A 243,793-nucleotide genomic window follows, 5' to 3' on the forward strand; every position below is an offset into this window, starting at 1 on the left:
GTCGGAACCAGCCGCAGGGCCAGTAAAGACAGAGTTGTCAGATAGGCCTGCCCACCCAGTCCTGGACATAGTGGAGGGCTCCTTGGCTTCCTGCTGGCAGGGCTACCTCTGTGGTCTTGTGGGGCACCCAGTGGTTTGGGGCATGATATGGGGCCTGGAGCCACAAAGGCTTGGGCTTAAGTCCAAGCTCTGTTGCCTCCTGGTTGTGGGTTTTTAATAAGTTACTTCACTCCTCTGAGCCTCAATTTCCTCCTCCATGAAACAGGGTGACTGCACTGAGCCTACACCTTAGGTGGTTGTGAGCCTTCCCTGAGATAATAATAGAAATACTTGGCCCTGGCCAGTTGGCTCAGTGGTAGAGCATCAACCTGGGGTGCAGAAATTCTGGGTTTCTTGGTCAGGTCACAGAGAAGTGACCATCTGCTTCTCCTACTTTCCCACTGCTCCCACAGCTATGGCTCGATTGATTCGAGCATGTTGGCCCTGGGTGCTGAGGATGGCTCCAAGGAGCCTCCACCTCAGTTGCTAAAAATAGTTCAGTTGTGAACATGGGCCCCAGATGGGCAAGAGTATTGACCCCAGACAGAGGTTGCCAGATGGGTTCCAGTTGGGGCACATGCCAGAGTCTGTCTCTCTATTTCCCCTCCTCTCATTTAAATAAAATAATAATAATAATAACAGCAATACTTACTGGGCATCTGCTCTGTGCAAACTGCAGCTAAGGAGCTGTATGTAGATTAACTCACTTAATTCTCACAATGACCCTATACAGTTTTCAATCCATTTTACGAATGGTGAAATTGAGGCACAGAGCAGTCAGGTTTCTCATCTAATGTTGCTGTCCTGGAGCTGGGATTTACACCAAGTGGTCTGAATTAGTGGCCTGCCGCTGAACCATGTACAAATTGCTTGAAAGACACCATGAGTGTCTGATCAATGTTTGCTATTACCCTTGTCCTGGCCCATAGATCAGCCAAGGTAGCAGCCCTGAGGAACGTTCTGGGCACACCTGCCATGGCCCTTCTGTGCTAAGTTCCTTTTGATCTTCACCAGGACTCCATACCCTTTCCACCTTCTCTCTTCCCCCTGAAAACTTGGACTAGGTGGTGTGACTTTAGAAAAGAAAACTGAGGTGCCAGCTGGCTTCCGCCTAGTAGACAGGACCCCGACCCCAACCCTTACCCTGACCATCGACACACATTGGGAGGCTCCTGTCTGGGTGGCAGCAGGCAGAGCAGGGTCTGGTGGCTGCCAGGGGCTCAGAGGTCCTCGTCAGACAGGTGTCAAACACTTCCGAATGTGGCGGCTAGCAAGCCTCTTACTGTTCCTGACTGCCTGGGGAACTTCTGGTATACCGGCTACTCATGGTAAGGCCACTCCCCAACCCTCCAACCCTAGGTCCTAAGGCCTTCCCACCTTCCCCACCTTCTCTGAGCCTCAGGGCAAGCTGAGAGGCAGCCTCCCAGCTGGAGGGCAGAGTTCTGTGGTGGTGGTGCCAGCCATAGCAGGGCACCCCAGTCAGGGAGGTTACATCCTGGTGCTCCTTCCTCTACCCTGGGGGGAGAGGGTCACAGAGTCCCCTGGGCTTTCCCACTCCACTCATCACTTCCTCAACTGAGAAAGCCCTGGTCCCAGGCCAGGTCACATCAGAGCCACACTGCCTCAGATGGCCTGTCCTACTGAAACCCTGCCTCAGCCCCCATCCCGGGTCCCACAGTCAACAGGAGGAGGCAGGGTGCTGGGGAGGCCTGCAGGGAGAACGGCTGCCTCCCTCAGTGGCAGCCACCCAGCCTCTCCTGGAGCCACAGAGTGTTCCTCACACTTACGCCTCTTGAGCAGCTTCTCTGCCTGGGGTGCTCTTCCTCCTCCCCACTACCTCTTTCCATATTTCCCCCTACCTTTCAGCTCCAACCTGTGGTCTTTTGGTTCAACTGTCCTGACTCAACTCAAGCACACTTTCCTCCCCTGGCCTTTGCATCTTCCCTCACACTGCTCTTCTGCACTCCCCTGACTTAATCCCCCATCCCAGCTGTCCCCTGTCCTCAAGGCAGATGACTCTAAGAGCCCAGGAGACCCGTGGTGATACTCACTGGTGACAGGTCTGTGGCCATAGGGGAGGACACGGGAAATGCTCAAGGAGGGGAGGCTGTGGAGGGACGATGTCAAGATGGGATTGCACAGGGATGTTCGGAGAACAATGAGACCAAGTTAATGTGCATTCTTTTTTTTTTTTTAAATTCATTATTATTTTTTGTGTATTTTTCTGAAGCTGGAAACAGGGAGAGACAGTCAGACAGACTCCCGCATGCGCCTGACCGGGATCCACCTGGCACGCCCACCAGGGGCGATGCTCTGCCCACCAGGGGGCGATGCTCTGCCCCTCCAGGGCGTCCAGAGTCACTCCAGCGCCTGGGGCAGAGGCCAAGGAGCCATCCCCAGCGCCCGAGCCATCTCTGCTCCAATGGAGCAATGGCCGCGGGAGGGGAAGAGAGAAACAGAGAGGAAGGAGGGGGGATGGGGGATGTGCATTCTTGATAACAAAGTGACATGGGCTCTCCCTTCTGTACCAGCACTAGACTGCTTCCTCAGTACAGTAGAATGTCCTCAATTTGGATGAAAAACTGAGGTTCAGACATAGAAAGACACTGGCTCAAGGTTACACAGAGGTAGGGCTGGGGTTCAAAGGGAGGTCTGAATGGTCACGTCTCCTGTGCTCCAGCCTCCAGCTCTCTTTGCGAGTGGAGGAAGAGAGCAGAGGAGAGGGAAGAGGATCATGACCTGCAATCATACAACCCCCCTGGCTTGCCCCAGCTTAGGCCCCCACCCCAGACCCCCACCTCAGGCCCCTCTACCAAAGCAAACCCCCTTACCCTCCCCAAACCAGACTCAGTGTTCTCCAGTAGTGAGCAGGCCCACCAAGTGCTGTGGAGAAACAAACGTGCCAACTCCTTCCTGGAAGAGCTCCGGGCCAGCAGCCTGGAGCGGGAGTGCATAGAGGAGGTCTGTGACTTGGAGGAGGCCCAGGAGATCTTCCAAAATGTGAAGGACACAGTAAGTCACCTGGTAGGGTATAAAGGCCAAATCTTAGAAGTGGGTTGGTGGCTGGCTGGCTGGGGCCTCGATGAGCTGGGTGGGACTGACCCCTGAGGGCCTCTTGGGGTTTGGGAAGGCAGTGGCACCAGCCCCTTTCCCCTCAGCTTGGGGCTGGGTGCATGGAATGATAATGCACTGGCTCTATACTGTATGTGACTATAAGAAACAGAACTCTGCAATGAACAGCAGGAAAAAAGAATTTAGGGAAGCCAACCCAACTCTACTGTAGGTGCACACCCTCCTGCTGCTGACCACCTCTCCCTCACCTGTTTTCTCTCTCTGTGACCAAAAGACCACTGTCTCTCCTGCCACTCATGAACCTGCTGATCAGGGTGTGTGACTCAACTTCCTGATGTCTGTCCACATAGACTCATCCTGTGCCTCAGTTCATATTCTCAAAGGGCAACATCTGCTTGCTCAGGAGATCTGAGGAAAGGGTCTATCTATGTCTTCTCTGACCCCCAGGCCTTGTGGTAGTGGCCCTGAGGTAAAAGGTGGACTTGGTAAGAGAGGTGGCTTTCCATTACAAGTCTCAGAACCCCTCTATCCCTAAGGGCCCACTTCAGCTGCTAGGAGCTCAGAGTTGTGCCACCTGGGGTTCCCTCCATGCTGTTAGGGATCCCCTTTCTGTTTAGGGCTTACCTGGCTGAGGGAGAGCTCTCATCTGCTCCCCACCTTGCCCTCAGCTGCCACCTCCTTGACTAGGTCCCCACTGCCTCTTTTCCCAAATGGCCTCATTAGCAGACACTACATGATACTCTGCAGATACAATCTCAGCCCATCACATGCCTTTTGTGGCCACACCTCATCCTTAGGTCTTGGGGTGGGGGGTAGAGCTACTGCTGCAGGGCTGGACGATGTAGGCACCAAGCAGTGGGTTTTGGGGTGTGGTGATCCCAGACCAGCAGCAGCAGCAGCAGCACCTGGATAGAAAAGCAGGCTGTTGTACCAGACCTTCTGAACCAGCAATCTGTCTCACTAGTGAGGTCCAGGAGCTTGCTCAACTTTGGGAACAGTGGTTCAGGGTAAGACTAGATGCAGGAGAGGTCCAGAAAAGCCCCAGAGCGAGTAACAGGAACTGGTGGGACATAGGTCCTTCCTATTGCAGAGGTTTCTGTGGTAGAAGACTGTGAGGGACCAGGCTTCCAACTGTGAACAGAGCAGGAGGGTGTTGTTCATGGGATGTGGGGTGGAGATGGGCAACAGGGGTCAAGGAGAAGCTGGTGGTAGTCCAGGTGCAGCTGCACTGGCAGGGGGTGACACACAAGGGCTGACCTCTCTTTGTCCGGAAGCCCTTCTCTCCCCTGTCCACTTAGAAACTACTGAGCCTCACCTGGGCCAGACCCAAGAGGTGCCCGGTGAGCTCCCCATACACACACCTGGGCTGAAGGCCCCTGACATAGCCCATTTCTCTCCACAGCTGGCCTTCTGGTCCAAGTACCTTGGTGAGTGCGCTCTGGAGTGCAGGCTGCGCTGTCTGTGCCCCTCCGGGCCTCAGGGCCACTGTAGGGAGGGGAACAGGACTGGCAGCACCCGGGACACCTCCCAAACCCCATGTCGCAGACGGTGACCAGTGCAAGGACCGCCTCCCGGAGCATCCGTGCGATAGCCCGTGCTGCAGTCACGGCACGTGCATCGATGGCATCGGCGGCTTCCGCTGCGACTGCAACTTGGGCTGGGAGGGCCGTTTCTGCCTGAACCGTGAGGGCGCACGGGACCCGCGGGGGTCGCGGGGGCAAGCGAGGGGCGCGGCGTGGGGTGGGGGCTCCGCGGGGGTCTCCAAGGCGCGCTCCTCCGGGTCGGTGTCCGCATTTCCCCAGGAGTGCGCTTCTCCAACTGCTCGATGGACAACGGCGGCTGCGCGCACTACTGCCAGGAGGAGGGGGCCCGGCGCCGCTGCAGCTGTGCACCGGGCTACGAGCTAGGGGACGACCACCTGCACTGCGAGCCCACAGGTGATCCCCGGAGCTGGGCGTTGTGGTGCGGTCAGGGCGATGGGGCTCCTGGCGAGTCTGGTGTGCACGAGGAGCAGCACTGAGTCCTACTGAAGGGAGACGGGCTCCCGGATCGCCGGGCCATCGTGCTACAGGCGGCCTTCCCCTGTTCACCTGGCCAACAACTCCTAGAGCCTGAGCCTGTAGGCCACTCAGCTCCCAAAACCTGAGCCGACATAGGGGTCAGGTCCCCAACATCTATCTCCCTCTGTCTGTCTTGGATGGCTTCTTCCCTTAAGATGCTCTGTCAAGCCCCACACCTCGTCCCCCCTTAACTCTGGCTTCTCTGTGGAGAGCAGGGACCCACGATCCAGCCTTCTTCTTTTCCTTCGCCCAGATTTTAATTTCTTGGATTTATATATGTGTAAGGATGTCGAAGTTTTACAGCTCTTACAATGCATTTCAGCAGGTGGCTCCTCACTGCAGGTCTTTTTTCATTCATTGTACAGTGCACAGGGCCCCTGTGAGACCCTCTGAACGTGGAGATTCATGTCTTCCACCTTTAGGAACGCTTCCTTACTCGTTTCTTTGATAACCTCCTGTTTTCTCTGTTCTCTTTCTGGACCCCCTGTTCTCAGATCTCCTCCCCTCAATGGATGAGTGTGATCATCTCTCCTGGTTTCCATTTCTTTGACTTTGTGTTCTTCCAGGGAACTTTCCACTACTTTATATTGCCATCCTTTACTGGAAAAAAACAAAAACAGTTCTAACTTTGTGTTTTGAATTAACTATATTTCATAGAAAGTTGCATAGAAATGCCTGGTAGACCTGTTGGCCTGTGGGCTTTCCTGTGAGATTATCTAAAGGCCTAGGTTACTGTCAGAGCCCCAGACCCTTAGGTCTTTACTTCATGCTGTTTTCTGAGAAGAATCCTCCAAACTCATACTTGAGTGGTTCCAACCTGGCTTCCTGCCCCTCGGAGCAGGGTGCAGAGGGAAGCCAGTCTGTAGTTGTCTGCGTGACTCCCTCTGGTTGGCCTTTGATGTCATTCTTTCTGTGACTGTGCCTTGAGTCCCCAGATCACAGTCCCTGGTTTACCCTCTGCAGAAGATAAGACACCTACAGTCTCTGAAGGGGTAAAAGAGGAGAGTCAAGTTGCTGAGGAGTCTGGGCAGAGGTCTAGGGCTCTGGCAGTTTCTCTTATAAACTCACGATACCCCACCTGCACTGCCTCATTGGAAGCACTGAGTCTTCCCGGGGTTCTGTGGTGCAAAGCAGTCTGTACTTGGTACCTGCTATTACTGACTGAGGGATTTGCTTTCTCAATCAGTCAATGTCCATCTGCTGTGCAACTTCCAGAATCGTGCAGTTGTCTCATCACCATTCCCTGTCATTATTCAGTTCTCCTGCTAATAGCTTCCTGCTGCTCTACATGAATTCTAAATCTCTCAGCCGAGATGAATGGCCCATCCTGAGCAGTCCCAGACAGAGCTCCTGGCCCTCAGTGCTCTGTCAGGTGCTCTCTACTTTTTTTTTTTTTTGCGAATTTTTTTTTTCTTTTTTGTATTTTTCCTTACTTAGAAGTGGAGGTCCCCAATGCAGCCAACCAGGATCCACCCGGCATGCCCACCAGGGGGCGATACTCTGCCCATCAGGGGCGTTGCTCCATTGCCACTGGAGTCATTCTAGTGCCTGAGGTGGAGGCCATTTAGCCATCCTCAGTGCCCGGACCAATTTGCTCCAATGGAGCCTTGGCTGCGGGAAGGGAAGAGGGGGGGGAGGACATGGGGAAAGGTGGAGAAGTAGATGGGTGCTTTTCCTGTGTGTCCTGACTGGGAATCGAACCCAGGACTTCCACATGCTGGGCGGACACTCTACCACTGAGCAAACTGGTCAGGGCTGCCCTCTGCTCTTGAGAGGACCTTATAACCATATGTAGAGCTCTCCAGGAATGCCTACCTCTTCCTCTCCATAATTTCTAACCTCTGTTGGGAGCTCTGCAGCATAAAACCTTACTTATGCATTCAGAGATTGCTCCCAACAGCCCTGGGGAATACTGAATTCTGAGAAGTTTAACAACCTATCCAAGGACACACAGCTAGATAGTAATGCTTGCTTGGTCTGACTCTTGTTTGTTGACTGACTAACCCGAGGGGGATTTGCAGATTGATGTATTTGCGAGCCTATGGATCATTTATTCCTTTAACCCTACAATATGGCAAACCAGCATGCAGGCAGGAGGTGAACAAGATGGGAGGGCAGTCTCGGGGGTAGTGCCTGGCAGGACCTTATCATCTCCCCCACTGTCAGTGAAATTCCCATGTGGAAGGCCGTGGAACCCAATGGAGAAGAAAAGCAAGATCTCAAAATGTTGCACAGACCAAGTAGACCAAGTAGACCCGCGGCTTGTCAACGGGCAGCTGTCTCTGCAGGGAGAGAGCCCCTGGCAGGTGAGAGGAGGGGCAGCAGCCCCAAGTTCTTGCTCAGGGTGCACCAAAGAGGACGTGCTGCCTTTGATTGGTGTGGGGAAGGGGAGGCGAGTGCTAAAGGCACTCAAGGGGGAAGCCCTGGAAAAGGCCGACTCCATGAACTGTGTGAATATAGAAAATGCCAGAAAAGGGGAAGAAGTATGGCCAGAAGTCCATGCCCACATGGCCAGGGAACCCGAGAAAGACCTACTTATGCTTCTAGTGTCTCGTGTTTGAGAACCACGCCAGGTCTGTGCTGAGACCAGGGGCCCAGACTTGGAGTTGTCAGAAAGTGGTGCTGGGATGACACACCACCCACTCCCATTCCAGGTGATCCTGCTGGACTCAAAGAAGAAGCTGTATTGTGGGGCAGTGCTCATCCACACCTCCTGGGTGCTGACAGCGGCCCACTGCATGGAGGACTCCAAGAAGCTCATCGTCAGGCTGGGTGCGGCCTGGAGCCAGGCAGGACGGGTCACCAGAGATATTAGGAGGGGTGGCACCCGACAAGCTAGCCTAGTTTGGGGTCCCTATCCCTTCGGGGGCAATATGCTTGAGCTCTACAGGTGTTTGGGGGGAAGAGGCCCATTTCCTCCTACCCTGACACTCCTGTAGTGGGATTTGACACACAGTGACAGCTGGTGTTTTACAGAAAGGACATTGTCTGGTGCCCTCTTCACATCTGGGCCCAGGTGCTTATACACAGTGTTTGCAAGTGAGGGGGTTACATACGTACTTGCTTCCTTTCTCCCATCATGTGCAGCAAGCTGTGAGCATGAACCTTCAACACCCTATGGCACAGACCCACATGGCCTGGCCTCAGGGCCATGCTCCACATACACTGAAGGGGATAGAACTGTGCAGCAAAGCCCTGACATCTGCCACAGCAGCTAGTTGCTTCCCTGCAGCAGTCTGGGGGTCTCCAAGCCTCAGCCTAATGCTATACCAGTTTCTGGAGGGAGCTCTTATCTGGTCTTTATTCAATGACCACATTCATATCCCCCACAATTACCTGCAGCACAACCAATAGCCTGTAGCCTTCAGTGACAATCTGCTAGGAATTTCCAGGCACCCCTAACCATCTAAGAGCCATCAGGCTTGCCTGAGAGGACCTTGTCCCTTGTGTGTGACCCAGACCTTCCTGCCCTGCCTAGATCCTGTTGATCCTCTTGTCTGGGTCTCTGCTCTTGCCCTGCCCCCACCATGGCACGTCCCTGCCTTAAGCTCCAGCTGGGCTCTGCTGGCCAGGCCTCTACTGGTGGGAGAGTTTCTCTCCAGTCACAGGCTCCCCGTTCTCTTTGTAGCTCTGGTCTGTGTCTGGGTTTCCAGGGGGTCTTGGGCTTCCCTGCTGACTGCTGCTTACTCCCCAGGCAATGGTCCATCTCTGAGTCCTAAGTTCAGACCAGCATTCTGCCCCTTTATGATAGGCCTGTTACTCTTCATAAGGAAGTGAGGTGCAGACATGTGGCCCATGATGATGCTTGGGAGGTGCAGTGACCACTCCAGTGTGGGCCTACTGCCCATCCTCCACCTGGTCATGCATAAACACAGCAGTTGTGCCCACCTGTCCAGAGACCACTCTGACAGCCCTGTGCCCTACAGGAGAGTATGACCGGCGGCGCAAGGAGAAGTGGGAGGTGGACATAGACATCCAGGAGGTCCTCATACACCCCAACTACAGCAAGAGCAGCAGTGACAACGACATCGCCTTGCTTCGTCTGGCCCAGCCTGCCATCTTCTCACAGACCATTATGCCCATCTGCCTCCCAGACCGTGGCCTCTCAGACCGTGAGCTCACCAAGGTCGGCCAGGAGACTGTGGTGACGGGCTGGGGCTACCGCAGTGAGACCAAGAAAAACCGCACCTTTGTCCTCAACTTCATCAAGGTCCCAGTGGTTCCTCACAATGAGTGTGTCCAGGCCATGTTCAACAAGGTTTCTGAGAACATGTTGTGTGCAGGCATCCTTGGGGACACGCGGGATGCCTGTGAGGGTGACAGTGGGGGGCCTATGGTCACCTCCTTCCGTGGCACCTGGTTCCTGGTGGGCCTGGTGAGCTGGGGTGAAGGTTGTGGGCGCCTCAACAACTATGGCATCTACACCAAAGTCAGCCGCTACCTGGACTGGATCCATGGCCACATGCGAGCTGAGGAGGGTTCCCCTGACAGCCAGCTGCCCTAGCATCCCTCCTGTGTCATCTGGACCCCAGAGGCCACTCTTGGAACGGGGATTGGCTTGAATGGCAGTACATGGGATATTAAAAGGAGTATGCAGCAAGCACATCAGCTGCTGTTCTGCCTGTCTTTCCATCCTTTTCCTGGGGTGTTCTGAAGGGAAGCCATACTTATCAAGTATTCGTATATCCTGAACTTCCTAAACAGAATCTTACTTAACTTCTGCAGCAAATCTGTGGGATGGGGATGAGCAGGTCTGAGTTTTGTGGCATCTGAATCTGGTACCATTTGGGGGACTCTGAAAAAGAATTAAAAATGTGACTTCACAACAGCAGGAGCTTCTCCTAGAGGATTGGAAGGGAACTTTGTGTGTGTTGGGGGTCCTGATGCTGAAGCTCCGTAATAACCCAACACTGGGGGCAGGACGCTTGTGACTCACAGCACAAAGGAGGACACTGAGGTTCAGGCAGGTTTACATGGTAGAGCCAGGACTCAAGTCAAGGTCTGATTCTAAATCCTAGGTCCTCCTGTCTGTTCTCCTCCTGGAGGCAGCTGTTTTGAACGCTCCTGGGTGTGGAGGCCATTCCTGGGCCTGTGAGGGAAGAAGCCAGAGACCTTGAAGGTGTTGGTTCAGCCCAGAAGTAGCCCGCAGTGCACTGGGGAAGCTGTTTAAGAACAATGTCACACAACTGCCGCGTCCCGCGCAATGAGTCTATTCCAGGGTCCCGAGTGGGAAATGGTACGAAATTGAATTAAATGATAGACAAAGACTTAAAGACATATATACAGGATGGGTTCGGGAGGATGCCATGCCTTGCCAACAGTCACTACTGTTTTTAGCTGCCAAAACACGGCTGCCCCCAGAAAGACATCTGTCTTTATTTCTGGGTAACGTGGGTCATTAGCAATTCAGTGAAGTTTCCCCCACCATACTAGTCAGTCTAACTTTACACCAAAAAGAAACTAGCTTCCAATCCTTCCGGGGAACATGGGTGGGCAGAATGAGCAGAGAAGCACAGCCGTTTGTTAACTTAATTAGGCAGGTGAGGTGGGGGGGGGGGGGGGTTTGGGCAGACTGCCAGCCCACAGCCAGCTCCCAGCACCCCTGTCTCCAAAATCCAGACTGCAAAATACCCTGTTTATTTTTCAGTCCCCAACACACAATTATGAATAGCGATAAGCAAGAGGCTCTGTCCTGATCCAGCTTTAAATGCATGAATCAGAGTCTGAGAAAGAAGGTAGGATGCAACTGATAAAAAAAAGATAGCGATGAATCAAATCTGAGGCAATTAGTCTAACTTTATGTAGCCTTGGGCAAGTCATTTCCCTTCTCCATGTGTCAGTAAGTGAGGGAGTGACTGACAGCAGTTGTTCTTGACCTGGCTGTACATTTGAACCCCCTAAGGAGCCTTTGAAAGTTTCTATGTCCAGTCCCATCCTCAGAGATTCTCATTTAACGGATTTAGAGTAGGGGGACCCAGAAACTAATTGTTAAAACTCCCCAGGTCATTTTAATGTCTGACTGGGGTAGAAAGCCCACTGACCAATGGTCTTTAATGGCCTTTTCTGCGTGGATAGGTATTAGTGCTGAGTCTCTCAGGGCCAATGAGAAAGACCAGAGTCTCAGAAAGTACAGCACAAGTCAACAGTAAAGGGGGCTGTAGTTTGTGATTATACCGAAGTTGTCAGCATGCTAGCTGTGGCTTATAACCAGAGGGGACTCTAGGACCTGCTGAGTGAGTTATCAGTGTGCAACCACAAGAAAAGAGGCTTGCCTGAGAATCTGTAACATTCAGCTTCTTATGGACCTAAGAAGGGAACAGGTAGTAGGACCACTTGGAAGTGGGAGAAAGCCAGGCCCAAGGCAGGAGCCATCTGCTGATCAGTGCATTGGATTAATAATGTCCCCCATACCATGTTGGACATGATGGCTTGCGAGAATGACAGTGTGCTGGAGGTCTTTGTCCTTGTTAAAGAATCCCCAGATGGGTTTCCTGTCTAGATGCTTAACTAGCATACGCTAGAGAACTTCTAGAATCACAGCATAAGGAGATCTACTGCCCTGCTTGACAGTGAAAGTAGTGAAAATTATAAGAGCAGAAATTTAAAACCCCTGGAAAAGGTCTTAAGGGCAAACAGAACAGGAACAAAAATGTGACATTTAAAACCAACACAAGGTAACTTGATCTGTCCAACCAAACACAAGAATAAAAAACAAACAACACAAAAAAATCAGTTGCATTTTCATTTACTAACAACGAACAAGTGAAAATCAAAATTAAAAACATAATTATCAATGCCAATCTCTTGAACTGCCATCCCAGAAGAGCTATCTCACAGTCTTAGGCCTCAAACCTTTGGAATGCTAAAATAAGAAAATAACTTGGACTGGGTGAAAAGCAACACTGTGTCCCAAAGAACCGTTTGCAAAGATAACAGAAAAGCAGATATTATGACTACTGGACTGAAAATTAAACACATTGTTTAGCATTAGCATCACTATGCTAGCTCATCCTCACCAATAGAAATGCCTTCCCTCTATTGATGTCGTTGTTCCCCTTCCCTTCTCATAAGTACCCATGGCTTTGGTCTCCTAATTCAACACTTTTTGGACTCTTGCCTGAATCAGTACTTCCTGACTAGCTTTTCTTTTCTTTTTATTTTTTTAATATATCAAATAAGTGCTAGTTTCATCTCACTTTGGCCTTTTATTTTTAGGTTAACAAATTCTAAAGAAAATAAAAAACTTAGCTATAAATTTAATAGACCGTGTACCAGATCTGAGTGATAAAATTTATAAAATATTGATAAAAGAAATTAAAGACCTAAATACATGGAAGTCTCTACAGAGAATATGTCAATTTTTCCAAAACTGATCTATAGATTTAACACCACTCCTATCAGAATCCCAGCATGATTTTTTTTTCCTTTGGAGACATAGATAAGTTTACTATAAAATATGTATATGGAAAGAACCCAAATACCTAAAACACTTTAGAAAAAAAAAAGACTAAATCAGGAACAATCACTACCCAGTGCCATGGCTTATAATCTAGATATAGTAATCAAGACTGTGTTATAGAGAGGGAAAATGGCGAGGGAGTAGGCGGACGTTACAACTCTTACCTCCCAGAACCAAAGTGGATAACAACTTAACTTAGGAACAATCATCTTGAAAAATCAACTTTGAACTAAACTAAGAGGAATCTATAACCAAGCATCACTGAAGGACCCACACTGAGCTGGTAAAAAAGGCAAAGATGTGGAATGAGCTGCCCCACTCCCAGGAGAGAGTGGCTCGGAGGGTCTCTCATGACGGGGTGGATTTCCAGGAGAGTTGTGGACTCTCAGCTCTAAGACTGGAGCCCCAGCCTAGAGCCCCAGAGACTACAGGAGGCATACAGACAGTATTTAGCTGAAAGAGAGCCGAGTTACTGTTTGTGATAGGGAGACAGAACCCTCAGATCCAGGCTCTACCCTAAAGGGACTGTGCAGAAAACCTCGTTCACAGACACTTACCATGGGCTCTGGGAGCAGGGAGTGCCAAGAGGACTGGAGTAGCGAGAGGAGAATGTAGTCTCAGGGACACAGGGAGAGACTGTGGGAGACAGCCACCCTGACCCCTGTACTGGGGTCACTCCCCAAACCTAAAGTGCCCATACTTCCTGGGAGAACCAACCTAGCAAAGGGAAGCAGTACCCTACCCACCAGAAGCTCTCCTGCTCCAGTCAGTGCAGAGAGACACTTAGAAGCAGGGGACGAATCAGGGACAAAGGATGTGAGAGCTGAGGTCTGGGCTACATGTCACCTTCAGCCTGCTGAGTACCCTCCGAAGGGCAGGAAGGCCCAACTGTGGCACGCTGGAGGCACTTGGCCCACTCAGTGGACAGGGGCAGCACAGCGAGGCAGCCCACAAAGCAGCAGCAGGAAGTCAGAGCCCGGAGAGCCCTCCCCCTCCACCCGCATGCCCAGAAAGACGGAACTCTGTGGGGTGAGGCATCCCCTGCACCAGCGCAGGGTGGACCCCAGTGGGGTGAGGCATCTGGGTACCCACAAGAGGCAGAGCCCAGGGAGCAGTGTCATGTGCTGGCTGTGGGCAGAGCCTAGCGGCCTGCACAGAGAAGGTGAGTGGTGGAGCCCAGAGAGGCTTCCCGTGTGCCCACGGGGGGCGGAGCCCAGTGAGGCAAGGAATCCCCTGCACGTGTGGAGCAGCCCGAGCTGCACCCCACGAACCCACGCTAGTGCACAAGTGCCTGAGGAGGCTTAGGCAGAGGGGGGCCAGCACAAAGACCTCACATCAGGAATAGAAAGGCCACATACACTGGCCAAGAGTAGATAAAAGCCAGACTAGGAGTGCGGCTGATAGCTACAACAGCATTACAGCCCAGAAGAGACAGCCACAAATTCTGGATTGCCTATAGCTCCAAGAAGGTTGCTAAGGGCCAGTCAAAAGCAGTGACCCCCGGGGAGGGGTACAAAGAAAACTGGATAGAGGGTGACAGAGGACAATCTCTCTTTGGGTGATGGGTATGCAACAGAGCTAAATGACAAAATAACCTGGAAAAAAAAAAGCAGTGACCCCCAATGGTCTGTGACAGGTTCTGGCCAGGGAGGTCCAGGGCTGGTACATACAGCAGCCAGATATAGAGAGCATCAGCTCAGGACCTAACAACCATAGTTAGAGTGGTATCTAGTCTATACAGAGGCAAAATGGGAAGACAGAGAAGTGCAATTCAAATGAATCAACAAGAGAAATACCCAGAAAAAGAACTGAATGAAATGGAAATAAACAAGATACCAGATGCAGAGTTTAGAATAATGATTGTTAGGATCCTCAAGAATATTAGAGCAACAATAGATGGACATAATGAGCACCTAAATAAAGAAATAGCAGGCATCAAAAAGGACATTGAAATCATAAAAAAGAATCAGACAGAAACGACAAACACAATATCAGAAATTAAGACTACACTAGAAGAAATTAAAAGCAGGCTGAATGGAGCAGAGGACTGAATAAGCCATTTAGAGGACAAGATAAGCGAAAGCACACAAGCAGAACAGCAAAAAGAAAACAGGATAAAAAGTCTGAGAAAACTCTAAGTGAGCTCTGTGACAACATGAAGAAAAACAATATCTGCATAGTAGGGGTTCTTGAAGGAGAAGAGAAAGAACAAGAGATAGAGAACCTAATTGAAAAAAATCATAGCTGAAAACTTCCCTAAATTGATGCAGGAAAAAGTCACACAAGTTCAAGAAACACAGAAAATCTGATTAAAATGGAATCCAAAGAGACCTACACCAAGACACATCATAATTAAAATACTAAAGATAAGAGATAAACAAAGAATACTCAAAGCTGCAAGAAAAAAGCAGTCAATCACTTACAAAAGAGCCCCCATAAGGACGACATTGAACTTCTGAACAGAAACACTTGAGGCCAGAAGGGAATGGCAAGAAATATTCAAAGTAATGCAGAACAAGGACCTACACCAAGACTTCTTTACCCAGGAACTCTATCGTTTAAAAATGAGGGAGAAATAAAAAGCTCAAGGCATTCATTACAACCAAACTGATACTGCATGAAATGTTAAGGGGCCTGTTGTAAACAGAACAAAGGGAAAAAAAGAAATCTAGTAAAAAGGAAAGTAAATTTAAAGAATAAAATGGTGCCTGACCAGCTGGTAGCGCAATGGATACAGCGTCAGACTGGGATGCAGAAGGACCCAGGTTCGAGATCCCGAGGTCACCAGCTTAAGCATGGGTTCATCTGGTTTGAGCAAGGCTCATCAGCTTGAGCCCAAGGTTGCTGGCTCGAGCAAGGGGTTACTCAGTCTGCTGAAGGCCCGCGGTCAAGGCACATATGAGAAAGCAATCAATGAACAACTAAGGTGTCACAATGCGCAATGAAAAACTAATAATTGATGCTTCTCATCTCTCTGTTCCTGTCTGTCTGTCTCTATCTATCCCTCTCTCTGACTCTCGCTGTGTCTCTGTTAAAAAAAAAGGGAATAAACAACTACATATCAGTAATAACCTTAAATGCAAATGAATTAAATGATCCAATCAAAAGACATAGGGTAGCAGCATGGATAAGAAAACAGGACCAGTACATATGCTGTCTACAAGAGACCCACCTCAAAACAAAAGATAAACATAGACTGAAAGTAAAGGGATAAAAAAAAATTTCATGTAAATGGAAATGAAAAAAAAAAGCTGAGGTAGCAATAATTATATCTGACAAAATAGACTTTAAAACAAAAGCTATAGGTAAGAAATAAAGAAGGTCACTACATAATGATAAAAGGAGCAATCCAACAGGAAGATATAACCATTATATATATATATATATATATATATATATATATATATGCACCTAATATAGGAGCACCTAAATATATAAAGCAGATTTTGATGGATATAAAGGGCAAGATCAACAGCAACACTATAATAGTAGGGGATTTCAATACCATTAACAGCACTGGATATATAGATTCTCAAGAAAAGAACTAACAAAAAAACAGCAGACTTAAAGGATACACTAGATCAACTGGATTTAATAGATATCTTCAGAATCTTTCACCATAAAGCAGCAGAATATACATTCTTTTCAAGTGCTCATGGTACATTCTCTAGGATGGAGCACATGTTAGGACACAAAATGAGTCTCAATAAACTTAAGAAGGCTAAAATCATATCAAGCATCTTCTTGGATCACAATGGCATGAAACTAGAAATAAACTACAATAGAAAAACTGAAAAACACTCAAACACTTGAAAACTAAATAGCATGTTATTAAATAACGAATGGGTTAACAATGAGATCAAGGAAGAAATAAAAAATTTCCTTGAAACAAATGAAAATGAACATACAACAATTCAAAATTTATGGGACACAGCAAAAGCAGTCCTGAGAGGGAAGTTCATAGCATTACAGGCATACCTTAAGAAGCTAGAAAAAGCTCAAACAAACAATTTAACCCTACATCTAAAATAACTATAAAAAGAATAGCAAGTAAAGTCCAGAAGAAGTAGAAGAAAGAAAATAATAAAGATCAGAGCAGAAATAAATGACATGGCTAAAAAAAACAATAGAGGATCAATGAAACTAAGAGCTGGCTCTTTGAAAAGGTAAACAAGATTGAGGAACCTTTCAACAGAATCACCAAGAATAAAAGAGAAAGGACTCAAATAAATAAAATTAGAAATAAGAGTGGAGAAGTAACAACTAACAGCAGAAATACAAAGGATTGTAAGAAAATACTACAAAGAACTGTATGCCAAAAAATTAGACAACCTAGGTGAAATGGACAAATTCCTTGAAACATATAATCTTTCAAAAATCAGTCTGGGAGAATCAGAAAACCTAAACAGATAGATTACAACAAATGAGATTGAAACAGTTATCAAAAAACTCCCAACAAAAAAAAAGTCCTGGGCCAGATGACTTCAAAGGCAAATTCTAGCAAATATTCAAAGAAGAACTAACTGCTATCCTTCTCAAGCTATTTCAAAAAATTCAAGAGAAGGGAAAAGTTCCAACCTTCTTTTATGAGGCAAGCATAATTCTGACTCCAAAAGCAGGTAAAGACAATACAAAGAAAGAAAATTATATGGTAATATCTGTGATAAACTTAGATGCTAAAATTCTCAACAAATTAGCAAACCAAATCCAGCAGCAATACATGAAAAAAATCATACATCATGATCAAGTGGGATTTATTCTGGGGAGGCAAGGCTGCTACAATATTCACAAATCAATGTGATTCATCACATAAACAAAAGGAACGATTAAAATCACATGATAGCCTGACCAGGTGGTGGCGCAGTGAATAGTGCATCGAACTGGGATGTGGAAGACCCAGGTTCGAGACCTCAAGGCCACCAGCTTGAGCGTGGGATCATCTGGTATGAGCAAAGCTCACCAGGTTGGACTCAAGGTCGCTGGCTCGAGCAAGGGGTTACTCGGTCTGCTGAAGGCCTGCAGTCAAGGCACATATGAGAAAGCAATCAATGAACAACTAAGGTGTCACAACGAAAAACTGATGATTGATGCTTCTCATCTCTCTCCGTTCCTGTCTGTCTGTCCCTATCTATTTCTCTCTCTGTCTCTGTAAAAAAATAATTTTTTTTAAATCACATGATAATATCAATAGATGCAGAAAAAGCATTTGATAAAATCCAGCACCCATTTATGATCAAAACTCTCAGCAAAGTGGGAATACAGGGAACATACCTCAACATGATAAAAGGCCATCTGTAACAGACCCACAGTCAACATCATACTCAATGGACAAAAGTTAAAAGCAATTCCCTTAAGATCAGGAACAAGGCAAGGGTGTCTGTCCCCTTTCACCACTCTTATTCAACATAGTTCTGGAAGTCCTAGCCACAGTAATCAAACAAGAAGAAGAAATAAAGGCATCCAAATTGGAAAAGAAGAAGTAGAACTATCATTATTTGCTGATGATATAATACTGTATATAGAAAACCCTAAAGTCTTAGTCAAAAAACTACTGGATCTGATAAATGAATTCAGCAAAGTGGCAGGATATAAAATTAATATTCAGAAATCAGAGGCATTTTTTTTTTTTACAGGAACAGAGAGAGAGTCAGAGAGAGGGACAGACAGACAGGAACGAAGAGAGATGAGAAGCATCAATCATCAGTTTTTCGTTGCGACACCTAGTTGTTCACTGATTGCTTTCTCATATGTGCCTTGACCACGGGCCTTCAGCAGACTGAGTAACCCCTTGCTCGAGCCAGCGACCTTGGATTCAAGCTGGTGAGCTTTTGCTCAAACCAGATGAGCCCGCACTCAAGCTGGTGACCTCGGGGTCTCGAACCTGGATCCTCTGCATCCCAGTCCAACGCTCTATCCACTGCGCCACTGCCTGGTCAGGGTCAGAGGCATTTTTATGCACCAAAAATGAACTGTCTGAAAGAGAAATTAACAATCCCCTTCACTATTGCACAAAAAAATAAAGTATCTAGGTAAATTTAAGGACGGACGTTAAACACTTGTACTCAGAAAATTATAAAACATTGATAAAAGAAATCAAGGAAGATACAAACAAGTGGAAGCATATACCGTGTTCATGGATAGGAAGAATAAACATCATTAAAATGTCTATAATACCCAAAGCAATTGATAAATTCAATGTAATTTCTATTAAAATACCAATGACATACTTAAAAGATATAGAACACATATTCCAAATTTTTATATGGAACCCAAAAAGAACACAAATAGCCTCAGCAATCTTGAAGAAGAAGAATAAAGTTGGTGGTATCATACTTCCTGATATCAAGTTATATGACAAAGCCATTTTATTCAAGTCTGACCAGACAGTGGCACAGTGGATAGACTGTCGAACTGGGATGTGGAGGACCCAGGTTCGAGATCCCGAGGTCACCAGCTTGAGCACAGGCTCATCTAGTTTGAGCAAAGCTCACCAGCTTGGACCCAAGGTTGCTGGCTCGAGCAAGGAGTTACTTGGTCTGCTGTAGCCACATGGTCTAGGCACATATGAGAAAGCAATCAATGAACAACTAAGGTGTCACAAGGAAAAACTGATGATTGATGCTTCTCATCTCTCTCCATTCCTGTCTGTCTGTCCCTATCTATTCATCTGTCCCTATCTATCCCTCTCTCTGACTCTCTCTCTCTGTAAAAAAAAAAAAAAAAAAAAAAAAAGAAAGAAAAAAGAAAGCCATTGTACTCAAAACAGCTTAGTACTGGCATAAGAACAGTCATATAGATCAATGGAACAGAACAGAGAACCCAGAAATAAACCCACAGATTTATGGACAATTGATGTTTGACAAAGGAGGTAAGAGAATACAATGGAGTAAAGACAGTCTTTTTAATAAATAGTGTTGGGAAAATTGGACAGCTACCTGCAAAAAAATGAAACTAGACCACCAACTTACACCATTCACAAAAGTAAACTGAAAATGGATAAAAGACTTAAATTTAGGTTGAGAAAACATAAGCATCTTAAAAGGAAACACAGGCAGTAAGCTCTCCAACATCTGTTGCAGCAATATATTTGCTGATTTATCTTCACGGGCAAGTAATATAAAGAACAGGATGAAGAAATGGGACTATATCAAACTAAAAAGCTTCTGCACAGCTAAAGACAATATGAACAGAATAAAAAGACAAACCATACAATGGGAGAACATATTCGACAATTCTGATAAGGGGTTAATAACCAAAATTTATAAAGAATTTGTAAAACTCAACACCAGGAAGATAAACAATCCAATCAAAAAAATGAGCAAAACGAATGAATAGACACTTCTTCAAAGAGGATATACAGATGGCCAATAGGCAGATGAAAAAATGTTCAACATCACTAATCATTAGAGAAATGCAAATTAAAACCACAATGAGATATCACCTCATACCTGTCAGAATGGTGCTCATTAACAAAACAACAGAGAATAAGTGCTGGCGAGGATGTGGAGAAAAGGGAACCCTCTTGCACTGCTGGTGGGAATGCAGACTGGTGCAGCCACTGTAGAAACATTATGGAGATTCCTCAAAAAATTAAAAATGGACTGCCTTTTGACCCAGCCATCCCACTCTTAGAAATATATCCCAAGAACAGCACATCACTGATTCAAAAGAAGAAATGCACCCTCGTGTTTATGGCAGCGCTGTTAACAATATAGCTAAGATCTGGAAACAGCCCGTGTTCATCAGTGGACGAGTGGATTAAAAAGCAGTGGTACATATACACAATGGTATACTATGGGGCCATGAAAAAGAAGTAAATCTTACCTTTTGCAACAACATGGATGGACCTGGAAACTATTATGTTAAGTGGAATAAGCCAGGCAGAGAAAGAAAAATATCATATGACCTCATTCATTTGAGGAATACAATGAACAATGTGAACTGCGGAACAGAAGAGAGACAGAGGCGGGATGAAAGGGACCAGAGGGAAAGCGGATGAGAGGATGGGCTCAGAGAACAGAAAGAGATTGGTGAAATTATATATACATAACAGAGCATTATAGAGAGCAGAAAAGCAAATCCTGGAGGGAAGGGGGGAGGGTGGTTGGTGGAGAGGGGCAAGGGTGATGTTGAGAGGGACATGGGGAGGGGGGATACATTTTGGGGGGCACTAGAATCTATGTAAACACAATAAATTAAAATCAATAAAAAATAATAAAATAAACCTAACTAACAAGTTGAAAACAAGAAGAAGAAAAAAAAAGGACTGTGTTGTAGTATTCATGGAGGGAGAGATACAAAATAGAGAATCTAAAAATAGGCCCAGCCCTGGCCAGCTGGCTCAGTAGATAGTGTATCGGCCTGGTGTATGAACATCCTGGGTTCTATTCCCAGTTAAGACACATAGGAGAAGTGACCCTCTGTTTCCCTTCCTCCTCTCCTCCCTTTCTATGCTTCTTTCCCTCTTGCAGCCAGTGGCTTGATTGGTTCGATGGTTGCCCCAGGTGCTGAGGATAGCTTGATTGGTCTCAGCGTTGGCCTTAGGTGCTAAAAATAGCTTGGTAGAAATAAGCATCAGCCCCAGACAGGGGTTGCTAGGTGGATCCTGGTCAGGACACAGAGTCTGTCTCACTATCTCCCCTCCTCTCACTTAAAAAATTAATAATAATAAAAGATAAGCCCACATAACTATGGTCATCTGCTTTAGATAAAGATGGAAAAGCAATTCAATGGAATAAGGACAGCCTTGTCAATACAATGGCAGCATCCATAAACCAAAAATTGAAATTTGACCTAAGTCTTCGACTTTATACAAACATTACCTGAAAATAAACTTAAAATAAAACAGAGAATTAATGTAAACTATAAAGAATAAGATGGAAATAATAATGATAAATGTAATGAAACATATCAATTAAGAGAGAGAACTCTCATCTCACCTGTGGTAGCACAGTGGATAAAGTGTCAACCTGGAACGTTGAGGTCGACGGTTCAAAACCGTGGGCTGGCCTGGTCAAGGCACATATGGGAGTTGATGCTTCCTGCTCCTCCACTTCTCTCTCTCTCTCTCTGTCTCCTTTGTAAAATGAATAAATAAAATCTTTAAAATAAATAAATAAATAATTTTTAAAAAGAAGGAGAACTCTCAGGATAAAAAATATCTGGCAAGGCCTGACCAGGTGGTGGCGCAGTGGATAGAGCGTCGGACTGGGATGCGGAGGACCCAGGTTCGAAACCCCGAGGTTGCCACCTTGAGCACGGGCTCATCTGGTTTGAGCAAAAGCTCACCAGCTTGGACCCAAGGTTGCTGGCTCCAGCAAGGGGTTACTCAGTCTGCTGAAGGCCCGCGGTCAAGGCACATATGAGAGAGCAATCAATGAACAACTAAGGTGTCGCAACACGCAACGAAAAACTAATGATTGATGCTTCTCATCTCTCTCCATTCCTGTCTGTCTGTCCCTGTCTATCCCTCTCTCTGACTCACTCTCCGTCTCTGTAAAAAAAACATAAATAAATAATAAAAAAATTAAAAAAAAAAAAAATCTGGCAAGGCCCAACCTGTGGTGACGCAGTGGATACAGTGTCGACCTGAAATGCTGAGGTTGCTGGTTCAAAACACTGGGCTTGCCTGGTTGAGGCACATATGGGAGTTGATGCTTCTTGCTCCTCGCCCTTTTCTCTCTCTCTCTCTCTCTCTCTCTAAAATAAATAAATTAAAAAAATATCTGGCAATATATGTTATTTATAGACAACTTAAAAACAAAAACACTAAAAGATTGAAAATAAAGAATACTTGAAATTCCATGCAAATTGGAATGAAAAGACAGCTAAGATAGTGATTTTAATAACTAATAAAAATCAAGGAAAAAATTTCATAACAAAGATGAACATTAAATACTGATAAAATAATCAATCATATAAAGGTATAAGGATCATAAAATAACATGTACTTCTAACAATATAACCTCAAAATATGTCAACCAACAAGGAACAGAAGAGCAGGCAGAAAGAAAAAATTGTACTTGGAGATTTTTAAAAACTCAAAAACCAATAAATTAAACAGATTTTAAAAATTAAACAAATATATAGAAGGTTGAAACAATAAAATTAGTAAGCTTAATTCTTTTTTAGCACAATAGGAGCATTTACAAAATTCCATGAAGGAAGCCTCAGTCAATGCCAAGGATTCAAAGCATGTGATAATAAAACATGTCCTCTAGCCCAGTGGTCCCCAACCTTTTTTGGGCCACGGTCCAGTTTAATGTCAGATAATATTTTCACGGACTGGCCTTTAGGGTGGGACGGATAAATGTATCACATGACCGAGACAAGCGTCAAGAGTGAGTCTTAGATGAATATAACAGAGAATCTGGTCATTTTTTTAAAAATAAAACATCGTTCAGACTTAAATATAAAACAGAAATAATGTAAGTTATTTATTCTTTCTCTGCGGACCAGTACCAAATGGCCCATGGACCAGTACTGGTCCACGGCCCAGGGGTTGGGGACCACTGCTCTAGCCAAAAGGCAAGAAAATAAGAATCACAAACAGCCTGGCCAGGCGGTGGCTGGCGCAGTGGATAAATCATCAGACTGGGATGCGGATGACCCAGGTTCAAGACCCCAAGGTCGCCAGCTTGAGCGCGGGCTCAACTGGTCTGAGCAAAGCTCACCAGCTTGGACCCAAGGTCGCTGGCTTAAGCAAGGGGTTATTCAGTCTACTGAAGGCCCACGGTCAAGGCACATATGAGAAAGCAATCAATGAACAACTAAGGTGTTGCAATGCGCAACAAAAAACTGATGATTGATGCTTCTCATCCCTTCGTTCCTGTCTGTCCCTGTCTATCCCTCTCTCTAACTCTCTCTCTGAAAAAAAAAAAGAATCACAAACAAAAAACAGTTTTATATGTTCTCAAACTAACATATTAGTGAAAAATTGTAAGAAACATTAAAAAAATAATTGAGCCTGACCAGGCGGTGGCGCAGTGGATAGAGCGTCGGATTGGGATGCGGAAGTACCCAGGTTCGAGACCCCAGAGGTCGCGCGCGGGCTCATCTAGCTTGAGCAAAGAGCTCGCCAGCTTGGACCCAAGGTCGCTGGCTCCAGCAGGGGGTTACTCGGTCTGCTGAAGGCCCGTGGTCAAGGCACGTGTGAGAAAGCAATCAATGAACAACTAAGAAGTCGCAAGGCGCAACGAGAAACTGATGATTGATGCTTCTCATCTCTCTCTGTTCCTGTCTGTCTGTCCCTATCTCTGCCTCTAAAAAAAAAAAATAATAATAATTGAGTGTTAAATTGTGAAACATATTATAGCTACAGCAATGCATCAAGGGGAATTATATCTTTAAATACATTAAACAAGAAACAAAAAAAAGTTAAAAGCAATTGTGTAGTAACTAGGGTTCTCTAAAGAAACAGATTCAACAGTATATACCTATCTCTTTATATCTATCTATCTAATACACACACAAACATATATATGAGAGATTTATTTTAAGGAATTGGCTCATGCAATTGTGGGGGCTTGACCAGTCCAAGATTTGTTGGGACAGACTGGCAAGGCTGGAGACTCAAGGAACAATTACAGTTCTAGTCCAGAAGCTATCTGTTGATAGAATTTCTTCTTGTTCAGGGCAGGTAAGTCTTTGTTAAAGCCTTCAACTGACTGGTTGAGGCCCACCCACAGTATGGAGGGCAACCATCTGCTTTATTTAGTCTACCAATTTAAATGTTAGCCTCATCCAAAAATTCCCTCACAGGAACATCCAGAATGGTGCTTGAGCAAATATTTGGCAGTGTGGCCCAGCCAAGTTGATACATAAAATTAATCATGACAGTGTTATGGGATGAACTATGTCCCCATCCCTCTCAATTTTTTTATTGAGAAGAGGGGTGATAGTGACACAGACTCCTCACATGTGTCACCACCAGGATCAACCCAGCAAACCTTGTCTGGGGCCAATGCTCAAATCAACCAAGCTACCTCACTGCCCGGGCCCAACACTCAAACCAATTGAGCCACTGGCTATAGGAGAAGATAGAAGGGGGAGAGGAAGCAAAGAGGAACAGACGATCATTTCTCATGTGTGCCCTGACCGGGGATTGAACCTGGGACGTCCACACACTGGGCCAACGCTCTATCAACTGGCCAGAGCTCTATCCCTCCCAATTTATCTTGAAGTTCTAATTCCTAGAACCTCAGAAGGAGACCTTATTTGGAAATGGAGTCACTGCAGATGTAATTAGGATGAACCTCTGGTATGACTAGTGTTCTCATAAAAGGAGAAATTTGAAGACACAGTAGGTGAGAAGATGAACGGTAGGTGAACACACGCAGGGAGAATGCCCAGTGGGTAAAAGGATCGGGAAAAGGTGGCTCAGGCTAGAGTTGCAGTATTGAGCACCTTTAGTGTAGTGGACCGTGGGATAGCAGCCTTCTCATGCAGCCAGAGGGGAAACTGCAGACTCTCCCTTTTGATGAGGAGGAAAGTGGTCCAAAGAGGTTCCCTAAGATATTCCTGTTAGGGGGAGTCCACGTAGGAGTGCGGGAGGCCCTGAGTTCCTGTTCCACCCTCTGTGACATGGAGTCAGGTTGGAGGGGAACAGGAGTCATATAACTATTGGGCAGTGGCAGGACTTGGGCTCTGTCAATATTTGGGAAAGCTCAATCAGTAGCCAAATCCATCCCTGCCCTTTGTCAGGCTGCCCTCAAGCAGGGGTCAGACTAAGCCTGGCCCTGGCTGTAGTCCTAGGACACTCACTCTCCGAGCCCCACCCGCTTGCCTACTGGGGGCTCCCTGGGTCTTAGCTGAGACTGATGTGGAGGAGCAGGCAGGTGGGAGCACCTGCCCTCTGCTCAGATTTCTCTGTGGGAGGTGGTTTCTTGCCTGTCAGGGTGCTGCCAAGAAAGCTCTTAGGGCACTAAAACAGTGGGAGAAGTGAGTTTTGAAAAAAGCTGTCAAGAAAAAATAAACATTGAAAGTAATCAGAATTGCTAGTCAGAAATTTGATGGGCTTTATTGCACTTATTTTGTCGCTTAGTATTATTTTTATTTTAAATTACGTATGTTGGGATGTGCATCATAATCTTTCTACTGCTGTTCACCTGGACCTGTGCCAAGGGCCAGGGAACTCTGTTAAGCCCCTTGTGTGCAGTTTGACTTAATCTTCCATGCAATCTTTTTTTTTTTTTTTTTTGTATTTTTCCAAAGCTGGAAACGGGGAGGCAGTCAGACAGATTCCCGCATGTGCCCGACCGGGAACCACCTGGCACGCCCACCAGGGGGCAATGCTCTGCCCATCTTGGGGTGTCGCTCTGCCGCAATTAGAGCCATTCTAGTGCCTGAGGCAGAGGCCACAGAGCCATCCTCAACGCCTGGGCAAACTTTGCTCCAGTGGAGCCTTGGGTGTGGGAGGGGAAGAGAGAGAGAGGAAGGAGAGGGGGAGGGGTAGAGAAGCAGATGGGCGCTTCTCCTGTGTGCCCTGGCCAGGAATTGAACCAGGGACTCCTGCACGCCAGGCCAACGCTCTACCACTGAGCCAACCAGCCAGGGCCTCCTCCATGCAATCTTAAGTGATACGTACCACTGGTCTTCCATTTTACCCAGATGAGAAAACTGAGGCTCAGAGAGGTTATACTACTTTCCAAATGCACAAGGCGAGTATGGAGATTGAAGGTTGATCTTCAAGTCTGCCTGACTCCAGGAGAGGAACTGGGCAGGGGTGGATGGGGGGCAGGCACAAGTGTCCCCAGGCTGTAGCTGAAGGGGACAACTGGGATATAGGATCTTAACTGCTGACAGGACCAGTAGTGGGATTCAAATATTTTAACAACCGGTGTTCTGACCTAATGTCCATTTTTAGTATACAAAAATGATATACCAAAAGGTAGTTTATTATTTCATGTATTTAATACTTTTTAAATAAGGACAAAAGGTATACAAAACTAGATTATGTTTAAAAATATTAATAAAAAATATTAAATAGCAGCTGACAAAAAAAATAAACCTACTGTAACATATTTCCATATTGCTTCTTGATTGGCATCTTCACCTGTAATTTTTTTCACCTATGGACAGAATGAACATTACTACGGGCACTTAGAATACACTGTTGTGCAGATGAACATTAAAAGAATAAGGAATGCAAGTTTGTGATTTTCACATTGAGCAGCTGCCCAGGCACCCACCTTAGAGAGAACCCTGATTACAAGTGCCATTTTAACAACCAGTTTGCCAAACTCAACAGAAAATTAGTATCGGTTCAGCAAAACCAGCTGAATCCCCCCATTGCTGAAAACCTACCCTTATTTCTATGAGTAGGATTTCTGAAATTAAAATAAATTGCTTTCATTTAGTCATCTGGACTAATCAGTCTTCTAATTAAATCTATCACCTTACTACACTTTAGCTACCCCGACCCCAACCCCACCCAATGAAGGTTTGTGGCAAACCAGTTTGTCAGTGCCATTTTCCCAACATTTGCTCACTTTGCATCTGGTAATTCTTCCACATTTTGGTAATTCTTCCATTATTTCGAACTCTTTCATTACTGTATTTGTTATGGTGGCCTGTGACCAGTGACCTCTGAGAAATCATTCGTGGAAGGAAGCCAACCAATGCAGCAAACTTAATATCCTATTAAGCAATTGCCACAGCCTCCCCAGCCTTTAGTAACCACCATCCTCATGAAGCAAGGACCTTCCACCAGGAAAGATTACAATTCGCAGGACGCTCAGAGAATGGTTAGTTTTTAGCAGTAACACTTTTTAACCAAGGTATGCATATTGTTTTTAACACATAATGCTACTGCATATTTAACAGACTACAGTGTAGTGTAACAACCTTACATGCACTGGGAAACCGCAAGGTTTGTGACTCGCTTTACTGCAATATTCGCTTCACTGGAGTGGTCTGGACCTGAATCTGCAGTATCTCTGAAGTCTGCCTATAATTAAAATCAGATAGTGAAAATTTCCCTATTGAGAGATACTAATAAATAAAATTTTGTTGGTAGGTTGTTTTAACCCCAAGTAGAATATTGCAATTCAATTCTGACATTTATAACCCTGAATTAGCACCAGACTTGATAGGGTTAAGAGCTCAGTTCTCCACCAGACTGTCCCCATTCCAGATGCCAGCTGCAAGTCAGGCCCATTTCTACTTCTGGCTGACTAGTTACACATCTGAGGATTTCTACGATCTCCTCAGTTTCAAGAATTCACTAAAATGATACAGAAGTCAGGAAAGCACTGTACTTAAGTTTTATTATGAAGGACTCAAACAGGAGGACCAGCCAAATGCATACACACACAGGGCCAGATCTGGAAGGAAACAGAGATTCCACACCTCTGTTGCTGGAATGAAGATATGTCACCATCTCAACTGGCACACCAACCAGAAAGTCTCACTGAGCTGTGGCATCTGGAGTCTTAACTGTGTACTACTCAGGCACACGTGACAAAATCATTACCTACATGACTGAATGACTATATCCAATCTTCAGCACACTCAGCACAGGCCTGCCTGAAGCCCCAACCCTCTAAAATAGACCTCTAAGGTCTTTCTTGTGACTAGACCCATCCTAAAGCTATGCAGGGACTCACCACAAGTCACCTCTTTAGAATCACAAAGACATTCCTAAGGTCCAGGAAACCCATGAGTTTTAGAAGCTCCTAGTCAGGAGCCCAAGACAGAGACAAATCTCTTGTTATACTACAGCAGGGCAGGGGACCTGAAAGATCACAAACCACTGTAGTAGAGATGACTTTTTTCACTCACCAAGAACCAATTGTCTAAGACAATGAAGAGACAGCCTCCCAAAACCAGACTGGAATTTTATTGTGTAAAGTTTATAGAAGTTTGACTACTATTCCTTTGTACAAAGTACACAACAAATGGTTTTAAATAAAATGGAGAGAGATGCAAGTCCTATGACAATACTTGATACAACCTGAACCATTTACAGATAGATACACTAAAAAAATTTAAAATATCATCTTTTCTCCAAAGAGTCCACTGAGCATTTCTTAGAGATGGGAATGCCTCCCAGGCAAGGTCACAAAGGCATTTTATTGCCCTCAATGCTGATCTTCACGGCATGTGCAGATCTGCTTTTCTTCCTGATATCTGTGAACTTCCTCATCTGTTTATCCAGGCGACTGATACCCTTCTTGGAGGTCCCCTGAAACTAGAAGTAGGGTAAAACATTAAAGAGCAATTATTAAAATACATGAATCTAGTTTTCTCTCCTGGCTCTGAAATAACCAGAATATGCTTTCATGACTACAGATACAGCAGAGCAAGTATACACAGCAGTGTTAGGAACATACTAAATCCTCAGTGAAGAATAATTCTGTTGTTGTCTGTGCCTTATTGGTAAATTCTGCCTCAGTTTATGGAAATCTCCTAGATGAAAGGGGAAAAAAAATCGACACTATGGTCCCCTACTTCCATCAGATTACATTCTGACTGCATGCTTTTCCCTTTCAGAGACTAATCGTGGAGCCGACCACTTGACACATACACCTTCAAACAGTGCTGGTGTGAAGAGAATGCTGATCTTTGAAGGCAGGCAAGTCATCTGAGAAAAAGCCCAAAGAATGCTGGATGAGGCCAGATGGCCAGCAAAGCAAGAGCATGCAGTGCTAGGAGCTCTGGTGTCACACCACTGAGCCCCTGCGCCAATCACACCCTGGTCTGTACTGTAGCCGGGACAGCTGCAAGAAGTAAATGAGGAAACACTGTTAAACACAAGCACAGAGGCTGGCATGTGATTAGGGCTCAAATAAATATCACTGTGACTATTTCTATTACTTTGCAATCAATGAGACTTAGGTTAAATAAGTATATTTGACACAAAAAGAAAATTAAGTACCTCAATCCAAGGGCTTCCTACTTTTTACATCTCTTCCTGCTTGCCCTTTTGTTTAAAGGTTGATTGATAGGTTATTTCTCTTATATTTTGAAAAGACTGACTGTGGTCTCCAAAAATTTGACATCACTAAGAAATGCTAAAAAGTGTTGCCATTCTGTCGATCACGGTGAATCTTGCTGACTCTGATGTTGCTCACAATCCAACCTTTAAGAATGCTCAATGCTTAACAACACCTGGGTTTTCCTAATTCTTCTCCCTCCATGCTTACTAACGAGTCACCTGTGAAGCTCACTGCAAGAACGCTGAAGGAAGGCAGATCCTGGGTACACTCCAAGGTCAGGGCTAGCATGGTGAAGCTCCTTTGAGTCAAAGAGCCTCCCCAGTCTTAATCCCACCTCTGGACTCAAACTCCACACTCGGATGTAAGCAAGAAGCTCTACAAAAGTGTGAACATCCTAGATTTTCTAGGACTATCCTAATTCTATATATTATTTTATATCAATTTCAATACTTGGCACCAACACCAAGTTAGCAGAGATTCAGATAAGAGAAGCTGTGTTACCATCACCTGAGCAAATACTACCCTTAGGAGAAGGGTGAAGGGGTGGAGGAAGAGGACTTTAAACTTCAGGCGAGAGCCTAGACACTACCGACCTCCTGCAGAACCCAGGCAGCGAACTCCTTCAAGCCCTGACAGTGCTGCAGTCAGACCACACCAAGAGCCTGACCTGTTCAGCTTGCTGCCAACTACCCACCTCCCAGCAGCTCTAGAGCCCAGCCTAGATCTCCTCCTGCCAATCCCAGGACCTTCTCTCAGTCTGAGGCCCCCACCATACAACTGAAATGCACACACTTAAGTCGTGCAGCCCTAAGACTTGAAGCTGCCGGGTGTCTAGGTATCCTAACCTAAAAACTTAACAGAAAATAGTATCTAACATGTTCAACTTAATCACCTTCCTTCTGATTCAGCAACTCCACACCACACCTCAGGATAGCATGCATGTAACGCAGTGTTACTGGCCAGCAGGTTTATCACTGCTTTACCAGCGAACAACCCTGCATAGCATAAAAGATCAACGAGATGGTTCTGCTTTAAAAAATTATGGTACAATTGTATTCTCACACAGCATTATACCACTCCCAAGAATGTCTACTGAAAACAATTTTTACTATGCTAAGTAAAAGACAAACCCAACGAGAATAAAATATGGTCCAGATTTTGCTTAAGAGTTCAAAAAACCGCCTATCCAGGCGGTGGCGCAGTGGATAGTATCGGACTGGGATGCGGAGGACCCAGGTTTGAGAGCCCGAGGTCACCAGCTTGAGCACGGGCTCATCTGGTTTGAGCAAAGCTCACCAACTTGGACCCAAAGTCACTGGCTTGAGCAAGGGGTCACTCAGTCTGCTTTATCCCACAGTCAAGGCACATATGAGAGCAATCAATGAATAACTAAGGCAGGGGTCGGGAACCTATGGCTCGCGAGCCAGATGTGGCTCAATGTTAATGTTAAGGTGTGGTGGGTTTACAAGTGACCATTTTATTTGTCCTTTTTGTATTTAAAAGTTTATATGAAAACATATATTGCTTTTGTCATTTTAATGTTATTTTAAAAGCATTCCATGGACTAAATTATGCATTAACTATATGTAGTGTCAGTTACTACATTATTTAGGAGGGAAAACCAGACCCCAGAGAAAGGAATAAACAAATCATAAAGTCTCATGATAAACCTAGAAGGTGACCTTAATGAGAGGTGATCAAAATTACATACAGTATAATTTTAATTAAAGTAGCAATAGAAAAAGGGCAAAAAATGTGGTAAGTCCTTTTGAATAGTGATTTTTCTTACTATCTCAACATTTTCTATGATTATAATGAGAAAAAGATAAGTTTGAAGCATTCCTAGAGGGAACAGGTTTATTCTACAGTGCTTCATGTTTTCTTATATAATTTCAAAAATAAAAAATGACATACAAGTGGGCAAAAGCAGGTTTGCAGTTTTGAGTATATGAAAGCTTATTCTTGTATTATTTTCCATATGAGAACTGTAAACCTACTTTTCCCCACTCTGCATAAAACAAAAAGTTTCATCTCAAAGCCATTTATTCATTCCAATTTTCTTCCTGAATGTGTTTTCTATTCACTCATCAGTATGGATGCAATGTGAAAGCCCTGAGTGATTGTGCAAGAAGTCTTCCTGAGCTTAAGGACAATACACTGACATGTAAAGGGGACACTAGGACCAAAGGGTCTCCAAAAGCTGGACTCAGGCCTCATTAAATATCAGCACATTATGATCTTAGGAGTGCTGAGGAGAAGAAAAGGGACTCTATGAGAAGTCTCCTCTCCTCAAGCTGTGCCTCTGCTACGGCAGAGTGCATCACCCCATCACTCATGGGAGGGCATGACCAGAACTACAAGCAGCCAACAAGCGCAGGCAGCCCCTCAGCACAAAGGCAGCTTCCACGGATCGCCCACACAAACCGTTTATGATACTTCCTTTGCCACAATGATTCTCAACCTTCACAAATACGTGTGCTGGAGAAGAGAAATATGAGGGGACAAAAGGAGGAAGGAGACAGTGGAAAGCAAAGGTCAACAGAAGCAGGGGTGTTGGGGGAGACACAGATGAGAAGGGGAGGAAGTGCAGATAAAGAATCCAGGGCTCTGGAAGTCCCAGGTTCGATTTCCGGCCAGGGCACACAGGAGAAGCGCCCATCTGCTTCTCCACCCCTCCCTCTCTCCTTCCTCTCTGTCTCTTTCTTCCACTCCCACAGCCAAGGCTCCATTGAAGCAAAGATGGCCCAGGCGCTGGGGATGGCTCCATGGCCTCTGCCTCAGGCGCTAGACTGGCTCTGGTCGCAACAGAACAATGCCCCGGATGGGCAGAGCATCGCCCCCTGGTGGGCGTGCCGGATGGATCCCGGTCGGGCGCATGTGGGAATCTGTCTGACTGCCTCCCCGTTTCCAGCTTCAGAAAAATAAAAAAGAACCAGGGCTCTGAACTAGTTAGTGCTCTTCTACCCTAATTCATTCTCAACAAGGACAGCAGCAGCCCAGTATAGTGAACTGGCAGGAAGATGCTGTCACCCACAAAACAGCTGCCCAGGTACGAGTCACGGTGAAGCCACAGAATGCTTGCAGCATACTCTCAAGAGCACACGAACAAACGTGCTCTACTGAGCTCAGCACAGAAGGATGGTGAGACTCCAAAAGTTGTTTCAATTTCTAACCAATATCAATATGTGTTAATCAAATTTATCTCCTAAATAGTCAGTGTCAGGCTTTACCCAGGGAGTCCTCAAATGCACGCTGCTGAGCCACTGACAAGAGGAAACGAAGGCCTCGCCTCTTTCTGTGTCTGTAAATCAGACCCCTATTGCTCTGGCCCATAGCAAAAGCCCTTTTAATAAAAATGGATACCTGTCACAAAGACCAAAATGTTCATCAGGGAGACAATTACCTGTCGGTCTCTAAGATACCAATGAAGGAGGAGATGATATCCATATCAATTTCTAAGTATTCAAGAGGACCTAACTATCACTAAGTACCAGTTAGCTCATTATCTGGCCTGATCTTGTCTGGTTAAGCAAGCACACACATACACTGTCTTCACTCCACTACTCTGGATAGCTCAAGCCCATGCACAGAGCATGCCTCTTTGGGGATACCTCTCAGATATGCTCTGGTGGGTGGGACCAGGCCTACAGAGGCATCCTGTTGCCTTCAATGCTGAACCTGACAGCACGGTGCACTCGGCTGAGTCGTTTCTGTTCAGCAAATCGCCTCTTATGCTTTTCCAATCGGTTTAGGCCCTTTTTAAGAATACCAGGCTAGAGAGGGTGGTTGGAATGGAGAATAAAAAAAGATTACTGAGAAGTAACAAAGATCACTGAGTACTTAAAGAAGTGACAGAGGAAATGCTGACCCTAAATGTTTCACAGCAGAATTACTTAAAACAGTTAAAGAGAAGAGAACACTGCAGAAGTAGGTGAGTTCTGATTCTCATGGTTTTAAAAAACACGACTATCAGAACACTCTAGGCTCCAAGATTTGGTTGAAATAAAGGAGTAAATTTAAAACTTCCTGACTTGATAACGGTGCTTTGGGTCTGAAGTAAAGCTCAATAGCAATGAATGCTCTGGCTCAATAGAAGCACAGAAAACAGCTCTCCTGAAATCAGATAAACCTCAAGAGCTGAGAAGAGTTACTACATATTGAATAAAAGACAAAACAGTAATTTGCACTTGAGATCCACCTTGCTACCCTCTTCTTGCTTACCCTGGACGACTCCATTTCCACGTTCCACTTGGGCCTGACAACATAGTCCTTGTTTGAGGGCATTGGCACCCTTGCACGGGCACAGAATCCAGGATCTCCAGGTCTAAGAGCCCTGAGAATGAGAAGAACATGCTACTACATAGTCAACAACAGCTGGGCCCACAGCACTCAGACCCATGCCTGTTTCAGAGTTCCTCTGCCCTCCCCTCCCTGTCTCAGCTGGCCTTACCACCCACCCTATCACTACTTCCCTTCCAGGGCCAGCTTTCTCCTTGTCTTTAGTGGATACTATCATTTCAGCTACTTAGGTTAAAACTGTGGCTGGTGTCTTCAAATCTAGCCAACTCCTCCCCCACTAAGTCACCTATTCCTGGCAATTTTGCCCCTGCAAAGTCTTCTCTGCCTCCTGCTTCCCCATCACTGTCTCAGGTGGTTAACTATATCACTGCCTTCAGTTATTCCCCTCCAGCTCCACCTATGCCACGCCAACATCAGCACTCTAAATCAAATCCGGTGACTTCACGTCCCAGCTCAAAAACTTTCTAGGAGATCAGAGGAGTGGAAGTTTATCTTGATTTAAAGCTGCTCAAAATTTGGTCCACATCTATATTTCCCATTTTCTCTCCCATTATCCCAGGCCCCACACTACTGCCCAATGGCTCCAACCCATTTGCCAATCCAAAGAGACTCTGTCCATGCTTACCCTGCATCTTTGCTTGAGCTCTCTTTTTATCTCTAAGATGTTTTGAGAGCATGGGCTATTTTTAATTTGATTTTGTGTTCCCAGAGCTTAACACAGAAGTCTAGTACATAGCAAGCAGTAATAAAATCTTCATTGAATAAACTATTTCTCAATCTTCCTGACATCCTCCAGAGTATCCAATATATGCTCTATGGATAATCAGTACATGTTAACCTGGGAATCACCTCCATTGATGTGAACACACATTATTTCATGGCTCTTTCTCAGAGCAGCAAACACACTACAGGCTAAGAAAAAAATAGACATGAAGCCCTTACTTCTCCTCTCCTGTTAGCACCTTCTCCAGGTCTCTTCGAGGGGTCTGACCACCAGTGCTGGAAAAAAGCAATCAATGAAATATTAGAAGAAAAAAAGAACAAGTGAAATAAACACAAAGCATAATTAAGTCCTTTATACTGGAAAACTAATTCCTAATCTTGCATGCCATGTTTCATTGTTGGTGAATGGTAACTGTCACATTTATAACTAATGACTCTGCCACTGTGGATACAACTGTATCTAGTTTATTGACACAAACCAAACCAATACTATTTTTTCTCCTAAGAATTTGGGAATGGAGGTGGCCCGGTAGCACAATGGATAATGTGTCTGTATGTGAATGCAGATCAGAATTTGGAAATGGGACTGAGAAAGACAAAAGTTTTTTCTATTATACAAGTGATGGAACAGGAAAAGCAATCTCCAGGACTGTAGCAGAGGCCTCAGTCCTCCAGATCAAACCTGGAAGGTCTGGGAGGGTGTGGACTCTCACTTCTACACTCCCACATAAAGTGAGAGGGGATCATGAGCTACAGACAAACGAAGCTGAGAGGAAAGACAAAAATCCTTGCATCTCAGGTTTCCTAATGATCCCTATTTACAGGAAAGCTGAGTTACCGCAGCAACACTAACTCCACTCACTCATACCTGTTCCCTCCTACCTGCTCATCCTTCGACGCTGAGGCATTTGCTCTAGGTCTCTCTGCTCCCGCTCTTCTCTCGTCATTCCTTTGTAGTTTGAGGTCAGACCAAATATAGGCCGAGACCATTCATCTGTAACAAGGAAAATCAATGATTTAGTCCACAAAGTTGTATTCTTCCTACAACTTCCTGACATATCCACACTAGTGTCACCCTATTCTAGGCATCCAGACTATTCTTACCTTATACAGGTAGGTTACAAACGAGACAGGTTCTGTATGTTTGTTTGTTTTTCTTTTTTAAGATTTTATTTATTGATTTTAGAGGGAGGAGAAGAGAAAGGAGCAGAAAGCATCAACTTATAGTAGTTAGTTCTCCTATGTGCTTTGGCTGGGCAAGCCCAGGGTTTCAAACCAGCAATCTCAGATTTTAGGGTCTATGCTTTATCCACTGAGCCACCACAGGCCAGGCTGTAGGTTTAAGTTGAACAGGTGTATTTATCTATTAAATACAACTTAGATGTCTGTCTTAACACAGTATTTATTTTTACTTTCTGTGTGCATAAATACTTAAAATATATTCAAACCTACAGAACCTATCGTTCATAACCTGCAGACTGCCTTACCATTATTTCAGGACCTTTTCTTTTCTTTTCCTTTTTTTTAATTAAGTGGGAGGAAGGGAGGCAGGGACAGACTCCTGCTAGTTCCCCAACTGCGATCCACCTGGTAAGCCCTCTATGGGGCTATGTTCTGCCCACTTGGGGCTTGCTCTGTTGCTCGGCAACTGAGCTAATAATAGCGCCTAAGGCAAGGCCATGGAGCCATCCTCAGTGCCTGGGGCCAACTTCTTGGAGCCATTCAAGCCATGGCTGTGGGAAGAAAAGAGAGAGAGAGAAAGAGAGAGAGAGAGAGAGAAGGGGAAGAGAAGCAGGGGGGAAGGGTGTCACTTTTCCTGTGTGCCCTGACAGGGAATTGAACCTGGGACTTCCACAGGCCAGGCCCACGCTACCATCCAGGACCAAGATCATTTTCACGATAGGCACAGCGTTAATACCCACATCACAACCAGCTACAGCTGATTCAGAAAATTCAGTATAAAGATCGTTTAAACTTGTAACCACCAGAGTTTTAACAAGTCATATATGATTCACTTTGAGAGTCATCAACAAGCTCTGCTGATACTTAATAAATGGCCCTGGCCGGTTGGCTCAGTGGTAGAGTGTCGGCCTGGCGTGCAGAAGTCCCGGGTTCGATTCCCGGCCAGGGCACACAGGAGAAGTACCCATCTGCTTCTCCACCCCTCCCCCTCTCCTCCTCTCTGTCTCTCTCTTCCCCTCCTGCAGCGAGGCTCCATTGGAGCAAAGATGGCCCGGGTGCTGGGGATGGCTCCTTGGCCTCTGCCCCAGGCGCTAGAGTGGCTCTGGTCCCAACAGAGCGACGCCCTGGAGGGGCAGAGCATCGCCCCCCGGTGGGCAGAGCATCGCCCCTGGTGGGCGTGCCGGGTGGATCCCGGTCGGGCGCATGCGGGAGTCTGTCTGACTGTCTCTCCCCGTTTCCAGCTTCAGAAAAATACACACACACACACACAAAAGAAGACAGTCTAATTTCTACTTTACTGAAAATAGAAAATCTTGAAATTTTTCAACCCACTTAAAAAAAAAAGGCCCCTTTGTAAAAATGGCTTAATCTTTAAAAATTACATTTTAATAGTACAGGTGTAGAATCTTTACTTCATTAAATCTAAGATAGCTGCTAAGATGAACATGAAAAAAGTACTACAGGCCTGCTGCTGCTTAGTCAAGTCCAAAGGTGCTAATACTGTGCTTTTATTTTGAAACACAATGTAGCTTTTGTTGCATTTACTACACTATCAAAAACAATAAAAGATCTTTACAGACAGAATATGGGTATTGTCAAACTAATAAGGAAGCAGGGAGTCTTAGGGCGGGTGTTCTGAATACCTTTGGAAACTACCTCTGGATTCAGAATCACTGTGCTAATGAGCCAGGAGTGTGATTTTTCCAGGTAAAGGACTTTATCAATGGGAATATTCTGCTTCTCTCAGTCTATGGCAAAAAGAGGGCCAAAAACCACTGCATAAGAACATCAAAAGTTTATTATTAAATAGGTAGTAATTACAGATTATTAGCAAGATCAAAGGTATACTACTTTTCTGGTTTATTAAAAAATTTAAGTTTTCCCTAAAAGCTTTTGATACTCTTAAAAGTCCCTTTCCAAAACAGAGCATAGGAAGAGGAGGATGAGAACAATGCTCATTTTTTATTTTTAATACTAAAGGATTTCATGAACAATATGGCAACTGATTAGATGAATTTCAGTTAGAGTCCTCTGGTATCATTAAATAAGAACACAAAAGGCTTGGAAGACCATTATAAAAGCAACAATAATAGCAGCAGTGTCTAACATTTCCTGAGGACCCGGTTCTAGGCACTGTGCTTTACCTAGCCTCTCTCATTTAATCTTTACATATATGCAAGGTAAACACAAAATTCTCCATTTTACAGAGGCTTAGAGCTTGAACCATGAGTCCAGGGCTATGCAGTAAGGTAGGTGTTGGACCCAGGATTTGAACCAGGTAAAAACAGTAGGGTCTGTATTATAATGCTTCCCTCACTATATGCTCTTGATCCATAACTAGAAAATGCATCATGTTACTTGCTATATTTAAGATTGGATTGTAGTATCAACTACAAGACCCTGAGAACAGCCCCTGCCAGGAAGATGCTCGGAGACCTGGAGCAGAGCAAGCTGGCTGTGGTGAAATGCCTCAAGAATATCCTTGCCTTCTTTACCCAAAGGCTCAACTAGGCCATGAGGGGAGCAGGAACAAAAGACCGGCCCCTGATTCGCATCACATGTCTTGCAGCAAGATCGACATCGTGGACTTAGGAGTGGAGTGTAAGCGGCTGTGTGGCGAGTTGCTGTACCGAGATTATCAGAAGACTCTACTGAAGCCCTGCAAGCTATTTGGCATATGAAGGTCCTGACCGGAGAAAACCATCCTGGATAACCAGGGCAAGGAGAAGGAAAAATGCAACACCTAGGAGATTTCAGTAAACAGTAGAATCATGCCAACCTAATCTGTGTTAAAATGCTTGGAATGTGGGAGCCGCTGATGATGCCTGTTGTCTGTGTGTCTGACTGAATCCTTTCTTTTCTCAGAGCAGCAAAGCAAAGCCTGGGAACCAGGCCAAATGCCTGCCACTTACCTTAAATTGATCAGCCACTTTGAGATTAAAACCCCTGAAAGCTGCCACACCGTGAAAACAAGGCCTCCTTCACATTAAAGGCAAATTGCGAAAAAAAAAAAAAAAAAAAAAAAAGATTGGATTGTGCCTGACCAGGCGGTGGTGCAGTAGATAGAGTGTCAGTAGGACGCAAAGGAGCCAGGTTCGAAACCCCAAGGTCACTGGCTTGAGTGTTAAGCACAGCTCGCCAGCTTGAACCTAAGGTCACTGGCTTGAGCAAGGGGCCAGTCACTTAGTTTGCTGTAGCCCCCAGGTCAAGGCACATATGAAAAAGCAATCAATGAACAACTAAGGTGCCACAACGAAGAACTGATGCTTCTCATCTTTCTCCCTTCCTGTCTGTCCCTTTCTGCCTGTCTGCCTGTCTGTCTCTCTCACACACACATAAACACAAAAATATTGGATTGCATAGGTCAATATACTGAGAAGAGTTTTAAGTCTAAGAGGGAAAAGCTGGTACTTATAAGAAATTACCAAATTTTTTTTCTATTCACTGATTCATTTTAAATGAATAATAGTGTTGATACAGTTAGCTTTTATATACACATTAATACCAAAAAGTGTACATACTGATTAGTTTCCCTGCCATGTCCTTGTTGGACCTTGACTCCTTGGGATGTTTGTAGAGATACATCACTGCCCGTCCGATCCCACTGTGCTTCAGGGTCTCTTGGCTCACACTGGGCAACTGAGAACATAAACACACACACACACATGCATTAATCACTTGGAAACTGGCAGTCCTTCCATCTATTCTAGAGGATCCTCAGCCTGGTTCATTCACAATAAAATGAGTAACAAAAAAAACCCTCCATTTTCAGGATCTACAGACACTGAACACAAAGATATTTTGTGTTCACATCAAGAGTTGTGAGTTCAGTATTTCTTCTAAGTCCAAGTAAAAATTAACAGCATGAGGACACAATACAGCTCCCTGTAGGTCGGTTACCAGAAACGAGAACACCTAGCAAACAGGAGGTTCCTGTAGAAGTGAAGCAGCTTGCCCAAGGTGACACAGCCATGGGAAAGTGGCCTAGCTCAGAAGTCCAGTGCAAGTTTACCTGATTCTGACACTGATGCTCTTTTTACTTCAAATTCTTCCCCAAACACACTGTACTACACTACTCTACAGATTAACCACAGCTACTCCGGGATCTATTTCCTTCAATAATACAGGTACATAAAGTTTATCAGGTCTCTTTTTTTTAAGAGAGGGGAAGAAAAAGGAGGGAAGAGAAAGAGTGATAGAGAGAGAGAGAGAGAGAGAGAAGCATCAACTCGTTCTACTTTAGTTGTACATCCACAGATTGCTTCTCATATGTGCCTTGACCCCAGGCTCAAGCTGGCAACCCCAGGACTCAGCAAGTGACCCTGGAATCGAGCTGGCGACCTTGGTGCTTTGGGTCGACACTCTATCCACTGAATCACCACCGGTCAGCTGACAGGCTTTCCTTTATACTCATTTTATTTTGGTATGTTCCCTAAAAATATACTGAATAAAGCCCTTGTTCTGGCAGGTTATGGCAGAGAAAACGTATAAATGCATGGAAAATACAGAAGCTGCAGTAATACAAAACATACTAGAGCAGTGGTAGTCAACCTGGTCCCTACCGCCCACTAGTGGGCATTCCAGCTTTCATGGTGGGCAATAGTGGAGCAACCAAAGTATAAATAAATAGATAAGATTTAACTATAGTAAGTTGTTTTATAAAGATTTATTCTGCCAAACTTAGTGAAAATCCGACATAAAGTACTTGGTAAGTAATTATTAGTATATGTTTTAACTTGCTGTAACTCTACTTTATAAATTTTATAAAGTAAAGTTACTTCCCTACTTTCTAAATCACCATTACTGTGGAGCCGGTGGGTGGTTAGAGAATTTTACTACTAACAGAGATACAAAAGTGGGCCGTAAATATAAAAAGGTTGACTACCCCTGCACTAAATAATTAATGAAGAGCAAACAGATTATCTGCCTTTAACCTCTTGCAGAATCTTCAACAGCTCTTCTCGGATCTTCAGTGCTGGCAAACTCCTGTCTGGTAGAGGTGAGAGCCACTCTTTGATGGCAGACATCACACCACTGTCAATAAATGTTTCTTTAAGGTCCTGCCTGCAAAAATAATTAAAAAAAAAAAGTCAAGTCTATGTATGTTTGGGCTACTATATCTTCCTTTGATTTTCTTATTTAGTGATGTTTTCAAAAATTCTTCCTACAGAGTTACTCATACATTCATTCTTTTTTTTTTTTTTTTTTTTAACAGAGACAGAGTCAGAGAGAGGGATAGACAGGGACAGACAGGAACGAAGAGATGAGAAGCATCAATCATTAGTTTTTTGTTGCGTATTGCGACACCTTAGTTGTTCATTGATTGTTTCTCGTATGTGCTTGACCATGGGCCTTTAGCAGACAGAGTAACCCCCTTGGACCTTGGGTCCAAGGGGGTGACTTTTTGCTCAAACCACGAGCTCAAGCTGGTGACCTCGGGGTCTCGAACCTGGGTCCTTGGCATCCCAGTCCAACGCTCTATCCACGTGCCACCGGCTGGTCAGGCACCAATATTTATTCTTCACTGAATACCTTATTCACAGGTTTCAAAAGCAGTATGAAAATTAGTCCCTATTTTCAAAGACTTGAAAGGCAAAGATGACTTGTTAAAAACAAAACAAACCCAAATCACACAAGAGTAGGTTAATGCTAATATAAGTGGAACAAACACTAAGATAACGAACTCCAATTATTACAACTACAAAGCCAATGTTTAATCTATCAGAACAGTGATTCTGACACTGTTCAGGTGAAAGAAAACTCAGAACTGCAAGACACCAGGGAGAATACCATTCGCCTATTAGAAAAAATACCAACAAAATACTGATGGTTAAATTCCACTTTATGCACTGTCCTAGAATCAATTATGTTAACAGAAAACATGACAATATTATGCATAGGAAGTCTGCCACAGATCATTCGGTCTGTTGGGATAAACAAAGGCAGCAATTTTCTAGTAGAAATCCTAGACAATGCTATTAGAGCATTGGTGTGCTAATGCATTTCTCTACAGACATTATAAGTATGCTGTGGCTAGGTTCAAGGAAAAATCAAATTATTACAGCAAGTGAGCAAAACAATGAGAGATCTTGGTTAACAATGATCTAATCAAAGAAGGGTCATTCCAGAGGGACCAATGACAGTTCATGATATAACAGGCCACATGTGCCTTGCGTAGTGAGTGCTTTAGGCTCCCAGAATGTGCTCTGTTCTCATTCACAGTGGCAAAACAGATGTAATTTTTACTAGACAAAAAACTGTCTATAAAGAACAAAATTAGTGGCTTCCAAGTTTTTCTTTCATTAGTATCAGTTTGCTATTAGTTGTTTGCATCAGGCATCAAAGTTTAAAAGAAATCTGTGAGACTTAAGTAACATAATATAGAAAATTCTAGTCATTATTGTTTTTCTATGAATTGATAAAAAGCAATCGTTCTTTAATATCTCTATCCCAGTACATAATTTGACTACCACTCCATTAAAAGGAAAATTTTTTTTTCAATAAAATACTTACTTTTTAAGGTGCATAACCACAGTAGGTAATAATGTTAATTTTTTCAGTGCTGGTTTTTTTTGATTGTTCAACTGTCTGTCTTCCTATCCAGGAAGAAGATTTAAAAAAAAGAAAAATGTCATTGTTTAATAACAAGTTACAACCACTGTAAAATAAAGCAGCAATTTCTAAGAAACAATTTTTCCTACAAGAAAGGAAATTAAGTTAGAAGTGGACCTTTGGTAGAGCCCCAAATTCTGTATCTATGTCAATCAAACACATAAAACTACTAGAATAGCTTTAACAATTACAAATTGAAACAATCCTAATTTAAAATACTGGCATAACTTTAAAATTTCAGAGTTCATTTAAGGTACAACATCATACCTGGAAAAATTTGGGTTATCATCAGAAATAACTTTCCTGCTAGGAGGAGTGTATGATAATGGAATGCTATTAAAGAGTTCCAGTATTTACTTGAGCATTTTTTAAGTTATGAAAAATATCAAATTCTACAAACAGTAAACAGAAAAATATACTTGGCATGTACATTTCAACAATTAAACACACCTGGTCAGTCTTATTTTAGCTATTAGTCTAGCTATTTCCACTCACTCAACCTTGAATTAATTCAAAACAAATCCTAGACCAATACCACTGAATGCATAAATACTTCAGCAAGTGTTTCCAAAAGATCAGAACTTGTTTTTAAATGTAATACTTGGTCAATTAAAAATAGGGAAGAATTTTAACACACAATGAGTTAAATGCAATCGCTTAATCAGAGGCAAAACAATGACATAAGTTTATAACATAATAAACATGAGTTAATTATTTTTTTATATGTGAAGGAACATCAAACTTTGTGGTAAACCAGCCAACCTTGAGAGCAAAATCATTCCCCCATAAAAAGGCTCTTTTCACTTTTTTCTAAACATGTTACTAAGCAATTACAATTATTTCCGAGCTTAAAATTTAGAACAGTAAATACTTCATTACAAAAAACCAAGTGTTTTGAATATAGTTTATTTTAACCCTTTGAGTAGCACGAATGTTCATGTACGTCCTCATGCCTCCTGACCATCCAGACTACGATCGATTTATTTTTAAAATGTGTAAGGCAACATTAAAAAAAAGGCGAATGTATGTTCTTCTTGTTTCCACAAATTGGTTATCAAACAAATATAATTTTAAGTTAATAAAACTGGAACTAATTTCATTTTTTGAAAACAAAACAAAAAAACAACAAAAACCCTCAATCCTGGGGGTCAGTGAGCATGAAAAAAACTCACTACTCAAAGGTTAAGCCAAGGGTTAAGCTAAAAGACAAACGAACAAGCCACACTAACAGTGCCAGAAAATAGGTGGCGCTGTGGGAGCCGCTCACCTCAGCAGCCTCATTCATCTTGGTGATCATGGCGCTCACCACATCATCCGCATCGCTTATGAAAGTACCGCCATCACGATTGCGTCTGCGCTTGCCGCTCATGCTCTTTTTCCGCTGCAACATCATCTCAAAATCCGACAGAAAGTCCATGCTAGGCAGTAACACAAAATCAAGTAATATACAAACTGCCTTTTAAGTATACATTTCCTCTGACCACAGTTAAGAACCACTAACTTTCTTAACCCCAAGCCAATGGAGTGCTACCTTCTTTTAAAGTACAAATACTTGTAACTTGCTTCTACAAGAGTATGTGATCCTAGAGTTCAAGTTCAACCTCTGTACTGTTATACACTTAACACTACTGGCCCTAAACTTTTCATACACCATATTAACACTTCACATATCAGCTTGAGAAACAACATTTCAAATTTCAAGTTCTCTTCCAGGGGACACTGCCTTGATTCCATGGTTCAGTTTTTAGCTACACTGCCTTTTGGGAGAAGATAAGAGAAATATTTGATCATTTGGGTATTTTTGTCTTCTATAGCTTAAGTAGAAAAAAAGAAAAATAAACTGCTGCTTCTCAGTGATACAACTAAAACATGATGTGACTGGGCATCTATAGACCTGCTGAGAGCCTCAGACCTTTACAGGTTTGCCCTAAACCACTGAAGAGAAAGATAACTCCTGCTCTGCCACTAACATATGAGATGTGATTTAAGTGATCATTTAATTTTCAAAGAAACTACAAAACTCCGTCAGCATGTCACAAAAATTAAAAAGAAAACTAGTTTTTTAATCATTATTTTGACAACTGTAAGCAGTAGCTAATGAATCACTCCATGTTTGGCATCTTTCAGGATAACAGATTTTTCTGAACATATTACAACCATCTCAACAAAAGTATGTAAAATACAATCAAGTAATATTTTAAAATTAAGACTTTAGCTTTATTCTCATCAGGACCACCAATCAGCTTTTCTTAGCACATTTTCTGAAGAGCTTACTTGGTGAGATATAAATTTAGAGCCCAGTACCATGGAACTCCACAGATTATGACAGCTGAGCACAGGGCAAATAAAAAGAGCAAATCATTTTTGGACAGCACAGTATATGAGAAGTAGAAGGGAGAAAAATGAACGGATTCCTTCCTATACTTAATCAGAAGCCAAAATAAAAACAAAGTTTGATAGTCTCCCATTTTTATATTCTATTTAAAAAACTTCCTTTTGGCCTGACCAGGTGGTAGCACAGTGGACAGAGTATCAGCCTAAGATGCCGAGGACCCAGGTTCGAATCTCAAGGTCGCCAGCTTAAATGTGAGATCACAGACATGACCCATGGCCACTGGCTTGAGCCCAAAGGTTGCTGGCTTGAGTAAGGGGTCACTAGTTCAGCTGGAGCCCCAGGTTAAAGCACATATGAGAAAGCAATCAATGAACAACTAAGGCACCACAACTAGGAATTGATGCTTATCTTTCTCCTTTCCTGTCTGTCCCTCCCTCTTCCACCCTCCTCTCTGCTGCCCCCAAAAAAAATCTCTTTAAATAAAACAGACTTACTGCTTTCCTCTCTTTATGTTATCATCAGAATCTGACTCTTCAGCTTCTTTTACACGTGTTTCACTTTTTTCTTCTTCCAAATCTTCTTGGTTGAAACCCTACAAGCAGGGTAAATTAGCCAGAGTTATCACAACCACATTACAGATTTTCTTCTGTGTAACTGCTCTTAATTTTTGTACTTTAGCTGAAATACATTCATAAAGAACAAAAATTAAACAGGTATCTAAAAGTATATAGCAAAAAGGCCCCCCCCAATCTAGCCACTGGTGTGATTAGCTCTCTCGTGTCCCTTCTGGACATGACCATTTATGTAAGTACGCGTGCATGTATTACACAGATGGCAGCACAGTGCTATGCACACTGGCACAGTACACTGTTAGGCACTTCCCACAGGTGACAGTCAAGTTGGAAGACCAAATCGTATCAGCACAGAGGAGCCTCATTCTTTGTAAGGCTTTAGATTATTTCATCACATGACTGTAATCACGGTTTGTCTAGACCTAAGGTAGTCAAACCTTTTTATACCTACCGCCCACTTTTGTATCTTTGTTAGTAGTAAAATTTTCTAACCGCCCACCAGTTCCACAGTAATGGTGATTTAGAAAATAGGGAAGTAACTTTACTTTATAAAATGCATAAAGCAGAGTTACAGCAAATTAAAGCAAATAATAATTACTTACCAAGTACTTTATGTCGATTTTCGCTAAGTTTGGCAGAATAAATCTTTATAAAACAACTTACTAGGCCCTGGCCGGTTGGCTCAGCGGTAGAGTGTCGGCCTGGCGTGCGGGGGACCCGGGTTCGATTCCCGGCCAGGGCACAGAGGAGAAGCGCCCATTTGCTTCTCCACCCCCCCTCCCCCTCCTTCCTCTCTGTCTCTCTCTTGCCCTCCCGCAGCCGAGGCTCCATTGGAGCAAAAATGGCCCGGGTGCTGGTGATGGCTCCTTGGCCTCTGCCCCAGGCGCTAGAGTGGCTCTGGTCACGGCAGAGCGACGCCCCGGAGGGGCAGAGCATCGCCCCCTGGTGGGCACAGCGCCCCCCCTGGTGGGCGTGCTGGGTGGATCCCGGTCGGGCGCATGCGGGAGTCTGTCTGACTGTCTCTCCCCATTTCCAGCTTCAGAAAAATACAAAAACAAAACAAAAACTTCCTACAGCTAAATCTTTTTTTTTCAATTTTTTTATTTATTCATTTTTGAAAGAGAGAGAGAGAGAGAGAGAAGAGAGAGGAAGGAGGAAGGAGCAGGAAGCTTCAACTCCCATGTGCCTTGACCAGGCAAGCGCAGGGTATTGAACCAGTGACCTCAGCATTCCAGGTCGATGATTTATCCACTGCGCCATCCCAGGTCAGGCATAGCTAAATCTTCTTATTTATACTTTGGTTGCTCTGCTACCGCCCACCATGAAAGCTGGAATGCCCACTAGTGGGCAATAGGGACCAGGTTGACTACCACTGTTCTAGACATTTCCCTACTGACATTTAGGTATGTCTCCCGTAGAGGTTAGGCCAATGAACCTTCCTTGCAGTAAGACATGAATACACTTGTTTTCTGACTGTCGTAGGTTATCAGACATTGACACTTGCCCACCTCTGGACTGAGAAAAAAGAGCACCTGTGTGGCTTTCTTTGCACTCTCATATTGTGATAAAGACTGGGAATTTCTTTCATGTATAAAATCTGTTTCTAATTCTCTGTGAACTCTTAATATCCTCTGATTATTTTTCTATTCGATCTTTGCCTTATTTGTGAAAAAAAAAACCTCCTTACAAATTAAGAAAATGAGCTCTTTGTGACAGGAAGTATACAATCCTTAATTTGTACAGTTTGCTTTTGTTTATGGTAATGTTTTCCAGGCATAACTTTTTTTTTAATGTAATTGAAACAGTCAATCTTTTCTGTATAGTTTCTAACTTTTTATGTCTTATTTAGAAAGACATTCCCAGTGGTTGTTGGGAAATATGTTTTCCTCACTGAAATGAGCCTATAACAAAGCTTACATTAACTCTCCAAACTCAGGAAACATTTCTTATTCTTGTGAAATGTTGTTTCACTGAGTAGGCGCTCCATGAGTGCCATGTCCACACAGCCTCTGGCACACAGGCTCTCAAATGCCTGCTGGGTAACTTCTTCCTTTCTTTTCTCCCTCTTTTCTTGCTTTTTATTGAATCGATTAGCTTTTATTATTCCGTTTCCCCCCTCCATTCATCTTTTTAGTGATCATTTTAAAGATTACAATGGGTACCCTAATTTATCAAAGTCCATTGTACTTTCACAAACACTGGCAAAGGCCTGTGAACACTTCAATCCCAAGTCATTCCCAATTTGTTACTGCAGTCATGTCATTTAACTCTGCATATATTTCAAGCCACACCAGATGTGACTTTGTTTTTTCTAGACTATGCTCATTTAAACCTATCCCCATAGTTTTGTTGCTTTTTCTCTCCTGTATGCCTGATCTTCCATTTGAGATTTTCATTCTGCCTTTAGAATGTCCTTATATTGCTAAGATGAAATGAGGGAATATTCATTCCTGAAAAGTGATTTTGCCAAGTATAACAGAATTCTAAGTTTCCAGTTATTGGATTCTATTGTTTCTGTTGAGAAGTCAGCTGTCAGTGTTAATTGTTGCCTCTTTTCCTGAATGTAATTCCCCGCCTCTGGCTGAATTTAAAATGTCCCTATTTTACTATATCTTCATGTGATATCCGTGCTCCTCTCATGACAAGGACATTTTGCTAATTAAGTGCTGTAACTATTGTGACTCTCTTTAGCACTATAACGTGCTTTTTGTTGTCTCTTAATGTGATCCCTACCCCCTTAATTCAATTTTGCCTGTCATTCTCCCTGTATGCCTTTGCAGACCCTATTATTTCATGTTCTGAATCCCTGTGTTCTAGAGTGCCTTATTAAACACATCCTCATTGTTTATTTCTTATTGGAATTACCAACTGAAGAACCAGTGCCATAAAAACAAACAAAACAAGCAGAGTCACAAAGGAAGAACTGCTGATACTTACTGTAAATTCTTCCTCCTCTTCATCACCAGATTCTCCAAATATGTCTGCAATGAGATTTCTAGATGGGAGGGAAATATAAAAACTGTTCATCTCTTTCTTCTCATCTACATAGGAACCTAAATTTTTTTTCTAATAGGGTATAATTTACATATAGTAAAATGTGCCATTCTTCTATCCATTTTAATGGGTTTTGGCACAAGTACACATTTAATTAACCACACCCTAATTAAGATATAGAACAATGCCATCTCCCCAGGAAGTTCACTCAGGTCCTTTCTCATCAGTTCCCCACATCAACGTCCATCCTAGAGCCAATCACTATTCCGATTTCTATCACCAGATCAGTGTTACCTGTTCCTAAACTTCACATAAGTGGGAATAGACCACTTGTTTTGACTTTGTGAAAGTAGTCTTTTTGAGATTCATCCATGTTGCAGTATGTTTCAAAGGTTAGGACCTAACTGCTGAACCACCCAATGTCATGCAATTAGACAGGAGAGTATTACAACTCAACACAAAATGTTAAAACAAGCTGAAAAAAACAAGGACAAACTGCTTCCTACCAACTTACATGAACCTCTAAAAATGCATGTCATGTCACTTACTCTTCTTCATTCCCTGACTCACTGTCACTCCCAAACAGATCCTTCTCTTCATTTTTCTTGTCGGACAGCTCCTTCCCTGCTCCTTCATCACTGTCGGATGCTGCAGTCTTCCCCCTCCCACCTGATTTGTCTGACGCAACATCACTGTCCGAGTCCTCTGCATCTGAGACAACACGACTCTTCTTTGCTGCTGCAGAAAAAGAAATCATCATTAACTTTACTCCGTCATAGTCACTGAATGACTAAGAGCAACAGGTACTTAATGGCAGTATGGACAAAAATCAAAGGCTTCCTGACACAGTTTAGAATTAAAAAAATAACTATAAGGTTCATTCAGAGTCACCTTATAATTATTTGTTATGGTTTAGAAAAAAGTCACCAAAAGACAAAAGACAAAGAATGAAGTCATTAATCTAAAAATGGGCATCACAACGTCAACAACTACCTTTCCCTTTGGGGAAAATAAAACATAATCAGAGCACCTTCTATGTCACTTAGTAACAGCAGAATTAAAACGGTGAGATATTCCTTAGTGGACTCCCCATGTCCTTGACGGTCATTGGTTAGTCTGGGATTTCTCATCTCCCTTAGTAACTGGCATGTGTAGGACTCTTCCTTCTTCTCCTATAACAATGTCCAGGTTACAAGGAGTATGTCTTTTCCAAAAAACATTAACTTTTATAAAAAAATTTAAAAAAAATCAGATAGCAAAGATGAAAATACCCTGTAGCTCCAGAGTCTAAATAAAGAGGCGTGTCACAGGAGAGCTCTGTCACTGGCCAGCATCTAGGGTCCCACAGCTAACTCTGGTTAAAACTTGAGATAAACAAAGTTCTTTGATATATTACCCTTTTCAGTAAAAATACTAAATCTTTCATATTCCCATTGAAATTCAGTCTAGTTCATCATTTTGAGGCAGTCAGAACTTAAGAAATGCTGCTAGCACAACTCAAAAGAAATTTAGTATTAAGATTTGTCAATGAAAATCAGGAAAACCAGTGTCCTGGTGATACTTCAGAACTTCAAGTTGAATAAGAGTATATAGATCTAACATTCCAGAAAAGGACACCGGCTTTACACTTACTAGCTGAGACAGTGAGTGAAGCTATGGATATATAGCCCAAAATAACTCCTTACATGCTTTCTCTTCTTCACTATCCGAAAGGACAGCAGCTTTTCGCTTCACTGCTTTCTCCTCCTTCCCCTCCTTTTCTTCATCTTCGTCACTGTCAATTTTTGGCCTTTTAGGTTCCTCCTCCTCGCTGTCAGAACTGTGAAACCTCTTCCTGTCTACATGGCTGTCTGAATTGAAGACGTTATTCTGCATCTCTGTCTCCTCCCCCTTGTTCTCCCCTTCACTGTCATCATCTGACTCTAGCTTCTGTTGGTGTCTGGAGGCCTCCTCAGTGTCCGAATCACTGGCCGGTTCCTTCTGAGGCTCCTCGCTCTCAGAGTCACTGACTCGGGGTTTGGGAAGCTCCTCATTTTCAGAGTCACTGGCCTGGTTCCTTGGGGGGTCCTCACTTTCTGAGTCACTAATACGAGGTCTGGGAAGCTCCTCATTTTCAGAATCGCTGGCCTGGTTCCTTGGGGGGTCCTCACTCTCAGAGTCACTAATACGGGGTTTGGGAAGTTCCTCATTTTCAGAGTCACTGGCCTGAGTCCTCTGAGGCTCCTCACTTTCCGAGTCAGTGACCTGAGGTTTAGGAAGCTCCTCGCTTTCTGAATCACTAACTTGAGTTTTGGGAAGCTCCTCACTCTCAGAGTCACTGGCTTGGTGCCTTGGAGGCTCCTCACTCTCTGAGTCACTGGCAGGGCCTTTTGGGAGCTCTTCAGTCTCTGAATCACTGGCAGGATGCTTTGTAACATCTTCATTTTCTGAATCACTTGCATGCCCATTGAGAAGCTCATTTTCAGAATCACTAGCAGGTAATCTCTTGGCCTCCTCACTCTCAGAGTCACTCCCGGGGTGACTAACACCCTCATTTTCAGAGTCACTTGCAGGAGGACCTGCATGTCCTTCAGATTCAGAGTCGCTGTCCTTCTGCCTCTGAAGCTCCTCACTTTCAGAGTCACTAGCATTAAGATTTGAGGGGTCATCATTCTCAGAGTCCGTCGCAGGATGTCTTTTGTTGAGGCCATCTTCTCGATCACTAGGTTCATTCTGAAAAATAAAGTGAGAAGAAATGAGGAAAGCGCAAAAAAAATTGTAGTAATACACATTCTTAAATGTAGAATTCTTGCCCTATACCTATATAGAAAAACTCCACCTTAAAGAAGGTCAGCTTCAGTATTTGTGAAATGGCTAACATGGTTTAGATCCCAAAATGCGGAAAAGATAAGCAGCTTTCACCAACACAAATATATAAAGCATACCCCGATTACTCTTATAATTTAAAGAGCTAAAAAGAAAGCAAGCCTAACTTTCACCATCATATTCTTCAAAGAAATACAAACAAACATGTATCCAAGTTTGTTTACAAGGTTAAAATTATTTTAAGGAAAAGAAATATAAAACTTTAAAAGGCTCAAGGCATATTCTCCCAAGAGAATTTATACAAACAAGGAGAGGTGTGTTAACATTATATTAAGTACCTCATCAGAGCCAGATACCACGTTAGTCTCTATTAAGTTCATGGTAAGAAAATTGAGGCTTGGAGTAGTCTTGATCATACATCTAAGTAATCCAGGTAGCAGTTTAAGTTTTAGGGAAAACATGACTAATCTAACCATACAGACATAGGATGTTATTTGGAAGTAATCTGAAAATATATGCAAACTTGGTATATGCATTTTGTAGCTATGTTTTTAAAAACACTGAAGAAAATATACAAAATTAAACATCCAAAGACACCAATAACAAAGTGTTTTAGGATCTGGGGAGTATTTTCCCCATCTAGCATCTGACTTTCAATAACGGTGATAACATTGTGGTTTAAAAGGTAAAAGTATTGCTGTGTTAAGAATGTATTAAGCCTATTGAGTAAATATTTCTCTTTAGAATACATTACTGATATCACATGAACTTACCACACAGATCAATTTCCAAGGAACAATGAGCTTTTACTAATGCATATACCCACCAACTGTGCTATAAAATAAGCGACAAGAGAATCCAGTGACTAAATACACAGCATAAAATGTTTTTACAATGCTGTGCTGAAAATGGTCCTCCCACCTCCTTAGGACCTGTTGCCTAATGAGGAGCCAACCAAATATAACACTATTAGGAAGGTATGCATGATTATTTTGAAAGCCTACAGGAAGTGATCTACACGAGACTGAATGATAGAGGTTTGTAACAGCAAGTATGTGCATTAGTCTGTGATAACTGAGTTAAGAAGTTACTAGATCACTGACATAGGAAGGAGAGACATTACAGATAACAGCAGAGGCAACTGAAGCAGGAGGAAAAGCAAAATTGTAACTGGCTTTGGAATGCTTTCTGTGACATATCTCTTAACACTATGTGTGTGGCTCTATTTTAGCTGCAAATAACAGAAACCATTTCCAGAAAAAGGAACAACCTTACCATAATCAAAGTGGGATGAATGACTAAAGGAAGGATAGGAATACCAAGACAGCTTAGAGAGCTTAGAAAAGGGAACTCAAAGATCTTTCCACTAGCACCCTAGAAATGAGTCAGCAAACCATGCTCAATTTCAGTGTCTAGGATCTAAAACTTAAATTCCTGAGAGAGAACTCAACTGGCCACAGCAATATTAGATGCCATGAGACACAGTGATTCAATGGGTTATAACCAGAGCGAGGGCACAGCACTGGGAACCACGCCACAGAGGAGAAAGAAACCACCTGCTACTAGCTATTCCAGATTTCCTAACATATGTATGCATCCCAAAACAAGCAGCCATTACAAGGACACTATATAGGATAATGATTACAAAAAACTTATGAATTCCATCAATTTTAAGGAGTTTTATAAAAACTGGAGTATCCACTATTTGTGACAAGGTGGGGAAAAAAAGGTAAGAAATTACTGCAATAAGTACTATTTGTGGGGGTGGAGGAGGGTATAGGGGGATAAGTGGTGATGGACACAGACATGACTTAGCGAGGTGAACACAATACTATATACAGAGATGTGTTGTAGAATTGTGCACCTAAAACCTGTATAATTTTGTTAACTAGTTATCACCTCAATAAATTCAGCAAAAAGGGGGAAAAAGTGCTATTCAACAGACTCAAGTTAGAGAATGCACTTAGGCAACGACATCACAAGATTTGGGAAAGGAGTATATTTGAAATTAAACAAGCGCACAAGTTATCAAAACAATATTAAAAAAATTTAGATTGGTTTTAGACTGAAATTAGTTTAAAATCTTTAAAAAATCCAAAGTATGTTTTTTTAAAGTCAGATACAATATAACTCAGTGGTAGAAACTGCCATTTTCTTAATAATGTAAAAAATACCCCAATTGTAACTGTCACGAGAAATTGAGCACTCTGGGGGTCCTCAGAGACTTTAGAACTGCCCTATAACACATCACACCTTCCTATGATCATTCACATTATGGCTATAAATAACTACTAGTTACCTAATAAACAATCTAGTCATTTATCTCAGAATACACTCGTACTGCAATAATCACCCTCCTAACAAATCAGGGCAACGAACATACACAGGGATAACTGACATTTTTTTTTTTTTCACAGAGGCAGAGTCAGAGAGAGGGATAGACAGGGACAGACAGGAACAGAGAGAGATGAGAAGCGTCAATCATTAGTTTTTCATTGCGACACCTTAGTTGTTCATTGATTGCTTTCTCATATGTGCCTTGACCGCGGGCCTTCAGCAGACTGAGTAACCCCTTGCTCAGCCAGCAACCTTGGGTCCAAACTGGTGAGCTTTGCTCAAACCAGATGAGCCTGCGCTCAAGCTGGCAACCTCGGGGTCTCGAACCTGGGTCCTAGGCATCCCAGTCCAACGCTCTATCCACTGCGCAACCACCTGGTCTGGCAGGGATAAATGACATTTTAAAATTACAAAGTATAAGCCCTGGCCGGTTTGCTCAGCGGTGGAGTGTCAGCCCAGCGAGTGTATTTCCTTGGTTTGATTCTCGGTCAGGGCACACAGGAGAAGTGACCATCTGCTTCTCCACCCTTCCCTCTTTTGCTTTTCTCTCTTCTCCTCCTCTCCTGCAGCCATGGCTCGACTGGAGGGAGGTGGGCCAAGGCGCTGAGGATGGCTCCATGGCCTTTGCTTCAGGCACTAAAAAAAAAAAAAAAAAAAAAGTGGCTCCAGCTGCAACGGAGCAAGGGCCCCAGATGGGAAAAGCACTGCTCCCTAGTGGGTTGCGGTGTGGATCCCAGTCTTGGCACATGTGGGAGTCTGTCTCTGCTTCCCCTCACCTCACTAAACAATAAAAATAAATTTAAAAAATTACAAAGTATAATAATAAACTGTCTTAAAGCAAATATCAACTTGTAAATTTCACAGTATATGACTGTCCAGTAGAAATCCCTGTAAAGAACCAAGCAACTCAGAACACTTGTTTGTTCCTTACCCATTAACACAGCCAAACACAAAACTGTTGTTGGACTTCCTACCTTTATCAATTAGTAAATACTTACCAATAAATACCAAGTCACACGGATGATTCTCTAAGGAAATATCTATAGGAGCACTTTCAAAAACGTTTCATTGGACCTTAGTTCCAGAAGATATATTAGAAATCATTTTAGAGTTTGTCGATATTCATCAGATTAATTAGCACATGAAAGAATGTAAGAAATCTAGCAAGAAATCAATGCCTAATCTGGTGTAGCTTTTTGAGTGCTGCAAAGCTTTGACTTTGAGGAACTCTATTATTTTATAGCAAGCATAGAGATGATAAAATGAGGATATACACCAGTGTCCTCTGTCAAGATAGTTCACTTTAAAATCAGACCGTCAGCTCTCCTGATGAGTACTGGAGAAAATAATTGTACAAAAGGGTGAGTTTTTTTTTTGTTTTGTGTGAGAGAGACAGAGAGACAGACAGACAGGAAGGGAGAGGGATGAGAAGCATCGATTCTTCGTTGCGGCACCCTAGTTGTTCATTGATTGCTTTCTCATATGTGCCTTGACTGAGGGGCTACAGTAGAGTGAGTGACCCCTTGCTCAAGCCAGCGACCTTGGGCTCAAGCTAGCGATGTTGGGGTTTTGAACCTGGGTCCTCCATGTCCCAATACAACGCTCTATCCACTGCGCCATCGCCTGGATAAGGCGTCAGTCATAAGGGTGAGTTTATAATAATGAAGCAAACTCTTGACACCTCCTCAGACTCACTCCTGCCTTTTCGCCACATCAATCCCATACAGAGCCACTGGTTCCTAAACTTCGAATGAGAGTCAACTGAGGGGTTTGATGAAAAACACACAGATTTTTGTGTTTCTCATCTCCAGATATTAATCCAGGAAGTCTGGGGAAATGCTCAAAGAATATGCATTTTTCAAATAATTGTGACTGCACTCCAGACAATGGAACCTCTACTGACTTCACTGTGACCTCCATGCCTTTACAGATGCTGTTCTTTTTGCCTAGAGCACCTTTCCCCCATCTTATTCTGTGTCTCAAAACTGGACAAAAATACTGCCTTTTTGAAGCCTCTTCCATCTTTCTCTCCCGTCAGTAGCATGGACTTTATGTAACATAACATGACAGTTAAGAACATGGACTTTAGAGTCAGAACGACCTGGGGTCCAAATCCCACTCAGCTCAGCCACTTTGTACTGTGTGATCTACAGAAATTTTTTTAACTTCACAAAGCTTCAATGTCCTCAATCTGATGGAGTTAAGAGTAGTACCTATATCTTATGTAAAGCAGCCCAGCACCTGTGAGCATTCAATAAATGTTATTAACCATTTATAACAAAATACCTTATAATTTACAAAACACACACCCTTTAAGATTCAAAACAAAAACACATTCATAGAAAACAAAGACAAAGGGCTGGTTATTAGAAAGGAAGGGTGGGGGGAGGAGCAGAAGGGAAATACAGTCAATGATAATGTGATTAAATTTGTACAGTGACAGAAGATTATGAGAATTAGTGAAGTGATCACATTTTAAGATAAAAAATGTCACACCACAATATTGTATATCTGCAACTAACATAAGTAATATAATATTGTACATCAAAACACAAAATAAAAAGAGAACAGACTCAGACTTACCTGTGAAGGCTGAGCTGCTTAGCCATTCCCTCCCTTATATCCCCATATTGAATACTTGGTTCCTTTTTTTTAATTAATTTTCTTTTCTTTTTTTACAGAGACAGAGAGTCAGAAAGAGGGATAGACAGGGACAGACAGACAGGAACGGAGAGATGAGACGCATTAATCATTAGTTTTTCATTGCATGTTGTGACACCTTAGCTGTTCATTGATTGCTTTCTCATATGTGCCTTGACCGCGGGCCTTCAGCAGACCAAGTGACCCCTTGCTCGAGCCAATGACCTTGGGTCCAAGCTGGTGAGCTTTTGCTCAAACCAGATGAGCCTGCGCTCAAGCTGGCAACCTTGGGGTCTTGAATCTGGCTCCTTCTGCATCCCAGTCCGACACTCTATCCACTGCACCACCGCCTGGTCAGGCTTTTTCTTTTTTTTTTTTTTAAATGAGAGGAAGAGAGATAGACAGATTCCCACATGCATCCTGACTGGGATCCAACAGGCAACCCCGCCTGGGGCTGATGCTCACAACTGAGCTATTTTTAGTGCCTGAGGAGGGGGCTCCACGGAGCCATCCTCAGCATCCAGGTCAACGCCCTCAAATCAATCAAGCCATGGCTGCAGGAGAGGAGAGAGAGAGAGAGAGAGAGAGAGAGAGAGAGAGGGAGGGAGGGAGGGAGGAAGAGAGATGAGGGCATGGAGGAAAGGAGAAGCAGATAGTCACTTCTCCTGCGTGCCCTGACTGAGAATCAAACCTGGGACTTCCACATGCCAGGTTGATGCTCTACTACTGAGCCAACCAGCCAAGGTCTGTTGTTTCCTTATGCTTACCATGTCCTGCTTGTTCATTTTTGTGTCCTCCACCTAAGAGTGGCTCTGAACCCTCACTGATGGGGGCATTTGTGAATGTAAGGAGTCATCTTTGGCTGTAAGTGACCGCGGTGGGTATGTTACTAACATTTCACTTCATGCTTGGAACCAAAACACTAACTTTCCTGCATTATACACGGCTGCCCCCACATGCCCACAGCTGGTTTTCCACATGTCTTGTTCAGGAAAGCAGCACTAGACTGCTCCCTGTACAGAGGTGGTCACAAACAGAATCTACACATAGGTAGGAGGGCTAGTGAGATGAAAGTACTCAAAGGGCCCAATACAGATTGTGGTAATAGACAAGTGAAGCACTCTGGATCCTTCTGGGACTTCCGCTGGGGAATACAGAGAAGTTTGACAGCCTAGAAAGTTCCAATGACCAGTCCCCAGTGAAACTGGTTAAATATATTTAAAAAACAACCTTTGAAAGCCTCTGGAAATGGTCCAATAAGCAACGAGCAAATGAATAAGCATCTTTCCAGGAAGATCTACAAACATTTGGCAAGAGAAGCAAGATTCTGGGTATTTGAACCAAAATTACGCCCCACTCCAACCTCACTATTCAGTGGAAGAGACTCCACTCTAAGCTGCTGCAGCCAAGGACACAGGGCACCCCCTTCCTCCTGCTCCCATGTGGAGGGCTTTCTTTCCAGAAAGAGGTCACCAGCCTTTCTTATCCGGCCTCCAACTACCCACTGTGAAGGTTTTTGGCAAGTGGAAATGAGAGGTGGGGGATCCCATCTTCTCCGTCCTCAACTGTGGAAACAGGCTCTAGTGCAGTAAATGGAAAATCCCCAACCGCCCTCGTATCAACTTATGAGACAGTGGTTCTGTGCCAGAAGAGATAAGCCAAGAGCACTAGAGGCAGCCATCCAGTCCCCACCCGCTCTGAGAGAGAGCTCAGCTTTAAGAGCTGGGTTTTACCCAGAGAGAAGTTTTCCATCTTCCTCCACCACCAGCTCAAGAGCACTGGCTCAAAGACCTTGCCTAGAAAAAGCAGGCAGTAAAACGAATAGCTCCTAATAGCTCCACAAAGAAACAAACTTCACTTGTAACAAGCCTGGGGAATTTCAGGCTAAGGCATTTTCAAGAATACTGGAAGATGTGGTGGAAGGCACTAGGAAGAAGTATCAAGACAATTTACTGTAGCCTTTGTAAAAACTGTTTTAGCAAAGGTTCTTGTATAGATAGATATGATTTGCAGGAGAAGCAGAGTAAGGCAGCTGCAAAAAACCATACTGGGGGCCATGGCCGGTTGGCTCAGTGGTAGAGCATCGGCCTGGCATGCAGGAGTCCCGGGTTCGATTCCCCGCCAGGGCACATAGGAGAAGCGCCCATCTGCTTCTCCACCCCTCCCCCTCTCCTTCCTCTGTCTCTCTCTTCCCCTCCCGCAGCCAAGGCTCTACTGGAGCAAAGTTTGCCCGGGCGCTGAGGATGGCTCTGTGGCCTCTGCCTCAGGTGCTAGAATGGCTCTGGTTGCAATAGAGCGATGACCCAGATGGGCAGAGCATCACCCCTTGGTGGGCGTGCCAGGTGGATCCTTGTCTGACTGCCTCATTTCCAACTTCAGAAAAATACAAAAAAAAAAAAAAACACAACAAAAAACCATACTGGGTCAAAACAAGTATCACACACACACCTCAGAAATGATGTATTATGTTAAAGGAGCCAGAATCTGACGGGATTAGCTTGTTGATAAAACTTTTGCTACAGGGCAATGGAGGACACTGGGATAAAATATTTGAAGTACTAAAAGAAAAAAAAAACCCGTCAACTAAGAATCCTATATCCAACAAAACCATCTTTCAAAAATAAGTATTAAAAGAGAAATGAAAACTTTCTCAGAAAAAAAAATTAGAGAATTTGTCTAGCAGACCCACCATACAAGAAACAAAGTTCTTCAGCCCTGGCTGATTGGCTCAGTGGTGGAGCATTGGCCTGGCGTGCAGGAGTCCTGGGTTCGATTCCCGGCCAGGGCACATAGGAGAAGCACCCATCTGCTTCTTCACCCCTCCCCCTCTCCTTCCTCTGTCTCTCTCTTCCTCTCCCGCAGCCAAGGCTCTACTGGAGCAAAGTTTGCCTGGGCGCTGAGGATGGCTCTGTGGCCTCTGCCTCAGGCGCTAGAATGGCTCTGATTGCGGCAGAGCGACACCCCAAGATGGGCAGAGCATCACCCCCTGGTGGGCATGCCGGGTGGACCCCTGTCGGGAGCATGCGAGAGTCTGTCCGACTGCCTCCCCGTTTCCAGCTTCGGAAAAATACAAAAAAAAAAAAAAAAAATACAAAAAAAAAAAAGAAACAAAGTTCTTCAGACTGAAAGCAAGTGACCTCTAATGGTAATCTGAACCCACATGAGAAAATAATGAGCAGAGGTAAAGGGAATTATGTAATTACAAAAGACAGTATAAATGCATATTTTCTCCTTTCTTATTTCAACTGAATTAAATAACCACTGCACCTAGTGATATGTAGATAGTGTACAGCTGGGCTGGTAATGTATAGAAATGTAATATATGCATAATATATATATTTGCCTGTAACACTACAAAGGAGGTAGGTATGGGTGGTATCAAAGCTTTCTTTCTTTCTTTTTTTTTTTACAGAGATAGAGAGGGTCAGAGAGAGGGATAGATAGGGACAAACAGGAACGGAGAGAGATGAGAAGCATCAATCATTAGTTTTTCATTGTGGCACTTTAGTTGTTCATTGATTGCTTCCTCATATGTGCCTTGACCGTTGGGGCTACAGCAGACCGAATAACCCCTTGCTCAAGCCAGCGACCTTGGGTCCAAGCTGGTGAGCTTTGCTCAAACCAGATGAGCTCAAGCTGGCAACCTCGGGGTCTTGAACCTGGGTCCTACGCATCCCAGTCCGACGCTCTATCCACTGCGCCACCACCTGGTCAGGCTATCAAAGCTTTCTTAAGCAAAGGAAATTATTTCAAATGGTCAAGTAATAATTATAATAAAGTACTGCTGGACTAGCAACATTAATAGATGTAACAGGTATAACAATAATGTTACAAAAAGATAAAAAGAATAAAGCCACACAGAAGGAGCATCTCTGTATACCACTGGGACTAAGCTACTGTAAATCTGAGGCAGATTCTGGAAAGTTAAGATCTATTTAGTAAACCCTACAGCAACCACTAAAAAAAGAACTCAAAACATATAGTGAAAATATTATTAAAAATATTAAAATGCACAAAAGCATTAAAAATAAACACAACTGCAATAATTTACTAATGGATACACAAGGAGGAAAGATAGAAAGTATGATGTCAAAAACATAAAATGGGGGGGGGGGTAAGGGTTAGTTTTGTATTAGAAGTTGTTACCAGCTTAAAACAGATGTGTAAACTGTTACGTAAACTGCAAGGTAATTCACAGAGCAAAAGCCTATCATAGATACACACAAAGTGAAAAGAAAGGAATGTAAGCATAGCCACTGCAGAAAATCATCAAATCATAAAAGAGAGCAAGAGAAGAACAAAGGAATTACAAACTAGCCAGAAAACAATAAGCAAAATAGCAATAGTAAGGCCACATATATCAATAATTATTAAATGTCAATGGACTGGCCCTGGCCAGCCAGTTCGTTCAGTGGTGAAGCGTCGGCCCAGTGAGTGGATGTCCCAGGTTTAATTTCTAGCCAGGGCACACAAGAGAAGCGCCCATCCTGCTTCTCCATCACTCCCCCTCTTGCTTCTCTCTCTCTGTCCTCCTCTCCCTCTGCCCCTCCTGTAGCCATAGCTCGACTGGAGAGAGTTGGCCCCAGGCACTGAGGATGGCTCCTTGGCCTCCACCTCAGTTGCTGAGCAATGGAGCAACACCCTCGATGGGCAAAGCATTGCCCCCTAGTGTCCTTGATGGGTGGATCTCTGTCAGGGAGCATGCAGGAGTCTGTCTCTGCCTCCCCTACTCTAACTGAAAAAAGAAAAAAAAAAGTAAATGGACAAAATTCTCCAATTGAGAGACATACAGTAGCTGAATGGATAAAAAAATAAGACCCATCTAGCTGCCTACAAGAGACAAGAGACTCACTTTAGCTTTAAGGATATACACAGACTGAAAGTGAAGGGATAGAAGAAGATATTTCACACAAATGAAAACCAAAAGAAAGTGTGGCCAGCTGTATTTATCAGACAAGATAGACTTTAAACCAAAGACTGTAATAAGAGAAAAAGGTCATTATATAATGATAAAGCAGTTAATCCAACAAGGCGTTAACATTTATAAACATTTATGTGCCTAACATCAGAGCACCTAAGTACATAAAGCAAATATTAGCTTGACCAGGCAGTGGCACAGTGGATAAAGCGTCCACTGGGATGAGGAGGACCCAGGTTCGAGACTCCGAGGTCGCCAGCTTGGGCGCGGGCTCATCTGGTTTGAGCAAAAAGCCCACCAGCTTGAACCCAAGATCGCTGGCTCCAGCAAGAGGCTACTCGGTCTGCTGAAGGCCCTCCCGTGGTCAAGGCACATATGAGAAAGCAATCAATGAACAACTAAGGTGTTGCAATGCGCAATGAAAAACTAATGATTGATGCTTCTCATCTCTTCGTTCCTGTATGTTTGTCCCTGTTTATCCCTCTCTCTGACTCACTCTGTCTCTGTAAAAAAAAAAAAAAGGCAAATATGAAAAGGCTTGAATGGAGAAACAAGACAGCAATACAATAACTTCAATACCCCATTTTCAACAACAGATAGATCACACTACTCATGACCAATGGGAAGAAATGAAAATATATCTTGAGGCAAATGAAAATACAACATACTAAAACACGAATTTAGCAAAAACAGTTTTAATTTGAGGTTACATAAAAATAAAACGATCTCAAACAACCCAACTTTACTCCTCAATGAACTAGAAAAGAAAAACCCTAACAAACAAAGCCCAATGTTAGTAAAAGAAAGAAAATAACAAAGATCAGAGCAGAAATAAATGAAAGACAAAAAGACAATAGAAAAAAAAATCATCAAAACTAACAAACCAAGAAAAAAGAGAGCCTGACCAGACAGTGGCACAGTGGATAGAGCATCAGACTGGGATGCGGAGGACCCAGGTTCGAGACCCTGAGGGCGCCAGCTTGAGTGCGAGCTCATCTGGTTTGAGCAAAAAGCTCACCAGCTTGAGCCCAAGGTTGCTGGCTCCAGCAAGGGGTTACTCAGTCTGCTGAAGGCCCGCGGTCAAGGCACATATGAGAGAAAGCAATCAATGAACAACTAAGGTGTTGCAACGCGTAACGAAAAACAAATGATTGATGCTTCTCATCTCTCCGTTCCTGTCTGTCTGTCCCTGTCTATCCCTCTCTCTGACTCTCTCTCTGTCTCTGTAAAAAAAAAAAAAAAAAAGAAAAACAAGAAAAAAAAAAAAGAAAAACTAATGATTGATGCTTCTCATCTCTCTCCATTCCTGTCTGTCTGTTCCTGTCTATCCCTCTCTCTGACTCACTGTCTCTGTAAAAAATAAATAAGTAAAAGAAAAAAAAAAAAGAAAAAAGAGAGAAAACTCAAAACTATAAACAAAAAAGACATTACAACCACACAAATACAAAGAACATGAGACTAAGAACAATTATACTCTAACAAACTGGACAACATAGAAGAAATGAGTAAATTCTTAGAAACATACAACCTACCAAAAACTGAATCATGGTCCTGGCTGGTTGGCTCAGTGGTAGAGCGTCGGCCTGGCGTGCAGGATTCCCAGGTTCGATTCCCAGCCAGGGCACACAGGAGAAGTGCTGATCTGCTTCTCCACCCCTCCCCCTCTCCTTCCTCTCTGTCTCTCTCTTCCCCTCTCGCAGCCAAGGCTCCATTGGAGCAAAGATGGCCCGGAAGCTCTATGGCCTCTGCCTCGGGCACTAGAACGGCTCTGGTTGCAACAGAGCATCGCCCCCTGGTGGGCATGTCGGGCGCATGCGGGAGTCTGTCGGACTGCCTCCCCGTTTCCAGCTTCAGAAAAATACAAAAAACAACAACAACAACAACAAAAAAACCCTCAAAAAACCCAAATAGCCAAAGGAATCTAAAAAGAAGAAAAAAACTGAAGGCATCACACTTGTAATATAATCTTGATTTCAAGGTAATATAGTCTTGATTTCAAACTACATTACAAGACTGTAGTAATCAAAACAGTATGGTATTGGCATAAAACATACAAAAATAAATGGAAGAGATTCCAGAAATTAACCCACACATATATGGTTAATTAATTTATGACAAAGGAGGCAAGAATATACAATGCGGAAAGTACAGTGTCTTGAATAAATTATGTTGGGAAAACTGGATAGCTACATATACAAAGATCAACTCAAAATTGACTGAAAACTTGAATTTAAGACCTAAAGCTATAAAACTCCTAAAAGAAAACAGAGAGAGTAAGCTCCCTGACAGCAGTCTTGACAACAATTTTTTTTTGGATTAAGCACCCAAAGCAAAGGCAATAAAAGCAATAAACAAATGGGTCAACAACAAACTAAAAAGCTTCTGCATAGCAAAGGAGCTTCTGCATAATAAATGAGAGAAAATATTTGCAAATCATATATCTGATAATGGGTTCATAAGCAAGAAACTAACACAACTCAATAGAATAAAAAATAAATAATCTGATTAAAAAATGAGCAGAGGAACTGAACAATATTTTTCCAAAGACATACACATGGCCAACAGGTACATGAAAAGGTGCTCAACATCAGTAATCACTAAGGAAGTACAAATCAAAACCAGAGATCACCTCACACCTATTAAAATGAATGTCATAAAAAAGGCAAGAGGTAACAAGTGCTGGTGGAAATGTAATTGGTACAGTCACTATGGAAACCAGTATAAAAGTTCCTCATTCTAATTAAAAAGAGAACTACCATATGATCCAGCATTCCTACTTTTGGGTATGGTATACTGTATATGCTAAGGAAATGAAAACAGGATATTGAGGAGAAAGCTGTACTCCCAAGTTCACTGCATTATCCACCTTTGCCAAAATACAGAAATAACCTGTGTCTGCCAATAGACAAATGGGTAAGATGTGATAACCACAACAGAATATTTTTCAGCCATGAGAAAGAAGGAAATCTTACCAATCGCAATAACATGGATGGACCTTGAGGGCATTAACTAAGTGAAATAAGCCAGAAAAAGACAAATACTACATAATACAACTTATATGTGGAATCTAAAAAAGAAGTCAAAATCAGAGAAAGTATAGAGTAAAAAAGTGGTTGCCAGGGGTTGGAGGATAGGGGAAATACAGAGAAGTTGGTAAAAGGGTACAAGCTTTCAGCTATAAGGCAAATTAGGTCTTAAGAGCTAATGTATAACACTGGTAACCACAGTTGATAACACTGTATTGCATGATTGAAATATGCTAAGAAAACAGAACTTAAATGTTCTTGCACACACAAAAATATAAATATAAGGAGAAGAATGTATTAACCAGATGGGAGGAATCCTTTCAGAATGTATATATATTATCAAATCATTCAGAATGTATATATATTATCAAATCATTACAATGTACACTTTAAATATACCTCAGTCAGTAAAGCTGAAAAAAACTGCATGTATGTATTATGCCCCCCCAACAAAGATTTGAACCGAATAGGACTGATTATTCCAAAGAGTACAATGTGTGAGCTGATATATCTAGTAAGATTCAATAACTAAGTTGAATTATCCTTAATTTATCTAGACAATCTCTTATTTTGTAATGATACAAAGAACTTTGACCTCAAAAAAATTTAAATGCCAGATTAGATAATATTCACTAATGACAAAAAAGCATGTGCAGAAGAGTAGAGATACAACAACAAAGACAGGAGACATATAGAAAAGAAAACGGCACATTCCAACTCCACCAATCATATTACATGTGCATGGACTAAACAAGTCAATTTGGAAGCAGAGATTGGATTAAAAAAAGAATAATAAAAGTCCAAAACTATATGCTGATCACTGGAGACACACTTTAGATTCAAAGACAAAATATGTGAACATAAGTACCGGATTTCCCCATGTATAAGATGCACACCTTTTTTGAAAAATTTGGGGTCTAAAAACTGGGTGCATCTTATATAGTGGTTGTAGATTTTTTTTACTTGAATTTCCTGCTTTTTCACGCTCATTGTTAAAGACAATGATTCATCATCAGACATAGATGAGGACAAGCTAATGGACGGGAGTTTTGACAGTGATAAGGATTTGTATAAATTTTATGAATAAAACTTGAGTTCAGTAACTTTATGTAATACATTATTTTTTAAAATTTCAGGCCACCAAATTAAGGTGCGTCTAATACACGGATGCATCTTATACATGGGGAAATACGGTACATATGGGACATTCTCAGATGGACCACATGGTAGGCCATAAAACAAGCCTCAAGCCCACAATGAAGTAAATTAGAATAAAAAATATATTTGGGGAACAATTTGAATATAAAATTCAAAAAACAATTCCACTTACTAAGCATTAAAGAAATTAGGAATTTATTTAGGAATAAATTTAACAAAGAAAAGCAAAATTTGTACAGTGAAAACTAATAATTACTGTTGAAAGAAATTCAAGACCTAAACAAAGACATCCCATATTCATGGATCAAGGGACCTCATACAGTCGAGATAACGCTCACCAAACTGATTTAGATTCAATGCAGTCGCTACCAAAATACTAGCTAATCTCTTTGCAAAAACTGACAAATTGATTCATATGTAATTGCAAGGGACCCAGAACAGATATAATAATCTTGGAAAAAAAGTGGGACTCACATGTCCTAATATCAAAATTTATCCAAGTACTATGGCACAAGATATGAATGAATTAGAACTGAAAATCTACAAATAAACCCATAACCCTATAATTAACTAACTTTTTTACCATCCAAATTTAAAATTTAATTTTTATTGAATTTATTGGGTGATAAAATATATGTTTCAGGTGTACAATTCTGTATGTTACCTGTATATTGCATTCTGTGTTCACCACCCAAAGTTAAGTCTCCTTCAATCCCTGTTTATTGCCTTTAGGTCAACTGACTTTTAAACAGGGTGCCAAGACCTTCCACATGCACAAGTGCAAAAGAATTGAACCCCTATCTCAAAGCATATATAAAAGTGAACTCAAAATGGAATCAAAGACCTAAATGTAAGAGCTAAATCTGTAAAATTCTTAAAAGAAAAGGATAAGGCCCTGGCCGGTTGGCTCAGTGGTAAAGTGTCAGCCCGGAGTGTGGAAGTCCGGGTTCAATTCCCAGCCAGGGCACACAGGAGAAGCGCCCATCAGCTTCTCCACTCTTCCCCCTCTCCTTTCTCTCTCTCTCTCCTCTTTCCCTCCTGCAGCTAAGGCTCCACTGGAGCAATGCTCCAGATGGGAAGTGCATCACCTCCTAGTGGGCTTGTGTTGTAGTAATATAAGGTTATAGTAATTAAATATATAGAAATATAAAAGTATGGTAGATATATAAAAGTAATTAAAAAGATATTAAAAATAATCATTTAAATTAAGTAAAGTTATGCCAATTGGATAGGAATTAATATAGTGGCTTAGTGCCATAACTCTGTAATGTGATAAACAGACTCTGACTTACAAGCAGAGCCCAGTTAGTATGTGTGTGAAGTTATACATAGATAAGAAGTAACTTGGTGCCATAACTCTGTAATGTGATAAACAGACTGACTTTCAAGCAGAGCCCAGTTAGTATGTATGTGAAGTTATACATAGACAAGAAGTGGCTTGGTGTTATTTACATTAACTTTGTAAATTAATGAAAATAAGAACATCTTAAAAAGTGGTTTAATGTAAACATTTCAGTAGATTGACATAAAGGGGGTTCCGGCGAGGAACTCCCAAAAAGGTGGTTTGAGGTGAGTAGATTGACACCTGTTAGAAGACGCTGGCCAGAAAGGGTACTAAAGCTGAGGGGCCCCCTGCTGCAGTAGTCGCCCAGACTCCAACGTTGATGTGGACTGTCTCCACACCACTCTGAGCTCTGACCACAGCCAGCGGACAGGAGCACGCTGACGGGCCCCCCTTAAGCTGTACCCAGGCACGCCGAAAGGATTTGTGAGTAATATATTGCCTGTGTGATTATTGCAACTAATTTGTGTGTCGGTCGTGTCTTTCCTCCGGTGGCATTTAACAGTAGCATCCTCATAGCCGCCTCAAGAGTAGTCTCGAAGAGGCTGCCAGCCCTGCTAATGTATCCCCTGCATGGGGAAGTCGAATCAGGGACACCTGATCGACGTAGAGCTTGGGCTCTACTGGGACAGCTTGCCAAGTGGATCCCGGTTAGGCATATGCAGGAGTCTATCTCTGCCTCCCTGCTTCTCACTTCAGAAAAATACAAAAAAAAAAAAAAAAAAAAAAAAAAGATAAATCTTCATGACTTTAGATTTAGCAAAAGATTGTGAGAGATGTCACTAAAAGCACAAAAAAGCTGAATAAATTGGACTTTACCCTAAAAATTTAGTGCCTTAAAGGACATGAACATGAAAAGACAAGTCACATAATGCAAATATTTGCAAACTGGTCATCTAATAAGGGACTTGATCCAAACTGTTTTTAAAAACTCTCAATAAACTTTTTGAACTCGCAAGCGCCTCCCTTTTCCTCTTCCCGGGACGGCGTCTTTAAGGCAGTCACAATGGTCCAGCGTTTGACATACCGGCAGAGGCTGTCCTACAATACAGCCTCTAACAAAACCAGACTGTCCTGAACCCCTGGTAATCGGATTGTTTACCTTTATACCAAGAAGGTTGGGAAAGCACCAAAATCTGCATGTGGGGTGTGCCCAGGCCGGCTTCGTGGAGTTCGTGCTGTAAGACCTAAAGTTCTAATGAGGTTGTCTAAAACGAAAAAACATGTAAGCAGGGCCTATGGTGGATCCATGTGTGCTAAATGTGTGCGTGACAGGATCAAGCGTGCTTTCCTTATTGAGGAGCAGAAAATCATTGTGAAAGTGCTGAAAGCACAAGCACAGAGTCAGAAGGCTAAATAAAAGATGAGGCTCTGGAGTAATAAAGACATTAAAGGCTAAAAACAAAACAAAACAAAACAAAAAAACTCTCAATAAAAAAGGCATACAGCCCAATTAAAAAACTGAAGGATCAAACTGATGTTTCTCCAAGTAAGAAATACAAATGGCCAATAAAATGTTTCTCCAAATAAGAAATACAAATGGCCAATAAGCACATAAAAAGACATTTAATATCATTACTCACCATGGAAATGTAAATCAAAACAATGAGATACCACTTCCCACTAACTAAAATATCCATAACAGAAGAGTCAGGTTGTAAAAAGGGTTAGCAAGGATATGAAGAACCTTCATATACTGGTGGGAAATGTAAAACGGTGCAACCACTGTAGAAAAATGGCAGTTCCTCAAACATTTAAGCAGAGTTACCATATGACCTATCAACTTCACTCCTAGAAACATACCCACAAGAGAAATAAAAACATGACCACATAAAAACTTCTACATGTTTACCTCAGCATTACTGATAGGTTAATAGCCAACAACTTAAATGTCCATCAACTGATGAATGAAAAACAAAATATGGTATATTCATACCCTGGAATCTTATTCACCATAAAAATGAGGAACTGATATAGTATGTTACAACATGTATAAGCTTTGAAAACATGTCAAGAGAAAGAAGCCAGTCATAAACACGTATTAAGTAATTCCATTCATATGAAATGTCTAGAACACAAAGGGATGGGGGGTTGGGAGGATAAGGAAGTAATAGCTAAAGGGTTGTTTGTTTTTTTAATTTTATTGAGAGGAGGGGAGGCAGAGACAGACTCCTGCACACTCCCAGACTGGGATCCACCCAGTGAGCCCCATTTGGGGCCCATGCTCTGCCCATCTGGGGCCCTTCCTCCATTGTAACTGGAGCCATTTTTTAGCGCCTACGGTGAGATCAAGGAGCCATCCTCAGTGCCTGGGGCCAACTTGCTCCAATAGATCCACAGATGCAGGAGGGGAGGAGGAGAGTGAGAGAGAGAAAGAGAGAGAAGAGGGGGACGGGTGGAGAAGCAGATGGGCACTTCTCCTGTGTGCCCTGGCCAGGAATCAAACCTGGGGATACCACATGCCTGGCCAATGCTCTACCAAGTGAGCCAACCAGCCAGGGCCAAGGGTTTCTTTCTGAAGTGATGAAAATATTCTAAAATCTACTATGGTGATGTTACATTCTTAAGTACATGAACTGTATGGGTATATAAAATCATCTTAATAAGGCTGTTAAAAAAAAGGTGATATTTTTAAAGATCAAAGTAGATGCAGAAAAATCCATGTGAACAAAATTAAAGTATTCCTGATTTTTCCTTCTGCCTCAGCCTACAATATGGACCAGCACAGCAATGTTGATTTTAAGATTTCAATATTTCATTCATATTTTTACATAATCTTGAGTTTTATATTATCTTGATTTTTCGAAAACTTAAAAAAAAAAGAGGACCACCAGGCAAGTTTCCTAGAGAGCATGATTTGGTTACAATAAACTATCATTTTCTTAAAACTTGCTCTGTCATGTCAGAAATTTATATACATCTACAATTATTTTAAGGAAAAATAGTTGTTTTTCAGTAACTAAAGTGCCTTTATTAAAGCTGGTTTAAAATCATTGGTCTCACCTGACCAGGCAGTGGCGCAGTGGATAGAGCGTCGGACTGGGATGCAGAGGACCCAGGTTTGAGACCCCAAGGTCGCCAGCTTCAGTGCGGGCTCATCTGGTTTGAGCAAAAGCCCACCAGCTTGAACCCAAGGTCGCTGGCTCCAGCAAGGGGTTACTCGGTCTGCTGAAGGCCCGCGGTCAAGGCACATATGAGAAAGCAATCAATGAACAACTAAGGTGTTGCAACGCGTTCCTGTCTGTCTGTCCCTATCCCTCTCTCTGATTCACTCTGTCTCTGTAAAAAATAAATAAATAAATAAAATTTTAAAATCATTGGTCTCCAAAATTTCATCGGCATTTCCTGTACTGATCACTCTTAATGACTCAGTGTGTGCACAGTATGTGTGTACTCCTTCAGAGATCTAAAATAGAGCATGCAGAGTGAATACTGTAAGTGAAATGAATTTTTAAAAAAACTATCCTAAATTCTAAAGTATAAATGGGAAAAACTTTTTTTCTAGTCTTATTATTTAGAACATCTTGTTATGAGTACCTTTGTAGGAGGCAAACCTATAGGCTCCCCTAAAAATGTTTGTGTCCTAATTCCTGGAACCTGTGAATATGTTACTTTACATGCAAAAGTAACTGTGTGGATGTAATTAAAGATGGAGAGAGAGATGTGAGGACAGAAGCAGGGGTCAGGAAGAAAGATCTGAAGATGCTATACTGCTGACTTTAAAGATGGAAGAAGGGCCCACGGACACAGAATGTAAGTGACCTACAGAGTTGGCGATGGTGGGGAAACAGATTATTCCCCAGGAAAGGCACAGAACTCTGATGACACCTTGATTTTCCCGTAGTGAGACCCATTTTGGACTTCTGACCTTCAGAACTGTCAGGTAATAAATCTTTGTTGTTTTAAGTCACTAAATTCTTAAAAGGTTAATAGAAAACTAATACACATTTTTTAGGTTGGAGTCTGTAAACTGTACTGCTCCTTTTAATTAATATGTCTTTTAACAATCCATTAGCTTCTAAAAACAATTTAAAATGTCTCAGAAGCAATTTTAAACAGGCAAAAGAGCATTAATACAGATCTCAACAATTAAGAGTACAATTGGCACTCTCAAACTACTAACTAGTAGTTTAGCAAATTAGGATAATCCTTCTGGAGGGGAGAAAAGCTTAAAATATCTTAGCCTCTTTAATCGGTTTCTAAGCAAGACCAAAAAAAAAGAAGACAAGTGTTTATGTTCAAAAATGTTCATGCCAGCTTCACTCATAATAACTAAATAGTCTAAATGTTACAAATTTAGGAAACTGTTGAATAAGTAATGGTGCACACATATTATGAAATATTATGCAACCATTAAAAATTATTGCCTGACCAGACGGTAGCACAGTAGATGAACCGTCAACCTGGGAAGCTGAGGACCCAGGTTGGAAGCCCCAAGGTCACAGGCTTGCGCATGGTCTCACCAGCTTCAGTGTGGGATCGTAGACATGACCCCATGGTTGCTGGCTTGAGCCAGGAGTCACTGGCTCAGCTGGAGCCCCCCAGACAAGGCACACAATGAGAAGCAATCAATGAACAACTACAGTAATGCAACAAGTTGATGCTTCTCATCTCTCTCCCTTCCTGTCTCTCTTGCAAAAAAAAGCTAATAAGAATCTTGAATGGCGGTATAATCTTAAGTGAAGAGATAAAACTACTACACAGATACAATATATAATAAAATCTTAAGTAAATTAAAACATTTTTACACACGGGAGAATAAAAATGCAGAATATGAAAAAGCTAAGTTATTTCTATGATAGGAATAAAGTAATTTTAATTTTCTTTTTAAACTTTAAAAATTTCGAAATTTCAACATGCACATTCATTTATTCAGAATCCATCTCATTACAAACAAGCAGTTGAAGGTGCTAAAACGTAATCCTTTTTAGGTTTATAACTAAATCATGAGGCCATGAGTCAAGCTCCTGATACTGTTTTCTAAATTAGAACCTTACATATTACATACTCAACATACTACATCAATTTTTATATTATCAAATAATTTCTACCTGTCAAATAATATTAATTAGAATTTAGTCCAAAGGCTTAAGAGTATATAAAAACCTCAATGATGTCAAAATAACCAAAAGACAAGTTTTTCTCCCAGTCCACTTAGCTCTCTGGCCACACCTGCCTCTTACTCTACACTAGACACACTACGCCTTCTGAAGACATCAAGCACACTCCCACTGTAGAGTCTCTGCCTAGAATGTTCTTCCCCTAACATAGCCATGTGGCTAGCCTTTTTTCACACCTTGATTCAAATATCACTTTCTTTCTTTCTTTTTTTTTTTTACAGGGACAAAGAGAGAGTCAGAGAGAGGGATAGATAGGGACAGACAGACAGGAACGGAGAGAGATGAGAAGTATCAATCATCAGTTTTTCGTTGTGACGCCTTAGTTGTTCATTGATTGCTTTCTCATATGTGCGTGACCATGGGGCTAAAGCAGACCGAGTAACCCCTTGTTTGAGCCAGCGATCTTGGGTCCAAGCTGGTGAGCTTTTTGGTCAAGTCAGATGAGCCTGCGCTCAAGCTGGCGACGTCAGGGTCTCGAACCTGGGTCCTCTGCATCCCAGTCCGACGCTCTATCCACTGAGCCACCACCTGGTCAGGCTAAAATATCACTTTCTTAATAAGGCCTAAGTACCTCCCTATGTAACACCAAAACCTCACCCTTTTCTGCTCTTTCTACTTTCTCCATTGCGTTTATCTTCTAACAAACAATACAACTACAAAAAAAGAAAAAAGGTATATTCTTTAATGTCTTTCACCTCTTATGGGAAAATAAATCCAAGTGAAGGATTTTGATGGCGGAACCTCATTTAGTCATTGATATATCAAAAGAGTCTGACATAACAGGCACTCAATAAATATTTGTCGAATATATGAACATACTAATAGCATGGCAAGAAACAGAGCCAACCGTACACTCTCACAATTATATCTCCCACTTAAAAAATTGAATAATTTTTGCCTGACCAGGCGGTGGCGCAGTGGATAGAGCGTTGGACTGGGATGCTGAGGACCCAGATTCGAGACCCTGAGGTCACCAGCTTGAGTGCGGGTTCATCTGGTTTGAGCAAAAGCTCACCAGCTTGGACCCAAAGTCACTAGCTGGAGCAAGGGGTTACTCAGTCTGCTGAAGGCCCACGGTCAAGGCACATGTGAGAAAGCAATCAATGAACAACTAAGCTGTTGCAATGCACAACGAAAAACTGATGATTGATGCTTCTCATCTCTCTCCATTCCTGTCTGTCCCTGTCTATCCCTCTCTGTCTGTTAAAAAAAAAAAATTGAATAATTTCCTATGCATGCATAATTAAGCAAAATATACAGCTTATCAACTTCTTAAAAGAAAATTTGGCCACCTTTATCACTCCCATGTGTTTCAGTTTGTTTATCAAAAACTCATAGCTGACTTATTCAAAAGAATCCCAATTCTATTTTGTGAACATTGTTCAATACAGATGATATAACCAGGGAAGCAAATTAAACCATTTAAAAAATATGTATTTATTACGCCAAATATGTTGAAATGCTATACATAAGATCCAATACTACTCTTATTACTAAGCAAAAAGAGCTTCTTAAATTATATGTGCTTGGTTATTTCATACATTGCAACAGTTCAGAAAGCCAAATTATGATGTAATTTTTGCAAGGTGATATAACCTTCATAACTTTCTAATTCAACTGGTATATTTTAGGTTGCAAATACTCATTCCCAGTAAGATATCATTTTGGGAGTGGACAAGTATAATCAAATATCAAACGCCTGGCCCACTTTCTGAATCAAAAACTGCTTAATATCTGAAATGGGACCCAATCAGAACTTAATTCCCTGTGACTACATAAGTAACCCAACTAACCCTACCTAATTTTAAAGCAGTTCTCTTATAATCCTTTACTCCCAGGGTTTGAAGCCTAAACCCTGTGATAGTCTTTGAAGCTCCTACTAAATAAAACAAGTCTCACATAACGCAAGGGAAAAACCTCCCAAAGATGCTGTTTAGCCAATACCTCTGAATGACGCTCTACACTTCCAGTGTCCGATCCGGAGTGCTGCTCATTTACATCATCCTCAACGTCTGACCCTGAATCCCGTTCATCCTGTACTGGGGTAGCTCCACCATCATCTGCTTAAAAATAAAACAAAAACCCACTTCAGGTGTAAGATGGATGACACCTACGGGCGAAATGAACACAATGAGTCAAGAATAATGAAAAAGCAAAGGTTACCATTAATAAAGTATAATAATGCTAATGTTGTAAATAAGACAATAGTATAATACACATATAAATTCCAACAATCATAACATGTATTGTGATATGTATGGTAGAAAAAATACATCATAAAAGGAGTGTGAAGTTTAGGAAATTTAACTGTAAGGACCAAGTCAACAACCTCTAAATAACAGTGTGCTCTGTAACTATGTATTTCAACTTGAATCTTAAACACTGAGTCTCTTCTGTCCACAGCACTTACCACTTTCTAATATACTACATAATTTATCAAGTTAATTTGTTGAATGTGGTTTTTTCTTCACTTGAATGAAAGAGCCCAAAGAGCAGGGATTTTGGTTCACCACTGAATCCCTGGAGCCCAGAATGCTGCCTTGTACATGACATACAGCATTTATTCATGAAGAGCAGAAGGAACTGCAGTTCAGAAAATGTGATCTCCGGAAAGAAAAAATACACTATACTATTACAAAATAGCAACAGTGAATTGCTACCTTACTGTAACCAATATATTAATATACAAGTTAAAACTGTACTGAGAGAAATTTAGGGCTGCTGGAGGATATGGGAAGACTTGGTTAGAAATTTATTAAAAATTTTAAAAATGTTATTATTATTTTTTTTTCTGAAGTTGGAAACGGGGAGGCAGTCAGACTCCCTCAGGAGCTTGACTAGGATCCACCTGGCACGCCCACCAGGAGCCATTCTAGCGCCTGAGGCAGAGGCCACAGAGCCATTCTCAGCCCCCAGGGCCAACTTTGCTCCAAAGGAGCCTTGGCTGCGGGAGGGGAAGAGAGAGACAGAGAGGAAGGAGAGGGGGAGGGGTGGATAGCAGATGGGCGCTTCTCCTGTGTGCCTGGCCGGGAATCAAACCCGGGACTCCTGCACACCAGGCCGACGATCTACACTGAACCAATCGGCCAGGACAAAAATGTTTTAAATGAAGCAGTCACCTACAGGAAAACAAAAGCTGCACAAAAATAGAATCACTGCGGTACTAAATAGCTATTCTACTTAGCTAAAGAATAAACACACAGTCATAACAAAACCAATTATTTTGAAATAATTTATAACAATTATGCTGCAACAGTGTGAGTACGGGGGAGAAGAGGGCACATAAAAGGTAAAATCCTGTCCCCCTCCCTCCCCCCGTTATAGGAAATCATTACAGCGTGCCTACTAACGATGCCACAGGGGCAACGTAAACTAGGAATAGGAAGGTAGACATCAATAAAAAAAAGAAGTGAAAAAACTGCTATTTTTCCCGTCTTTTAGCACTTACTTTTCATACACGTATTACAAATAATTACTTATCTAAGGAATGGTTTTACACCACAAACGAGATGGGCGTTAGGAAACACGGCAGAGCGTGCCCGGAACGGCATCGCCGTCACGACTACTCAACGTCACACGTGAGAGTGGAAGGAAGTTAGCACAGAACGGAGGGGGCGCGCAGACAACGATCTCGGCACGTGGCTCAAGCGCGCCGAGAGCAAGGCACACGGGGACGTGAGGACAGCGCCCGCGGCGTCCAGCGACCCCACAGGACAGGAAGGAGACCCCGGTTCCGTGAGGGGACGAGGTCGATCGAAGGTGAAGAGAGACACAAAGTCACACTGAAATGTTTCCGTTTCCTCCCCGGGAGAACAGCGTGGCGAAGTCCGACAGCCTGGACCCGAGGGGACAGGTCCGGGGGAGGCCCCACGCGCGGCTCCGTCCTGGGACGCGGCACTCCGCGAGCCCCGCCTCTGTGGAGTAGCTCCCGGGCTTCCTCAGAGAGAAGCCTGCGCCCACTCGGCAGGCGGCAGTACCCCCGAAACCCGCTCCCCGGGCTCGAACTTCCGGGCCGCTGCGGGTCCCCAGGCTCCGGTTCCGCGCCGAGGGCCGACTCCGCGCCCGCCGCCCTCCGCGGTACAGGCCAGCCCAGCCCCGCGCCCGGCGTCCTGCCCACCTGACTGGTCGCCGCTGTAATATTCCGAGTCCATGGCGGGCGGGCTCTGGGCGGGGAGTGTCCGCGCCCGCGCCGCCCCCTCACCTCCCTCAGGGCGGTGTGAGCCCGGATGGCGCGCTCCGGGCCTCAGAGGTTCCCGCCCAGCAGCAGCGACACGGACACTTGGACCTAAAAGCCCCAGTAAAAGAGGCCCTACCGACAGAAGAGCAGGCGTGCGAGCCGGCGCTCCACTTCCCAGAAGCACCTCTGGGGCCAAAATGGCGTCTGCCTACGATCCTCAGAGGAGCGCAGGCGCCGTTACCTTTCAGCCGGCCAATGAGAAGGCGCAGCGGTAAGGACGCAGGACCTGGACGGAAAGGAGATCTCTGGGAAAACTGAGCGGGAGCTCCGACTTCCGTTCAGTACCTTTCCTTAGAGTGTCCTGGTCTGTCTCCAGTGGAGGTGGCCGTGTTACTTGATTTGTTCGCGCCTTGCTTGAGGACCTTCTGAGTTACTCTTCTGAAAAATGAAGACTATCCTAAAGTTACACTTTCCAGCGTTCCTCCAAATAACTCGCGCTCCCGAGATGCAACGACGCGCTTGACCCCGGCCTTGGTGTGGGTGGGAACAGCGGAGAGAGGAGTGTGGCGCACTGCTCTCTGGGACTTGTAGTTTGAGGTCCAGGGGTCTGTGACGCGGAGCGCGCTGACCTGATCTAATGGCCTACATTCAAGGCATTTTTCTTTCTCGTTTGAAATAGCGACTTAATTTCCATCCCAAGAAGCCATTTGGTCAACGGTAGGAAGTCAGTTTTTTGCTTCCAGAAAGATACTCGATTAAATAATGGTGTCAATGCTGAGTATTACAGGAGCTCTGCTCCGCGGAGAAGCAGGGATGGTTAAGATAAAGCCTGACCTGTCTGCTCTGGGAAAGGCTCATTTTTAAGACCAACCTTTATCCCTATGACTTTGATAAAACTCACTCTCTACTTCTTTTCATGACTCCCGAAGACCTGAAGGTGACCCCCTTAACTCCCTTTCCTTGGTCTCATGCATGATTGCTGGGATTAAAACTCTTTGCTCCCTGAAAACAGCTAGACACAGAGCGATGAACATTTCTGTTCACCTAACTGACTGAAAGTTCTAATTGCAAGACACTTCCAACTCCAAATTGTCCCTTCTTCCACCCTGTGAGACTGGAAGGCAAAACCACCCTGCCTGAACACTCCAGTCTTCATATCTGGGGTGCTGTCCCCGTTGCAATGCCCTGAATAAAATCCATTCTCTTACTTGTTCATTTTTATCTTAGACAAAGAGGAGAATTTTCTTGCCTTTTGATGGAAGGGATAGTAGAGGATTACCCAGGAGGTGCAGACTTGCAGAAATAGGGCCTTTGTTAGGTGGCAAAGCTTACTTACATCTTGAAATAGGTTTTTAGCTGTGCCTGTCTTGCTGTAAGGCTGCATTTGGTGCCCTGGAAGGTCCACATCCTACCTTGGAGTTGGGAGCTGTGGGTTCTTTGATGCCAGCTCTGCTATAAATTCCCAGAGTTATTTTAGCCAAGCCACCGCCCAGCTGTGATAATCTATGAACTGTTGTTGTGAGTCAGGGGCACAGAGAGAGATCAGCAGACAAAATCATCAAGGACTAGTAATATTGCAAATGGGGACTTACTTGAAAGCCCACTGATAGTGGGGTATGAATTATTTGGCCAGCCTTTTGAGACAACTTGCCGAACATCCGGAAGAGGGAGATCACACAATATAAGAAAGCTTGGCACTGGCACAATCTTCCATGGCCCACCAGCGATACTATGGCCCCCAAGCAGCCACTCATACAATTGCAGTGGGTCTTTAGGTCTCACATGGAAGGATGACCAGAATATATTAAGTGGGAAAAGAGTAATAGAATGTAGTAAATGGCATAACTTTATTCATGGGAACAGCCAAAGGAGTGAAAAAAATAAAACTCAAGAATTCCTTGTTAAGCATGGTGGGAAAAGACCTGACAAACTTGATACATAAAAATAAAAACCCACCTGACGAGGTGGTGGCGCAGTGGATAGAGCATCGGACTGGGAAGCTGAGGACCCAGGTTCGAGACCCCGAGGTCGCCAGCTTGAGCGCAGGCTCATCTGGTTTGAGCAAAAGCTCACCAGCTTGGACCCAAGGTCGCTGGCTCTGTTGAAGGCCCATGGTCAAGGCACATATGAGAAAGCAATCAATGAACAACTAAGGTGTTGCAACGCGCAACAACAACAACAAAAAAACTAAAGATTGGTGCTTCTCATCTCTCTGTTCCTGTCTGTCTGTCCCTGTCTATCCCTCTCTCTGTCTCTGAAAACAATAAAATAAAAATTAAAAAAATAAAAATAAAAACCCTGCCTGACCAGGCGGCGGCGCAGTGAATAGAGCGTCAGACTGGGTTGTGGAGGACCCAGGTTAGTGGCCCCGAGGTCACCAGCTTGAGCGTGGTTTGACCAAAACTCACCAGCTTGGACCCAAGGTCGCTGGCTCGAGTAAGGGGTCACTCGGTCTGCTGAAGGCCCGAGGTCAAGGCACATATGAGAAAGCAATCAATGAACAACTAAGGTCTCGCAACGAAAAACTGATGATTGATGCTTCTCATCTCTCTCCAATCCTGTCTTTCTGTCCCTGTCTTTCTGTCCTGTCTTTCTATCCCTCTCTCTGACTCTCTGTCCCTGTAAAAAAAATAAAAAAAATAAAAAATAAAAACCCTGACTAGGTAGCACAGTTGGTTGGGGTGTTGTACCAACATGGCAAGGTTGTGGGTTTGATACCTGGTCAGGGCACATGCAAGAATCAACCAATGAATGAATATATAAGTGGAACAATGAATCAATGTCCCTCTTTCTCTCTCTCTCCCTTTCTCTCTAAAAATTAATTTTAAAAATTAAAATAAAAACTGTTTTTAAAAAGTATGGATGGGGCCCTGGCCGGTTGGCTCAGTGGTAGAACGTCGGCCTGGCGTGCAAGAATCCAGGGTTCGATTCCCGGCCAGGGCACACAGGAGAAGCGCCCATCTGCTTCTCCACCCCTCTACCTCTCCTTCCTCTCTGTCTCTCTCTTCCCCTCCTGCAGCCGAGGCTCCTTTGGAGCAAAAGTTGGCCCAGGTGCTGGGGGTGGCTCTGTGGCCTGTGCCTCAGGTGCTAGAATGGCTCTGGTTGCAGCAGAGCGACGCCCCAGATGAGCAGAGCATCACTGCCTGGTGGGCGTGCCGGGTGGATCCCAGTCGGGCGCATGCGGGAGTCTGTCTGACTGCCTCCCCGTTTCCAGCTTTGGAAAAATACAAAAAAAAAAAAAAAAGTATGGATGGTATAAACAATATACTTTAGCAAAATCAGGAAATTAAAATTGTTTTTCAACTCATATTATAGACCAAGTGCCAATCTCTTCTTAGTGAATATAAAGCCCCTAGAAATCAGTAAGAAGAACAATAGAAAAATGGGCAAAAGATATGACAATTTACAGAAAAGAAATGATTGATACATCTAAGACACATGAAAAGATATTCCCCTAAAATAAGATAAAGGTAAAGTAAAATCATATTGAGATATTTTTTCACTTTCTCAGATTGCAGAAAACTGTTAACAGTCCATTGGTGAGGGGCATAAAGAAATAGACCTTCTCATAAGTTGCTGGTGGGGGTATATTGGTACAGCTCTCTACAGAGAGAAATTTAGAAATATTTATAGAAATTACAAATGGGGAGTCCTGGAAGGAGGAAGACAGGGTTGCAGAACAGGGTCTCCTTCGCTTTGCCCTCCAGCTGCGGCAGCTTTGCCTCGAGCCAGCTGAGTGAGCTCCAGTGAGCAGCCACAATCCCCACACATTCCAGCCCTTCTTGAAGTTTTGCGAGAACCACCAGCAGACAGAGCCACACGTGGCCAATGTGTATGCCCCCATCATATACTGACCTCAGCAAAGCTGCCAGAGATAACAATGGATTTGGTTTTGTGTTGGTAAAACTACATGCAAGAACAAAGTCATGCATTGGCATGAAATTTTCAACATCTGGTTCATCTAATATAGATATTGGTAAAGTTACTGGGACCTTGCAAATATAAATGATATTACTAGTGTGATTATAGTCTGATTTTCATATAAAAATGGAACACCCCTAGATACAGACATTGCAATTAAAGACCAGATTTGTGAAGGTTTGAAAATGACATTTAACACCACCTTTTCACCAAACATGGGAAAGAAAAGTGATAAAATCAAGTCTTCTTACAAGAGGGAGTGTATAAACCTCGGTTGCAATGTTGCCTTTGATTTTACTGGACCTACAATCCTTAGTTCAGCTGTCTTTGGCTTGCTGGATACCAGATCACCTTTGACAGACCAAATCAAAGCTGATGAGAAATAACTTCGCAGTGAGCTACAGTGCTGGGGACGTCCAGGTGCACACTAATGAAAGCGATTGGACAGAATTTGGAGTGTCAATTTACTAGAAAGCATGTGAAGGTCTTAAGCACTTCAGTAAATCTCTCTTGGACATCAGGTTCCAACTGCACTTGCTTTTGCGTCGTGGTGAAATATCAGTTGGATCCCCCTGCTTCCATTTCTGCAAAAGTCAGTTACTCTAGTTCAATTGGCTGGGCTTCACTGGGACTCTGAGGCCCGGTGTGCAGCTTACACTGCCTCTCTTGTGCATAGTAAGAGCATTAATGCTAGAGGCCACAGGCTTGGGTGGGCCCTGGAGTTGAAGGCTTAAAGCAGCTGGAAGAAACCTTAGGGAATGTCCATCAGAAGATTCGGCCTTAGTATATTTCCAGTGTGACCAGCAGGCTTTTCCCCCTAAAGCAGTGGCCCCCAACCTTTTTTGGGCCACAGACCTGTTTAATGTCAGAAAATATTTTCATGGACTAGCCTTTAGGGTGGGACGGATAAATGTATCATGTGACTGAGACAAGCGTCAAGAGTGAGTCTTAGACGGATATAATAGAGGAAATCTGGTCAATTTTTAAAATAAAACATCGTTCAGACTTAAATATAAATAAAACAGAAATAATGTAAGTTACTTATTCTTTTTCTGTGGATCTGTACCAAATGGCCCACAGACAGGTACCAGTACACGGCCCGGGGATTGGGGACCACTGCCCTAAAGTGGTCAGAACAAAGGATAATCTAAGCAAGGGCTGTATTTTAGCTTTTTTTTGTGGAGGGCCCAAGGTCCCGGACCAGAGGCAAATTTAATGGCAGGCACACCAGGTGAGTGCCCTGGGCCCTGACTTCCGAAGGGCCCCGCAAAAACCCCAACTTTACACATTTTTCTAATGTATGGGGCCCAATATTTTCTTCTGAGCCCAGGGCCTCAACAGACCTTAATCTGCCTCTGCCCCAGGCTGCAGGACTGGGAGGCCCCTGTACTTCCATAGAGGTTTTGTGATTGGCATCTGTGCCCAGGTGGCCACCTGGGTCAGGGACAGGGCTGTGTAGTTCATGGAGGCCAGGCCAAGGACATGGAGTGAAGCCCTTCACCAAGCAGGCAGCCTAGTCAAGGACATGAAGACCAAGACCCTGGAGGAGACCCACCTCTTTCCCTGCCCATGGGGAGGCTGAGGTCATCGACTTTTTCTTGGGGGTATCCCTCAAGAATGAGATTTTGAAGATTATGCCCATGCAAAAGCAGACCCATGCTGACCACAGGACCCAGAAAAGGCACTTGTCACCATTGGAGACTACAGTGGACTTGGGTGTTAAGTGCTCAAAGGATGCCATTCCTGGGGCCATCTTTCTGGCCAAGTTCTCTATCGTCCCTGTGGGGGAACACAATCAGCAAGACCCACACTGTCCCTTGCAAGGGGGCCAGCCACTGTGGCTCTGTGCTGCCACACCTCATCCCTAACCCTGGGGCACTGACATCGTCTCAGCCCCTGTGCCTGAGAAGCTGCTAACGATGGCCTGTATAGACGACTGCTACACCTTGATGGCCTATATAGACGACTGCTACACCTTGGCCGGTTGCCTGCCACCTTGGGTGACTTTGCCAAGGGAAAGGTGTTTGATACCATCTCTAAGACCTATAGCTGCCTCACCCCTGGCTCTGGAGAGAAACCATGCTCACCGAGTCTCCCTATCAGGAACTCACCGGACATCTTGTAAAGCCCACACTAGAGTTCCTGTACAGAGGACACAGGCTCCAGCCATAGCCACAATTTTATACAAGAAAAATAAAATGAATTATGCTTGTTAAAAAAAATAAACAAGAGCTGTATTTTAAATATTTAGAGGGTTACTTGTTAGCTCATTCCTAGTTGAATTGGTTATCAATTCAGTCACCAATGCTGCAGTCATGTGATCACTTATATATTATGTAAGTGTATTTAACTATTAAATGCATGATCCACCCATATTGGAATAGACTTTTATGAAAGCTCAAAAAAAATTACAAGTGTCCATGCCTTTTGGCCTCCAATTTTACTTCAGAAAATGTATTCTACAAATATATACTTCATCATGTACAAATAACATATCTATAAAATTATCAATTGTAGCACTATTTTCAAAATGTTAGAAATACTCTAAATGTTCAAACAAGAATAATTGCAAAATTATGACACATCTACCCCTTGCAATGTTATGTAGCTATACCAAAAACATGATGAAACTCTTTGACATAATGATATAATAAGATTTCTGAACTGGATTTGGAAATAATGAAAGATGCAGAACAGTGGTTAAGTATGCCATCTTTTGTGGAAAGAGGAGGATAATAGATTTTTTGTTGCTCAGGTTTTTATTTTATTATATATTTTTAAAATTTGAAAATTGTATAAGGAAGAAAGTATTGGTTATCTGTTGTGGGGGGAAAGGGAAGAAATGAGCCTTTAAGTTTTTTATAACAAGTGATAACTTTTATTCAACTCTAATTCTGTCATGGAACATTTTAAAGCCAGTAGCCACAGCCACCATCACAGCCACCTGGCCCATGCAGGTTCGCATTAGACTTGGACAGATGGTAATGAAACAATGGAGCCAAGAACTGGTGGGCCATTAGCTTTAATCCTAGCTTGCACCTGGTGGGCAAGAAATTCACACAATGGGAAAACACTTCCCATTCTATCCAGGGCTACCAAAGCCACTGACTTATTTGAGTTTCCTAGAATCAGATGTTTCTACCTCACCAGCCTTATTCACCTCTGTTCCCCATCTCTTTCTCTCTGCACAAATTCTGCACAAACTGGCTTCTCCTTCAGCCCTCCACCATCTTGACTGCTTCTCCTCTCCTCCACGTGGCCTTTCTCTGCTCTCCTCCAGAATGGGTTCCTCTGCCCCATTTTATAGTGTAGAAATCAAAACCTTTAATCCAATATACAAACAAGAAAGTCTCTGATACAAAGTCACTTAGGGTGGGAAAAGGTTAGTCTTAAAACCAAGCCTTAGGCTATAAGAACCCTGCCTGCTTACAGCCTGTCACCCACACCCAATGCAAACTATAAGCGAGCAAACATATATGTCATATGTGCAAACTTCTTTGACCCACATTCCACCCCTTTCACTTGCTTACAATCTAAAGCACAGGTATTCCTCCTGCACAAGGAAATTAGGCACGTTACACAAATTACAACAACATGACAAATCATACAATTTCAACAATTATAAAGATACACTTTATCAGTCTCTGAGCACTTTTCCAAAAATGCAAATTGTCCTCAGACTTCTTTCTAGCCATGGAAAAATCTTCCTGGGGCAGGGCCTCCAGCAAAGCCACCACCCACCCCCATCAGGGTATTTCACATTGTCCAAAATTCTTGAGTCCATCCAACAAAGGAGCCAGTGCCCACTCCAGTCATATTCCAGGAAATCAGTCCATGCACATGGGGCCTCAGCCATGCCCCTCATCCCTGCCATCCTGGCAGGTCTTACACTGTCCCAAGGAGGAGCACGTGGCAATGGCAGTTAGCATTTTCATCTCTGCTCCAGAGAGCATGACGGCATTCACCCCTATGTCCCAAAATCGCAGACCTACCAGGGGTGTAGTAGGTACTCCTTGCTGCCAGACTCTCACCTTCTGGAGACTGCAGATTGCAACTCCAGCCCGATTCTCCTCATCCTCCAAAGAGGAACTGAAAATGCCAGCTCCCACTGCCAGGCTTGAGCCCCAGGCCGCCACCTTCTGCTCCACGGGTCTTGCAGCCCCAGCCCCAGCCTCAGCCCCGGTCTCCCGCAGCTGCTGGCACTCCACAATGTCTAGGTCATTTGCAACTCATGACCCTATGATTCCTTATCCAGCAGCTGCTCCATTTCCAAGCAAATCTCACGAACCAGGTCGGCCTCCTTCTCCAGTGCTTGCTCCAGCTCCAGGGTCAGCATCTCTTTCTCCCATGTTTGCTCCAGCACCTTCCACTACTCAGTTTGGTCCTGGGCAGCCTCTTCCACAGAGCTCTTGGTTTTCTCATGGCTGTAAAAGTCAGCCAGCCTATGTCCCCCAAAAGGACAGCCACGGGGAACCATAACAGCAGCCAGTTCTCTACTCCACCATTCAAAGGTGGTGGTGGCTCCATACCAATCTGTATCAAATCCTGCCACAGACTATACCAAATGTAAAGCCAGTAGCCACGGCCACCATCACAGCCACCTGGCCCGTGGAGGTTCACGTTTGATTCGGATAGATGGTAATGAAACAACAAAGCTAAAAACTGGTGGGCCATTAGCTTTAATCCTAGCTTGCACTAGGCAGGCAAGAAATACACAAAGTGGGAAAACACTTCCCTTTCCATTCAGGGCTCCCAAAGCCACAGACTTATTCCAGTTTCCTAGAATCAAAGGTTTCTACCTCACCAGTTTTGTAAAGTACCGTATCTCAGATGCTGAAAAGTACTGTACCTCACTTCTGTGGGTTTACATAGAGACACCAAGTCCAGATGACTTTTGAAGGGTTTTATTAAAGGAGGAGATTTATTAAATATGCCAGCCACATATGGCTGACACAGGACATTTGTAAATCCAAATCATGTGCACCAAATATATCTCAGGGTCTGGTTATATACCCTTGATCACACACACAGGTTGGGGAGAGCATGACATCATGGCACAAGCTTACAACATTTGTTTAGGGGATACACAGAAACATTAAGACTTTTAAGGTAACACAATCAAAGATATTTACAATCTTTCAAGGTTCATCTTCCCTCCTTTGCCTAGAGCAGCGGTTCTCAACCTGTGGGTCACGACCCCGGTGGGGGTCGAATGACCAAAACACAGGGGTCGCCTAACGCCATCGGAAATACATATTTTATTTAAAAAAGTATTGTATAATAAATATGTATTTTCCTATGACTTTAGGCGACCCCTGTGTAGGAAAGTAATTTTACTTTATAAAAAAAATTTTTTTTTTTTGGTATTTTTCTGAAGCCGGAAACGGGGAGAGACAGTCAGAAAGACTCCCGCATGCGCCCCACCGGGATCCACCCGGCACGCCCACCAGGGGGCGACGCTTGCCCATCCGGGGCATCGCTCTGTCATGACTAGAGCCACTCTAGCGCCTGGGGCAGAGGCCAAGGAGCCATCCCCAGCGCCCGGACCATCTTTGCTCCAATGGAGCCTTGGCTACGGGAGGGGAAGAGAGAGAGAGGAAGGAGAGGGGGATGGGTGGAGAAGCAGATGGGCGCTTCTCCTGTGTGCCCTGGCCAGGAATCGAACCCAGGACCTCCGCACGCCAGGCCGACACTCTACCACCAAGCCAACTGGCCAGGGCCTACTTTATAAAATTTATAAAGCAGAGTTACAGCAAGTTAAAGCATATAATAAAAATTACTTACCAAGTACTTTATGTCGGGTTTTCGCTAAGTTTGGCAGAATAAATCTTTATAAAACAACTTACTATAGTTAAATCTATCGATTTATTTATACTTTGGTTGCTCTGCTACAGCCCACCATGAAAGCTGGAACACCCGCTAGTGGGCAGTAAGGACCAGGTTGACTACCACTGCTTTAATCCAGTATACAAACAAGGAAGTCTCTAATACAAAGTCACTTAGGGTGGGCAAGGCTTAGTCTTAATACTAATCCTTAGGCTATAAAAAGTCCTGCCTGCTTATAGCCTGTCCCCCACATACAAAACAAACTATAAACAAACAAACATATATGTCATATTTGCAAACTTATTTAACCCACACACATTATCCAGCTAGCCTTCTTTTTTTTTGTTCGTTTTTTTTTGTTTGTTTGTTTTTAATTATAATTTTATTTTTTTAATGGGGCGACATCAATAAATCAGGTTACATATATTCAAAGATCAACAAGTCCAGGTTATCTTGTCTTTCAATTATGTTGCATACCCATCACCCAAAGTCAGATTGTCCTCTGTCACCTTCTATCTAGTTTTCTTTGTGCCCCTCCCCCTCCCCCTTTCCCTCTCCCTTTCCCCCCTCCCCCCATAACCACCACACTCTTATCAATGTCTCTTAGTTTCACTTTTATGTCCCACCTACGTATGGAATAATGCAGTTCCTGTTTTTTTCTGATTTACTTATTTCACTTCGTATAATGTTATCAAGATCCCACCATTTTGCTGTAAATGATCCGATGGCATCATTTCTTATGGCTGAGTAGTATTCCATAGTGTATATGTGCCACATCTTCTTTATCCAGTCGTCTATTGACGGGCTTTTTGGTTGTTTCCATGTCCTGGCCACTGTGAACAATGCTGCAATGAACATGGGGCTGCATGTGTCTTTACATATCAATGTTTCTGAGTTTTGGGGGTATATACCCAGTAGAGGGATTGCTGGTTCATAAGGTAGTTCTATTTGCAGTTTTTTGAGGAACCACCATACTTTCTTCCATAATGGTTGTACTACTTTACATTCCCACCAACAGTGTATGAGGGTTCCTTTTTCTCCACAGCCTCTCCAACATTTGCTATTACCTGTCTTGTTAATAATAGCTAATCTAACAGGTGTGAGGTGATATCTCATTGCAGTTTTGATTTGCATTTCTCTAATAGCTAAAGAAGATGAGCATCTTTTCATATATCTGTTGGCCATTTGTACTTCCTCCTGGGAGAAGTGTCTGTTCATGTCCTCTTCCCATTTTTTTATTGGATTGTTTGTTTGTTTGTTGTTGAGTTTTATGAGTTCTTTGTATATTTTGGATATTAGGCAATTATCTGAGCTGTTGTTTGAAAATATCATTTCCCATTTAGTTGGCTTTCTGTTTATTTTGTTATCAGTTTCTCTTGCTGAGCAAAAACTTCTTAGTCTGATGTAGTCCCATTCGTTAATTTTTGCCTTCACTTCTCTTGCCTTTGGAGTCAAATTCATAAAATGCTCTTTAAAACCCAGGTCCATGAGTTGAGTACCTATGTCTTCTTCTATTGTTTCAGGTCTTATGTTTAGATCTTTGATCCATTTTGAGTTAATTTTAGTACAGGGGGACAAACTGTAGTCCAGTTTCATTCTTTTGCATGTGGCTTTCCAGTTTTCCCAGCAGCATTTATTGAAGAGGCTTTCTTTTCTCCATTGTGTGTTGTTGTCCCCTTTATCAAAAATTATTTGACTATATATATGTGGTTTTATTTCTGGACTTTCTATTCTGTTCCATTGGTCTGAGTGTCTATTTTTCTGCCAATACCATGCTGTTTTGATTGTCGTGGCCCTATAATAGAATTTGAAGTGAAGTATTGTAATGCCCCCAGCTTCATTCTTTTTCTTTAGGATTGCTTTGGCTATTCGGGGTTTTTTATAGTTCCATATAAATCTGATGATTTTTTGCTCTATTTCTTTAAAAAATGTCATTGGAATTTTGATGGGAATTGCATTAAATTTGTATATTGCTTTGGGTAATATAGCCATCTTGATTATATTTATTCTTCCTAACCAAGAGCAAGGAATATTCTTCCATCTCATTATATCTTTCTCAATTTCTCTTAACAATGGTTTATAGTTTTCATTATATAAGTCCTTTACATTCTTTGTTATGTTTATTCCTAAGTATTTTATTTTTTTTGTTGCAATTGTGAAGGGAATTATTCTTTTGAGTTCCTTCTCAATTGTTTCATTGTTGGCATATAGAAAGGCTATTGACTTCTGTATGTTAATTTTGTATCCTGCGACCTTACTGTATTGGCTTATTGTTTCTAGTAGTCTTTTTGTGGATTCTTTGGGGTTTTCGATGTATAGGATCATATCATCTGCAAAAAGTGATACCTTTACTTCTTCTTTTCCGATATGGATGCCTTTTATTTCTTTGTCTTGTCTGATTGCTCTGGCTAGAACCTCTAGTACCACATTAAATAACAGTGGAGAGAGTGGACAACCCTGTCTTGTTCCTGATTTAAGGGGGAAAGCCTTCAGTTTTGTGCCATTTAATATGATGTTAGCTGATGGTTTATCATATATGGCCTTTATCATGTTGAGATATTTTCCTTCTATACCCATTTTGTTGAGAGTCTTAAACATAAAATTGTGTTGTATTTTATCGAAAGCCTTTTCTGCGTCTATTGATAAGATCATGTGGGTTTTGTTCTTTGTTTTGTTGATATGGTGTATTATGTTAACCGTTTTACGTATGTTGAACCATCCTTGAGATTCTGGGATGAATCCCACTTGATCGTGATGTATTATTTTTTTAATATGTTGCTGTATTCGATTTGCTAGTATTTTGTTTAGTATTTTAGCATCTGTATTCATTAGAGATATTGGTCTGTAGTTTTCTTTTTTTGTGCCATCCTTGCCTGGTTTTGGTATGAGGGTTATGTTGGCCTCATAAAATGTGTTTGGAAGTATTGCTTCTTCTTCAATTTTTTGGAAGACTTTGAGTAGAATAGGAACCAAGTCTTCTTTGAATGTTTGATAAAATTCGCTGGTATAGCCGTCAGGGCCTGGACTTTTATTTTTGGGGAGGTTTTTAATGGTTTTTTCTATTTCTTCTCTACTAATAGGTCTGTTTAGGCTTTCTGCTTCTCCTTGACTCAGTCTAGGAAGGTTGTATTGTTCTAGGAATTTATCCATTTCTTCTAGATTGTTGAATTTAGTGGCATAAAGTTTTTCATAGTATTCTACAATAATTCTTTGTATATCTACGGTGTCTGTGGTGATTTCTCCTCTTTCATTTTGGATTTTGTTTATATGAATTCTTTCTCTTTTTTCCTTGGTAAGTCTTGCCAAGGGTTTGTCAATTTTATTGATCTTTTCAAAGAACCAGATCTTTGTTCTATTAATTTTTTCTATAGTTTTACTGTTCTCTATTTCATTTATTTCTGCTCTGATTTTTATTATCTCCTTTCTTCGGCTAGTTTTGGGTTGTTTTTGTTCTTCTTTTTCTAGTTCCTTAAGGTGTGAAGTTAAGTGGTTCACTTGGGCTGTCTCTTGTTTGTTCATATATGCCTGAAGTGATATGAACTTCCCTCTTATCACTGCTTTTTCTGCATCCCATAGATTCTGATATGTCGTATTGTCATTTTCATTAGTCTGTATATATCTTTTGATCTCTGCACTTATTTCTTCTTTGACCCATTCATTTTTTAAAAGTATGTTGTTTAGTTTCCACATTTTTGTGGGATTTTTTTCCTCCTTTTTGCAGTTGAATTCTAGTTTCAAGGCTTTATGATCAGAAAATATGCTTGGTACAACTTCGATTTTTCTGAATTTGCTGATGTTGTTTTTGTGGCCCAACATATGGTCAATTCTTGAGAATGATCCATGTGCACTGGAGAAAAATGTATACTCAGTCACTTTGGGATGAAATGTCCTGTAGATGTCTATCATATCCAGGTGCTCTAGTGTTTTGTTTAAGGCCACTATATCTTTGTTGATTCTCTGTTTGGATGACCGATCTAGAGCCGTCAGCGGTGTATTGAGGTCTCCAAGTATGATTGTATTTTTGTCAGTTTTTGTTTTAAGGTCAATAAGTAGCTGTCTTATATATTTTGGTGCTCCTTGGTTTGGTGCATATATATTAAGAATTGTTATGTCTTCTTGATTCAGTGTCCCCTTAGCCATTATGAAATGGCCATTTTTGTCTCTGAGTACTTTTGCTGTCTTGTAGTCAGCATTATCAGATATGAGTATTGCTACGCTTGCTTTTTTTTGGATGTTATTTGCTTGGAGTATTGTTTTCCAGCCTTTCACTTTGAGTTTGTTTTTATCCTTGTTACTTAGATGCGTTTCCTGTAGGCAGCATACAGTTGGATTTTCTTTTTTAATCCATTCTGCTACTCTGTGTCTTTTTATTGGTGAGTTTAATCCGTTTACATTTAGTGTAATTATTGACACTTGTGAGTTCCCTATTGCCATTTTATAGATTGCTTTCTGTTAGTTTTGTGTCTTGTTTGATCCTTCTCTTTCATTTTTTTATCTTTTGTTTTTATTTGGTTGTATTCCATACATCTTTCCACTGTTGCTATCTTTTTTATCTCATGTGCTTCTGTGGTGGTTTTTTCAATGGTGGTTACCTTTAGGTAATGAAAAGGGTTCCTACCCTGTTCATTGTAGCGCACTATTTTGTGAGTACTTTTGCACTCCATCGTCCTTTGCTACTGTTAATCTCCATTCTCTCCCCCCTTTCTTTTTGTTGTTGTCACAGTTTAAATTTGGTTTTATTGTGTTCTTCTTGGAGCTTTTACTTCTGGCTTTATTTTATTTTTTGTTCTTTGTATCTGATTGGAGAACCCCCTTTAGTAATTCCTGGAGTGGGGGTTTTCTGATGATAAATTCCCTCATCTTTTCTGTATCTGTGAATGTTTTTATTTCTCCTTCATATTTGAAGGATAGCTTTGATGGGTATAGTATTTGTGGCTGAAAGTTCCTCTCTTTCAGGACTTTAAATATTGGGGTCCACTCACTTCTAGCTTGTAGGGTTTCTGCTGAGAAATCTGATGATAGTCTAATGGGCCTTCCTTTATATGTTGTATTCTTCTTTTCCCTGGCTGCCTTGAGAATTTTTTCTTTGCCATTGGTTTGTGCCAATTTCATTATGATGTGCCTTGGAGTAGGTTTGTTGGGGTTAAGAAAACTTGAAGTTCTGTTTGCTTCATGAATTTGAGGCTTTAGTTCTTTCCACAGGCTTGGGAAGTTCTCATCTATTATTTGTTTGAGTATGTTCTCCATTCCATTTTCTCTCTCTTCTCCCTCTGATATACCTATTATTCTTATGTTATTCTTTCTGATGGAGTCAGATAATTCTTGCAGGGCTATCTCATTTTTTTAAATTTTTGAGTCTCTTTCTTCCTCTCTCTGTTGTGCCTCAAGTTGCTTGTCTTCTATTTCACTAATCCTCTCTTCTATCTGGCCTGTTCTATTAGCCAAGCTTGTTACCTCGTTTTTCAGCTCGTGAATTGAGTTTTTCATCTCTGTTTGATTTGTTTGTATAGTTTCAATTTCCTTGGACATATATTCTTTGTGTTCATTGAGTTGTTTTCTGAGCTCCCTAAATTGCCTTTCTGTGTTTTCTTGTATATCTCTGAGTATTTTTAGGATTTCTATCTTGAATTCTCTGTCATTTAACTCCAAGGTTTCCAATATATTAAATTTTTTCTCCATAGATTTTCCCTCTTCTATCTGTGTTACCTCTCTTTCTTTTGTATCCATGATATTTGATTTTCTCTTCCTTAATGACATTTGAGGGTGGTTTTGTTGATAGTATTAATGAGATTTAATAAAAAATAAAAAGTTAAAAAAATAAAAAATTGAAAAAAGTTGTTTTTTTAAAAAAAATTAATAATGAAATAAAGAAAAATAAAATAAAATAAAAATTTTAAAAAAGGAAATTATTCCCCCCCTCCTTTTTTTTCTCTCCTCTCCTCTCCCCTCTTTCTTGAGAAAATCTTGTGGTGAACTGTGAATTATATTGTATTTAATAGAACAAACAATGCCTGTAATGGAGGGCCTGAATTGGGGAAAAGTAATAAAGGGGCAAGAAAAAAATAAATAAATAAATAAAGGGGTGGTGGTATGGACCCACAAAAAGCAAATAATAAAAAAATTTGGATCAAGAATAAAATGATTTGCGTTTAGGTGTTGGTTGACTAAGAGTTATGATGAGAGGAGTAAGAGGGAAACAGGAAAATGGGGGGACAAATTAAAAAATTACTATTGTATTTAGTGGAACAAGAGCTTGATAAAATGGAGAGCCATGGATGGGAGCACTGCTAGTGAGTTAAAAAGGTGAAGTAAAAACCCTCCAAAATGCCACAAACATAAGTTTGAGTCCCAGATAAAATAATTTGTTTGTTATTGAGGTTTGAATGAGAGGAGATGTAAAGGAAAAAGGAAGAAACTAATATAGAGGGAGAAAAGAAGAGAGAGAGAGAAAAAAAGAGGGAACCACTAAAAGAAGAAAAAAGAAAAAAGAGGAGAGAGAGAGAGAGTTAAGGGTTTTGGAGTGCAACCCTCATAGAGAGAAAGGAAGAGGAAAGAAAAGATAATGGGAGATGTAACACTTATGGGTAGTGTAGTTCAAGGAGAGGAGAGAGTAAGACCGGTAGGGAGTTAAACGACCAAATTGGAGGAGGAAAAAAAAAAGAAAAAAGAAGAGAAAAAAAATCAAGGATGAAGATAAGAGAAACAAACGAACAAATATAATAAAATGGGATAGGTTATAAAGTCTGCGGATTATTCTGATTTTGAGAGGTTATCTTCTTGCTTTTTCTTTTCTCTCCCTCTTCCTGGTCGGCGACTCTGTACCCCGGGTTCTGCCCCTTTGGCACGCTCAGGTAGAGGTTTGCAGTTGATAAGTCTCTATGGCGATGTCATGTATTGTGCTTCAGTCTTGTTGGCAGTCGAGGCTCATTAGCGTTTACAGGCTCCGACAGTGAGAGAGTCCGTGTTCCAGGAGCCTCTCTCCTAGTCTTTCCTTCCTCAACCAGCAGCCTGAGAATCCAACTATGGGGTTGCTGCTGCCTCTGCCTGGATAGTAAGAGGCTCAAAGAACGGTCAACTCCCCACTCTTATTTCCACTCAGCACAGGGCTCTGGGTAAGGCTCAGTCAGTCAGAGCTGCTAGCATAATCAGCCGGGGCTTTCGCCTACTCAAAGACCTCTGGTCTGCCACTCTGTCTGGTAACACGGGCGGGTCTGTGCGCGCAGACCAGGATGTTAGACTGGAAGTCTCGCCCTCTGAGTGAAACCCCCGCCCGCACTGAAAAGTTCCAATGTTTGAATTGGCTCTCGCTTGTCCCCGTGTGCCGCTCTTTCAAGGCGCTGGGGCAGCCCGTGACTCCGCCCTCGGTCCACACAAAGGCCCCCGACTCTGCCCCTCCGTGGGACAACACGGGCTCCCACTCCAGAGGTGCTGGGAGGAGTCTCCTGTCCACTCTCCGTGCGCAGACCAGGATGTGAGGTCGGAGTCTCGCCCTCTGAGTGAAACCTCCCGCCTGCACTGAAAAGTTCCAGTGTTGGAATTAGCTCTCGCTTCCTTCCTCCCCGTGTGCGGCTCTCCCCGGGTGCTGGGGCAGCCCGGAGGCTTTCGGCCCACACAAAGGCCTCTGACTCTGCCTCTCTGTGGAGTAAAACGGGCGCACCCTCCGGGGGCTTTGGAAGGAATCTGTCGCCACTATGCGGCTACCAGGGGATCAGGTAAAATGGCTGCCCCACTTGTCTTTCTTTGTCTGGGTTTGGCGCGAGTGTTAGCTGTATTGCCCAGGTTGTCACAGGAACAGTTTTTCCTTGGCTTGGATCTCTGTGCCACAGCCTGGTTTGGCCGTTTGTGCCGCGGCCTGGATCTATTCACCCCCTTTGCCCGCCTCAGTTTCTATATTCACAGTTACCAGAGAAAGCCGCCCTGTTTAGGTTAGTGAGGAAGGCAGAGCATTTCTTACTCCCTATTTCCTTCGGGGTTTGGTTACATATTTAGCCAATTTTTCACTCGATCATACCTTTGGGTGTATTGCGAAACATCTGGAGGCTCCAAGGATAGGTTTTTCTGTTTCTGGTTGAAGATCTTGTTGAGATTTGGGGGAGATTTATAGGTATCGCTTCCTACTCTGCCATTACTCTGACGTCATCCCAGCTAGCCTTCTGCTCCCTCAGTCAGCAGGTGTGATTGACCGCTCCTCTGCACCTGGCCAGTCTCAGATTCCAGAACAGGTGAGATGGACACCACTGCTCCCTGCCTAAAAGGGGCTGCCATTTTAATGGACAATGCAAGCTCACATTCCCGAAACAATTGTGGTAAAGACAGTGTAATTACTGAAAGCACATTCATTACTCAAGTTTGTTGATTTGAACCTTGGCTCTGTCACTTTCTAGCTGCGTAACCTTGGGCAAGTTATTCTATCCCTCTGTGCTTCAGTTCCCTCATCTACAACTTGGGGATAATGATAGGATTAAATGGGTTTATATAAATAATTCCTGGGGCATAAGATATATGGTAGTCACTATTATTATTCTTAGGCACTGTGAAGGTATTAAAATAGAAATCTAGCATACAATTCTTGCCTTTAGAAGCTTACAATTCATCAGGAAGTCCTACTCTGGAAAAAACTACATGCTCAGGGGTAAATGATGTGATTTGAGTAACAAGAGCCATAGGAATTAAAAGGACAGTGAGGATAAGAGTGAAACGCAGTAGTCAAGGCCAACCTCCTGGGATAGGAGTGTTGGAGCTGGTATTTGGAAGACAAAAGGCAATTTGGATGGGGGTGGGTCATGTTTTAATATGGTAGGTTAACTATTATAATAGTACACCAAATTTCAGTGGCTTGACACAAAAAAGTTTATTTCTTGTTCTTGTAAATGGGCGGTGGGGTCCATGGTGGGGGTAGAGGGGGCACTTCATTCTCTGCAGTCATTCAGGAACCCACGCTCTTTCCATATGATGGCTCCACTATTCTCTAGGGTCTCAGCATCCACTGCCAGATTCTCTGTGTAAAGCCAATAGCCACGCCACCCTCACAGCCGCCTGGCCCATGCAGGTTCGCATTTGATTCAGACAGATGGTAATAAAACAACGGAGCCAAGAACTGGTGGGCCATCATCTTTAAACCTAGCTTGCACCAGTGGGCAAGTAAAAACACACACTGGGCTCCAAAACCCACTCATTTAGTGCACACAAAACTACTGACTTACCTGCGTTTCCTAGAATCAAAGGTTTCTAGTTCACTAGCCTTATTCACCTCTGTTCCCCATATCCTTCTCTCTGTACAAACTCTGCACAAACTGGCTTCTCCCTCAGCACTCCACCATCTTGGCTGCCTTTCCTCTTCTCCACATAGCCTCTCTGCTCTCCTACAGCATGGGCTCCTCTTAGAACGTAATCACTCTTCTCCTGGAACAACATGATCTCTCTTACTTTTAAAACCTTTTGGTGCGAAAGCCCTCCCCCAACACATATTAACATAATCACGCCCATCCCAAGCAAGAAGGGTAATTAATATTATCACCTGGGCGACAGGCTTCCACGTGGGCAGCGCCATCTTTAACAGAGTGAGCATAATATATTTAACTGCCCAACACTCTGCATGCCACCAGCTGAGGGGAGAGGAGAGGCAAGACAGGATGGCACAGAAGCTTGGAAGTGGAGTTTATTTCATACCTTTACTCCATGGCCACTCCTAAATGTGAGCAAGGCTGGAAAGAATGTCCCAGAATTGGCACCGAAGAAAAAGGACTCTCATCTTGGTGACACAGAACATTCCAGCCAGTGGTGTAGAAATCCGTCCTAATGCTTCTTTTCCCAGAAATGAAGTCTTTATCAATGACCTCTCACCCTCAACCTCTCCCAAAAGCTGACAAGTATCATTATCACCTTCACAATCAGAATCATTCACATCATTTACCTGGTTTATTGAGTTTGTTGCATAAGAGTTTTGCTGTCCAATCCCTCTACCTCAGCCTCCTTAGGGCAATCAAATTAGTTACCAGAGTGCCATTGATGCTGATCCTGGTGCAGAGGACCCTGTTTATGACTAGTTGCATAGGTTTTTGTTTGTTTGTTTGTTTATTCAGTGAGAGGAGGGGAGGCAGAGAGACAGACTCCCGCAAGCACCCGGACTGGGATCCACCAAGCATGCCCACCAGGGGGCAATGCTCTGCCCATCTGGGGTGTTGCTCCATTGCTCATCAACTGAGCTCTTCTTAGTGCCTGAGGCAGAGGCCTTGGAGCCATCCTCAGTACCCTGGGCCAACTTGCTCCAATTGAGCCATGGTTACAGGAGGGGAAGAGAGAGAGAGAGAGTTGAGAGGGGAAGGGGAGAAGAAGATGGGTGCTTCTCCTGTGTGCCCTGACTGGGAATCAAAACCGGGATATCCACACACTGGGTCGACGCTGTGCCACTGCTCTACTAACAGGGCAGGTTCTAGTTGCGTAGGTTTAAATGCCAGGGCCCAAGACTGAGATTTATTTACTAGATTGCCCAGAGCTCTTCAGAGAGAAGAAAGTGACTCTTAACATTTTGTGCCCTTACGTTGCCCCTCCTGCTGCCTTGTACAAGTCTCTGGTGGGTTCCTCAGATGGTGATAAAGCACAATCAGACATGATTTATTTCCTCCTGAACTGAGATCATAGATGGAGGAGAAGGCCTCCCTGATCCATCAGAACTTTGGACCCGAGCTCCACCCAGTCTAACGACGTCTATCTCACAGTTGCTAGTCCAGGAAGGATAAAGTACTCTGGCTGAACATTTCTGTGGCATGTCAGAGCCAAGATGTCCTGGGGACATCTAGTCCAATGGCCCCTTCCCTGCACTCTCCAGATCTTCTGAGCCATATTTTCCTGCCATGAGAGGAGGCCAAGTGTGGGGTCACCTCTTCTAGCACAAAATCCTGTTCTGTCCCTTGCTGGCCTCCTGTTTCTCCCAGCCTCAATTGTTCCTGTGAATTCTACACTGATTCTCAGTTGGGGGTAATTTTGACCTCCAGGAGACATCAGGCAGTATTCGGAGACATTTTGATTATACCACTGGGGAAAGCATCTAGTGGGTACAGACCAGGGATCCTGCTAAGCATACTGTGATGCATAAGACAGCCCCTCCCAAATCCCAGCAGATGATAGTACAGTTCAAAATTTCAACTGTGCCAATACTGAGAAGCCCTAAGCCACATAGCTGGATAGTGCCCTGTGATCTGCCCTGTTGTACTGTGCATACACTGTTTCCAGGGAAGCAGGGAAGCCCTGCTTCTTCCCAGAGAGCCCGCTGCCCTTGTACCAGAGACCATAGAAATAAAAGGGGAAAGCCCTTTCAATCCTGAGCTGGGAAGGCACCTTCTGTGAAATTGTTAGAAAATAGGATGCCTTAAAAAAAATAAATAAAAATAAGATGCCTTATTCATCCTTGGGCCCGGGGAGGAGGGAGGCCAGGTTAGTGTGATGATCAGTGTGATATAATGAAGTACAGTGAGTACTGGCCTGAACGTCGGATGGACCTTGATTCAAATATTGTCCCACCACTTTCCCTGTGTGACCTAAGCAAGTTTCTTAACCTCTTTGGTTTTAATGATCTTACTATGTAATGAGGATAACACCCCTCGTTTGTAGGGTTTTGATGAGGACTGAATGAGCTGGTGCATCCAAAGAGCTCCACATATTGAAGGCACTCTTCAAATGCTGACTGACTCTCTTTGGAACTGAGAATTCTCAAACTTTCTGAGGAGCAGCTCACTGACAGGGATTGCATTGACCACTGTGCTATTTTATAGCATTAATGGGTAACTTGGCTGCTGTAGGCTAGATGGGAAGATAAGGGTCACCAGGAAGTAAGGCAGTTCAGGTTGCTCTACCAGGTGCCAGTAGAGCTGAAAGTGAAACGCTCACTATGCTGTGCTTTAGTTGCTATGGCAACACTACAGTGGATTCCATCCTTTGACAGAAATGGAATAAAACAGATGTTCCATGGAGGTATTTTGGCTCAACTCAGAAATATATCTTTATAAATATTTTATTTATTGATTTTAGAGGGAGGGGAGCAGGAAGCATCGACTTGTTGCTTCTCGTATGTGCCTTAACTGGGCAAGCCCGGGATTTTGAACCAGTGACCTCAGCATTCCAGGTCAATGCTTTAGCCACTGCACCACCACAGATCAGGCTCACAAACATATTTTAAAAGTGAGCAGAATATTTGCATCTTGAGGAGAAATGTGAAGGGAGCATCAGGCTGTAGGAGAGCCAAGTTTGATCACAAGTGTGACAAGGAGGAACCTGTCCTGACTGACCCCAGCCCATCTTCTTGATTTGCAGGACTTGGAGTACCTCTGGCTCTAAGAGAGCTGTCCCACAGAGTGTCCTCCTGTGAGCCCTGCCAAGTTACAGCCAGGTCCTCCTTTTGCTGGGAGAAAAGACTCGGCATCCCACTCGAGAAAGGTTAGCTGCAAAATGTGCATGCCGCTTGTTTCAATTAAGTTCCTGTTTCAGATATTCCTGGGATGACATGATACAAACAAAGCTCTGAACACATCCTGTTTATTGCAGTGCTGTAGAGGATGGCAGAAGATCTGATGCCTCCTGACATTCAGTGCTTGTTGGATGGCATAGGGTGCCGTCTCCAAAGACTGGTGGTTAAAGTTCAGTGCAGTGTAAAAAAGCCTATGATATAATGTGGGAGAAAAGTTTGTCGATATATGAAATGTATTTCTATGGTTTTGTGTGGGTCAAATAAGTTTGCAAATATGATGTATATGTTTGCTCGCTTATAGTTTGCATTGGGTGTGGGGGACAGGCTGTAAGCAGGCAGGATCATTATAGCCTAAGGTTTAGTTTTAAGACTAAGCCTTTTCCACCCTTTTAATACTAAGATCTTTTCAAAATTAAGCTTCTCCCCACACCCTTGACTGTTGCATGATGTGGGGTGGTGCACTCTTATGAGGAATCCCATTTATACCTCAGATAAGTGACTTTGTTTATTTTTTTATTTTTTTACTTTTTTGTATTTTTCTGAAGCTGGAAACGGGGAGGCAGTCAGACAGACTCCCGCATACGCCTGACCGGGATCCACCCGCCATGCCCACCAGGGGGTGATGCTCTGCCCATCTGGGGCGCTGGTCTGCCGCGACCAGAGCCGTTCTAGGCCTGAGGCAGAGGCCATAGAGCCATCCCCAGCGCCCGGGCAAACTTTGCTCCAATGGAGCCTCGGCTGTGGGAGGGGAAAAGAGAGACAGAGAGGAAGGAAAGGGGGAGGGGTGGAGAAGCAGATGGACGCTCCTCCTGTATGCCCTGGCCGGGAATCGAACCTGGGACTCCTGCACACCAGGCTGATGCTCTACCACTGAGCTAACTGGCCAGGGAAGATAAGTGGCTTTGTATCAGAGACTTCCTTATGTGTATATTGGCTTAACGGTTTGGATTTCTACACTATAAAATGAGGCAGACCGGGAGCTTGCTCTCTCTCAGTTCCTGAAATTAGCATAGCAAGAAGAAGCAGCCAAAATGGTGGAATGCTGAGGGAGAAGCCAGTTTGTGCAGAGTTTGTGCAGAGAGAAGGAGATGGGAACAGAGGTGAATAAGGCTGGTGAGCTAGAAACCTTTGATTCTAGTAAACTCGAATACATCTGTGGCTTTGGGAGCCCTGAATGGAAAGGGAAGTGTTTCCCCACTGTGTGTATTTCTTGCCCACCAGGTGCTAGCTAAGGTTAAAGCTAATAGCCCACCAGTTTTTGGCTCCATTGTTTCATTACCGTCTGTTCGAATCTAATGCGAACCTGCATGGGCCAGGCGGCTGTGTTGGTGGCCATGGTTACTGGCCTTATATTTTGTTTAAGACAGGCTCTGGACAGAGCTGTATTTTAAATCATTTTCTTTTTCTATACAGATATTCTGTCCCACTGTATTTATTTATTTATTTATTTATTTATTTATTAAAATTTTTTTGCACAAGGGCAATGACAGAGAGTTACAGAGCACCCAGTCTTGTGCCTGAAACTCCACAGTAAGGGGTTCACTGTTTCTGAAACTGCCAGAACAGCAGTATCCATCCTGTGGGAGTCAAATGTTATCTTTGCAAACCAAAGGAGACACATGCCACCTGAACCCGTCCCCCCACAAAGCAAGTGTTGGCCCCAGAAACTGGATGCGATTTTAAAGTGTGGGAAGCTAGTTGGAGGCAGGGCAGAACCTGAGCACAACACTCCTGGTGGGGATCTGAAAGAGGCTCACTGACAGGCGAAAGCATGCCTACCTCCAAATGACCCTTTACTAAACCATCTTCCAATTGTTTTACTCCCTTTGTACTGACTGGTCAATTGTAAGAAGCTCCTTCAAGCTATCTGAGCATGGGAGCATTTGGCAGAAGGAAACTGGGTGCTCCACAGAACTCTTCCTCAGCCCACCCGACAGATAGCAGAGGGAGCCCAGTAAGCTGTCAGCCAGCAAGCGCACCCTCTGCCTCTCTCCAGAGCCACTGCCTCCATCTCTGTGGCTCTTCTCTCTCATCCATCAGCACTTGGTTTTTGTCACCCAAACAGGCCCAACACCAGGATTACCACCCTGCTGTGGCCTCAACTCTATCTAAAAACGATAGCTAGTTGCTACACCTCTGCCTGTAATTGCCAAGTCCCTTTCATGTAATGGGAGAGCAAGAGAACTGACTGGCCAATTGAGGACCCCTGAGGCTTCTCTCACCCAAAGAAAGGGCTGCAGAGAGTCAGTGTCTTCTAAACTTTCACCTTCCTACTCACTTCCAGGGACCACTCGTGCCCTCTAGTGTGGCCTCTCCCAAGTCACATGGCTTGATGCCCTTCCTTTCAGAAGGGCCTGTATTTGCCTCACAGCAAAAATTCCCCCTTCTTTTAGGTCCCAAGCCAAGCCAGCCCTCTCTGTCCCAGGGACCCTGCTAAGAATCTAGTTCTAAGGCTTCCTGACAACCTAGTTGTCTCTTGCTTGTGGGCCTCAAATTAGGACAAGGGTGCTAATTTGCCCCTTGCCAGCCTCCTTGGAGTCTCCATAGGGCCTGGGAAGATGCTGAGCTTCCTGAATGATCAGCTGATTGTCCCCAGGGATTTTGCAGATGGCCAACAACAGGTCTGTGAGCACAAATTCTGTTGGCCTGTGTGGACTCTGCTGAAGAGGCCAGGGTCAAAGGTCAGAGTGCTGGGAGGCTCTGCTTGCTGGAGCTGCAGGAGCTTGTGGGAGTGGATATATGTGCTTGGATACCAAGGACAAAGTCCAGTAATAAATTACGTGAGCCCAGAGTGCTGAGCCACTTCCTCCTTGGGCTCTTCCATCTCTTCCAGCTCTCCTTTACTCTCCTCCCCACCCTGAGCCCTGGCACTGCCTCCTGTTTTGCTCTCAGGGTGCCTAGGCTGCAGCAGAAGTGAGCCAGCCAGACTTCAGCCTTGACAAGGTAAGGGAGTGCCAGGGGTTTCTCTGCCTGTTGGATATACTGGCCTACTCGATGAGAGGATGGGAGGAGTAGGTCACCTCTTGGAGGCAGGTGGCAGGACATGTGGGAAATTGGGGGTCACAGATGTGGGGAAGTGCAGCAGAGTTCACCTGGAGACGAAGTGGGACAGGCCTATGAAGTAGAGGGCTGAAGATTCTGATTAAAAACCTGGAAACCAGAAATGCCAGCCCCAAGTCTGGTCCATCAGGTTGAGGGCCAGCTTGAACAGCCAAGGAGGAAGGAGAAGTTGTCCTGGCCCTCTGCTACAGGAAGGCAGACTTGCAAGCAGAGGGAGATGGCCGGGGCTAGGGCTGCCCCAAGCCCAGCAGCCTCTTCAGAGCAGGAGGGCCTCCCTGTGGGGTCAAGGGGTGTGAGGATAGCCCAGGTGCTGCTGACTGGGCACCGGGCAGACATCAGCTGTGCCATGTGTGCTATCTTAGCACACACTTTCAATCACCACGGTGACACTGCCTTTTAGTTCATGGATACGGAGAGGGAGGACCCTGGGAGCTAAGATACACCAGGAAGGAGCAGAGTTGGGGTCTCACTCTAAAGCCAGGCTTCCCTGAGTTACGTGGGCACCTGCCCTGGCCACTGTGAATAATCAAGTTAGTCACCTCTGGATGGCCTGGTCCCCAGGGTGAGACAGGACCCTGCCTATCTGGTCTCAATCCCTCCTCTGGGTGGCCTGTTGGTTGTTGGAGAAAGGGTGATTGAAGGAAGGCCACCACTGTGGGATTCCATGGCTATCTCACCTGCACTGGCCAAGGTCAGGCTCCCAGTAGATGTGGGGCCCCATCCCAAATTTCCTAAATTGGGCGTGTTTATTCCATACAACTAGGCTTCCCCCTCAGGTTCCTCTCTGTACCTCTGGACTTGAATTTTTGTTCTTACCTATAGACCTGTGAACTCGGTCCAGGATTTTGGTTTGAAGAAAACCAGAACTCTGTGTGGGGCTCTCTAGGCCTGGAGCCCACCCCTGAATGAACGCTTAGCTCCATACATGCCCAGAGCAGGCTTTCTCCATCTCTTGGACTCACTGGGCACCTGCTAGCTGGCCCTCAGAGGCTTTTTTTAGGAAGACATATTCCCTATGTGTCTGTTTTGGGCCTTGCTGCTTCCTCAACATGGGCAGATGCCAGGGTGTCCAGGTCTGGGAAGAGGTGACTGGAGGGACAAGCACTTCCCTGTTACCTGGTTGTATTTACAGAACTGTGCTTTTTCTGTCTTACCCACATCCTTGCTCTCACATGCTCAGTCAGCAAGCCACTTAAGGAAGAAGAACACGATGTTCGCCTCAGGAAAACACTAAGATTAGTAGGGTAAACGTTTTGCTCAGCGGCCCTGGGCCATGAGCACCTGGAGGGCATGGACTGCACATCCTCCAGATTTCTCTGTCCCTCTGTTTCTATTACACCCGTCCAGGGCATGGCAGAGCACAGGCATTTGACAAATTCATGCTAGAGGAAGGTGTGGAGTAGTCTGCAGTGCAAGAAAAGCCAGGAATGAAGTCAAGTTTCCACTTGAGTGCCACGTCAGACCTTTTTGTCTAGCTCCTTAATTAGTCAGGCACCTGGCATCATGCTTCTTCACTGCAGGCAGGAAGTGAGACTGCTCAAGGGAAGAGTGTACCCAGGGGCACAGGCTTCGCAGGCATCCGGGAACCAGAGGCGGAGATCAAAAGGGCCAAGACAGGTTAGGGAGGGACAGCAGCAGAGAGGATGCTGTGGGGGAAAGACTACAGTGGTGGGGAGCAGGGATGCTTCAGGCTAAGACAGCAGCAGCACAAAGATGCATAGGAAAGAGCTTAGGGTCTCTCAGCTCGATATTGTCACACGTGGCAATGTTTTTGGCATGGAGGTAACCAGGCCCTGTGCTCACTAAGGAAGGACAGGATGGGGAACTATGGCTTCAAATCCTTACTCTAGGCTTCCCTGGGCAGAAAAGAAGGGCCCGGGAGCACTGTGTCTCTGAGCCAGGGGGCACCTCTCAAGGACATGTTCCTCCTGGGCTGCCAGTCCCATGTCTCCATGGGACTGGCATCCTGCAGACACCACTTTCATGCTGAGCCATTGGTGGAATGATGGATAGATTTTGGAGAAATCAGAGAAGCAAGTCCACATGGGGAGCTTCTATTGTCCCAACTAAAGGATGATAGGAGACTAAAGGGTGGAAATGAGGGAATAGAGCCTCTAGTTTTTCCTTTCTTTTAATGTCTTTTTGGTATTAGGATAATGCTTGTCTCATAGAATGAGTTAGAAAGTGTTTTCTGTGTGTCTGTTTCCTGGAAGACATTGTAAAGAATCGGTATCATTTTTTCTTTAAATGTTTGGTAAAAATCATTGGTGAAACCATCTAGGTCTGGTGCTTTCTTTTTTTGAAAGGTTTTTTAAAATATTGGTTCAATTTCTCTAATATAGGCCTACTCATATTGTCTATTTCTCCTTGTGTGAGAGGAACAAACAGACAGGGAGAGAGATGAGAAGCATCAACTTGTTGTGGCACTTTAGTTGTTCATTGACTGCTTCTTATAAGTGCCTTTACCTAGGGATTCCAGCTGAGCCAGTGATCCCTTACTCAAGCTAGCAACCTTTGGGCTCAAGCAAAGGACCATGGAGTCATTTCTTTTTTTTTTTTTTTTTTTTTTCTGAAGCTGGAAACAGGGAGAGACAGTCAGACAGACTCCCGCATGCGCCCGACCGGGATCCACCCGGCACGCCCACCAGGGGGCAACGCTCTGCCCACCAGGGGGCGATGCTCTGCCCATCCTGGGCGTCGCCATGTTGCGACCCTCCTGGGTGTCGCCATGTTGCGACCAGAGCCACTCTAGCGCCTGGGGCAGAGGCCACAGAGCCATCCCCAGCGCCCGGGCCATCTTTGCTCCAATGGAGCCTTGGCTGCGGGAGGGGAAGAGAGAGACAGAGAAGAAGGCGCGGCGGAGGGGTGGAGAAGCAAATGGGCGCTTCTCCTATGTGCCCTGGCCGGGAATCGAACCCGGGTCCTCCGCACGCTAGGCCGACGCTCTACCGCTGAGCCAACCGGCCAGGGCTCCATGGAGTCATTTCTATGATCCCATGCTCAAGCCAGCAACCCTGTACTCAAGCTGGTGAGTCTGCTCAAGCCAACGACCTTGGGGATTTGAACTTGGATCTTCAGCATCCCAGGCCAATGTTCTATCCACTGTGCCACTGCCGGGTCAGGCAAAAATTCCTTGGTTTCAGTAGCAGAATCCAAATGGCTTAGCTCAAATAATCAAAATACAAAAAAACAGAGAGAGGATTTCTGTCTTTTGTCTTCTTCTCTCCCTTCCTGCCAACTTTATTCTCTCAAACAAGCTATTTTCAGGGAAATAGGACCATAGTCTCTGGCAGTTCTTGAATCAGATTTTATAACTTTAAGACTGAAGAAAAATAAACCAACCCCCAGCTCCAATTCAGAATATCCCAGGGAAAACCTGTGATTGGCTCCTGCTTGGGTCTTATGTCTTCTCTGGGGGACCATAATTCATGGTCCCAATCAGAAGTACATTGTAAAAAAATGGATGAGAAGTTTCCCAAAAAGAAACAGAGGAAGGAACAGACAGAAAAAAACAATCAGCATATCTCTCCCACACCAAGAGATCAAGGTAATGGGAAGAGCCCTAGGAGGAAATTGAAGGTGCTCTCAGAAGCAAAGCGAAGGCAAGAGGTGAAGTCCTGCAGAAGCCAAGGGGATGTGATCAGGAAAGGGTGCATGGCTAAGAGTCTGAGTTTTGAGAAAGCAAGAAGGAGTAGAGCTACAGGACCTGTCCAACATTGGCCCTGGAGGGCTCAGTGTCGTGCTTGTTGGTATGTTTGTGGAACCCAGGGCTGGGAGGGCATAAAAGGTGAGACAGTGAAGGCCGCATGACAGAGAAAATCCTTCAAGCAGTTCAGTTGTGAAGCAAAACCAAGAGAGAAGAGCCCTTACCGATTGGCTCAGTGGTAGAGCATTGGTCCAGTGTGTGGATGTTCCTGGTTCAATTCCCAGTCAAGGCACATAAGAGAAGCACCATCTGCCTCTCCACCTCTCCCCATCTCATTTCTCTCTCTCCTTCTCTCTCTTCCCATCCTGCAGCCATGGCTCAACTGGAGCTAGTTGACCCTGGGCACTGAGGATGGCTCCATGGCCTCTGCCTAAGGTGCTAAGAAGAGCTCAGTTGATGAGCAATGGAGCAACATCCCAGATGGCTAGACATTGCCCCCTAGTGGGCTTGCTGGGTGGATCCAAGTGGGGGTACATGTGGGAGTCTGTCTCTCTGCCTCCCTTCCTCTTATTGAATAAAAATAAATTTTAAAAAAGGAAAAAAAAGAGAAGAGGGCAACAGCTGGAAGGTGTCATGAGGCAAAGAACAGACAGGACCTGAGTTTATGTCTGTGCAGAAAGAAAAGGCCAGAAGAGTAGGAATGGATGAAGATGTGAGAGATGCATTACCGTATTTCCCCATGTATAAGATGCACTTTTTTCCGAAAAATCTGGGGTCTAAAAACTGGGTATGTCTTATATAGTGGTTGTATATCTTTTTACTTGCATTTCCCGCTTTTTCACACTTGTTTTTGTGCTCATTGTTGAAGACAGTGATTCGTCATTAGACACAGATGAGGACAAGCTAATGGATGGGAGTTTTGACAGTGATGAGGAGTTGTATAAATTTTATGATGAATAAAACCTGAGTTCAATAACTTCATGTAATACTTTTTTTCCCCAAAAATTTCAGGCCTCAAAATTAAAGTGCGTCTTATACATGGGAGCATCTTTTTTTTTTTTTTTTTTTAATGTATTTTTCCGAAGTTAGAAGTGGAGAGGCAGTCAGACAGACTCCTGCATGCACCCGACCGGGATCCACCTGGCATGCCCACCAGGGGGTGATGCTCTGCCCATCTGGGCTGTTGCTCCATTGCAACTGGAGCCATTCTAGCACCTGAGGCAGAGGCTATGGAGCCATCCTCAGCGCCTGGACCAACTTTGCTCCAATGGAACCATGGCTGCAGAAGGGGAAGAGAGAGACAGAGAGGAAGGAGAGGGGAAAGGGTGGAAAAGCAGATGGACACCTCTCCTGTGTGCTCTGACCAGAAATTGAACCTGGGACTTCTACACGCCGGGCCGGAGAGCATCTTATACATGGGGAAATACAGTAGTTAGTTATTGCTGCATAACAAATATTATCTCACACAGTTTCTGAAGGTCAGAAATCTATGAGCAGCTTAGCTGGGCATTTCTGAGCCAGGGATCCTCATGAGGTCTGCATTAGTTAGCTCATGCTGCCGTTATAAAATATCACCAACTTGGCAGCTTAAACAGACATTTATGTTCTCACAGTGCTGGAGCTGGAAATTCAAGACTAAGGTGATGGCAGGGTTGTTCTATATTGAGGCTTCCCTCTTGGCTCTCAAATGACCACCCTCTTGCTTCTTTGTCCTCGTATGGTCACCCCTCTATGCATGCACACCTCTGGTATCTCTTCCTTTTCTTACAATGACGCCCATCATGTTGGATGAGGACCCACCCTCAAAGCCTCATTTTAACTTCATTTCCTCTTTCAAGGCCATGGATCCAAATGCAGTCCCATTTTGAGGTACTGGGGCTTAGGACTTCAACATGTGAGTTTGCGGGGATAAAATTCAGACCCTAACAAGATGGCAGTCAGGATGTGGACTGGAGCCAGGGCATCTGAAGCCTTGACTAGAGCTAGATAATTTACTTCCAGGATCACTGTCTGCTGACCGAGACCTCCGTTCCTTACTACATGGGCCCTGGTTAGTGCTGCTTAGTCCGCATGATGGGGCAGCAAGGTTCCCTAGGCCAAGTGACCTTTGAGAGAGCGGGAGGGAGACACAGATCCTTTTACACACAAGTCTTATAAGCTATATGTTACCACTTCCACCTGATCACATTTGTTAGAAGTGGTTCACTGTGTTCACACTCAAAGTGGGAAAATAAGACTCCATCTTTTTTGAAGGAAGGGGTGTTGGATAATTTGTGGTTTTGTTTCAACCACCACAGTAATTGATAAAACATAAGCCCTGGTGGAGAAAGTCAGAGAGGGCAGGGCTGCAACAGTGGGTGTGGGGCCATCAGGGGGTCCCCTCCTCTGAGCAGCTCCTTGGCTGCTCACATGTATAGGGGAAGGCAGGAGTGGGCAGAACTTGAAGCTGGATGGGGTTTCCCTTTTCCGGTGATGTATATGGAGGTGTTTTGCAGAGTGAATGCTAGGAGGGAACTTTGAAGTAGGAATTTTTTGTTTTGTTTTGTTTGTTTTATTTTTGCAGAAAGAGTTCACCAAGGCCCAAAGAAGAGGTTCCCTAAAGATCATTTCTAAAGTCTCAGGGGAGGTACAGGCCATGAAACCCCCATGGCCCATGTTTTTGGTGGGGGTGTGACCCACCCTTGGCCATGTTAAACTCAGGGCTGGGACTCTGTTCACAAGAGGGTGGTGGACCAGAGGTGTGCACACAGTGTGTGGCTTATCGTGCTTTACTTTTGTATTTATTTTGTTGATGGGTAGTTATGTAACACTTTGTGTTCCACTTATGGACATTTATAAAATCACTGGTTGCAATGGAAATGAAGCTAGGATGAGGGTTGATAAACTGGGGAGAAACAGGGGGCTGAGGGCCCAGATGAAAGGAGGGAACAGCTGCTCCTGGACGTAGGTCTGCGCTATATGCAGGGAGCATGCTGAGAAACCATCAGAGTCCCAGCCACTCAGTGTGAGGAGGGCAAGGCAACAGGGCTTCAGGTCAGCACAGGACCCCTCCTCTTGGCCAGGACTGTGACCTCCAGCCCCTGCCTGCTTGCAGCTTCTCAGGCCTGCTCCAGTGCAGAAGGCCACCAGGTGCAGGGGATAGGTTCTTTTGTGCAAAAAGACAGATCCAGGTTGAGTTCCCAGTGATGCTGCTCACTAAGTCAGCCACCTGCCTTTGCCAAGCCCCACAGGGAAGCACTTGTATTCTGGGGAGCTGAGAGGTTTAGATAAAGTATGATGGCTGCTTACCTCAGCACTTCCTGTTGTGTATGGTGATGACAAGTTTTCACAGATATTGAGCCAGAAAAAATATGCAATTCTGATAAAGACAGTGTCTTAAGTATGTTTAGAACCCAGTAAAAGTGAGATAGGATGAAAGAAGCTGAGAAAGCATCTGCTTACATTTGGAAGGAACAGCAACTTACTCGTTTATTCAAGAATCATGTCTGGAGTCAGGCCCAGGTCTAGGACTTGGGCATGCTAGAGAGTTCATGGAGCCCTCCAGGGCTCCTTCAGGGCCACAAGGGCTGACTGTCTATTTTCTCTCTGCACACAGGCTTCAAGGAGCTGCTGTCTCAAGATGTCATTCTTTAAGCTGGTAAGAATTGCATCTGTCTCATCTAGGGATGGTTTGTTGTGGCAGGTCCAAGAGGCTGCATCAAACCAGTCCCAAGGAATGAAGAAAAAAGGCAATGAGACCCTACAAGGAAAAACCAGAGAGATAGAGTTTGAAAAACAAGACAGGTTATATGATCTAAAGAAAACCACTGTAGCCAGTTTCTGGGCCTCAGCGGGGGGCTGGGGCACAGGTGCTCAGATATCCCTCACTAGTATTCAGATTTAAAGTGTGTTAACAAAGGCATTTCTCATTGTCCTCAACCTGCACAGTTGTAGGGAGCTATCCCAGAGAAGGAGGGAATGAATGCTGGGCCAGAGCACCAAGTGGGGCTCTGCATAGTTTTCCCTCACAACTCAAAGAGCATTTGTTGTGTGTCTGCTCTGTCCCAGTGGCCAGGAGACAGTCTATATGAGAAGGGAGAATAGGAGCTTTGCATTTACTGTTGAGTTGACACAACCCTACCCTAGGGTAGGGGTGGGTGGACCTGCCTCCAGGCAACCTGGGTAGTGTCTGCATGACCAAGAAGCTCAGGGGGCAGGGGGAGCCCAGAGTAGAGCCATCAAAGCAGCCCAGGCATTCTTCCTCGCCCTCCAGAACTCTAGCCAAAACCCAGTAAAGCCAGAACATGCTACAGTGTCCTCTTTGATAATGTTAATATGGAATTAAGCAAGACTCGTGAAGACAAAATACATCGGCAAGGCAATTTTAATAACTTCTGCAGAAGGGCATGCTGCCGCTATGGAAAGCCAGCCAGCAAGTGCACAGGCAAACAGAAAATTCTGTTTTTATTCCTAACGCAGGCCCTAGGATGCTGGGTCTTGCTCCATTGGCTGGAGTGTTAACCATACAGTCTTATTCTTTCTTGATTGGCTAGTTTAAATGGCCACACCAAGGTGGAAGGGAGAGATGGGGATATCATTAACTAGGTAAGGGGGTTGAGGAATGGTCAGAAACAACCAGATGACCGGACAAAGGGGGCTGGAGGATTGGTAAACAAGTTAGCTATTTCTCATTCTATTCCCTGGTCAGAGGAATTTGAATAAAGGGGGTTGGGAATTAGTTGAAGAACATGAGTTAAACATTTCCTTCAATAAGAAAATGCTCCAAGGCCTGACCTGTGGTGACGCAGTGGATAAAGCGTCAACCTGGAAATGCTGAGGTCGCCGGTTCAAAACCCTGGGCTTGCCTGGTCAAGGCACATATGGGAGTTGATGCTTCCAGCTCCTCCCCCCTCCTCTCTCTCTCCCTCTCTGTCTCTTCCTCTCCCTCTCTCTCTCCTCTCTAAAAATGAATTAAAAAAAAAAAGAAAAAGAAAAAAGAAAATGCTCCAAATATTCTCCCAAATGCAAAACCACAAAGTGGCCATTGTCTCCCGGCCATGGGATCCACACTGCTGAGAGAGGGCAGCAGCACTAAAGCATGTGCCTCAGGGTTCCTGCGACTGAACCCTCAAAGCATCTGACTCACAGAATGAGTGGCCAAGGCTTGTTTCTTTCCATTACAGAATAGAGGCTGTTTCAGGCTAGCCGCTAGAGAGAAAACACATGTGGTCTACAGAATCAGGTTGTAAGAGTTTCTGTAACTCAATCACAAATATAGAATCTGGCACCACTTTGAGGCATGAAGAGGTGTGAAGGCAAAGCCAACCTTATTTTACACAGCAATGCATTAGCCCCCAAGGGTCTCCCTGGGAACTAATTTCAAGCAGAATATAGAAAGATGCCTTTTGCAAACATATCACTTTGCAATTATGTCCTGTTCTATCTTCTAAGATTGCAAATTCCTTGAGAGGAGGGTGATGGGTTTATACATCAGCGACTCCTTCAGAGGACCCAAATGATTGCTAAATAGAGGGTAGAATCATGCTGAGCTTATTATGGGCATGTTCTCCATCTGGGTCTGCTCTGTGGTTAGCACCATCTGGGCTCCTTACCCGTGTTACATGCCATCTTTACACTGGCCATGTGAAACTTCGTTCAACAGATGAGGAAACTGAAGCTCAGAAAGGTTAAGCGACTTGCCCAAGGCCAGACAGCTCATAGAACATAGAGTAAGAATTAGTACACAGGTCTGTCTGACTTAAAGGGGTTTTCTATTTATTCATCTGCTCAGATGGCCATCACAGAATACCACAGAATGGAGGGCTTAAACAACAGAAACCCATTTTTTTTTTTTTTTTGTATTTTTCTGAAGCTGGAAACGGGGAGAGACAGTCAGACAGACTCCCGCATGCGCCCGACCGGGATCCACCCCGCATGCCCACCAGGGGTGAAGCTCTGCCCACCGGGGTGCGATGCTCTGCCCCTCCAGGGCGTCACTCTGCCACGACCAGAGCCACTCTAGCGCCTGGGGCAGAGGCCAAGGAGCCATCCCCAGTGCCCGGGCCATCTTTGCTCCAATGGAGCCTTGGCTGTGGGAGGGGAAGAGAGAGACAGAGAGGAAGGAGGAGGGGGAGAAGCAAATGGGCGCTTCTCCTATGTGCCCTGGCCGGGAATCGAACCTGGGTCCCCCGCACGCCAGGCTGCCGCTCTACCGCTGAGCCAACCGGCCAGGGCCAGAAACCCATTTTTCACAATTCTGGAAGCTGGAGGTCCAAGCTCAGGCACCGTCAGAGCTGGTGTCTGGTGAGACCTCTCTACCTGGCTGGCAGACAGCCACCTTTCACTGTTTCATCACATGGCCTTCCTTCTATGCTCACCGAGAGGGCGACCTCTCCTTTCTCCTCCTCTTCTTGTATGGACACCAATCCTCCTGGGTTAAGGCCCCTACTCTTTTGACCTCATTTAACTTTAATTATCTCCTTAAAGAACCTATGTCCAATATGGTTGTATCGGGGGTTAAGTATTCAATACATCAATTTTGGGCTGCTACAATTTCAATCCATAACAGGCTTTAATCTTTACTCTAATCTCTATTAATAAGCACATTAAAACATGTCAAATCACTACATCATGAAAGAGTCTCTATTTTTTAAAGCAATTAGCAGTGGGTCCCTTAGCCCCTGGGCCTGTGAACTTTTCTGTATAATTAAAACAGAATTTGAATTGGAGAAAATTGATCTTCACACTTCACAATTACAGGGAAGCTTTGTCATTTGTGTGCTGAGCAACCTTAGTTGTGACTCTCTGTTTTCTGGACCTCCGTTTCACCATCTATCAAATAGACCGTCTGTCTGGCTTTTAGTCACTTTATGAAATCTTGTTTTCCTTCCAAATGAGAACTATGAATGTTTTTATACCTGTGTGTAGAGGGACTGAAGGCCTTCCATGAAAAAGACCAGATGGACGTATTTTGAAACTCAGAGTGTCTTTCTGTTAGATTGGTCCCCAATCCAATGCATGAAACCACAAACACTTGTTGAACTTTGACAGTAAATCCTTTATTTCTAGCCTCCGTCAAAACATGCCTTAACAGGTGGAGGTAGGGGTGGGAGGTCTAATGACCAGGTACTGAGGGGAGCATTCCTGGGAAGAATGGGGCCCTGGGCACCAGCAGTAACCATGCTGTCTGTCCCTGTGGAATGGCCAGGCTTCTCTGGGTTTGCTGACAGACCTGTGGGAGGGAGGGCTTAGCCCAGAGGCCTACTGATGGAGGTGCCTCCATGGCCCATCTGCAGGCACAGAGCCATCTCCAGGCTCATCTCCTCTACTGCAGAAAGAGAAAGGCAGGGCCAGTGGGCACATGGTACTGAGGCACAGGGCCAGTGTTAGCAAGTGGGCTGAAAGAGCCTGCACGTCTCTGAAGATGGGTAGAGGAAAAGCATCTGAGGAACAGGTCTGACCTGTTCATGACATCAGGTCTTTGGATTTCCTCATAGTGACTTCTGTCTGAGGTTGATTGGAGGACCACCACCTTCCAATCTGCAGAGCTCTTTCTACAGAACTGGCAGCATCTGGTTGTCTGGCGCCTCTCATCAGGGAGTGATGAAAGCTGCGTAGAGCTTTCTGACTTCTGGAACTCAGCCTCTATTTCTTGAATCTCAACATAGATGTTCACTTTCTTTACAGCTGAGATCTCCTGTGGGATATCTTCCCATCCACCCTTTTCTTGATTTGGCGGCTTCTGCACAGTCATCTTTTTTGGCCGACAGAGTTCATGAAAATGCTCTATTTTCTCCTGCTTGATTTCCTATTGTTTCCTAGCAGAGCTTTGGCCCAATGGAGTGAACAAAAACTGTGTCTCAACTCTTATTTATTCTTGCAGCTCTCATCAGACTGATGCCTCATCATTCAGTCTGGATCAGAAGGGTTCTCTCTTTCCCATCTTTGGTTTACTCACATCGGTGTTGCTGTGAGATGACCTTCACATCTTTGACTTTTTATATTATTTTATTTATTCATTTTAGAGAGAAGAGAGAGAGGGCCAGGGGAGGAGCAGCAAGCATCAACTCCCATATGTGCCTTGACCCAAGTAAGCCTAGGGTTTCAAACTGGTGACCTCAGCATTCCAGGTAGACGCTTTATCCACTGCGCCACCACAGGTCAGGCCTCACATCTTTGATTTTTAATCTTCTTTTTCTTAAGTGAGAAGCAGAGAGGCAGAGAGACACACTCTCGCTGGCACCCTGACCAGGATCCACCCAGCAAGCCCCCTATGAGGCGATATTCTGCCCATCTGGGGCCATTACTCTGTTGCTCAGCAAACAAGCTATTTTAGCTCCTGAGGTGAGGCCATGGATCTATCCTCAGTGCCTGGGTCCAACTTGCTCCAACCAAGCCATGGTTGCAGGAGGAGAAGAGCGAGAGTGAGAGCAAGAGAGAGAGAGAGAAAGACAGAAAAGAGAGAAGAGAGAAGAGAGAGGAGAGAAGGGAGAGGGGAGAGGCGGAGAGGTGGACAAGCAGATGGTCATTTCTCCTGTGTGCCCTGACCAGGAATCGGACCCAGGACATACACATGCCAGTCAACGCTCTACTGCTGGGCCAATAGACCAGGTCTTTGACTTTTAATCTTCTTGCTTTGGTGACTTGCCAGCTGTTTCTGCTGCACACAACAACCATTCACACTGGAATTTCATCCTGCTTAAGAAAGCTTCCCCTGGCACTCAGAAGTCCTCACGTCATTTACTTAGTTCACTGAGCAGAGCATGTTGCACATGCTGGTCTCTTGAATTCTGTAGCAATGGTCTCTTGCTGTTCTCTTTAATTTAGCTTTTGTTTTTATAAAGTTGGGTAGGCAACCACTTGAAAGAATAGAGCCCCACTTCCTCTTCCACACAGGGGCTCCATCAATATTTCAGGTTGATTCTTTGATCTGTCCCTCTAGGTCACTAAAGGACATGCTATATAGTGCTACTTGAGTTTTTGGTTTCAGGCATCACCTCTTACTGAGTTCCCACTATGCAAGAAAGGCCTTAGCTCCTCTTCCATAACCCCCACCCCTGCACTCATATATATATACTCTCCACCTCTCATGAACTTGCTAAATCCTAGCTATGATCTGATTTGTATGCAACGTTTACTTGCTTTAGCTAAGTAAATGTAACTCTGAATTAAGCCATGCGGCATTCTCTGCGCTTGTGCTTTCCATCGCTAGACTTTGTAAACACCCTTTACCTTATTTGTTTAGTTTTCTACATATTTATCACAGTTTTAACCCCCAACTTTCTCCCAGATTTGTCCATTGCCTTTCAAAATGTTCTGATTCATAGGGAGTTCAATCATTTTCCTCTCCCAGAGTTGCTGACCTGCAATATCTAGCCTATCTTCTATTTCTGAAACACACCTGCCAGTTTGGAATATACTTCACCACCACCCTGAACGTCCTTTCTCTTCCCCTTTGCACTAATCACTTCTTGAGGAAAGGGTATGTTGGAGGTAAATGTTTGTAACAACTTGCATCTCTAAAAGCTTGTTCATTTGAATTTGAAGTCAATTGGACATAAGGTTCCATTCTGGATATAATTTTCTCTGAGAATTTTTAAGATGTTTATCCCACGTTGGCTTCTGACATTGTTGTTGAGAAATCTGACACCATTCTAATTTGTGAACTTTTGTATAACACTTATTTTTTTCCCTGAAAGCTTTTAAGCTCTTCTTTCTGTCCCAAGTTTTTAAAAAACTTCCTGATCATGTGTGTTGATGTGGATCTAATTTTGAGCCTTTATACTGCACACTTAAGTTTACCCCTATTTGCTTTTTCCAGAAAACTTACGGGAATAATACTGTATCTTCAAAAATGTTTGTCACCTTTATACTGGAATGACAATTTTGGGGAAAAATTATTAGAGTTCTTTTTTCTTTTATTGTGGTAAAACAATAAACACATCATATCAAATTTAATAACTTCAACATTTTAAGCATAAGGTTCAGTAGTGTTAAATATAAGGTCTACTGGAAAGTTCTGTTCGTTTCTATCACAAGTTTCGACATGTAAGCATGTTTATTTGGCCCATGTGTGCCTCTCTATTTTTATCACTTAATGTATACATACTGACGTAGCAAATTAACTAAAACAAAGTTGATTCATGTTAATCTTATGTGGGAAGCGATAGTGTACCCATGGCTACTGATAAAGTTCATTTACGCCACTGTAATTTTTACGAATTTCAACAAGGAAGAAATGCTACAGAAGCATGTCTGTCACATCCACCATATTCCCCGGACTTAGCACCCTCTGACTATCTCTTGTTTTGTCCTCACAAAATTTTTTGCAGGGCAAAAAATTCAAAAATGAAGAAGATATCAAACAAGCACTGGTTCAATTTTTCGCATCAAAAGATAAAACATTTTTCAAAAATGGGATATACAAATTGCCCTCACGCTGGCAAGAAATCATTAATAATAATCGCAATTATATTATTTAATAAAGTTTATTGATGGTAAGAAAAATTTGTATTTTGTTTTATTCCAAAACGGACAGAACTTTCCGGTTGACCTTATATATTCACATTGTTCTGCAGCAGATCTGAGAACTCCTTTATCTTGCAACACTGAACCTCTATACCCATTGAACATGCCTCCTTCAGCCCTATCTACTTTTTGTGTCTATGTCTTTGACTGCTTTAGATGCTTCATATGCATAGAATCATACAGCATTTTTGTGTGTGTGTGACAAAGACAGAGAGAAAGAGACAGAGAGAGGGACAGATGGACAGAAAGGGAGAGAGGTGAGAAGCATAAATTCTTCCTTGTGGCTCCTTAGTCTCCTTAGTTGTTCATTGATTGCTTTCTCATATGTGCCTTGACTGAGGGGCTACAGCAAAGCAAGTGACCCCTTGCTCAAGCCAGCGACCTTGGACTCAAGCTAATGTCTTGTCTGTGATCCCACGCTCAAGCCAGCATCCCCACACTCAAGCTGGCGAGTCCACACTCAATCTATATGATCCTGTGCTCAAGTTGGCCACCTCAGGGTTTCAAACCTGGGTCCTCTACATACCAGTCTGATACTCTATCTACTGCACCACTGCCTGGTCAGGCTCATACAGCATTTTGTTTTTCTTTTGCTACTGGCTTATTTTGTTTAGCATAATGTCTTTGAGATACACCACACTGAAGCTTGTGACAGGAATGCCTTCTTTTTCAAGGTTGCATAATGTTCCGCTATATGTATATACATACTACATTTGCTTTATTTGTCCATCATCAATGGACAAGATTTGGGTTGCTCGCACTTATTGGCTATTGCAAATAATGGCTGTACAAATATTGATTTGAGGCCCTGCTTTAAATTCCTTTGAATAAATCCCAGAAGTGGAATGACTGGATCATAAAGCAGTTCTATTTTTAATTATTTGAGGAGCCTTCAGACTGTGTTCCTCAGTGACTACACCAGCTTACATTCCCACCACTCAGTTTTCAATTTCTTCAAATCCTCATCAATACTTGTTGTTGTTGTTTTCTTTTGACAATAGCCATACTAATGGGGTGATTGCTCTTTTTGCTGAGATCTTTGTAGCAGTTTTTTGGCCCTCATATAGGATTTGAATTTGACATAAATTTTCTTCTGACAAGTGAACTGAATATTTTTGTCTCCTTCTCCCCTGAAATTATTTACTTATTTCTGAAATCCAATAACCTTCATTAGGATATGTCCTACAGCTGGTTTGTCTTTGTCATTGGTACCTGGTGTGTTTTCAATCTGTAGATTCAAGCCTTCTTTTTTTTTTTTTTATTCATTCACTTTTTTCTATTTTTCTATTTTTTATTTTTATTTTTATTTTATTTATTCATTTTAGAAAGGAGAGAGAGAGGGAGAGAGAGAGAGAAACAGAGAGAGAGAAGGGGGAGGAGCAGGAAGCATCAACTCCCATATGTGCCTTGACCAGGCAAGCCCAGGGTTTCAAACCGGCAACCTCAGCATTTCCAGGTTGATGCTTTATCCACTGTGCCACCACAGGTCAGGCCTCAAGCCTTTTTAATTTCTGGAAAGTTGTCTTAAATGATAACTTTATTTTTTTTAGTTTATTTTCTTTAGGCACTATAATTATTTATATTTTTGCCTGTCTCTATTCTTCCTAAGCTTAATCCTTTTTAAAATTTCTATATCATTTTGCTCACTTTTCTCTTTCCTGTTGTTCACCTAAAAATAAAAGGCCAAAGTGAGAGGAAACGACTGCTATTGAGATCAATAAGAACAGCTATTCCTGAAGCACAGATTCAGGCAGGAGCCCAGACAGTTTTCTGATTACAAGACCAAAGCCATGGGTACTTATGAGAAGGGAAGGGGAACAATGACATCAATAGAGGGAAGGCATTTCTATTGGTGAGGATGAGCTAGCATAGTGATGCTAATGCTAAACAATGTGTTTAATTTTCAGTCCAGTAGTCATAATATCTGCTTTTCTGTTATCTTTGCAAACAGTTCTTTGGATCACAAGGTTGTTCTAGGTCCCTTCCCAAGGTTGCTTTGCCCTGTTATAACATTCCAAAAGTTTGAGGAGTAAGATGCACAAGGCAGCCTGACAAGGCAGTGGCGCAGTTGATAGTGTGTCGGACTAGAATGCAAAGGACCTAGGTTTGAATCTCCGAGGTCACCGGCTTGAGCATGGGCTCACCAGCTTGGGCGTGGGGTCACTGGTTTGAGCGTGGAATCATAGACATGACCCCATGGTCGCTGGCTTGAGCCCAAAGGTTCCTGTCTTGAAGTCCAAGGTTGCTGGCTTGGGCAAGGGGTCACTCTTTCTGCTGTAGCCCCCTCAGTTAAGGCACATATGAGAAAGCAATCAGTGAACAACTAAGGAGACACAACAAAGAACTGATGCTTCTCATCTCTCTCCCTTCCTATCTGTCTGTCCCTCTCTCTGACTCTCTCTCTCTCTCTCTGTCTCTGTCAAAAAAAAATGCACAAGGCAGCTTCTCTGGGAGGTCAACTCCAGTTCCATTTTCAAGTGGCTCCATTTATATTGTTGTTTACTCTATCTTTTGTGGTGTTTTTTTTAAATTTATTTTTGACAGAGACAGAGAGAGGGATAGATAGGGACAGACAGACAGGAACAGAGAGAGATGAGAAGTATCAATCATCAGTTTTTAGTTGCGACACCTTAGTTGTTCATTGATTGCTTTCTTACATGTGCCTTGACCGTGGGCCTTCGGCAGACCGAGTAACCCCTTGCTCAAGCCAGCAACCTTGGGTCCAAGCTGGTGAGCTTTGCTCAAACCAGATGAGCCCACGCTCAACCCTGTGACCTCGGGGTCTCGAACCTGGGTTTTCCACATCCCAGTCTGACGCTCTATCCACTGTGCCACCACCGCCTGGTCAGGCTCTTTTGTGGTGTTTACCATGTTTTTAATAGTGCTATTCCATTCCCCTGTTGTTGTTCCCAATTTTGCTGTCACAATTGACTTGTGTTTCTTTTCCTCCATCTCTCTCTTGAGCTCTTCCAGTTAAAGTCTCCTTCTTTTGGCTGTCTCAACGCCTCATTCTTTGGTGGGTATTTCAATAAGATTTTGGAAATCACAATGAAATACGTGGTCACAACTTTCCAATGTTCTGTGGCAGTCTTGTTTGCTTGTTTGTATTCATCTGCTCTGTTCTTCCTTTCATATTTCATTCAGTTCCTTTATGTGTAGACTTAGGCTGGTCCTTTTTGGATTACTCTTCCTTGCATAGGATGAGCTTTTTGGGGGAGTATCAGGAAGTGTGTGTGGGTCAATGCCATGTTGCAGGCTAGGAAAACTCATCTTCACTTCTCCCCAGCCACTGGGTGTGGGTACAACTGGGTAGCCCCAGGGCAAAGCCTCTTTTTTTTCCACCTCACAGAGAGACTGCTTCCTGCAAATATGTCTTGTCTATTTCTTATTACCAAGCTAGGCCAAGGATACGCCCACTCCCACTTTCCATTACAATCCTGGCTAGAGAGACCAGGAGGGGTAGGGAGGGGGAAAAAAAAGGAAAATAAGAAGATGTGGGGAGAAAATTCCCAATTGCCTTAGGAGCTCTTATTTGGAAGGAACAGTCCCCAGGAAAGGTAAGGCTTGAGCAGGAAGGGGAAAGTGGAACAGGGACCCCACAGTAGTTCTCTCTCTGCCTTCTAGGGTGACCACGTGTGGCTGAATCCCTCCTCAGCCAACAACACAAGCATTGCCATTGGGGGTATCGTCAGAGAAATAAAGCCCGGCCAGATCTTGGTGGAAGATGACGAGGGCAAGGTCAGTGTGGCCTTCTCAGGGATCTGGGCCCGTGCCCCCACCCCAGCACTGTGAGCCCCCTCTTATTCTCTGGTGTTGCCCTCCAACACCAAGAGTCCCAAAATCCAAGTGAGGGCCTAGGTGGCCAATGGCCTGCAGGGAGTTCTGTCACAGTGAGCATTGCCTGTCTGCCTTGGAGACTGTTTCTGGGTTGGCAGATGGATTTCCATGAGGACCGTTAGGTGATCAGGAAGGATGAAGTGGGTCAGGGGCTGTGACAGGGAGGAGGGGGCAGGAAACTGGCTTGCAAAGTAAAGGACGGTGAGCTGGAGACATAAGAGGCTCAGTTCCTCTTCTGCTATTCCCTGCGGTCCTCCACAGAGTGGGGCATGTGGGAGCTTGGCTCTCAAAGATGAAGTTCTAGACTGTGGCCTGTGAGCCCATATCATGGAGGCTGGTAGAATATTAACAAAAACATCTCTATTTGCAAAATGATGTTATGCAGTTGATAAAAAAAAAAAAGAGCAACACGTTTACTTGCATACTTTTTTATGCCAACAATCTGTAAGGGTCCCAGCAGGAATCTGCCCTTGATCCCAATCACAGTCAAACATAACTTCTGGCTACAAGCTTCTCTAACCCTGGTCCGAAATTCATTAACCCTAGCCTCTAGGCATGTGCTGACTCCAGTGGTAGACTGACCCCATGCTATACCATCAGGTGTCCCTTAACTACAGACTGACCCTGGCCAGAAATGGGTCACTAGGTCAGCTGCCCAATGAGAACTTGAAGAGAGGCACAGTGGGTTGGCCCATGAAGAGGTTGCCTCTGAGGGGAGTCTGTGCCATTCATTCCAGGAACACCGGATCCGAGCAGAGGACCTTGGTACCCTCAGCCCCATGCACCCCAACTCGGCTGAGGGTGTAGACGACATGATCCTCCTGGGGGACCTGAATGAGGCAGGCATGGTGCACAACCTTCTGATCCGTTACCAACAGCACAAGATCTATGTGAGTCCCACGTCCATGTGGGGCTCCCCACATGAGGTTTGGTCCATGCTTACTGGCCTCCCAGCTGGAGAAGAGCATCATGTGCTGAGGTTGTATAGCCAGGCACACCTGGTTCACTTTCCACTCCCCATGCCCTTCCTGTGTGGTGTGGGCAAGGTGCTGAACCTTTCTCCATCTCTGCTTCCTAATTTGAAAGAGAGTGATGTTTTTGAGGGCACAGAAAGTTAGTGTGTAGCATGCTAGCACAGTGCCTGGCACACCGTAGGTGCTCAATTAGTGCTGTTCTTCCCTGAATAGAAGGCTTGCTCTGATGGCCAAGTGGACCAGAGGACATGGGGATGGGCACTTCTGCAAGGCTCCTTCCTAAGCATGTGTCATAGACAGGGTCACCAGGTGACCAGGTCATCTTCTGCCCTCCTGTGAAGTGGCCCATGTAAATTAATGTGAGTTCTTTTCCCAAATATGGCAGTAGAGGGTAAGTTCACCCCAGCCCGAAGGCTCCCAACCCTGTTTCTGTACAGACTCTTCCAAGTCAAGTAGTGTTCCTAAGCTGACACCACCCTGCCGTAAGTGGACGGCTTGGGGAAATCATTCCATTCCTGGGCCCGTCACAGGGAGAGGTTGCTTAACTGGCTCTGACCAGCTCTTTTTAAGTGTGGGAGAGTGATCAGGGGCCATGACAAGAGGGAGGGCTGAGAGAAGAGAAGAAGGTGGCCCTGTGGGGAGGGTGCACAGGGCCCTCTGAGTCCCTCCTGACATCAGATATGCATCAGAGCTCCTAGGTAGGATAACAGCAGTTGGCTTGCCTTTTTTTGTCTGGTTGTCACAGTCCTTGCAGTGAGAAAGCTTACCTTCTCCTTTCCTAAAATTAAGACTAAGATGGGGATGGTCATGTGACTTGTAGCGATGGCTGCCCCTGTCCCACCCCCAGAAGGGTAGGCAGGGATAGTGGTGGTTGCACATGAGCAAGTGGTCCTGAACTGGGGTCCCAGGAGGGATCAGTGAGGGCTGAAATTGTTGACCAGCCTCACAGAGGCTCTGTGGCAGACAGGTGAACATGACTTCACACATCCAACCCATTTCTATTGAGCTCCCTCTAAAAAACCCAATAAAACGGAAATGTCCACAACGACACCTCATCTAACATCCCTGTGAATGTACCCCCACCTTGGAGTTGTCACTCATGGGGAACACCCACACCTTTTTAGAGGAAGGATCTGAGCAGTGGAGTGTCCTGTCTTTTGGTCAGAATCAGACCCCCTTCCCCACTGGAGTTAGCTGCTCCAAGGCCAAGGTCAGGTCCGAGCAGCAACGGCCCTCGGAGTGGAGGGCGCTGATCTCCTGCTCCCTTCCACAGACATACACAGGCTCCATCCTTGTGGCCGTGAACCCATTCCAAGTGCTGCCCCTCTACACCCGGGAGCAGGTACATCTGTACTACGACCACCACGCGGGTGAGCTGTCTCCACATGTCTTTGCTGTCGCCAACAACTGCTACTTCAACATGAAGAGGAACAAGAGGGACCAGTGCTGTGTTATCAGGTGCGGGCAGACTCTCCACATTCCTGGGGTGGGGGCAGCTGGGCCAGGCACCCCTTCTGAGCATCTTGTAAAAGAGGGAGCACCTCCTCTCTCTAAACCTCTTTCACAGACCAGACTGTGATTTAAGAGTTTCCATTCAATGGGAAACACTCTCCCCAATAGCACACGAGCTCTCAGGCATCTGACCCCTGCTGCCCCTGTACCTTTAGCAGTCCTCTCCTTCTGACACACACATGCACCATTTTTATTTTGGAAACCATTACCCAATACCCCTATTCCTGCTAAAACCACATGGACTAAGGGCCAGGACTGGAAGGACAGATACCTTCCCCTACCCATAGTCCTCCTGAGTGTGGTTGGAAAATTCTTTTTCCAAATTGAAAGAAACAAAAAGTCCTTCCAAGACTTCCTTCTTTCAGAATTTGCTCTTCTACCATAGACGAACCCACTTCAGTGACCATTTCCTGAGACAAGGAAGGGTGGGATGGCTTGTTTAGAAATGGAACCCAGCATAGGCACTTGGGGGTGCTGTGGTCAAACAAGTGAGGTCTCACTCAAAAGAAAAATAATTTCTCAAAGTCAGCCTCAGGTGAGGATAGGGCAGCCGTGGCCCCAGCGGGTAGCTTTCAGGTCACTGGGGTCCAGAAGGATGTGTACTCTTCCGGTCCAGGACCTGACCCTGCTTCAGAGTGGTCGCCTGACTTGACCGTTTGCTTTCTGCAGACCCGTCTGATATGAGGAGAAAGGAGCAGAAAAAGGAATGTGAAAGGAATAGGAAGTCGGAGGTTTGGCTCTGGGGCACATTACTTGGTGCTCTTGTAGCCATTCATTTATTCACTCACACCATTCTGACATGGAGAGACCCCAGCAAATGAAAGAGGTTACAATTTCTGCCTCAAGGAGTTTACCTCTTATAGTAGGGACACAGACAGGCAGAAGGTAAATAAGCACATTTTCCCTGCAGGTAATAAAAGCTTTGAAGAAAAGCACTGCAGGGAAAGAAAAAAGAGAGTGGCTGGGGCCATTGCTGTAGGTGGACGGGCAGACCAGTCATGGCCTGTCTGAAGAGCTATTGGAACAACCTGGAATGAAGTCCTACAGGTCATCATGTGTCATGTGCTCAGCCACCCTCTGAACAGACATTCTTATTCCCGTTCATTCCCTTTCTAATGGTGGAAAAACCTATAACCAGAGAGGTTGAGATTCTTTCCCAGGGACACACAGCTATTCAGTATAGAATTCCAACCCAGGACGCTAGAAAAAAAAGACAGAGAGGTTGGAGGTGACTTCCACTTTGAATGAACGAGATTACTGTGATGAGTTGCCAATGCTCTGACCTCTCTCAGGCTCTGGCTGTCTGCCCCCACCACCCTTGACTGGCAGGAGCCGTGCTGCCAGAGGCCTGCAGTACCTAGTCCAGAGGCTTATGGGCCTGCTTCTCACCTCCAAGACAGCAATGGGAAGAGGGTAGAGCACATTGGTCTTTTGTCCTTTGCATGAACAGATTACTGGGAGTCAAAATGCCTTCTCCTCCTGCTTCCACTTCCTACACACCCACAGGGCCCTGAGCAGGCCACCTCAGCTCTCTGCCCCTACTTGTGCCTGCAGCAGGCACTCACTAGGTCTGGGACTCAGCAGAAACTGGATGATCTGGCTGACTTTACTGGCACAGCACATGTGGACTTTTTGACCAAAACTTTTTTAAAAAATCAATATCTTCAGATGAAACAATATTTCATCTGGGATTTGCTTCAAAATAGTACAAGAGGGGAAACAAAATTGGCAAGGAGTAGAGGCTGCAAATGGGATTGTGAGAGTTCATTAATTTTGCCAACTGTAAGTTACAGGAGCCCCCTGAGGAGCTTGGGAAAATGCAGCTTTTTGACTGCGCAGAGCTGGGTAGGGCCTGGAGGTCTGCATCTGGCCTTGGCGAACAGCACTGCCCCTTTGTGGGCTGTGCTCTCATCAGCAAGACATGGCACCCTTCTGTCTTCATCTGTCAAGCTTGACCGTTTCAGTAACAAAGAATAATTTACACAAAAGTAACATTTAAATCTTACTAATAATCATAGTCATATTAACCACTGAAAATTTGAGTGTGTGCTTATGTGCCAGACACAAATATATTTTCTAACTTAATTAAAATGTCCTAAGTCATTTTTAGAAACTAGTTTTCGTATCTCATCACCATGAAATTAATATTGTGTTCACTATGGAAATTTTAAAATAGCTCAGAAAAAACTATTCTCAGAAAAAAAATGGCTAGATATTTTTTAGAAGAAAAGATTTTGCCTATTTACTGGGTTAAAATGATACTGAACAGGACCAACACCTGTCACTTAACTAATGATATAACTCACATAGCATTGACCTTATTGCTGCAAGCTCTGGGTAGACTTGATTTCAATAGTTGCATCATGTTCTCTGACGAGATAATTCATAACTAATTTCCCCCATTTAGGTTACTTCTGATTTTCCACAAATGCAGTGATAAATAATGCTTTTACTAGCAGCAAGCTGTGTGGAGAAAGCTTTTTTTCTGATTTTAGGATTATTTTCTTGGGCTAAATCAGGATACCTCTGAAGTTTTTGATACCTGTTCCAAATTGCTTCTCAAAAAACCAGTGTCATTTCCTTCCAGCCAAGGGGAACTCACTGCTCACAGAGAGAGCATGTCACAACAAGGTGTTGTGTCCTGGGGTCTTTCTCACTCATCTATTATTACTGAGCACTGTACCTGTAACCCTGGAATGAACCAAACAGACCCTGCCCTCCAGGGCTCACTGCTGAGCATAACTGAAAGACAGAAACACCAATTACTACAAAATACAGTCTGAAATTGTAGGAGACTCCAGCCAAGTGTAATGGGAGTTCTGCACGGGGAGCCAGCACCTCTGTTCTGACTGCCCCAGAAAGGAGACCTGTGGAAGATTTGCAGGAGAGCTGAGAGGCCCTGAAAACCCAGTTGTTGTTTTTTGTTTTTATTTTTGTTTTTTTTCTGAAGTGAGAAGCGGGGAGGCAGAGAGACAAACTCCTGTATGCGCTCAACCAAGATCCATCTGGCAAGCCCACCAGGGGGTAATGCTCTGCCCATCTGGGCCATTGCTCCATTGCAACCAGAGCCATTCTAACATCTGAGGCAGAGGCCATGGAGCCATCTTCAGTGCCTGGGCCAACTTTGCTCCAATAGAGCCTTGGCTGTGGGAGAGGAATAGAGAGACAGAGAGAAAGGAGAGGGGGAAGAGTGGAGAAGCAGATGGGCGCTTCTCCTGTGTGCCCTGACCAGGAATTGAACCCGGGACTTCCACATGCAGAGCCAACACTCTACCACTGAGCCAACCAGCCAGGACCCCCCAGTTTTTTCCGTTAACTCATTCCCAGCATGCTGTCTTTATAGCGGCGAGTCTGGAGCAGGGAAGACAGAGACCACCAAGCTCATCCTGCAGTTCTTGGCAACCGTCAGTGGCCAGCATTCCTGGATTGAGCAGCAGGTCCTGGAGGCCAACCCCATTCTGGAAGGTGAGCAGTCACCCTTGGGACAAATCCTCCTCCCCAGGCCCTTCCTGTGGGCTGAAACATTCCCACCTGAAGGTGGCCCTAGGGAAGGACAGGAGAGACACACACTTTCAGCCACTTTTCAGGATTCCTCAGGACATGAAAGACAAGAATGGGGATGGGTGGTAGTGTGGAGCCTCCCGGTAAGCAGGAAGGGGAAAGACTGATGACCTTACAAGCTTATACTGAGTGGGTTTTCTACAGGGTCATAACAAGTATTAATTTTAAAAGGGGTCCTAGGTAAAATCAACTTGGGAAATGCCAAGTATGTCAGTTGGGTCCTCCCGGAAGCAGTTGCCAGCTGGAGTTAGGACTGGAGAAGGTTTATTTAGGGGAGAAATGGCAAGAAGACCATTCAGGCTGGGGTGCTGGCAGGACACGTAGGAGAGGAAAGAGCAGAATTGGGCAGGAAGAGATTCACGCTGCAGTGCAGACCTGACAAGGTCGTGAGCAAGCCCACGTGGAGCTTCGGTGCTGATGCCAGTTACAAGTGTTAGGGCCCAGGCCTAGGCCCTAGTGCCCCCCACCCTGTGCTTAGTGTCTATGGGGTATTCTAGAAGCAGATGACCTCAGCCCCAAGTTTATCAGCCACTGGTTAGCACTTTCTCTTTCTCTTCATAATTGAGGTTATTATTTACATAGAGTAAAAATTCACCATTTTATTTATTTATTTTTTTTATTTTTTATTTTTTATTTTTAATAAATTTTTATTAATGGTAATGGGATGACATTAATAAATCAGGGTACATATATTCAAAGAAAACATGTCTAGGTTATTTTGTCATCAAATTATGTTGCAAACCCCTCGCCCAAAGTCAGATTGTCCTCCGTCACCCTCTATCTAGTTCTCTGTGCCCCTCCCCCTCCCCCTAACTCTCTCCCTCCCTCCCTCCCATGTCCTCCCTCCCCCCCGACCCTTGGTAACCACCACACTCTTGTCCATTGGTAACCACCACACTCTTGTCCATGTCTCTTAGTCTCATTTTTATGTTCCACCAATGTATGGAATCATGTAGTTCTTGTTTTTTTCTGATTTGCTTATTTCACTCCTTATAATGTTATCAAGATCCCACCATTTTGCTGTAAATGATCTGATGTCATCATTTCTTATGACTGAGTAGTATTCCATAGTGTATATGTGCCACATCTTCTTTATCCAGTCTTCTATTGAAGGGCTTTTTGGTTGTTTCCATGTCTTGGCCACTGTGAACAGTGCTGCAATGAACATGGGGCTACATGTGTCTTCACGTATCAATGTTTCTGAGGTTTTGGGGTATATACCCAGTAGAGGGATTGCTGGGTCATAAGGTAGTTCTATTTGCAGTTTTTTGAGGAACCACCATACTTTCCTCCATAATGGTTGTACTACTTTACAGTCCCACCAACAGTGAATGAGGGTTCCTTTTTCTCCACAGCCTCTCCAACATTTGCTATTACCCGTCTTGTTGATAATAGCTAATCTAACAGGAGTGAAGTGGTATCTCATTGTAGTTTTGATTTGCATTTCTCTAATAACTAATGAAGCTGAGCATCTTTTCATATATCTGTTGGCCATTTGTATCTCTTCCTGGGAGAAGTGTCTGTTCATGTCCTCTTCCCATTTTTTTATTGGATTGTTTGTTTGTTTGTTGTTGAGTTTTATGAGTTCTTTGTAAATTTTGGATATTAGGCCCTTATCTGAGCTGTCGTTTGAAAATATCAGTTCCCATATAGTTGGCTGTCTGTTTATTTTGATATCAGTTTCTCTTGCTGAGCAAAAACTTTTAATTCTGATGTAGTCCCATTCATTTATCTTTGCCTTCACTTCTCTTGCCATTGGAGTCAAGTTCATAAAATGTTCTTTAAAACCCAGGTCCATGATTTTAGTACCTATGTCTTCTTCTATGTACTTTATTGTTTCAGGTCTTATATTTAGGTCTTTGATCCATTTTGAATTAATTTTAGTACACGGGGACAGGCTGTAGTCGAGTTTCATTCTTTTGCATGTGGCTTTCCAGTTTTCCCAACACCATTTGTTGAAGAGGCTTTCTTTTCTCCATTGTGTGTTGTTGGCCCCTTTATCAAAGATTATTTGACCATATATATGTGGTTTTATTTCTGGGCTTTCTATTCTATTCCATTGGTCTGAGTGTCTATTTTTTTGCCAATACCATGCTGTTTTGATTATCGTGGCCCTATAATATAGTTTAAAGTCAGGTATTGTAATGCCCCCAGCTTCATTCTTTTTCCTTAGGATTGTTTTGGCTATTCGGGGTTTTTTATAGTTCCATATAAATCTGATGATTTTTTGTTCCATTTCTTTAAAAAATCTCATAGGGATTTTGATGGGAATTGCATTAAATTTGTATATTGCTTTGGGTAATATGGCCATTTTGATTATATTTATTCTTCCTATCCAAGAACAAGGAATATTTTTCCATCTCATTGTATCTTTTTCGATTTCCCTTAACAATGCTTTGTAATTTTCATTATATAGGTCCTTTACATTCTTTGTTATGTTTATTCCTAGGTATTTTATTTTTTAAAATTCACCATTTTAATATACAGTTCTATAAGTTTTGACCGTCTCATACAAGTCATATGACTCCTATCATAAACACGATACAGAATGTCCCCATCACTCCTGACACTTCCCTCAAGCCCCAGCCCCAACCACTGCAACCACTGATCTGTGGTTTTCCCCCTATAATTTTATCTTTTTCAGAAAGTCATATAAACAAAACCATACAGCTCATAGCCTTTTGGGTCTAGTTCCTTCCCATGTTGTTGTCCGTAGCAGGACGCATTCCTTTCATCCCATTGCATGGAGGGCACACAGTTTGTTCACCGGGTGACTGCCTGGCTTGTTTACAGTTTTTAGAAATTATGAATAAAGCCTCTACCAACAGTTGCATTCAGGTTTCAGTGTGGACACATGTTCTTCTCTTAAATACGCATGCAGGAGTGAAATGGTCGGATGGGTAAGTGGAGCTATCCCATGTTGTCAGGAACTGCCAAACGACTGGCTTCAATAACACGCATCAGGGTTCTGAACTGCTGCCATCTCAGTCTCTGCTGTGCATTGGGTTCCTTGTGGAAGAGAGACAGTCAATGTCCCATAAACCTATTTGACCAAGGAACACTCTTCCTTCCTTTCTTTTATATGGTGGTATGGTATTTTAAAACTGCATCCCAACTGACCAATGGGTTGTGAAGTAAGTCTTTTAGAACCAACTAAACAGCATAAATAGAAAATGATTCCAGCACATTGCTCTTGGTAAGGAGCAGCACTGAGTATTTCCTCTTAATGGTGTATGCAGATAGGGGGTGCGTGTGCTAAGACACAATGCAAAGGCTCTTTCTTGCTGTGTGGGTCATATCTGAAAAGCCTGCAGAAACAGCTCTATGGGACACACTTTGGTTCATGCTGTGACCCCAGTGCCTCTTGGGCTAATTCCTCATCTGTGGCCTGGCCTCTCTCCTGCAAGCTTGCCCTCTCTGACCCCACCTCCACTCTGCAGCTTGAGCAGTTTTTCTAAAATGCAAACCAGCTCCCACACTCCCTTAGCAGCTTTCCTCCCTCCCTGATCACTTGCAGAATTAAAGCCAGACATTTTAGTGTGGTGTTCAAGGCTCTGTGCTACTAAGGCCCACCCACTAAGGAGTTCTTTCTGTCATCCACTGCTTTCCTCTCGCACCTTGAGCTTCAGTCAACATTCTCCCTCTGCAAGCACACCCAGTGCTTTCTGACCTCTGAACCCTCACCTTTTTTGTGTATTCTTGTTTTGCCACCACTTTGGGCTTTGCCACCTCTTCTGAGAAGCCTTGCCAGATGACCCCCACTAAAAGTACATTTTTTTCTCTCCGCTTCCATCATGTGCGTCACCCTCGGGCCCTCAGCCTTTGGAAATGCCAAGACAATCAGAAATGACAACTCGAGCCGCTTCGGGAAGTACATCGACATCTACTTCAGCCCCAGTGGGGTCATCAAAAGTGCGCGCATTGAGCAGTTTCTCCTGGAGAAGTCCCGGGTCTGCCGGCAGGTGAGGCTTCCACCTGCTGCACTGCTCCTGAGGGCAATCTCTATCTGTCCAAGGATGGGGAGCAGGAAGCTGGGGAGGCTTCCAAGAGGGGTCCCCTTCCATCACTCTAACCCCTCCTGCCTTCTTCCCCAGGGACCTCCTCAGCCCTTCATAGGTCTTACTTAGCTTGTGCCACTGAACCCTGGTCTTACCCTGAGAGGGTCCAAGTGTCCTTAGAATTGGATAATAATGGTTCTTACTTACCATTCAAGAAAAAGAAAGGATAGGATTTTCTGTTCTGGGTTTTCTGTCCATGTAATTTCCTTAATTTTTTGGTGCCTACTACTCCTTACCTTTCCTGGAATTGATTCTGAGGCCGGGCCAGTTTCCAGTTGAGGGTCTGTTTCCTGTCATCACACCCTCTCTTATGGCTTTAGGAAGGGTGCCTTCAGGGCTTTGGGGAAGTGATTGGCAGAGATGGGGTCACTGGGCAAGGTGGGTGGCCCCAGGCACAGTGTTGCAGGATGACCCGGCCTAGCCTCTGGGACCCAGGATGAGGACAGCAACCAGACCAGCTGTCCTTTGAGTCAATGCCAGAGCCACACCTGGCCAAGAGGCCTTGGAGTAGAGCCAGGGCAGGACTGGGACAACAGCCTGAAGCCCTGCAGCCTCAGGGAGCTGCTTTCCAGCTCTCTAGACTGCCTTCCCCTCCAGGCCCCAGAGGAGCGGAACTATCACATCTTCTACTGCATGCTTATGGGGATGAGCACCCAGGAGAAGGAGCTGCTGCACCTGGGGTTGCCCTCTGAGTACCACTACCTGACCATGGTAAGACCTCCCCTCCTGTTGCTCCCCCTTTCCCCTTCCCACTATTCCTGGTTCCACTCCAGCCCTCTCCCCTGCTTCGCATCTCTGGCTCTGACCCTCTAGCCCTCCCACCCCACCTCGTACTTCTTAACATCTAAAGGAGAAGGAGGAAGGGGGCTGGCTGGCTGGTACCTGTTCAACCTTTACTTTAGCCACATAAAAGTCCAAACTCCAAAGGGTTCCCTTTTCAGTTCCCCTACCCCACCCCTTTTTGTGGCTGATTCCCACATTATGACTGTCAGAGAGCTACCCTCACCTGAGGCTTCCTTATTCCCACTGAATTGATGGTCCTTTCCTACAAAAATCACCTTCCTTTGGAACAATGAACAAAAGGCTTGTCACGCAGCAGGTCATGGGCCGTCAATTCCATGCTTCTCCCCTACTGTACTCCAATCACCATCTTGTGGTTGTCCCTAGAACTTGAGCTCCATTACAGGCAGGACCTCACTTGCACTTGTTCTGGGCCACATCTCCATTCATTCAGATTCCCACCCCGACCCCTGCCCAGGACAGTTTACTGGCAAGGGAAATGATGGATTCCACCTCTAGAATCAGTTTCCGGTGCAGCCCTCTCTCGTGAGTTCACTGTCTCAGGGTCTTCCTCAACTATGGCGCAGACCATGGCCAGACCCTGGTTCCTTCCTCTGACCTAATTTATTACTCATCCTTCAGGCTTGACCCCTACTCTAGCAGTCATACTGCAGACCTTCCACATGCAAGTCTGATGGACTGCATCTCCAATGACAATTCTCCTGGGGCCCTTGTAGCTTGGTTTCCAAGTCCCTCCAGATCCCACCATCCTCAGGAATCTCCTTCCTCAGCACTAACCCCAAACTCCTTGTAGTTTCAGCTCTTGCCTCCCACCTCCCTGTCCAACACCATCTGTTTTCTGCCTCAACCATCCTCTCCCCTACATTCCTTAGAAGCTTGGCAGGTGGGGTCAGCTCAATAGCCTTCTCCTGGAAACCTCACCCCCCCTGGCCAGCAGGGTGGCCCTGTTTGCTTTGGTCTATAAAACAGTCACGTGCTTCCTGCCTGCCCCTCCTCCATGCACAGCACCCAGGGCAGGGCCATATCTCTCCATTTCTGAATTTCCAGCAGTAGCACAGAGCCCGACACACAGCAAGCCTTGGGAAGTGTTTATTATTATTATTATTTTATTTTTTGTGGCAGAGACAGAGAGAGTCAGAGAGAGGGACAGATAGGGACAGACAGATAGGAAGAGAGAGAGATAAGAAACATCAATTCTTCGTTGCGATTCTTTAGTTGTTCACTGATTGATTTCTTATATGTGCCTTGATGGGGGGGGGGGGAGGCTACAGCAGACTGAGTAACCCCTTGCTTGAGCCAGCGACCTTGGGCTCAAGCTGGTGAGCCTTGCTCAAACCAGATGAGCCCGTGCTCAAGCTGGTGACCTCGGGGTCTCGAACCTGGGTCCTCCACATCCCAGTCCGACACTCTATCCACTGTGCTACCGCCTGGTCAGGCGGGGTGTTTATTAAATGAACCCATGAGATTCCCCAGAGAGGGTAAGGCAGGTGTTATGCGGATGGTGACAGGAGGCTCAGAGAAGCTGAATGGCTCGACTGTGACCAGTGCAGGTTGCAGAGCCCAGCGCTATGGGTCTGTTCCTCTGGTTCTGCCTCTGAAAGTACTTCTGTATGCTTCCTGAGCTTGGGCCTCCTTGTGGCCCTCAGGGTCCACCCAGAGCTTATGAAGTGTCACTCAGCCTTTGGCCGAGTCCATAAGGCTTCTCTGCCTTGTTAGACCTACAAGAAGGAGGTGGGGTGTGGGCTGGCCCTTACAAAAAGCTGAGATGCCTGATTCTTCAGGGTAACTGCACCTACTGTGAGGGGCTCAACGATGCCAAGGACTATGCCCATGTCCGCTCAGCCTTGAAGATCCTCATGTTCTCTGACTCCGAGAACTGGGACCTCAGCAAGCTGCTGGCAGCCATTCTCCACCTGGGGAATGTGGAGTTTACAGGTAATGTTCTTCCCCAAAACAGTGCCCCTTGGGGAAGGAGAGTGGGAGAACCAGGAAAGGAAGAGAAAGAAATTTCTCAGATATTCCCCTGAAGAGCCGGCAGAAGTCACGCTATCTAACCCTGTCCTGGAAATATACATTGACAGCTTTAGCTATAATTTTGGAGGCCTGTGGGGTTAGGGAGAAGATGTTAAAGGTTGGGGCTCTCCAAAGGTGAAGACTCGATAAATCACCCCCGCCGCCTTTAAGCTGGGACCCCAAAGAGCTACCCTATGGGGGTGAAGGTAAAGTGGAGTAGAAACCAGTTTTTAAGCATCCGAGTGATCTGGGGATTAAAGACCACCAAGCACTTGACCTAGAGGATACAGTGAGAACACTAGTCTACCTTGAACTGGAGTCCTGAAAAAAAGGAGAAAATTAATGAGGCATAGGCAGTATTTGAAGAGTTTATGGCTGGCTCTAGAACTCATGAAGCACATCAGTTCACAGAGCAGTAGGGAACAGAAAGATGCTTTATTTTATTTTATTTTATTTTTTTCATTTTTCTGAAGCTGGAAACAGGGAGAGACAGTCAGACAGACTCCCGCATGCGCCCGACCGGGATCCACCCGGCACGCCCACCAGGGGGCGACGCTCTGCCCACCAGGGGGCGATGCTCTGCCTATCCTGGGCGTCGCCATGTTGCGACCCTCCTGGGTGTCGCCATATTGCGACCAGAGCCAATCTAGCGCCTGGGGCAGAGGCCACAGAGCCATCCCCAGCGCCCGGGCCATCTTTTGCTCCAATGGAGCCTTGGCTGCGGGAGGGGAAGAGAGAGACAGAGAGGAAGGTGCGGCGGAGGGGTGGAGAAGCAAATGGGTGCTTCTCCTATGTGCCCTGGCCGGGAATCGAACCCGGGTCCTCCGCACGCTAGGCCGACGCTCTACCGCTGAGCCAACCGGCCAGGGCCAGAAAGATGCTTTAATAAACTGTCCTGGAGTAATTAGGTGTCCATGGGGAAAACATGAACTTAGACCACTGTCTCACACCCTATGAGGAAATCTACTCCAAGTGAGTTGTAACAGCTAACCATGTAATCTACCAACTAAACTGGGTACTTCTACAAATGCAAGGTGGGTGTGACAAGCAGAGGCATTGGGACATGGAAGAGAGTTCTAAATGTGACATTGAGAGAATGAAGCCAGCCACAAAGACTGCAGACTTTTTATATCACACTTACACAGGACTTAAAAACAGGTAAAACTAAACACTATTCAGGGACTAATATGTAGGTAGTAAAAAAAAGAAAAAACAAGGAAGTGGTCATCATAAAAGTTAGGAAGGTGGTTTTCTCTAGCAAAGAGAAGCAAGGTCTTTGCAGGAAAGGATCATGCTAACCTAACTTCAGGCGTTGATGAGGCTCTGTGTTTTCACTAGTAGTGGTTACACAGTGCTGACTTAATAATTATTCATTGTAACATGCCTTCCGGTCTTACGTACTTTTTAATCTGTATGCTTTAAAATTTTTTTATTGATTGATTGATTTTAGAGAGAAAGGAAGGGAGACAGAGAGAGAGAGAGAGAAAGCAAAACATCAATTTGTTGTTCCACTTATTCATGCATTCATTGGTTGATACCCTAACTGGGGATCGAACCCACAGCCTTGGCGTATTGGGATGACACTCTAACCTTTGGAGCTACCTGGGTCAAGGCTTTATCTGTATGCTTTATTGTAAAATTTTTTAAAGTTAAAAAAATGCAGAAAAAAACACCCCCTCCTGATCCCATCCTGGTAACCCTAAGGTGGAGGTCAACTCAAAGAGAAGGAACTTGGGAGGCCGACCAGGCTGGGCCTGGCTCACAATGGTATTCTGTTAACATCTGCTTATTTGACTTAATAAACTTGGAAATATCGAGGCTTCTATGGACAGCAGAGTGGGTTGAAGGGGACTAATAACTCATCTCCTTCCTTAATAGACACTCCCTCCCCAATCTACCAGGCTTCTCCTTGCAAACAAGACCAAACTTCTTCAAACTTTCTTTTGACCCCAGGCCCTGATTTGAGCAGAGCAGGAAGCAGAATCACCTGAGGACACTGGTTCTGGAGGCAGTGTCACAGAGACCAGGGCTGCCCCAGGCCAAGCCTTACTGGCCTCCCCCTCTGGTCACTTAGGGATGCTTTGCCACTCAGAGTTAATACTTCTTCCTGCAGCCGCAGTCTTTGAGAACCTGGATTCCTCTGATGTGATGGAGACTCCCACCTTTCCCATCGTGGTGAAGTTACTGGAGGTAACCTAGTCTTGTGTCTGCCAGCTTCATGTCTGTGAGGAGGTTGCAGGGGCCTGGGCTGATGAACCCCTGACCCTGACTTCGTCACCCATCCTGATGCCTGCTCCTGCTTCCCACCCATGTCCCAGGCTCTCACTCAGCCCCTGCACCCTTCTGTGCATCATGGCCCTGGGGGTGGGGACCAGAGCAAAGCAGTGTGAGCTGACCTCTGATGCAGCAGCAAAATGATGCCTCACTCTCCACCCCACTGCTCCCCAGGCTCTCCTGCTCAGCCACCTAACCCAGTGACCTATACTGTGGACCTTCCCAGCTCCCATCACACATCCTTGCTCACAGCCTCATCCCTATGGCTTCCTCATGAGCCATGCTATTCTGGGAAAGTGAGGTGTGCTCACACCACTGGCTTTCAGGATATTCCAGAGAAAAATAGAGATTCCACTAAGAGGAAAAATTACAAGCACAGGCAGGGACATATCTGCATAAGGGACAGTATGACGTTCTCCAATCATACCCTGTTGACCATTCTGGTGGGAAATTAATAGGATCAGAAGCAAAAAGAAAGAAAGAAAGAGTGAGAGTAAGGGAGAGGGAGAGAAAGAGAGAGAGAGAGAGAGAGAGAGAGAGAGAGAGAGAGAGAGAGAGAAAAGAAGGAAGTACAGAAGGAAGGAAGGAAGGAAGGAAGGAAGGAAGGAAGGAAGGAAGGAAGGAAGGAAGGAAGGAAGGAAGGAAGGGAGGAAGGGAAGGAGGAAGGGAAGGGAGGGAGGGAGGGGAGGAGGGAGGGAGGGAAGGAGGGAGGAAGAAAAGAAAAGAAAGAAAAGGGAAGAAAAAGCAGTCACATTAGGCACATCGTGGGGCTCACATTCTTCATTTGGAGCAAGCTTCTTAGAACTTTGGGGTTTTGCCAGCTGGGTCTTCCTTGCATGGTTGGGGCCTGGCCCATCCAGATCCATTCTGCTCCTTCAGGTCTTCAAACTACCTCTAAGAGTAGCTTTGGTTGGGACATATTCAGATGTCAATGGCCTGGTCTCAAAGCCCACCCTGCCCATTTCTTAACAAACTCTACCTGGTGGAGCTAGCCTCTTTCTGAGCCCCAAGGGTTCCACAGGGCTAGTCAGCCAAGCAGCCAGTATGCTCAGGGTCCACTCAATTTGTGCATCCCTCCTGAGTGTTCTAATTCCTCAGTGCTCAGACTGACCTTTGCCGAGGTCCACCCACGGCACTGACTCTGGTCCCCATCTGGCCTGGCCCTAGTCATGAACATCTTCCACTTTCTGACCTTAGGTGTAGGTGTTTGTCATGAGAGAAAACAGACAGAGCACAAACAAGTCAGAGTCCCGAAACTGGGCCGTGCCTCACCAGCTGTCCACCTACCTTCCCAGGTGAAGCACCAGGCCCTGCGGGACTGTCTGACTAAGCATTCCATCCTCATCTGCGGGGAATTTGTCACCAGGCCTCTGAACATTGCCCAGGCTGCCGACCGGAGGGATGCCTTTGTCAAGGTACAGAGCTACAGAACAGACAGCTACCTATTGGGCGTGGCTTCCTGCCTTGTTGGTGGCAAGCAGGACAGAGCAGAGATAGCTGATCAAGTCCTGATTCTGCCAGTCACTGGCCTTCTAGCCTCTCTGGGCTTGGCTTCCTGCCTTTACAGTAAGGGATGGTATCCTTCACTGGGTCTGCGAGACCCAGTGTGTGTGTGGCCTTTCTAGGTGAACTTGGAGAAAAGGACAGCCTTCCTCCTGTGCTTCAAAGCCCATTGGCCATACCTCATGTCTCCGCAGGGCATATACGCGCACCTCTTCCTGTGGATTGTCAAGAAGATCAATGCTGCGATTTTCACCCCTCCTGCCCAGGACCCCAAACACGTGCAAAGGTCCATCGGACTCCTGGACATATTTGGTTTTGAAAATTTCCAGAACAATAGGTATGAAGATCTTAGTTTACCTGCTTCAGAAAATGGAAGATAAGTTTAACTCCTACCTGACCAAGGACTCTCACTTATAAGCACAGGTGCTAGCATGAGTGTACTCGGAAGGCCCGAGTCTCTCTGCAGGGAGACAGTCTGTGCATTCCCTCAGCACCCACAGCATGTCTAGAGAAGGCCCCATAGCTAAAAGCATCCAGAGAGCCATGCTATGGCCCTGGCATCTATCCCCCTCTTGAGCCACATACTCTCCTCATGAATCTGAGTGAGTTATCAGGTAAAGTTAGGGTGAAAATGGAAATCAATATCACTGATTGTCTGCATCTTTAGGTTGTATGTTATACTAGATATTAGGAGGCAGGTGGGAGATTTGTGAGACACCCTTGCTTGTTTAGTCTGGTTGGGGTAAAGCAAGGCAGGACACCTTGGCTGTTGTCCCAACACTCCTGAATGCAGGTTGACAAGCTGACCAAGAGATAGGTGAAGAAAGTGATACTAAGTGGAGACTGTGATGAAGGCCAGTGGTGAGGGGAGACAGGGTGCTGAGGGAGCCAAGCCATGGAGCCAAATAAAGATAATGGATATTCTGGCACATAGTTAAGTGCAGGAGGAGATCAAGTTAGGAGAGTGAGGAACTGGGACAATCTAGCTGACTCAGGTGAGCCTGGCTCGTTAAAAGATTTGGCAGGACAAAGGCCTCTGGGCACTGTCAGAGGAGCCAAGGGTCTGGTCTGACCTTCACATGCCCCTGCCCAAAGCCCTGTCTCCACATGAAGTCTGAGAGGGCCCCTTGGTGAGCCAGGATTGTCAAGACACAAGCCGCTCCCAATGCAAGCACACTGGATAGTAGGCTCCCAGGACCAGCTATGCAAGTGGGACAGGCTGGCAGCACGGGACAGGCTGGAGACACGGGACAGGCTGGAGACACGGGACAGGCTGGTGGTATGGGACAAGCTGGAGACACGGGACAGGCTGGAGACACGGGACAGGCTGGTGGTATGGGACAAGCTGGAGACACGGGACAGACTGGTGACACGGGACAGGCTGGAGACACGGGACAGGCTGGTGGTATGGGACAGGCTGGAGACACGGGACAGACTGGTGACACGGGACAGGCTGGAGACACGGGACAGGCTGGTGGTATGGGACAGGCTGGAGACACGGGACAGAATGGTGACACGGGACAGGCTGGAGACACGGGACAGGCTGGAGACACGGGACAGGCTGGCAGAATTCAGCCCATGGGGATGGGAGTGATACAGCACAGTAAACTAAAAGAGACCAAGTCTTTGTTCTCTGTCTCCAGGAGGGACAACAAGCCAACAAAGCATGCCTTGCAAGCCTTGGAGGAGCACAAGAAGTTGATTGTAGGGGATACAAGGACCTCTCCCTGAAGGAGCCACAGGCTGGGTTTGGGGAAGGGCTTCAGTCTGGGGCCTGGTGGAGGATGAGGGCTTCATAACCCAACACCCAGTCACACCTTTGGCAAACATCCACAGCCTTTTCCAAGCAGTGTGCTGGGTATGGAGAACACAGCTAACCTGTGTCCTCACCTCTTGGGTTAACAAACGTTAGACAACCAGTACAGGTATAATGAGGGTCTACATAGATCAGCATCCTGTCCTGAGGCAGAGCTGCCCAAGTGAGACCCGGGATGCGCTGACTGATCTGGGCAGTGAGGAAGAAACGGGGCGGAGGCAGCGGGCATGTGAAGACTCAGAGATGGGAAGAACTGGGTGCCTTCAGGGTGCTTAGAGAAGTCTAGTGTGGCTTGGAGCCACTGCCTGGGACAGAGGCAGGCTTCCCACTGTGTCACTGTCTGTCTGAATTCTGAAGGGGAGGGGGAGTGGAGGAGGGAGCTGGGATCTACCTGTCAGAAAGCTTACTCTTGCCTCGAGTTGAGAAAGACCGAGGGCCATGGCTGAAGCTGTGGGTGGCAGGTCCAGTGCTCCAGGTGGTCAGTGAAGATGTCCTGTACTAGGGCAGCTGCCATCGCAGTAAAAAGGAGTGAAGCGGTCAGGGTGCTATGTGGAAGAGAGCGTGGATCAAACTTTGGTGACTGCTTGGAAGTGGGGAGGAGACAGAGGGAGCTGTCAAACATGACTCCTTGGTTTCTGACCTGAGCCAGGGGTGATGCACAGATGGACCATTTCCTGAGGTGGGGGACCAAGGAGGGAGAGCAGGTTAAAGGATCAGGGCGGGGGTCAGGAATATGTCTGGTTGATGCAGAGAAGGCCAGCGGTCAATACTGAGTCTCCAAGAGCTCCTCTCATTCCAAGAACACTTGCCCATAGTGGCTACAAAACACTTGGTTTCTCAAGGATTATTTCCATGACAAGATAGGCAGCCTGACAGTGAAACTCGTAGAGGATTGGTAAGGAGCCAAAAGCAGGGGATTGATGGTATGCCCTCCTCAATAAAAGCCTTCTTTTTTTTTTTTTGTATTTTTCTGAAGCTGGAAACGGGGAGAGACAGTCAGACAGACTCCCGCATGCACCCGACCGGGATCCACCCAGCACGCCCACCAGGGGGCGATGCTCTGCCCACCAGGGGGCGATGCTCTGCCCCTCTGGAGCATTGCTCTGCCGCGACCAGAGCCACTCTAGCGCCTGGGGCAGAGGCCAAGGAGCCATCCCCAGCGCCCGGGCTATCTTTGCTCCAATGGAGCCTTGGCTGTGGGAGGGGAAGAGAGAGACAGAGAGGAAGGAGAGGGGGAGGGGTGGAGAGGCAGATGGGCGCCTCTCCTGTGTGCCCTGGCCGGGAATCGAACCCGGGACCTCTGCACGCCAGGCCGATGCTCTACCACTGAGCCAACCGGCCAGTGCTAAAGCCTTCTTTTTTCTCTTACTCTGCTTGCCATGGGGTAATGAAGGTCAGATGATGGGCTAGAGGCAGAGGAAAGAGGGAGTGTGTGTGTGTGTTTGCATGTGCACAGGGCTCTGTGTGAATGGACAACACGTGGGCATACATGTATGTGGCTCTGTGCAAATGGCTGGTGACCCATGGTTCAGACCAGCTGCAGCAAGGGCAGAGCTGACCCTGCCCCACCACGGGTGCTGGTGCTGTCTCCACAGCTTCGAGCAGCTCTGCATCAACTTTGCCAATGAGCACCTGCAGCAGTTCTTCGTGCAGCATGTGTTCACCTTGGAGCAGGAGGAGTACCGCTCAGAAAACATCACCTGGGATTTCATCCACTACACCGACAACCGACCAACCTTGGACCTGCTGGCCTACAAGCCCATGAGCATCATCTCCCTCCTGGATGAGGAGAGCCGCTTCCCACAGGTGCATCCCTGGTACTCCAACTCTCTGATTGAGACCCCACCTGTATGTCTCCTCCTAGAGGTTAAAAACAGTAGCCCATGTGTTCTGGGGTTGCTGAAACCTCTGCTAGGAATTAGCAAACCAGCCCCAGCTCATCTCCCAACCAGACCTTTCCTTCAAGGCCAACGGCACCCCCACCCCACCCCTGCAAGAGGGCTTCCTGATTCTGCCCTCACACCCACTGCTCAGCAGAATGAAAGCTCAGTCATCGATTATTTAGATTCAAGAGCACACCCCCAAGAAATGGCTTTCTAAGCACCTGTGGGCCAAGGGCTGCAGACAGTGCAAGAGAAGGAAAAGCATTCATGCTTGTCCTTAGGGAAATCTGCCTGTTCTTGGGGAGATAGACTCTCAAATGCAATCAGTCAGAGCTCTGAATCCAGAGAAGAGGAAGCCAGGGCTGGGGTACCTGGACAATCACAGGGAAGGCTGGAGCCAGAGAGATGGCCAAGGAGGTTGGCAGACCCTATATCTGCTCTAACTCTGCCCTCACTCGTTGTGACAAGTCACCAACCTTTGGGCATTAGTTTCTTGTCTGTAGAAAGGCCATCACTCATTCTGGGCTCAGTTGCTGCGGGCCCATGAGGCCTGTGGGCATGCCAGTTGACCTCCTTGTGGCTGGTCCTTGAAACCTCAGACCTTAGCATGTCTGCTTTTCCAGGGGACAGATTCCACTATGCTGCAAAAACTGACCAGCATCCATGCCAACAACAAGGCCTTCCTGCAGCCCAAGAACATCTATGATACCAGATTTGGCATTGCCCACTTTGCTGGTGAGGTGTACTACCAGACAGAAGGTAGGTGCAGCTCCTCATTATGCCCTCTTCCTCCAAATCTGAGTCAGATTCCAGGAGGGCCATTGAAAGGAGGCTAAGAAGGTTAGGTCATTTTGCAGAGCTAGCATTGGGAAAGAGGAAACTGAATGGACCTGGCATGTTTTGTTTTGTTTGTAATCATTCTATCGAGATACAATTCACATACCATGCAATTCACCCATTTTAAGTACACAATTCAATGGTTTTAAGTATATTCACAGAGTTGCATAACTGTTTTAACAATTTAGAACATTTTCATCACCCTCAATGAAACCTCCCTATTAGCGTTCATCCCTCATTGCCCCCAAGCCTTCCCAGCACCTAGCAACACTCATTTTTCTCTTGATGGGTTTGCCTGTTCTGGACATTTTATATGAATGGAACCATACAATGTGTGGTCTTTGTGGCTGGCTTCTTTTGCTTACCATCATGTTTTCAAGGATTACCCTTGTTGTACCTTGTGTCAGGACTTGGTTTCTTTATATTGCAGCATAATATTCCACTGTGAGAATACGTCACATTTTATTTGTCCCTTTAGCAGTTGATGGGCCCTTGAGTCATTCCTACTTTTTGGCTACTGTGAATAGTGCTGCTAGAAACACTCCTCTACAAACATGTGGACATATGTTTTCACTTCTTTGAAGTATATACCTAGGAGAAAAATGTCCAGGTCATATGGTTTAATTTTTTGAGTACCCACCACACTGTTTTCCATTCCCATCAATAATGTATAAAGGTTCCAATTTCTCCAGATCCTCATCAACACATTATTGTCTGCCTTTTGGTTGTAGCTATCCTAGTGAGCTTAAAGTCATGTCTCAGTGTGACTTTGATTTGTGTTACCCTGATGCCTAACGATGTTGAGTATCTTTTTCATGGGTTTATTGGCCATTTGTATATTCTCTTTGGCAAAATCTCTATTCAAATCCTTTACCCATATTTTAATTGGGTTATCTTTTTATTATTGAGTTGTAAGAGTTTTTATGTATTCTGACTATAACTACCATATCAGACATATAATTTGTAAATATTTTATTCTATGGGTTGTTTTTCCACTTTCTTGATAGTGTTCTTTGAAGCACTCAAGCATTCATCTCGATGAATTTATCTGTGTTTTTTTTTTGTTGCTCATGTTTTGTTATCATGATTTATAAACCCAGATTTACCCCTATGTTTCTTTTCCTAGAGTTTTTTCAGTTTAGCTTTTACAGTTAGGTATTTTGATCCATTTTGAGTTAATTTTTGTATATGTTAAGATGGTGTTGAGCATGCTTTTGGTTGTAGAAACAAGGGCCTGGCATGGTTGACCCTGTGGTGTGCTTAGAAAAGCAGTCAGGTGGCTCACAAACATGGGCAGGCAGCCGTGGTGTCACTCTATGGCTTGTGTGGAGGAATGAGGACATGCTATGATCTGTGTAACTGGAAACGTGAAGTCACGCTGTTCAGTAGCAGAGACAGGCAGCACAACCCACTCTCATCACCCCTACTCGGTGAGGGCTGTAACATGTCAGCTCCTGCTGTTGGCCCCTTCCTCTCACAGGCACCTGCTTTCCTACCCTGAACTCTCCCTCCCCAGGCTTCATGCCAGGCTGTGCCACTGGGCACAGAGCACTTCACTATAAGGTGGGAGACTTACACTTGAAAATATACATTCATTTCCAAGACTGGTACAGTTTAAACTCAAAACAAGGAGGGAAAAAACTTTCAAGGAACCCATAATCGATAAGTCACCTGAATGTCCTTAGAGCCAGTAAGTCAAATGGTGTTTTGTTGTTGTTGTTGTTTTGTTTTTTTGACAGAGACAGAAAGAGAGTCAGAGAGAGGTACAAACAGGAAGGGAGAGAAATGCGAAGCATCAATTCTTTGTTGTGGCACCTTAGTTTTTTTACTGATTGCTTTCTCATATGTGCCTTGACCGCGGGGCTACTGCAGAGTGAGTGATCTCTTGCTCAAGCCAGTGACCTTGGGCTCAGGCCAGCGACCTTGAGCTTCAATTCAGTGAACTTTGGGCTCAAGCTAGCGACAATAGATTCAGGTCTATGATCCCACACTCAAGCCAGTGACCCCATGCTCAAGCTGGCGACCTCGGGGTTTCAAAACTGGGTCTTCTGCATCCCAGTCCAATGCTCTATCTGCTGCACCACCGCCTGGTCAAGTGGTGTTTAATTTTTTTCTTTCTCCCAGGAAACACAAATTAGTTACCATACTGTTTTTCAACCATTGGTCCTTGGACCAGTGCCAGCCTGCCAGAAATTTTGTGCCAGTCCATGAAAGAGTTAACCACCCTTATGTTGTATGAAGATTATAGACCCATGATCTAAGTGATTGCCACTTATCAGCCTGTACCATTGATGAAAATACTATTGAGGTTGTCTTAGATATTTTTGGAACTTGCAGGCTAATTTAAACAAGTTTTTGCACCGTGCAGAGCATTTACAAGTCATGCACAGCAGACAAAAAGCATTTGGACAAACGTGTAGTATTCAACACATCTTACATGTAGCAGTCAGAAACCAAGTACCAGCTTGCACCATAATGCACTACCATGCGCAGTATGATAAAACTTTATTTGTAGTGTGTTTCTGTTTCCGGACCCTTTCTTCTCTCAAATAGTTGTGCATGTACTATACTGTTTAGAACCTGTCCATATTGTTTGCAAATAAATTATTGTGTGTTTTAATATTGTGCTATAAATTTTAAATCCTACAAAACAGAAAGAAAGAAGCAACAGACATTTTAACCTTCTTCAAAAGCAAAAACAATAGTCAAAAGAAAAGTAGCAATGACACTATAAGTAAACCAAGTACTCATGCCTCAAGTTTAAAAGAAACAGTAAAAAAGAAATGTGTTGATAATTTGGAAGGTGTAACAGAAACCAAAAATGAAAAGGAAACTTTGTTAGGCAATATGATGAGTATTTAAAACATGGTTTCGCTGTAGCACCTGCTAGTGAATTATTACGGCCCTTGTGTGTAGGATGTTCTGAAATTCTGTCAAGTGATGCAATGAAACCTTCCAAACTTACTCATCATTTGCATTTGAAACATTTTCATCTTATTGAGAAACCACTGGATTTTTTTAAGATTGCACAAACAAGTGAAAAGTCAGAAAATTCAAATGAAGGAAATGATGATTAGTGACAAATTACTGCTTCAAGCGTCTTATTTAGCTGCCCTTCAAATACTGAAAATGAAAAAAACCACTCACTGTTGGTGAAGAATTAGTAAAGACTTGCATTTTAAATGGCATTTGGGAAATTTTGTGTCCTTAAGCTGCACAAAAATTTGAGGCTATAGTGCTTTCAGACAATATCATTCAGAGAATTGTTGATGTGGCCAATGATATTTAAGAGCAAATTGTAGAGGGGATAAAGAAATTGAAGTATTTTGCCATTCAACTTGATGAATCAACTGACGTGAGTAACCATGCTGTTCTACTTTGCTTAGTGAGGCATATTGATGATAAAGACTTCAGGAAAGAACTGTTGTCTTGATCTACCTGGTTGAACCACTAGTTCAGAGATATTTAATGCTCTTAATGAGTACTCTCAAATGAAGAACTTAGACTGCAGAAAGTATATCAGAATGTGTACTACTGGTGCTGTGATAATTGGACATCACTCAGGTAACTTCAAAAATAAAGCATGTTATACATCCAGAAATGTTGTCCGCACACTATATGATTCACAGCATTCAGTTGCAAAGAAACTTTCCCCTGAATTGAACACAGTGATGAATGACACAGTGAAGATCATTAATGATCGTAGTCAGGCTTTGAACTCCAGACTGTTCACGGCCCTATGTAAAAGCATGGATTCACAACCCCAACATCTTCTTCTCTATATGGAGGTGAAGTGGCTCTTAAGAGGAAGGGTTTTTTCAAGACTTTTCAAGCTGAGAGAAGAAGTGAGACAATATCTGCATGAGCAAAACTGCATCAGTAGGGCTTGTGTTGGATGAAGAATGGATGGCTAGGCTTGCATGTATGGCAGATATATTTAGCTTCTTCAATGAACTAAATACTTTTCTTCAGGGGGTTAACATATACATTTTTACATTAAGAAATAAGATAAATGCATTAAAAAAATCTTGTTCTTTGGAAAAGTTGAATTCAGGAAGAAAATGTGAAAATGTTTCCACTTTTCCAAGACTTTTTTTAAATTTTTTTATTTATTTATTTTTTTATAAATAAATTTTTATTTTAATGGGGTGAAATCAATAAATCAGGGTACATATATTCAAAGAAAACATTTCCAGGTTATCTTGTCATTTAGTTCTGTTGCATACCCATCACCCAAAGAGAGATCGTCCTCCGTCACCCTCTATCCAGTTTTCTTTGTACCCCTCCCCCTCCCCTTCCCCCTCTCCCCCTTCCCTCCCCATATCCCCTGTTCCCTCCCCCCACCCCAACCCGTAACCACCACACTCCTGTCCATGTCTCTTAGTCTCGCTTTTATGTCCCACCAATGTATGGACTCCTGCAGTTCTTGTATTTTCTGATTCACTTATTTCACTCTGCATAATGTTATCAAGGTTCCACCATTCTGCTGTAAGTGATCCGATGTTATCATTTCTTCTAGCTGAATAGTATACCATGGTGTATATGTGTCTCATCTTCTTTATCCAGTCTTCTATTTTTTTTTTACAGTGATTCAAAGCCTTTAAGCAAACTCTTGGCCAATACAGCAAGAATCCATAAAAGAGTAGTGTCCTTAACATGTTCACCAAGTCCAAATTGGCCCCATCACCATGCCAAATCCCTGAAAAATGCAACCCAACCACAGTTCAGTCTGTTAGGAGCTGTCACAGGGAGCAGGAGTCCAGGAAAAAGTCCACACAGGAAAAGTCCACATGGCACTGGAATTGTTGTCATCATTCTATACTTTGCAGCTCATGTCCAAGTCCCAATGACCACTGCTTCTAGCTGGTAATGATTCAGGTAGACTGGAAAAGCCATTTGCAGCATGCGTGGATATGGAGCTTCTGTTCTCCTCTGCCTGGAGAGTTGAGACCAGGTTGCTTTTCCCTAGAGCTCTGTGACTGTGGCATGATAAAGAGAACCTTGGGATACACTAAGCTGGGTGGCAAAGGTAAATTCATAATACAAGTTGGCTACAGGGGGAAAGAGAGCTCTAAATTAGGAGTAGGTCCCAGCCTGAAATATGAGTGAGACATTGAGGTAGGAGGGATAAAGGAAAGCAGCAGAAAATAGGACTATTAACACCCACAACAGAGATCTTTGAGGGAAGAATAAAAAACCTGACTATTCAGGCAAAACATAGTTAAGTGGCCCTTGTGCAAATGAGATCAGTTTACCTGCTTCTTGGAAGAAATACCCTAGGCTCGTCCACAGTGTCATAGATGGGGCCGACGGCCCTGGGCACCATCAGCCTTCAGTGGCAAACCCCAGCTTTCTGGGCAAGGTTAGGTCATAGGTGGCTGGAGCAGGGCTGGAAGAGACTGTACCCTCCCTTAGAGGAGCAAGGGGGAAGCCTACCTTCCAGTGTCCCTGTTTCCTCACAGCAGAGGCATGTAAGCCTGGCAGGCTTTAGCTCAATGACCTTCCTTTCCACTATTGAAGTAGGACCCAGATGGCATCCTATGAGACCCCTTTGGGGCATTGGAGCCTTTAAGGGTGTATCCTAAAAGCTGGTAGTTCCCCTGATCTCTATTGGGCTTTTCCTGCCTCTAGGTATTTTAAAAGCCATGCTCAGAAGATCTTGCTGAGGGGTTTGAGGATCCCCATCCGCCTATATAAATCTTGTCCATATATCTGGAGCTATTTGGAAAAAGACAAAACAGTGTTATTAGCTGGATCTAATAAAGAAGGTAGTAGTTTGCAGGCGAAAAAGATTCGGTGTCTCCTGTTCATCAGCCTTCAAAAGAAATGTAAAAAAAATTTTTAAGTAAAAAGCATGATATGGTAGACCCGTAGGAGTCATTGGCCTGGTGTGCAGGATTCCCGGGTTCGATTCCTGGCCAGAGCACACAGGAGAAGTGCCCATCTACTTCTCCACCCCTCCCCTTCTCCCTCCTCTCCATCTCTCACTTCCCCTCCCGCAGCCAAGGCTCCACTGGAGCAAAGCCACCCCGGGCACTAAGGATGGCCCCATGGCCTCCGCCCCAGTCGCTAGAATGGCTCTGGTTGTAACAGAGCAACACCCCAGATGGGCAGAGCATTCCCCCCTGGTAGGCATGCCAGGTGGATCCCGGTCAGGCACATGTGGGAGTCTGCCTGACTGCCTCCCCATTTCCATCCTCAGAAAAATACAAAAAAATAAATAAATAAAAGAAAAAATACAACCAAAAAAAAAAAAAAAAGGCATTCCCTTGTGTTAAAGCTCCAGGGAGCATGGAGTGAGCTTGAGTATGTCCTATGAAACATGGAGCTCTATGTTGACCTATAAGTCTTTGAAGAAGGAGGAATTGCTGAAATAGTTCAGCATTTGTCCCTAAGACAGCAGTCTTTATAGTGGAAACACCATAAGTAAATATTTGCTGCCTGTCTATAGATTAAAGGGGGAATATGGCAAATGCTGAAAAGCCATGCTCTTTGTGCCCCTCCCCTCCCCCAACCCCCTCCCTCTCCTTGCCCCACCCTGTACCCCCAACACTGTTGTCCATGTCTCTGAGTCTCATCTTTATGTCCCACCTATGTATGGAATCATATAGTTCTTAGTTTTTTCTGATTTACTTCTTTCGCTCAGTATAATGTTATCAAGGCCCATCCATGTTGTTGTAAAAGATCCTATATCATCATTTCTTATGGCTGAGTAGTATTCCATAGTATATATATACCAAAGCTTTTTAATCCACTCGTCCTCTGATGGACACTTGGGCTGTTTCCAGATCTTTGCTATTGTGAACAATGCTGCCATAAACATGGGGGTGCATTTCTTCTTTTCAAACAGTGCTATGGTGTTCTTGGGGTATATTCCTAACAGTGGTATAGCTGAGTCAAAAGGCAGTTCAATTTTTAATTTCTCGAGGAAGCTCCATACTGTTTTCCATAGTGGCTGCACCAGTCTGCATTCCCACCAGCAGTGCAGGAGGGTTCCCTTTTCTTCACATCCTCGCCAGCACTTATTCTGTGTTGTTTTATTGATGAACGCCATTCTGACTGGTGTGAGGTGATATCTCATTGTGGTTTTAATTTGCATTTCTCTAATCATTAGTGATGTTGAACACTTTTTCATATGCCTATTGGCCATCTGTGTGTCCTCTTTGGAGAAGTGTCTATTCATTTCTTTTGCCCATTTTTGGATTGGATTGTTTGTCTTCCTGGTATTAAGTTTTACAAGTTCTTTATAAATTTTGGTTATTAACCCCTTATCAGACACAATGTCAAATATATTCTCCCATTGAGTAGTTTGTCTTTTTATTCTGTTCTTACTGTCTTTAGCTGTTGCAGAAGCTTTTTAGTTTGATAAAGTCCTATTTGTTTATGCTGTCTTTTATTTCACTTGCCTGTGGAGACAAATCAGTAAATATATTGCTGCGACAGATGTCAGAGAGCTTACTGCCTATGTTTTCTTCTAAGATGCTTATGGTTTCATGGCTTACATTTAAGTATTTTATCCATTTTGAGTTTATTTTTGTGAGTGGTGTAAGTTGGTGCTCTAGTTTCATTTTTTTGCAGGTAGCTGTCCAATTTTCCCAACACCATTTGTTGAAGAGGCTGTCTTTACTCCATTGTATTTCCTTGCCTCCTTTGTCAAATATCAGTTGTCCATAGAACTGTGGGTTTATTTCTGGGTTCTCTGTTCTGTTCCATTGATCTATGTGCCTGTTCTTATGCCAGTACCATGCTGTTTTGAGTACAATGGCCTTATAATATAACTTGATATCCGGAAGTGTGATACCTCCCGCTTTATTCTTCCTTTTCAAGATTGCTGAGGCTATTCGTGTTCTCTTTTGGTTCCATATAAATTTTTGGAATATGTGTTCTATATCTTTGAAGTAAGTCATCGGTATTTTAATCAGTATTGCATTAAATTTATAAATTGCTTTGGGTAATATAGACATTTTAATGATGTTTATTCTTCCTAACCATGAGCACGGTATATGCCTCCACTTATTCGTATCTTCCCTGATTTCTTTTATCAATGTTTTATAATTTTCCGAGTACAAGTCTTTAATCTCCTTGGTTAGATTTATTCCTAGGTACTTTATTTTTTTGGTTGCAATGGTAAAGGGGATTGATTCCTTAATTTCTCTTTCTGACAGTTCATTATTAGTGTATAAAAATGCCTCTGATTTCTGAGTGTTGATTTTATATCCTGCCACCTTGCCGAATTCATTTATCAGGTCTAGTAGTTTTTTGACTGAGACTTTAGGGTTTTCTATATACAATATCATATCATCTGCAAATAATGATAGTTTTACTTCTTCTTTTCCAATTCGGATGCCTTTTATTTCTTTTTCTTGTCTGATTGCTGTGGCTAGGACTTCCAGAACTATGTTGAATAAGAGTGGTGAAAGGGGGCACCCCTGCCTTGTTCCTGATCTTAAGGGGATTGCTTTTAATTTTTGCCCATTGAGTATGATGTTGGCTGTGGGTTTGTCATAGATGGCCTTTATCATGTTGAGGCATGTTCCCTGTATTCCCACTTTGCTGAGAGTTTTGATCATAAATGGGTGCTGGACTATATCAAATGCTTTTTCTGCATCTATTGAAATTATCATGTGGTTTTTCTCCTTTCTTTTATTTATGTGATGAATCACATTCATTGATTTGCGAATATTGTACCAGCCTTGCCTCCCAAGTATAAATCCCACTTGATCATGGTGTATGATTTTTTTCATATATTGCTGGATCCAGTTTGCTAATATTTTGTTGAGGATTTTTGCATCTAAGTTCATCAGGGATATTGGCCTATAATTTTCTTTTTTTGTGTTGTCTTTGCCTGGTTTTGGAATCAGAATTATGCTCACCTCATAAAAGGAGTTTGGAAGTCTTCCTTCCTCTTGAATTTTTTGAAATAGCTTGAGAAAGATAGGAGTTAGTTCTTCTTTGAATATTTGGTAGAATTCACTTGTGAAGCCATCAGGCCCAGGACTTTTCTTTTTTGGGAGTTTTTTGATAGCTGTTTCAATCTCATTTGTTGTAATTGGTCTGTTTAGGTTTTCTGATTCTTCCAGATTGATTTTTGGAAGATTATATGATTCAAGGAATTTGTCCATTTCATCTAGGTTGTCTAGTTTTTTGGCGTACAGTTCTTCATAGTATTTTCTTACAATATTTTGTATTTCTGTTGTGTCAGTTGTTATTTCTCCACTCTCCTTTCTAATTTTATTTATTTGAGTCCTCTCTCTTTTTTTCTTGCTGAGTCTCGTTAAAGGTTCATCGATCTTGTTTACCTTTTCAAAGAACCAGCTCCTGGTTTCATTGATCCTCTGTATTGTTTCTTTAGCCTCTGTGTCATTTATTTCTGCTCTGATCTTTATTATTTCCTTTCTTCTACTAGCTCTGGGCTTTACTTGCTGTTCTTTTTCTAGTTATTTTAGATGCAGGGTTAAGTTGTTTATTTGAGCTTTTTCTAGCTTCTTGAGGTGTGCCTGTAATGCTATAAACTTCCCTCTCAGGACTGCTTTTGCTGTGTCCCATAAATTTTGAGTCGATGTATGCTCATTATCGTTTGTATCTAGGAATTTTTTAATTTCTTCTTTGATCTCAATGTTAACCCATTCATTATTTAATAACGTGCTATTTAGTTTCCAAGTGTTTGAATGTTTTTCAATTTTTCTATTGTGGTTGATTTCTAGTTTAATGCCATTGTGATCAGAGAAAGTGCTTGATATGATTTCAATCTTCTTAAATTTGTTGAGACCGCTTTTGTGCCCTAACATGTGGTCTATTCTAGAGAATGTACCATGAGCGCTTGAAAAGAATGTATATTCTGCTGTTTTAGGGTGAAAGGTTCTGAAGATATCTATTAAATCGAGTTGATCTAATATGTCCTTTAAGTCTGCTGTTTCTTTGTTAATTTTCTTTCTTGAGGATCTATCTAATGATGTTAATGGGGTATTGAAATCCCCTACTATTATAGTATTGCTGTTGATCTCACCCTTTAAGTCCATCAAAGACTGCTTTATATATTTAGGTACTCCTATATTAGGTGCGTAGATATTTATAATGGTTATATCTTCCTTTTGGATTGCTCCCTTTATCATTATGTAGTGACCTTCTTTATCTCTAACTATGGTCTTGGTTTTAAAGTCCATTTTGTCTGATATAAGTATTGCTACCCCAGCTTTTTTTTCATTTCCATTTGCGTGAAATATTTTTTTCCATCCTTTTATCTTCAGTCTGTGTGCGTCTTTTGATTTAAGGTGTGTCTCTTGTAGACAGCATATGTATGGGTCCTGTTTTCTTTTCCATGCAGCTACCCTATGTCTCTTGATCGGATCATTTAATTCATTAACATTTAAGGTTATTACTGATATGTAATTGTTTATTGCCATTTTTTTTCTTTGAAACTGTATTCCTCTTTTGCTATATTCTTTTTTTCCTTTTATCTGTTTACAACAGGTCCCTTAGCATTTCTTGCAGCCTTGGTTTGGTTGTAGTGAATTCCTTGAGGGTTTTTTTGTCTGTAAAGCTTTTTATTTCTCCTTCAATTTTAAACAATAGCCTTGCTGGATAAAGTAGTCTTGGTTGTAGGTTCTTCTTCTGCATTACTTTGAATATTTCTTGCCATTCCCTTCTGGCCTCAAGTGTTTCTGTTGAGAAGTCAGAAGTCATCCTTATGGAGGCCCCTTTGTAGGTGATAGTCTTTTTTTGTCTAGCAGCTTTTAATATTTTCTCTTTATCATTTAGCTTTGGTATTTTAATTATGATGTGTCTTGGTGTTGGTTTCTTTGGGTTTCTCCTTAATCGAGTTCTCTGTGCTTCCTGAACATGTGTAATGTTTTCCTGCCTTAATTGGGGGAAGTTTTCCGCTATAATATGTTCGAACAAAGTCTCTATCCCTTGTTCTTTCTCTTCTTCTTCAGGAACCCCTATGATGCGGATGTTATTTCTCTTCATGTTGTCACAGAGCTCTCTTAGAGTTTCCTCAGACTTTTTGAGTCTCTTTTCTTTTTTCTGCTCTGCTTCCATGCCTTTATTTATTGTGTCCTCTAACTCACTGATTCGATTCTCTGCTTCATCCATCCTGCTTTTAATTCCTTCCATTGTATTCTTTATTTCAGATATTGTATTTGTCATTTCTGACTGATTCTTTTTTATTATTTCAATGTCCTTTTTTCTATTTGTTATCTCTTTATTTAGGTTTTCGTAATAGCCATCTATGGTTGTTCTGATATCTTTGAGCATCCTAACAATCATTATTTTAAACTCTGCATCTGGTAATTTGGTTATATCTGATTCACTTAGGTCCTTTTCTGGGGATTTCTCTTGGTTTTTTTGTGTTGTATTTCTCTGCCTCTGCATTTTCTCTTCTCGGGAGTGGCTGTGATCACGTGCTCAGGTGCACAAGTGTTGGTGGCCTTGGCCTTTGCCCCGCCCCCATGTGTGACGTTATGCTCAGTCCTGGGGGCACTGGCAAGCACTTTTGCTCAGCTGCGGGTCTCCTCCTGTTTCCAGGTTTTCGCCCTGCCCTTGCAGGTGGAGCCCACTCAAGGAACGGCTGCTAGCCTTGGCTCTACTGCCAGGCAGGACTGCGTTTCCAAGCTCAGCTCAGTAGCGGAACTCCGCCTCTTCTGGGCTTTTGGCTCCACCCCCGCAGGAGGAGCCGGCTACCAAGTCAGACCGTAAGCCTGGGTTGCACGGGCAGGGCAAGGCTGTGCTCCTCTGCCCCTGCTCAAGGGCTGGTCTCCACCCTTTCCGGGGTTCCTGCCCTTTTCCCCGCAGGCTGGATTACAGGCTGCCGGCAGCTGAGCTTGACCGCTTTTGCATGCCCCCTTCTCCCCAGTCGGGCAAAATTGAGCTCACACCTGAGCCGAATTGTGGCCAGCTGGTTTCCGCCCCTGCCAGCAGAACCGCGCTTTTGTCTCCCACTGCCGCCTGCCCTCCAGCACACCCTCAGCCATATGGGTGGGGGCGTTGCAGCTCGGACCCTAAGACTCACTACTGTAGACCCAAAAGCTCCCTCCTTCTAGGCAACTCTGCTCTGAATGCCGCGGGGGAGCTTGTTTGGCTGTTCTCCTGCTTCCCTTTGCTGGTATTGCTGTTTCCGGGGAAAATATTCACTTCAGCTTTGTGGAGTGACTCGTCCCAGGGGTTAGGGTGGCTATCTCCCAAAATGCTTCTCCCTGTGCCTCCTAGATTACACTCTCTTCCTGTTACTCTGGTCCTCTCATTTCTCCCCCCATCCCCAGGAGCCCCAGGTGGGTGGTTATGAGAGAGATGTTCTGCGCGGTCCCTTTAAGAGGGATCCTGGGTCTGAGAAATCAGACTCTTCCTCAAAAACAGTATCCCGACTTGTTTCCAGCTAAATACTGTCCTTACGCCTCTTCTGGGCTCTGGGGCTGCAGGCTGGGGCTTTGTTCCTGGGGCTCAGGACCCTTCCTCCTCTGCTAAACTCACTTTCCGCCACGCGAGTCTCTCCCTGCTGCCGTTCGCTCTGGGGAGCTGGGCAGCCCTCTCCATGTTTCCCCGTTTCCTTTTTTCCTACCAGTCTCTGTGTGGCTTCTTCAGCGTTCCTTGGTTGAAGAGTCCTCTTAGTTTAGTCCAAAGTTGGTTTTTCCAGATGATAGTTCATAAAATTAGTTTGTAATCCACTTTGGTTCTGGGAGGTAGATGTTGGTACGTCCACCTACTCCAGCACCATCTTGTCTCTCCTTTCCAAGACTTTTTGATTGCTGCAGACATCAACCAGGAATTCATATTTAATATAAGTCAATATTTAAGAACTGTTAGTTCAAAACTTTGACCATCATTACTGTGAAAATGAGGAGCCCTATAAAGATAACTTCTGGATCAATAACCCAGTCACGGAAGATATCAACTCCTGCTCCCTTAATCATTGCGAAAAAGAGAAACTGATAAATTTATCTTCTGACATCATTCTGGTGTCCAAACATAAAATGCAGTCATTGTCACAATTTTGGATATCACTGCAAAAAGACTACTCATTTCTTAGTCACAAAGCTATTAAACTTTTTTTTCTTTTTTTAAATTCTTCTTCTTATTATTATTTTTATTAATTTTACTAGGGTGACATCAATAAATCAAGATACATATGTTCAAAGAAAACATGCCCAGGTTATCTTGTCGATCAATTATGTTGCATACCCATCACCCAAAGTCAGATTGTCCTCCGTCACCTTCTATCTAGTTTTCTTTGTGCCCCTCCCCCTCTCCCTTTCCCTCCCCCCCCCGTAACCACCACACTCTTGTCAATGTCTCTTAGTCTTGTTTTTATGTCCTACCTATGTATGTAATAATGCAGTTCTTAGTTTTTTCTGATTTACTTATTTCACTCCGTATAATGTTATCAAGATCCCACCCTTTTGTTGTAAATGATCCGATGTCATCATTTCTTATGGCTGAGTAGTATTCCATAGTGTATATGTGCCACATCTTCTTTATCCAGTCTTCTATTGAAGGGCTTTTTGGTTGTTTCCATGTCTTGGCCACTGTGAACAATGCTGCAATGAACATGGGGCTGCATGTGTCTTTATGTATCAATGTTTCTGAGTTTTTGGGCTATATACCCAGTAGAAGGATTGCTGGGTCATAAGGTAGTTCTATTTTCAGTTTTTTGAGGAACCACCATACTTTCTTCCATAATGGTTGTACTACTTTACATTCCCACCAACAGTGAATGAGGGTTCCTTTTTATCCGCAGCCTCTCCAACATTTGCTATTTCCTGTCTTGTTGATAATAGCTAATCTAACAGGTGTGAGGTGGTATCTCATTGCCGTTTTGATTTGCATTTCTCTAATAACTAATAAAGATGAGCATCTTTTCATATATCTGTCGGACATTTGTATTTCTTCCTGGGAGAAGTGTCTGTTCATGTCCTCTTCCCATCTTTTTATTGGATTGTTTGTTTGTTTGTTGTTGAGTTTTATGAGTTCTTTGTATATTTTGGATACTAGGCCCTTATTTGAGCTATTGTTTGAAAATATCATTTCCCATTTAGTTGGCTGTCTGTTTATTTTGTTGTCAGTTTCTCTTGCTGAGCAAAAACTTCTTAGTCTGATGTAGTCCCATTCATTTATCTTTGCCTTCACTTTCCTTGCCTTTGGAGTCAAATTCATAAAATGCTCTTTAAAACCAAGGTCCATGAGTTTAGAACCTATGTCTTCTTCTATGTACTTTATTGTTTCAGGTCTTATATTTAGGTCTTTGATCCATTTTGAATTAATTTTAGTACAAGGGGACAAACTGTAGTCAAGTTTCATTCTTTTGCATGTAGCTTTTCAGTTTTCCCAGCACCATTTATTGAAGAGGCTTTCTTTTCTCCATGGTGTGTTGTTGGCCCCTTTATCAAAAATTATTTAACCATATATATGTGGTTTTATTTCTGGACTTTCTATTCTGTTCCATTGGTCTGAGTGTCTATTTTTTTGCCAATACCATGCTGTTTTGATTGTCGTGGCTCTATAGTATAGTTTGAAGTCAGGTATTGTAATACCCCCAGCCTAGTTATTTTTCTTTAGGATTGCTTTGGCTATTCAGGGTTTTTTATAGTTCCATATAAATCTGATGATTTTTTGTTCCATTTCTTTTAAAAATGTCATTTGAATTTTGATGGGAATTGCATTAAATTTGTATATTGCTTTGGGTAATATGGCCATTTTGATTATATTTATTCTTCCTATCCAAGAGCAAGGAATATTCTTCCATCTCATTTTATCTTTTTCAATTTCCCTTAACAATGCTTTGTAGTTTTCATTATATAGGTCCTTTACATTCTTTGTTATGTTTATTCCTAGGTATTTGTTGTTGTTGTTGTTGCAATCGTGAAGGGGATTATTTTTTTGAGTTCGTTCTCAAATGTTTCATTGTTGCCATATAGAAAGGCTATGGACTTTTGTATGTTAATTTTGTAGCCTGTGACCTTACTGTATTGGCTTATTGTTTCTAGTAGTTTTTTTTTAGATTTTTTGGGGTTTTCGATGTATAGGATCATGTCATCTGCAAAACATGATACCTTTACTTCTTCTTTTCTGATATGGATGCCTTTTATTTCTTTCTCTTGTCTGATTGTTCTGGCTAGAACCTCTAGCACCACCTTAAATAAGAGTAGAGAGAGTGGACAACCCTCTTTTGTTCCTGATTTAAGGGGGAAAGCCTTCAGTTTTGTGCCATTTAATATGTTAGCTGATGGTTTATCATATATGGCCTTTATCATGTTGAGATATTTCCTTCTATACCCATTTTGTTTGTTGAGAGTCTTAAACATAAAATTGTGTTGTATTTTATCGAATGCCTTTTCTGCATCTATTGATAAGATTATGTGGTTTTTGTTCTTTGTTTTGTTGATATGGTGTATTACATTAACCGTTTTATATATGTTGAACCATCCTTGAGATTCTGGGATGAATCCCACTTGATCATGATGTATTATCTTTTTAATATGTTGTTGTATTCAATTTGCTAGTATTTTGTTTAGTATTTTAGCATCTGTATTCATTAGAGATATTTGTCTATAGTTTTCTTTTTTGTGCTGTTCTTTCCCAGTTTCAGTTTGAGGGTTATGTTGGCCTCATAAAATGTATTTGGAAGTATTGCTTTTTCTTCAATTTTTTGGAAGACTTTGAGTAGAATAGGAACCAAGTCTTCTTTGAATGTTTGATAGAATTCACTAGTATAACTTTCTGGGCCTGGACTTTTTTGGGGGGGAGGTTTTTAATAGTTTTTTCTATTTCTTCCCTACTAATTGGTCTATTTAGGCTTTCTGCTTCTTCTTGACTCAGTCTAGGAGGTTGTATTGTTCTAGGAATCTATCCATTTCTTCTAGATCGTTGAATTTAGTGGTATAAAGTTTTTCATAGTATTCTACAATAATTCTTTGTATATCTATGATATGCGTGGTGATTTCTCCTCTTTCATTTTGGATTTTGTTTATATGAGTCCTTTCTCTCTCTTTTTTTTTTTTTACAGAAACAGAGAGAGAGGCAGATAGAAGGATAGACAGGGACAGACAGACAGGAACGGAGAGAGATGAGAAGCATCAATCATCAGTTTTTCGTTGCGACACTGTAGTTGTTCATTGATTGCTTTCTCATATGTGCCATGACCGCAGGCCTTCAGCAGTCTGAGTAATCCCCCGCTTGAGCCAGTGACCTTGGGTCTATGCTAGTGAGTTTTTTGCTCAAGCCAGATGAGCCCGCGCTCAAGCTGGCAACCCCAGGGTCTCACACCTGGGTCCTTCCGCTTCCCAGTCCAATGCTCTATCCACTGTGCCACCGCCTGGTCAGGCGAGTCCTTTCTCTTTTTTCCTTGGTGAGTCTTGCCAAGGGTTTGTCAATTTTGTTGATCTTTTCAAAGAACCAGCTCCTTGTTCTATTAATTTTTTCTATAGTTTTTCTGTTCCCTATTTCATTTATTTCTGCTCTGATTTTTATTATCTCCTTTCTTCAGCTGGTTTTGGGTTGTCTTTGTTCTTTTTTTCCCAGTTCCTTAAGGTGTGAAGTTAAGTGGTTCACTTGGGCTCTCTCTTGTTTGTTCATAAAGGCCTGAAGTGATATGAACTTCCCTCTTATCACTGCTTTTGCTGCATCCCATAGATTCTGATATGTTGTATTGTCATTTTCATTTGTCTGTATATATCTTTTGATCTCTGCACTTATTTCTTCCTTGACCCATTCATTTTTTAAAAGTATGTTGTTTAGTTTCCACATTTTTGTGGTTTTCCCTGTTTTTTGCAGTTGAATTCTAGTTTCAAGTTTTATGATCAGAAAATATGCTTGGTACAACTTCGATTTTTCTGAATTTGCTGATGTTATTTTTGTGGCCCAACATATGGTCAATTCTTGAGAATGATCTATGTACACTGGAGAAAAATGTATACTCTGTCACTTTGGGATGAAGTGTCCTGTAGATGTCTATCATATCCAGGTCCTCTAGTGTTTTGTTTAAGGCCAATATATCTTTATTGATTCTCTGTTTGGATGACCAATCTAGAGCTGTCAGCGGTGTATTGAGGTCTCCAAGTATGATTGTATTTTTGTCAGTTTTTGTTTTAAGGCCAATAAGTAGCTGTCTTATATATTTTGGTGCTCCTTGGTTTGGTGCATATATATTAAGAATTGTTATATCTTCTTGATTCAGCATTCCCTTAAGCATTATGAAATGACCATTTTTGTCTCTGAGTACTTTTGGTGTCTTGTAGTCAGCATTATCAGATATGAGTATTGCTATGCCTGCTTTTTTTGGATGTTATTTGCTTGGAGTATTGTTTTCCAGCTTTTCACTTTGAATTTGTTTTTTTCCTTGTTGCTTAGATGAGTTTCTTGTAGGCAGCATACAGTTGAATTTTCTTTTTTAATCCATTCTGCTACTCTGTGCCTTTTTGTGTTTTTTTTTTGTATTTTTCTGAAGCTAGAAACGGGGAGAGACAGTCAGACAGACTCCCACATGTGCCTGACCGGGATCCACCCGGCACGCCCACCAGAGGGCGACACTCTGCCCACCAGGGGGCGATGCTCTGTCCCTCCAGGGTGTCACTCTGCCATGACCAGAGCCACTCTAGCGCCTGGGGCAGAGGCCAAGGAGCCATCCCCAGCACCTGGGCCATCTTTGCTCCAATGGAGCCTCGGCTGTGGGAGGGGAAGAGAGAGACAGGGAGGAAGGAGAGGGGGAGGGGTGGAGAAGCAGATGGGTGCTTCTCCTGTGTGCCCTGGCTGGGAATTAAACCCAGGACTTCTGAATGCCAGGCCGACGCTCTACCACTGAGCCAACCGGCCAGGGCCTACTCTGTGCCTTTTTATTGGTGAGTTTAATCCGTTTACATTTAGTATAACTATTGACACTTGTGGGTTCCCTATTGCCATTTTATACATTGCTTTCTGTCAGTTTTGTGTCTTGTTTGATTCTTCTCTTTTGTTTTTTTATCCTTTGTTTTTGTTTGGATGTATTTCATACTTCTTTCCTCTGTTGCTATCTTTTTTAAATCATGTGCTTCTGTGGTGGTTTATTCAAAGGTGGTTATCATTAAGTAATGAAAAGTGTTCCTACCCTGTTCATTGTAATGCACTATCTTATGAGTACTTCTGTACTCCATCGTCCTTTGCTACTGTTAATTTCCGTCCTCTCCACCTTTTTTTGTTGTTTTTATTGTCACAGTTTAAATTTGGTTTTATTGTTTTCTTGGTGGACCTTTTACTTGTGGTTTTGTTTTGTTTTGTTCTTTGTATCTGGTTGGAAAACCCCCTTTAGTAATTCCTGGAGTGGGGGGTTTCTGATGATAAATTCCCTCATCTTTTCTGTGTCTGTGAATGTTTTTATTTCTCCTTCATATTTGAAGGATAGCTTTGATGGGTATAGTATTCTTGGCTGAAAGTTTCTCTCTTTCAGGACTTTAAATATTGGGGTCCACTCTCTTCTAGCTTGTAGAGTTTCTGTTGAGAAATCCAATGATAATCTAATGGGCCTTCCTTTATATGTTGTATTCTTCTTTTCCCTGGCTGCCTTGAGAATTTTTTCTTTGTCGTTGGTTTGTGCCAATATTATGATGTGCCTTGGAGTAGGTTTGTTGGGGTTAAGAAAACTTGGAGTTCTGTTTGCTTCTTGAATTTGGGGCTGTATTTCTTTCCACAGGCTTGGGAAGTTCTCATCTATTATTTGTTTAAGTATATTCTCCATTCCATTTTCTCTCTCTTCTCCCTCTGATATACCTATTATTCTTATGTTATTCTTTTTGATGGAGTCAGACAATTCTCATAGGGCTTTCTCATTTTTTTTAAATTTTTGAGTCTGTTTCTTCTTCTCTCCATTGTGCCTCAAGTTGCTTGTCTTCTATTTCACTAATCCTACCTTCTATCTGGCCAGTTCTATTAGCTAAACTTGTTACCTTGTTTTTCAGCTCGTGAATTGAGTTTTTCATCTCTGTTTGACTTGTTTTTATGGTTTTAATTTCCTTGGTAATATATTCTTTGTGTTCGTTGAGTTGTTTTCTGAGCTCCCTAAATTGCCTTTCTATGTTTTCTTGTATATCTCTGAGTATTTTTAGGATTTCTATTTTAAATTCTCTGTCATTTAGCTCCAAGGTTTCCAATATATTAAATTTTTTCTCCATAGATTTTTCCTCATCTATCTGCACTACCTCTCTGTCTTTTGTATCCATGATATTCGATTTCCTTTTCCTTAATGGCATCTGAGGGTGGTTTTGTTGATAGTACTTTTTGTTTGGTGTGGAACTGCTGGAGTCTCCAAGGATAGATTTTTCTGTCTCTGGTTGAATATCTTGTTGAATTTTGGGGGAGATTTATTGGTATCGCTCCTTATGGCGCCATTTCTCTGATGTCACTCCCACAAAGCTATTAAACTTTTAATCACATTTTCTACTACTTACTTGTATGAGAAAACTTTTCCCACCCTCTCATCATAAAAACCAGAGAAACCAAATGGACGTCAATGTAACGCTTCTCTCTGAAACAAAACTGCAGCCTGGGTTATCAAGTATTCTTGCAAAGAAGCAACAGTCAATTTCACACTAGCTTTACTTGAATTAAATATTGCTCTCTGGAAATTTGCTGCATTCTATTAAAAATATTTTTTAACTGTTTGGTTATTTCAGAGATTTTTCATTTTATAATATTATAATTAAAAGATAATGCACAAGTTTGATTCCCCAGTCAGGGCACATACAGGAGCAACTCGATGTTCCTGTCTCTCTTTCTCCCTGCCTATCTAAAAAAAGATAATGCACAAAATACTAATAATGATTTTCCTCAGTGGTCCCCCAAATAATTATCCTATTTTAACCGGTCCCCGAGTGTAAAAAGGTTGAAAGCAACTGAGCTATCACCCCTTCGCTGGTTTCACAAGGGGTTTTAAAGTGTCTGCTCCCATACAGACTGGCTGGCTGGGATGGGGGAGGGCACATAGACTCTCCCAGAACTGACTCTGTGTCAGGGGTGAGGCCAGGAGTGGTCATGCCATCCTCTCTAGATTGCAAGCTCCCTGGACATTACCAGGCTTCCAGATTTTCAAGAATTTGTAGGGGCAGTTGCTATGGGACAGGGGGTGCTCTTTATTTTCTCCCTTTTTCTTTTTTAGCTTCTTTATGTAAACAAACATTCACCTGAGTCAGACTTGCCCAAGGTCACCCAGAAATGTTGTGGGCCAGAGCCCCAACTCACACCCTCAGGCCTCTCATTATGTGAAATTCAAACTGCAAGGTGCATGGATGTGCAGTCCGCTGTGTCCAATGGTTGGTACCTGGTGTATTAGCCGTTATGGTGATGGCTGTGAAGGGAGAGGTGGAGGGGTGTGGACTTGCTCCTGTCCACAGTGTCCCTAGACCTACTCCCAGGGAATGCTGTGCCTTTTGGAGTAGATGGCAGGTCCTCAGACCATCCCTGAACTGAGCAAAGGGCCCAAGAGAGAGGATGCCCAGGTAAAGGTGGAGCCCTGAGGAGGGTTCTTCATCTCACCTGCAGTCCAGGAAAGCCTCTTGGAACAGATGATGCTTGAACTGGTCTTGAAAACTAAGTAGGAGTTGACCTGAGTGGGTTGGGAGGGAAAAGCACTCCCAGAACAGCTTGTAGAGGCCAAGGCATGGGAGAATAGAGGCCATCTGCAGGTGACTGGGCACTGGAGGAGTGCAGGGCCCTAGGGCATGCAGGAGAGATGGATAAGAAAGGATGAGATGCCTGACCTGTGATGGTAGTGGATAAAGCATCAACCTGGAAATGCTGAGGTCGCCGGTTTGAAACCCTGGGCTTGCCTGGTCAAGGCACATATGGGAGTTGATGCTTCCAGCTCCTCCCCCCCCCCCCCCGTCTCTCCTCTCTCTCTGTCTCTGTCTCTTCCTCTCCTCTCTAAAATGAATAAGTAAAAAAAATTTTTTTTAAAAAGAAAGGAGGAGATGAGGAAGGTGTGCACTGGTTACAGAGGAGCAGAGAAAGGGCTCAAGTGGGAATGTTACTGCAATGTGTGGTCTCAGGAAAGGTCCTCAGGTGTTACGGGGAATGTGTGGGACAGAGAGAGACCTAGTGGGCTGAGAGGGGATAGGAGGCCATCAGAAAAGTTGAGACAAAATAAATGATGGCAAATTAGCTAAAGGGGGAGTGCATTGAAGATGGTGAATTGGAGTTTGAGGGGTTTATCTGTCGGTGTGAACCTGACTTGGTGCTGGATGGAGACAGTGGGTGCCACACCTGGTTGCAGGCATCTGTTGGCCAGACCCAGAGACCTAGGGAGGAAGGCGACTGAAGGAGGGTGGAAAAGATGACTGCAGAGGGGGATCCTAGGGCCTCACAGCATGAGCAGTGTCTCCACCCAGCACCGCCCCTTTCTGCATGAGTCCCAGGAGAAGCTGAATTGAGCTGGCAGGTGGGCTCTGTTCCCCAGGCTTCCTGGAGAAGAATCGAGATGTGCTGAGCACAGACATTCTCACCTTGGTCCACTCTTCTCAAAACAAGTTCCTGAGGGAAGTCTTCAAGTTGGAGTCAGCAGACATCAAGCTAGGCCACGGAACCATTGTCCGGAGGAAGGCAGGAAGCCAGTCATTCAAGGTGGGCTGTCATGTTGCCCCTTCCAGCATCTCTCCCTCCTTATAGCCTCTGAGGTCTGACACACGTGTGTAGGGGCTCTGGCGTTTGACACACATGTGCAGGTGAAATCTCCAGCCTGTGGTTGGTCTGGATTTCTCAGTCCAGGTACAAAAGTGAGTGAGAACAGCAGTGCAGTGTTGCTGTTGCCACGTGGGCAGGAGTGAGGGGTTGGGTGCACTTGAATGTGACTTCTGAGTGTGTAAGAGTCTTGCCAGGGCATATCTGCTTGTGCAAATGTGGTTATTTGTCTATGTGGGTCAATGTGTGTTTGCGGTGTGTGTGTGTTGGTGCATGCATGTGCATATGATGTGTGTATGTGGTGTCTGTGGTTGTATGTGTGCTTTTGTGGTATGTGTGGGTGTGGATGTAGGTGTGTGATGTGTGTGTTTGTAGGATATGAGATGTGTGTGTTTTGAGTGGTGTGTGTGTGGTATATTGTATGGTGCATGTTTGTGCATGTGGTATGTGTAGGGTATCTGTGTGACTAATATGTGGGTGTTTTGTTTTGTATGGTGTGTGATGTATCTGTATTATACGTGTGTTTTGTTGCATGTATGTGGTGAGTGTGGTATTATATGTGTATGGTGCACGTGCATGTGGTATGCAAGTGGGGTGTATGATATCTGAGATATGGGTGTGTTTTGTGTGGTGTGTGTGTGGTATATGTATTATGTATGTGTGTTTTGTGGTGTGTGTGATATATGTGATGTGTGTGATGTCTGAGTGGTGTGTGGTGTTTCTGGTGTGTGATATGTCAGGTGTGTGATATGTGGTGATGTGCATAGTATGTGGTGTATATGGTGTGTGGTGTGTGTGATGTGTGGTATGTGTGATATGTGGTATGATGTGTGTGGTGCATGTGGTGCGTGTGGTATGTGGTGTGTGATATGTGTGGTATGTAGGGTGATGTGTGGTTTGTGTGGTGTGTGGTGTGTGTGGTATGTGGGGTGATGTGTGTGGTGTGTAATTTGTGTGGTGTGTGTGGTGTGTGGTGTGTGTGATGTGTGGTGTGTGGTGTGTGTGGTGTGTGTGGTATGTGGTGTGTGGAGTGTATGGTGTGTGGTATGTGTGGTATGTATGGTGTGTGTGATGTGTGGTGTGTGGTGTGAGTGGTGTGATGTGTGTGGTTTGTGTGGTATGTGGTGTGATGTGTGTGGTGAGTGTGGTATGTGTGGTGTGTGTGGTATGTGTGGTGTGTGGTGTGTGTGTGTGGTATGTGGTATGTGTGGTATGTGTGGTGTGTGGTGTGTGTGGTGTGTGGTGAGTGTGTGGTGTGTGTGGTGTGTGGTGTGTGGTGTGTGTGGTATGTGTGGTGTGTGTGATGTGTGGTGTGTGGTGTGTGTGTGGTATGTGGTGTGTGGTGTGTGGTGAGTGTAGTGTGTGGTGAATGGTATGTGTGGTGTGTGTGGTGTGTGTGGTGTTTAATGTGCGTGGTATGTGTGGTGTGTGGAGTGTGTGGTGTGTGGAGTGTGTGGTGTGTGGTGTGTGTGGTATGTGTGGTGTGTGTAATGTGTGGTGAATGTGGTATGTGGTGTGTGTAGTGTGTGGTGTGTGTAGTGTGTGGTGTGTGGTGTGAGATGTGTGTGGTGTGTGGTGTGTGTGGTGAGTGTGGTATGTGGTGTGTGGTGAGTGTAGTGTGTGGTATATGGTGAGTGTGGTGTGTGATGTGTGTGGTATGTGTGGTATATGGTGTGTGTGGGGTGTTGTGTGGGGTGTCTGTGTGGTGTTTAGTGTGTCTGGTGTGTTGCAGCAATAGCACTAAAGGCGGCTCTTCAGGGAGGTGGGCAGCAAAGAGTCCCTGGTGCTCCTTAAGGCAGCCTTGGATTTTCTGACAGGGTGAGGGCCTGTCTGGCCTCTCCACTGGGGTCCCAGCCAGTCTCCACCTGCTTATAAGGGTACTGACCACCTACCCAGCTCCCACCTGCCCTTGACCTTCTATTACTCCTCCTCCACTCTGCAGGAGCTCCTGGGGCCTCCAGGCCCATGGCCAGGAGCAGTGCTGGGGGTGGGGGTGTGGAGCAGGTGCAGGGAGACTCACAGGAGGATGGCTGTACAGGAAGTGCCCAGATCTGGAACAGGTGGAATCAGGCTACACTTTGGGCAGCTGAGGCCAAAGTTCAGCCTCATCCTGGCTCTACACATCTATAGATCAATAACCTGATATAATGTAGGAAATGCACACTGGGTTTCTTTTTTGTTTTTTTGATTTTTTGCATTTTTCCGAAGCTAGAAACAGTGAGGCAGTCAGACAGACTCCCGCATGCGCCTGACCGGGATCCACCCGGCATGCCCACCAGGGGGCGATGCTCTGCCCATCTGGGGTGTCACTCTGCCGCATCCAGAGCCATCCTAGCGCCTGAGGCAAAGGCCACAGAACCACCCTCAGCGCCCAGGCATCTTTGCTCCAATGGAGCCCCGGCTGCAGGAGGGGAAGAGAGAAACAGAGAGGAAGGAGAGAGGGAGGGGTGGAGAAGCAGATAGGCGCTTCTCCTGTGTGCCCTGGCGGGGAATCGAACCCCGGACTCCCACATGCCAGGCCGACGCTCTACCACTGAGCCAACCGGCCAGGGCCTGCACATTGTTTTATAAACCAAAACAGGAGGAATATACTGCCCATTGTTATTAGAAAGCCCAGAGATTGCATCATCTCTTCAGAGATGTTAAGGTGTGAAGAACTTTGCTTCTCCATAATCTGGTACAATCTAGCAGCACTCACCTTTGCTCCGGCACATTTGACCTTGGGAAAGTTTGATCAAGGAGCATTGCCCAAGATTAGCATTGCAGAAAACACACAATGCCCAAGATGAGGGCTTGGGCTATTCCCCCTGTCTTGCATCCATAAGTTAATATATTTATTTTAGAATGATATATATTTACTATAATGCATACAATGCATAGTATAAAACATTAAAAAAACATATAAAACCTAGACAAGAACTGAAAATGTGGAAAGGAGAGGTAAAAAGTGAACGCTCCCAGTTCTTGGTACCTCCCACTTGGGGGAACCCAACTCTAGACAGAAGGCAGTTGCCCCATCTCATTCCCCTCTGGATCCCCAGTATCCAACTGCAAACAGTAGGCACTTGGGGAAACTGTGATGGATGGATGAATGCAGCCCATCCACCTATGGGAGCTTGACAGAGCCCTCACGGTTCTGTGGGTCAGCTATGGTCCAGGAGGCACTCCTCAAACCTCTATTTGGACCCTGTGTTTCTGCCTGCAGTCTGCAGATGCCAGCAGGCGGCCTGCCACCTTGGCAGGCCAGTTTAAGCAGTCCCTGGACCAGCTGATGAAAATCCTGACCAACTGCCAGCCCTACTTCATCCGCTGCATCAAACCCAATGAGTACAAGAAGCCACTGGTAACGAGAGGAGGGTGGGCACCCAGGGAGGGAGGGAGGGGATGGTGTCTGGATGAGTCAGACAGCATCTAGGGTCCTGTCCTTCCCTTCACCAGGGCCTGGACAGCATTAGAGCAGTTATCTTACCCCATTTTATAGATGGGACACTGAGGTCAAGTGACCAGCCCAGGCCATTCGGAGGTCAGTGACCTGCAGGGCTTGGATCCCCCAGACCTCAGGTGTCTCAGCCCAGCCAGTTGCCTGTTGCATGTGCTTGGTCAGGCACTTCCTCTCCGGGAGTCTGCTTTCTTTTCTGTGGAGTTAAAATCGCATCTGCCTGAAGGGGGCAGCAAGGATTAATCTGATGCTCCTGGCACATCTGCATATGTCAGTGGCACTCAGGGAGGGCTATCAGCACCAGCATTATGATTGTAGGGGCTGACTACCACTCTTGGTTGCCCTCAGAGAGCATCTTAACCACTTCTGCATGGCGTAGGGTGGTCAGTCTCCAGCCCCTGACCATGGGCTTAGGAGTCCCACCAGAAGGCTGCAAATACAGGACTCTCCAAACTGGGAGACGCCATCTGAAAGAAAATAAAATTAAAAAAAAAATCTTTTAAGGGAAAAAAACATTAATTAAAGTGCCTTTTTAAAAATGAGAAAATTATATTATATAAAATTCAGGCAATCCAGAATGTGTCTTCCTGATAGGCAGAGTCCTTAGATGTTAAGTGAAAACTGAGCCCCAAGAGGGGACTTTTCAGAGGCTTTGACCAAATATTTCTCTTCCAAAGGGGATTCTGATGGGACCAAGCTCTTGTCCGGTTCTCTGGTATCTGGGGCTGGCTGCGGGGTAGGAAGGGAGTAGTGATCAGCTTTGTCACCACACATATTGCCACAGCTCTTCGACAGGGAGCTGTGCCTGCGGCAGCTGTGCTACTCTGGAATGATGGAGACCCTGCACATCCGCAAGTCTGGCTTCCCGCTGCGCTACACCTTCGAGCAGTTTTCACGGAGGTTCTGTGTCCTGCTGCCCAGTGCTGCCCGCCTGCAGGTTTGTAGTCACCACCTGACCGTGCTGATCTCCCAGGAGGTGGCCCCCTGGTCCCCAGTTCCCAGGAGCCTGGGCCTTCCCTGGACTGCGAGCTTTGACATGAACCTTACCTCGTCCCCTCATCAGTCATGTCCACCCCACCCCCACGAGGCAGCCATTTGGAGGGCCCCTTTCCCCCACAAAGTGTGGTGAACTCATGACCCCACAGTCTGAGGAATCCCCTGGGCCCACCGTGGCCCAGCAGACCATGGCTCTGCAGTCCATAGAAGGAAGAAGACTCAGATCCCTAGAAGGTCAGTGAAGAAGGACCCTCAGGCTCCTGTTGGAGTCCCTGCTCTAGATCCACCCAGCCACTGCTGTTTCTCCTCGGCAGCTCCTGGACAAGTTTCGAGAAATGACACTGCGCATCGCTGAAATGTGGCTGGGAAGAGACAAAGACTGGAAAATGGGAAAGACCAAAATTTTCCTGAAGGTGAGACCCTGAGCCCACAGGCCTCAGCCTCCTGAAGCGTGTGGGAGCTGGTGTGGGGCCACCAGGAAGCACTGGCTCTCTCACCTTGCTCTGCATGTGGCCACCACCCGGAGGCATCCCGTGGTTGTAGAAAGCAGGGCTGGGGTTAAGGGAGGCAGAGGGAGCACAGGGAAAACCCAGTCTAGACTGAGGAGTTCAGGAGGCTTCTCAGAGGGGGCATCTATGGCAAGGCCTACGAAAGAGGAAAGGCTGCCTCCAAGCCACTGGCAGAGCAAGAAGGCACTCAGGGCATGAGTGCAGCTCACATGGGGGAGCATTGTCTGGCCTGTGGAAGCTCTGCCTCTACCCAGCCCCAGAGAGCTGGTGCTTCAGTGTGTTGACTCCCTTGTCCATGAGATTAGAGCTTGCCCTTAGGCAGGTGTGTGCAGGCAGCACCACCACCAACCTCCCACCTCCCTCTTTTCCAACTTATTGGGAGGCCCAAGGTCTCACAGAGACATTTCTATGGCTCTACTGACCTTCGGGCCCTCTAGGATTGTCAGCTGGGGAGAAAATCCTTCTGTTCCCTATCCTTGTAAGCCTTGGGTGGGTGGGCATATCGAGAAGGAAGATGAGGAGGAGGAGAAGTTCTGATCAGGAGGATGTTCTACAGCCATCCAAACACCCCATCCCATCCTTTCTACCCTTTCCTGCATCTTCTACTGCTTCCCCTTCACCCATATAGTCCCAAGTGGACCTCTTAGCCTCACCCTCTAGCCAGTCCATGCATTAGTCAGGCCTTTGCTAGGGCTTGGGCTTGGACATGAAGAAAGAAGCAGAAGGGCTGCAGACTCCATTAGGAAGGTGACACTGGCAGAGGGGAGGCATCTGCCCAGGAGATAGAGGAGTATATAGTGTGGGTGGGTGGTTGAAGAAGGGAGGAAGAGAGTGCCCACCCCTCCTTTCTTCTCCTTCCCTGGTTGCTCCTTTAGGCCATAGTCGAGGTTTAGTGCATCTTTGTGTTCCCAGTGCCTACCCAGGCACATCAGCAGGTTCACTGTTTGCTTAGTACAAGGCTGATAAAGACAGAAGGGCCTCTGAGCCCTGGCCTCTCCTCAGCAGTTGCCAAGGACTGTTCTGCTCTCTGTTCTACAGAGACAATCCCTGCCTTCCAGGGGTTAGAATGGCAAGCCTGGGGCACAGGGATCAGGGGAGCACTGCAGTGAGCCAGGCCCAGGGTTGAATCTTGCACTGTGAATCCTACTCAAAACTGAAGGGAACATGTTTCTATTGAAACAAGCATGACTTCCCTGGCTGGTTGGCTCAGTGGTAGAGCATCAGCCCAGTGTGTGGATGTCCCAGGTTCAATTCCTGGACAGGGCACATAGGAGAGGTGCCAATCTGCTTCTCTACCCCTCCCCCTCTCACTTCTCTCTTTCTCCCACCACCCTTGTAGCGATGGCTCAGTTGGAGTGAGTTGGCCCCAGGTGCTGAGAATGGCCTCCTCCTCAGGCGCTAAGAAGAGCTCAGTTGCTGAGCCCTGGATGAACAGAGCATCGCCCTTTAGTGTGCTTACTGGGTGGATCCTGGTTGAGGCACATGTGGGAGTCTGTCTCTGCCTCCCTTCCTCTCACTGAATAAACAAACAAACAAAAACCCAAGCATGACTCCATAATACAGTTAAATACAAAGTTCACATGAATTTTGGGAAATAAAACAACTTCAGGGAAATTTTTGCCCCCTCTTGGGTTTTCCAGGCAGAAATGAAATTTGCCAGATTGAATGAACAAGAAGAAAGAGTTAAACTGGGAAATTCTTGGATTGGGGGTTGTAGTTGAAGCTTCCATCTCTCAGCCACGTTAGGATCAATTTGAGGATCCTTTCCTCTGCTTGGCTCCCAAGAGCACATGTGGAAACAGTCTGAGAAACTCTAACTTCTGGAGACAGAGCCCTGGGTCCAGGTGGAGGTGTGGGGTGAAGGACGGTTGCTCTGCGGTGAGGTCTCTCTGGTTTCAGGATAATCAGGACACTCTGCTGGAAGTACAGAGGAGCCAGGCCCTGGAGAAAGCAGCGATCACCATCCAGAGAGTTCTGCGGGGCTACAAACACAGGTGCCAGCCCTGCCACAAGCCCCTCCCAGCCACTCACCTACCACTCATGTGCCCTGGGAGGGCCTGCAGCTCCAAACCAGGACCACATGTTCTCTCTGGCCCCTCCCTGAGGGTCATTGAGGCACAAGATCTCTCAGGACCTCCTAACTAGAAATACTGCAGCCTATGTTGCCCAGAGAATTCTAATTATTTGAATGTTTCTTCATTGGCAGTGAGACAGGGAAGAATCCACTACATAAGTAAGAGTCAGATGAAGTGTCAGCTTCAGTCTCATCTATATTATGATGTTCTTCAACAGTCATAGAGAAGTCTGAGTTGGGTTTAACAGGTGGCTGGTTTTGGAGGGAAGAAAAAACTATCTTTGACTCAGTTCTCTGGTCAGTAAGTAGCTTAAACTGCTACTTTTCAATACTACTACTACTACTAATAATAATAGTAATAATAATAATAAAAGTAGTGAAAAGGAGTGGTGTTGGCTCTAATCCTTGTGTTGCAGATTACATCCCTAGTACTTACTTCTCTTGGAACCAAAAGTTAGTACTTTTCTCCAATTCCCCTCCCCTACTCCCTGCAGTTGATTTCTAATATGGTTGAGATCTGCTGTTTTAAACCCAAGAAAAGATACCGAAAATTTATTAAAAGTGATGAGAAAACTAAGTTAACTATGAGATAAAAGATACATCTGTATGTACCAGGCTCACCTGGGGCTGCCCTACCTCCACAGAGGTCAAGTTTCAGGTCACCCTCTCCCTATTCAGTCCATGCCCCTCCTTGCAGAGGGCAGCAGTTTGATGGAGGTCGCCAGGCGGCTGGGACCTGGGAGACTACACTCTTGCCTTGCTCTGCCATAGAGAAGGGAGCCGGTCTTAAGACTACTGATCTGGTTTCCGGCAGACACCTGAGTTAGTGACCAGAGGATGACAGAGTCTGGCAAGAAACAAAAATCTAGAAACAGTTTTATCTCCTTATAGAACTTTCAGGTTCTTGAGTACTCTAATATAGTTCACAAAATTAGGGGATATTTTATCACTTCATATTCATTTTATGAATATGAAGTCTCTAATTTTTGTGAGAAGTATAATTAGGCTTCATTATTCACAAATTTCCCAAATTTAGTTGTTGGCAGTAGATTTTAAGTTCCTAAAATGTCTGTCTTTTGGCTTATAAAAGCTTCTAGAAAAGAAATATTGTCTGAATTTATTTTCCCCAACATTTCAGTATCCCTCTTTTCTTCAAAAACAGTTTTACCCTAGAGACTTTAAAACGTATGATAATGGTGTCACACACCTCTGACATGCATTTCTCCTTTAGGAAGGAGTTTCTGAGGCAGCGGCGGGCAGCCGTGACCCTTCAGGCCGGGTGGAGAGGTTACTGCAACAGACGGAACTTCAAGCTGGTACTAGAGCTCACTTGGGAGCTGGGCCTGCAGGAGCAGTGGACAACTGTCCAATTAAAAGCAGATGTTAAAAGTGTGTCTGTCTGAGCATGAGAGAACAGACAGGAAGGAGTGGATCACTAACAAACTCTGATGACAGATTTTAAATGACCTGACTTCAGCACCCCACACTCTCTTTTTAGCATAGCTTCAGTTTCAGGTAGTCTGTGGGCTTCAGTGTTCTCCTACAGAATTTTGGGCATCTCCAGAGCTAAAATGAAATGCCCTTCTCTGAAATTAGATAATGGCTAATTCTTTTCCCAAGTTTCAGCTTACAAAATAAGTTAATGGACTGATTATTCTCTGTTTCAAGCACTTCATAACTTTTTTTTCTTGACCATAGACACTGCTAATAAGTGTCTGCTAATCAAATGAACAGGAGTGACCTTGACCGGGCCTTGTTGGGCCTCACTTGACTGCTTGGTTGCCTTTGTCATGGATGTGACTGTGGCTGAGACATGAAGTGGTGACATTAGCAAAACTGACCCCCAGGCCTGTCCGTGTTCCGTGCTCACAAAGACATAAAGGCAGCTGACAAGGATGGGAAGACTTTTGGGGGCCTGTTGCTTTATGTGCATCATTTTATTGATTATAAAGCCAACCCTGTATGTCACAGAACTGAAGCCTAGAGAGGTTAGGTAATTTCCCCAAAAGCACAGAGTTAGTATGCTGTAGAGCTGGAGTCATCTGTGTGACTTCCAAGCCCACAGGAGACACATGACCCCACACCCCCAGCCTTCTTGGGTTGATCTTTGAAAATACAATAAGACTCATCTGAGGGGCTCAGAGACTTTTGTGGCCCAGGGCATGTTTGCAGTATAAAAGGGGAGTGTTCATCAATTTATTGTTTCTTCTTTATTTTAAAGACCCTGAAGGGATTAGTTTGAGGGAGCCAGCCATAACCTTCACACAGGTGTTCTAGCTCCTAAGAAATTGTCTGGGTTTGGCTGTAAGTGTGAAAAGCAAGGTCTCAGGAATATTCCATCACCCACTGGCATCCAAACCGATTTCCTGGCACTGACCACCCACAAACAACTTTATTATTTACACCAGGGGTAGTCAACCTTTTTATACCTACCGCCCACTTTTGTATCTCTGTTAGTAGTAAAATTTTCTAACTGCCCACTGGTTCCACAGTAATGGTGATTTATAAAGTAGGGATGTAACTTTACTTTATAAAATTTATAAAGCAGAGTTACAGCAAGTTAAAGCATATAATAACAATTACGTACCAAGTACTTTATGTCGGATTTTTGCTAAGTTTGGCAGAATAAATCTTTATAAAACAACTCACTGTAGTTAAATCTATCTTTTTATTTATACTTTGTTTGCTCTGCTACCACCCACCATGAAAGCTGGAACACCCACTAGTGGGCGGTAGGGACCAGGTTGACTGCCACTGGTTTACACCATTTAACAAGCACTATTTAGCACTTATTTGCATGCCAGTCTCTATTCTAAGTGCTTTATAAGTAATAACTCATTTAACGTGCTTGTGGTCATTGGTGTGTAAAATTTTAGTATCAGCCCTTTGCCAAAAGGTGGGTAATTGTGAAGCTAAATAGCGAGGCTTCCTATCTACCGCTCTGTCTTCTTGGAAAGGCCTCCTCTGTGCTCTGTGCTCTTCCTGATCCAGACCCCCACCCTCACCCCCACCCATCCCCATGAGTGCCCATCTCTCTTGCCTTCTCAGATTCTACTGGGTTTTGAGCGCCTGCAGGCCATCACCCGGAGCCACCTGCTGGCCCAGCAGTACCAGGCCATGCGGCAAAGGACAGTTCAGCTTCAGGCCCTCTGCAGGGGCTACCTGGTGCGCTTGCAAGTCCAGGCCAAGCGGAGAGCAGTGGTGGTCATCCAGGCACATGCCAGGGGCATGGCTGCCCGACGGGACTTTCGACAGCAGAAAGCCAACGTAGGTGGTCAGTGCTGTCGTGGGCAGGTGGGGACTGGCTGGGGCCCCAGTGAGGAGGACAAGCAGGAGTAATGAGCAGCAATATGGACCTCTCATCAAATAGTTCTATCCCCTCCTTCGTTAAAGTTATTGCTGCAACAGGCTAGGCTCTCATGCTGTCTGGACTCCTTTAGGTCACCCCCTGGATTACAGCAGCCAGAAGCTTAAACCTAGAACCTGTCACTCAAGCTCCATAGTCCCCTCCACTTAGTCTCAAGGACTGTTTCTCAGCAGGACTGGTGGGTCGTCTGGAAAGTTAGGGAATCAGGGTGAGATGAGCTATAGGAGGCCCCAATTCCATGGAGAAGATCAGAGGCCCCTGGTCCTGGGCTGTGGCATCACAGCTCAGGATAGAGAAATACCAGGAGAAGCCTGTGAGCATCTGGGCAGGAGAGGCTGATGGGCAGGACAGGGCAGCAGTGCCTGATCTTATTTTCCTCAGAGGGTACCTGAGACTAAACCTCAGTCAGCTGAGTTGTAAGAAGGAAGAGGGGCTAGGATGAAATTTATCCCCTTCTGTAGACAAAAATTGGGTGTGCTGAGCACATTACTAGTACAGTGTCCAAGGCAGGTAAGAGAATAAAACCTGCAGACATGTCAGCAGCCTGCTTCTGCACCCATGGACCCCAGGCAGGCCATAAACCAGGCTTACATACATGCATTAGTACAGGCCCAGGACCTCTCCTGACAGTGGCTTGGTGCTCTCGGAATAAAGGACCAGGCAGGTTTGAGCCAAGGTTTGAAATAAGGTTCTGAAGGTCCTGGGTTTGAGGTGGTACCTCAGGGCAAGCTGGGCTAGGGAACAGCAGGCGACTCCTCTCTCCAGACCTGCCTCTCCTTTGGGAAATGAAAACCCTGAGCTGACTGATCTCTAGTCACTGTAGCTGTTAAAATCTAGGCTTTTAGAGGATGATACATTGATTTGCATAGGTGATGGCAGGAATGGGTTTATTTGGTTTATGTGAGGTGATTTTTCCAGCTGGTGGCTAACCTCCCCTGTGGGTGTGTGCAGGGGTTGCCGATCACCTCTTTAGTCACCTCAGTCACCTCTTCAGACAAGGAGAAAGGCCACAGTGCTCCACCCACCCGGAAACACCAGTCTATCTACGACACCATCACTGACTCCGAGATGGTGGAGCAGGTGTTTGGCTTCCTCCCATCCATGATCGGGGGTTTAGAGAGCCAGGCTCCACCTCGCATCGAGGTAAGAATGGCCCTGTCCTTCAGAGGTCCCGCTGAAAAGGGAGAAGACAGGCCCACCCAGTCTGGACCTCAGCAACCTCTAGGCTGGCTCAGAAGCAGAGACTCAGCGGAGGGAGCGGGCAGGGTGGTGCTGAGGTGCTTTCTGCAGTCCTGGGTGAATGTGCAGAGGACAGGGACAATGGGGTTCTGTCCCGCGCTTTCCAGGTAAGCAGGTTTCTTACCTGCAAGACGTCCTAGAGCCTTTAATATGCAAGCAAAGGGGCTTTCAGTCAGCCAGCTCCCCCTCTTGTGTCTGACCCCTCTCACAGAGCACCTTGGTGGCTGCTTCCCTGCAGAACAGGACTGGGGACCTGGTACAGGGAACTAATGGCCACTGGCAGGAGGAAGCAGTGTCTGAGGGGACAGAACAGGGGGAGAAAAGCAGCCCCCCCAGGCTGTCCTGCTGACTACTCCTACACCCTCCTCTGGGCCCTAAGACCAGATCTAGTGACATAAACATCCCCCCAGGTGCTCATGCTTCTTCCCCCATGCATGCACACACACACACACACACTCACACTCATGCACATACCGTGCACACATGCACCCCATGTGTTCAGTTAGAGTGGCTGGGACCACCTCCACAGGAGGAACCCCTGACTGGGGGCAGAGAGGGGAGTGTCTGGAGAGCCCATGTCTGTAGGCCCAGGGCTCTTAAGGCTCTTGGGTGCCTGAGATGTCCACACCAGGCCCGTCCTTCATGGCACTCCACCAGGGTTCCACTGAGGGTGTGGGGTAGGTGAGGTCTCCAACACAAGGGGAAGTGGACAAGTGGCTCTGCAACCAGTGCATAACCAGACAGACCCTTCGTGGGGTTCCCACGTATCTCTGAAAAGACGAAATCTGAAAGACAGGCTGATGCTTGTCCCTCCTCCTCATGGGCCTTCAGGATCTGGAAACAAAGATTCAGAAACTGCCCGAGGTTGACCTGGACACAGTCCCCATTGTGGAGGAACTTGAGGAGGAAACAGATGGCTTGGTGGAGTACACCTTCCCCAAGTTTGCGGCAACCTACTTCCAGAAATCGGCCAGCCACACGCATATCCGGAAGCTTCTTCGATACCCACTGCTCTACCATGAGGATGATGCCGACTGCTCGGTACCTAGCAGCTCTCTGGTTTCTAGTGGCTTGAGCCACCCCCAGAACCCCAGTCTGCGCTGTAGTTCAGAAGGAACACAGAAGGGGTGAGGGTCACCGTGGGCCCTGTGCTGCGAGCCTGGTTCCAGCTAGAATCTGTGTCTCAATTTCCCCAGGCTGCCCTGGCTGTGTGGCGGATCATCCTGAGATTCATGGGTGACCTTCCAGAGCCAGTGCTCTTTGCCAAGAACAACTCAGATGGTGGCTCAGCGGTGCGGCAGACCCTTGATGGCACAGGCAGGGAGAGCAGTGTCCAGTCACCACAGCATGGATCTGCACAGGTGTGTGCATGAGGGTGGTGGCAGAGAAGGGCAGACACCCTATAGACATCAGCCAGGCCCAGAGCCCCAGAGGAGGCCTAAAACAGAAGGCAGGATATGGAGTCCCTCACCGGCATCACCCTGAGCCCCACCCAGACCAAGGCTCCCCAGCCCCGGAAACTGTGCTCAGGAACTAATGAGTCAGGCATTATACCCAGTACGTTTTGAATTATGTGGTCCTAATTGGAGAGGATCCCGGACTCTGAACATTGAGTTTGACTTAAACAGGATTCAGATACATGTAACAGTAGTAACAAAAGATGTTACTGACTGACAGCATGCTGTGTGCCAGTTGCTTCTCTTCAGTTAAGTCTCAGGTGAGCCAGTCCTACAAGGTAGGGATTATTATGCGTATTATAACTAAAGAGACTGAGAAGTGAAGCGAGTTGCTGCCAAATCACACAGTGAGGACGTGTGACAGAACTGGGCTTTGAATTCATCCCACTGAATTCAAAGACCAAGCTCTCAATGGGTGTGTGTTCTACCTTGCTGTCTGAGGAAAGGTTAACTGACATTCAGTTTTGGTCAGAAGTCCTTCCCTAAGGCCCCAGTTTCACGCTGTAATCTTAGTTGAACCAACCAAGAGCAGTCCAAAGGAATTACCCGCAGAAGCTGCATAACTGCCCCATACATCAGGTCCTCACTGCAGAAAAATCTAGTGAATCCACAGCCCAGGTCCCCATGGCCAGACTGGGCTGGAAATTACATGTAGGATGCCCAGGCTCAACCCCTGATCTCTAGAGGCATGGATTCTGCAGAGTGTGTTAGTTACCTGTTACCACAAAACATATTACCTCAAAATTTAGTAGCTTGGAACAGCATGCATTTAGTTTCTGAGGACCAGGAGTAGCTTAGCTTATTGGGTCTGACTCAGGGTCCTTTGTGAGGTTTCAGTCCAGCTGTTGACAAGGGCTGCATCTCAAGGCTTCACTGGAGCTGGAGGATCTGCTTCCTCAATGTCCCCTCATATGGCTGTGGGCAGGCAGGCTCTGTTCCTTGCCAGATGGGCTTCCCCACAGGGCTACCTGAGTGTTGTCACAGTATGATCTCCTTCACAATGAGCAATCTAAGAGAGGAAGCCAGAAGGAAGCCATGGTGCCTAGTCCTGGAAGTCAAACCACAGAAGGCAGGAATGTCAGAAGGCAGGGATCTCTAGAGGCTACCATGGAAGCTGGTGGGCACTCAGAGAGGGGTCCCGGAGAAGCAGTCTGGCCACAGTGCACCCCTGGAAGGTGAGCACAGGGAGAGGCAGGACTGGCATTCCAGAAGTTAGACCTCAAGTTTTCTATTTAAAAAGTCCACCCTTCAAATTCAATGAATTGATTTTGCACTTTTGTCAAGAATCAGTTGTGCAAATTTGTGGGTTTATCTCTGTGTTCTCTCTCCTGTTCCATTGGTTTATGTGTCTGTCCCTCTGCCAATGCCTTGCTGTCCTACCAACTGTAGACATATGATGTCATAGGTCTGTACACTGATTTGTCCTTTCTTGCTATTCTTCTTCAAAATTGTTTTAGCTATTCTAGGCCCCTTGCCTTTCCATAGATGTTTTAAGATAATCTTGCCCATAGCTACAAAAATTATCTTGCTGGTATTTTAAAATAGGAATTTTGTTTTCTATCAATTTGAGAAGAATTGACACCTCTGCTATGCTGAGTCCTTCAATCCAGGAGCACCATATATTTGGATCTTCTTTGATTTCTTTCATCAGCATTTTGTGATTTTCAGCACAGGTGCCCTGTACATGGTTTGTTAGATTTACACAGTTGTGGGGTTTTTGTTTTTTTTTGAGAAGTTATAAATTGCACTATATCTATAATTTTGGCATTGACATATCCATTGTTGGTATAGAAAAATAGAAAAATATAACTGCTTTGGGTTGTTGACTTTGTATCCTGCAATGTTGCTGAACTCACTTTTTATGCATTTCTTGGATTTTTCTATGTGGTCAATCATGTCATCTGCAAATAGGGACAGCTAACATGTCACATTCTCTGTGTGCCAAACCAGCTTCCCCAGCCAGAAGCTGGTGCCCAGCCCTGGGAACTGGTCTGATCCCAAACCAAACCCAATCCCACACTGTGCTCTAATTTGGGCAGCAACTTCTCATGGCACTGTCAAGACAAGGTGTGACCTCTGCCTGAGGAGACCAGCAGATCCTAATGGCCTCGCAGCCTAGATTCTTTGATACCCTAGCAGAGCTCCTAGTGTGCCATAGGCAGAGCATGTTCCATTCATTCACCCCATTTCACTGAGAATGATCACGGCCTGGGGCTGCCTGAGGTTCCTGGGTTCAGACCCCAACCTACCTCACAGGGCTTTCCTGGTGACAAGTTCAAGCTTGGAGTCATAAAGGTCCTGAGCCCTCCCAGAAGGCTAGCTATTGGCTGACCAGCTTTGTCTTGACTCCCACCTTACCTTGCCTCCATGTCCTAACCCAGGAGTGAGGACGGTGCTATGCACCTGTATGTGTTTGCACACCTATACATGTTGCAAAACTCAGCCGAGATGAGGGGCTGCATGTGTTCTGTAAATTGGACAGAAAGTGGCTGGGTGACATAGATACATTCAAGATGGCTCTCAGGTGCACGGAAGTGCTGCCCCAGTTCCCCTTCATTCACAAACGGTGTCCATCCACAGAGGCCCAGCCTCAGGGACAGAAGGACCAAGGACATGTCCTCCATGAAGCTGAAGCACTCATCCCAGATCACAGGCCAGGTGAGCCCAGGGCTGGGAACTCCCAGCTCTGCTGCCCACAGGGTTCCAGGCTTTTGCTCCATGCCTCGATCCCCGGTTTCCTCCTTTGCAAATGGGGAGGACCACAGCTGTGCTGACCGCCGTCTTTGAGTTTCAAGGTGGCCAGCCAACTAAACATTGGAAAGGAGGCAATTGAGTCTTATGGCTCCATCTCAGACCAACCCATGTCCAACCTGGAGAAGGTGCACTTCATTGTGAGCTGTGCCATCCTGAAGCCTTGCCTCAGGTCAGTCCCCACTCTCACCTCATCCCCATTCAGAATGTCGAACCCCTCACTGCCCTCAGCCCATAGCCTCCTTCTCTGCTCCCTACCCTAAGACACCCCTCCTCTCTCTTCTCCCTGTCCTGGAACCAGAAGGCTGGGTCTCAGTACAGCAGACATTATAACCCTCCAGGGTCCTTTACTTGCTCTGAGGTAAATCTCATGGATAAAACCTAGTTTTAGAAAAGTAGATTCATCATGGGCTGGTAATTCATTTCATAACAGTCTCTAGAATGCAGGGTCCTGTAAATTAGCAGGTTCCTGATTTATATTATATTAATTATTATATTATATTATAGTATTATATATTATATTATATATTGCTTTATATATAGTTGATTTTATAGGAATTGTATTTATTTTCAAGCAAATTTTGAGAAATATGTGTATTGCTTTCAGGGATAAACTGTTCTATTTTAGAGGTTCACATATTTTTAGGTTATTTTTAACTGAATTTGGGAAGCTGTTGGCCATTATTTCATCAAATATTTTTTTCCTAATTCATTCTCTTTCTCTCTTTTCCCTTGAACTCTAATTAAACCTATGTAGGACTTTTCTATATTGTCATTCAGGTCACTGTGGGTTTATTTCTCTTTTCTTCTCTTTTCTCTCTGTTCTTTCTACAGGATAGTTTCTATTGATATGTCTTCAAATTAACTGATATTTCTCTTGTTTTCCTCAATCTGCTGTTACAACAATCCAATAATTTTTTTGGTTTCAGATATTATAATTTTCAGTTCTAGAGTTTGTACTTGGTTTTTTCTTTTATTGTTTCTATTTCTCTATGAAGATTTCTTACTTGTTCATGCACTAAGAATGTAGTTTTCTTTATGTTCCTGAGCATAATTACAGTAGTTTTTGGGGCTTCTATTTAATATTGATTGATTGATTTTAAAGAGACAGAAAGGAGAGATAGATGATGATGATGATAGATAGATAGATAGATAGATAGATAGATAGACAGACAGACAGAAAGGAGAGATAGATGATGATGATGATGATAGATAGATAGATAGATAGATAGATAGATAGATAGATTTGTTGTTCCACTTATGTATACATTCAAAGAGTATTGACTTTTTATTCTAGCAGGTAATCAACTTGACTACTTTTATTTTTATTTTTTTATTTGTTTACTTGTTATTTATTTTTTTAGTGAAAGAGTGAGACAGACAGACAGGAAGGGAGAGGGATGAGAAGCATCAATTTGTAGTTGCAGCACCTTAATTGTTCATTGACTGCTTTTTTATATGTGCCTTGACTGGAGGACTCCAGCCAAGCCAGTGACACTTTGCTTAAGCCAGCAACTTTGGGCTTCAAGACAGTGACCTTTAGGCTCAGCCATCTATGATCCCCATACTCAAGCTGCCGAGCCCACTCAAGCTGGATGAGCTCATGCTTAAACCGGTGACCTCTGGGGTTTTGAACCTTGGTGTCCCAGGTTGATGCTCCATCTACTGAGCCGCCACCTGGCCAGGCAACTTGACTGGTTTTAACTCTGTCTTCTTGTGGTGAATAGCAGGTGGAATCCTTGTTTAGTTATTGTAGCCTTTGCTGGGAAGCCTGGAGTCTGCCCCACACATGTATAAATTGGGGGTCAGAAAGATTTAATATGCAAACTTTGGAACTTCTTTTCTATTGTTCTCTTCATTCTAGGATTTCCCATTTCTTTCAACTACTGTGGGTACTCCAAAATCTGTCCTCTGCTTTTTCAAGCTCATAAGACTCCAGGGTTTCTATTCAAGTTTTAGCTGGCTGAGTGACACCAACCAGGCAACTCTTCTAACTTAGTTGGTTCTATTGATAGTTCTCTCAAAGTTGCTCCTCCCTGGCCACCACACCCTCCAATGTGGCAGACATATAGAAGCTGTTTCCAAATGAGATGCCCTGTGGTTTCATCTGATAACCCTATGGGCACTTCCACAAAGTGCTGGTTACCCACTGGGGCTAACACTCTCTCAGTGATCCCTTGAGACCCGCTGTCAACTCTGTTCCCTAATGGAACACACCACAGCCTCTTACTGCTGGGATCTTCTGAATGGTGGGCTGCCTGTGTGTGTGGAATCTCATCAAGGCACCTGAAGCTCAACTCCTTTGATGACATTCCCAGCTTCTAACTATTCTTTTTTCATCTTGGCCATCCAGGGCAGCTTATAATTCTCCAGGAGGAAGCAGACACTAGTCTCTTTGTTCATGGAGGCCCCCCACTGTGTCTCCAGGGTACAAAAGTCAAGCACTCTCAAGAGCTTTGTCACTGCTTTATTCTGGTGCCCTGGAGTGAGCCTGTGGACTTTTGGGTCTCAGCATGCCTGCAAATGGGAGGGAGATGGATATTGTCTTTGGCAGACAACCTCCATCTGTATTAGCAATCTCTTAGGGTCCCCTTCACACATCACCATTTGTAGTGAGTGGAGATAGGTCAGAGATCTCTCTACTCCTATGAAGTCCCTTCCAGGAATAGCCTTTCAAATTTCTCATCTTCACTTATGGATTGGTGATTGAATTGGTTCTGCCATCTTTCAGTAGATCCTATAATAATGTAACTCTTGAGGCCTGACCAGGCAGTGGCTCAGTGAATAGAGCATCAGCTTGGGATGCAGAGGACCCAGGTTTGAGTGTGGGCTCATCTGGCTTGAGCACAGAGTCACTGGCTTGAGCGTGGGATCATAGACATGACCCCATGGTTGCTGTCTTGAGCCCAAAAGTTGTTGGCTTGAGCAAGGGGTCACTTGCTCTGCTGTAGCCACATATGAGAAAGCAATCAATGAACAACTTAGGTGCCACAACAAAGAATTGATGCTTTTCATCTCTGTCCCTACCTGTCCCTCTCTCTGTCTCTCTCACACACACACAAAAAAAGAATGTAACTCTAGAATGTTGTGTATTAGCACCTGTTTGTCTTTGTTCTGGACTCTTAGCCAAATTCCAAGACAAAACAAATGTTCCACCTACATCCAACCACACATTCAATAAATGTTTATTACGTACATGCTCAGGGCCAGAACCTGAACTGAGGGCCAGGGGTACAGAGATGAAAATGACATGTCTCTGTCCTCAAAGAGGTCACCCTTCAGTTGGGGAGCGTGAGAAGACCCAGAGACCCACAATCACTGCTTGTGCTAAGATGAGGGTCCAGTGGGGGGTACCAAAAAGAAGCAGTTGTAATGCCCTTCTGGGGAGGGGAGGGGAGGGGGGAGCAGTGAGAAGGAGGAGGTTGTCTTACCAGAGAGAAGAGGGGCAGTGAACAGGGTCACAGAATTCTAAAAGAGCCCAAGGGTCTAGAACTCCAAGTGGTTTATCACAACTTGGTATTGAGTTCCAGTTTAATCATAAGGGTAGTAAGAAGAAGTTTTAAGAGAAGACCATGACCATATTTGACTTCTGGAAAGTTCTCCTTGGTGATGACATGGAGAGATGGAGCTTGGGGGTGGGAGTCTAGGAGAGTGCTGCTGTAGAGGTCCAGAGAAGGCTGATGAGAATGGCCCAGGGAGCCGGAGCAGGAAGAAGAGGACAGAGAAAACATCTGGGAGACAGGTGGTAGGATGTGGTAGCTGATGAGAGGAGTCTAAGGTGGCTCCCAGGTTTCTGGTTGGGTGAATGGTTGGTGGTGGTGTCTGCAGAGACCTCAGGCAGAAGTGTGCTGTAACTCAGTTTACTAGGCCATGAGAGTAGACAGGGCACAGCTCTTCCCAACTCTGTGTTCAGTGACATCAGGTTGGGAGCTTGAAATTGGCATTGATGGAAATAGTCAGAGGCAGATTTAACGGTGGACGCACCAGGCATGTGTCCTAGGCTCCGACTTCTGAAGGGCCCCGCAAAACCCCAACTTTACACTTTTTCTCATGATGCCAAATTGGGTTTTATATGTGCATTTTTAACATTAATAGCACATAATATTTTTATTTTAAAATATGGTTAACATGTATTTTTATTTTCCCTGTCTCTCTCTTTTTTTTAAGGGGCCCAATATTTTATTCTGTACCTGTGGCCTCAACTGACCTTTATCCGCCTCTGAGAATAGTGACACCACAGAAAGTGGCAAATGCCACATATTAGGGCTATTTTTCCTCCAGGAGAGTTGGTTGTCAAACACCAGCACACCACTGAGTGTTAGGGGAAAGATGCTGGCCTCTGGATATGTGAGGTTGGAGGGGCTAATGAAACACTCTAATAAGATGATAGAGGCTTAGCCCTGGCCAGGTAGCTCAGTTGGTTAAAGCATCGTTCCAACACGCCAAGGTTGCGGGTTTGAGTTTGATCCCCGGGCAGGGCACATACAAGAATCAAACAATGAATGCATGAATAAGTGGAACAACAAATTGATCTCTCTCTTTCTCTCTGTCTATCTTTCTCCTTCTATCTCTAAAATAAATAAATATTTTAAAATTAAAAAAGAAAAGACGATAGAGGCTTGATAAAGTTGGGAAGGGTGTAGGAGAGTCCCCTTCCTAAGGTAAGACAGAGAGGAGAGGCTCATGAGCCCATGGGAATGGAAGCTGGTTAGGAGGTGGGGAGTTGAGGAACTGAGGTGTTCTTTAATGATATCCTCACTCTTCTCTCTGCAGTGGTGGGGGGGGGCTGCATTCAGGGAGAGGGGGAGGTGTGAAATAACTCAAGTTAAGGAAAGGAGCTAACCAGGTCATGGCAAGGTCTAGACCACTGAGGGCTTAGCTGTGGCTGGAGACCCCTGGGTACTCCCTGCATCCATGCCCCACAGCTGAAGGGCTAGGGTATTGTGGGAACAGTGGTTGAGGTAAAGACCAAAGCCTTGAGGGGACAAGGTAGACAAAGGCTAAGGCCTTGATAAGCTGGGAAACAAGGGTTAATGGGGGGGGGGGGGAGCAGGGAGGAGGAGCATAGAGCCCTGGGCAGACACTAGAGGAGGCACATTCTCAGGAGATGACATGGTCAGGTTGGCCAGCGCTGCAGCAGGGGAGGCCAGCAAAGGCAATTGGAGGTGAGGAAGCTGAAGGCGACCCCTTGGCCTGACACCCCTGGGGTATAGCAGGAGCTGAGTCCCTTCTTCTCAGTGCCAGGCTGCAGCCTGACCTCCTAGTGGTCTTGTCTTCCAGGGACGAGATTTACTGCCAGATCTGCAAACAGTTGTCGGAAAACTTCAAAACCAGCAGCCTGGCTCGGGGCTGGATCCTGCTCAGCCTCTGCTTGGGCTGCTTCCCACCCTCAGAGAAGTTCATGAAGGTAGGGAGGGCCCAGAGCAGCATCTGGGGTCTGGAGGGGGCAGGGTATGTGACAGGGTAGGCTGGCCCCGGGCCATGCATGGAACAGGTCCAGAAATCCCGGTTTCTGACCCTGTTCTCTTTACTCACTGAGATGGACAGCAGTGCTTACACTGCGCTGGGCCTCAGTTACCCCTTCTGTAAAAGAGAACACCTGACCTGATAATCTTTCGGGCCCCTATTCAGTGCCTACAGTTCACCTGGTTTCAGGCACAAGGAGGCTCTTCTGAGGAGACAACGTGATGGTAGACAGAATATGCATTGGAAAGGCAAAGGGTCCCGGGAATGCACACCGACGGGAGGTTGGCTGAAGCATCTTTCTAATCCTTAGAACTAAAAACAGAGGCGGGGTGCTGACAGATGCCAGTTAGAGGCCCAGGTTTCGCTGCTTTAAAATACTTTTTGGTTTTTATCATCCAAGTAATAAGTAGGAAATGCAGAAAATCTAGAAAGAAGAGTAAAAGTCATCTCGACACCCAGAGGTAACTTTAGGTGTTACAGTGTCATGCTTGTGGCTATGCAGAAAACAATCTCACTTTCTCTTATATCTCTTTGGGGATAGCAGGAAGCATGGTCTTCCCAGCCATCTGCCCTAGGCACTAGGGTCACTCCGACACCAGGTGATCATTCCAGGCTGCATCTGCTCACAAAATCTCAGTGAGATGCAAAGATTGTCAACACATCTTATCAAACATATTCTGAACGTCAACGTTCCCATAATTTTTTACTTGCCTCCACAGGTGTCTTTTTATGTTATAAACTTTCCCCAAATGCCAGCTTTAATGGAGCTGTTTAACTTGTGAATGGACATTTGGGGTTCACTTTCCATTGGCTTATCACCATAAACACCACTGCAATAAAAAATATATGTATATTTGCTTTTGGGATAGGTCTGAATTATTGGGTCAAAGAGTATGCACATTTTAAAAGTCTATACTATTTAAAACATTGACAAATTGATCCTAAGAAGTGTTGCTCAGCTTATATGTATACCTTTTCATGTTATATGAGAAGGCGCATTGCCAACGCTGAGTATTATTCTGAAATTAAAATTTTTCCAGGCTTATTGAGATATAATGGGCATAATATAAGTTTAAGGTGTTCAGTGTAGTGATTTTTTATAGGTCTATATTGCAAAATCATCACACAGGTTAGCTGACACATCCATCATCTCACAGAGCTAGAATGAATATTTTATTTTTTTAGCCTCCGCCTGAGCAGTAAGTAGAAAGTGGGCTCCATCCTAAGTGTCTTTCTCCCTTTTGGCTCCATCCTAAGTGTCTTTCTCCCTTTTCCTTTTCTACCCACCAGTATCTGCTGAACTTCATTGGTGAAGGGCCGGCTGGCTATGGGCCCTTCTGTGCTGAGCGCCTGAGACGCACCTATGCCAATGGGATACGCACAGAGCCCCCCACCTGGCTGGAGCTGCAAGTAGGGGCCAGTGTCAGCAGGAGACGGTCAGGGTGGGGTAGTGCCAGCTCACATGGCTTCTCCAGCACAGACTCTGGAATGCTTTCTTTTGTCCTGCCAGAAGGAAGTGTGTCCTAGGGCTCCTCCACCCACACTCAGTCTTCTGTGCTGGTGGTCTCCATAAGCACCCCTTCCCCCGTGTGCTCAACCTCTCCAGGCTGCCCAGGCTTCAGTAATGCCCTCCCCACTTGTAAATCCACTTACTTACTGGGGAAAATTGATCTGATAAACTAGTTAGCATTCAAGTGTGAATGACTGCTAATTGTTTAAAATGTTACCTTTCCCAAGGATATTTGCATTTTATAAAGATGGCAGTGGTCATTTCAAGATTGTCACCCTAGGTGGCATTGCTGTGGCATCACCTGTGAGTTCTTAGTGAACTCAGGAAGGGATATCCGACACAGGCATGGCTGAGGGGACAGCCTTGCATCCTACGATATCCATGGCTCACTCCCTATGCTCCCTGGTGCCTGACGTCACCTTCTGCTGCACCCCTTTTTCTTCCCTGTCATCCAAGTACACAGGGCCTTTTCTTTTCTCTCACGTGTATCTGCTCGGCTCATGAGCCTGGGGTTGCACGTGAATTTGTAGCAGCAGCATGGATGTACTCACACACTATTGTGCACAGAGGTAACTATAGCTCCTACATATCATATGTTCCAGAGCCTAGGATTCAACAGCTCCCAAGAGCTCTGCCCCTCTATGAGTCTCAGCCACTCGGCCTCTTGGAGCCCGGGGCTCTCGTGTTAGTGGGCCCTCTGCCCCTCTATGACTCTCAGCCACTGGGCTTCCTAGAGCCCAGGGCTCTCGTGTTAGTGCGCCCTCTGCCTGAGGTCCCTACCCTATGGACGGCCAAGGAGCCCACAGAAGCACCTACACTGCGGACAACACTGCAGCAGTCTTGCTCCCTCCCAAGACTTTCAACACAGCAACCAACATTTGTTGGCCAGAACTTTGTTTAGGGAGAGAAGGAGAGAGTGGGCTGGTCTCTGGACCAGGGTTCTGGAGGCTCTGGGACAGGCAGCTGAACCCAAGTGTCTTTGGAGCAGAAGCTCTGAGTCTTCATCTATCCCTAGGCTGTCAAGTCTAAGAAACACATCCCAATTCCTGTCATCTTGGTGACTGGAGAGAACCTGACTGTCACAGTGGACTCAGCATCGACATCGCGGGAGGTCTGCCTGCACATCGCCTACAAGCAGGGCCTCAGTGACCACCTGGGCTTTTCCCTCCAGGTTGCTGTGTACGACAAGGTACTGGCCAGAGGTCCCGTCCATCCCCCACCTCCCTCACATACCCAGGCCAGCTCGAGCCCTTGGACCACAGCAACCTGGCCACTGTGCTCTGTCCCAGCTGCCAAACACACACACACACTTATACTCACACATTCACACACATATATACACCATCTCTCACACATTCAGAGATACACACACTCACACACTCAAACACATAAGCATACTCTCTCTCATACCACTTACACGTGCATAGAACAATTACATACCTACACACATATACACATGCACACTCACACACATTCATTCGCTCTCTCACACACTCACACTCTCAGTCAAGTGGCTAGCTCTCAGCCCCAGTGTCATGCACACCTGCCAGCCCCTTCCACACCCGAGTTGCTTGCACACACACAGCCACCCACCAGGCACTCACACATCTCACCTATCCCTCACACTGGGAGTAGCACATTCCTATGCTGCAGGTGTGAGAGGCCAGTAGGGAGAAGTGTCAAAGTGATACACTAGCCATGCCCTTCTGCAAAGAGCCCCTCAAGCATCCGAGTGGGCTCCTGTCCCCTTGGAACCACACTGGGTGGCTAAGCACACCCTCCCATGTATGTGCTGAAAGTGGGCCTTCCCACGGGGCCTGTACACTGCAGCTCTAATCCCTATTACCCTACTCTGGCCTCAGTTCTGGTCCTTGGGCAGTGGGCGCGACCATGTGATGGATGCCATTGGCCAGTGTGAGCAGCTATCCCGGGAGAGGGACGAGAGTGAGCGCCAGTCGCCCTGGCGCCTCTACTTCCGAAAGGAGTTTTTTACCCCCTGGCACGATTCCCACGAGGACGCTGTCAGCACTGAGCTCATTTACCGCCAAGTCCTCCATGGAGTCTGGTCCGGCGAGTATAGCTTCAAGAAGGTGAGTGGTCACTGCTGCAATTGGGGCCTGGAACTGGACAGACACAGCCTTGCAAGGCAGGCCCCAGGCTACAGAAACAGGCATGGGGTCTGGGGGTATGTGCTTGGAGTGCAGGTCCCCAGGCCCCTCTACTGGGCCTACAGCTGCCCCTCCCACCCAGCCTCCACATCCTCCCCCTTTGGACCTCAGGTTCTCTCATGCCTTGGGATCCACCAACAGCAGTGGGCAGGGAAAGCGTCCCCTCAGCCCAGGCCCACCTGGCTTCACTGGTGGCAGCTGTTTGTGAGGCAGCAGGGCTTGGCTTCAAGGATGTGTTCATGGAGGCCTAGCACTGGTACCTCTTCCGGATACTGTGACCTTGGACTGTTATGTCACCTCTGAGCCTCAGGCCCTCATTAGAAAGTGCAGAGGGAAACCAGAGCTCCTTATATGGTTGTGAGAATCGAGGGAGGGCAGAGAGTACAACAGAAGTCCTGAGGGCAGCTGTCACCTATTCAGCAGTACAGACCTTCCTGTGCCTGAGTCAGGAGGAAGATGCTCTCAGGACCAGAGGTAGCTACAGAGGTCCTGAAAGCCGACCTGGAACAGGGCAGTGGGCAGGGAGAATTGAGGGCAAGGGCAACGGGCCCAGAGGGCAGGCACCTGCAAGAGTTTGGTCTCCCAAGAGAACAGGGCAACTTGACACCTGTGGGGCTCCTGGAGCAGGGAACCTATTCTGGGTGCAAGACCCCACCCAAATGAGTATTTGCAGAAGCCCCTCAGGGTGGCCGTAGGTCACTTTTGACAAGTGAGGACTGAGTAAGACAGGGTCAAGGCCTTGTCCTTGTTTACCCTGCACAGACAGCGATGCCAGGGTTCCACTCCAGCCTCCTCAACCTCCTCATGATCCCCTGGGGGCTGGTGGAGGAGCATGCAACACCCCTTGTTGAGGCCAAGTCAGGGCACACAGTGGGTCTACTCACTAAGTTGGGGTAGGGGCACCTAGAGGAAATCTCAGGTCTAGAGGCTGCTCACACTCCCAGAGCGTGGTCATCCCTGCTGTGCTGGGCTGAGCACTGGGGCATGGGCCAAGGATATCACAGGAAAGGGTGGGCTCTCACTTGTTTTCTTCACTGCCATGTCTGTCCTGGGCCGTACAGGAAGAAGAACTGGTGGAGTTGCTGGCCCAGCACTGCTATGTGCAGCTCGGCCCCTCACTGGGCAGAGAGGCTGTTCAGGAGCTGCTGCCCAGCTGTGTCCCCTCCAAACTGTACAGGACCAAGCCCCCAGAGAGGTGGGCAAGCCTCATCACTGCTGCCCATACCAAGGTCAGCCTCACAGAGCTGGGCTCTCCTTTAGGGGTTCGGCCCCTCTTCATAAAGCCTCACCCACAGGGAATAGGTGGCCTAGCTCTGTCTCTTCAGGTTTAATCAGTCTTCTTCAGTTCTGCTCCCTCTTCCAGGCCCATGCACATTCCCTCCATCGTGAGTCCAGGCAGCTCATCCCATACTGGTCTTTACTGCAGGTCTGACTGGGCCCCAGCTTTGGGCACAAGAGGTCATCTACATCTGTTGCCCTGACCACCCCTTCCCTCTTCACCCTACCCTGTCCTGGCCCAGGTCTTCGATGTCCCCCTGCTGGGCCTGCATTCTCAGTGCTGGCTCTGGGTGGCAGGGAGGGCTGCCCTTCTTTTCCCATGCTGGTTGTCCTGCACCATGTGAATATGCCTCTCCCCCAAGGGGGCTCACAACCTCCTCCGCATGCCCCTGCTCACTACCCCCCATCACATGCTCATGTCCTTGAGGTCACCCACACCAGTGCAGGTTTCTGCTGCTCCCTGAACTTCCACTCCAAGAGGGGACAGCAAAGATACGCCATCCAATTCACAGTCCTTTGCCTCTCTTTCCCTCCCCAGGCCTGCCCTTATGTTAGATCCTCCTTCCTCCCAGGGTGCCGAGCTCTGCAGTGGACCCATGGGGACGGAGCTGTCTCTGAGGGGCCAGGCATGGTTCAGAGAGCTGTGTGTGGGGTGGCTGAGAATAGAGCCCTTCCCTACCTCTGTCCTCCCTGTGACACTATGGACTAAGAAAGGGCAAGATGGGCAGTGGGAAATAAGGAGACAGCTTATGCCTGCCTATCAGGACTGACAGCCTATGGCAGGAATATGACCCCCAGTGAGTGGTTCTGGTGGCAGGGTCCATTCAGGTTCATAGACAGGCATTGCAGGGGACTGAGTGATGCCAGTGCCATCTGCCATTCAAAAGGTGGCCTGAGGTGGGTCAGAGCAGAGGTCCTGCATGCCTGTGGTTTGGGAAATGCTATAGCTCTGTCCTGATCTCAGGGAGTCACAGTGAAGGGCTCTGAGAAGTCAGGCAGCAGAAAGCCTATGTTTTATCCAACATTTCCCAAACACACTCACCACAGAGCCTTGTTCCACAGACATTCCCTCACATTCCTCAATAACACTCCTTGTGACAGACATTTGAGGCAGCAGAGCCCACCCTGGATGTTCATAGTTTCCCCAGCCTGAGTGGTTGTATTTGCAAGAGAGATGTTGACTTTTCAGGGCTCCCGCAAGAGAGGGGAGCCAGAGATGCACCTGAACTTCATTGGTCATGAGGAAGAAAGCAGTTGCTTCATAATTTGGGAAAGGAGAGGTGGGGTGAGGGTAAAGAGTCAGGAAATTTTCTCTCACCACTTTTTCATTGATTTTTTTTTCATTAAACACAAGCATGTTCATTACCAAATAAATCAGAAAATACAGATAATATATGGAGAAAAGTGAATTCATCATGAGATTAGCATGCTACTTTATTCACATGTACACAACTGGGATAGGAACATGAGAGAAATGCACATTTTAAAAAATAAAAAGATCATATGCTATGGCAATTTTCGATCTGCTGCTACACTTGACCACACAGCAGGGGGCCATGTTTTCCTGTCCCTACATACTGATCTTAATGTTTATTTTAATGACTGCGTAGTATGTATTAATGAGTTATAATTCACTTTTCTGATTCCTATTGATAGTATTAGGTCATTCCTCATTTTTTTCTATTAAAACAACAAGGTGAACCCCTTTGTAAATATAATTTTTATACACTCAATTTATTCACCAGGATAAATTCCTATAAGGGGGATTCTGGAGTGTGTGAACATTCTGAATTGTGTGATATATGTGGCATACTGCCAAATCACCCTTGAGATATGGTGCATCAATTTATATCACCCAACCCAGGATGTGAATATTGCCCGACCACTTCCTAAAGCAAGAACAAGAGAAACATTTTATTCAACACACAGTAAAAAGAAAGTTCACTTATGCACCCAGAGCAGTGGTGATGGGGAGAGGAGAGGGTGAATATGGGGGAACCATAGGAAAAAGGAAGGAAGGATTGTGGAGATGGGGACTGGAAAGGGAAGGTCAATGTGGAGGCCCCTGAAAGATGCCTCCCAAATACACAGAGGGAGAAAGACAGAGGTACCAAAGATGCAGAGACATGCACCAAGACAGTCCACATGCCCAGAACAATCGACAGACCCACGAGGCATGTGCTGGCAAGAGCACAGACATGCTCCCACACATGCATAGGCACATGGCCTCCGTGCAGAGGCCACCAGTTGCAGCCTGGCCCTGCAGCTCTTTGGCATCTTGATGCCAAAGTAGAGGGAAGCCTACCTCCCTTCTCAAAATCACCCACGAAGGGTCCTTCCCTAGAGTGGGTGAACTAGGGCTATGTCAGACCCCCAGCCTTCCCATTAGTTCTCACTGGGCACTGGCCCAACTATAGGTAGAAGCTTTGAAGACTGACCCAGCAAACAAGCCCCTGGGCACCACCGGAACTAACTAGAGTGGGGAGGGAGGGTGGAGGAGAGACCCAGGTCACATGGGTGAGAGAGGATGATGGTGACACACCGTGTTTGGAGCAGGCATTGTATACCCAGAAGCGGTCAACACCACTGGCCGTGCAGGAGAAGGTGGTGGACGCCGCCCGCCTACAGTGGCCACTGCTCTTCTCCAGACTCTTTGAAGTCACCGCTATCTCTGGTAATGCCATATGACTGCGTGAGGGTGCAGGTGGGAACCCCACCCTCAACCAGTCCAGGCTTCACACCCCGTTTTCTCTGGCCAGGCCCCCAACTGCCCAAAGCTCAGCTGATCTTGGCTGTTAACTGGAAGGGGCTGCACTTCCTGGACAAGCAGGAGAGGATGCTCCTAGAACTCTCCTTCCCAGAGGTCATAAGTCTGATCACCAACAGGTGGGTGCCCCCAGAGATGATGCCCAAACCTCTCTCTCCTCGAAGCTCAGTCCTTGGGCCTTGAAGAAAGATGGAGTGAGGGGTTGTTTTGCCCCTGAAAGCACAGCCAGGGTGCAGGGATAAGGACTGACGTGGACAGGGTGGTGGCCACTGGATCTCATTGCTTGGTCAACTACGTGTCTGTGAATCACGCACCATTCTCTATGCCTCTTTTTAAGCTCAAATTCTCCTGGAAAGAGGCACACAATCCTGTAGCCCTTGGGTGGTCATTGCTTAGAGGCTCCTTCTGCTCTAATGGTCAGAAGGTACAGACCATCTGGAAGAGTGATAGAGGGTCAGGCCCTGGCTGTGTGCCAGGTCACAGATCAATGCTAGGGTGGCCTTGCAGGCAAGGCTGGGCCTTGGCCACCTCATCCCCAAAGCTCTCCATGGCTCTCATCTCCTGAAAATGCCTCCAAGCCCTTTGGGAAATCTGGCCAGCCTGTGTCCCACAGGATGGCATGGCCGTTATAATCATTGCCAGTGGGGCAGGGCACATACTAGTTACCACTTCCTCAGGCTGATTGTGCACATTTTTATATGCTATGAAGTCCTCATGGCAATACCCAGTCTGCACATGGATAAACTGAGGCATGCAAAGTGTGGGTAGGGTGCCCAAGGTCACCAAATCTCATGCCTCATCTCAACTCCAGTTCAGTTCTTTGAATTGTCCCTGTGGTAGTCCTGCACACTGACCACTTCATTACCTGGCCAGAGTTGACCCCATGTCCTAGGGCCTGGCACCAACAAATTCCTCTGACACCCCAGGAGCCCTGAGCTTTGGCTTTCATTTGCACACCCTGTACTGTGTGCCTGGGGCTTGGGCCAACCTGTCCCTGCCAGTGGTCCTGGACAAGTCATGTGTTTCCTAATCTGTGACTCAGGAGAGTCACCTGCTCTGAGGCTGTTGAAGGGCTAACGTGGGGATGACAGAGGAGGCCTCTGGTCACTTGGCACCCTTTGTCCCCTCAGGGAGGACCATGGTAGGCAGAGGCTGTTGCTCTCCACGCTACATGAAGAGGATTATGAGTTTGTGTCCCCCAGCAGTGTGGCCATCGCTGAGCTGGTGGCGATGTTTCTGGAGGGCCTGAAGGAGCGGTCTGTGTTCACCATGGCCCTGCAGGACCAGAAAGCCACAGGTGCCCAGCTGGGTGGGGTTGGCATGGTTGATGGGAGGGCAGCTTGCTCACTTTCAGGTCATGGCAGCCTTATGGCACAGAACAGGGCACAGGGTCTTGAGTGGACAGGCAAGAGAGGACCACCAAACACTGAGGGGCAGCTTTGAACAAAGCCCTCCTTTCCACAAAATGAGAGGTTAGAGAAGATGATGTCCAACCCTCCAGGGCCACCCTCACTGAGGACTGTACCTAGGGCAACACAGGAAGGGCCCACATTGCCCTGCAGAGCGCAGTTGGCCACAGGCTTCTACCTTGAGCACAACCTCCACAGCCATCCTGTTAGCACATCTCACAGGTAGGGAACCAGAGACTCAGAGAGGCAAAGCAGCTTTTCTGGGATCACACAGCTCAGAGGATAAAGGATTTGAGCCCCAGCAGGAGCTGAGCACTCACAGAAGCTGGTGGGCTTGGGAAGGGAGTGGGGGCTCCCTGTATATGGAGGCAGGACTGTGCTGGGGGCCTCACAGCAGTAAGAGCCATCATCCCTTCTCCCTGCCACCACTCTGTCCCCACCACCACTCCAGAGAGAAGTGCTGTTATCTCACTCCACAGATGAGGGCCACATGGTGCCCAGGCGGGTGTGAGGACTGCCAGCTTAGGCATTCTCCCCTTGCCCACGTACCTCTTGCCTCACAGGCACTGCTCCCGGTCAGGCCTCTGAGCAGGTATCCTGAGGCAGGGCTATGATCAGAGCTCTCCACCCTGCCTGCCGGGCGCTGGGCCTGTCTAGGCCCCAGAGAACCCAAGCTCTGTGAGTGCTGCCACCACCCCCATCAGAGTGGGCGTGGGCCTGAGCTCTGTGTCTCAGCTTCCTTCTCTCCCCGCAAAGACAGCTGTCAAAGGCAGCAGGCCTCACTTCACAGAGCCATTGGTAAATGGCGGCTTTTCTGCTTTGCATGTCACCTGGAACTACAGATGATGCCACCCTCCTGCCCTTTAAAAAGGGAGACTTGCTGATCCTGACAAAGAAGCAAGAGCTGTCGGCCTCAGAGAACTGGATCCCGGCCCAGAACAACCACACAGGCCAGACAGGGCTGGTGCTCACCTCCTGCCTCTATGCTATCCCGACAGTCACCAAGCCCTCAGCACAGCTGCTGGTAACCTGTCTTCAATCTGGATACCCGGGGGCACGTGGGGAAGTGGCCGGGAATCCCATCCTGGGGCCCTAGCTCAGATACCTGCATCCGACCTCACAGAGGGCCAGGAGGGCCACCTGGGCATCAGGCCAGCTCTGCCAATCCCATCATCCCTCTCCGGTAACTGTGGTGCTGCTGACAGTGCTTGGCACTTGATGAGAGGCTCAATGAGTGGGCATTCCATCCACCTCTCCCACCATGGGCATGTCTTAGGAACAAGCTCATCCCTTCCCCAGCCTCAGCCTCATTAACACTCTGATCCAAGGGGGCTCAGTCTCCTTACCCTTGAGAACCACTTGACCCCAGGCCCTGAGACCAGCCTTACTGGGAAGCAAGACAGACAGACATTTTAACCTGCACATATTGAGTGCCAACTGTCTGTCTTGTGCTGCAATACAGGATTGAACCCAACAGAGATTCTGCCCTCATGGAACATTTGAGCAAATGACCTATTGATGGCCAGTATCAGTGCCACCAAGAAGCAGCACTAGTTGCCATAAGAACAAATAACAGGCTGGGCTCACCTGTCTGGGAGGCATCTGTGGGGGGAGGCACTGTGCCGTGGCTGAAGGAGGTAGGTCCAGGCAGCAGGGCCAGGTGAAGGATGCTCATGAAGAGAGGCACCCCGAGGTAGGAAGCCTGGTGCATTTGCAAAGCCTTCCTAAGAGAAAGGAAACAGGCTTGGGGAGGTTGAGTCACTGGTCTTAGATCACACAGCAAGTGACATGGGAGGAGTAGGCCAGGCCTGTTCAATTTTGTGGTCCTGCCCTCCAAGTACCTGAGACAACAAGATCAGGAGGAGCCTATGGGAAGGGCTGCTGGGCACCCACAGGCCTGTGTCCCCACAGAGCTTGCTGGCTATGTCACCAGAGAAGCGGAAGCTGGCAGCCCAAGGGGGACGACCAGTAGAACCACCACCTGAGGAGCAAGTCCAGGAGAAGCTGCACACCCTGGAGGAATTCTCCTATGAGTTTTTTAGGTGCCCACCTCCCCCTTCCACACACACACACACTACCAGGCCCAGCCCCAGTCAGCCTCTCTGCACTCCCTCAGGACTGTGCTGGGGCCACAGAGGTAGTGTGGTGTCCACCTGGTCTCCCCAGGCCATAGTCTGACCCTCTGAGTCTCCCACAACCGCCCTGGAGGTTGGGGGGAATGACCCCCGTTTCAGCTGGGTGCTCTGGGCACAAATGCCATTCCCATGGTAACCCATGCTAGAGCCCAGGTCCCTAGGGACAGAGGAGTAGCCGGGGCAAAAAAAGGCGTGAGGAGGGCCCTCACACCAGCCTCTGTCCCTGGCAGGGCCCCAGAGAAGGAAACAGTCAGCAGAGCCATGTTTCCCCTCACCCGGTCCCGGGGCCACCTGTGGGCTCACTGCCTTGAGCCACTGCGGCAGCCTCTGCTGAAGCGTCTCCAAGCCAACTCTGAGCTGCAGGATGTCGCCTGTCAGACCTTCATTGATATCCTTCTCCAGCCAGCCTGCCCAGTTCTATGCTGACCCCATAGTCGTGGGCCTCCTACAACCAGAGAGGGGCCAGGTCTCCTGGAGCACCTGGCAGAGGAGCTACTGGGGTCCTGGGGGGCAGGGCTCAGAGTCAGTGGTGATGGTTCTCCTTGACAGCCACAGCCATCCTCAGGTACATGGGAGACTACCCCTCCCGGCAGGCCTGGACCTCTCTGGAACTTACCGACCAGATCTTCTCGTGGGCCCTCCAGGACTCGACTCTGCAGGACGAGGTGTACTGCCAGATCCTGAAGCAGCTGACCCACAACGCCAGGAGGTCTGCCGGGGGTGGTGTGGGGGCAGCAGTGTGCAGGGTGCCATCAGGGGCCCTCAGTCCTCACCCAGCTCCCAGAGGCCGTGCCCACAGTTTAGAGGGGGAGGTGCCGCTCATGGAGGCCACACAGCCTGCCTGGGCACACAGCTGAGGAATGGGCTGGAACCCCCGTCTGTCCTGCTGACTTTCCTGGGGTGGTCAGAGCAGAAAAGGCTTAGGATCTGCCTAGGGCACTGCCAGCTGCCACCCTGCCTCTCTGCACCTCAGCATGCTCCTCCACAAAATGGGCCCAGTAGCACCCCTTCCAGCTGATGCTTATGAAAGCATTCTTGGCATTGGGCAGCTGGGGTGTAGGCTCCTTGCCATGGCAGAGCAGGCCTCATGTCCCATCTCCCTATGGTGCCTGGCTGGCCTGGCCCTTGGGAGGGGTTCTCCCTGTGTTGATGAGCTCCGTCACTCCCAGGTACAGTGAAGAGCGGGGCTGGCAGCTGCTTTGGCTCTGCACTGGTCTCTTCCCTCCCGGAAAGGCACTGCTGCCCCATGCCCAGAAGTTCATCGACACGAGGAGGGGGAAACTGCTGGCCCCCGACTGCAGCTGCCGTATGCAGAGGGTTCTGAGGTGAGTTGCCAGCTCCCGTGCCCGCCCCTGGGTATCAGTCTGGGGTGCTGAAGGACCCAGCTGGCTCTCCCGTGGAGCTGGGTTCTGCATCCTCTGCAGTAGCTGGTGTCCGTTTAGGGAGGCAGGACCAGGCCCCTGGCCACTGGGGCCGTGTGCCATCTCCCCACCGCAGCCTCTTACAACTGGGCAGCTTCTCCTCTGCTTTATCCTGACCTCAGTCACACTGCCTGCACCCTGGCTTGTATTCTGTGGCTATAAGGGAGGGTGGGCTGGCCATGCTTGTGGCTGTGACAGTGTGTAGCAGCCCTGGTCCTGGGGGGGGAAGGTATACCCTCAGAGAGGCCCTGCTGGAGTCCCTGAACCTTCCTGCCCCATGTCCCTGCTGTGTCAGAACAAGAAAACACCCACCTTGCCTGCTGGAGGCTCTGGTCAGATAGGTCCCTTCCCCATGTGCGTCCCAAGCCTTCCCTTCCCCTCAGAATCTTGGGGTCACCTGGGAGGTGGGCCTGGGCCAGCCCTTGCTGCCTTCTCTGGCCCTGTGCTGAGCACTCCAGGAAAGCTAGCCCTCGGGGAACCACTCCTTCAGCAGTGGTCACTGGAGTCGGTTCTGGTTGGGGCTGGACCAGGTGGCGGCAGGGTGGCATGTGCAGCACACATGTCCTGCTCTAGGACAGGGCCCCGGAAGCAGCCCCCACACCAGGTGGAGGTGGAGGCCATAGAGCAGAGTGTCTCCCGCATCTGTCACAAGATCTGCTTCCCCAACGACACCAGTGAGGTGAGCTCACCCCCAGAATTAGGCCTGCCCTGATTCAAAGCAACCTTGGTTACCCAAGAAGCAGTAATTCCCAAGAAACTGTCTGCCCTGCCCCACCCTGTCACCGGTGCCCTGCAGTCGTGAGCTGAATGCTGTGCACCCTCAGGTGCTCCAGGTCAATGCAGGGAGGGGTCCCCGGAGGAGGCTGCTGGAACAGTGCCAAGTCCAATTGTCCAAAAGGTGCAGAGGGGCATTCTACCAAGGCAGAGGACAGAGAAGGCCAGAAGGGTGCTCAGCAAGTCTGAGTCTCAGGGCATGAGGCCCCATGGGCTTCTGACCCTGCCCTGGGCACAAGAAGCAGGTGCTGCCAAGTGACAGCAGTACAGGGAGGGTCAGAGGAGGCCAGGGGGCTTCCTTTTATAGTCTTGAAGCTGGTTGTGCCTCTGAACAGAAAGTTCTTACAGTTTGGCTGCAGGGCTCTGAGAGCAAGTTCAAAGACTCCCAAGACAGTAAACTTGGTGACTAAACAGCATAACATTTGGCCAATTTTTCTAGAAGGAAGTCCCACCCTTGTGGGACCAGGGTGTGTCCAGCCCATCTGAGGAAGGTGTAGCAGCATCAGGGTATGAGGGGTCATCTGACTGAGCCTTGTCCTGAGATGTCCACATGCCGCCTCTCGCCCAGATGCTGGAGGTGGGTGCCCATACCCGGGTGCGGGACGTGTGCGAAAACATTGCCGCCAGGCTACAGCTGGCCTCTTGGGAAGGCTGCAGCCTCTTCATCAAGATTGCAGACAAGGTACAGCTAGCAGATAAGCCAGAGGCAAGGGGAGGGCGGGGGAGTGGGCAAGGTGTATAGCAGTCTCTGCCTGTGCAGGCCTGGCCCCTTGCTGAGGATCAGTAAGGACAGGCCCCGAGGGAGCAAAGCCCAGGTGGCATCTAGCTTCCCAGGCCCTGGCACCCCCAGCAGGGCACTCTCTCCTGTGAAGCTCCCTGTGCCTCTCCCCACCCGCTTCAGGTCATCAGCCAGAAGGAGGGAGACTTCTTCTTTGACTCTTTGCGGCAGGTGTCTGACTGGGTGAAGAAGAGCAAACCTCAGAAGGAAGGTAGGGTGTCCGTGAAGGCAGGGCAGGAGTCCTGGAGAGGAGGGGCAGGATGGGGACAGGCTGCCTCCCTGGGCCAAGGTCAGAAGGTTCTGCTGGAATCTCCATGTGGCCCGTGCCTATTTATTTATTCCCCCTGATGAAACCTTGCCATGGGCATGGCCAGCCCTGGACCAGGTGGCGAAGGGCCCTGCCCTGTGATCTCTCCCAGCTCAGGCAAGGGTGAGGGGCAGGCCTAGAACAGATGAAGGATGCTGGGGGTCTGTGGGGTTGGACAGGGGCCTGACTCACACAGGAATCCAGGAACATTCCTGGAGAAGGTGGCTTCCACACTAGGCTTGAAGGATGAGGAAGAACTGGCAGGTACCTGGGGAGAAGGGTGAGCCTTCCAGCATGGGTGGGGCAGGAGCCGATGCAGCAATGACAGACAGGAGGAGAGTGTGCTCGGGGTGGGGGGCAGGGAGGCTGCTGGCAGGGCTTGGGCCATGGGAGGGTGGGGCACGACCACAGAGAGCTGGGCACTATGTCAGGTGGCGTGCTCACTGCTGCCCCTGCCCAGGGGCTCCTGTGACTCTCCCCTACCAGGTGTACTTCATGCGTAAACTGTGGCTCAATGTGAGCCCTGGGAAGGACTTGAGTGCGGACACCATCCTCCATTACCACCAGGTACCCAGGACAGCTCCCTCCAGTGGGGCTTGGGTCCTTTGCCCCAGGGACCTGACTTCCACCAGGAGATCCAGGAATATTCAGAAGGCTCAGCAGGGTTTGCTGGAGCCCTCAAGGCCCCATGTGGTAGCCAGACCGACCCCTGATGGCTTTGGATCCAGGAGTAAAAGGAGCAGCATCTGGGGACAGTAGCTGTGCCAACACCTGCAGCATGACTGCCAGGAAGGGGCAGGAGGATGCCTGCAGCCAAGGGCACTAGCACTTGTCCCGAGACAGTGGGCATTGTGTTCACAGTCAGATGTGAAAGGGTCTGTCCTGGACTCAGGGAAAACCTACCCTAAAGGCCTTGACCCCTGCTAGCTCCGGCTCCCAGGTGGGGGTGGGCTAACACTGCTGCCACCTGCCACATGAATTAGGGAGCAGCAGACTGAGGCTTAGTGTATCCATCACCAGGAGCTGCCCAAGTACCTGCGTGGGTTCCACAAGTGCTCCCGGGAGGACGCCGTTCAGCTGGCAGGTCTCATCTACAAGGCCTGGTTCGACAAAGACCAGTCCCAGCTAGTGAATATTCCCAAGATCCTAAAGGAGCTCGTGCCTGAGAATCTCACACGCCTGATGTCTTTGGAGGAGTGGAAGAAGGTCCCTCATGGGGGAGGCGAGCTGGGGAGGGACCCTGAGCTGACTGCCCCTCCCAGGGATGCCCCCTGGGCAGGATAAGCACATTCCTAGCTGTGGAGGATGGTCTGGGTCTGAGTATACCTCATCTTCTCCACACTGTTGACAGCCCTCAGAGACCCATTATTTCTACCAAGGGGTGAGGGTCACACCTGCCCCCCCCCCGAGCTGGCCTCAGGCAAGTGCTGCTCAAGGCTGAGGCTTCCGGGCCTCTTGAGGAGGGCCCAGACAGCCAGTGGCCCCCATCAGGCCCTCACAGGCCTCTATTTCCCACAGAGCATCCTTCTGGCCTACGACAAGCAGAGGGACAAGACGGTGGAAGAGGCCAAAGTGGCCTTCCTTAAGAGGATCTGCCGCTGGCCCACCTTCGGGTCTGCCTTCTTCGAGGTGAAGGTAGGCTCCACCCCAGTTCTGACCCCAACAGCCTAAGCTCCCCAAACATACATCTTAGGGCAAGGCTGGTCACCGGGTTTGAGAGGCATGTGGGCATGAGCCTTAGAAAGGCAGTCACCTGACCTCCTGGGCTGGGCTGTGACCACTGTGCTCCTCCCCAGCAAACCTCGGAGCCCTCCTACCCGGACATCATCCTCATTGCCATCAACCGGCACGGGGTTCTGCTCATCCACCCCAAGACCAAGGTAGCAGCAGGGTCAGGACTGGGGGATGGGATGTCAGGGTCATGAGACCCCACACAGGTGGGGCTCTGGTCACCTGCCTTCATGCACCCTATGGCCCCAAGGGGCTCAGGAGAACCCCAGGGCAACTCAGACTGAGGACCTAGGCCCAGGCTTTGGCCGGCTTCTGCCCCCATTAACTGTACCCCCAGGAGCTGCTCACCACCTACCCATTTACCAAGATCGCCAGCTGGAGCAGCGGCAGCACCTATTTCCACATGGCACTGGGGAGCCTGGGCAGGGGCAGCCGCCTGCTGTGTGAGACCTCACTGGTGAGTCCCAAGTCCCTTCTCCCAGCTCGGACACACAAGACCCCCACACTGACCCCTGCTGCCACCGGGCAAGTTCCTCACAGTGAAGGCACAGCTGCCTATGGGCAGGGCCAGGCTGGGAGGCCTGCAAAGAAGCAGAGGATAGGTGTCCCCAGGGGTGCGGTGGCAGGCCTGCCAGCAGACCTGGGCCATCTTCCTGCAGCAGGAGCCCTGTGTCCATTCTCCCCTCCCTGCCCAGTGTCCCTGAGGCAAAAGTACTGCCAGACCCTGGTCAAGCCCCCTCAACTGGACCCCACCCTTCCCCTATCCAGGGCTACAAGATGGATGACCTGCTGACTTCCTATGTGCAGCAGCTCCTGAGTGCCATGAACAAGCAACGGGGCTTTCAGGCTCCAGGCCTGGCGGATCCCTAGCAGTAGGGGACCACTCGCCACAGTCACTCTTCCCAATCTGGGGTCCATGTGGCTTAAGACCTGCCCTCTATAGGCAGCCGTCCATGCTGGCCTCGCTCCAAAACACACACACTCCACACCCTTTCGCAGTCCAAGAAGGACCCCTCCCCTGCTACTGACCATGAGCTAAAGGAGAGAGGTCAGGGCAGGGCCAGAATATCAGCCTCCAAGCTGGCGGCTGTATGGATGACCCCCCACAACCAAGAATACTCAATAAAAATTCTTAGAGCAATGAGAAGTGTGTCTGTGAGAAGAAAAGGGTGAGGGTTCATATAGGCAAGAGGCCTGTGGGCCACTGGCGAGCAAAGGGTCTCGTCCAGAAAAAGCTGATAGCCTCTGACTTCACCAGGACCACCCAGTGACAACTCTGTTCTCCAAGAATGACATCGTTGGTTTCTCCCTCCTTCCTCCCTGTTTCTGGGTTAGTCGGAAACCCCTTTCTGCACACCTACCTCCGCCCCTGCAGAGCAATGAGTGAGACACAGAATTGTACCAGGAAGGCCAGGTTGGGGTGGAGACCATGGGCTGCCTCCTAAGACCAGCTTCTGCTCAGGCAGGAGGCAGGGCTGCATGCAGGGACTTCAAGGCCTGATGTCACCCCTACATTGACAGCCTTTCCGGAACCCGTCCCCCACAACAGTCCACCTGCTGGGCCATCCTTCATGGACTGAGGGTTGCTGTGGCTGGTCAAGCCCTGATGGGAGCCTAGCCCTGGAAACAGAGCTGAGTCCCAACTTCCTTGTCTGGTGTCTGCTGTTATAAGTGTTCAATGGGTGTGAAGCAGTGTGTTCAAGGGGGCCACCGCCTCACCTCCTGACTTGACCACCACAAACCACGTAGGCCAAATGGTTGTGTAAATGAGCTTTTATTCCTGCGCAAGTGTAAGTCATACCAAGCACTTCGCTGGCTACAAAGGAGGAGTCCTCCCTGAAGAGTAAGAACGAGACACTACTTGGCCCCACTATCTCCTGGCCCCCAGTTACACCCAGGGGCTTAGTGTGTCCCCTGGTAGGGAGGGGAGCTGGAGGGACTGAGGTGACCACAGAGGAGCTTGGGGGAACCACAGTGGCCCAGGCTTGGATGGAGTGGCCAAGGCCAGATTTTAGGAAGGAAGCTTCCAAAGTGAGGGAGGATGGGGTCCTTGACTCTCCTATTAATTCGTGGCAGGAGGTGGCAAGACCTACTGGCCCAGTTCAGGCACAGGGATCCTACCTGGTTGAATGAATGTGTGGCTCACCAGAGGCCCCTCCCATGTGGTGCTTGGTCCTGGGTTGGGTCAGTTGCCCATGTGAGGAATCTACATGTGTGCACAGTGGGGCCACTCTGGGACTAAGGCTAGCCAAGCCCCCACAGAAGAATATGAGCTGCCAGACCCCTTGCAGAGATGGGACAGGCCTGCCCGGCAGGGCTGGGAGTGGGGCCCACACCAAGGGCCCAGTGACTCCAGGCCCCAATTTGTTCCTCTCCCTTGAGGACTTCAAGCTAAAGCTTGTGGGCACAGGCCTGTCAGAGGTTCACCACTTCCAAGGCCCACTTCTGCCTTGTGCCTGCAGAGAAGGAGGGAGAGGAGCCCACAGCAAGGGAGAGAGAGCCATGGGAGGGGGGAGGGGACAGAGGGAAAGGTAACAATGCTGACCAGAGAGAAGAGGGGACAGATGAAGGGAGACAGGGTGAGGACTGGAGTTGGCAAGTAGACAAGCAGCAAGAGCAGGAAGACCAGCAAGAAAGAGATGCCGTGAGGACAGGAGGCTTTAGGTGGGACAGAGGCCCGCAGGCTTGGCGTAGGCCTTGCGGGCGGCCGGCTCTGACAGCTTCTTCAGCCGCTTTTTCAGCTCCAGCGGAAAGTTCTCGTAGCACCTCTTGCACACAGGCTTCATGTCAAACTCCACAAACTTGTTCCTGTGGAGGAGGTGCAGCAGTCAGGAAAGGCCCATGCCCCAGCAGCACTGAGCCTGGCCTCTGCCCCTAACTTGCAGCCTCCCCACCAGCCTGCTCCAGCCAGCAGCCCAGGCCCCAGAATGAGCTTCTGGCCAAAGGTCACAGTAGACGAGGAGATGAGCCTTCGGGCCTCCCTTCCCTTCTAAAGGCTTCCCCAGGATTGTGACAATAGAGACCCCACCATGCTCCCTGTTGTACTCAGAAAAGCGTACTCCACATCACCTGACAGCCCCAGCCACCCCTGCACCCTCCCACCTCCTGCCTCAAACACTTTTGAATTTGCTGTTCCCTGTGCTCCCTGGGCTAGACTGCACTTCCCCGCCTAGAGCCACTGTGTCCTGGGTGGGAGGTGGGGGGGGGGGGCTGGAGTTGCCTCCATGGGACTGGAGCTACCCTTGCTCCCACTGCATCTCCAAGGCCTGACCACAGCAGTGTCCGAAAGGCCTGACAAAAAGCAGAGCCCATAGAAAGCGCACTCAAATCAGAGCCCCGGACACATCCATACAGAAGGAGACGCTGTCCCTTGCTGCCCACCACAAGCCAGCTGAGAGGCTGGCAGCACTTACTTCAGGGTGAGCTTGCTGTTGCAGGTGGAGCAGGAGAAGCAGCTCACACACCAGGCCTTGCTGAGGGCTGACACCACTGTGCAGAGCAGACTGGCATGGAGCTCTGTAGGCCTTTCCCCAGCCAGCTGCACACCCAGCTGGGCGCACAGCTGCAGGACCCTCAGCCCAAGGGGACAGCAGGGGAGGTGGGTGGGGGAAGGAGGGGCACAGGACAGAAGTGCCTTACCATCACCCTCAATCACATGGCTGCAGCTATAGCAGACATCCCCAAAGAGCTGTGGACCAAGCAGATAGCAAACATACAAGCAGTGTTGTTACAGCAGGGCTGAGGGTGTGACTTGGCCCCTGCCACCCCCCTCACAAAGCTTTCAGCTTCCACCTGGGCCTCCTGGGCCATCCTGCTAGGACACAGCCTCAGGCCTGAGGTGAGAGTACCCTTGGCCCATCAGAATCACCTCCTGGGAAGGACAACAGGTTGAGGCATTGTTTCCCAAAATGTTCTTTTGCTCCTGCTGATGTCCTGAGGGGTGTGGGCCAGGACAGTAACCCATGTTTTGCACAAGAGTAGCTGGGTAGCCATGCCTGACACAGCAGGAGAGAGCACATGTCAGCCCCATGGACCCAGGACTTCTGTGGTCTTTTTCAGGCCTCACATAGGCCTGAACCATAGGGGCACATTTCTCAGATAAAGACACAAAGGCAGAGAGGGCTACCCAGTTCTCAAGACTCTGCACTGGGAGCCGCCGCCCCTCAGTAGGCTCCTGAGGGGCTGCCCCTCTACTGCTCTGACCCATATGGCTCACACAGAACCTGTCCAGCACTACCTCCCTGGGGACTCCCCAAGGTCCCTCAGCCCCCAACAACGGCAGGCAGCATCCCCCCAAATCTGCAGCCTCATAAGGCCCACCAGCCAGCCCGCTGCCCCAGGGCTCACCTGGTTGTAGTGGGTCTCACAGTAGGCCAGGCCCTTCTTCTCATAGTGTCGGTGCCCCAGGAATGGCTTCTCACACTTGGCACAGACAAAGTGCTAGGAGGAGAAGGGCAGTGGCAGGGCAGCTCAGGGCTGGAGCATTGACCCCAGTAGACAGACAGGGAGCAGAGGCCGGTGGGGTTGATGACCTTGTTGGGTCCACAGGTGGGCAATGGGGCTGACACCTCCATGGACCCCTCCTCCTTCCCCGAACACTTAGTGAGTGATCCTGCATATCACTGTCCTCTCTGGGCCTGCTCCACCCACAGCATACTTGACCCTAGGTTTCAGGTCCTGGGGAGGCCCCTGTGTCTGCTGGGCCCTCCTAGGTGGCGCTGCTGTTATTTGCATGATGCCGTCCTGGAGGCTGCATGTGTCTGTCTACAAGCCCCAGGGTCACTAAGCAACGTCCTCCCCTTCAACCAGGATTCAGCCACCTCCCCAGAGGGTGGGGGCCAGGCTTGCACCAGGCAATTCCCAATGGTGCTACTCAAAGCAGAGCTTCGGGGACACAGAGCTAGCAAAGCACTGAGGATCAAAAGCCTCCTTTCCAAGTTGTATCTGTAATACCATGAGAGTCCACAGTGTAGGGGAATACTCCAAGTGACTTGGGTGGACACACCTGAGGAGCTCACCAACAGGTATACTCAGCTTCCATGTCTATGTGGGGTTGTAGAGATGGCCAGTTCTGTCGACTACCATCCCACCTTCCCTAAGGCTTTCTTATGACTTGGGATTCCCAAGCAGGAGAAGGCAGGATGGTGGTCTCCTCTTGGTTCACACAGAGGAGCCACTGCCAGGTCAGGGGTGAGGAGGGAAGGCACCTAAGAGGAAGATGCCTGCTGGGAGCCAGCCATACAGCCTGCCCGACTCCCACGGTGGCTGAGTGACAGGGCTCCCCACTTCCTGTCTGGGTGGCCTCACTCACCTCCACATGCCACTGCTTGCCCAGTGCATTGACCACACGGCCCTCAATGGGCCGGCGACAGGCCCCACAGATGGGGACACCCATCTTGTCATGGCACGGCAGGCAGTAGAGTTCCCCCTTCAGCTCCCGGGCCTCAGCAGTCAGCTCCTTCCTAAAAGTCAATGCAGAGTCCCCAGGTGACACCCCTGCAGGGATCACAGAAGCCACTCCAGCTCCCCCAGGCACAGCTGCATAACAGGCCACACTCTGTCCCAGGAGATCATCCCATGCAGATGGCTCTTTGGCCTCTGGTCTCTCTGGGGACCTCCTGTGCCCTAGACAGGCCCCAGGGCACAGGATTCCTGTATAGTACTGGCCTAAGGCAGCCTGGGATAGGACTGCCAAGTCCTCTAAGAAGCTATCTGTTCCCCAAGGGGGCAGGGACCGGCAAGAAGGGATGGCTCTGTGGCATCTCTGCCCTCTCTTCCCCACTCCCCAACATCAGCAGCAACTCCTCCTCCTCACTCTTGCCCTCCAGGCCTTTGATTCCTTATTATCAGCTTTGTCCATGGTGCCCAGCCCTCCTGCACCCACCAAGTCTCCAGCCTGGACCATGTGCGTCCTCCCTGAACAGAGCACTAGAGAAAGGAGTTTCTTGCAGCATTGCTTCCCAGACCTATCCACCTCCTCCCAGCACCCCACTCTCTTGCCCTGTCTCTGCCTTGGGTAAAGGCCCCGCCCTGCTTCCACCAGCCACAGTCGCAAGTACCTGCACTGGGTGCAGCTGAAGTGGTCTGGGTGGTAAGCTTCGCTCCTGAACATGAGGGGCTGCTCCTCGATAACCAGGTGGCACCGCTGACACATGTACTTGCCCAGGCCCTTGGCCTTCTCACGGTTGTGGCAAGGCCGGCACAGGTGCCTACGGGAAGCAGGCAGGTACTAAGGCAGACTGCTCACACCTCCCTTCCTCTCAGAGAGCCGAGCCACCTCCCAGAAGAGATCCCTGACCACCCCTTGGTTTTAACGAATCCCTGTGAGCTCAAGGGGCTCAGCAAAGGTCCCACAGTCAAGTGAGCCAGCCCTAAGACCCAGAAGGTCACAGACATAGCCTCTCAAGGAGCCTCCGCACAGAAGGAAGACCAGGAGGGAACATAGGACAGCTCAGCAAACATGATCATTTTCCACTTTCCACGTTTTCTGAGCCCAGGAAGTTGCATGGAATAGAGTAGACATTTCACTGACTTTTGCTGAAAATTAGTTTTATTTTTCAAATGTCTTTTCAACACATGTGAGTGATTATTAGTAACCCCTGGTCTTACCACCCGCATGCCCAGCAAAATGGCCAGGGCGGCCAGATCTGTCGGCCTGCACAACCCTTCCTTTGGAGTTCCTGCAGACAAAAGAGGACCGAGCAGCTACAGGCTCTTTTTGTCTCCAAAGACAAGCACAGCTGTGTCAGACGGAGGCACCAAACCCAGCAAGCATCACTACAGAGTCCTTTTTGTGAAGACCTCAGAGTACTTTCTGATGCTAGTCCCTGCACTGGGTAATAGCTGTGGTCTCTACCAAAAGAAATCAACGTGTTTTCTGTTACCCTGGGCCTCAAAGGCGGCAGGAGCTTTAGGTCCTGAGTCCCCGGGAAGGTACAAAGATGCATGAAGGCCACAATCTGCAAGTGACCCTGACGCATCCGGGCCCCCTCCCTCTCTAGGCTCCCAATCCACAGGAGCCTCTCCACCCCTCACCTGAACCCAGGGCTGACCCCTTTATAGCAGGTCAGGAAGTCCGCTGAAGGTTTCAGGTGTGGTGGGCAGATCCTGGAGGGCAGGGCAGCCAATTCAGGTTTCGTGCCCTTGGCCACTGGCCTGTGTCTCCGTAGGGTCTGGATTCCATGCTGTGTGACACTGCTCTCTGCTTGCCCCTCTCTGTCTTATCTCCCAATGGCTATAATTCAAGGAGTCCAAGCAGTCACTTGCTAAGTAAGCTGCTGACAGACCTGCATATCACACCAGATCTGAAGGCAACCTGCAGGATTTTTTTCCAAGTAGAATGAAGATGGGAAGCTAAGAATGCTAGTATCAAGGTGCAACGGAAAAAGAATTAAACCAAACAAACACAGGCATGAAAAGGAAGTTTTGTAGTCACACATGCTTGGGTTCAAATCCTGGCTCTGCCACTTCCTGGTGGTTTGTAGCTGGCAAGGAACACCACCTCTCTGAGCCTCAGTTCCTGGTCTATGAAGGTACAGTGATCCCCCCTGTGCACAACTGTGACCAGCGGTTTCAGATAGCACATGTGTTTGTGAATTCCCAGTCATAGCTATCAATTCATACGGTTTAACTAAACTATTTAAAAGTCTTTTGAAATTAAAAACAGTGATTTGGTTCCATGTTACTGGATATACCATTTTTGGAAAGACAGAGAAGCAACCTTTGTTTGAGCTGTCTTGGAGCACTCACTGCTAACATTCAAACATCACCAGGATGAGCATTGGGGGCCAGTGGTCAGTGGGCGGCAGCAGCCCTCTTCACAGGCCTCCCATCCAGAGGAGGAGCCCACACTACCAAGGGCCAGGCCCCTGGGGCTGAGCTGTCTCCACAGGCAGAGACAACGCCCCATTATAATACAGCCTGCAGCTGTGCCTTGCTCAAGATAAAAGCCACGGTTTATTTCACACACCCAAACGGAGCCTAATTACATGGGGCAGGACACAAGGACCCTACATCTAGTGTCCTGAAAAGGTCCCTTCTTATTCAACCAAACAAGATCCCTCAGCTCTCCACCCTCCCCACTCACAAGAACCCTCCACTGTATCCCATGCAAGCTTGGAAGCCTGAGCCCATTGCCATGGCAGCTCTCCCTGGACACCCCCTCCATAGTAGAAAATAGTCCCCTTCTAAAATGTCCTGCTGCATCTGTCAGTCGCAGCCAGTCCCCCCACCCAGCTTGCAACAACTCAACAGCTTCGAAGACAGTCACACACGGCCTCTGTGATGCTCCATGGCAAGTTGGGGGTGAGGGGACTCAAAGGCTGGGACACACTGGAATATTCACAGCCCTGTGGCAGCAGAGGCAGCCATGGGAGTGGCCCCGCACACATGGGAACCCTCAGGAATGAAGTGGCCTTTCAGAGCCAGAGGAGCTCTTCCCCTTAAATAGTCGGCCTTCTACCACAGCTGCATGGAGCCGACCGCCACACCTCAGTCTGTCTGTCCCTCCACCTGCGCACTGCTGCGAAAGGTAAGGGCCAGGGCTGGGTGGGAGCAGGCAGGGTTCTCAGGCCAAGCAAAGGAAACTTTAAGTGGGCAAGGGTGGGGTGTGTCTGTCCTTGAGATGCCTCGCTGTGATCATGTTAGGGCCTACTCAGGGAAAACACCCTGGTCTGAATCCTAGCAGCCCCACAGGGCAGTGGCCCTGTCCCCTTGATGGGGCTTACAGATAGTGCCTTGCTTCCAACCACAGCTGCAGTGAGTCAGCACCATCCTCACCACGAGGCGCCGTGCACAGGCAGGGGCCTGTGGAGGAGCCAGGAGGGAGCAATGCAGGTCACCTGCCTACCACAGAAGGACTGCCGCTGAGGCCTCCTGCCATGGCTACACCTGCCCCCTGTTGCTTACCCATAGCTGTGCCCACCTCTGCCAGCACTCCATGCACCTCAGCCTCCCACTCTACGCTTAGAGAGCCAGTGCAGAGTGCAGGGTATGGGCAGGCCAGGCTCACGCATCCATGGAGCGCACGTGGAGTGAAACAGGGGTCATTTCAGACCATACTGCAAAAATCAATATCTAAATTCCTAAAATGGGGGAGATAGAGAAACCTAAGAAAACCAGAAACAATTCTGAAAGCATTTTGAAATCAAGTCTCTCTCCAGAGAGTGTGTTGCTGTGCATGCAAGCTCCAGCAGGAGTAGAGGCAAAGGGCACTAGGCAGGAGGCAGAAGGCCAGGTGCCAGCATGCCCACCCAGGGCTATGGTGGACAGGAGGACCTATACAATCACACAGGGTCCCACACTCAGGTTAGCTCTGCTGTCACCATCCGTGTGTGTGTGTGTGTGTGTGTGTGTGTGTGTGTGTGTGTCAGAGACAGAGAGAGGGACAGAGAGACAGATAGGAAAGGAGAGGAGAGATGAGAAGCATCAATTCTTCGTTGCAGCTCCTTGATTGTTAATTGATTACTTTCTCATATGTGCCTTGACCAGGGGGCTACAGCAGAGTGAGTGACCCTTTGCTCAAGCCAGCGACCCTGGGCTCAAGCCAGTGACCTTTGGGCTAAAGCCAGCAACCATGGGGTTATGTCTATGATCCTACACTCAAGCCAGCGACCTCAGGGTTTCGAACCTGGGTCCTCCGCATCCCAGTCTGATGCTCTATCTATCTACTGTGCTACTGCCTGGTCAGGCTGCTGTCACCATCTTAAAAGTACTACTTTTTGAACGAGGGTCTAACATTTTCATTTTGCACTTGTTCGCCCCAAATTTTGTCATTGGTTTTGGGGCAAGGGCCCAAGCTGAAGGCACTAAACCAGGGAAACAACCTGTGTGCTAGCTCTGAGCTCTGGCAACCAGGGCCTGTCTGTCCCCACAAGTAAGGCAGTGTCCTGGGCCACTACCCTAAATTAGCTGAATCAGAGCCTTGATTTCCTGATCTGTAAAATGGGGTTATTGCTGCCCGCCTCTAAGACTGGTGAAAACAAGCACAGACATGTCACCTGATGCCAGGCAGAGAAAGCTGTCACCCCTGTGAGCAGCCTGCAGGGAAGGGGCTCAGCTCCACCCTCAGCAGCCCCCTCCTTCATACCTGAGTTCCAACAGGACCCCTTACTCACTTGGCTCCAGGCCTTCTCTCAGCCTCCACGCCTCCTCCTCAGGTCACACACAGATGGAAACAGTGGGAAATCATCTCTGAGTTTGAAGTTTGGGCAATCCCAAACGCTCAGGGCCAGAGATCATTTGGCTGGGGAATGTCCTAGATCCCTTCAATCATTAAAAAATGTTATGCCTGGGCCCTGGCCGGTTGGCTCAGTGGTAGAGCGTCGGCCTGGCGTGCAGAAGTCCCGGGTTCGATTCCCAGCCAGGGCACACAGGAGAAGCGCCCATCTGCTTCTCCACCCCTCCCCCTCTCCTTCCTCTCTGTCTCTCTCTTCCCATCCCACAGGGAAGCTGCACTGGAGCAAAGATGGCCCGGGCGCTGGGGATGGCTCCTTGGCCTCTGCCCCAGGCGCTAGAGTGGCTCTGGTCGCAGCAAAGCGATGCCCTGGAGGGGCAGAGCATCGCCCCCTGGTGGGCAGAGCGTCGCCCCCTGGTGGGCGTGCCGGGTGGATCCCGGTTGGGCCCATGCGGGAGTCTGTCTGACTGTCTCTCCCCATTTCCAGGTCCAGGAAAAAAAAAAAAATGTTATGCCTGACCAGGCGGTAACACAGTGGATAGAGTGTCGGCCTGGGGCACTGGGGACCCAGGTTCAAAACCCCAAGATCATCAGCTTGAGCGCAGGCTCATCCAGCTTGAGTGTGGAATCATAGACATGAACCCAAGGTTGTGGCTTGAACAAGGGGTCACTGGTTCAGCTGGAGCCCCCCAGTCAAAGGACCTATGAGAAGCAATCAATGAACAACTAAGATGCCACAATGAAGAATGGATGCTTCTCATTTCTCTCTCTTCTTGTCTGTCTGTCCCTCCAGCTCTCTCTCACTTTCTCTCTCTGGTATACATGCACACTTGTGCTTTAAAAAATGTTAATTAGGCCCTGGCCGGTTGGCTCAGTGGTAGAGCGTCGGCCTAGCGTGCGGAGGACCCGGGTTCGATTCCCGGCCAGGGCACATAGGAGAAGCGCTCATTTGCTTCTCCACCCCTCCGCCGTGCTTTCCTCTCTGTCTCTCTCTTCCCCTCCCGCAGCCAAGGCTCCATTGGAGCAAAGATGGCCCAGGCGCTGGGCATGGCTCTGTGGCCTCTGCCTCAGGCGCTAGAGTGGCTCTGGTCGCAATATGGCGACGCCCAGGATGGGCAGAGCATCGCCCCCTGGGGGGCAGAGCACTGCCCCTGGTGGGCGTGCCAGGTGGATCCCGGTCGGGCGCATGCGGGAGTCTGTCTGACTGTCTCTCCCTGTTTCCAGCTTCAGAAAAAAGAAAAAAAAATGTTAATTAGGTATACACCCCCCTATTCCTTTACTTGAGGCCATCAGCTGGCCAGCTGTTCTCAGCCATTCACATTCATGGCCTCTGGCTCCCTCCACTCAGCCAGGAGCCCAAGGACCCCAGTGGTGGATGAGACATGATGAGAAAAGTCCGACTGACAGCGAGCATACCCAGCACCTAGACCACCTGCCCTGTGCCCTCCATCCCAGGGGGCTGCCAGGACACCCACATGCCTGTTTCTCCATCCACACCGAGGGATGGCTACCAGCTCTGTCTCCCTCCAGGGGCTGCTGCATTAACAGAGCCCATCACCATGCCCCTTCCTGAGGTATGTCATGGTCATTAAAAGGACAAGAAACAGGCTAGGAGAAACCTATACAGGACTTGGTCCAGGTCCCAGCTGCTTGGCAGATAGCCAGGCTCGGCCAGGAGAATCACCCAGCCATGGCATAGCCTGGCTTCTCCTTCAGCCCCTAGAGTGCTATTTCTCTTCTGCAAATAGCCCCTCTCCTGCCTCTTAGCAGTCGTGACATACAGTCCAGGAGACAGAGCTCCCAGGGGAGACTCAGAAGCTGCAATGCAGGTAAGAGCCCACCAGGCTGAAGCCTGTTAGAAAACCCCGAGCATGAGCAGCAGGGGCTGGCAGCCTCCCTGATCCCAGCCAGACTGTGAGGGATCCCTGCTGTCCTGCCTTCTCCTGCTCACCCCTCCCACTACCAGGCCTGGTAAAGGAGTTCAGATGTTTGGAACCTACCCTCTTTAGATCTTTTGAGTAGATCAAAAATTAAAATAGGAGTGACCAGGTGGTGGCACAGTGGATAGAGTGATGACCTGGGATGCTGAGGACCCAGATTTGAAGCCCCAAGGTCACTGACTTGAGCACAGGCTCATCCAGCTTGAGTGTGGAGTCATAGACATGACCCTGTGGTCACTGGCTTGAGCCCAAGATCACTGGCTTGAGCAAGGGGTCACTGACTTGGCTGAAGCCCCCCAGTCAAGGCACACATGAGAAAGTAATTAATGAACAGCTAAAATGCCGCAACTATGAGTTGATGCTTCTCATCTCTCTCCCATTCTGTCTGTTTCTCTCTCTAAAAAAGAAAACAAGAGTATGTTACCCTGTCTATTAGGGGGACACTCACCCAGAACTAGGTAGGGTTCACCAGATGTAAAATTCTGTTGCCAAGACCAGCAGGGCTCTGAGCTGGTCTCACTTGTGGATAAAGCAGGCAAGAGAAGACAGATGTCCTCCTGGCTCCAGCCGGGGAGATCTAGAAAACCCTCTCCTGTCCCTATCTTTGGTTAAAAAGCCTCTGTCTTTCCTGGGAAAAGGGCTGCAGTGGGTTGTTAAATACTGAAGGTAAAACACACCTTGCTGGCCTGAGGCCCGAGGGCAGTGCTTTCTGCACCCGTGAGGACGTGTGAACCAGAGCTGGTGGTGAGCTGAGTCCAAAAAGCTCGAGAGACCCTGTGATCCATGCTGGTGTAGCCTTTAGGTGCCAGTGGACCAAGCAGGTCTCTGACTTCCTGGGACGTGACCCCCTGCTGCATTTCTGGTGGGGCTCTCCTCTGTGGCAGGAGCTAAGGGGGCTGAGATTGGGGACTGGCAGGAGGAAAGGAGGAAGCAACAACACACGGCCCTGACGCTATAGGAAGCACCATGAGGCCCAGGCAGGCAGGCCGGGGAGGGTCCTGGGACTTGGGGTAAGCAGTATCCACCCAGCAAGGCCCAGGCTGAAGAGGAGCTGGCACACCAGGTTCTTGGGACTAGGTAACCCAATCCCCTGCCCATTATCAGTGGGGCTCAGGGGCCCCAGGTACCACCCCTGCCACTCAGGTAGCACACCTGAGGACCAGGACAGAGACATGGGAAACCTCCCTTCATTCCCCCACACCTGGGAACCTCAGACACACAGGATTCACTCTCCATTCTCCTTGTGGTGCTGCCTCTGTGCCCTGGGTCTGAAACAATGAATGGGGACACCCAGCTGGGCAAAGGCCTTTGCAGACTCAGCAGGGTGCAGCCTCACAGAGAAGTTGACCCAGCAGCAGCCTGGGAAGCTCCTGGCCTTGGTCTTATTTGTGGTTTTTGGTGAAGTCCAGAAAGCCTGTGATACAGTTGGACAGAGGAGGTAACCCCATTGCCTCCTAGGCAATACCAAGCATGAAACAGCATAGCTCCTGGGATGAGGGATGGGCAGGTTCTGGAGGCATCAGAGGGTTCTTTTGGGCTCCCATGGACTGTGGTGCTCTGCTAGGACCTGTCCACTGTTTCTTCCAGGCTCATCCGGGCTCTACCTTTTGACGAAGCATGAATGGCCTAGACGTAGCCTCCCGGGGTCTGATGGCCAACTCTTCATTGGCTGCTGCAGATCAATGTGGCCAGGAGACATGGCTGGAGAACATCCTCTTTGCCTCCTTCTACCTCCTGAATTTCCTTCTGGCTTTTGTCGGCAATACCCTCGCTCTGTGGCTTTTCATCCGGGACCACAGGTCGAATACCCCCGCCAATGTATTCCTGATGCATCTGGCCATGGCAGACCTGTCCTGCGTGCTGGTCCTGCCCACACGCCTCATCTACCACTTCTCGGGAAACCACTGGCCGTTTGGGGAAGTCCCGTGCCGTCTCACTGGTTTCCTCTTCTACCTCAATATGTACGCCAGCATCTACTTCCTCACCTGCATCAGTGCAGACCGCTTCCTGGCCATCGTGCACCCTGTCAAGTCCCTCAAGTTCCGCAGGCCCCTCTATGCACACCTGGCCTGCGCCTTCCTCTGGGTGGTCGTGGCAGTGGCCATGGCTCCTCTGCTGGTGAGCCCACAAACCGTGCAGACCAACCACACCATTGTGTGCCTACAGCTGTACCGGGAGAAGGCCTCCCAGCAGGCGCTTGTATCCCTGGCTGTGGCCTTCACCTTTCCCTTTGTCACCACGGTGACCTGCTACCTGCTCATCATCCGCAGCCTGAGGCAGGGCCCCCGCGTGGAGAAGCGCCTCAAAAGCAAAGCGGTCCGCATGATCGGCATGGTGCTGGCTATTTTCCTGGTCTGTTTCGTGCCCTACCATGTCCACCGCTTCCTCTACGTGCTGCACTACCGCAGCAGCGGGGCCTCCTGCGCAGCCCAGCGTGCCCTGGCCCTGGGTAACCGCATCACCTCCTGCCTCACCAGCCTTAATGGGGCGCTGGATCCCATCATGTACTTTTTTGTGGCGGAGAAGTTTCACAGCACCCTGTGCAGCCTGCTCTGCTGCAGAAGGCTCTCGGGCCTGCCCGCCAGCCTCGAGGGGAAAACCAATGAGAGCTCACTGAGCACCAGGTCAGAGCTGTGAGCGCCGACACCACCCGGGCCTGCTATAAACTCTCTTGGGGGGGCCTCCGCCTCTGGGTCCCAACGCTTCTCCCAGATTCACAACATAGAAACCTTCCTTCTCCCTGTCACAGGCTAAGAAAAGAAACTGAAGTCTCAGCAGGTTACTGCCACTCCCGCCCCAGGTCAGATCTCAGCATCCAGCGCCCAGGACTGGCCTATCCAATGCACAAGTCCCTACAGGGGAGAACTGTCTGAGCTGGCCTAGCTCACTTATGGTTACTAGATACTCAGTGATTGCACCCCAGGACACCAGAGGAGTAGCTCCTGAACAATGAGTGTCTTTCTTTCCTGAGTGCTGCCCGCCAGCTCCCAGCTCCCCCCTGCCCCACACCAGAGACAGCTGTGGGGCTGCAGAAAGAGCCCGGAAGGTGGCTACAAAAAGCACAGGGGCAGAGGAGACTGGAAGCGTGTCTGAACATTTCCTGTGGTGTTCAAGGGCTTCGAGTCCCCTTTGTGGCTCCTCCGCCAGGTGACCGCTGCACTGAGGGAACACACTATCAACTATCGCCGAAGCCTGTGAGTACATTTCAATCTAGTTGCCCAGAGGCATCCAGCATACATGGCCTGTGGGGCATGTGGCCTCTGGGTCCCTCCTGCTATAATGTGCACCGAGAGCTGCATGTGTCCTGACAATCCCAAGAGCTTCTGCAACTGCCAGGCCCAAGTCCTGGTGGCACACACGTAAACAGCCGGGCTTTGCCACTGCCTGAGAACACTTTGGGCAGGGGACTGGGTCCTGGAGTGTGAACATCCCATGAACCCAGACCCCACAGGGGAGTCCTCAGCCCCACTCCCTCCCAAGAGGCCTCTGTCAGCCTGGACCAGCGAGGCTTTGAGCTGTCCCACTTCATGGTGTGGCATGCATTGCCCTAACAGGCCCTTTTTTGTACTTGATTATATTCATCATAAACATAACTAATACTTTAAGATTCTGAAGGTCACCGTGTTTGGTTAACACGACACCCTCCCCAGGACTGCTGCCTTCAATCCAAGAATGACAAAGCGGAGGTGGGAGGGGCAGACATGGGCAGCACATGCTCTTGGCTATGGCTCTGACCACCACCACCCCATGGAGGCCCTCCACACAGACCCCAAGACTCTGCACCATGGTCTTCAGAGTGCCAGCCAGGGCTGGGAGGGTTCAAGCAAGAGACCTGCCCCCATTCATCACAGCAAAACTTTACTTTTGTGTGGTATCTTATATTTTCTGAGCACTTCCAGCCTCTTCTGGCTTTTCCAAACTAAGCCATGGGGCCAGGGGCACAGTGTGAGCTTCAGCTCAGGGTGGGGACAAGACTTGCTCAGGCATACACCTGGCAGGTGACCTGGCCTACTGGTCAGCACATGACCCCCAAAGCACTGCCTGTACCTCACAACCTTGCATTTGAACTTGGTCTGCTGCTGAGCATCTGCCAGCACCCAGTGGACACACGTCAATATGGGGCAGAGTGGAGACGGTGACAAGTGCCTAGAGAGGAGAAGATGTGGGACTCGCAGACAGCTAGGGTGCTGATCATGAGATCAGTGGTGCTCTTCCCTAAGACTCAGTAATCAACAAAAGAGAAGCTCAGAGTTGGTTGGGACCTGCTACATTTGGGATGCCCGGTGGACAGATGCCAGTGGAGATGTCACATGGACAGTTGAGTGTCCCACAGGAGAGGTCTGGGGTGGAGCTATATGTTGAACTGCTCAGTGCATACAGGCCATGGAGAGTTATGGGAGGGTGGGCAGATGTGAGGGCCAAGTGCAGAACCCAAACAGAACCCAATATGAAGAGATGGTACAAGGTGGGCAGGGGAGGAGACAGACAGGAGAAAACCAGAAGGCACCCAGAAGGGAGGTATTTTAACAAGAAAGCGTGTGGCTGCCGTGACAGTAGTGACCTCTGGGTCTGGCAGCATGGAGGCCACAGGGACCTCAAGTAGGCCATGAGGAACAGCTGGGGGGACAGTAGGTGTGCTGGGGGTGCTGCAGAGAAGGGAATTGTGTAGGAGGCAGTGTAGGCGTCCTGGAGCCTGGACACCACGAACCTTGATCTTCTAGGAGAGAGGAAGAGAATGACCGAAGCCTTGAACCCTCACTCCAGGCGCAGGGCCTATGGGGCTTTGGGAAGTGCAAGCATGCAGCCAGGCTGCAGGCAACACTAATGCTGGGCGGTGATGGTGCCCCAGAGCCTGTCTGCTCAGAGAGGTGGGAACGGAGGTCATCACTCTGGGACAGAGGAAGGGGGTGATGGAAACAGTGGTAGGAAGAGAGATAAAGTGAAAAAAGCATTTGAACTGATAGCCCTGAATTTCTGGAGCACCTGCCCTCCAGAAGCACCCAGCTGTGGGTACCAGCAGGAAGGAGATAGCTGGTGTCAGCAGGGTGGGGACGGCGGGGAGGTCATAACCTGACCAGAGCTCCTTATCCACCGCTAAGTCTAATGGCTCCCACTTCAGCCTCCTTCCTCCTGGCTGTAAACACCTGGCCTGCTCCCAGGAACACCACCAAGCCTAGGGTGGGACCGGACTTGTCACCCCCCCACTCTCTCTAGCCTCAATTCTCATCTGTAAACCAGGTCCTCCTGTCTGCCTAGCAGGGGCGTGGCGGGGCCAACAGCCACGTTGGCACAGACCACAGTGCCTGGAAGGGGCCTCGCACTCAGTGCACAGGGCCTGTGATGAGAGGCCCACCCCCACGCCTGCCTCACCTGCCCGCGTTCCGCATGAAGCCCAGGTCAGCCAGTTCCACATCACATAGTTCACAGCAGAAGCACCCAGGGTGCCAGTTGTTGTTCATGGCCTTGATGACACGACCAGTGATGAACTCGCCTAAAAGAGAGAGGTCCCTGCTCACCAGGGCAGGACACCTGCCACGCCCCTGCCACAGCCCTGCCCAAGCCCTGTCCACATTGGTGTTCCACCTGGCCCAACAACTCAACCCTCAGGGCTTGGGAAGATAATGCCTGCAGGGCCCAGAAGGCTGGTGCTTAGAGAGACAGGATGAGGGTAGTCAGAGAGGAGCTCCCAGTGATCCCGCCCCTTCACCCCCTGGGCTTCACAGAAGCCTGGCTGTCCCCAGCCCTTACCACAAGAGCCACAGCACGGAGCAAACAGCATCTGGAAGTCATGCTCGCAGTACTTCCAGCCTTCAAACTGCAAATGGGGCCGAAGAGAAAGGACACTCCAGAAGCCATCATTCCCCAAGCTGCGCTGGCCAGTCCTCATCAGCACAGGGCCTGCCCTCAGTCTAGACAGCACCCCACTTCAGGCAGTTGTCACCCCACATGGCAGGAGCCAAGGGACCACCCAGCCCTTCCTGCAAAGAGGGCTTCCTAAAGTAAGTGACCAACAATTGGAAGCCAGCAAGGGACTAAATTCCCAAGAGCAGGGCATGGCAGCAGAGACACGGAGTGCAAAGTGAGGGCTCACCAAAGTGGGAGCTCAGTACAGCTGCCTTGAGGGGCCAACTGACTGTTGAGGACACCGCCTTGTCAACCTGGGAGCCTGTGGAGGGCTGGGGCTGAATCTGACTTGTATGTGTCACTTTACCCCATTTCCTGTGTCTTCCCTATGTGAGACATCCATTTCCCCAGAGGCTACAGAAGGTCCAGGGAAGGGAAAGAAAAGAACACAGCAGGAGGAGCAGGGTTTGGGTGGGGGAACTGAGGCTGTGCCCCAGTCTAGAGGCCAGCTGCTGTCCTCATCTGTCGGGGCCCCCTGCAGTGGCCAAAGCCTGCCGCTGCTTTCTTCTCCCTTGACAATTTTACTTGGTTTTCCCGTTCTCTAAAACGCGTGTCTTATTAGTGCTACCCAGTGACTTACAGGGGAGCAGTGGCATAAGTTCTCTCAGGAATGAATATTTCTGGAGTTTCTACTATGTGCCAGGCTTTGTTCCAGCCACGTGGCCATTACTTCCAGAGGTCTGCCCACCCTCACTGCCTGTCCAGTGGGCCAGCATTTCCCAGAAGGCACCATGAGGAAGAGGGGCTGCTACCCTGCCAGGCAGACCACACCCATCAGCCAACCCCATCAGCTCCACCTTTGAAATCTGTCCAGCATCTGCCACTGGTAAATACCCCTGCAACCATCAGAGGTGTGCTGCAAATGTTTAACGAAAAGCTCTTGTTGGAGGACAGGTGCTGACCTGTCATGTTTGCCAGTTTCTATGGTGCACCTATTCCTACCACAGCTGTGCCACGGGCAGGAGCTGAGAACAGATGTGCAGTGCCATGCCACCATGGCATAGCATGTCCACAACACAGGTGTGTAGAAATAACTTCGAAGGCATAGGTGACTGTAAGATGTAATAAAATAATTAGGAAGGGTGGGTTTCGAGTTTTGTTACCTTTGTTTTTGGGTTTTGTTTTTTTTTTTCCCCCAAAGTTAGAAGTTAAAAGGCAGTCAGACAGACTCCCACATGCCCCCGACCAGGATCCATCAGCATGGCCACCAGGGGGCGATGCTCTGCCCATCTGAGGCATCGGCCGGAGCCATTCCAGTGCCTGAGGAATGGCTCAGGCACCCGGGCCATCCTCAGCGCCCGTGCCAACTTTGCTCCAGTAGAGCCCTGGCTGCAGGAGGGGGAGATAGAGATAGAGAGGAAGGAGAGGGGAAGAGTGGAGAAGCAGATGGGTGCTTCTCCTGTGTGCCCTGGCCAGGAATCGAACCTGGGACTTCTACACGCCGGCCAGATGCTCTACCGCTAAGCCAGCCAGCCAGGGCCACCTTTGTTTTTAATAAAACTTTATCTCACTGTACACTTATATAATTTAATTTTTAAACTGCTGTGTTTAACAACCAGCTTGTAAGATCATTAAAGATTTAACAATATGCTCTTGTGAGCAGGTGTGCCCAGTCTATGCACCTCCACTTTCATCTGGATTACTGCAACAGAGCAGCTTTCAATCCTATCTGTACTCCAAGCTTCTGTCCCTGCCCCCTTACAGTCCCCTCAGCAGAGCAGCCAGAGTAGTTCTTTCCCCACGAGGGACCCATTGTGTGACTCCTTTGCTCCATACCCTGTAACAGCTCCTGCGTCTCCCACAGTAAGATCCGAAGGCCCACAGGGTCAGACAAAATCTGCCTCCATGCCTTCACCCCCACCACTCCCCTCTCTCTGCTTCCTTCACACTGGCCTCCCACTGCTCCTCAAACACCCTGTGCTCTCCAGCATCAGGCCTTTTGTACTTGCTGTGTCCAGCTGTGTGCTCTTCCTGCCTCTCTGTGCATGGGTCCCTTGGCTCCTTCAGGACTGCTCAAACATTCTTTACTAACCATCCAGCCTCCCACCCAGCATCTCTTACAACCAGGACACTTAACATCACCTGATATACATTAACAGGACAGAGTGTTTGCACCCAAGGGCTCCCCAGAATCTCCCCAGAGGACATGAGATAAAAGGTGACTCCCCTTCAGCTTTCCCAGACACCAGGAGAGCACTGGTCACATCTCACAGGTACAAGCAAGCTTCTGTGCTAGCAGGACCTGGCTGAGCTGAAGGCCTGGCACGGCTGTCCCACTTGTCTCTGCTCAGGACCCCAGTTGGGCACAGCCCACAGGATCCTGGAGGGCAGACTTGGGACTGGGTCAGGGACGAAGACCCCAGGAGCACCCTCACCTCGTAGAAGAGCCCCTCAGGGAAGGGCTGGAAGCACTGGGCACACACGAAGCACTGCTCATGGTACAGCTCGCTGCTGCTGTGGACAATCCGCTCGGCGGGGGTGAAGCATGTTTGGCAGCGTTGGCATACTGCATTGGCCAAGGCATTGGACATGTGGCTGGTGGGAGAGGGAGAGGGAAGGTCAGGACTGGAGAGACAGGCAAAGAACATCAATGGACACTCTTTCTCCTTCAAAAGATAAAGTTTCCTGAGGGAATGAAAATTGCTTTCTTCACCCACTGATGGTCTTGGCACTTTGGGGACTCAGAGAGATGTGATTGGGGCCAAGCTGCTGGCACTGGCTTGAGCTGCCCTTCACAGCTACCCGCATATACCTTAGCTCTGTGCCCATGGAGATGCTCAGGTCCAGCATGTACCAGGGCTGCCGTGTGCACTTCTGGATGATGGCCCAGCAAGGCCAGGACGCACCTCCATTTCACAGGTGGAAAAAGTGAGTCCCCTTCCAAAGGGCAAAGCTCCAAACCTGTAAAACCCTATCTTCCCACCACAACTGCAGCCCCTGGTGCAGCTCCATGGAGAGCCAGTCCCAGCTGGGCCACAGCCAGGCACACACAGGGCAGAGCAGCTAGGGCTTGGCTTCAAAGCCCTCAGTCCCTGCACAGCCGGGCTGCCCTCCCCTACCCTCCCCTGCCACATGCCCAGACTCGTTGTAATCATGGTTTAGACCATGCACTGTATGCTGGCTAAGTGAGGGGCACTGTTGGTCAAATAAGCTTGTAAATATGATATATAGGTTTGCTCATTTATAGTTTGCATTGGATGTGGGGACAGGCTGTAAGAAGGCCGGGTCGTTATAGCCTAAGGCAGTGGTCCCCAAGCCCCAGGCCGTGGACCAGTACCAGTCCATAGGCCATTTGGTACCGGTCCACAGAGAAAGAATAAATAACTTACATTATTTCCATTTTATTTATATTTAAGTCTGAACGATGTCTTATTTTTAAAAAATGACCAGATTCCCTCTGTTACATCTGTCTAAGACTCACTCTTGACGCTTGTCTTGGTCACGTGATACATTTATCCATCCCACCCTAAAGGCCTGTCCGTGAAAATATTTTCTGACATTAAACCAGTCCGTGGCCCAAAAAAGGTTGGGGATCACTAGCCTAAGGCTTAGTTTTAAGACTAAGCTTTTCCCCACACCCTTGACTGATTGCATGATGTGAGGTGGTGCACTTTCATGAGGAATCCCATTATGCCTCAGATAAGTGACTTTGTATCAGAGACTTCCTTGTTTGTATATTAGATTAAAGGGTTTGATTTCTACACTACAAAATGGGGGCAGACCGGGAGCTTGCTCTCTCTCAGTTCCTGAGATTAGCATTAGAGGAAGAGCCCATGCTGAAGGAGAGCAGAGTAAGGCCACGTGGAGGAGAGGAGAAGCAGCCAAGATGGTTGAATGCTGAGGGAGAAGCCAGTTTGTGCAGAGTTTGTGCAGAGAGAAAGAGATGGGGAACAAAGTGAATAAGGCTGGTGAGCTAGAAACCTTTGATTCTAGAAAACTCGGATAAGTCAGTGGCTTTGGGAGCCCTGAATGGAAAGGGAAGTGTTTTCCCACTGTGTATATTTCTTGCCCGCCAGGTGCAAGCTAGGATTAAACATAATGGCTCACCAGTTCTTGGCTCCATTGTTTCATTACCATCTGTCCAAATCAAATGTGAACCTGCATGGGCCAGGCGGCTGTGATGGTGGCCATGGCTACTGGCTTTACAGGCACACGTGAGCAATAGCTGGGCGCCTGGACCACAGTAAGCCCCACGAAGGATAGTGCTGTACTTGTCAATATCACGAACTCAGTACCCAGGCTGCTAAATTCTCACCATGCTAGGCCATGTCTTGGGGGCATCAAAGACCACCCCAGCTCCCTCACAGTCACTCTTTCTCAGGAAACAGAGGAGTCTCAGGTACAGAACGTCACCAGGTACAGGTGAGTGGCTGTGTATTCACACTCTCATTTCATCTCCAAGGCAACCCTGCCTCACAGATGAGACCTAAGGCTCAGCAAGCTCACACAGCAGATGACACAGTCCCAATCTGAACTCAGAGTGGTCAGACCTCAATGGCTCTTTCCCCTGTACCATGAGTTAGTTCCAAATCATGTCCCCCGCCCCAAAACATGTAATCACCCTACCACGGAGAATGTGAAAGTGTGAGTGTTTGGGGCGGGAGTCTGGTGGAGAGCACACTTTCCCGTCCATGGAAACTGCTCCCCCTAGTGGAAATGATGGGCTTCCTCCTGGGAAAAGTGTAACCCAAACTGAACTACAGGGGAAATGCCCACAGTGAGTCCAGCCGGGGCTGACTCTGATCCAGGGTCCTGAGGTATGGCCAGGAGGAGCCATGCTCAACTTAACTACCTCTACACTCTGATGACCACACCTTTTTCTACAAATGTAGCAAATAGGCTTTGTCCAAGTATACACTCCAATGGATTGGTGGTGCTGCCTGGAAGACTAGGCAAAAACAGTCAGGCTCAGTGAGGGAAGGTGAAGTGTCATGTCTGAGAACATCTATCTTCCCAGTCTGTCTACCTCCCATACTGAACCCCATACCTCTCTGCACTGCATCACAAAGAGAGTTCCTGAGTGAGAGTGTGCCCTCCCACACAGGAGGGGCCCCAGAGGTGGGAGTAAGCTGTGCCTCCCAGAGGTCTAGGCGCAGGACATGGACACTGGGCCTTATGGAGGGTTGCTGCCACGTGGACACAGACAGGAGGCTGCACAGGCGTCCAGGCAGGACTTCCTCTCTGCTCCACGTGGGGAACCCACATGGCAGGGCAGGACAGAAGGGTTCTTCAGCAAGCCGTGCCAGGAACATTGGACTTCTGCATGGTTAAACCAGCCCCTAGATGTGCTCTGGTTGCAGGGACAGCAGCAGGAGGAGTCGGGTCGAACCCAAGATGAAAGGGGGATCTTGTGCGGCAGTGGCCACTTGCCCCGCCCAATCCCACCCTGTCCTTCCCGCTCCCTGGTGAGGAAGGTGACCAGATGGGACAGAGGACTGACTTTGAGCCAGCAGAGTGGGCCAGACTGGACTTTCTCAGCAATAGTATGGCTTCCTGCAGCGAGAACTCTGTGAACCTGCCTTGTCCTCCCAAAGCACACACCCAAGGTGGCAGAGAGGAAGTTCCAATCCTGGCTATAAACAGGACCTTGAAGGTCTCGAAGAAGTCAGAAAACAATAGGAAATCCTGTGACTCTGGGCCTGCAATTCTCCACTCAAAGGACCCAAAACAATGAAGCTGAAACAAGGATTCGAGTCTAGCCCCAGGCTCTGGATTGCTCCTTAAGCCAGACTGCTGGACCCTAAGCAAGTGAGCACACAACACATCCAATCTCTGTCTGCCCCTCCAGAACCTCCTTTCTACCCCAGGGCAGATGAACTGCATCTTCACAAGTCCCTACACCTCTAACAAGGGGAGAGGGGTCGTTAATTGGCTGGGTCCCTGGGCATCTCAGGTCAAGGATGTTGCTACATACTTTGCATAAGCCCTGGCACAAACAAGTGAGGTAGAGGTGGCCACCTATCCCCTGTACTCACCAGCTGCCCCAGCCCAAGTCTCAGGCAGTAGCACTCCTATCGGCATTTGTGCGGCCACTTCCTCATGCCAACCTGCTCAGGAACAAACAACACTCCATCCACTGGCCAAAGACAGAGGGATGGACAGAAGTACCCAACAACTGAATCACAGCACCGGCAAGGACAATGCCAGCTGTCTCTTGTGGGGAAGGACTCTGGCCTTAACCCTACAGTTTGAATCCTAATAGCCCTTGCCACCTGCTGTGGGCCCTGGGGAAAAGTAATGGCATCTTTGGGCTCCACCTCCTTATTTGCAAAGAAGTACACCAGAGTCACAGTAACTGTCTGGCAGAGCCCACATGAGGAACTGGCTGCGTGTTAGACAAGAGAGCTGTTGTTCTCAGTGATACCGGTAGCTTCCAGATCCCCACATGGCCTGGGGACATACTTGCAGTCTGGTCTGCCTGTACTTCCTGCTGTGAGAGGGCCACAGTGGGACACAGGGACACTCCACATCCTTCTTCACACATTCTGGCCAGGAACAGGGAGGACAAAGTATTCCCAGTGGTCCACACCGGAGACACCAGCTGATCCAGCGGGACAAGGCACACATCGCCAAGGGTGCCTCCAGCTGTCTGGAAGCCCAACTCAAGAGTTGAGGGAGAACATGTTATTCTGATTCCCTTCTCCAACCCTCCTCAGCACCTCAAAATGCTCTCAATTTTGACAGCCAACACAACCAACGTGTGGGCTTGTGTAAGATGTCACTGAGATTTACAATAATGTTTAGCCTGGGGTTGGGGAAACCTCTCTACCAGGTCCTTGTGAAGGGGACTGCTGGTTCCAGATAAAGCAACCGAAGCCCAAAGAGGGTCAGTAACCTGACCCTCTTTGTGAAAGTCACATAGGATTGGACATATGCTGTCTCTGTCCCTTCAGCTCCTGGCAGTATCATATAGGCGTGGCCATTCAAGACTGTTTTCTCAATAACCCAGACCGTCCCCCACTTCGGCCTCCACCCACCTGAGCCTCAAAAGATGTTGCTAGGGCTTGGGAACAGGCACACCAGCCACAGGGGTCTGTTCCTGTGACAGTCGAATAAAAACTATAGAATACATTAATAGGCTTGAGGAAAATAACTTAAAAGGAACTGGTCCAGTAAGTACAGCACATTCTTAGAATAGATGAGACCAGACTCCCAGGATGAATAAGACAGATGAGTCCTAGAGATAAGGAAGTCGTTAGACTCCCAGGATAACTAGGACAGATGAGTCCCAGAGATAAGGAAGTCATAAAAACTCCTAAGATAGTTAATGTGACCGCATCCTGGGGGTTAGATAGGGACATTTTCCAGCTGGAGGTTTTCAACTGCATGACTGGTTACTAAGGCACATGACTAAAAAATTAATTTAGAAGAGCCAATTGCTGAATGCCAAATCCGCTTCTGTATGAACTGCTTGCTTGCTACGCTATAAAAACCCCTAGACTGTAGGCGCTAGGTGTGGCTCGTGGTACTACCGCTTGAGTCCACCCCTGCGCAGGTTTTATTTTTCTGTTTTGTTCTCTATTTCTTTTGGCCATAAAGATTTGTCTTAAACTCTCCAAACGTCTCCAGTGTCTGTTTTACCCGGCGAGTGCTACATTCCCACTCCAGGATGGGTCAGTGTCAAGGAGGCCCTATCAGCTGGGGCTGTAGTTAGTCCAGTGTGGTATGCTCTGCAGACGAGCAGAAAGGCTGCAGTCCCTCTCAAACACCCTCTGGTCATGTGGCCTGCAATAGAAGCTTCACCCCCTGTAAAATGGGCCCGCTGCCTCCAGGGTTGCTAGGGAGGATGAAGTGAGGTAACACCTGCAAGCTTAGTCCATAACTGCCCCGTAACTGGTGGCCAGTCATCCTCCTGCCTACCTTCACCCAGCACATCTTTACTGAGCAGCTGTGAAGTGCTGGGCACTGTTCTGGGTGCAGGGACAGCGGGGATTCCACCCAGCATTGCCTCTGGTGCTCCAGCAGAAGCTGTCCCGGGGCCACCAGGGCCTTTTTCCTGCCCCCCCCCCACCATGAGGTCCCTCAGAAGCCAGCGCAGAGATCACTGGCCAGCTGCAGTAAACAAGAATTTACATAAAGCCAGCCCCACACCCACACTAGCAAATCCACCAGTGGCTCCACATGAGGCAGCCACACCATCAGACACATATTCCAAACCTGCACGGATCCTGTCAGCAACCACGGAGCTTTTCCCAAAGCCTAGCTGAACCTCTGTTCTAGCATTTACTTTAAGTAGGTGCACTTTAAACATGTCATGCTGATAACAGAGAGCTGAGGGAGCCCAAAGTTCACAGAGGCGAATGGCACACAGACACACACAAACAGCGTGAGCTCTCTTAAAGCTGGCTGTCACCATCATGCTGCGACCCCTCTGACTCGTCCATGTCCCTCTGCTGCATCTACATGTGCAAGTTGCCCTCTGACATTGGTTCTGGCCTCCAGTGCTCTGGTTGCCCACTCCCCACACCATGGCCAACCCTATAGACACCCACAGTGCTCAGAGGCAGGAAGAGAGGGTTCCCCTCACTCAGATGAGTCCCCCATGAGCACTGGGCTTGTCCAGGCTCTCACTGGGTCAGGTGCAGGTGCAGGCCGGCCACAGACACCACAACAGTGCCTCTGTTTCCCGCTCCTCCATGCCTTTCCTCTTGCTTCATCTCAGCCCTATCAGCCCTCAAAAGTCTTCCCTCACCGCGGCCCTGGCCGGTTGGCTCAGCGGTAGAGCGTCGGCCTGGCGTGCGGGAGACCTGGGTTCGATTCCCGGCCAGGGCACATAGGAGAAGCGCCCATCTGCTTCTCCACCCCCGCCACCCCCTCCTTCCTCTCTGTCTCTCTCTTCCCCTCCCGCAGCCGAGGCTCCATTGGAGCAAAGATGGCCCGGGCGCTGGGGATGGCTCCTTGGCCTCTGCCCCAGGTGCTAAAGTGGCTCTGGTCTCGGCAGAGCGACGCCCCGGAGGGGCAAAGCATCGCCCCCTGGTGGGCAGAGCATAGCCCCTGGTGGGTGTGCGGGGTGGATCCCGGTCGGGCATATGCGGGAGTCTGTCTGACTGTCTCTCCCCGTTTCCAGCTTCAGAAAAATACAAAAATACAAAAAAAAAAGAAAAAAGTCTTCCCTCACTGTGGACACACGTGGACACAGAGCAGGCTGTATTTTCACTGAGGACCCTTAGTCCCTGGACATTTCCCCCAGGCCCTCCAGGTCCCCCACATCTATAAGGATAACTCTCTGTATCCTCCCTGACTCCCACACCTCCTCCTCGGGAGCCCACTTGTCAATTTGATGCAGAGGACTCTGAGCCCACAGCCCTTCTTGTACACCCTCACCTTCTACGGGACAGTTCCAACCAGATGGCCCCTGGGGTACTGCAGACTCCACATGTCCAGAGGCCCTCCCCTGCTCTGAGCCCCACCCTGGGGACTCCGCCACCATCCAGATGCTCCTCTCTGTCAGGGACCAAAAAATCAACAGTTTTTAGAGTTATTTCTGGGGGACAGAGGTGCTGGGAACTGGCTGCTGCCCAGCCCCCCACCTCACTAAGTTGAAAAGGCTAAGCCCTTCCCCACACCTCCATGTATTTGCTCGTCCTTCCCTCCATGTTCCCAGGAAGAAAAGACTGGCTTCTTTGTGTATGTTTATGTATTGGTGGGGGTTTTCTACACTTGATGGAGTTCTTGAGTTGCCTTGGAAACTGTATGCTAATTTCCACTTTGCCCTGTAAATAAAGAAGGGTGTGTTTCTGGGGGTGGCCATTTTTTGCAGCTCTGCTAGGGCAGTAATTCTCTGCTGGCAGGAACTGTGAAACCCTCCCGGACCCATCTTTTATAGTCTTTAATTCTTTTTTTTTTTTTTTTTTTTTTTTTGTTGTTGTTGTTTTTGTTTTTTTTTTTTTCTTCCATTTTTCTGAAGCTGGAAACAGGGAGAGACAGTCAGACAGACTCCCGCATGCGCCCGACCGGGATCCACCCGGCACGCCCACCAGGGGCGACGCTCTGCCCACCAGGGGGCGATGCTCTGCCCCTCCTGGGCGTCGCCATATTGCGACCAGAGCCACTCTAGCGCCTGAGGCAGAGGCCACAGAGCCATGCCCAGCGCCCGGGCCATCTTTGCTCCAATGGAGCCTTGGCTGCGGGAGGGGAAGAGAGAGACAGAGAGGAAAGCGCGGCGGAGGGGTGGAGAAGCAAATGGCCGCTTCTCCTGTGTGCCCTGGCCGGGAATCGAACCCGGGTCCTCCGCACGCTAGGCCGACGCTCTACCGCTGAGCCAACCGGCCAGGGCTATAGTCTTTAATTCTTTATGTCTATTTTCATCAATTCTTTACTGTTCCCGCTCAAGACCTAAATATATCGTAGTGGCTGGCCCACGGCACCTCCTACCTCCCCAGCCCAGGTTAATTCATCCTCATGGATGCCCCAGGTCAGCCCTGAACCCCAGATGCTCCCTTTCCACCCCAAGAGGAGGCTTCATCATTCGTCCACACTGGCCGTTCTCCAGGGGACAAGGCAGCTCAGGCTTTAGAGTCAGTTCAACCCGGGTTAAAGTCACAGCCCAGCCATTCTTTGGATGGATAATGCCCAGCAGGCTGAGCGCTTATTTTGCTTATCAAAAAAGCAGTAATAAAATGATCCCAGTTTGAAAGCAGTAATGGGGGTTGCACAGGATAACTAATCCCCAACAACCCACACTCAGCACCATGCCCAAGAATGTGGATCATAGATGACATCAAACCCAGTTAGACGGCCCTGGCCGGTTGGCTCAGCGGTAGAGCGTCGCCTGGTGTGCGGGGGACCCGGGTTCGATTCCCGGCCAGGGCACATAGGAGAAGCAAGCGCCCATTTGCTTCTCCACCCCCCCTTCCTCTCTGTCTCTCTTTTCCCCTCCCGCAGCCAAGGCTCCATTGGAGCAAAGATGGCCTGGGCGCTGGGGATGGCTCCTTGGCCTCTGCCTCAGGCGCTAGAATGACTCTGGATGCAACAGAGCAACGCCCTGGAGGGGCAGAGCATAGCCCCCTGGTGGGCAGAGCGTTGCCCCTGGTGGGCATGCCGAGTGGATCCCGGTCGGGTGCATGCGGGAGTCTGTCTGACTGTCTCCCTGTTTCCAGCTTCAGAAAAATACAAAAAAAAAAAAAAAAAAAAACCCAGTTAGACTAAGTTGCACCATCCCCAAGCCCTGTCGCTAACCTAGGGACGATCCCAGACCCTGGGCGGTGGGCCCTTGGCTTTTGGAAGGGTCTGGTGGGTGTCAGAAGAAAAGCCTGCCGCTGCAGCCTTCTGGACATTGTCCCCGCCAGCACCCTGCCCCTGCCACCTACCGGGATTGAACAGGCGGAGGGCTCTGGCGGTGATGGCGCCGCTGATACAGCCCAGACGCAGCAAGTGCGCCCAGTTGGGTGGTCATGGCAGTTCCTGCTGGCAGTGGGGCAGCCACTCAGACAACAGGCCTCAAACACACTGGCCTGGGAGCACAGATGCTGGCCAGAGTGGCAGGAGTGGCCACCTCCAGCCAGGCACCAGGACAGGACTGCCAGGGTGCAGGGCTACCTCCTCACACCCCTCTGACTCATGTTACACACTGTGATCTCCAAAGGGCAGCAGAGTCAACTGCAAATAGAAAGGATATTGTTCTCGCTGATGGGGCAGTAGAGTGAAAGCTGAGGCTGGCAGGGCTAGGTCCAAGTTGGCAGAGGACTTACTGGGAGGTCTCAAACAGCACTAAGGTGAGGTCCATAAGGACAGGGCAGGACACCTGCAGGCCCAAGGCTGCCTAAGCCTCCTGGACACGTCAAGGACACACAGTGCTGATTGACCCAGGAAGTTTTGGAATCCTGCAAACAGTTAGGAAGCTGTGAGGTGCCCACATTCTGCCTTCTTCCCTTTCCTGAGAGCCTGCGGCCCACAGACACCAGCTAGGAGACACAGATAAGGGCAGCCTCTGCCCCCAGGATCTAGCCAGTAAATAGATAAGTACCCAAACGAGGTCTGTGCTGTCGAAACTCTGATCCCTCTAGCTTGCCAAGCAGAGTAGAAGAAGCAGGACCTGAGGGAAGAGTGCCAGGAAGGCACTGTTTCCATGCATTGTTGCCTAAAGAGATTGTCAGCATTGCTGTAATCTAAGTTCCACATCTGACTTTGGCTGGCTGTGCTGGCCCAGCAGGCACCACAGTCAGTCATAAAATAATGATCCAGGGTGCTCACAGAAATCTTCACACCAACTCCATTTCCCGGAAAAGCCTTTCTAGTAGGTCAGTAAGTGTGAACACTGTTTTCCTCTGCATTCAAAAAGAAAGAGCCTAGAGCCATTATTCTGGACAGCCAAGTGCTGATCTCCCTACACTGGGGAAGTGGAAGGCTTGGAGAGAGGATTAGTTGGCATTCCTATGGGGGACCCAACTCATGGAAGTACTCATTAAGCATCCTGGGGTCAGCCCCCGAACAGTCATATGACTACAAGCATTAGGTGAAGTATAATTTATAAATGCAGCTCAATTCCAAAGGTATCAAGCACTGACCAATTCAATAAATATTTTCTTAAAAGTGTCCCGAGAGGTTAAAAAGGATACAGAGGCCGAGCCTGGAAAAGCCAACAAGGATCACTTCTGACTCTCTGATGTGTGTCACTGAACGCATAAGAAAGCTTATGCAGAAAATTTTGTTACAACGTCCAGTCAATGCCCTAGGGTCTAGGCCTCTCTTACCAGCCCCCACTCAGCCCCTCCCATGTAGAAATCCTGAATTCTAGAACCCAGAACTCTCACCCAAAGCCACAGTTTCATTTGAGGAGGGAACATTTATTTAGGGTTTCACAATTGCAGATAGACCTGGAAATGAGGCTATAACCATTAATGTTTGCACATCATTTGTAAATGAAGTTCAAGTCCAAGGTTAGTTACCATGCACTAAACAATTTACCAAATATATACTGGAAAAGGAAGCATCAAAAACTAGACATTGAGAAAGACTTAGAGTCTAACAACCCAAATCCAAAGTCTCTGTACATCCTCTCCACACTTTCTAGTCCTGCTGTCTCTCTTGCAGCGGTAGGGGTAGGGGCCATGCTGGGTTCCCCAGTCAGCACTCTGGCTTCAGAGGACACAGTTGCATAAACACAGTAACAATGATGACAGCAAAAATGGCAGAGTAAGGACATCTGAAAGTTTATTCCTCCATAAAAGCAATGAAAACACTAACAAAAATTGTCAGAATCTACTTTTTCAGAAACCTGTAAATTAGATAAAGGCTTTGCAGTAATCTGGGAGCATTGATCAAAAAAATGAACAATAACAAAAAAGTGATGCTTAATAAGAACAGTGAGCTTTGTTGTGTGTTAATTTATCTTAGTCCTTAATCTCTAACTCCATAGCTGCTTTGAAAAAGTGTCATCCCCAAGAAAGAATGTGCCTGCTAAGAACTTGTGGCAAACTGGGCTCAAATCAATAACAAGAATGTAGCAGCCATTGTCTAGAGATGTCCCCCATGCACTCTGCATATCAGGGAAAAGGCACAGACTGAACTGTCAACCTCTACCATTGTGTTCCTCCTGTCTGAGTTTACCCTTGTAAGAGAGCTCCTAGGATCAAAATTCAGCCAATGGGCTAAATATCTGCCCCATCTAATCAGAGCTGAGTAACTATAGCTTCACTGGCATCTTTGTTATTCAATCAGAATGCATGAAGCTAGACAGTACTCTTTGGATCAATCAAACTGTACAAATTTGGATTCTTCATTTGTGTAAAAATGGACCAATCTCAGGTGAGGGGAGGGACTTCTTTCTATATTAGCCAGCCTCCCCTCTGTCCCAGTGGAGTACCTTGGCTGTTCTACTGCCAAGCTGCTTCACAATTGAGCTATTTTTACTGAATAAAGTCTCCTGTACTGTACTCAAATTGGGGACTTCTGTTGGCACTGAATTGGTGGCAATGATCTTCATTTGACACCAGTAATGAAGGATCAGACAGAGCTGAAGCTCTTTCTTTTTTATATATATATATTTGGGGGGGGGGTTGTTTTAGATTTTACTTATTCATTATAGAGAGGGGAGAGAGAGAGAGAGAAGGGGAGAGGAGCAGGAAGCATCAACTCCCATATGTGCCTTGACCAGGCAAGCCCAGGGTTTTGAACCGGCAACCTCAGCGTTTCCAGGTTGACGCTTTATCCACTGCGCCACCACAGGTCAGGCCTGGAGCTCTTTCAAAGCTTCATTTCCAAAGAGGAGTTATTTTTTAACCTGACCTGATCCTCCCTGGAAGACACCACTGCAAAAGTTTGTCTTTGTGTGACCTTATTCACACATACACTAAAGTTCTAAAAGCCTCTCTTGGGTAATGTTTTTCTAATGTATTACTATCATAACTTCCATTGTCACAGGCAACAGGTAACAGTTGGGACAACAATAAACTAACCAAAAATACTTAAATGGAAAATCTGAGAAATGCAATGTCCTCTGAAAAGAGCTGACATATTCCTGTGATTCTAGAAAGCTATGAAAATACCCAGGGTTGGGCACATGCTCAGAAAAGACCTGGGAAGGTCCTAAGCCCTCCCTTCTGACTGATCCAAGGAAGTGAAGGCTAAGGTAGAGTTGTAAACTGCCTGGTTGAAGGCTGAATATGTGCCCCAACACGCACTCAGTGACCTCAGCAAAGACTGAGAGACATTCATTTCAAGCACTCAAGAAAATTTCTGGCAAGTTATTAGCTAAGCACTAAACAACTGAGGACAGACTTCAGTGACCACCAATGACAGATACACAAACTTTATAGAATAGGTTCAGAAAAATCACTGAACAAACAAACAGCAACAACAAACTCTGGGGAGTGTTGAGAATCTGATTTCCAGAGTTGCCATATTACATTATTTGAAATGTCCAATTTTCATCAAAAGTTATGAGACATGCAAATAAACAAAAAGGTATGACCCTTATTCAGAGAAAAAGAGCAAAAAACAGAAATTGTCCCTAATGAAGCCCAGATATTAGACTTACCAGATAGATTTTAAATCAGCTATTTTAAAGTTTTTTAAATTTTTATTGATTTTTATGGGGGTTGGGAGGAAATGAGAAGTATCAACCCATAGTTTCTTTAGTTGTTCATTGTTTGCTTGTTGTATCTGCCTTGACCGGGCAAGCCCAGGGTTTCAAACCAGTGACCTTAGCATTCCAGGTTGATGTTCTATCCACTGTGCCACCAGAGGCCAGGAAAAATCAGCTATTTTATATATGGTCAAAGAACTAAAAGAAACTGTGTCTATAACACTAAAGGAATGCATGAGAATAATGTCTCACCAAATGAAGACTATTAATAGAGATAAAAATTATAAAATGCAACCAAATAGAAATTCTGGAGTTGAAAAGAAATACTAAAGAGAGTCCTTGGGATGAAATGAAAGGACACTAGATAATAACTGAATCCACATGAGGAAATAAACAGCAGTAAAGTGTATTTTACATTTATATAGTAAAGGTAACTATATAAATAAATAAAAAAGACACTATAAATGTAATTTTTGTTTGTGAGCCTTTTCCCCAATTTAATTTAAAGACAACTGCATAATCAAACAATTTAACATAAAAGAAGAAAATAGTGAAATAGTGTAAGAATTAAGATAATCTCTCTAAAAATCAATGAATAGATTAAAAAATTAAGACCTGACCTATAGCTCAGTTGGTTGAAGCATCATCCTGGAGTGCAGAGGTTGCCGGTCTGATTCCCTGGTCAGGGCACATACAGGATACAGGAGCAACTCAATGTCCCTGTCTCTCTCTCTCAACACCCCTCTCCAAAAAATTAATTAATAAATTAATTAATTTAATTTTATTAAATAAAAATCAACTCACAATGGATTGAAAACTTAACTGTAAAAGTTAAAACTATAAAACTCCTAGAAGAAATCATTGGTATAAATCTTCATGACCTTGGATTAGGTAACAGTTTTCGAGACGTGACAACAAAAATACAAGCAATCAAAGAACAAATAGATAAATTAGACTTCATCCAAATTTAAACGTTTGGTGCATCTAAAAACACTATCACTGGCCCTGGCCGGTTGGCTCAGCGGTAGAGCATCGGCCTGGCGTGCGGGGGACCCGGGTTCGATTCCCAGCCAGGGCACATAGGAGAAGCGCCCATTTGCTTCTCCACCCCCACCCCCCCCTTCCTCTCTGTCTCTCTCTTCCCCTCCCGCAGCCGAGGCTCCATTGGAGCAAAGATGGCCCGGGCGCTGGGGATGGCTCCTTGGCCTCTGCCCCAGGTGCTAGAGTGGCTCTGGTCGCGGCAGAGCAACACCCCGGAGGGGCAGAGCATCACCCCCTGGTGGGCAGAGCATAGCCCCTGGTGGGTGTGCCAGGTGGATCCCGGATAGGCACATGCGGGAGTCTGTCTGACTGTCTCTCCCCGTTTCCAGCTTCAGAAAATTAAAAAATTAAAATAAAAAAAAATAAAAACACTATCACTGAATAGGACAAAATATTTGCCAATCATAAATCTGATAAATGTCTAGTATCCAGAATATATAAAGAACTTTTACAATCCAATAATAAAAAGATGACTCGATTTTTAAATGGCAAACAGATTTAAATAGACATTTTTCCAAAGAAGATACACAAGTGGTCAATAAGCACATAAAAAGATGCTCAATATCAGTGATTCAGAAAAAGAAAATCAAAACCACAACGTGATACCACTTTATACCCATGGAAACAGATAATGATAAGAGTTAATGAGAATGTAGAGAATTGGAACCCTCATAATTCCTAGTGGGAATGTAAAAATGAACACTTACTTGGAAAACAGGTTGGCAATTCCTCCAAAAGATTAACATAGAGCCTGACCAGGCGGTGGCACAGTGGATAGAGCATCGGACTGGGAAGCGGAGGACTCAGGTTCGAGACCCCGAGGTTGCCAGCTTGAACACGGGCTCATCTAGATTGAGCAAAGCTCACCAGCTTGGACCCAGGGTCGCTGTCTTGAGCAAGGGGTTATGCGGTCTGCTGAAGGCCCATGGTCAAGGCACATATGAGAAAGCAATCAATGAACAACTAAGGTGTCACAACGAAAAACTGATGATTGATGCTTCTCATCTCTCTCCGTTCCTGTCTGTCTGTCCCTATCTATCCCTCTCTCTGATTCTGTCTCTGTAAAAAAAATTTTAAAAAAAGATTAACATAGAGTTACTATATATGCTAGAAATTCCACTCCTAAGTATATGTTCAAGAGAGCAGAAAATCAAGAGAGAGATGTACACAATAGCATAATTCATAAGAGCCAAAAAAAAGTGGAAAGAATTCAAATGTCCACCACAGATGAACGCATAAACCAGGAGTCAGGAACCTATGGCTCGTGAGGCAGATGTGGCTCTTTTGATGGCTACATCTGGCTCACAGACAGATCTTTAATAAAAAAATAATAACGTTAAAAATATAAAACATTCTCATGTATTACAATCCATTCATTTCCTACTGCTCATGTTCATGGTTGCGCGTGGCTGGAGTCAATCACAGCTGTCCTCCGGGACAACACCAAATTTTTATTGAATAATGCGTAACATACACAGGTCATTGTGAGGTCAGGAAGTAAACTTCCCTCCTTTTAATCAAGTAGTCAGCTAGCTAATTGCAGAAACCCTTTTGACGAAGAAGATGGCTAAAGTAAAAAAGATGAGGAGTATCGTACTTTTCAGCAGGAATGGACAGAGGAATTCGCCTTTGTGGAGAGAGCAGGTTCTCCAGTGTGTCTAATATGCAATGATAAAATTGCATCGCTGAAACGGTCAAATATAAAGTGGCACTTTGACACACACCATACTACATTTGCATCAAAATATCCAGCGGGGGACAGCAGGAAGTAAGCATATCAAGAGCTACTGTGCAGAGTGCAAGCTAGTCAGCAGCAACTCCATCTTTGGACCCAACAAGGTGACTGGAATTTGGCTAGCTTTGCTTTAGCAATTGTGAGAAATGGAAAGCCATTCACAGATGGGGAGTATGCCAAAACATTCATGCTGATGTTGCCAATGAACGTTTTGACGACTTTTCGGATAAAGACAAGATAATCAAACGAATAAAAGACATGCCTCTGTCAGCAAGAACTGTTCACGATCATACCATCATGATGGCAAATCAAATTGAGGCAACGCAAGCGAAGGACATAAATGCAGCACCATTCTTTTCTCTCACTTTGGATGAATCAACAGAAGTAAGCCATTTATCCCAGTTCAACGTGATTGCAAGGTATGCTGTTGGTGACACACTATGTGAGGAAAGTCTTGCTGTTTTGCCTATGAAAGAGACAACAAGAGGGGAGGATTTATTCAAGTCTATAACTGAGTTCGCTAAAGAAAAAAATCTACCGATGGATAAACTTATTTCGGTGTGTACTGATGGTGCTCCATGCATGGTAAGAAAAAACAGAGGATTTGTAGCGCTTCTTTGTGAACATGAAAAGAGACCCATCCTAAGTTTTCACTGCATCCTCAGGAGGTGCTTTGTGCTCAGATGTGTGGCAAGCAGCTTGTTGAGGTGATGTTGCTGGTCATTCAGGTGGTTAACTTTATTGTTGCCCAAGCTTTAAATGATCACCAGTTTAAAACACTGCTGGATGAAGCTGGGAATAATTAAGCTGGTCTGCTTCTGCACAGCAATGTGCGTTGGTTGTCAAGCAGGAAGGTACTCAGCCATTTTGTGGCTTGTCTGAGCGAAATCCAGACTTTTCTTGAAATGAAAAACATCGAGCATCCTGAGTTAGCTAACACTGAGTGGCTCCTGAAGTTCTACTATCTCGTGGACATGACTGAACATCTGAACCAGCTCAATGTGAAAATGCAAGGCATTGGAAATACAGTCTTATCCCTTCAACAAGCAGTGTTTGCATTTGAAAACAAGCTGGAACTCTTCATCGAGGACATTGAAACAGGTTGTTTACTACACTTTGAAAAACTGGGAGAGTTTAAAGATGCATGCACAGCAAGTGACCCTACTCAACATCTTGATCTCCAGCAGCTAGTGGGCTTCACCTCTAATCTCCTGCAGTCATTCAAAGCGCGCTTTGGAGAATTTCGTGAGCATACTCATCTTTTTAAGTTCATCACCCATCCACACGAGTGTGCAGTGGACACCGCCGACCTGAGTTACATCCCCGGTATCTCCGTCAGAGATTTTGAGCTACAAGCTGCTGACCTGAAGGCCTCAGACATGTGGGTGAATAAGTTCAAGTCACTGAATGAAGATTTGAAAAGACTTGCATGACAGCAAGCAGAGTTGGCAAGCAAACACAAGTGGGGAGAAATGAAAAAACTTCAACCCACGAACCAGCTGATTGTCAAAACTTGGAACGTGCTTCCCGTCACATACCACACACTGTAGCATGTGAGTATTGCTGTACTGACAATGTTTGGCTCTACATATGCATGTGAGCAGTCTTTCTCACATCTAAAGACCGTTAAGACCAATCTATGATCACATTTAACGGATAGAAGTCTCAACGCCTGCATGAAGCTTAACCTCACCACGTATCAACCAGACTACAAAGCCATCAGCAAAACCATGCAACACCAGAAGTCGCGTTAATGGTAAGAAGTACTTTATTCATCATTGGTTAGCAACAGCATAACAATGTTATTAAAGAATTCAGAGACTTAATGTACTTTAAAAGTGTTGGTCTTACATAAAATGCACACATTTACTTGTATTTAGTGTTAAACATATTGTATGGCTCTCACGGAATTACATTTTAAAATATGTGGCATTCATGGCTCTCTCAGCCAAAAAGGTTCCTGACCCCTGGCATAGACAAAATGTGTTATATCCATACAATGGAATGTTATTTGGCTTAAAGAAGAACCAAAGTATTGATTCATGTTACAACATGAATGAAACTTGAAATTTTATGCTAAATAAGAGAAGTCAAGTAAAATAGGGTATAAATGTGTGGTTCAATGTATATGAAATGTCTGAATCCATACAGACAGAAATCAAGATTAGTGGATGCCAGGGGCTAGGAGGGAGATGTGCAAATTGACTGTGAACAGTTACAGAGTTCCTTATGGGGATTATGAAAATGTCCCAGCATTCAAAGTAACGATGATGCAACCTAGTGAATGTATTAAAAACCACTACATTGTATATCTGGTGCCTGTGATATGTGAATTATAACTCACATGTTGTTTTTTTAAAAAAAGCATCCATGTGATAAAGAATATACCTACATAATTTACCAGAGGCACAAAGGCCTGGGGAGCTGCCAGCAATGCCAAGGCAGAGCTGCCTTCAATGGTTGAGCACCAAGTGCCCTCTCCCAGGATAGCCAGCACCACCATCACCAATAGCCTGTCCAGCAGAGCCTGTTTCCACTGTGTTAACTGTACCCCACTAGAAAGCTGAAGACAGCTCTGCCAGGTCCCTTGGTATACCTCCAACAAATGGCATATTTCAACCTTCTTACCCTACAGAAAATTTGATTTTGAACGATTTTATTTTCCTACTTTATTTTTTTTTATAATTTATTTTTTATTTATTTATTTTTAATTTATTCATTTTAGAGAGGAGAGGGAGAGAGAGAGAGAGAGAGGAGAGGAGAGACAGAGAGAGAGAAGGGGGGAGGAGCTGGAAGCATCAACTCCCATATGTGCCTTGACCAGGTAAGCCCAGGGTTTCGAACCGGCGACCTCAGCATTTCCAGGTCGACGCTTTATCCACTGCGCCACCACAGGTCAGGCCTTCCCTACTTTAAAATGTAAGCATCTGTGTGGACACAGATTTGGTTTTACATCTGTATATTCTGTCATTTCAGCTTAGTGAGATAAATAACAGCCATCTAATGTTAAGTATCTCATTAGCATAGTCATCTTATTATAGGTCATCTCAAATATTCATCATCAAAAATGCATGAGATCTGAATAAACAAAACAAGGGGGACAGTTAATGTGCTCTCACTATCCCTTTCCCCAACCTAAAAATGACCTAGAAAGGTTTGAGTAGGAATCTGCAAGAGATAAAGTAAGCAGACAGAAGCTACCCAGACTGAAAGGCTGGACAGCCTCAGTACTGGAAAGCCTGGACCCTCTCTGCAGTTGTGTAGTGCCTGCGCCCTCCTATGCCAGCTTGCCCATGCTGGCTGTGAAATTTGCAAGAAGGTTTTCAAACCAGCTTACATTAGGTTGGTAGCTCGATGCAAATCTTCCACAGCCAGTGGCAGGGTAGAGTCAAGACTACAAACAGAAGAGAGGAGCTGAAGAAGTCATGGGTGGTGCCCAGCCTGGCCAGTCTGGAGCTTGGGGCTCAGTTCTGCACCACTTGTCATCTGCTCCATTCTCTGCTTAAACCCCCAACTCCATCGCAGCCCCACATGCTGTGCTGAGGGCTCTGGCTGCCACCCTAGATGCACCGTGGCAAGCTCCTCTTCCGAGGGGAGCCCTGGGCATACTTCTGAGCAAGGTAGAAAATGGTTGAGAGCGCTAGTGGTGGAGGGTGCCACTGATAGACCCCTGGGCAGGGGGTATAACCTGCCTGGGCTTTACTGTCTACCCTGAACAATGGTGATACCAAAGGTCCTTTCAGCTGGGGCAAAGAGTCAGGTGTTTGTAAGGTCCAAAGTCACTGTAAGCCCCTTGTCCCACAGCAGGCCCCTCTCTAAACAACCCCCCCCCCCTGTTCCAGGCCTCATTCACCATTCTACCCAGCTCATCCTGCACCCAGCTTCTGACCCTCTTATCCAGCTGCCTCCAACTGTTTCCCCTTCAACTAGCCACAATGCTCCAAATGCCTCATGGCCCCATCTAGCTCTGTGGCCACTCTCATACCTGCCACCTGGCCTGCCTCTTGGTCAGGTCCTGTCCATGACACCTCCCAGGTCCCTGAGTCCATCCTCTCTCTACACCAGGGGTCCCCAAACTACGGCCCGCGGGCCACATGCGGCCCCCTGAGGCCATTTATCTGGCCCCCGCTGCACTTCCGGAAGGGGCACCTCTTTCATTGGTGGTCAATGAAAGGAGCACATTGACCATCTCATTAGCCAAAAGCAGGCCCATAGTTCCCATTGAAATACTGGTCAGTTTCTTGATTTAAATTTACTTGTTTTTTATTTTAAATATTGTATTTGTTCCCGTTTTGTTTTTTTACTTTAAAATAAGATATGTGCAGTGTGCATAGGGATTTGTTCATAGTTTTTTTTATAGTCCGGCCCTCCAACGGTCTGAGGGACAGCGAACTGGCCCCCTGTGTAAAAAGTTTGGGGACCCCTGCTCTACACCATGGTTGCTGTCGACATAAAAATGTTCAAATCTGTAGAAAAGTTTTACAATTTTATTAGTTTATTTGAGCCAAACAGAGAATATACCTGGAAGCCAAACCTCAAAAGACAGTGAAACTGACAGTTTACAGTTTCCTGAACGGATAGTTTGCAGTTTTTTTATGCACTTGGAATTAAGGAGTGGAATAAGGAAGATTACATGAAGGTGAGAGAAAGCAAGAAGGTGATTCCTGGATTGGATTCTAGGGTGGTTAACAAGATTATGTGCTCTCTTGAAAGTGGCTCCCCTCTCCAAGTGAGAAGAAGGGAGGCAGAGAGACTCTTGCATGCGCCCAACGGGGATCCACCCAGCACGCCCACCAGGGGGCAATGCTCTGCCTATCTAGGCCGTTGCTCCACTGCAACTGGAGCCATTCTAGCACCTGAGGTGGAGTCCATGAAGCCATCCTCAGTGCTCGGACCAACTTTGCTCCAATGGAGCCTTGGCTGCAGGAGGGAAAGAGAGAGAGAGAGAGAGAGAGAGAGAGAGAGAAGAGAGGGAAGGGTGGGGAAGCACTTGGATGCTTCTCCTGTGTGCCCTGGCCAGAAATCAAACCCAAGACTTCCACATGCCAGGCTGACACTCTACTGCTGAGCCAACCAGCCAGGGCCAAAGTGTTTATGTTTCTGAAGGGTCTGAAAATGAGACATTTCAAAGGTGCATTAACCTAGATGCACAGGTAAACCTTCTACTAAAGAAGTTACTGGCTTAAGAAATGAATACCCACCATGACCGGCTCAGTTAGGAATTTATGATCAGATCAACCTGTGAAGTTGCTTTCCATTTACTGGAGTTGTCAGATTATTACAGAACTTTTCCATCCACACTGCCAAGGAGAGGCCTCTCTTGATGTCTGCCTTCTGACCCATCTCCCTCCCCATCTCTTCTTATCTCTACACAGCCTTTTCTCTACATAGTACACAGAAGTAAATTTCCAAAGTTCATGGCCATGCACATCACTTTGGGTCACTTCAGTGGCTCCCCACTGCCCTGCCTCTAGTCTTGCCTGCTCCATCTGGGAAAAGCTGGGACTTGACACTGTTGGCAGGGAGAGCCTCTGAGATGTGTGAGGTGTACAGTGAAAGGGCTCTTTCCTATGGTCAGCTCAGGTCTAGGCAGCCAGGGATAATGTGGGGAGAATCAAGAGGCAGACATGAGAGCTGCCCTGGCATCTTATCAATGCAATGGGCATGGAGAGAGAATGGTGGCATGAAACAGAGTGAAAAGTCCCATCTGGGACAGGGAAAATCTTGTCCACCCCACAGGTTGGGTCAGAGGTCCATTCCTTGCCAGCCTGGCCCCATGCTTGTATGCGGAAGAATAAGGCAGCCCCAGCAAAGGACAGAAGCTTGTGCTCACAGATCACTCACAGCTGGGAAACGAGCAGAAAAAGACACTACGAGAAAAGGAGGAAGACAACCGAAATACTCCTGAGGGCATCTCTGAAGAGCAAAACCATGTGCATTTTCCTTCTTTCTTTTAATGTTTCTGCTATCTTTCCTGTTTCTGGGTTTTCCTAACTCTCTATGATGGGTCGGGAACCTATGGCTCGCGAGCCAGATGTGGCTCTTTTGATGGCTACTGCTGGCTCTCAGACAAATCTTTAATAAAAAAATGTTAAAAATATAAAATATTGTCACATATTACAATCCATTCATTTTCTGCCGCTCATGTTCGTGGTTGCAGGTGGCTGGAGCCAATCACAGCTGTCCTCCGGGACAACACCAAAGTTTTATTGGATAATGTGTATTGTACACAGGTCGTTGTATGGCTCTCATGGAATTACATTTTAAAATATGTGGTGTTCATGGCTCTCTCTCAGCCAAAAAAGTTTCCCGACCCCTGCTCTATGATGAACAGTATTATTTTTACAAGGGAAAACCCAACTCAGTGTTTTCCAAGGCTCCCCCTGGTCCCTGTGTCACTTGATGACCAGCATTTCTCAGGCTCGGGGTACCTACCAGGGGTCTCCAAACTTTTTACACAGGGGGCCAGTTCACTGTCCCTCAGACCATTGGAGGGCTGCCAAATACAGTGGTCCTCTCACTGACCACCAATGAAAGAGGTGCCCCTTCCAGAAGTGCAGTGGGGGCTGGATAAATGGCCTCAGGGGGCCGCATTGCAGCCCGCGGACCATAGTTTGGGGACGCCTGCACTAGACCTTGGGGGAGCTAGGGCAGGCTGGCCCCTGCTCCCACCACCTGCTTGCCTTCTCAACTTCTCTTGCTGGGCTGTCAGGAGGCTGACCCAATGGCCTCCATCTCCACTGGAGGCCCAAGGGACACCTGGGTCTCTGGTGCGCCTCTCTGAAAGGGGATGGGGACTAGCGACATGTGGCCCCGCCCTATTTGCTGGGCCTGAAGGACCACCTCTCTCAGCACCAAACCCCCACTGGTCTGTGCTGCTCTTGGTTCTCTCCCTAGTTCACTCTCTCCCTTTTCCTCCAGAGTTCTGGGGGTTGGAATAGAGGACAGACAGCTGCTGTGGGTCCTTGTGGGGGTGGGTGGGCAGGACCCTCACAAGCACACCAGGAGCGTGAGCACTGGAAGCTGATTTTGTCAGCAGATCCAGGATAGGAGGACAGGGCAGTGGGCAGCAAACTGCATCAAAAGCACAGGACTGCTCTGTAACAGGATACCTACTATTTTGGATTCCTGGGGTTACCCTAGATTCCAGGCCACAGCCTTAATAGTAATCAGAGGCAGCGTGCCCCTGCAGGTCTGGGGCTGCTTCCCATTCCTGGGCACACCCTCCCCAAGCCCCATTTCTCCCGCAAAGCTAAGCCAGAGTTCTGACCTGCCAGTACTGGAGTCATGCACTTGAACCCTGCCATGTTACACAAAAGACCGCACAGACCAACCCTGGCCAGTCACTGGTGGACATCAGACCACCCTCAGCAGTCACTCAGCCTCTGTTGACCAATGACCTTATCTGTGAATGGCCACAAGGGGTCTGATAGCAGAAGTTGGTCCAGGCCTGGAGGAGCTCCTGCCCCCACCCACCTCTGCAGCCTGTGCTTGGGCACACCTCAGGCCAGGATCCCACACAGACCTTTTCCTATTTTTAACATGTTCAGCACTTCTGGCTTATAGAAGAGGCGGCAGAAGGCTCCAGACAGGAGGCCCCATCCAGGACCACACCCAGTGGGGAGTGAGGTGTATTATCAGGGATGCTGGGTTCCCTCTAGTTCAGGGGTCTCAAACTCGCGGCCCACGGGCCGCATGTGGCCCGCCGAACAATTTTGTGCGGCCCGCAGACTAATCCACGGGCTTACTTAATTTTATCCAAAATATTTTGAACTTCGTGGATTAGTCTGCGGGCCGCGAGTTTGAGACCCCTGCTAGTTCGTGTGATCACCCTAAGCAACTCCCCGGCTCCTTGTGAAACCTGGTCTTCCTTACCGCGGGCGGCGATGGGATGGACAGGTGGCCTCATGCTGCGGTGCGCACCCGGGGACCCGGGGATCCCTCCCGCCCGCGCCTCCGTCGGTGCGCCCGGGGGCCGTTACCTTCCCGTCATGACGGTCGCGCGGGGCCGATCGTGGTCGCCACCGCCGTCGGAGCCCAAGCCCGCGAGTCCGGGTCAACCAGGGGTCGCCCGGGCCGTGATGGGAGCGGGGGACGCTGAGGGCGAGGGGCGCCGGGTACTGGTGTGGGGATAGGCTGAGACTGCCCGGGCCGCGGGACTCTGCCGGGAGCGGGTGAGTTCGTCCTCCCCGGTTGCGTTGGCCACCTCCTGAATTCCAAGAATAGCTTTCCTTTTAAAGGGAGTGAAGTTAAAATAAACACGCGCGAGCGCTCGGCCTGGCCGCCCCCCCACCCCACCCCCGCCCCGGCACGCCCTTCCGCTGTCCCCGCGGGCCAGGGCGTGGACACTCGGGCGGGAAGGATGGGGCCACGCTGAGCGGTGTGGGGGCCCCTGCTGTACTCCACGCCCTGACTGTCCACAGCGGCCAGGCAGGGGCCACCTTAGAACCCTGATTCTTCGGACTCG

The 243,793-nt window shown here is 46.6% G+C and overlaps 5 protein-coding genes and 3 pseudogenes across 19 annotated transcripts in view; 6 read left to right on the forward strand and 2 right to left on the reverse strand.

Moving 5' to 3' along the window:
* The window catches only part of PROC (protein C, inactivator of coagulation factors Va and VIIIa), a 10,226-nt gene extending 450 nt beyond the window's left edge, over nucleotides 1-9,776 (forward strand). Inside the window, exons 2-9 of one of the 3 annotated variants that reach the window (XM_066232553.1) lie at nucleotides 1,281-1,367; nucleotides 2,885-3,051; nucleotides 4,514-4,538; nucleotides 4,657-4,794; nucleotides 4,914-5,048; nucleotides 7,338-7,477; nucleotides 7,826-7,943; nucleotides 9,098-9,776. In XM_066232553.1, the coding sequence (XP_066088650.1) occupies nucleotides 1,281-1,367; nucleotides 2,885-3,051; nucleotides 4,514-4,538; nucleotides 4,657-4,794; nucleotides 4,914-5,048; nucleotides 7,338-7,477; nucleotides 7,826-7,943; nucleotides 9,098-9,675 (1,388 nt within the window). In that variant the 3' untranslated portion in view covers nucleotides 9,676-9,776. The remainder of the gene's footprint in view (nucleotides 1-1,280; nucleotides 1,368-2,884; nucleotides 3,052-4,513; nucleotides 4,539-4,656; nucleotides 4,795-4,913; nucleotides 5,049-7,337; nucleotides 7,478-7,825; nucleotides 7,944-9,097) is intronic. The other 2 variants (XM_066232555.1, XM_066232554.1) reach the window with 2 other exon arrangements.
* A 16,873-nt stretch (nucleotides 9,777-26,649) lies between these two features.
* On the reverse strand, nucleotides 26,650-76,068 carry IWS1 (interacts with SUPT6H, CTD assembly factor 1). 6 transcript variants are annotated; one of them, XM_066280382.1, is made up of 14 exons: nucleotides 75,748-76,068; nucleotides 73,575-73,693; nucleotides 49,970-50,996; nucleotides 48,833-49,019; nucleotides 48,228-48,285; nucleotides 45,213-45,310; nucleotides 43,651-43,801; nucleotides 42,285-42,367; nucleotides 40,706-40,835; nucleotides 39,293-39,410; nucleotides 35,472-35,583; nucleotides 34,809-34,865; nucleotides 33,789-33,900; nucleotides 26,650-28,819 (listed from the first exon to the last, which is right to left on the reverse strand). In XM_066280382.1, the coding sequence occupies exons 1-14, from the start codon at nucleotides 75,779-75,781 to the stop codon at nucleotides 28,688-28,690; spliced, it is 2,418 nt and encodes an 805-aa protein (XP_066136479.1). In that variant the 5' UTR covers nucleotides 75,782-76,068; the 3' UTR covers nucleotides 26,650-28,687. The 6 variants fall into 6 exon arrangements, with proteins under 6 accessions (XP_066136479.1, XP_066136476.1, XP_066136481.1 ...); XM_066280379.1 differs by having other exon boundaries at nucleotides 48,833-49,022; nucleotides 75,748-76,066; XM_066280384.1 differs by lacking the exon at nucleotides 75,748-76,068 and adding an exon at nucleotides 75,079-75,706 and having other exon boundaries at nucleotides 48,833-49,022.
* Nucleotides 67,474-67,903, forward strand: LOC136338163 (large ribosomal subunit protein eL34-like; annotated as a pseudogene).
* Nucleotides 76,069-79,635: 3,567 nt separating the features above from the next.
* Nucleotides 79,636-80,462, forward strand: LOC136338643 (voltage-dependent anion-selective channel protein 2 pseudogene; annotated as a pseudogene).
* A 785-nt stretch (nucleotides 80,463-81,247) lies between these two features.
* Nucleotides 81,248-81,944, forward strand: LOC136306529 (small ribosomal subunit protein uS5 pseudogene; annotated as a pseudogene).
* Nucleotides 81,945-100,811: 18,867 nt separating this feature from the next.
* On the forward strand, nucleotides 100,812-200,519 carry MYO7B (myosin VIIB). The gene is made up of 48 exons (XM_066280514.1): nucleotides 100,812-100,960; nucleotides 108,319-108,360; nucleotides 118,854-118,967; nucleotides 119,804-119,956; nucleotides 121,314-121,498; nucleotides 124,896-125,017; nucleotides 128,933-129,075; nucleotides 129,769-129,882; nucleotides 131,754-131,907; nucleotides 134,099-134,175; nucleotides 135,555-135,674; nucleotides 135,957-136,099; nucleotides 139,174-139,384; nucleotides 140,085-140,220; nucleotides 161,711-161,874; nucleotides 165,137-165,274; nucleotides 166,155-166,307; nucleotides 166,681-166,779; nucleotides 168,775-168,869; nucleotides 170,181-170,265; nucleotides 171,998-172,216; nucleotides 173,268-173,459; nucleotides 174,387-174,596; nucleotides 174,752-174,916; nucleotides 177,593-177,670; nucleotides 177,808-177,935; nucleotides 183,044-183,170; nucleotides 184,520-184,639; nucleotides 185,755-185,928; nucleotides 186,602-186,829; nucleotides 187,969-188,136; nucleotides 190,742-190,859; nucleotides 190,945-191,071; nucleotides 192,083-192,249; nucleotides 193,204-193,385; nucleotides 194,273-194,403; nucleotides 194,727-194,883; nucleotides 195,051-195,205; nucleotides 195,666-195,821; nucleotides 196,491-196,596; nucleotides 197,260-197,373; nucleotides 197,593-197,680; nucleotides 198,237-198,343; nucleotides 198,797-198,982; nucleotides 199,295-199,411; nucleotides 199,573-199,656; nucleotides 199,845-199,964; nucleotides 200,276-200,519. The coding sequence occupies exons 2-48, from the start codon at nucleotides 108,343-108,345 to the stop codon at nucleotides 200,375-200,377; spliced, it is 6,450 nt and encodes a 2,149-aa protein (XP_066136611.1). The 5' UTR covers nucleotides 100,812-100,960; nucleotides 108,319-108,342; the 3' UTR covers nucleotides 200,378-200,519.
* A 743-nt stretch (nucleotides 200,520-201,262) lies between these two features.
* Nucleotides 201,263-243,531, reverse strand: LIMS2 (LIM zinc finger domain containing 2). Of its 8 annotated transcripts, XM_066281051.1 has the most exons (10): nucleotides 228,835-229,043; nucleotides 219,901-220,060; nucleotides 217,370-217,436; nucleotides 216,992-217,112; nucleotides 205,567-205,716; nucleotides 204,819-204,969; nucleotides 203,855-203,947; nucleotides 203,147-203,195; nucleotides 202,921-202,996; nucleotides 201,263-202,315 (listed from the first exon to the last, which is right to left on the reverse strand). In XM_066281051.1, exons 1-10 carry the CDS (start codon nucleotides 228,918-228,920, stop codon nucleotides 202,168-202,170), a joined length of 1,101 nt encoding a protein of 366 aa, XP_066137148.1. In that variant the 5' UTR covers nucleotides 228,921-229,043; the 3' UTR covers nucleotides 201,263-202,167. The 8 variants fall into 8 exon arrangements, with proteins under 8 accessions (XP_066137148.1, XP_066137144.1, XP_066137145.1 ...); XM_066281047.1 differs by lacking the exon at nucleotides 228,835-229,043 and adding an exon at nucleotides 243,309-243,531 and having other exon boundaries at nucleotides 202,921-203,195; XM_066281048.1 differs by lacking the exon at nucleotides 228,835-229,043 and adding an exon at nucleotides 243,202-243,302 and having other exon boundaries at nucleotides 202,921-203,195.
* Nucleotides 213,019-214,258, forward strand: GPR17 (G protein-coupled receptor 17). The gene has a single exon (XM_066280843.1). It carries the CDS (start codon nucleotides 213,239-213,241, stop codon nucleotides 214,256-214,258), a length of 1,020 nt encoding a protein of 339 aa, XP_066136940.1. The 5' UTR covers nucleotides 213,019-213,238.
* Nucleotides 243,532-243,793: the final 262 nt, after the last annotated feature.

The sequence above is a fragment of the Saccopteryx bilineata genome, chromosome 5 (assembly GCF_036850765.1).
Source record: "Saccopteryx bilineata isolate mSacBil1 chromosome 5, mSacBil1_pri_phased_curated, whole genome shotgun sequence".
In the NCBI taxonomy this organism is placed as follows: domain Eukaryota; kingdom Metazoa; phylum Chordata; class Mammalia; order Chiroptera; family Emballonuridae; genus Saccopteryx; species Saccopteryx bilineata.

Bases quoted from the DNA above. Each gene is read 5' to 3' on its own strand.
- MYO7B (XM_066280514.1), top strand. The intron at 194,884-195,050 runs GATATCCTTCTC...TTGACAGCCACA, and splicing joins TCGCCTGTCAGACCTTCATT to GCCATCCTCAGGTACATGGG. The intron at 195,206-195,665 runs GTCTGCCGGGGG...CGTCACTCCCAG, and splicing joins CTGACCCACAACGCCAGGAG to GTACAGTGAAGAGCGGGGCT.
- GPR17 (XM_066280843.1), top strand. From the start codon at position 213,239: ATGAATGGCCTAGACGTAGCCTCCCGGGGTCTGATGGCCAACTCTTCA.
- IWS1 (XM_066280379.1), bottom strand. From the start codon at position 75,781: ATGGACTCGGAATATTACAGCGGCGACCAGTCAG. The intron at 73,694-75,747 runs GTGGGCAGGACG...TTTATTTTTAAG, and splicing joins TTACAGCGGCGACCAGTCAG to CAGATGATGGTGGAGCTACC. The intron at 43,802-45,212 runs GTAAGTCTGTTT...GTTACTGCCTAG, and splicing joins AACATAAAGAGAGGAAAGCA to CATGGACTTTCTGTCGGATT.
- LIMS2 (XM_066281046.1), bottom strand. From the start codon at position 228,920: ATGACCACCCAACTGGGCGCACTTGCTGCGTCTGGGCTGTATCAGCGG. The intron at 220,061-228,834 runs GTAGGTGGCAGG...CTCTCCCACCAG, and splicing joins CCTCCGCCTGTTCAATCCCG to CCACATGTCCAATGCCTTGG. The intron at 203,196-203,854 runs GTGAGCCCTGGG...CTTGGTCCACAG, and splicing joins GTGAGACCCACTACAACCAG to CTCTTTGGGGATGTCTGCTA.